Below are 278,925 nucleotides of genomic sequence, written 5' to 3'. Positions count from 1 at the left end.
TCCGCCCCGAGATTGACGTCACGGATCAATAATCACTGGCCTTCTTTCTCCTGCCCTCACATTTTCCCGCTTTCTCGCCAGAACTGCATCTTAATGACAGACGACAGTCGCCGCATTTCTTTCCATTAGTTTTTGTCGCGAACCTAATTATGAAATGTAGTGCCTCGTTGATCGCTTACTTGCCTACAAAATGACGGCGCTCGATAGAGGAACCGAATGGTCAGCGATGATAGTGTGTTAAACGCAGCCTTTTCCAAGATTAAAAACCCATTATAGGGTAGAAATTTCTTTTGGGTATGCGTGAAGTGACCGTCTTCAAGGTGGGTGAGGCTCTGTTTTAATGCACGCTATGATGTGCACTGAATCACTTCGCGCAATATGCGCACCTCAATTCTACTATTAAAGCCAAGAGGCATACATTTTGACATACATAATTCACTCTCCCGAACAGTCGAGTTGCACGTCGTATTCGTAATCTGTTCGAGTTTGCAAACTGTAAAAACTGTACAGATTCGAAGTGATGATGACGCGAAAGCTTCACAGCTCTAACCGCATACAAATGTTTACACTTTCTCTAAATTCAGTGGCCTGATTGACGGCAGAAAAATGCTTAGGACGATGCTGGCTTAATGACGAGTGAATGCTGTAACGGCGGTATAGTATCCTAGGGTAATAAAAAAAGAGAGGAGCCGTAGACTATTACAGCAATGCCGGGATCAAACCACTGCCAGCAAAACAAGTTAAAGCAGATTGACTGCTTGAATAAAGACGCTAGAGGACACGGTGATGCAAAAGCGGTGTTACTGCATTCATTTGAAGCCAAGGGTTATCTCAATCCGGCCACGTGGAAATCGAGTAACAAGACCTGAGAGGAGTGATTGGCTAGAAAGGTGAAAGCTGCAGCAGTGGTATATCTCTACCGAAGGCATAAACTGATGCGAAGCAGTCTTTCGTCCAGAAGTCATCAAAGATATGTCGGTGTGGTCTGTGAAGGCATATTTCGCAGGCAGGCGGTCATTGTTAATGTACCAGGCTGCAGTTATAACACTAATTTGTCTTCAATGTTTCGCGTTCTTGGTTTGTAAGGTTAAATTACAAATTTAATCTGTGCCATGTTCAGGGTGAAGGCAGCTTAAAAACACTCTGAAGCGGTATTGTGCTTCAAGGTATAGAAAGTTAAAAGGATTCAGATTACAAACGTTTCTAAGGGGACTTAAGGATCATTCCATCGTTTTGCCTAATTAGATGCATAGTAAATCTGCCGTTATTTGTGATATTTGCAGTTTGCAAAAATGCACTATGTGTGCCCCATGGGTATTCTAACTAGCTAATTAGCTATCGACCCACCAAACCAACTAAAAAAATAGGTAAAATAATGCATGCTGAATATGCATGGAGAAATGCGAAAGCCTGGGAGTTGCTTCCACACATGGTACATCGCGAGCCCCTTCTCGATTACAACCGGCGTTCCGTTGGACGCATCAAATTTTACAGGTGTTTTATAATTGGTTTCAAGGAAAAGAAAGGCGTAGTATCTGTCCCTCGCGGAATCTCGCTGACACATCTCGTGTACAACACAGCAACGCTCAGGCTTACGCATTTCTTCCGTGGAGATTTCGCAGTGCTCTCAGAACTTATTTCGCTCTTTTACGCCTTTTATCATTTTTGTTCATTATTTAGCTTAGTGAGAAACACATCCACTTCCGGTTGATGTGACATCACATCTCTTGGACTTGGATGTCGACATTAATGGTATTGCAATTTCGATGTCTGATTGACTTTACCTTTACATTTTTGGCTCTAATCAGTTAACTAATCCTCCTATTAGTATTTGTTTTCTCCAGCATCCTCACATCATCCCTTATCAACCACAAATATTCGTTTAATCCTACCTCTTCTAAGAACAACACAACGACTGCGGATACGCTCTGTACACGCGACCTTGCCGACATAGCCTTGTAGTTCTTGCCTTAAAGATGCATGGATGGCTAAATGGAAGAATAGATATACAAATATGTAGCAGATAAGTAGATATATTGACAATAGGACACTATCCACGTCGAAAAACGACTCTATATGGTAATGACATTGCATGTTTTTGTTTTCAGTAATCTTTTAGATGCCTGGTTGATAAGAATAAGGTGGAATAAAACCACGTAAATATGGCAGGCAGGTCTACTGATGCATTCAAGCAACTCCGCTAGTGTGTGCCTCGCTGGGGGCATTTGTTGAAGCAGACGTTTGAGTGCACTGTGCGACAACCACGGACCGCGAGCACCCACGCTTAGCTCTGCGTGGCATTGCCGTTTCTGGGGAAAATGGGATCCTGGTGGCTGAGTCAACGTCCAGTGTTTGGACCTTTAAGGCCTCTTGGCGGAGGCAAAAGGCATCTTTGGCCCACGCTTCCCATAGACGGTACCTTCCGCCTGACCCAACCGGAGGAAAGCGGCAGTCGCCTTTTCCTATCTATCATCCCCTACGTCTTTCACTTTCATATCCTATTTCTCACAACTCTCCTGCCTTCTCTTCCTTTCTTGTTTTTCCTTCTTTTGCATAACTTGTGTGATTAAACACCCTGCGTTATGCCATATTTGGTTATAGGTGGGTTGTATGGCTGGCGTCGGCAGGACTGCTTTGCAAGTTCTTGCCCCGTCTCCTCGTTGGGCTTCGTGGTGCGCGGCCACCATCCTGGCCGAACAACAAACTTACCTTATGGCTTTTTTGATCTCCAATCATCGCTCCCGAAAATGGGGGTGCACCTACCAAACTGCTCGGTTCTTTTTGAAAAATATAAACAAATTCCTGCGATTGCACTTTGTGCGCAGTGAATATGCTGAACAAAACAGCTAGACTTATCTCGCCTTTCATGATGACAAAGACTCTGAGAGAAACAATAGGTCCGGGCTACAAAGTAAAAAAAAATCTCCCAAACGGTGATCTCCTCCTGGAAACCTTGTATAACCATCAGTATGAAAAACTTTCAGCAGGTAACCAGCTTTGGACAATGCCCAGCACCAATAAGTAAACAGCGCGCACTGAACATGGTAAAAGAAGTAATTTCAGATGACGACCTTAGGTAGTGAGTGAAGGAGAGCTCTTTGAAGGACTCAAAGAGCAGAATGACATAAACGTCTTCAGATTCAAAATCAGACGGAATAACACAAACCAGGTACATAGTCCTAACCTTCGAATCGAGCACATTACCCGAAGCTGTGGAGGTGAAGTACACAAATTGAAACTGAAACCATACATACCTAACCTGCGTCACTGCTTCAATTGTCAAACGTATGGCCATGGCTCGCGGAATTGCCGAGGCCAACTGACATGGGCAAAATGTGCCTCTCACGAGCATCCTGCCGAGAAGTGTGGATACGAAACACATCATTGCATCAATTGTGAGTGCAGTGATGCAACTTCTACTCACGAACCTGTCCAACCTGGAAACAAGAAAAAGATATCAGACTGAAAGTCAAAGAAAACCTAACTTACAGTGGAGCGCGTAAGAAACTCACATCGACTCATAATCCAACTTATTCTATTCTGACGTAAAAGGGGGCGGCAACACAGCAGTCTTCTGAATCTTCGCAGGCCGCACATGGTGCACATAAGACAGGGACCTCTACGTCCCAGGTGGAAACAGCTGTGGTTGCTCCACCAGCTCCCAAAACAGGCTGTGCGAACCGCAAAGTCAGCCGGCACCAAGGTCTTTCCATTCACGGTGCGGCTTATCACAAATGTGTTTTTGCGTTCTGCACAATTGCCCAGCACGTCCGAGGACGTTATGGACCCAAAGAACGACGATCAACTGGGGCCGTGAACTTCATATAGGCATCGGAGCTCCTCGGAGCGAAGTAGAAAATAAAAGGCGTGATTAATCGTGGTGGAAAAAAAAAACTAGTCTCTCTACATTCCTCTGACAATGGCGTTCCTAGTCCAATAGGACCTGTACAGGACTTCTAAGTAATAACAGCGATAAAAAAGATATTCCCGTTTCATTCTCGCTTGTAGTACTGTGTCCTCAGGAAACAAATATCGGTCCACCACATTCCAATATACTGGAAAAATATATTTTTCTGCCGCGACCGAGAGCAAGCGAGCAGGCTCTCCGGAGGTGTTGCTATAATTGCAAAATATGACAGCTCAACAAATGAGCACTAATTTAACACTCGGTTTGAAGCAGTGGACGCCACCTTGCTTGCACTGAAAACATTCACAGGGCGCGGCGTGTATATAGAGCCAAACCAAAAAATAACCCACAGTGATTTCGAAGACCTTTGGAGTCAACTAGCAGAACCTTAATTGGTATCTGGTGATTTTATTACACATTGATTCTCTTTTGGCGAAGAAAGAAAAGTGATGCAAGAGGCCAAATTATAGATTTTATTCTACCTGACGTTTGCTTATTAAACATTGATGAACCGACCTACTGCTCTCCGACCACGGGATTATTGAGTGTTTCAGATTTATTGTTTCGTTCCCTTTCTGTTTGTAATATTTTTAAACGATGAGGTTTATATAAACTATATAAGCACGATCACCTACCAGTGCTAATCAGCTTGTCCTTATCACCAAAAGTCATCCCGAACAAACCGTTGCGGTAAACACTCCATTTAACCGACTGGCCGCTTTTACGGTCTGAAGCCATCCTACTATCTCCATCCTAGAGAAGGTCTTTTCAGAAGAGCTCGGTGTAGATGAAATATTCGAGAGATTTACGGACTGTATAATAAATGCAGCAAGCTTAGCTATCCCACAATCCTCAGGAGTTCTGCATCGAAATCATAAGATTTGGTATACACGAATGCCAGGATGCAAAAAATAAACACAATAAGGCTTGGGGAACTTTCCGCAGGCACCTAACACAAGAAACCCTCATAGCATTGAAGAAGGCAAGAGCAAAGGCAAGGTTTATTTGTCGAAATGCTGAAAAACATTTTGGCAGAGGTGTGTGACATCAAAAAAATAGCTAGATGAAGTCTAAGCAATTTGGGAGTAAATTCACAGAATCGATGGCAGCTACTCCCTATTCTTTAGAAAATAGCAAGGAGAGATAAGAATGCCTTCCTGAACACACAGTGCCAAGCAGTTGAGGACAACAGCCAATTAAGGAACACAAGAGCTCTGTATAAGACAATCAAAGATATCAAAGGAAGCTTCTGTGCTGAGCTTGGCGTGATAAAGGACGAACGAGGCAGGGACCTCACTGAAGCCTCGGAGATAAAGAAGAGGTGGCAGGAATACACAGAAGAACTGTACAAGAAGGACCCGGATGTTCAAACCCAACATAAGATGGTTGTGATTACTGATCTTGAGCCGGGAATCCTGAAGAGTGAAGTTGAATGGGCTTTAACCAGCCTGCTATGAACAAAGCTAGCGGAATTTATGGCATTCCAGTTGAGTTGCTTCAAAACCTCAACCATGCCGCTGTTAACGTTCTGTATACATTATTTCAGCAAATTTGGACAACCCTGCAGTGGCCACAGGATTGGAGGAGGTCAGTTTACAACCACATTCCGAAGAACGGCAGTGCCAAAGATTCTTCCAACTACCGCACGGTCGCGCGTATTTCGCATGCTAGCAAGGTGATGTTGAAAATCCTCCAAGGTAGGCTGCAGCAGTATGTGGATCGTGAGCTTCCGGGCGTGCAAGCTGGGCTTCGCAAGGGCAGATGAACTAAAGACCAGATTGCCAATCTTCGATGGATCATGGAAAAAGCAAGATAGTTCCAAAAACCCATCTACTTCTGCTTTATTGATTATGCGAAAGCGTTTGACTGCGTAGATCACAACAGATTGTGGCAAGCTCTCCAAGAGGTGGGAGTTCCAATTCACCTCATCTGTCTCTCAAGAACCTGTATGAAGGGCAAGAGGCCACAGTCAGAACTGGGCATGGTCTTACTGATTGGTTTCCGATTGAGAAATGAATAAGACAAGGCTGCATACTGTCGCCCTGCCTATTTAACCTATATGCTGAGTGCATCATGAGGAAGGCCGGTCTGGACGAGTCTTCAGCTGGAGTGAAAATTGCTGGAAAACGTATCAACAACCTTAGATATGCGGACGATACCACTTTAATGGCAGAAAGTGAAGTGGAACTCAAGAGAACTCTGATGCACGTACAAGAAGAGAGTGAGAAGTTTGGGCTTAAACTGAACAATAAAAAGACAAAAATCTGGCGTCTTGCCCTATCTAGTCCTGGAGCATCAAGGGACAAGAAGTGGAAGCTGTAACAGATTTTCTCTTCTTGGGCTCCAAGATTACCCCGGCAGGAGGCTGCAACCATGAAATTAGGAGACGCCTGCTTCTGGGAAAAGAGAGGCATGGCTAGCCTTGACCGCCTAATAAAGAGCAGATACATTAGACTGCCAACGAAGATCCGCATAACTCGTGCTATGGTCTTTCCAGTTGTTATGTATGGATGCGAGAGTTGAACTGTGAAGAAGGCTGACCGCCGAAGAATTGACGCGTTTGAATTGTGGTGCTGGCGGAGACTCTTGAGAGTTCCTTGGACTTCCAGAAGATCAAATCAGTCGATATTGTCGGCCATAAACCCTGACTGCTCATTGGAGGGTCAAATTCTAAAGTTAAAGCTCAGCTACTTTCGTCATGTGATGAGAAGGGAGGAGTCGCTGGAGAAAGATTTGATGTTGGGAAAGGTTGAGGGTCGCCGGAGAATGGGTAGGTAGCGAACGCGGTGGTTAGATGGCATCCTCCAGGCGCTGCAGATGCAGTTATGTGATGTTAGCAAGATAGTGAGAGACCGGAAAGCGTGGCATGATATGCTATATAGGGTCACGAAGAGTCGGACACGACTGAACGACTGAACTGAACTGAACTCCCTATTTACAATCCCTCTGTTGACAGCCCCTCTTACTCAGTCAAGCAGAGAACAGGCAGACATACTAGGCAAACATTTTTCCACAGTATCTAGTTCTTCACAATACACCAACACTTTCTTTAGGTACAAAAATATCGCTGAAAAACAAAAACACCCCACAAGTGGCAGTGTTAATGAACCTTATAAGAGCTTAATCACACCGGACGAAATGCATACAGTACTCTCTGCTGAAAACCAGACTGCACCAGCAGCTGATGAAGTGCATTATGGAATGCTTGCTCACCTATCTGAAAATGCTATTAAGGCATCCCTTAAACTCTACTATAAGATATGGATATTAGGAATGTTACCACAAACATGGAAAACAACCTTTATTGTTCCATTTCTTAAACAGGGTAAACCACCAACCTCTCTCAGCAGTTATCGGCCTATATATTTAACAAGTTGCCTCGCCAAGTAATTTGTAAGTATTTTAAATATTAGATTAGATTTTTTACTACACTCTCGCAAACTGCTCGAGGTTCAGCAGTGCTGGTTAAAAAATATATGCTCGTCAGTTGAACATCTAGTTCGCCTCGAAAACACCGTCCGAGAGGCATTTACACACAGAAAACACTGTTTTGCTGTTTTTTGTTTGATCGCGACAAGGCATACGATACCACTTGCAGGTCTGTAAGTCTTCACGACTTAGCAGAGCTGGCCATACTTGGTAGAATGTTAAACTGCCAAAAGGATTTCATGTCTAACCGTTCTTTTCAGGTACACCTAGCTGCAATACTTTCGGGTAGCTTTGTTCTAGAGAACGGGGTACATCAGGGCTGTATTTTGGGCGCAATCCTTTTTTGTTGTGAAAATGAATTAGATTAGCAAAAAAAATTCTAAAATATGTTATCTATTCAGTTTACGTTGTTGATCTCCAGATAGCTTGTACATAAACCAGCATTTCAAGATCTCAGAGACAAGTACCGTTGACTATAAACAAGTTACCAACATGGGCAGATAAATAAGGATTTCAGTTTTCCCCTCAAAACACAGTGGCAATAATGTTTTCACTGAGCCGAGACATACAGATCGACCCCACTTTATACCTGAAACTATTTTGCCTGTTAAAAACAAATATATATTTTTCGTATAACTCTCGACAAAAAACTAACATTCCTACCTCACCTAAATGTCCTTAAAAAGAAAGCCTCTCACACTTTTTTGACATACTCAAATTTCTCGCAAGGAAACACTAGGGATCTGACCGAACATGTCTGCTACACGTCTACCGCTCTGTTATGCGCTCGAGTTTAGATTACAGCTGCATTGTGCATGGTTCTGTGAGACTGCCATATCTAAAGCGATTAGACCCAATACATAATCTTGGTTGGCGTTTCTCAAATTGCGTCTACAGAACATCCCCCATTGAAAGCATCTACGTATCAACAAATAAACCACCCCTTGCCGACAGGAATACCATGCTTACATGTGCATACATACTTAAAAATAAGACATTTACTAAAGCATCTGTTACCCCTTAGTAACAAAGTGCCCTTCCAGAACTTTTCATTAACACGCCTCAGTCAACCAGGCCCTTACTTATCCGTTTTGAAGAAATATGCAAATATTTAGGAGTACTCGACACAATTCCACATGTTGCCCAGAGGCACTCTCCGTTGCCACTCTGGTACAGCCTTTCCTCTACATATGACTTCACATTGACAGATTTCCAAAAAGAGCGAACACCACATGAGCATAAATTGCAAGAATTCCTAACACTGCGAGAGAAGTGTTAGGACTACACCAAAATATTTACAGATGGCTCAGAAACAGAAAATTATGTTTGATTTGCTGTTGGGCAAGGCAACAGGGAGAAAGTAACAGAGCTACCAAACAATGCATTAATATTTACTGCCGAATGCTATGCAATTTATGTAGCTATAGACATAATTATTAAACAAAACTGCTAAAGGTGCATAATATATGATTATCAATTCGCCTGCTTACGGCGTTACATTTTAAGGTGCAGTTGAGCCTATAGTGAGAAACATGATTCACGAGGTAGAAAAAATTACAGCACAAGGCCAAACCATGGTATTCTGCTGGTTCCTAGGCATGTTAGGATAGATGGAATCGAGAGAGCGCATTCCTGCACAAGTTCGAAACAAGAAAACAAAGAAAATGCACATCCCCTACATAGATTGCATAAGGCTAATACAAAGACGCTCGAAAGATAAATGGCTGAATAAATAAAATAATGAAGAAACAATAAGCTACACGCAACGAAAACTGCAGTAGGACAATGGAGGTCATACATACAGAAGGAGCCTTTCAGTGAGGTGAGTTTGTGCCGTTTCCGTATTCGACATATACACATGAAGCACAATTTGTTACTCACAAAAGAGCAAAAAACTATATGAGAATAATGTGGAGGTGAGGTCACGATGCACCACATTTTGATTTCGTGCACAGAACTTGAATAGTTAAGAAAAAAAATCATTTTACTCCATTTTTCAATGAACACATCCAATTCCACATCTGCTTAGTGTTAGGAAACAATCAATTTGCTGAAATTTCATCTGTTTCTAGTTTTCTTAATGAATTAGGGATCCTAAGTAAGCTGTAATTTTCTAAGCACTTTTCACTTTCACCATTAAAAGAATCTCAGCAACCTTGTATTTGGAGCATGATGGCCTTAGTTGCCTATGTGCCAAAAACCTCAACTGAACTCCCCTCAACCCGCTTTTGTGCATGCATGCAACTCTGCTAGAGGACCAGAAGCTTCTTGATTGCACCACATCTGCACAATTAAAGCTGTAAATCCGCTTCTTCACAAGACATTCTGTTCATGTGCGTCCTTTTCCAGGTATAAAAACCCAGCTGCGCATGAGATGTTCCTGGCCTCCGTGATTGGCGCAGCCGGAGCCGATCGCGGAGGCCACGCGTATTCCATATTCGTGACAGGCGGTTGCCCCATCTGCAAGAAACTGTCAAGTGAACACATCACCACTTCGCAAGCGGCTGCTCTCTTAAATACACTTTCAACCAGTAGGAGAAAAAATTTCTAGCACTTCCCAGCGGGTGCCACATCTTGTGAAAAAGGCTGATTGTTGCGTGGACTATTTCGTCTTATGCCATTTTTCACAACTTGTCTTGCCCCAAACAAAAAGTGAGTTGGCTCGGTGCTCCCGAGAATGGCTCTCGAGTATGTATGCCAGTGCTAACAGTAGTATACTTGGTGTGGGTTCATTGGTAGCACACAACAGACGAATTCACTCGCACTCTTTTCAGCTGAGAACGAAGAAACGTGCCGAGTTCTCCGATGCACGTTGTCTCTTGCTTTTCATGTTCTACAGCGGATCTTATGAAGCCTGGTAAAGGCGCTTGTATAGGTCTCTTTCTGCACAGATGTGGGCATGTTTGGTGCTGGCGCTGGTTATGTCATCCGCGTTCCTGTTCTGCCTGCGGTGGAGCCCAGTCGACAGAGGGCGCAGTGACCGTCCTGACTTCTGGTTTCTCTTGTCCACTCTGAGCCGACAGAGTAAGTGACCTTTACCCTGCCTGAGTGCTCGCATTATTTTCGGTATCAGCACATTATCGCAAATAAAACAGACAGGCGCCTATGCAATAAAAAGCTTTCATGGCAAGAAAATAGTAAAATTGTACTGGAAGAATGAGATACAAATCCCGCCACACCGAGCTGAATTCAGGTGATATTAAAACTGTTCATTTTAAGCTGATCTGGGAGACCAGACAATATTCGGTAAACTTTCTCACTGTAATCAAAGGATTCATTTCCGGTCCGGGCGATACGAGTCCTAATAAGTAGTGGGGATATATCTTATTTTAAGCAAAATTTCCTTCAATAATTAACGCCTCCTTAAGTGGTGGCGAAATGGTAACATTTATCATAGAGCAAGAGGAGTGCTTTTTATGAAAAGTAAATAGTGTGCCAGCTACTGCGTTTTATGAAGCATTTTTATGGTCGCGTTACGCTACTACGGCGGCTCTAGGTATAAGAATGGAGAATTATTATTACACGAATGCATTCAACGGCTACATTTTGAGTTTCACAGATCAGTTTTCATTACAACATTCTTTGATGCGTGGAACAGTGCACGCTATTCCCCATGCTGTTCCAGAACATTTAATGTGGGTGTTTATAGTGACAACTAATCTTGGACCTCCCAGACCCTTGGGAAGAGGAGCACATGAGTGCTGGATACCGTGTCTTCCTGGGACCCTGGTGGCTGTTTGTGATGGTGCTGACCACGATGTACAGCGGCCGCCTAGTGGCCATCATGAGCGTCGCCGTCTTCGAACCGTGGATCAGCGACTTGGGCCGGCTGGAGGAGGCACTGTCTCGCCGCGAGCTGTTGGTGTGCACGCACAGAAAGACCATCTTCATCGAGTACATGAAGGTATACGAGCTCTTGGGGAATGAGATGGTATTTAGAAGCCCTAAAGATTCTATCTTCATCCCTTCGGAGCACTGAAAACCCATAGTCAGCGCTGGCACAGTGAGCGGTTGATAGGCTGAAGACATGCTAGGTACACTGTAGCCCATATAACCTTATTATAATTATAGGGGGCATTTAAGGCTTCATATTTAAGTGTATGACGCGAAAGCGCGGTCTACTACCCGGCATATAGAGTCCGGCTTTAACCAAGCCGAATTAACTTGCCTGACCTATGTGGCTGAGTAATAACGTGTCTCACTGACAAGGCAAGGGTCCGGTCAGGCTGATTCTGATACCTTCCATATGAAAAGAGAGGCCCGAGTTGGCAGTTCCTGCCAAATGTCTGATATGTGGGCTTGTTAGGTCACGCAAAATATCGAAGAATCAGCCTTCGGCCATGTCAGCCCCCACTACCATCTGTTAGCGCCGCGCCCGTGGTTTCTCACTCACAACGCCGACGGTGACGTAGGAGTTTCTGTGTAATGGGGCCTTTATCGCTATTGAGTTTAAACCCACGTTACGTTTCTGTAGCTTTCATATAATAGAACGCGTGCCGCTAGAATTGAAATGCGTAGCAAGGCAACGTGTAAGCAGATGATTTTGGAAATGCTCATTATGGCTTTAGAGCTCCTTCCGTGCGCTTGCCGGAAGGAACTCCTTCCGTGCACAGTGAGCGAAGCCCAGTGCATGCTGCAGGTCCAACGCCACTTGGACCCGCCTAATGTTTTTTTTATTTGTTTTGCTTCTCTGACAGGAATTTAGTAGTTACAAAGATGTGTCGCACGTAACTGTACCGCTGCCAGCACGTCTATCATGAACGGTTATGAACATGAACGCTTGAGACTGGGCCCAATACCGACTTGGGGGCGATGGTGATAGCGGGTACCCTTCAGACGCCTTAGCATGATGCCGGGCCCACTGGCGAGCGCTGGGAGGCGCTTGTATTCCGAGAGGAACGAGCTTAGACGTTACATTTAGGCGTGCTACTGACCTGAATAGATAGCGAAGTTTCGAAAGGGCCTGAAGAAGTACACAGCATATGCGCTGAGCGCTGCTCTTAGGCTACAGGCTGAGTTGATATACAGGGGATCCTACACATGGTAACTATAATATAAGTGAAAGTTTAAGGTTAAGGTAGGGAAAAAAGTGAAAAGAAAGAAATATTATCGATGTGCCACACCTCCTCAATTTATGGAAGCGTTTATAACTGATTTTTGATGGAACGATGCACACTGTCTTTGCACTATATCTACCCAAGAACAACGGCAAAACAGTGGTCTGGCCGACACGCAAACAATAGCTTCATTCTTGCAAGCTAGGTAGAGTTCACTGCGTACGTAGCTAAACCATTCGCCAGCAGAGCGTGGTTGGCTACTCACCCACCCGTCGTAGGAGTGCGACAAGGACGGGCTGTTGAGCAAGCTAGATAATACAGCAGAAGGAACAAGTGGTTTCCTATTAAATCCAGGTTTTAAAGCGTATATTCTGTAACAAATATGGTATGGTTGCTTTCAAACATATCTAGTCTTTGCTGCCTCCATGCGGTAGGAACTGAATAAGCGGGTGTTATGCAAATTACTTATTTCATTATATAAATGTCTTCATCTTAACGATAAAAAGAAATGCTTTCAAAACAATGTTAGAAACCAGGAATGTCGATATTGTCGCACACATGCTAGTTCACATTTGCTGGTGGCACACCGCGCAGCTTAGGGACCCGAAATAAACTGATGGGAGGCTCTGCTAGTCATTCATCATCGCTCTTCTTATCATTCGTTTGATCAGTGCTCGATCATTAATAGATCATATAATTTTTAAGGCAGTGAAACGAAAGCTTCGACAGTGTTGACCTACTTCAATGCAGGTAGCGACCAGTGGTGTCCTGTACCAGGTGCGCCTCAATCAGCTTGGAGCCGGCAAGGGCGACACGCTGCTCGTGTCTGACCGTAAGACGGGGTTCGAGAGGACACTGCACGATAACTTCGTGTACATCGACTCCAGGTGGACTACTACACCCGCATGCCTGCCCTTTTTCTGAAGCGTTAAGCTACGTTTCGTTTGTTGAATGCTTTCGCAAACACAGACGGCCGATTGAAAGACAACGTGAAGCATCCTTCCTTAGAGAGCCTGCGATTTGGGAAACATTTATATTTTAGGGTTAGCGAAACAGCATAGGCCTGCATCCTATGACTGCTACCTGGCCGATTAGCTACGCTACTGTTTATCCGGTGCAGGTATCAATTACTAATAGGCAGCATGCTAGCGACAATGCGGATTTTGAGCGTGCTCACACAAAGCCGAATAAAATAATGAGGGTCATACAGCCACTACTGCAATCGAACTAAATAGTGTATACTGTTGAGAAATTTCAAACTGGATTTGTCGGTTAATAGCATTCTTCAGGATTTATGCCCTTTCCCGTTTATTCTCCCTTTGTATCGTTCTGCACCGCAAAAAGATCCTGAAGAATACAAAAGGACGCTTTTGTTCATAATGTGACGAATTTCGGTAAAGGCAGTATTCATGACCGTAGCGAACTTATTTCTCATGCTAGGCCTTCTGCGGTTACTGTTATAAGTTACTGTCTGTTCCCTGGTGCAGACAGTTCTTTGTTATTAAAAAAAGCGCACTTTTTGCACTACAGAGAAAAGTCAGATGATTTCTCTTAGACGCATATTCTGCTTTCTTCACGAACCAATCTCTTGCAACTGATGACAGTGATAATACTGCTGTGATTCTTTCGAAAGAACACAATTTATTACACCACGTAGAACACGAGGCCTTACTATAACCCATGATAGTATAAAGTTCCCCGCTGTCGTAAGTGCGGTCTGTTGTCTATGGCCCAGTGCTTGACAAGTGAGTGCCTTGCGTTGTTTTGAACTGCGGTTTGAAGAGTTTGTTTCAAGACACCAGTTAAGCTGTCGGCTACAGTCGGCGTTGTGTTTAGTACAGATGGCCGAGCCTTCGTTATGCCAAAACAAACAAAAAAAAAATCTTTTGATTCTTTTGGAAAGTGTGGACAGTACGGCAGCTTGTTCGTGCTCACAGCTGTTGCTGCTGTTCCGGTGGCAAGGGACAGAGTTTGTCTTCTCGAGGGCATCGTGCTTTTGGAGCCTTTGCTTTGCGCCTCTCGCCCCCAGGCTTTCCCTCATGACCGGCATGGACCTGCTGAGCGAGCCGCAGATCCGGCGCCTGCGCGTCGTAGGAGACCACTTGGGTGTCGAGTACTTCGGCTTCGTCTTCCAGAAGGGCTGCCCGCTGCGTCGAGCAGTCAATGCAAGGTGTGCCATTTGGCCGCGACTCCAACACGGTCTTTTGCCGACACCTTGATCAACATCTCAAAATAACCTGTCTGGAATAGATATATATCTGACTCCTCCTTTGATCAATGAAACAAAAAATTAAAGAGCACTGCAGAATCTACATTGGAGTAATGCGAAAGCCCGGATGCTGCTGTTGGTTGCTTCTCGTTGCTTCTGGTAGCTTAATTCACTTCATGTTTGCCCATTTTAGTCTTTAGTACTTACAAATTGCGCGCCATCCCTTCCTATGCCCTTTTTCTCGGCTCTACTTCCGATTGCGTGACGTCATATCCTTGTAGTCATATCCACTATGACACCCGTTTCTCTCTTTCCGCTTTCACTTCCACCTTCCTCCCTTCCCTTACGGCGTGGTCAGGTGTCCACAGAACAAGTGTGGCAGATACTTCGTCTTTGTTTTCCTGCGAACCAGTTATTCTAATTATTTACCTAATTATTTTTTCTGCAGCAACATTACGTCAGCTTCTCTCGATAGACACCACTCATTAACCTCTACCACTACTCAATTACCCTCAACTGCTGCGGACACGATTTTGTGGACGCGGTCTGCGGACACGCTCTGCGGACAGAAATCTGTGAACATAGCGAAGTAAAGCTTTCGCGTTAATAAACCACAGCAATCGCAAGGATAGCAACGATCCATTCTGCGAGGTGCACTGTTTCCACTAACTATAAACCGGTATGACTCATTTAGTGACGCTGCTTACCTGTAGTCATCCCTAACACTGCCAATGAAAAGCTGACGTCTAGTCTAGAAGCGTGACTTTTTCTGTTGCAAACTATGGTAGCAACTGTGGTCACTTATAAGGCCACAACGCTGTTGGGCTTGCATATCACTGCTTTGCGACCTTCTTCAGCACATATCTGATAATCATACCTGCCAAGTTATTGCATGTGGACAAGACTGAAGTAAAATTAAAATTTGTTTATTGCTTTACCACCTGCCGTACGGCGTTGTTACTTTGTTCTGTTTCAGCCTTCAACCTACTTTATTTTAGGTGTCGTGGCTATTATTGCGACGCTGAGGCTATTTTTTGGAATAAGATAATGTCACAGGCGATATAAGGTAGGTCACGACTGGCGTCTACAAGGCGCGTTACAGTGGTCTGTGATAACTGTATTAGACAAAAACGCTGCTTTTCACCGCAGTGCAGGTCACCAAAAGCGCCAGTATAGCGTGCCAAAATGGCAACCTGAGTGTTGAGGGACCAGAGGGATAACATTGCATGCGTACCTAACCCATTTACCTAATACAGCATAGCAAAGCCCCTTTCTGCTATTACATTCACAAGAAGCTATTTCTATTGAACACCAGCAGGCACCTTTGACATGACGTGAAGCCCACCTATATCGAAATCAAGCAATGTCTGTACATCTGTGGACGCGACTGCAAGGAAAATGTGCTCTCGATATTAATGAGCGAGCATCCGCCATTGAATTGTGCACCGAACTTTAGCACACTGGTGCCATCTTTGGCAGATACACAAAATGTATCTTTAAATGTGAAAAGCTGGATGTGCTTCTGCACATTAATAGACTTTACGGAAAATGATGGCGTTAGTTTTACTTTATTTATAAAATTTCGTTCGTGACCCAGTTTAACAGGCGAAATATTTAGGTAGGAAAATATGCAAGCCACACGACGGGCTTTATTCCAATAGTCGTGGAAAAAAGAGAAGTTGTGGGGGACACTTAACCTCCGCCTTTAAGGGTATGACGCGATACCATAGGCTACGAGCCCGGATATAAAGCCCGCTTTAACCAACCTGCGTTAACGTGCACGCAGCTTGCGTGGCCTAGGGGTAACGTATAGGGACCGGGCGCCCGTTGTATGGCGCCACCGTCGCCTCGGTGGAACAGCACCACCCGCGGCAGAGTGCCGAAACAGCGGATTGCCGAGGCAGCAGAGCGGCGCAGTCGTTTCCTTTCTGCGAAGCATTTTTGAGCCTGTTCCTACCAGTCGTTTTGCGGTGTGTCTTTGAGAGCTTTGAGCTGCGTTGAATAATCGCAAGGAGTATTTTTTGACCGGGAAATCTTGAAAAAGAAAAGGGCCGTTCTCGGCAGGGCGTGCGTTTTTTGTTTTGTTTTTGAAACCGCCCGGTGCATGGTTCTTCTGTTATACACTCGAAAATGCCGCGCGCGTGATTTCACCATGCGCTAGGAAGACCTTCGTTAGGCACTTGTTAATGCGACTTCGAAGACGGGAATTGCCCCTGCACTGCGCGTCCATCTTATATTAGGTCTATTTGAAACCTGCCTGAAGATCAAATACCGCCGAGCTGTGTAGCCGTGGCGCCGTAGTAGTGGTAGTTGTAATGGTCAGCGTTCATGTAAAATGAAAAAGATGCTGCACCTGTCGTTTTTGGTAATAGCTAGGCTCAAACGATTCAGAGTAGAATAATAGCAAATGACATTCCAGTTTCAACCTTTCAACGAAAGCTGTAAAAGGAGCAAAATAAACAAGCAAGACAAAAGTAGGATCCTATCTATGGTTGGAATAGCAAACACACATATACTTCAAGGACTTCCTGCACAATTACGCTGCAATAGCTCACTGAACCCGGCCTTGAGACTATCAAGCCAAATGAGTAATACCACCTCAGCATCATTTTTACATATACGACAATGCTCTTGTTGAACACGTCGGAGCTGCTACATATAATTGACTTAGAAAATATTATACTATACATGCCTTTCTCCCGACATGCTGCGAAGGTTGTGAAAAGAAAAAAAAAATTAAATTTCCTGCTAGCGTTCTCTCAGCGCAGGAAGTTCAATGCGATTGAGCGCACCTGCCTTGAACATCTGAAGGCAATAGTCCAATGCTGTCAAACTGTTAAATACAATCGAAAAAAAAAACACAGTGTGATGTGTTGTAAGCTAAGCCACCGACAACTAAGAGAGCGTTCTATTGTTAAATGAATCTCTCTTATGGCTCGTTCGCTAAGGTGGTCTACTTTCTCAGCGTACCACGAATTTGCGGGGCCGATACCTAGCTGACCTCGATACCTGATGAGTGTGAGGGGACACGACCATGTATGTAGTTTTCTATTTGCACGTAAAGGAATCCGGATAACTGAAAGCCATTCCTTTTACAACTTTGTCACTGCAGCTTGCCGGACTGCTGCTAAATCTGTTTACATTAGCCATAGAAGCAATTTCTTAGAGAGGTAAAACGGTCTTGTCATACTACGCCACAATCAGGAAATCTCACGTTCACTAAAACTCCGATGAGAAACATGTATTTAGGCGGGCCAGGAAATGGACGCTGCTGAGAAAATACGTAAAGCCGTGTCAGGTGCAACGTGAATGCGAAAAAAAAAAAGCTGCTACACGGCCTTCGAAATTAAAAGAAAAAAATGCTACGTTTATGCTCGTTTCCACACATTAAATTGTATTTTTTTTTCTTGTTCGACTTTTTTATGAAGCCGATAGCAGATTTTGTGACCTTGCGGTATTGATTGAGCTTTGAAATGAGTGATTTTATTAGGCAAAATGGACATGCCACAAACAAATGTTAACAGATTCTAAGAGTATAAACGCAGAGCTCTCAGCGCATTTTTATTGGTTGACAAACGAAAAGAGGAAAAATGACAAGATCATAGTAATAGGAATTGTTCATGTCTCCTATCAGCTCTTTCTGTTAAGAGAAAAAAGTAAATTATCTTTGACTATGTCAGCGAAAGTATCTGCACAAACATTGTATCTGCCCATCACTGAAGGTCGTAACGCAGCCCGAACGACGATGGTGCAGCTGCCTTTTCTTTTTTCGTGCTGGGGTTTTCTTGTACACAGGCGGAGAAATGCTAGCGTTGTAACTTACGTTGTTGAGTTACTTCGATTTCCAATTGTCAATAAAGTGACTACAGATGAAGGAGTGCGGCTTTGACTCCGAGACTCTCGTGCCGTCACTCCTGGGGAACAGAAGGCACAGAGCATCCGGTAGCAAGCGGAATTTTAAAACTTCGGCACTTTACATGACCACAAAGTAACCAAATACGTAGATTCGTGCCTTTGCCTTTCAAAGAACCATGCTTAGGTCACCCGCCTCTCATGCTTCTGTGGAAACCCGTAGAAATGAATCGACTTAAAAACGTCCGACGAGTTTGCGTAGCTGCCAGTGGAGCCGACAACGCACCACACTTCGCCAGCCTTGTTAGGCCAGACTTCATTTCACTGGACATATTCACACAACTAGCCCAACTTTCTGTTCTCTTGAGGATAGTATATTCACGCACAACGTCATCTAAATCTTAGGATTTCCAATTTTCACACAAACCAACGACAAACAGTACGCTCCAATGCGTTGGCAATGTGCCGGCCGGGGCCGGCGCATTCCGGCGTTTGAGCGATGCGCCGGGAGGCGGCGCCACCCGTACAGCTGTCCGGTCCCTATATGCAAGCGCCCTGACAGGTCGGCTCTGATATCACCCTCTCATATGAAAGGAGACACCCTAGTTGGCTACTCCTGCCAAACGTGACGTCAAGTAACCCGGGCGTCCTGTGCTCAGCCATGTCAGCTGCCAGGTACCGCCTTCCAGCGCCATGCTAGTGATCTTTCGCTCACGACGCCAATACTGTCGCCACCTCCGGATTTTCGGTGAACGGAGCCTTTAACGTGATAACGTAACGGCACTGCTACAAATTATGTTGAGGTTGTTGCAGGCTATAGATAGATGTAGCTTTTGGTCTTCCGTCTGAAATTGCTCCCCCGTAGCCGTGTTTAGATGTTGATCAAGGTACATAACTGAGTCACATATCGGTGACAGAAGCGGAATATTTTTGCAGTAGACGAAGACAGGTACCTTGTCGAAACGTTGGCTAGACTCGCGAACTGAGGCTCTGCTTTATACCCATGTTCAGTGTTCTTCATATCGGTGACCTGATATATCTACTTGGCCCTTAACTTTAAAGGATAGCTGGTAGCCATTTGCCTACATAACTGTGTTCCCCATTACTAAACAATGTCCTGCAGTGAACTGTGTAATGTTCAAGCCCTTTTGAAAAAACCGAGTATATTACCTACTTTTCAATGTGGTATTTTAAACAGCACTTAACAGAATGTTCATATCTACGTATACGTCGCAAGATAAACATAGCAGAGCAAATGCCAGGTACCTCTTATATATTCATGCAAGGGTAGGAGCGTAGACCATGCGAATGCGATGCATTAAGATTGCTTAAATGGCTGAGCATCATTTTTCTGAAGGTTTCTTAGACCTTATTCTTGTCTGCTAGTTACCAATGGAAATGCTAATATATATGGCTTCAACCGCCACGGCTGAAGTTGGAGTTGGCGAAAAGCCGGTCAGTTTATTGAAGCTGCACAGCCTAATGTCGACATGGAAGCCATGAAGCATGCGTCGAATACAACAGTTCACGCTAGCGCTGAAAATGTATACTTTTTACTCCTCTCTGTATTCATTTCGCACGAGAACAAAAATGGCTACGCACTTGAAATCTCATTAAGAGCACAAATATAATTCCAAAAAGTGATTTAGACATGCTTTTTCATGACATTAACTTTGATAACCAATAATGGCCAGCAGGAAAGCACTTCCGAGGAAGAGTACCCAACTGAGCAGTGAAAGTCTGTAGATAGCCAATAGAGAAACCTCATAGTACTGAGCCTCTGCTGACATATGAGTGCATCATAAGCGGTGTAATTAACGGCCCCAGCATGTTCCTGCCAAGCGCGAAAGCAGTGCAGACGCGAAGTCAACGCGTCAGTGTGTCATATTAGTTACCAGAAATGTACAATAGTGTTCATTATATATATATATATATATATATATATATATATATATATATATATATATATATATATATATTCTAGCACAGCTTTCGCCCTCGCTCTTGATCACGTTCTACGTGACGCTGGCGGTAACAAAGGACGTTCCACGTCCGCCGCTTTGGCTGAGGGTGGCGCTGGTGAACACTGTCAAGGTTCGTATACAGACAACATAAATACCCAAGCAAGTAGCAGGGGGGACAGCGGACGATGTAGCTCAGTTGGTAGAGCACCGGACGCGATATTCGGAGGTCGTGGGTTCGGCTCCCACCATCGGCACGTTGTTTTTTCTTCTACTTTGTGTTTAATTATCTTTCCCCTAAACAGATTACACTACTAATTTCTGTGATTATCCAAGTAAACATAAAAAAAAGACATAAAGTACCATCCCCAACGCTTTCTTTGGCCTCACCGACTGTTGGCTTCTTTCCTTCATGTATTATAACGAGCACCCTCATTTCCCCTTAATTGATCTGCTTGTAGCTTACGAGGGTCTCGGTTCTGGCAGTCTTGAAGCCATAGGTAGCATAAGAGGGTTCTAGCACAGCTTTCGCCCTCGCTCTTGATCACGTTCTACGTGACGCTGGCGGTAACAAAGAACGTTCCACGTCCGCCGCTTTGGCTGAGGGTGGCGCTGGTGAACACTCTCAAGGTTCGTATACAGACAACATAAATACCCAAGCAAGTAGCAGGGGGGACAGCGGCCGATGTAGCTCAGTTGGTAGAGCACCGGACGCGATATTCGGAGGTCGTGGGTTCGGCTCCCACCATCGGCACGTTGTTTTTTCTTCTACTTTGTGTTTAATTATCTTTCCCCTAAACAGATTACACTACTAATTTCTGTGATTATCCAAGTAAACATAAAAAAAAGACATAAAGTACCATCCCCAACGCTTTCTTTGGCCTCGCCGACTGTTGGCTTCTTTCCTTCATGTATTATAACGAGCACCCTCATTTCCCCTTAATTGATCTGCTTGTAGCTTACGAGGGTCTCGGTTCTGGCAGTCTTGAAGCCATAGGTAGCGTAAGAGGGTTCTAGCACAGCTTTCGCCCTCGCTCTTGATCATGTTCTACGTGACGCAGGCGGTAACAAAGGACGTTCCACGTCCGCCGCTTTCGCTGAGGGTGGCGCTGGTGAACACTCTCAAGGTTCGTATACAGACAACATAAATACCCAAGCAAGTAGCAGGGGGGACAGCGGCCGATGTAGCTCAGTTGGTAGAGCACCGGACGCGATATTCGGAAGTCGTGGGTTCGGCTCCCACCATCGGCACGTTGTTTTTTCTTCTACTTTGTGTTTAATTATCTTTCCCCTAAACAGATTACACTACTAATTTCTGTGATTATCCAAGTAAACATAAAAAAAAGACATAAAGTACCATCCCCAACGCTTTCTTTGGCCTCGCCGACTGTTGGCTTCTTTCCTTCATGTATTATAACGAGCACCCTCATTTCCCCTTAATTGATCTGCTTGTAGCTTACGGGGGTCTCGGTTCAGGCAGTCTTGAAGCCATAGGTAGCGTAAGAGGGTTCTAGCACAGCTTTCGCCCTCGCTCTTGATCACGGTCTACGTGACGCTGGCGGTAACAAAGGACGTTCCACGTCCGCCGCTTTGGCTGAGGGTGGCGCTGGTGAACACTCTCAAGGTTCGTATACAGACAACATAAATACCCAAGCAAGTAGCAGGGGGGACAGCGGCCGATGTAGCTCAGTTGGTAGAGCACCGGACGCGATATTCGGAGGTCGTGGGTTCGGCTCCCACCATCGGCACGTTGTTTTTTCTTCTACTTTGTGTTTAATTATCTTTCCCCTAAACAGATTACACTACTAATTTCTGTGATTATCTAAGTAAACATAAAAAAAAGACATAAAGTACCATCCCCAACGCTTTCTTTGGCCTCGCCGACTGTTGGCTTCTTTCCTTCATGTATTATAACGAGCACCCTCATTTCCCCTTAACTGATCTGCTTGTAGCTTACGAGGGTCTCGGTTCTGGCAGTCTTGAAGCCATAGGTAGCGTAAGAGGGTTCTAGCACAGCTTTCGCCCTCGCTCTTGATCACGTTCTACGTGACGCTGGCGGTAACAAAGGACGTTCCACGTCCGCCGCTTTGGCTGAGGGTGGCGCTGGTGAACACTCTCAAGGTTCGTATACAGACAACATAAATACCCAAGCAAGTAGCAGGGGGGAACGCGGCCGATGTAGCTCAGTTGGTAGAGCACCGGACGCGATATTCGGAGGTCGTGGGTTTGGCTCCCACCATCGGCACGTTGTTTTTTCTTCTACTTTGTGTTTAATTATCTTTCCCCTAAACAGATTACACTACTAATTTCTGTGATTATCCAAGTAAACATAAAAAAAAGACATAAAGTACCATCCCCAACGCTTTCTTTGGCCTCGCCGACTGTTGGCTTCTTTCCTTCATGTATTATAACGAGCACCCTCATTTCCCTTTAATTGATCTGCTTGTAGCTTACGAGGGTCTCGGTTCTGGCAGTCTTGAAGCCATAGGTAGCGTAAGAGGGTTCTAGCACAGCTTTCGCCCTCGCTCTTGATCACGTTCTACGTGACGCTGGCGGTAACAAAGGACGTTCCACGTCCGCCGCTTTGGCTGAGGGTGGCGCTGGTGAACACTCTCAAGGTTCGTATACAGACAACATAAATACCCAAGCAAGTAGCAGGGGGGACAGCGGCCGATGTAGCTCAGTTGGTAGAGCACCGGACGCGATATTCGGAGGTCGTGGGTTCGGCTCCCACCATCGGCACGTTGTTTTTTCTTCTACTTTGTGTTTAATTATCTTTCCCCTAAACAGATTACACTACTAATTTCTGTGATTATCCAAGTAAACATAAAAAAAAGACATAAAGTACCATCCCCAACGCTTTCTTTGGCCTCGCCGACTGTTGGCTTCTTTCCTTCATGTAATATAACGAGCACCCTCATTTCCCCTTAATTGATCTGCTTATATATATATATATATATATATATATATATATATATATATATATATATATATATATATACATACAAACAATTTTTACCTACTTTAGAAGTAGCAGACTAAAATATACAATCTCATGCGCGCATTTTACGTTACATATGGAGTTATCGATGGCTAGGACTGAGATAGGGAAGAGAAAATTATGTCGTTGTTGGTTTGTATAGATACAGCGGTTTTGAGACACAAAGCCCCCGTATAGACTAGAACCGTCTTTAGAAAGAAGGGGGCGCTCGCTATGCCGCACCAGACTGGGGTTGACAAGTAGGTTTAGCGCACGTAGGATACATGAAAGCAGAAGTTTTCGTAGCAGTTTTCTGATTTCACACCTTTGATGTTTTTTTGGTACAGAGCAACTATGAATACCCTGGAATAGACCGTGAAAGTATGAAACGCTATTTTAAATGCGCAGGTTTTTAAAACGCCATGAAATGTTTGAGGCTGTGAGGTGGAAGGGTGATCCATAGTAAGACATGTAAACACAACTTACCACAATATTTTTCTCGTTTCGAAGATCGCCAACATCGGCGGCCGGTCGTTAATCATTGATGATAACTTCTAAAGTGTCACAAAGAATGCCACGTCTTTCTAGAGGCAATGTATATTTAAAAGGGCGATAAAACTCTGTTGAGAATTCTTATATACCGCGGAGAGGCTGACTACTCGCTGAGTATTTCTCCGAATCTCGCGAGCTTCTCGTGTCTCGTGGTATGCTATCGCATGCACTTAATCTGCTTACTTGTACTTGTTACGCTTGTTATGCGTTCAAGGTATGCAGCCTCGAAAAAGCTACATAACAGTTCCCGTAGCTCAGTGTCAGACAAGTAACTCGTAATACTTTCGCACGTGATGTGCCGAACACTTATACGGTGCCTGCACGCCTCCTTTGCGCATTCTTCTAATAAAACAGGATCTCGTTACTCCATACGTGCTCTCAATCGCTTGTCCCGCAGGAGCCGCGCGCTCTTCGAGACTGGGCACATGCACCACTGGACGCACGAGACGATCCTTGTGAGCCTCCCGGCGCACCTGCGACCGGAGTACGTGGTGGAGCACCGCGTCGACCCGACCAAGAAGGCGCGTGAGAGAGTACCTCTTACCATGCTGGACTTCGTCGGGCCCGCCTGGCTCCTGGGCGTCGGCTACGCACTTGGGCTCGCCGCACTCACGCTAGAACTAGGTGTGGTCGCTGCGAAGCGCTCTTGGCGTCGCGGACTCCGCCGAGGTCGCTGCCCAGCACGGAGGACAGGACGCACCTGGAAGGTCCCGCGCCGTCCTGTCATTGGCCGCAGTAATCCACTGGTGGTTGTCACTGCTGCCAGTGCCAGTCGGCCTGGCTGGGGACACGGAGGGTAGTTCGCAATCCAGGCTTCCAGTGCGCAAGCGTTCCCCATGCCTCATTCGCCAGCGTGACGAGCGTGTGAATGACCCGCTTATAGTGCGTGTGCGGAAGGGCCTCGTCATGAGGGATTCAATAGCTCTAGCCATTTTCATCGTTCGCCTCTTTATAAGTGAATGACTGATTGTCGTCCTGTTGTCTAAATCATAAATGTGTAGTAAGTTCGTTTCAACAACTTTTATTTACTTTCCATGACTTCGACTTGAAATAAAGAAGGATTCATCTTCTGCACTAAACTCAGTTCCATTCTGTTTTCCCAAATATATCAAATATGACTTACATTCAGATATTTTGTCTAGGGTATATTCGATCTCAGTTTTCGGAAAGGTAACTTACCAGCTACCAAAATATTGATAGGAGTCCTAATAAAAAACGTACAAAAACGGTGCAAAAAAAACAGCACACCACCCACCATTATTTGGCTGCGCTAACAGTGAATGGCCCTCACACTACTTTCATCAATAGCTTCGTAACGTGCAGTACAGGACAAATACGTATCTCCACCAACGTTCATCAACAAACTTTTGTTTTTGGTAGTGACAGCCGCTTTATTTGAACAAAATGTGTTTACTCCCTTGTATGAAACTGGTTTCTGCCGCCAGTGGTTATGCTTTCTCTCCATTAACAAGCGGCTAGACAGCCCTTTATTTAGTTGGGGTTCATTTGGATCTTGATTTATATTGCAATAGAATAACGTCCTGTTATTCCACTCTAAGTTGAGCTATATCTGTTTTCTGATCTTGCCTTACTAGTTGACTCTTCACATCTTGCTGCGCTCTACTTATATCTTTTCAAGCTCTCGGCTGAGTCCACAAGCACTTTCTCAAAGGAGCCCCGGATTTGAGTTAATGGTTAAGGTAGCGGTCACGACTTCGGAGCGCGATTGTAATGGTAAGGGTAGCTATGCTTGTTCTTAAATATGCGCGTGGCAGTGCTTCAATCTTGACTTGAATGGAACTGGGTTGAATTACAGAATTAGCATTGGGTGCCCACGAAAATGTTTGGCGTCCGGCTGCTGCGCCTTCTTGCGACGGCTGTGAGGTGAAAAGAATGGAGAAAGAAAGCTCTTTTTTCGAGAAGAGGAAGTCAGGTAGGTGGCCTGCCACAGGAGGAAGAACACGATGGAGTTGATATACAGGGGACATAGGAGTTTCTGACGTGGGCGGCTGATCATGCAACGTGCGGTGGTTGCCACGGAAACGACCTGGCAGCAGCGTAGCCAATTCAAAGGTAGAAAATCCGCGACAGGAAGCCCTAACACCCAAAATCTCCTAAGACCGCTAAATTCAATATTTTGTATCGAAGAGCCGATGCTCGCGCAGTGTATTTTATTGCCCTGTAAACAATATAACCCTGATGACATTACTAATTAAGGTGACTACCAAAGTAAAAATAAAATAAAAATCCCCAACGCTTTTCTTGGCCTCGCTGACTGTTGGCTTCATTCCCTCATGAATTATGACGAGCCCCTCATTTCCCTTTTATCCACTTGATTGTTTATGAGGGTCTCGGTTCCGGCAGTCTTGAAGAGGGCACAGCTTTAGCGCTCCCTCTTGATCACATATTTCGTGACATTGGCGGTAACAGTAGACGTTCCATGTCCGCCGCTATGGTTGAGGGTGGCGCTGGTGAACACTCTTAAAGTTCATTTACAGGCAATAAAAATACCCGAGGATGTAGCAGGTTTACAACCGCCGATGTTGTTCAGTTTGCATCGTACCGGACGAGATATTCGGAGGTTGTGGGTTCGGTATCCACCAACGCCACGTTGTTTTTCCTTCTACTTTGTGTTTAATTATTCTCCCCCTAAAGTAATTACATTACTAAGTAAGGTGAGTATCAAATTTAGAAAATAAAAATCCCCAACCCTTTCCTTAGTCACGCTGACTGTTGGATTCTTTCCTTCAATGATTTGAAAGTATTAGAAAGCACGTTTTTCCTTTCGTACCTGCCTGAAACTGCGGCCTACAAATACTTTCGTTTTCAGGAATATCCCGTCTACTTTCTGTAGGTTTTCATAAGTGCGTCTTTGTTTCCTAACAACAAGCTGGTGTGTGCAGATAGTATCGTTTCCAAAATGACTTTGTTTGCGTCATTTTGGTTTGCCAGTACTCTGCGTGCGCTTGACCGCTCATGGTTTGTTCTGGGTGGGATAACAGTCGAGCTGTTATCGTGCACATTCTTATCGTGCCGATCGTTTGTATTATGTTTTCGAGTAGTTCTTAGTTTGAGAAGCATTTACTGCAGCTTTGGAGCGTGGATTAAAAGAACTAAGATGGAACACGTCATCTCAGTTAACAATGTGTTCTCTGCTTACAAGTGACAATGTTTTGGGGACTGAACTGCGTCCTACCTCTGCGTTCTACTCGAGCAACATCAGCATGGAGAGATTGAATTCGGCCAGCTGCAGGAAGGGATTTTTCTCAGAAGCTTCCCTGTACTAGTTCATTTCATCTCAGAATGAGGCTTTACTTGCGTAGTTCCGGCTGGCGAGATTTAGTTTCTTTGATTGCATTTGAATGGGAGTGTTAGTTTTCAAAACCCTAGGCCCTAAAATGACTATTTTTTATCTTTCGCTGGCTTGCATGCCTAGCATCGCATCCTCGACGACTCCATTAAAAAATGATGCATAAATCCAACGCGTATCAGGCGTGTTGGAATGTTCGCCAACCTGAGATCTCAGTGACGGAGCGCGTCCGCCGCCGCTTTCATCTCTGCAACTTTCTCTTGCAGAATTGAATAGAATTGCAAAAAACTTGCACTATTCTAAAAAGTGTTGTAGAACTACAGGAACCGCCAGTAAAAACCCCCCATCGGGACCTAAAAACCCCTAAACATACCGCCTCCTGCAATACAACATCATTGCCCACTAAACAGCGTAAAACCCGCAAAATTCAGCGGGAAAATGGCTAACTTGGCAAATCTGACTGGTAGGTCATTACCACTGAAGGTACAGGTGGGTAATGACGAATGTTGGTTAATAAGAGGAACGATAACATGAGAGGGGCGAGTCCGCGCGCCGTATGCCACTCTTCGTTTGGAGTGTTTGTGTGCGAGCTTTCCACAACGGTTTAACAGTTCTGTGCGGTGGTCATGGCGGATTTAAAAAAAAGATGACCATTCATGAGCGGCATGGAAAGCGTAGAAGTTGAGCTGCCAACCCAGGAAGCTGAAGAGAGACGCCTCCAAGAGCGCATCATTGAAATTCTAGAAACCTTGCTCTCGTGGAGAAAACAAGGCATATCACGCAAATGTAAAAACGTTAAAAAATTTAAATGGGCTATTATGGTAGGTGCGAAGAAATATTTATGACGTGTCGTTTCATGCAAATAGCAATTAAAGCCCAATGCATGGAATGTACGCCGTACCAATTCAAGGACTTTTTGTCAATTTTTTATTTATGGTAACCATTCTGTAATTGTCCTGTTTTGCTGCCGTTACGGGGCTTAGAGTAAGGTGCTCGTCACTAAAGCAAACTCTCCAGTAACCGGTGTGCACCATTGTTTTCGTCAGGGTACTAAATATTGCTTCAGCCTTCGGCTCAAGGAATCATAAACCTTCCTTTGAACCCTTTCGTGGTGGGGAAGTGCTAACAGCGCTCAACTACAGTGCCCACGGACGCGGGATCAAATGCCAGACGCGGCGGCCGATTTTCAGTGGAGGAGAAAAGCTATGCACTCGTGTGCTGTGCGACGTCAGTGCTGGCGGTTAAAAAACCAAGGTCGAAATTTCAGGAGTCCTCCACTAAGGCGTCTCTCATAGCCTAAGTCGCTTTGGGACGCTAAACGCAAGAAACCAAACCAAACCTTCCTTTGAAGCTGGCCTGTTTAGTGCCTTGCGCGTCTACGTACGGCATGCAACATGAGATTTATAAAATGCATATATATTACACGAATAAGGCGAGCGAAGAGAATGTTGTGCTGGCGCTTTTCGCTCGCTCTGTGCTGGGCTGTCATGTGCCGTTCTTTTCCGCTGTATGCCTTGCCTTGTGCCCTGGACAACGCAACACCTTTGGTGGAGTCGCTGGGCACGGTTTTTGCACCCTGGAGCTTCGCAGTGGTCGCCAGGCCGGAGAGCCAACTTGACCTAACCCTGCGAGCAACAATATCGCTCCTTTCGTGGTAATGGCGCCGCCTCGAGACCCTGGAAGCACCTTTCCCGGCATTGACGGTACTGATGTCGAAGGATCGCTGAGCTTTTACGAACGAGTGAGTACTTGTAACCGATGGAGCCCTAACCGTCTGCTGGCCAACGTAATATTTCGTCTAAATGACTCTGCAAAAATGTGATTTGAAACCTATGAGGAACAGCTAACTAGATGAGACATCTGCAAAGAGTGGTTGCGAGCACTGTTCATAAGTTCATAAGGCTTGAGGATCGGCAGCAGGTCCCCGCCTCCCCCCCCCCTTTCCCCTTAAAAAAAGGAAGAGCTGGCGTGCCTTGCATATTTTTCGACGGATAGGTACATGGACTACATTCAAACACCCCGGGACAGTGCCACAATGTAGACGGCGCTATAAAGGATACCGATAAGGTGGGCCACGTACACAAAGTATTTGCTGGAGAACGTTTTCGCTTGCTCCCTCTGCAAGGATTCCTCCACCATCTGCGCCATCATTGTATAGTGCCGGTGTATTGAGTTAGTTAAAAAGGCGCCGCTGTACCCAGTAGTTTTCACGGCTGCCGAATATAGCAAGACAACTTCCTGTGAGGAATAGCGGCCATCATATCAAAAGCCCGTGACCTTCTCAACATCATGGACACGGTGACAAGGATCATGCGTCGGGAATAAGAAGCCTTGGTAACTGGGACACCCCCATCAACCACTTGAGACACCACAGTCTCCTTTGTGTCGCTGATTCTGGTCGTAGTCAGGCAGAGGCCTGCCACCCTGAGCCTATCTTCCACAGAGCCACAGTGTGCTCCGTTAGCAGCCAAGTGATTCGCCAACCTTGTCGCCCTGTTTTCCGGCCACTCTACTATTACGTCAACACAATCCACACGAACGACGCACTGCTGATGACAGACCAACCTGCTACAAATGTTTCGCGTTGGCCACTTTTCCCGACATTGTCGCAGCTCATGGCATTCGCTTCCCAGTGCCGACTTCTCTCTTCCCGTTAGCTCCTGACTCACTGCGCCCCTTCACGCCCCGATCCCAGTCCTACCCTTCCGAATCCTCCTCCCGGACGCCCCTCTGGCTACCTATCGCTATGAACTTAGACCTGCTGACCCTGATCTTCTTCTTGTTACATCAAAACTCTTTCACAGTTGCCATACTTTAAAAACTCCACGATCTCCCTACTGCTAGTCATCTGGGTGTCTCGCCCATTTGGGAGCGTGTGCGTCTTGATTCACGCTGTCCCTACGTCTGTTGCTCTACCTTCAGCCTACGTCCTCTGCGCCAGTGCGCATAGCGACCCCTCCCGCCAATTAACCCCCTTCCGCCTCCTCACCTCGCAAGACTCAAAATAGGGAGCTTACAGCCTTTCCTGGTCTCCGGGGTCCCTAGCCTTGCTATGGACGCCACCTCGCCGCATCGGACTCTCCGAAAAACTTCTCTGTCGTTATACTGGCCCATAATATGTGCTTCTACAGGCCACCAATGACACCTATGGGATTGTCGACGTCATCTCGGAGTCTGCATCAAGCTCTGCTGCACTCGACATTGTTCGTGTCCCGCGCTTCATCCTTACTTTTCGTCGTGTCCTGGAAGTGCCCAATCGGCGTCGGGACGGTCTTTCGTGGCGTGGAGCTATGTTACGAAGACGGCGAGCGAAGAGGACGAAGGGCTGGAGCGTTTCGCTCACTTTTTGCTCTAGTGTGGTGTGCACTTCTTTTCCCCTGTACGCCGTGCTTTGTGCCGTGAACGTAGCCCGGAGCCACGTAAAAATATCTTGAAGCGGCAAGCGGGATAACGCTTGAACTGTGGACGAGGTACAGACGGGAAATATATTTTCCAGATGAAAATTGTACATTTCGACAAAACGTAGCAGTGCTTTGTTTCCGTACGCTGCCCTGCATGCTGTTTTCTTTTTCAAGCATATTTTTGTTTGTCCTGAGCCCCGAAAACCTTTAAAGATCCACCTTATAGCTTTTAGTCCATGATCCAGTCTCTTCCGAAGAGATAAATAATTGCACAATTGTTATTTAAATTAATGTAAATATTGTCTGATGCAAGCGCAGGTATTGCAAAGCTAGCTTCGGCAAATATTGAAAACGTGGCTTCAAGGCTTCGTCTATAAATTTTGCTGGTCTCGCTGGATGCCCATTTTATGGATACACGCGCCTATTGCCAAGGTAGCTATGGATAAAAATACACCATTGATAGGAAGCCTCTCAAGACGCGCGTGGATGAAGTATAGGCCATAAAAACTCCTACAAGGTGCGCTCGAACTTCAGCAGACTCGTTAGTTCGCTTTATGTCAAAATATGAAGAAAGTATTTCTTTCCTGAATTACAGCGGGTCCGGGTGGCTTTTATTTCTATACCCCTGCCATAATTCGTCCTTCAATTTCCATAACCACAGCCGTATATCACACCTTTCAAGCATCAAACTCTTTATAATAGATTAGACGGGCGGTTAAAGAACCTCAGATGGTCAAAATTTCCGGAGCCCTCTACTCGGCGTCTCTTATAGCCTGAGTCGGTTTGGGACGTTAAACCACACAAACAAACAAACAAATTTATTTGCACGCTGCGAGTAGAGGGGAGTTAGGTTTCTCAGATAGTGACACATTTCTATTAGGTCACCAGTGTCCTGATATTTGTTTTGCAGTTTGCTATCTTACTTAAGGTTTTACGAAGGCATTTTTAATGCCTACGGACCTAGTCAGGTATATTTCTGCAATGCATCATTCTGGTTACATATTAACATTGGACGGAGGAATTGATTTCAGCCGCATACTGGAGCTCCAGAAGGAGTTGGTCTTCTCCGTAGATACCCAATGTTGCTCTGCAAGCCGTGCACTTGGCTCTGTTATCGTGTATGTCGGTCCCCTTCCACACCTCCTCCCTCTCACGGTTAGACAGCGCTACTGGCTGCAGACGCATACAGTCTACAGCCTCTTGGAAATTTCAGGCAAAGTAAAATTAGATGCTTGTACAAGGAATAGTCTGAAAAAAAAAAAGAAAATTGGAGTGCTGCCAAATGTTTGCCTTGTGCGAATTTCGAGAAGAACGGATGCTAGAGTCTTGGTTTACTTAACATCTTGTTAGTTGGCATTTTATGCCTCAGTTAAATCTTCCGCGGTACGGCCCGAACTTCATGAAAACGTAAAAACTGTCAAGGTAACTGAAGCTCTCAAAAGTGAAGCATCTATGATCTCGCATTCGAAGTGGTGGATTCCCATCAGTGTTCTGGGTATCTGATTTTTTTTATTGCTGTTTTCGGTAACCGTGAACAATCCGTCTTCCATATTTACCATATAAAGCATGAACAGCAGCGGTGACAGAGGGCAATCTAGTCTTAATCCTTTACATACCTTGACAACTTCCGTACTTCTTATCCCTCCACATCTAATTTCTACTTTGTTATCCCGGTATATTTCATGTAGGAAATCTGTTATCTCATGACCGATACCTTCTTTTAATATGTTTCACAGAAGTTTCCTGTTACGAAGCGGCGCCCGGCGGCGTTGGAGCGCACTCTTTTCCGCTTGCTCCTCATAGCTGATGGCAGATGGGGGATGTCACATCCTTGACGTCACCCTAATTGAGTGACTGGTACTTTCAAAGTGCGCGCCATCAGCAGTATCTGGCACTCGCGGAATGAGAGGGATGGGAGGAAGGTGGGAGAGAACGTGCACAGATAGGTGCCGCAGTGAAGGGCTGCGGAGTAATCTCGACCACTTGGGTATCTTTTCCGTGCGCCGACATCGCACAGCACATGAAGGCATGCAGATGCATTTGCGAAAAATGTAATTAGCTGAAAATATATCTATTTTCCTTTGAAGCTGCTTTGTAGTAGGATAAAGTAACTACCGCATGCAGGCCAGTGTGGCCGCCATGTATAATTGAAGAAATGTGGCAACATTGGCAGGCAAGGAGTTGTCAGATGATTCATCTTTAGCGCTTGGTTATAAAATATGGGAATATTGTGTCGCAAAGTTGAATAATTGAAAACCCACTGTGTGAAATTGTCCTAGCGCGTTTTGTAATGCACACACAAGGCATAGCCGCTGGCAACTCCTCTCTTTAGGTGTGCCTGAGTGCTTATTCGGGGCATGTATAAAATGGTATCAAGTTGCTATGGCATTTTGCGCAGCGCTCATCATTGCCTGGGAAAGCGCTGTCTGTCGGTAATGCTTGCTGTTGCGATGTGTCTTAATCTGTAGCGTCACATAACCCAATCTGCGCCGATGTATTAATGTGGGCTGGCCAACTGTGTACTTATTGTTAATTTTGGAGGAAAGTAAAAGTTTATGCTGCCGAACATCGGAATTGCTTGGATGTTCTACTGTGAGAAAAGATGGTTTATGAAAACAAGGACAGGTTCTTTGTGAAACATACGAAATTAAATGACCTTTATGGATTGCAGTTAAAATACCACTGAAGAATTGAACGCGATCCCGAATCCCCACAATTATTAGAGAGGCGGAGGTTGCAAAAGTTTCTGTCACATATTTTATTCGATGCGTTGCATACAACTCACAGGGCACATTAGCGCCGACTTCGCTCTGAGGTGTTTTCTCAGAAGGCTATTTCCCTGGCGATTAAAGTAGAATTTAATTCATAAATATCAGTATTAATAGCTGAGAAGTCACTAATAAACATTGCACTGGAACACACAGCCGTTCGCTTATATTACCGCATATATTTTGTGGCGAACGGATATACTTATATATCTGATCACGAAAAGAAAACAAAAACCTGGTAAGCTAACTCTTATGTTCGTCCGCAGATGGCGCTGTCATCGTCATCTTTCTGTTTTAGTTGCTGGTCTTCGTTTCTTGAAAAGCGCGGAAAAGAAGAAATCGTCCACGGAAAAGTCCTCGCCGCTCTTCTGGATCATCACTCGAAGTAATCCGTGGTCGTTGGGCTTCCGAAATAGGTAATCCTCCCTGCACAGAGAAGCAATATAAGCACTGAAGCCTTCATGCGGCGTTCTATAATAGCACACTGTTTGCGATATACTTTGTGTATAAAAACAGATATATTTTGCGATGTGGGGCACTATTCATCAAGGTGCTGGCAGTAATGCGAAAAGATACAAAGGACCTTTATGCTTAGCGTGAAAAAAAAAAAAAAACGGTTTGACACGGCCGTCATGCGCATGTACACAGAAGCTCGTCGAACTCAGTCCACTTCAAGTGGGCCGATCCCCTTCGATGAGGCGCTTACTATTGCTGTTGAGTTGGAATAGCAGCAAACAACAGCGAAGCCACGCAGCTTTTTTAGTGGTCGCCGCGTGGAACGTTGGTGGTCATGGGTGCGAGCAGCAGTTGGACCTAATATAAGCAGTTCACATGAGCTATGCAATATGCTGGCTATCGCTAGCATACTGCATAGCTATCATAGGTGGCCTCTTATTAGTGAAACCTGACTGCACGAAATTTAGGCGATAGGAGTCTGAAAACATATGGGCCATACAAACACGACATGCTGAGCTGCCAACAAATTTGGCGCTGAGCCCTTGACTAGATGCGACAGTTTATATAAAACTTTAACATAAAAGTGAAGTGGAATAATAATGAGCCCATTCGGGCTGAATTTATGCTCGGCTAATTTTACGCCCTCCCAAAAATATGCGTACGCTAAGAATTTCTAAACAAGAATTGAACAGAGCGTGCGCGAACGATGACACTTTGAAAGTCTGCGCGGAGTTCGAAAGCGTAAATGAATTTATGAAAAATTTGTTTATGTAAAAGTATTTCTTCAATTATTTTGTAAAGCTAACGTAGGGGCAGAAATGAAGTTGGCGTGCATTAATAAATCATCGCGGCTTTAAAACGAAGCGGATATCGTCACCGAAAATATCCCTTGTGTGACCTTCCGCTCAAAAAAGTCGATATGATCGCAGCCAGAGCTTAAAGAGCCAGAAGGCGGAAGAGATGCTCGTTTCGTAACGCTGTAACGACCGCTATTCTGAATGACAGATGAAATATTAAAATACTGAGGTAGATGGCGCGGTGGTGGTGCGGTGATCGGCAGAGGCGTTACTTGCCTCTGCGCCCGGCACGGGAGTGTGTCGCTTAGTGTGATTAAGTGTCTGCATGCGCTGAGAGTGAAATATGTTTTTTGATGGCTGACGCATTAGACAACGTTGTTGATGGACCTTTTCTCTTGTTTTTGTTTGTCTGCTCAAGCGTATTGTTTGACATTTTTCATGGTGCACGAGTGTGCGCAATTTTTATACCACTCATTTTTTGTTCAGCAAGGGACAATGCCGTGGGTAAAAGAACTACCAATTTCAAAGCAACATCGTGCGAATATGTTATTGGTGTTATGATTTATTTTCCTTAATCAGTTAGTGCTTAAAAAAATGGTTCTGTCCAAAGTAGGCGATCATAGGTACCCGACTCTCTATCAGACGAAGGGATTATAAGGTGCACTCCTCTCTGCTGTCTGTATTCTTCGGCGGTCAGGAGACACCCACGTGTAATAAATGCATAGATTAAAAAAAAAACATTACCTCGTTTAAATATAACATTAGCCAATGGCGAACCGCTAGAATTATTTTGTAATACCGATCTCACGGATGGCTACTTGCGGAAATGTTGGCGTCTGTCCAGAAGCAGCAGAAGTACTCACTACTGAACAAAGTGGATTAAAAAAAACATTAATGCTATAGCAGAGTCAGATTGACACTTGCAATGTCAGAACGATAGAAAATAAAGAGTACTCTGCTAAGTCAAAGGAAGACTACATTAGGCTTGCCTAGAATTGTGCGCAAAAATAACTGTTCTGACTTCAGTGCAGATAGCTCTCAAAAAGAAGAATGGGGCAGTACGCGTACTCCATTTCTCGACCCTTCATAGATTAAAAAGAGTCGGAGTAGAAAAACCAGCCGCCATCGACAAAAGTCAGTTGGAGTCTTACAGAAGTGCCCCTTTTTGATAAGTGTTAAAAGCATTATTGTTTTCTTTGTCCTTCATTGTGCCGCTAAAGTTGCTGTGTGAGCGTTGCCGTGCTGTCGTGCTGGGAGGCAGAGAGAGAAAGAGAGCTAGGCAACCACGCTGCTCCAGAATCAAATACAAAATGATTTATTACAATCTCCCATGGCTGCGCTTCAGCTTACAAAGCGGAACTATTAAGTTCATAGGTGGAGACTCCAACAAAGGAAGATCAGTCGCTCTACATTTAACATGCCAGATTTATCAACTCTGAGCTCGATATCGGGAATTATTTTCGATGGGAAAGCCTTACATGTCTCGAGCAACGCAGTACATGTACATGTACGGGAAGTGGTAGTCCATAAAGTCACGTCGCCGGATATCATAGGTAAAAATAAAGGCTGTGATTAGGTGTAAAGTTATTCGAAAAAGAGGTAGTAAAGACCGGATATTTCGGCGTGCCTCACTCCCCCATCAGTCGTGGGTTCCTGGCGTCACATTTAACATAGAAAATTTGACACCAGCCGTTGTTGAGCCACCGAATCAGCAAGTAGTACCTCGAACTACACGAGACATTGAAGAGAACCACATTGAAAACATCTGAAGTTTTAGAAAAGCTCATGAGGAGTTCTAAGTCTCAACCAAAATCAGGATAATGAATCGCACTTCGTCTACAATATACAAGGAGACATGCATGCAAAACAAGCTTTATGCCAAATCACAGTGACTAAGGACCCGATTGGTAAAATTAGCCGTTCCGCAACAAGCAAAATGAGAAATCGACTGGTTATGTTTTCACCTCCCTGCACCCAAATCAACATAAAAGTGGGAATAAAGTAACACGTGTTCCTGTCGCTGAGCCCTTGCACCACCATTTTTCGCCTCTGCCATGCCATTTGCTCGTAAGGCATCATTAACGGACTGTAAGGAAGAAGATGATACAGCGCCGACACAAACGACGATGAAGACTGCTGGGTTCCTGACCGGTCAGCTGGTGTGCGCACTGAAAGCTCAAACTGTCTAATTCGGACGAGATCGTGCTTCGCTTCACGATAGTCTTGCGTCACCGGTCACTATCTCCAGTTCTCTGAACAACCCACAATAAACCCCTCTTCAGGACCTCCAAGTGATGCCAAGTTTGGTGTTACCCGAAGCAAAATTGTTATTCGTGCATATTTCCCGAATGTAGCATACGATTTGACTGCCAATAAGCATGCACCTGTTAGTCTTAATAGCGATCGGCTATCCGATTGACACATGTGCCTCTAACTGCATGGCCCAGTAATCTCACTACGCCACGTGACCTAGCGCAGCGCGCATTTTAGCAGAAGGAAAAAGGGTATAGTTAACGCCATCAGAGAAGGTGTCCAGAACGTACTCACCTGGAGTGCTTCAAGCAACTACTCGCGCGGTAGCACGCACCACAGGAAGAAGCTTGGCAATAAGGCATATGTGCACGAGCAAGATCAACCTTTCTTCACGTAGGCGGCCCTAATCGCTTACAAATATTTTTTTCTCAGCAAAACGCTCACCTTTTATGGTCAGGGCAAGCGTGATAGTCCCGATGATGAGCAACACTGCGATCACCGCGAGCACTGTCATCATCAGGAAAGTTGGCTCGCTGTAAGTGCTGCGGAAAAGCCAAGATGCATGTATCATGTAAGAGGTATAACCAGTATGATTTCATCTCAGTCTGATGATTCGTGGTAGTGACATCATCCTTCAATGCTCACAAAAGTGCTCTCAAATAGCGCAGTCTCAGGCGCCTCTAGTGCCGCAGATGACTTGAGAGTGCACGTAGCCCCACCCTTATGAGCAGCCTTAACGACACAAGGGAGACATTGCGCTATTGGAACGCATTTTAGGAGCAAGACAGGATGACATTGCCTTAAGATGCCTATATATTCTCTTCATTCTTCAAAAATAACAATTTCTTCGGTTTAAAGTCAGTGCCTGCTTTGTGTTTCGTTGTGTCACCTTCGTTTTTCTGCACCACATTAACGATAAAAATCACCTCGCAGAGGTTTACGCTTTTGTCCAATGTGAGGTGATTACTGCGCATTCCAATTGCTCGAAATAAACATTCATTTCAGCGGACCTCGCAAGTCATAGGAAAATCAGAACGAACGGAAGAAGACCATGGTATCCAAAACATGCTGCGACACTGCCACAGTTTAGACGAGCAGCGCTGCAGGTTGCAGTGGGCCGCGTGATCTAAAACAATGATATAAAGTAGGTGATCAATCCCAGCTGCAGCCGGTTCGAGTCCCTGCCATTCATGTGCAGCTTTTGGGAGTTCCACAGATAAGTTCGTCATGTTGTTCTGCAGATTCAGGCTTACGGTCATATAGTTTGATGGCATCACCCCCATTCAACTTCGAACAGTGTTATTCGTTCATTGCAGCTGCTAGCAGTGGTATGGACAGTATTCTCTTTAAGCCAGTGGCATGCGCAATGCGAGATGCATATCTGCCACGATACTTACTCGCCGTAAGTGTTCCCAGGACCTGAAATGAAACCAATAGGAAACAAATATTAGTAAATTGTATGGCCACAGCAGTTTGTGCAAGTGGATTTTTTTTTGCCAGACCGTCATCTTTATTCGTGTTCTTAAACCCGAAACGGCCGCTACTGAGTTTCGATCCTCCGGGGGAAAATGCTGCTCATAAAAAAATTTCAGAAAAATATATCCAAAAGAAATCTCAGCAAAGGATAATAAAATACCTTTAGAATGTGTAGTTTTCGGCGCTACGCACATAAGGGGTAGCTGCTATGACTGCAGGAAAAACGTGGGCCACTTCAGTTTCGCCTCGAGGGTGTAACCGCACAGATCTTAGGCAATTATTTTTTACTAACCTTGGGGACAGTCATGACCTGTACCTTTTTACTAGCTTAAAATGAAATGCCATTTTTATACCTGTAATATCTCATACATAATCTTGAAAATCCAGTGGGGAGGTACGGAATTATATGAAGCACCATGCGACAAAAATGTAAAGCCGGCCTTTTACCAGACTAGTCGAACGTGCTCGCGTGCCTAGTAGTAGCAAGTCTAACTAGGGGTACAAGCTCTCGGAGAGTTAAACTCTCAACTCAACTGATTATCTTAAAGGAGCGACCCGATTTGGCAGCTCTCTCTAGTTCGGCCGTGTCATGTTATCTGCTAACGCCACACATCTAGCCGACAAATTAGTGGCTGACAATGTCACTTGTCAAAAACACATGCCGGATGCATGATCGTCATTTTTTGTCACAACCTCGACAGGAGATTTTCTAGAGATAGGGGTCTTTTATGCTGTCGCACTAAAATTCGTCGTCATAGTAGACCCTTAAGGTAAGACGCCGTGCCTTCCACAGGCGTGCTTTTCTAGCGTGCCCAGACTCCGACTAGCAAATTCGCAACTTAGACGACGAGTTGTTCTTGCAAGAAAGTTTAGCTTATGTCAGAAAGCTTGTTGGCTCATCACTGATATTAGGCTACACAGCTGTTCACTTGTGAATGGCCATGGTGACGTTGCCGAGGGTATATCGCTCACGAGCATAGATTCGGCTTCCGCAAAAAATGAGCATCATTTTATTAATCTTTGTTTCAAATAATTACGCCTTTTGCTTCCCAAAACAAGATAATATAGCAAGTACGAGTCTTGCAACGAGTGCTTCATAATGAAATTGTTTTCCGAATGCTGTTAGGCGTACAGGTAACTTTCTTCCCGCTGTGAGGCATGGCGTGGTCGTAGAATATCAACTGTGCAAGAGATGCCAGTAAAATGGCAGTGTGTGTGAATATATTCGCATGCACTGAACGTATCCACTCATATCATGTGCCCTTGGTGTCGTCCCTAAGCGCTGACAGGATTAGGCCATGACAGCTAGAGAATATGAATACACTGGCTTTGTAGGCCTTATTAAGGAAATATGCTATGTCGCTCAGAATATGTCCGAGATATTACGTGTAAATGAAGTCAAAAGACCGGAAGTGAAAAGGGAAGACGTATCAGACTTCTTAAAGGAGAATTTGCTTTGCCTTAAACCAGAAGATTATTATAGTACATAGACGTGGTGAGGTACTGGTTAATGCAAGTCTATATTGAACAAAAGTCCACAATAAGACATCCAGAATTAGTCTTGATGTCGACCTATAATTTCGCCTCAAATGGGTAAATTTCTCGGTGAACAAAGAGAATATTTCGACTTAGATGACACGTGTGGCCGATGGAACCAATGCTACGTTTCCTTTGCCAACATGAAAGGCCGATAAGCAGTGGTTTGGCATACCACGATCCATCTCAGGTGGAAGGTAGGCAAAAGGAGGGAGGGGAAGAAAAGGCGGAGGCGGAGGAGCAGGCACGGGTGGAGCGTAGTAGGGGTAGTTGAAGGGCACGAAGGAAGGAAAGTAGGCCTGCTGCTGCTGTTGCTGTTGCGCCGCACGTTGCTCCAACAAAACCGTGTCATCTGCAAGAGGAAATGTAGGTTTGGCTTGGTTTGTAGGGTTTAACGTCCCAAAGCGACTCAGGCTATGAGAGACACCATAGTGGAGGACTCCAAGAATTTTGACCACCTCGGGTTCTTTAACGTGCACTTTAACAGCAAAGAAGAAGTGTAGGGTGGAAAAATTACGCTTCGTAAATAGATCTCAAACAGTCAAATAATTGAACCGTAGAATTCAACTTCTGAATTATTCAAAGTGCGTTACCTCAAAAACGTGCGACGGCACTGATGCTAGTTTGACTGGAGAAATGCGAAAACATTAGCGTTTATTGCTGGACGTGAAGCTTTGTCACTAACTGTGGTGTTACGTTATTATATTTTTCAAGCAATTCCGAATCTAGTGATATTTTCAAGCGACTCCAGTGTTACGTCATCACTTTTCGAAAGTTATTCTGAACCACGTGGCACGCTGACTTTGGTTCCACATCACTATTTGCAAGCCATCATGAATCATGCGACATTTCTTGGTTATCCAGAATCATGTTGCACTTCTTATCACGGCTGAATCATGACTTCAAGTGAATAGTATGACTTTACATAACTCACTTGAGACTGCATAAGCCATTTTGCACTTCTATTTTGTGCGCTCTCTGATATCCAATGTTGAGCAAGATGCTTAAAAAAAGTGTCTTCGATACCGATGCACGATACCTTGAAAAATTGTATTTCCGATACTAATAAAAGACACCGAACCCAAATCAATTTCCGATACAGACTCAATACAGTATCTTCGATACTTCGATACATCTCCGAAATCCCCATATGATAATGGCGGTGATGCTATTAGTGAAGGCGGAAAATTTTACTATGATTTTAAGAACTTTCAGGAGTAGCTATATCGAAGTTATTGTTTCTGTGAAAGGGCTTGAACAAATTCGACAGCACGGATTTATTGAAGCTCCACTGTCTGGACAGCTAGCTTTGTAAGAACTTAATATTGAATTGAAGGAATGGTTACAAAGCTTCCACAAGCAGCCTAGCGAATTATTTTTTTAAGGTAGTCTTCTTCATACGAACCACCCTGTGAGCACCTCGCCACATACAATTAAATCTGGAAGTTCGTTTGTGGCTTTCCATTTCATATACTAACCCGATGGCCCTCTCCGTTTTCTCTGTGTTATAAGGCTCAGTGCTGCGTGCGCTTGGGGAACGCAGCAGGTATTTTGATAATTAGTGCGATAGCAGACTTTTGAAACTCGCATTTTGTGTTAAAAGCTTGAACAATAATAAAAATGAAATAGCTGAACGTTTTTATTAGTTCAGAAATAGTCCCGCGATGATGGCGTTTTGTAAGCGAGGCAAATAAGAAAAGCCTCTCTTTATAATTAGTTGAGCATGCCGCACTGTTACATTTGGTGAAGGGGCCCTTTACCAGAAGATAAGAGTGAAGCATACCCGTGTCGGCTCGAGGATCTCGAAGGTAGTTAAGAAAGTCAAGATTCCCTAGCGTCTCTTGACAACTTAGTCTGGTTTAGATAAAAGAAGTAATTGTTTTTTAAAGAGAGAGTGTCTAATATGACGTCAATCAATTCGTATACATTTCAAAAACATTTTATTCTTTATGAAACAAGGGTATCTTCTCATATTTTATTCACGTCTCGCTGAAATGTATTTAACAAAAATATTCTTTGACCATGGATTTGTTATTCAAATTTATGTGCTAGAAAAGTGCAGTTACATAGCTTTTACGCCGCGAATGCCTTAATATTTTTTATAGAAGCAGCCTAGTGGAAGCGTCTTCCCAGCGGCTGCAGTTACAAATAAAGGTGTTTGTTTCGAATCAAAAGCTGTTATCTAAAAAAACGGCGACTGCATCGTGCCCGACTGCGGCCTTAGACGCTTATGTCCTTACCACCAAGCAAAGCCGACATGCGAAGCTCAAGGGTCTGGAGATCTGGGGTCGTGCATATTAATAATAATTAATAAAGCGGTGCACAGTACACGCTGTAATGTTAGCTTTTAAATACTTGTCAGATGACGCAAACGTTCAGGTCTAATGGAACGAAGTGAGGCGCGTGTTTCTGCAGCACAGTGAGCATGCAGCTTGACAAGAATCACATGCCTCAGAGACGGACAAGGGGGCAGATTGCAAGGGGTTGGAGAGCAGCTAGGGATGAAGTGCGTGTGGTCTCTACTCCCTGTCTGTCTTCTTTGGTGTTCCTTTGTCGATTTTATTCTTAGGGGCTTAACGGCTTAGGGGCTTCGTGGTACGCGCTCGGTGCTCACAAGTAAACAACCTCATGAGCACCTACTTACCATTGGCTCCTTCGGTTCTAATGAAAGGGAATATGGATAGATGGAGGCTAGGGATACGGGGCGTCTGAAGGAAACTACGAGTAGGAGGGAAATCAGGACGCACTGCAAGCAAAGATGCCTCCCGGCTGCGTAATTCCGTCTCCTCAACGGTAGGGTCCCGCAACTTCTTTCTCGTCACTGGTCGACTCTCAGCGGATTAAACGGCGATTGTTACCGAGAGATGTGTCTGAACGCGACCTAAAGGTAACATAATCTCACTAAAGGCAGGAAATGATTATGTTGAAAATAATTAAATAGTGTTCGCGTTGTCATGCTGTTGTTTCGTGGCTGTGTTCACGGCTGGTTTTGTGGCTATTAAGAATTAAAAACATCGCATGATGCAACCTAAAGGGGAACACCCCTCAGGAAAAATAGTGGTAGCTTATTTTAATGTTGGAATTCAAAAACAAATCAGAAGAAAGTTACAAACACGGGATTCGAACATATATTCTATTCGCTAAGTGCTCAGGTAAGTAATGTTAATCCATTGCGCCGCTGAGGGAACGAGTACGGCTGGCTTTAAATTAGCTCTTATTCATTTTTTAAGTATTTGCGCTGTCACCAGGTGACGCTGCTCAGAGGACCCTACCGTAGAGAGAACGGAATCACGCCTCCCGGCTTGTAGTAGCGCCCGGATGAGCGCCGTCAACCGAATGGTTGGCACCCAGTGGCTTCAATATTTTCCGGAGTATTGAGTATCGTTAAAATACACGATACACCAAAAATGTATTTTCCATTCCGATACTCCGATACTTCAATTTTCAGCATTCGATGCCTGATGCCGATACACGAAATATGTTTAAATATAGTATCGAAGATACATGTATCTACAATACCGCCCATGACTGCTGATAAGTGATCGCATGAGTGGTAATGATTATCCGACCTTTTATAGCATAATATGACTGATTATTTTATTATATAACTAACACTACTAACGATGATATGAATGATGAGACGAAATACACTGACATATGACGTCAAGTTAGCTTTGCCACCACCACTTCTGGGAACATATTCTGCGAATAACTCTCGCTGATGGCTTTGTCTATTGTTGAGACAATTAAGGCTTACGCCTTAGAAATAAAAAGTTTGTCAACGCTTCCTGCCACAAACTCTTTAATAAAGCGGTGCACAGTACACGCTGTAATGTTAGCTTTTAAATACTTGTCAGATGACGCAAACGTTCAAGTCTAATGGAACGAAGTGAGGCGCGTGTTTGGCAACATTGGCACCTGCGGTCTGGTGACGGCAGTTCGCATGTATAGAACAAAAACGGCACTGAGTTCGTTTGGTAGTCAAGCACGGTGCACGGCAATTTCTCTCTCATCGCTGCGGCACATGGCTTTTCTTTAGGCGAGGACTCAAAAACGTGGCCGGGTGGCTCCAAGAATTTCATGCCTGGCTCCAAAAACATGGGCCAGATTTACGAATTTATTTACAAGACTCGTTTTCCAGCTATTATAAGCTGATAGCTAGGCCTGGTACTAGGAAGGTATACCTTTATGTGGAAATTAGAACAGGCATTTGCCCGTTAATCTGCGTAAATGTTAGACGGACTTCATCTTCTTTCGTTCATCTTCACGCTCTTTCGTTCATCTCGAAGTCTATATTTGTTCATTTTGAAGATACGTGACTGTGAAATTGAATGGTTTCCCACGTTCAATTGCTCTTTCCGAGGCATCCTGAAGACATTCTGACTGGTGTTTAGTCAAAATATTTTTTTCCTCAACGAAGAAAGCGCGTGGTATGTTAAAAAAAAAAGGTTCTTTTTATTTCCCCATTTTTGGGTTCTGTTATCTTAATATTTTCCGGCCTCTGGCCGGTGAGGAACCAGAATTTATGAATACGGCTCTAATAGAAACGTAAATTGGAGATGTCCGTTATAGGCTGACTCATTAAAGAAATTTTGTTGAAATCTCAATGATTCTCCTTTTAACCGACAGCGTTAGTGATACAATTCTCCAGAAGAATTGAAGTCAATGATGCCTCTCAGCGAAACCTCCCAGGCATACTTCTGGCAGGTGCTATTTGGAAGGTGGCATGACCCTGCATAGAATAGCCGTCAGGTTGGGACGTCACGTGTCCGCATGCAAATGCAGAAGTGGTGCAGCTGCCTAACTGGATATCTGTCTGAATATTAAAATCGGACCCACCTTCATCCTTACGACTGCAAATCCGACAGGCTACTCCTTGGCTAAGCAATAAAAACCTACCAAATCCCTTTTCCCCAGCGTCCAGACCGCAATAGATAGCAAAAGCTTGAAATCGTTTATGGTGATGATTGAGCAGATAAATATATTTCGGAGTCCAATAGACACATTTCTGAATTTGCCAATTGGACAATTTAACTTTAATGCGAAAGTAAAGAGAGAAGCGCTCGATAAGAGAGTTTATAGAAAACTGGGCGTAAATGAATTGATGTTTAGGCATCGCAATAGGTTCGCTGTTCACATGTGGTGAAAACTATTTGGTCGTGGCTTTCGTCTGGTGCAGCAAGACGTCACATCAAATAAAATGGGTGACGCGTTATGAAAGAATAAAATATACGCCGAAAACAAAATATCACGCCTAAAATAAAACTCAAAATTTCTGCAATTCGGCTTCGCCTTGACAATTGGTGTGCTTAGACCGAATGGCTTCCATGATGTGGAAAGCAGATTTCCAATGATGAGAAGTGGGCACAGGCACATGCACTCACGCACGCATACACGTGAGCATACGTGTGTTACTTGTGCAACAGCTAGAAGAATTACCAAATACACTTTTTGGCGCGTCAAAACGTATTCGCATTGCATGAAAATAAACGCAGTGTCCACGATCTCGTTATCTCGAGGAGGGTATCTTACGAGGAGCGGTGCAAACAGTTTTCCTGCATTAGCTTTAAAGAATCCGATCGCCAAATACTTCGACGTCAGCGTCGGCCCAGTGAGCCAAAAATCACGGGGCGAGACCCTTGCAGGGGTTATTTGGCGAGTAGTGATTGCGGAAACTGATTGGTCGTCACGAGACCACAATGTCCACATACCATGAACTCTTCCATGGAAAAAATAAGGCTCTTCTTTTACGGGTTTGCTCTGATCAGTGCGTTTTTTCCCACGTTGTTTCTTGTGCCGATGCAAAGACAACGGACGATTTGTTGAGATAACTATTGAAATAAACAAATGTACATTACAACAAGATATACTACAACTTCATATGCAATGTTATGGCCTACATCTTCTTTTATCAGGAGCCTAACAAATCGTAAAGACGCGTTGCTCCTGGAGCTTAATGTACTGGTGTATTACCTGGTAAGGGCTCACCGGGCTGGAAAGGACCTAAATAAAAAAAAAGAAAAACATGGATGTGTCAGTGCAGGATGCGAATCATCACATGTATTTTGAAGAAGAGTATGTCGATGGTAATAGCAATCATGAAATCTTCATTAATCCCTGGTACCTGACATGTCACAACAGCTCTGCCAAAATTTGCTCTACTTCCTTGAGAATGTGAATAATGGAAAAGTGTAGAACACAAAACACAGTTCCCTATAGTAACCTAACCACAATGAATAATGTCAGATATGGCCGTTAACTGAGAAAACACAAAAAAATAAGTAGCGATAAAGAGGGAAAGCTTGTACTTGATATTATATGATAATAGCTAAACGAGCACTGTGCGAATTTTCGCATATATTTGATGGTGTCTGGTTTTAGCGACACCTTCTGCTACAGCAGCAGCTGTACTGATTAGGCAGTCAAGAGGAATTCTGCGCTGAGATTCTTACCAGTCCGCATCTGTATACGCACTGCTCATTACGCGAGGAAAAAAAATATTCGTCTATCGATCAGATACAGCTTGCACTTATGAATGTTCAAAAGCAGTAGAAGAAGACTGCCACCTCATGCGCACCCATTTCTTAAGTGGGTTGCGGACTCCAGCTCAACATGATGAGCTGTTCTAAGAGCAGAATTGAAGTTGTCATGCGCATTAACACGACTGATACTTTGAATTGTGAGGGCGTTTGCTTAAAACGAGTAATCGTGTGGCACAAAACATGGGCTTGCAAAACTGTCCCTGAACTAGCGGCAAGTGCAGAAACAGCATGCTACACAAGTGTCTTCAAATAATGTCACGAGGCCAGGACGTTTTTGATCTTTTGAATCTGCATGGAAGAAGGTAAATTTTATTACGGCCCCCGTGCAAGTATGTCTCGTAATGCTAGACGTTTTTTTTGGTAGTTTTGTAGCTAAAAAAATCGCAGCTATGAATTTATGTCTATACTTTAATTATAGGAGCAGGAATGCATATGACGAATCCACCTTATATTCCTCAGCACATTAGGAAAAAAAGATAGCGGTATATGTTTTATCGTCTTAATAAAATATTTATTTTCAAGCGAGACCTATACGCAGCCTTATCAAAGAATAATAATACGATATGCCTTGACGGAAAAATCTTTTGGGACGTTGGCACATTGCAGTATTATTGAGCATCTCGTTTCATTATATCGGTGCTGGCTTGCTTAAACGACAGGAAATAAGCGGTATTGATAGGGATACTATCTCTACAAGAGGTTGACAAGGAGTAAAATTGTAACGTGGTAGTATTATTACAGACATGACACGCTAAACTGCCTAGTGTTTTTCTTGTTGCTTTAGTTCATGATGTCTGTGCTCGACGGTAGCCAAATGATGACAGCGAGTGGGACAGTCGCGAAGTAGAATTGATGCAATAAATATAATTCTTGGGCATTGGTTTAATCCGGTCATGAGACAAGACGTATGGAAGACTCCAGAAAGTACGGTCACACGTGGTTATTTAATGTGGACTAATATCGCACAGCCCACGGCCACCTTGCTTCTCGCTTCCATCGAAAAGCGGCAGCCACGGCCACGATTCGACCCCGTGCCTCTAGGCGTATCACTTGAGCGTCCCAAATTACTGCACAACGCCGTGAGGTTTGATTGCTGTGCGTTGGGGTTAGGAACGTCGACCCTTTGAGTGCCAGGCCTCACGCAACCCTTATACTCCGTTTCATACATCAGGTACAACGCAGCGAAAGCTACGAAAGTAGTCCGCAAGAAAAAAATCAGGAGGCGTATCACTACGCGCTCGTTCTGTAGGCGAGTGGTTCCTGCCGAAACGGGCTCTATCCCGAGCATACACGTTTGCAATAACATGCTTCGCATGCTTAGACATCTTCACAGAGCGGATCTTATAGAAAAAATGCGCACCAAAGAACCATTTTCTCAAAAAGAGATGCGCAGCGCGGAGGGCACAGCCAACGCCATCTGGTGGCACAGCTGGCAAGGTTGCGGGGCAGCAAAAAATGAATGAATGATGCACGGCACGAACAAAAACGACATAAAAAAACATACAAATTAGCCGAATCCGACCTTTTCTCCCTAAAAAAGGTGCTTTTTATGAAGTTGATGGCAAATGTAAAATGTATTAAGCTTGCAGACAAAGCTACTATTATTTTCTCTCGTCAAGAGCAGGCACTATTTTTTATCGCGGATGCGGAGACCGCAAACAAGAGCTGTAGCTTTGGTAGTGTTGCACTTGATGTATGAAACGGAGTATAGGCACGAAGGGTAGTTGGTTCAGGCGTGTTAGAGGAACACTCAGTCAATGCGCTCTGGGGCTTATGACTTACAAATGCGTGTTTGGGATGGCTGCAGGAGCTAGAGTAATAATAATCATCGAATGAAACCGGAAAGCAAGGTGGCTGCGCCTGAGCAGTGGTTGGTAATGACAAAACCCGCGTAAAATAAATCACTGCGTAAAATAAACAGATGAAACCTGGGATCCACTTATATGATACGTCATTCTTCCATGCCGTGCAAGGTCAGAAGCTATTGACGCTTTGTTGTGGCAAGGTCCGAATATTTCTGGTCTTATGTAGTGTAATAATACTATAACTAATTACAAGGAAACAAATGTAACGAATTTGCAAAATTTGCACGGAAACTTGATCCCCTCCCCCAAAACAAGAAGCAAAATGTCTAGAGGGCTCTTTCGACCACTAAAGTGCGATGAGGTGAAAGCCATTATAGCGCGGTGCATCGTAGCCCTTCACTGCAGCATCTCTGTCTCAATCTCTTCTTTCAGTTCCACCTTCTTCCCTACTTTTACGGCGTGGTATAATGTGTCTGCGGAGAATTGTGAGAGATACTGCGTCTTTTCTATCCTGTAAATCAATTTCAAACGCCGCTGATGCTTGCTGTACTAACGCCTCCTAGACATCTGGGTCTGGTTCTGTTCGCTGTGCCTTGCGACATTTGAGGAAGTGGCAAATGAAAGGCGCCGCACGGACGCCTGGATCGGACCCCCGGCGGTTTGTTTATGTGTTCAACAAGGGGCCCGCGATGTACTGTCACGACAGGTCATGACGTCACCAGGGGATTGATGCATATACGAACTTTGATTTGATTGATTAAAAAACTATTTTTCACCAGAAGAAGCCGATCACCCGAAGCCGAGACGGGAGCCGCCGCGTTAAAGGCTGGCTGGCAGGACTTGGCCTATGGCAGCCTTCCCCGCCAGGTGGACGATGTTCAGCTGGAGCCCAAGGCCGAGCTTTGCAGCAGGGTCTCCCAGTTCTCTGTACTAATTATATTTTGTACCGCCCCTGGAGAGTGCGGACATTCCCATTGTATGTGGTCGATGGTCCCTCTCGCCCCACAATCACTGCGCCTATCATGTCCTCTAGTCTCGGGGTACACATTGAATGCCAAAACCGGATTAATGAAGTATTAGTTTGCAATCGCCTTCATGCAGCAGCTTTTTGTTTTCCAGTTTTGGGTCTGGTGGGGGCAGCAACCTGCGTGCCAATCGATAATGGTCGATTATTTCCACATAATGTAGCAACCGCCCTCGTTATCCCAGTCGTCTCATGGGGGTCTCATGTCTGCCTGGAAGTAGAGTGCTCGAGCTAGCTCATGAGCCGCCTCGTTACCAGGGGCTGGAGCGTGCGCGGGTGTCCAGATTATCTGAATTGTCCTGTTCAGTGGTTGTTTTCTAAGGATTTTTGCCGCCTCCGGCGAGATTCTGCCTTTTTAAAAATTTTGAACGGCAGTCTTACTGTCGCTTATGATGAATTTTGGTTTTATTCCTTCGCAAGCTAAAGCGATCGCCACTTCCTCCGCAGCCTCTATATTGCGTCCCCTGATTGCCGCAGCGGAAAGTGGCACTCCGCGGCCGTTTATAACCGAAGCCATGGCCACCCCGATTTAGCCTCCGGCCGCATCAACGTAGGCTAAAAAAGAGAATCGAGAACTCAAGAGCATGCTAAGCCCGCTCAACACAGAGATTCAAAATTCGAATTGCGAAAGCGAGCAGTCACTGTGGGAATACGAATTTTGAATATTTTTTTTTTTCACTTTCTCGTGTGCCTTTCTACTTACCTGGGAAATTTAAGAATGGAAACGAGTACTCCTCTTTCTCCACCGGGGAACCAATTGGTACCCCAAAAATAGCTACAGAATCAGGTGCCCCTTCCCCCGCCTACAAAGGTCGTAGTCGGGAGCCGTGAGCGGAGGGATAATGAGGTGAAGAAAATGGTTATTGAAACAATGAGACAACTCCCGCAAAAACGTAAATGAGACGAGACGGATCCGCTGGTGGCATTAGAAAGGAGACTGGACGCTAAATACGAGGTTAGATTTGAAAGAATCGATGCCCTCCTAACCCAATTAACGGGTGCGGTAAATCAAATGCAGACGCAATTCACCACGATGCAGAACGCCTTTGTCGAGAGGCTAACAAATTAGAAAAGACGGTAATCCAAATGCAACAAAATAGACAGGCGCCATACAAAGGAAGGGTTAATGGTGTGGCAATGGAACTGCTGCGGCCTCCAGCGAAAGCGAGCGCTCGTGCCACAGCACTTACAGTAGAGCGGAGGAAAACCTTCAGCTATAGCCCTTCAGCAAACTGGGAAAGGTCTACCGAAATTGTAGGGATATCAGGCCTTCCACGGTGACCGAGGAGAAAAATCTCGCGTCTCCACGCTAGTTAAAAGGAACATAGCGACAGTCGAGCATGAGGTCAACCTACGTGACATCGAAGCTGTCTTAGTAGAAATTATCACTGGTCGGAAAGAAGAGCCCAGTCTATTCATCTTAAACATGTACAGCACCCCCAAGCAGAGAAAGATATGTTTCCGCGCCCTCTTCCACAAAGCGATCAAAACGGCATGAAACAATCCTCTTATAATATCAGGAGCTTTCAACGCCACCTACCAAGAATGGGGCTACAGTAGACCTGACCCCAAGGGCATGAAACTATGGGAGGACATACATGAGCTCGGTCTCACCCTCCTGACGAACCCTAGTTGTCCCTCTAGGATGGGAAACAGCGTTTGTGCAGACATAAACCTGGACTTTACCCTTTGGAAAAACACGGGAGACGCCGTCTGGAAAAACACAGCTGAAAATGTCGACAGCGAACTGTTTGTTCTGGCGCTCACCCTCAGCAAGGCCGCCAAAACTCGTCGCTTCAGGAATCCCAAAATCACCGAATGTGACAGGTTTAGGCATATCAGAGAAAAAAGCGAATCGGGAGACGAATTCCAAAGCATAGACAAATGGGCGGCGATGCTTAAGAAACACATCGAGAAAGCAACCACTACTCTACGAGACGATGTGCCGGTGATTGTTGACAGCAAACGCCTTCATATGTGGGAAGCGGAATGCCGCATGAAGAGGCATCACCGGTCGCGAGGAAGGAACAGGAACCTTAGGCGAAGGATAGCAAGATATAAAAAAGAGATTGACGATTACGCAGTAAAACTTTGCGAACAAAACTGGTGCAGTAGGTGCGACGACATGGAAGGGAACATGAGCCTTGCGAATACGAGGAGCCTACGTAGCCACATATTTGATCCTGACAATTGAGAATCCAATCGGGCATAAGACTGACGAAAGCCAGACACGGGTTCGAGAGCACGTACGGTGAACAAATGGCGAAACTAATTAATATGTACAGCCTTTATCAAAAGATTATAGCCCAAGGGGTCTACTTCTGAGCGATACTATGTGGTTCGTAATGCATTCCCAGGTTTGCATACTTACTGAAGGCAAGAAGATTTTTCGTCCTACCCTGTCCAATGGCTAGGACTTCCACGATAGTTACAGAAGTCATAATATACGGCTTAAAAGTAAACCCTCTGGGCTGTAAAATTTCGATAAAGACTGTACGTAGGCGACACGCAAACCTCCCGCCTACCGTATTATGAAGGACCCTCAAACGAGGCCCTAGAGGCGCCGATCATGGAGGCGGAGGTCCGCGCCAAATTATTTGACCTACAAACAAAATCGGCTCCCGGCCCCGACGGAATCACAAACAAGGTTCTCTGAAATTTGGACGATAACTCCATCCGCACGCTCACAAAATACATGCGCGTCATATGGGACAGAGGCCGCTTCTCACAACAGTGGAAGACGGACAACGTAATTCTGATACTGAAGCCAGGAAAACCCCCGAGACTAGAAAACTTACGACCAAGTCGAAACGCGACTGACTAGTTTCATGGAGCTTAACGACCAGGGGCCGCACGAAATGTTTGGGTTCGTGTCCGGCTTGAGCATACAGGACGTAATGCTCCGCTTGAGACACGACATCATAGGAAGCGCAACCAGGGACGCGAGGGTACTATTAGTGCTAGACCTGACAAAGGCCTTCGATAGCGTAAAACAAGCGGTGATTCTCTCCGGCTTCCGATAATTTGAGGCCGCAAAGAAGACGTACGACTACGTAGAAGACTTTCTGCCGGGTAGAACAATAAAGATCAAGTTTCAGGACATTGAATACTCCACCGTGAAACTAGGAAGCAGAGGTACGCTGTAGGGTCGGTGCTGTCGCCATTTCTCTTTAATGTGGCCATGCGAAACCTGCTGATAGAACTGAGGAAGGTGTAAAATTTGAAGTTTAGCATGTGCGCGGACAACATCAATCTGTGGTCTACCCAGGAGAGTGACGCGAGCATCAAGGAGCGCGTAGGACACCGTGGTGTCCCACGCGGCCGAAAGGGGCCTCTCGTGCTTTCCGGAAAAAAAGCGGAATTGTTTATCTACAACCCTAAGGCATTCAGGTGCAAACGCCTGATAAACGGCAACATAACAGTTAACGGCCAAACAGTGCCGAAAGTCGAACAAAGTAGGATCCTGAGGCTGTTTCTGCAAGCACATGAGCACAACGATACAACGGTAAAGAAGCTGAAAGCGTACGCCACGCAAGTCACGGGACTGTTCTGGAGAATCTCAAGGGTCGGGGCCTTAAGGAACGAAGCCTCCTGAAATTAATGCAGGTTTACATCATTAGCCGCATATGTTCATCGTCATCATCATCATCATCCTCAGCCTGACTATACCATGACTATGGCCTGACTATGTGGTGCCGCATATCTTACGCCACACCTTTCCTGTACATCAGATCAGATGAATGGCAGAGAATAAACGCACTCATTACACGATGCGCCAAGAGGGCTCAGGGACTACTGATCTCGACCTCGACCACGGTGTAAGAATAATTATTCTTACACCGTGACCTCGACTGATCGTCTCCTCGAAATGGGGGGCACAACAATTGGACGGAACTAGCGAATACTGTCCGCTTGGCGCAACTAGAAAGATTGAACCACCACGGGCCGAGCCATCCTCGGCTGGATGGGACTGCGGTCAGATAGAGGAACAAGCGACAAAATGGCCATTCCACGAAAATGTCATCAATACATAATATAGCCCCCTTGCGTAACTACGTGCAGCCTGCGTGCAATAAGGAGCGGAGACAAAGGAGGGCCGAGACGCTCGCAAAGAGAGCGGGAAAATGAAGCCATAGGAGGTCGCTTAGGTGTACACGGCTAGCGGGAAGTCGGGGGTGGCGGTAGCTGCTTTCGTCAATGGCCGCGGTGTACCTGCCACCGCCGCGCCCGTTAGAAGCCGAAATATAGACACAGGCGTAGAAGTTGCGATAGCACTCGCTTGCGTTGGAACGGAAGCCAGCACAGCTATTTGTGACAGAAAAACGGCTCTCGGGAACTTTGAAAAACGGAGGGTCTCGAAGGAGGCAACCAAAATTCCAGAGAAAGAAAACTTAGAAGGATTCTAATTATTTGGAACCCCCGGCACGAATCCGCCCCCGGCAACGAGGCGGCGCCCGAGCTGGCGCGAGCTTTAAACTTCCGGGAGTCGTAAAGCCGCCTGGTGGCGAAGGGATGAACGAGAGGCTGCAAACATATATGGAAATAGAACACTGCAGACTGAGCAGAAGGTGCCTGTCACCACCGTGCCGAACGCTAAATAACAAGGAGACCGTTGCTTGGCGGCGCCTGCAATTTGGGAATTTTGCAAGTCCCGTCTGGCTTTTCAACACGCAAATGAAGGAAAAGGTGGACGATAAATGCGAAACCTGCGGAGTAAGCGGTACTCTGGATCATATTGCCGCGAAACCTACAAAACTGTATTTGTTGTTTTTTTGGTAGCCGCCAGAATGCGGCCTTATCACTCTGATTCTAGATCGCGCATCAGTTCTGTATTCTTTGTTTGTTAATACTCGATGTCGTGGCGTGACGAAGGTGAGTCTCGGCTGCGATTTCAGCACGAGACGAAACAGAGATCGAACACCGATGCCAACGTTCAATATCTGGACGGGAACAAGCGATCTTCAGGTTGCTGTCGACGGACGCACAATACTACCTCTCCACCTACACCAAATTTGGTAGAAATTGAATTAAGAAAACAGCACCCCTAAAAGCTCAAATAGAGCTACTAACCAGCCAACTAGAAACTGCACTAGCTAAATCTCAGCCGCCTCAGCAAGAGGAGGCGATGGAAAGCGACGCTGAGTCTAGCATGGAAAAAAAGTTAGAAGCTATGATGAGAAAGATACAGGAATCCATTCCCTCCATAGTATCACGACAGATAGCGAAAGCGATGACGATTCGCAAGTATGCCAACACAAGGAGACCCACGAACCCCGTAACTCACAAGATGCGTAGGGTGATCAGTGAGGGTGAGAAGCTGCAGCAGCTCCCCCTCCAGAATAACAATCTTCAGGCACAACATGGCGGGACAAACTAAGGAGAGTCCTATAATTTTGACACAGTGGAATAGTCAAGGCTTTAAATCAAAGACTAAGAGACCGGACCTTAGGATGCACCTTTCCACGTACGAGCATACTCCGGTAGTGGTGGCCGTACAGGAGCCAGGCGGGAACGCGAGCCTCACAGACTACAAAACGTTCCAACTCGACCCACTAACATGCATCTTCGTGCACAAAAATTTCACAGCAAATCTGATAGATCTGGAATTACAAGCCAGCTTTTCATTCGTGATGGTGACTCTCCTGCCCATAAAAATGATGATCCGCCGCTCCACATCCTGAACGTGTACTGCCCACCTAAAGCAAAAAAATGTAACCTTCTCCGCACTCCTGAGTAGGGCTGTCAGGGAAGCGGGACGAGATCCGTTACTAGTGTTAGGAGATTTCAATGCGCAGAGCCTCTCATAAAGCTACAACCGAGAGGACATACGAGGACGGAAGCTAGCGGAGGCAGCGTCCACACTAGACCTAACCCTACACACCGACCCGGCGTACCCCACGCGAACTGGGAACTCGGCGCAGAGGGAGCAGCGTCCACACTAGGCCTAACCCTACACACCGACCCGGCGTACCCCACGCGAATTGGGAACTCGGCGCAGACGAGTGGAGTGGACGAATACGGAGGAAACATTCGGTAGTGACCACTGTCTGATCAACATAACGATCCACACTAAACCCCTTACCACACCGACGGGGCAGACTAGGATGCCAGACTGGGCAAAATTTAGAAAAGAATATCATGTTAGTTCTATCCAGGAGCAGGGATACTAAGCCTGGACCAAACAGCTGCTGACCTGCGTTTCGACGGAAACGCGGGTAAAGCTCTCTGAGGCGGTGACGGATGTGGACACCCACCTCCTCCACCTCTGGGAAGCCAGACGCAGCATGGTTAAAAGATGGCGCAGGGAGAAACATAACCGCAAGCTAAAAACCCGGATCGCGGCGATAACAAAAGAGGCGGCAGAATACGCGGCGCAACTCGCGGATGCTAGGTAGATGTCTGGCAAAAACACATGGCGTCTCTTCCGAGCTCTCATAGATCCAAACCAGACGCGCACCGAGTCGCAGAAACACCTGCAGAGAGCAATACACGCGTTTCAAGGAAATACGGCCCAGTTAGCGCTGAAGCTCCGAGACCAGTACTTGAGCACTACCAAAGACCTAAGGAGAAGCTTACAGGTACAGTGGAGACGAAAATGTTGAGCTAGATGAACCTTTCAAACTATACGAGCTCAAGGCAGCCCTAGCGAGAATGAAACGCGGGACCACGCCAGGAAGGGATGGGATCACGGTAAAACTCCTAGCGAACCTACCAGATCACGCGTACCAATCCCTGCTAGAACACTTCAATTCGATCTGGACGGGCAAAGTTACTCTTCCCACCGAATGGAAGATGGCACTCATAACTTTCATCCTAAAGGAAGGCAAAGCCATATATACGGACAACCTCAGGCCCATTTCTCTCACGTCGTGCGCAGGCAAATTGATGGAAACAATGGTCAGAGACAGACTTTCCGAGTATCTTGAAAATAAGCGAGTCTTCGCCGACTCGATGTATGGCATCAGGCCAAATAAATCGGCTCAGGACGTCCTGCTATAGCTTAGCAGAGAAATATTAAATCCAATAGAACATCCGAACGGGGATAAGGTAGTGCTGGCCCTAGATCTGAGGGGAGCCTTCGATAATGTGACGCACGAGGCATCCTGACACACCTTTCGGAGACGGGGTGTGGAAAGAACGCCTTCGAGTATATAAAACGCTTCCTCTCAGACAGACAGGCCTACGTGAGGATCCAGAACACAGACCATGGTCCCTTACTACTAGGCACGAGAGGTACACCACAGGGAGCGGTGCTATCCCCGCTTCTTTTCAACATGGCAATGAAAAATCGCCCGGTCCACCTGGAGAAAGTCTCGGGTGTGCAGTACGCGCTGTACGCGGACGACGTCTCCATATGGGCCACGCAGGGCTCTCTCGGAGAAATGGAGGCCAGCTTGCAGGAGGCAGCCACCGCGTAAATGAGTACGCGAAAAAAATGCGGCCTTCAGTGCACACCAAAAAAATCCGAATTCGTCCATATTCGGCCCTCCAAAAAATGCACAGACAAGATAGAATTGCCACTTAGATCAGAATTAATCCCCGAGATAGTGAAAATTAGAGTACTGGGCCTTTTCATTCACCAGGGTAAGCTGGCGACGACGCTCGACAAGCTAAAAAAGGTGGAAGACCAGGTGAGCCGAATGGTCCGCAGAGTCTCAAACAAAAAAGGGGGAATGAGAAGCAAAGATGCTCTGCGCCTGGCCAATGCCTTTGTAACAAGCGGAATCCTGTTCTCGACCCCCTATCTCCACCTCAAGAAACACGACGAGAACATCCTCGAGGTGACCATGCGCAAAATAGCGAAGAAGGCCCTCGACCTCCCTATAACCATGTCGAACCTGAGACTCCAAGGTCTGGGTATGACAAACTCATTCGAGGAGCTGAGAGAAGCCCACCTCACGAGTCAATACACGCGACTATCGCAGACACCGTCGGGGCGTCGCCTATTAACCCGTCTACACATACAACACACGACTGTAACCGAGGAAAGAGTAAGGCTTCTTCAGGAGTGGCGATATGCCCTGCACGTAAAACCGCTACCCACTAACATGTCCAAGGACGACCACGAGGGTAGGCGCACGGGCAAGAGAGGCCTTAGCTCATCACTACGAAGGGAAACCCGGAGTGCACTATGGGGACGCGTCCGGCCCGCACCAAGGCGGGTGGTACACGGCGTCAGTGAACCACGAGTCCAAAACAGTAAACGGGCTCAAATTTAAAGCCCGAAGCGTAACACAGGCAGAGGAGGTCGCCATCGCGTTAGCAGCAACACACTCTGATTCCAAAACAATCATAACGGACTCGCGAGGGGCGTGTAGGAACTTTCAACAGGGCTGGGTCCCGTACCTGGCCTACCGGCTACTAAAAAACAGCTCGGACCTGGCCTACCGACTACTGCAAAACATCTCGTATGTGGAAACTCCATCCGCCGCTTCATAGTCTGGGATCCGGCCCATTCTGGGCTTGAAGGAAACGAGGCAGCAGATGCCGCCGCCCGTGCGCTTTCTAACCGGACAACCTCGTCTCCTTCCTCCTCAGAAGAATTTACACCAGCCTACACTTTCAGATAAATTACGCAGCTGTACCAAAACAGACACAATATTTACCCCCACCCGTGTAAAGGGTTAACAAGAGCGGAGGAACGCGTGTTTATTCGGCTCCTTACGAATACCATGATGTGCCCGGCGTCACTTAAACACTTTGAGAGTGCCTTCTCCGGGGAGTGCCCGCACTGCGGGGAAATGTCCTCGGACTTTTTCCACATGGTGTGGGCGTGCCCCTCCAACCCTGCCTTTGCACCTAACCAAAACACCACCCAGGAGGACAGGGAGGCGACCCTACTCGCCTGCTCCGACCTGAAAGCCCAAAAGGCCTTGGTCAAAAGAGCAATGGCGGCAGCGAAAGCCACTGGGGTCCCGTACTAGGGACTCCACCTAGTGTTTGTGAGGGGAAGGGCACTAAGCCTGACCCCAGAGCAACCTTCATGTAACTCCATATTTTAATAAACGTTTTCACCACCACCACCCGCATGGTTACCGCCCTAGTGGACACCAGAGCCGACTACTCTGTAATCAGTGGAGCTTTCGCCGCCCAGCTCAAGAAGGTGACGACCACTTGAGGCAGCCCGCTAATCCGTACTGCTGGTGGTAACATTACTACGCCGACGGGGCGATGCAACGCAAGGGTTACCGCAAATGAACCTATCTACTCCACCAGCTCCGTCGTCCTACAGCACTGATCCCGCGACGTGATTCTTGACATGAATTTTCTGAACGAGCATCAAGCGATCATCGACCTCCGATCCAAACTCAAGCTCTCGACCGGCAAAACCATACCTCCTACTAAACCGTCGACGCATCACGTCGCTCTCAACGTCTTCGACGGAGAATTGACCGTACCGCCCCGATCAAGCGTCATCGTCCCTGTGGTTACAAAAAAAGCCTAGACCACGGAAGGGGTTGTCGAAGGTGCCCCGCCGCGGTGGTACAGTGGTAAAACACCCGACTACTGTCCTGAATACCCGGATTCAAACCCTACCTCGGCGGCTGCGTTTCGATGGAGGCTAAACAAGATGCATCCGTGTGCTGTGCGATGTCAGCGCACGTTAAAGATCCCCAGGTGGTCGAAATTACTCCGTTGCCATCCACTATGGCTTCTCTTTCTCTCTTTCCACTTTAACTCCCACCTTCATCCCTTCCCTTACGGCGCGGTTCAGGTGTCCACAGAGACAAGTGTGATAGATACTGCGCCTTTCCCTTCCTGTGCACCAGTTATTATCATTGTCGAAGGAAACACTCAGTTGTTACTGGATAGAGGACTTGGCATCGCAAGAGGCATATTCTGTTTCCGTCATTGAAAAGCTCATGTACTCGTCACGAACGCCACCCGGCACCTGAACAAGGGCATGACGATTGCTTTCCTTGACGAGCTAGCGGACACCCGAGAAGTCTTCGCCCTCCCCAGCCAATTTGAAGACGATGCACCTAACCGAGCCTAGCAGCCCAATTTAGACATTAACCCAGCGCTCCCCCGAAGCAGACAAGAGCAGAGTCGCACTCTTCTTAAAAACTGCAGTGAGTGCTTTTCTTCAGCGTCCAAGGTGCGGCGAACTCCGTTGGCAAAGCATCGCATCATCACAGACGAAAACATTCGATCGCTACCTCAAAGCCCCTATCGTGTATCGCCACGAGAACGCCAGGTCATACGCGATCAAGTTGAGGAAATGCTGCGTGATGGCGTGAGCCAGCCATCCAACAGCCCCTGAGCGGCACCAGTCGTTTTGGTGAAAAAGAAAGATGGCAGACTTCGCTTCTGCGTAGATCACCGTCCGCCGCTTGAATGGCATGACAATGAAGGATGTATACCCGCTTCCCCTCACCGACGCTGGACCGCCTCTGCAACGCTAAGTACTTCTCGTCGATCGACCTGAAGAGCGGGTACTGGCAAATTGGGGTCAAATAAGAGACCGCGAGAAGACGGCGTTCATAGCACCGGACGGCCTCTTCGAATTCAAGGTAATGTCACTTGGCTTCTGCTCCGCACGAGCCACGTTCCAACGGGCAATGGAGACGGTCCTGTCGGGCTTAAAGTGGCAGATTGTTTGGTATATTTCGACGAAGTCTTCGTGTTCTCAAAATTTGAAGACCATCTGAGAAGGCTTCGAGCAGTTCTTGACGCAATCATGTCCTCAGGTTTGATGTTAAAAGCAGAGAAGTGTCACTTCGCCTACGAAGAAATGTTGTTTCTAGGTCATATCGTAAGCAAGGAGGGAGTTCGGCCTGACCCACAGAAAACAAACAGCTGCATCGCACAGTTTCCACAGTCTGGTGACAAGAAAGCTGTGCGCCAACCCCTCGGACTGTGCGCGTACTACCGACGATTCGTCATGACCTTTTCATGCCTTGCCGAACCTTTGACGCAGCTTATAAAGACAGACGTGCCATTTCAATGGGAAGCACCGCTAGCAGAAGCCTTCGAGGAACTTAAGCGCCGTCTACAGCCCCCTCCTGTGCAAGGCCACATTGATGAGAACGCCGAGACTAAGATACATACCAATGCGAGGAATCTGGGCCTAGGCGCCGTTCTCATTCAGAAGAATGCCGGACAGGAGAATGTAATTGCCTACGCTAGCAGGTCCCTCTCGAAAGCAGAAAACCAATTACTCGACCACCGAGAAGGAGTGCCTTGCGATCATCTGGGCCACTTCAAAGTTCCCCCCGTACTTATACGGCCGACCATTTAAAGTGGTAAGCGATCATGACGCGCTCTGCCGGCTGCAAATTTGAAAGACTCCTCCGGCCGCCTTCCCCGATGAAGCCTACGTCTTCAAGAATTCGACATCACAGTTGTCTACAAGTAAGGCCGCAAATACTCCAATGCAGACTGCTTGTCACGAGCCCCCGTTGATTGTGCCGGGGAAAGAAGACGACGAAGACGTCTACTTCGGACCGGTAAGCGCCAGCAGTTTCGCAGAACAACAGTGCTGAGACCCTGAGCTGAAAGCGGTAGCCGATAACTTGGAAGGAAAGACCGCTTCCCCTCCTGGTGTGTTCAGATGACATTTAGCATCGTTCGCGTTAAGCAATGGCCTCCTCGTGAAGAACTCCGCACCCAACAGGACGCGCAGCTTCTTGTTGTGCCTAAAAACCTCCGGCAGGAAATTCTGCAGGCGTTCCACGATGAGCCCACAGCAGGCCATCTAGGGTTTGCGCGCACGTTGCGTCGAATCCAGGAGAAGTACTACTGGTCGCGACTGCCTGCCAAAGTTGCCCACTAAGTGAAGTCGTGCCGTGAGTGCCAACAACGCAAGACGCCGCCTATCAGACCAGCAGGACTACTAATCCCGATTCCGCCCCCAGATCTGCCCTTTCAACAAATTGTGATGGATCTCCTCGGCCCCTTTCCAGCTTCGTCTATGGGTAACAAGTGGATCATCGTGGCCGCTGACTACCTTACCCGTTACGCCGAAGCAAAATCACTACCATATGGTACCACGGCAGAAGTCGCCAATTTTTTTGTCAAACAAATTCTCTTGCGACACGGGGCCCAAGAAGTGCTGATCACGGACAGGGGAACGGCGTTTACGGCACAGTTGACGCAAGCCATCCTGGAATACAGTCATATACAAGCCATCGACGAACAACTGCGTACCATCCCCAAAACAATGGCCTTACGAAGCGCCTGAACAAAACAATCGCGGACATGATCGCCACGTACGTACGTCGACGCCAAACACAAGACATGGAACGGCACCTTGCCGTACGTGATCTTCGCTTATAACACGACAGTCCAGGAGACGACCAGAACGATCCGTTCAAGCATATGAACGGCAGGGAGCTCACGACGACGCTCGACGCAATTCTGCCGCACGTAACCAACGAGGACAACTTTGACGTCGCCGCCTACCTGCAGCGTGCAGAGGAAGCCCGACGACTCGCACGGCTGCGTATTAAGGACCAGCAGCGCACCGACAGCCGACGATACAATTTACGACGACGCCACGCAGAGTACAATCCAGGAGACCAAGTGTGGGTTTAGACTCTAATTCGCCGCCGTGGAGCAAGTGAAGAGCTACTGCGTCGATACTTTGGGCCGTACAAAATCCTTCGCCGCGTCGGGATACTCGACTATGAAGTCATTCCCGACGGTACGACAGTATCTCAATGGCGACGCGCGCGCCCAGAAATCGTACATGTCGTTCGTCTGAAGCCTTATTACGCGCGTTATGGAATTCTTGTTTAAATAAGTTGTTTTGTTTATTTTGGAACATCGAGGCGATGTTTTTGTAAAGGAGGAGTAATGTCGCGAAACCCACAAAACTGTATGTTGTTTTTTTGGTAGCCGCCGGCATGTGGCCTTATCGCTCCGATTCTAGATCGCGTATCAGTTTTGTATTCTTGGTTTGTTAATGCTCGATGTCGAGAGAATCACCTTCATCAGTTTGGTTGTCGCGCAAGATGCGCAGAGATCTGTCTCCATGGTTCCGATCACTCGCGTATGTTTCTACAATGTTTCAGGTTATGCTAGTAGTAGTTTGTGACGTTATCTAGATTGCTCTGAGCAGCCTTTAAATTGAGCGTTGACGGGTGCGACGACGATCGACGAACCCGTTTGTTGCTATCGCCGCCGCCAAGTTGCTTAGTTCTTTTTCGGGCGCAAGTCAGCGCAATAAAGAGTTTCTTCAAGGCAATCATCAACTGTTCCTTCGTTTCATCGACCTTGACACCGCCACGTGACAATATAATCCGGGAATGCCTTGATTCCCCTGGTGACAAGGAAAACATAAATAGTAGAGAAGCCTGGGAACTGCTACTGCTACCAGCATGCTATCCGCCTGGCGGCTGAAGCCGCGAAGAAACACAGTCGCTTCGCCTGTCTTTAGTCACGGAGGCCCCGGCCTCCGCCCCTCTGGCCTGCGGGCCGGCGTCGGGGAGTAGAGGGCCTCCTACAGCGGTGGAAAAATAAATTTCTTACCAACAACATGCATATACGAAGCTGAAGCTGACCCCGCCGGGCGTCAGATCCAGGCATCCTTGCGGCGCTTTTTATTTGCCGCTTCCTCGAACGCCGCACCACACAGCAAACTTAAGCAGACCCAGTTGACTAGGAGGCTTTACTACAGCAGGCACCAGCGGCGTTTGAAAATGATTTACAGGATAGAAAAGGCACAGTATCTGTCACAATTCTCCGCGGACACATGTGATTTAGCTGATTTATTTATAGCAAGGGAAAGGCGTGGTAACTGCCTCACTTGTAATCTGTAGACACCGCAGCCGCGCCGTAAGAGAAGGGAAGAAGGTAGGAGTGAAAGTGGTAGTCCCATTCCGTATGGGAAGGGATGAAGGTGGGAGTGAAACGAGAGAGGGAGATGAAAGTGCCGTTGTAGAGGGTTACGGTCCACTGCGCTATGGCTTTCGCCTCAACGTACTTTAGTGGTCCAAAGTGTCCCCTAAAGTTTTTGTCTGGCCTTAATTTCTCAATACTAGGCCTAATTCCGTAGCCATTCCGTATTGGGCACACGCTCTGCAAAGAAGGAACGAGCCCTTATAAAACAGACATATTAAAAACGTGCTAAGTATCTTGGCGATATCTTCAGCGGACGGAGCCGACACAAGAATACTTTGGTGCCGAAACCAAGAGGCTATTCCGAAGTTGCCTTTGTAAACAGACAAAATGCCTCGCAAACATCGAAATAAGTGCTAGTCTCATCATATAATATCTCATGATTATCTTGTATGAAAAATAAATTAGCAGTAAATACGTACGGAGAGAGGCTTGATATATCTCGCTGAGTAGAGCTGAAAAAAAATCAAACCCCTTATAACAATCCTCCGCAAAGAAAATGCTACTTTGCGAGGTTCATTCTAATACAATATTCCTTGACCTATAAGAAAAAAAAAAACTCGTCAACCCACCTGTCCAGCTATGTGTGATGTCATAAACGGGGCGTTATCATATGGGTCAAAATTACTGCTATTATGTATTTGTTTTTTTAATCTCCGAACAACATTTGAAGGATAGCTAAAAACGTTCGTGTTTCCTATCAAGGTGTAAAAGCCGTTTTTGTTGTAAAAAGAGTAAGACTCGTTAGGTAATATAAGCTATTCGTACAACTTTAGCAACGGAAAGCGAGCACAGTAGAAAAATAGAACAGCTCATAGTCTCCAGAAAAAAATGCGTGGTAAATACAGCCACATATATGCGTGTTAAATTCAGATAGGCAACCTTGTGGCGAAGCTTAGTCCAGTTGATATAACTCTTCACGCAATCATAGATAGTGACGCAGTGAGTAGAGATTCGTATCAAGCACATTGAGCCGATGGCAGTGGCACCGCGTCCTATGTTTTCTTATGTATGTTTGTCATTCATAGTTTTATCTGAAGATACGCCTAGCAATCCAAGCATTGCTTCGAAAGAATTCCTGCTCTGATAAATACTGCAATGAAGACACTTATTGACTTGTAGAAAAGACTATCCCGGCTTTTGATAGCTCGAGCCAGAATGCAACATTCAAATTTTGCAATATTTTGGAGTTGTACGAACGGTGGACTGTTCATTACGCGATGCTAACAGGACCACAGCCGTCAGACTGAATACACCAAACAATGATGCAACAAGGGTCCGCCTATATATGCCCTTAATCAAGTGCGTTAGCATCGTACTATGTTACAAGTTTTCGTTTTAGTACCCTGAAGCTGCATAACGCCCCGCAAGCCAACGAGTGTCCTTAGTTCCTTAGCCTGGAATCACCATCATTATCCAGTCCGGATTCAGGGTGGCCGTATGCTGGTCATCATTCGACATCATAGCACACAAAAGCGTAAAGGCCCGCCAATATATACGACTAAATACTGCCGTCTATCTAGGGACACAATTTGGCTGGCATTTTCCTGGGAAGCCCAGTGCATGCGCTCAGTAAAAGCAACGCTTGAGGGTGAGTTCAGTGCGCTGGCCCCCTCTCCCACTAATGCTTTCAACCATTTCAAGAGTTTTATAGTTTAACAAGGGTGCTTAGATATGCCAGATATATATGTTGTGCCCATTTTCAACTTAACTCGTATCCTTCAAGGGAGGTGACCTGCGTACGGAATACGCCGACTGCAATAACAGCTTATCTAACTCGTGTGCGGTATCAGTACAAACGTGGAGACATTTTTGTAGAGCCTAGGCAATAGGGCATATTAGTCTTCTGCAAAGGGTTTAATTTCCTGTAGAACGTCAAGAAGGTATCTCTTATTTCCGAGTCAACCGAATAATTACTTCTGCCATTATGTGAATGCTATCTTAGGCGTCTGGAGGTCAGGACAGTTTGTTATTCTATACGGAATGAAATCGGAACGAAGCTCACCCATTGTCGCAGTCCTCTTCTTCTTCTTGCTCTTAGTGACGCGTGCTCTTGCGCGTGCTCGCAGTGCGAGCCTTGCGTTTTGTTCGTTTTCTTTTGCCTCATAGAACTGACGGTAGACTGTGCACACACTTCTAGAACATAGTACGAACAACTTTGGTTGTAATTAAATAAAATCTGTACACCTTGTGACGAGATGCATTTGATTGAAGATGCATGATGAAAGTCGCAATTTGTTAGTGTGAGCTAAACAATTGAGCAACACTACGTGGGTTGGAAAAAAATTGCGTGTCCTCTGCACCGACCACGCTGCGCATACGCGAGAGCCACCTACGTCACAGGGACACAGCTGTCGCCGCCGTCGCAACCCCAGCGGAGGTTGATTGATTGAGAAACTTTTATTGAGATGCAGAAAAGGCGATGAGGAGTTGATAATGAGTGCCTTCCTCTGTACAGGATGCCAAGGAAAGTTGCTGTGGCGCCGGCCTAGCAAATCAGCCCTCGGTGAGCCGCCAGCTACGACCACCGCTACGGAAGATGGTAGACATCTAACCACCACAAACTCTATAGATGAAATAAATGTTTATTCTCTCTCTCTCTCTTTCCCACTCGTCCTCAGAGATGTATGTTGTGATGTGCGGGGGTTTGTGTCCCTTACATCCCACGGTGACGTGGTAAGTACTAGGGGTGTCACACCAAGGACACGAGTCTAAATACTTGGCGGGAACTTAAGGTGTAGGCAATGTAGATAAGTCCACGTGTTAGCCTGAGGTCGGCGTCAGTCTCTGGCCTCCTCGGCGTTTAGTAGGCGGTGTGGCGAAGAACATTTACTGTGCTGCAGTCGCAGTGTAGTGATCCTTTCAATATACGTGGAAGTTAGGGGGAAGAGTGAGAGAGACCCAGTCGCTTGGTTGGTGTCTTCGAGCTAACCTGTCTGCTAAAGTGTATCCCTCAAGTACCGCTAGCCCCGGAGCCCAGGTGATTCGGTGGTTAGGGGGATTTCTTGTTGGTATTGCTGATGGTAGAAGGTGTGCAATGCGGGACGAAATGTGTTCGGCGAGCAAAAGGCGGCAGGCTTCTTGTGAGTCGGCAAGAATTGTAGTGCACCGGTGTGCAGTGTCCTCGTGAGCGATGGTCAAGGCGATTGCCGCCATATCTGCGATTACCGCAGGTTGACATGCTGGATACTGATGACATTAAGTTCCTGGTGTGTGGCGTTGGTGATGACGGTCATGGCGTGTCTGGATTGCGGGTACATGGAGGCGTTGGTATAAACGACGTATTTAGTGAGCCGAAGGCTTCGTCTCAAGCTTTCAATTCGAGCCTGTCTCTTGCTGTCATGAATGCCGGCTTGCATGTTCTTGGAGAGGGGGTCACATGTTACCGGTCACAAATTGTTTTTGAAATGTCCGTGATGTTGGTTATCTTGGTGCCATCCGCCGGACTACCTATGCGCTGCAGTACATATCTGCCCGAACGGGTAGTGAAGAGGCGTTCTTTCTGTGAGGTAAGGGTGGCTCCTTGAAGTTCGGAGAAGGTGTTGATTAGGCCTAGTTCAAGCAATGCGTCCGCGCTGGTAGATAGCGGGAGATCAAGGACCTTTGTGTGTGCTGTTCGAATGATGACGTCGGCCTATTCATTTTCCACACTAAGGAGAGACAGGTACGGGAGACCATACGCAAGACTAGTGAGGGCCATTTTTGTACCGTACTCAGTTGGCGTATAGTGTCTTCCTCCCTCATCTATTTCTTATTCCTGGTGACACGCTTTATCATCAGTGTGATTTGCTGGGACGTGGTCTTTAGTAGAAGTATCGTGCGTGTAATTGTCCTGTCACTTTGAAGCCAAATCCTCAGTATGTGACATGGCTCCACTTCTTCGATGAGATTACCATTTAGTCGGACTTCAATTGGGCTCCGTGAAGTGTAGGCATGGCCGCGTATACGGATGATTTCGGATTTCTCCAGCGAGCATTGTAGATTTCAAAGCACCGCTTGTGCTTCCACACCGAGGCCGCCCGTTGTAGTTTGTTATTTAGTGACCAGAGATCCCGTGCCTGCCCAGATCATACTATCGACGGCGTAGATAGTGTAGCCGATACCTGGAATATCTTGGATACTCGTTGCAATAGGCAGCATTGCTATGCTGAAAAGTAAAAGGAGATAAGAGGGCCCTGCGGGGTGCCGTGATTTGGGACCGTTTCCAGGTCAGTTCGCACTTCCCCGAGTCCAATGATGGCCGTGCGATTTATAAGGAAAGTCTTGATGTATGTACCTAAAGGGCGCTCGCCGCAATTCATTCGGTTGAGTTCAGTTAGTACTGTTTCGTGGGAGACGTTGTCAAAAGTTCCTTTGAGATCTAGTTCCATTATGCAGTGTTCGCTCCCTGTGGCAATGTGTTAGCACTTCTTCCTTGAAGAGAAGGAAGACATCTTCGGTGCATGCAGTGTCCTTTCCCGAAACCGATCATGGTGGCTAGGAGGATGTCTGGGTCTTCTACTAAGTTTTGTAGTCTGATGTAGACTACGCGTCCCTAAAGTTTGCTGAGGCATGATGAATATATATGTTGCAGTGCTTCCAGGTTAGGTGTTTTACCTGGCTTAGGAAACGTAATAATTTTGGAATGTTTTCGGTCTGGGGGATATCTCCTGTGGGCCATATTTCCTGGTTGAGATAGGTAGCGAGTGCCTTAATCTGGGAGGCGTTGTAGTTTCTAATCATTCCATTGGTGATTCCCTCCGTCCTGGCCGCAGTGTTGCGGGTGGATGAGTGGGCTACGGCGTATACCTCTGCCTCAGTGATCGGGGCCTCAAGAGGCTCATTTGGAGCGCCTGTGTAGTCGAGATTGCAGGTTGGGGCTGGCGGCCTTATGTATAGAATTTTGAGTGCACCGGGCAGAGTACAGATGTTCTCCGGAAACATGTGCGCGATTTGTTTGAGTGTCCGGTTTGTGACCGTGCGTGAGGTGGTAGGGTCCACCAGGTGTCGCAGTATTTTCCGTGTTCAGGATGTGCCGAACATTCCCTTGAGGGACTGACAGAACTGCTGCAAGTTCTGGTTGGATAGCCTTGTTGCGCATATCTGTGACTAGGTGGTAAGTTCCGTGATGCGCGTGCGCAATAGGCGGTTGCGGTTGTGACGTTTCCGTCTTCTGATAAGTTGCCGGCGGATGCTCTAGATAGTGAGACGATGAGAGTCTATAACTGGGGTGTCCGCGGTGCGGGAAATCGTTTGCGTGGCTTCTTGTGAGCTTGTCGGATCTCAGAGCTCCATTCCGTGATGGAGTGGATGGGGCTATGAAAGGTAGCATTGTTTCGGTAGGCTATCCAGTCAGTAATGTGAATGGAGCAAATAGTCTTCCGTATTTTGACAGTGCTGAAGGGGGTACTCAGTGTGCAGTGATCACTGCCCACTGTCTCTTGGAGGTTTGTCCACGTAGCTGTAGTATTTTGGTTGAAAGTGAGGTGTGGGCACGAGCCTGTGTGAGTGCTTGGGCCTTCTCTTGTGGGTTGAGGTGGGTCGGTGAGCAGACGTAGGTCTGCTTTGTTTCAGGCCTCGACAGCTCATATCCGCGATGTGTGTAGTCGCGATACCACTATCCTTGATGGGGAAATTGCAGTTGCCTAATATTACAAGCTGACTGTTCTGTGCGATAGTGGTGACCTCAGCGAAAAGCGCGTTAAATTGAGGCTGGTGGGTTTGGGTGTGTGATACAGACTCAGTACGAAAGAGCTTTTAGTCTTCGTTAGTTAAGGGCAATCTCGACGAAGTTGTGGTGAATGGGATCGGCTTGTGTTAAAGAATGTTCAAGAATAGTGATATTCCTTGACAGAGCTGTTCGAGGAGAGGTGTTGTGATGGATAGTGTAGTAACCGATGAGGGTGGGGCTTCGTTATGCTCCGGTTTTTTAAGGCAGATCACAATAGGCAGAATAGGTGTCTGGGCAAGGTATTGTTTGAGTAGGATAGCTTTATTCTGATAGCCTCGACAGTTCCATTGGCAAATCTCGAGGCCATTGGGTTTGCCTGATTTATGGTGTGAAGCCATTGTGCACCGTGTAGACACTACTGACTGATTCATTATCGCTGCTCATAGCTGAGGCTGTGAGAGCGCCTATAGATCGGGGGGTTTTGGCCAAGTCGGTTCTTGGAGTGGCGCGCCATTTCCGACGTGTTGAGTTTCAATGACAGTCCGAAGATTGCGGAGCTCTTTGCTGATTGCGAGGATGGCGTTGTTGGTTGCAAGAATGGAGTCTTGTTCTGCAAAAGAGGTGTCTGCGTAGTGCATATACTCGCCCATGTTGGCCATCGTAATTTGTTTCTGCAAACGGGTCGGTTAAGTTGGGGAGCGAGTGGGGGTACCGTCTTAGATGTTGGACCAGATGTGAGGGTTCGTTGAGTGGTTGGTTTTGTGGTGAAATTAGGCGTCACAGAGTTGAGACAGCAGTTCAGCAAATTGGTTTTGGGGCCGATGGCAGGGTTGGTTTTGGGGAAAATGAATTGTGCGATTTGTCGTGCTTGTGCGTCTAGCTGCGCCTGCTTTCTGCCTATCGTGGCAGCTAAGATTGAACACTCGCTGTATATGGGAGATTTGTGCTGAGTACAAGCGGGATGATTGCGAGTCTTATCTGTCTAGCTTACCTCTTTATCTGGAGACGTTGACGGAGGGGAGCTAGATGCCTGTTGGCGTTGAGAGTGCTTGTGGCCGGGAGGGTCCTATTGTTGGCAGTAGATCCGGCGGGATGTTGGTTTGGTCGTTTGTCCTCGGCCTTTTGGTTGCTACGGCTGCGATGAGGCCTGCTGGCTCGGCCATGTTGACAGCTGTCCTGGCTGCTACTGGTATCTTCTTCGGTGCTGCACCAGCGGCGTCTTGGGTGGTTATACTTGGGGAGTTGGCTCCGAGATTGAGGCTTTGATTTCTTCAGTGGTGTCTTGCCGGCGGAAGGTGAGTCGCTCGTGTTGGATGTAGCGAAGTTGGGTCGACATGGCTGGAAGCGTTCGTTGCAATCCCGGCTGCCTGTTTTATGCCCATCTCCGCATAGCGCGCATCGGGGTTCCCTGGGATGTATTTTCGGTTCGCATTTGAGTGCCAAGACACGGAAGGCTACAATTTCTGGTGTAGGACAGACGTCTGCTGGCCAGGTTACAAACGTAGCACATCTGTCTTGCAGGGGCTGTAGGGTAGGCAGCAAATTTCTGTTCCTTTGTAGTAGATGTATCATGGGATTGTGGGACCGGTAAGGGTGATGAGCTGGTATGGTGTTTTGATATGCGGCGTACTTTAAGGTTTTTGACTCCATGGGCTCGCACTCTTAGTCCAGCTCTGCTGGTTTGGGAATCAACGGTTTCGGGAATACCATGGAAAACTCCACGTTTTTCGTTTTCGGAATAGGTAACATACGATTGCACTGCACATGCGGTGTCACTCAGGGTAATTAGTCGGATGTTTTGAATCACTTCCGCAGTCGCCGCGTCGGGGGTGCTGAGGATCATGATGTTAGAACCGTAGTGGGGGTGAATGATGAATTGCTGCTAGCTTGACTGCAGGAAGGTACTTGCTTTGATGACGGCATCTACCAGGTCAATGATTGAATAGTTCCGTAAGATAGTGCCTCTTTGCGGTCGCATGACCACCTTGGTGTCCAATTTGGGTAGCAGGGGAGGACTGAGGCATGGACAGGTACCGTCTCGGCATTGTTTTGATTCGCATGGGGTAGTTGTCGCTGAAGGTTGCGATTCGGCATTTGCCAGCTCTCGCCGGGCCTTACGCGCTGATGCTTTGCGAAGGGCAAGTTGCCGTTCGCCACTTGAAAGAGGTTCGTACTGTTGGGCAGCAGCTGCTTTGGTGGCTTGGTGATCCATCGCTGTTTCCGGATTGTCTTGGTAGCCAACGGGTTCCAGGTGATGGATAGAATCGGTGCCCGTACCGTGTTCCGACGAAAGAGCTGCGGAGGAAGGCATCATGGCGGCCGCCATGGCTGGGCCTCCGCACACCCACGAGGCGGGCGTCAGAGAAAGAGGCCGGTTTTCCGGCCGGCGAATAGGAGTTCAGCCATTGCAAGCCGAATACGGGAGGTACAGGGGCGTTGGAGCGCCGTTGCTCCTGAGAGAGAGAGCGGGAGCTCATGCAAATACGTCCGACAGGGTCGACTGCTGCGACGGCTCTTTTGAACCCCAGCGGAGGAAAAGGAGAAATGGTATGTTGTGCGAGAGAAAGGGAAAGAGAGAGCAACCGTGCCCATGACGCCATGGTTGAGAAGGAAGAAGAGAAATAGGAGAACGGGGGTGTATCGAGTGAGAGAAAGGGAAAGGGTGAGCAACTGTTCCCAAGACAGTGTAGTTCGGCGTTCATAGCTCGGCATTTGTAGACTTTATACCGGTGTTGGCAGGCGGCCCTCGCACATCGACGTTTGTCTCATGGATGAAAGGGGAAGAACGCTGTCGCGTTCCACTCTTAAAGGGTTAGCTTAAGCGTTCTGCCAACAGCACCTAGAAGAAGAAGAGGGTGTTAGTTCTACCGGGGTGTGTCAAGTGAGAGAGAGAAAGGGAGCGCAACAATGCCCATAGCAGAGTAGGTCGGCGTCCCTAGCTCGTAGTTCGTAGACCAGCGTTCGTAAACCACCGGTTTTCGCAGACCCGCGCTCGCACACCGGCATTTGTGGTACAACTGGCGAGCTGCGCGAGACTGCGCATGCTCGAGAAGATTGCACCGTCCATAAATCCGGAGAGAGACACGGTTGATGCGCCGTGTTCTCTATGGAGGGTAAGGAGAGTCGGGCCGCTGCTAGTCAGTGCAAATCCTGTCTTCGGATCCTGAGGTTGTCACGTGACAGTTGGCCGCTGAGTGTAGAAAGAACGAACGGAAGAGTGAGCGTGACAAGGCCAAACACGCGGCACGTGTTTGGCCTTGTCACGCTCACTCTTCCGTTCGTTCTTTGCGGAACACGGGCCATACACCATCGGCTTGAGTGCAATACCCCAAGGCGCTGTCTTGTCTTCCCTCCTTTTTAATTCGGCCATGCTTCATCTTCCCTCTAAATTGGCCTCTTTTTCTGGGATACATCACGCACTTTACGCTGATATCACAATCTTAGCCTCGCAGGATAACCTGGGCCACATGGATAGCTTCCTGCAAGTAGCGGCGTAATGTAACGCGCCTCATTCACAGAATAGGTATGGATAATGATGCCCTGATCCAGAATCTGAAAGACAGGTACTTCACAACCACTCCCAAATTACCCCTACCTTCCTACACGGGCGTAGAAAACCCTGAGCTGTACACTGACATAACAACGTGAGAGGTTAGAGCAGCTTTGTTCAAACTGCACCACGTCTGCTCCAGGAGCAGACATGATAACAAACAAAACGAGAACTCAAATAAAGCTCTACATAACTTTTTAACAAGCACTGGAAGGAAGGTACTCTTCCCTCCGATTGGACCCACGCAAGGGTTACTTTCATCCCCAAGCCTGGAAAACCCTGGAACTATTAAACCTTAGGCCAATCTCTCTCACCTCATGCTTGGGGAAGCTGTTCGAGCAAGTAATCCTAAACAGACTCCAAAATTACATGGAAACAAAAGAGCTCTTTCCCCACACGATGCTCGGATTTAGAAGCCATTTATCAACACAATACGTAATGCTTCAAATCTCAGAAGAAATCCTCCATCCTAGACACTGCAAACGCACACGAGCACTGCTAGCCTTAGACCTTACCAAGGCGTTTGACAACGTCCAACATGCGGACATACTGGACGCCTTATCCAATCTAGGATTTGGGAATAGAATACGTACCTACATAGCAGCTTTTCTACGAGACTGCAAAGCGGAAATGAAACTAGGTTTTATGGGGTCCACCTCCATTGTTCCGGACAAGCTAGAGCGCTTCCCAAACCTCTCCCACTCTTTATATGCAGACGATATTGCCTTATTTACTTAGGTGTGCAATGTCGGCATCTTGGAAAAAAACCCTTCAAGCAGGTGCAGACGCGGTAGGGGAGTGTGCAGCATCTATAGGCCTCGCGTGCTCCTCTGCTAAGTCTGAACTCCTGCTGCTCCACCAGACCCCGAACTACAAGAGGAAAGAAAACCCCTTCCTACACAACGAGGTCAATGGTCTACCAATGACAGAAGTTCAAAAGATACGCATCCTAGTCATGTTTATTTATATATTTATTGACCCTCAGGGCCCAAGGACATTACAGAGGGGAATGGGGGTGAATTAAAGAAAGTAAAACACAATACAGCAAAAAAGAAATAAATAACACAAAACTAAATGGTATTTATATAGTAAATGATAACGACTGCGCAACAAGATATAAAAACACAAAATCAGCAGCAACACAACCAGGCAGCAGATGTTGAAGAACCAAAAGCACGAAAAACGACAGCAAAAGTATGGTAAACATTGGAGAAAAAAAGGTTAGTAACAGCTCCACGAAAAGCAACGGCATCTGTGATTTCAGCGATGGCACGAGGAAGGCGATTCCAACTGTTAGAAGTGTTTGGAATGAAGGAGTCATGGCAGTATTTAGTGCGACATAACGGAATTCCAACTTTGTGACGGTGATCAATGCGTGATGAAGGGTAGGACGGCTGCGTTAGAAGTTTCTGTTTGAGATATGCATTATAGTGAACAATAGTATGAAACAAACATAGCCGAAATACTTTTCTGCGTTCAGTTAAAAGAGGCAATGACAGGGAAGATTTCATGGCAGTCACGCTAGAAGTGCGATAATAGCTAGAAAATATAAAGCGAGATGCGCGATTCTGCACACTTTCTAGTTCAGTATTGAGTGAAACGACGCCTGGGTCCCAGACAGAAGCTACATACTCTAGGTTTGGACGAACCAAAGTTTTCTAAAGGAGAAGTTTTAGTGCGCTAGGACAATGTGAAAAGTTTCTTCTGAGGTAGCCAAGAGTTTGGTTAGCATTAATAACTACGTGATGAACATGCAATTTCCATGACATGTTATTAGTTATGTGAACACATAAATATTTGTATGAAAAGACAGATTCAAGAGGAGCAGTGTTGAAGTAGTACGAAGAAGCTGATGTGCTAACGCAAGTGACACGCATATGTTTATACTTGTTAGTGTTAAGCTTCATATTCAAACGCTGACGCCATTCAAAAATGCTGCTAATATCGGATAGTAATAGAGAAGCGTCATAATCATTGTTAATTTACGATAGATGACACAATCATCCGCAAAGAGATAAATTGATGCAGTAAGGTTTGCCGGCAAGTCATTTCTGTATGTGAGGAAAAGCAGGGGTCCTATGACTGAACCTTGCGGCACACCGGAATCAACTGGGCAAAACTTAGAGTCAGTATTATTTGCTGTTACGAAGTGATATAGATTAGCAAAAAAAGAGTGAAGCCATGAAAGCACGTTAGCATCTAAGTTCAATCTGCTTAGTTTAAAGAGAAGTAATTCATGTAAGACTTTATCAAAAGCTTTACAAAAGTCCAGGAATATGCAGTCTTGCAACGACCTTTCGTTAACAGTGCAATGGAGGTCATGAGTGAAATATAAAAGCTGGGTGTCACAGGAGGGTGTTTTTCGAAAACCATGCTGAAAACTACTCAAAAAAGAATAGTTTCTAAAAATGTAGCAAGATGAGAGAAGATAACGTGTTCCATATTCTTGCAAGGTATGCAGGCGAGCGATATGGGACTATAGTTATTAGGACAGTGTTTATCGCTAGACTTATGAAGAGGAATTACTTTTAACCTTTCAGTCATCGGGTACGCTGCCTGTAACAAGCGATTACTCAAAAGGTTTAGACAGGATGATGGACGTGCATGCCTTTGTATTAAACAAAAGTTTCGAATTTATGTTGTCAATCCCACAGGATGAGGACACCTTAAGCCTTTCAATTATACGTAATATTCCTATTGTGTAAAAAATAACGGGGTCCATCAAAGGGAAATCTGTGGTGGGATAATCAGGTAACACGGTAGCGATTGGAGTGACCGAAAACGACAAACAAAATATGGAATTTAGTACACAGGCACATTTATCCGCAGGAAGAGCTTCACCATCCATAGATCTAAGGAGGAGATCAGACGTATCATTACGGTGCACTATGTTCCAAAATTGTTTTACATCAGCCCTCAGTAATGAGGGAGGAGTTTGGTTAAAAATGATTCCTTTGCACTTTTTAGGGCTGTTCGGTATACTGCCGCTTCCCTAAGATACGACTCCCATCGAGACTGTAAATTGGATCAGTTAGCAGAACGTAATAGACGCTTTTTCATGTTTCGCAAGTCTTTTTATTGACTGCGTGAACCAAGGTGATTGCTTATTAGTCGCTACGGTTCTTAGAGGCACGTACGCGCTAGTGAGCAAAACAACCTTTATTTAAAGAGATTCCAGTTCGCGTTGACTGAGCGTTCGGTAAACCCTGGTAAAAGGTTATCTAAAAAAAGGCATAACTTTTGCTCAATCATGACAAAATCAGCTCTGTTGTAATCCCTGATCCGTTTGATTTGTTTATCGCGATTAGGAACAGAAGTATTTAGTTCTAAATGAAGCAACGAATGATCGCTTAACCCGGGAAGGTATGAAATGGAAGTGACGAGGTCAGGAGAGTTGGTTAGCCTAGCGAAAAAACCGTATGAGTCATCATAACCTCAAACAGATTTCCCATACTAAACTCATACAAAACTCACACAAATCTCTTACTATCTCATATATTTCTCATAAGTTGAATGATATTTGTATGAGATTATTTGAGATTTGTACGAGTTTAGTATGAGAAATCTGTATGAGGTTATGGTGACTCATAAGGTTTTTTCTTAACACTAGATCTAACACGCTGGATGGTGATGACACAGTGACACAGCATCGTGTAGTTCATCTACAAAAGAACTGCCACACGATGGTGGCCGGTAGCAGACGCCCAAAATGAGTTTCTTAAAAGACACACGAAGTTCGACCCACATCATTTCCAAATCAGTCACAATATTCACGCATGACGAAACAAGGTGGACAGCAACTGCAATCATAACACCTCCGCCACATCGTTGCCCTCTATCAAATCGGTATATAATAAATCTTTTTTTTTTTGCAAATCAGAAGTTCACTGTTATCGACCTTTGACGAAAGCCACGCTTCAGTGAATAACACTATATCAGCGTCAGCTGAATCAACAACAGAGATAAGTTCATCGCGCTTCGGTAGAACACTTCGTATGTTGGTGTAAAGAACTGAAATGGGATGCGCCGTCACAGATTCCAGTCCACAGCCTCTCACACAGTCCTATGGGGCGTCACCTTCTGGAGTCGTAGCCTGACCAGTGTCTGCAGGCGAGGAATCGCGAGATTGCGACTGGCGAGGTCGAAAAACCGAAATATTTGGGTCTCTGATAAGAGCATTAGACACACTGTCCCAAATGTAGCCAACGTTGTCGATAAAAGCATGCTAATAGCGTAATTTGACCTCAGAACCCTGTCGTTGAAGATGTGCAAAGGCATCCCAAATTCTTTTCCTAATAGCACGAACGTTAGGTGAACATTTCTCAGTTATGTATTAATCAGACCCTTTAAGTTTTCAGACATTTTTCATGACCAAAGACTTTTCCCGGAAGTGCAGTAGCTTGAGAATAACTGGGCGTGGATGCTCTTCCCGCTTTCGACCGAGTCTGTGGCAACGCTGTATGTTAGGGGGCGGAATGTTTAGTTTATCGGAAAAGATATATGCAACAGTGCCAAGTAAACTATTTTCATTTTCATCTGGATTTTCCTTCAGGTCGTTTATGATAATATTGTTGGGACGGCATCGGTTATCAAGGTCATCATTCTTTGCAACCAACCGAGCCACAGTTTTAGTTAGTGTTTCAATTTTTGAACGCTAGACATCGGAATCACTGGCGCTAACTGTTAAGCCAGATGGTGACGTTTCAAGTTCAGCCACGCGTGTTTCAAGCGCATCAAAATTTGAGGTAACAGAAGCTTCAAAAGACTTATTATTGCTAAGGTCCTCAGCCATCTGCTTCTGTCGTTCAGGAGCTTCGGCAAGCATGGTCACAATGTTATCAGTTTCAGTTGAACATGTTACAGCAACCGATTGCTGAGCGGCGTTAGCAGAACATGTGCACAGTACAGAAGGACTGTCATTAGTCTCATTACGTTTTGATGAGTTTCCGGGCTTCTTTGAGGCGTCAGATCTAGGAGGTCCTGGATTGAGCTCCACGTCTCCACTCAACAAAAGGCGGCTGATATAATACACGGCGTTAGAACATAAAACAACTGCATCTTGTGGGCAAAGAAACAACAGCAATGATCGATTGTCTGATTTTAGGCACCCGGTATTCTCAAGGTAACATACCTGCAGAATGAAGAGAGAGAGCGCTTTAGCATTGTGTCACAGCAGCTGTTGCTTTTCCCTCTGAAGAACGAGGCCTCGGATGGCGTTTTTAAGCTCTTGGCTGGTGACGTCTCGGTGCTGCCGATGTCGACGGTGCGCTCAAAAGTACCAAAGTTGCCTGGAACACGCAGGAGCCGAGCCGTTGATCCACCCGGCAAGCCGTAACTATCGCACACAGGGGAGATCGGGCAGTCGGGCGATGCACTGGCGAAGGTTTCCGCGTGCTGCTGGTAAGTCGATGCCCCGTCTGGCAAACATGCGCAGATGACGCCACTTGGGGTATTGTTCCATGAAGCAGGCTTGACGATGCATCCAAGGATCTGCACAATGAAGAGACAGCGCTTTTGCATTGTGTCACAGCCGCTGTTGCTTTGCCCCTTCTTTTTTCCTTCATTGTTGCAGAACAATGGAGGAAACACGGAGATCATCTCCAAACTAACAATCACGACAAATCAAAGCATCCGACTGACTAGAAGAATAGCCAACAAGTACCGAGGCATGCGTGAGCATGACCTAAGGCGGCTGGTGCAGGATTCCGTGATTAGTCGGATGGTGTACTCACTTCCCTACCTCTATCTCACAAAGACGGAAGAGAAGGTAGATGCACTAGTAAGACAGGCATACAAGTCAGCCTTGAATCTCTCACAACGAGCTCCCACCAACCATCTCCTACGCATGGGAGTACAAAATGCACTACAAGAACTAACTGAAGCTCATCGCATGGCTCAGATAGGCAGACTATCGCCTACAGATACATAAAACACATTCTCGCCTCTCTATTGATTCAGCCAACAGGTCCACCCCCAAATAACACCCACCCCATCCCAACACACAATCAAAGACAAACTCATACTTCATCCTCTGCCAAAAACGTACACTCAGTTCACAACTTGGCCATACGCAAAGCTCGCTCCAAGGCATTACATAAAGCTCCCGCAGACGACAAAGACGCGGTTTACGTGGACGCGTCACAGTACACCCACAATTCGGCCTACGCCACCAGTGTAGCGTCCTATGACTTTAAACACATACCCTTGTGCTCGATCAAAACAACATCTTCACTTGAAACTAAAGAAGCAGCCATATCAATTGCCATTTCCTTCTCCGCAGCCACACTCATTCTGAGAGACTCTAAAACAGCAATCAAGAATTTTGCACGGGGACCGAGTAATTCTACCATACGAAAAACTCTCAAATCTTGCTCCACCGAACCCAGATCGGTTGAAATAATTTGAGTGCCAGTCCCCGCAGGTAACCCCGGAAACGAAGTGACCCACTCTCTTGCAAGGCACACCGAGCAAGGCACACCGTAGACCAGGGTAGGGTTAGGGACCGGCTCGTCACATATTATGAAATAACTCTCCATTACAGAGAACAAATACTTGTCTAACCCCCCCCCCCCCACACACACACACATCTCCCTCTTGAAAGAACAGCAAATTACCTGGAAACAACTCCAGGCTCGTACATTAGCTTCGCCGACTTTGATAGCACTTATCCACCTAGGCCATTACAAACCCGAATGCTCTTTTTGTGAGGCTCCGAGAGCCAACTTTGACCACATTTTATATCTATGCCGTGATTTCCAACCACCGCTTTCCGCTGGAATTTCACGGACAAAGAGGGTTGGGAGATCGCGGTTTCCAGCTCCAAACTGGCCTCACAAATGCGGCTGATAGAGTGGGCTGGACAGGTTGCCGCGCGTCATGGACAGCTGGTCACCACCCGGGATCAAGAGCCAGAACCACCCTCGGACCTAGCTCCTTTAAAGCTCATCAATAAAGTTTTCACCTACCTACGCTAAAATTATGAAGCTATGGAAGCTGTAGAGAGAATGGAGTATTGTCTGACTATTAGATGGGCTCGTGCGCGCAAACTTGCCAGTTTAAATGGGCTCTCAATTTGGTAGGGTCCAAAATATCAAAATTCCCGCCTGCAGGAAGGTGCGCGTTTGTGGCGATCCACTAGCCGTAGACATATGCGTGTGGCATCAAACGATTCATCTCGGCGACATCTATGCGAAATGAGATTGCAACGCATAAGAGCTTAGGTTATTGTATTTCAACCCCTTTTGGTGGCGGCTGAATATTTTGTGGCGACGTATCGGTTCGAGTTCCGGTCGCCTTCGCATCGGTGCTACCCGTGTTTTCCCCTGTACGGTTTTTCAATTAGCCATGCAAGCCCCTACCAGAATTTAGTACGGCGATGTCGTTTGGGGAAAATAAAAATAGTAAGCTTCACGCAAAATACGACCAAACTGGTGTTCTAATATACAGGCAATCTTTCTTCATATTTTGACATTGGCGATATGCCGCAGGAGACACAGAGCAGAAGTCTAAACAGGAGGGACGCCAGATGCGCTATGTGCGTAACTGCTTTGGCGCGGCAACATGCGCCGCACTCACCATGTAGTGCCTCCTAACCTCCAGTCACAGAAGACTACATTTTTTTAGCGAGACAAAAACTGTTTGCACGAAAGTGTCTCGGTATTTGGCACCATACTTCGCGTGATTTCCATGTTCTTGCGGCGACTCCGTCATCCCTGCGCCGCCACTTGTGGTTCTGAGCGTTGCCTTATATTTCAAACCATAAAGTTACAAAATATGTTGCGCTTACAGAGAGAATTTATTATGTATATACATACATAAAAAACACACATTACTCACAGGCCAAAGCAATTTACAAAACACTAAAGAGCCTAATAATTTGACGTCATTGCAGCTTTACTGGCAACCATGGTACGCACAACGCAACATCGAAGAGGGGGAATGAGAGAGAGAAGGTCTACGGCGAATCATGACATGGTGTCGGTGAAATCCGAGCTGTGGTTGGACGGCATTGCAAACGACGTCTCTAGTGTCCGACAAATGAACGGCGCGCAGCAGGGAGGACGCGGGTAGACCGGCACCGAGTTTCGAACTGCCCAATGTTATGGCGTCTCCACAATGCAGGGTTGCCACAAATGCCGCCTGCTAAACCTGAGAGTGAATAGGGTACTTCTAAAAGATCATGACGCCCCAGAGAGGAAAATAAATACAACACATCAAGATGTTAAAATTTATATAGAGGTCAACACACAAGCAACCGTGCCCCTCTGTTACTTTCAAAAACTCGCGTAGATGCACACACCTAGCTTCAGATTTTGATAAAATGTTCCAATCATCACTTAAGTGCCATAATTTTCCATCTGCTCCTGCATTTGTTTCCTCACTGCACGCATAGATGTTTTTCAAATAGTTATTTTTGTTTAAGTCGATATTTATTGCCTCAGGGTATCAGTAGGATATGAGATGAAGAATGAATGAATGATTAAATGAATGGAAAAAGGTTGGCTGATTTTATGAAGTCGAGAAGTGAGCGATGATGAGGTCCCTGACTCCAAGTGACGTATGAGGCAGGATTGGTTGATGAAAGGCCAGCTATGCTCAGGTGCCGAATTCGTGTTGGTTTGAGTGCTGGGCAGTCCCACAGCAAGTTGTCGGCCTCGACATCTTCGTTTTTACAGTTATTTCTTCTAAAACTTGCCATTTTGCCTGCAAGCATTCACTACCGATGTGTGGCCACACATTCATTGGCATGTAGGCTGGTAACGCCACCAGACTAAAACAGAATAAGATGCTGCATGGAGATCTTTCTAAACTGATACGTTTAGGGAGGCTACATGTTGCGCCGCGGCTCCCGGCTTAAGACGGACATGTAGGCTCCCTAAAAAATTCATGAATCCGGCTTTGGAGTACCAAATGTAACCCGAGATGAGAGACCATGATGTAGTGATTGTGTGGCGAGAGGGTCCCTCGACCACATAATATGGGAATGCCTACACTCTCCCGGGGAGGGAAAAATAATTTTAGTAGAACTGAGAGACCCTACTGCAAAGTTCGGACCCTGAGCTCCAGCGGAACATCGCCCGCCTGGCAAACATGCCAGTGTAAGCCTAGGCAGGCAAGAGATCCTCAGGAGGTCTAAATAACTCCGGAGCCCTCCATTACGGATCTCTTCCTCTCTTTCCTTTTTTCACTCTCACCTTATGCTCTTCTCTGACAGTCCTGCCCCGCCGGGGTGGTGCAGTGGTAAGACGCCCGACTACTGTGCCAGAGCACCCGGGTTCGAACCCGACCTCGGCGGCTGCGTTTCGATGGAGGCGAAACGAAGGGGCGTCCGTGTGCTGTGCGATGCAGCGCACGTTAAAGATCCCCAGGTGGTCGAAATTATTGCGCAGCCCTCCACTACGATTCCTCTTTCTCTCTTTCCACTTTCACTCCCACCTTCCTCCCTTCCCTTACGGCGCGGTTGAGGTGTCCGCAGAAAAAAAGTGAGTTACCGCGCCTTTCCCTACCTATAAATAAATCAATCAATCAATCTCACAGCGCTGTTCATGGATCAAGTGAAACAAGTGTGACAGATACTGCGCCCTTGCCTTCCTGTGAGCCTGTTATTCCTGCGAACAAATTATTATAACAGAGAAGAAACCCGGTTGTGCAATGTCCGCGCACGGTAATGGCCCAGGGGTGGCCAAATTATTCCGTAGCCTTCCGCTACAGGGCGTCTTTCTTTGCGCCTCCACTCCCACCTTCCTTCCCTCAAGTCTTGCAGATACAGCACCCTTCCTTTCTTGTAAACAATATAATAATAATAATTGGTTCACAGGAAGGGAAAGGCGCAGTATCTGTCACACTTCTTTCTGTGGACGCCTGACCTGCACCGTGAGGGAAGGGAGGAAGGTGGGAGTTAAAGTGAAAAGAGAGAAAGAGGAGCCGTAGTGGAGGGCTGCACGTTAAAGATTCCCAGGTGGTTGAAATTGCTAAGTAGCCCTCCACTATGGCTCCTCTTTCTATCCTTCCACTTTCACTCCTACCTTCCTCTCTTCCCTTATGGCGTGGTTGAGGATTACCCCGCCGGGGTGGTGCAGTGGTAAGACGCCCGACTACTGTGCCGGAGTACCCGGGTTCGAACCCGACCTCGGCGGCTGCGTTTCGATGGAGGCGAAACGAAGAGGCGTCGTGTGCTGTGCGATGTCAGCGCTCCTCAAAGATCCCCAGGTGGTCGAAATTACTCCGAAGCCCTCCACTACGGTTCCTGTTTCTCTCTTTCACTTTCTCTCCCTCCTTTCTCCCTACCCTTACGGCGCGGTTGCGGTGTCCACAGAAATCAAGTGAGACAGTTACCGCGCCTTCCCCTTCCTATAAATGAATCAGTTTTTTTTGTGCACAGAAAACAAGCGAGTTACCGCGCCTTTTTCCTTCCTATAAATCAGTTCTTTTTACACAAATGTACAGATGGTGGTGGTTAAAACTTTTATTGTCCGGTAGAGGTGACACCGGATTCAGGTACCGCTCGGAGGCGTCCAGGGAGCCCGATGTCACCCTAAGGGGCAGGGGTTAGTAGACGAAGCGGTTCGCCGCTTCGGTTGCCAGACGGACAATGTTGGCCTGCGTCGCCGGGTCTTCACTATGAAGCGCGGTCTCCCATACGTCTGCGTCCTTGAATAAATTGTAGCCCGGGGAGTGGCTGCCTTCTCAGAGAATATGTTTTAGAGTTCCTATATCGGTACAGAATTCGCAGAATTGATCCTCCGGATGTCCTTTTTGCGTGAGGTATCTCCATCTGGGAGACATGTGGTTCTCTTCATTGTAGATTGCGAGCGTCTCGACCTTAAAGTCAGGTTGAGGCCACCGTCCCCGCCCCCGGATGATGAGCTCTCGGTCAAGGGCGTTGGCCGCTTCGTTTCCTGGTATAATGGTGTGAGCGGGGGCGCAGGTTAGGGTGATCCCTCTGTCTATGTTGCTGTTTGATATGTTCAGTGCGTAGTATGATATTTTGCCTTTGCAGAAATTCCTTATTTGCTGTCACTGATGATCACCTTCATGTCCGTACTAATGCACGCTAGGACGATTGCCGCTTCCTCCGCTGCCGTGGCGTCTACTCCGCTTGTATATATCTTGCCTTGCTCTATTCCGATCCGGTCGACTAGCACCGAGACGGAGTTCCCATCATCTTCAAAAGCGACGTCTGCGTAGGCAACCGTCTCGGGTGGCATTCTGCTTAGTTTTGTGACCAAGTGTTTGGCTCTGTGCTGGCGTCTTTCCTGATCATGTTGTGGGTGCATGTTCTTGGGTATCGGTGAGATAGTGAGGGCTTTCCTAATTTTGGATTCAATGTGGAACATCTGGTATTTAGTGTCTCTGTTCTCTTGTAGTCCTACCCAGCTTAGAATCTGCTGTCCTGTCTCAGTTATACTTGGCCGTTCGAGTTGCGTCGTTCTCGTTAGGCTGCGGCTGATGTATGGGGACAGGTTGCGCTGCTTGCGGCGAGGGCTAGCCTGCCACCGAATTTTTATCTATTGTAGGCCGTCATTGCACCCGCCACCGCTTAGGGGGTGGACGACGGCTGTTGTAGCGGCGCGCGTCTTTCTTTCCCTCTTTCTTTTCTTTCTTCTCTATTTTCTCTTCTGTCTGCACGAGGCAGCGGAGGTGGCTCAGCCACAGAGCCCACAGAGAGCAGGCCCGTGGATTTTCTTTTCCTTCTTACTACAGCCACGACAACAACAAACCGTTCTTGTTGCTTCCCCTAATTCCTCCCATGTGTTATGCACCCCCAATCCCTACAGTGCCTCGGTTGAGGTCGAGATTGGGAGTCCCAGTGCTCGTTTCGTGCATTTCCTTATTATGGCGTCTAACTTGTTCTTGTCTGCTTTTTTGATGTTAAGGAATAGGGTTGAGTAGCAGATCCGACTCTGAAGGCCTGGACCAGCCTCAACTTGTTCGTCTCCTTTAGCCCTCTACCCCTGGCCAAGATTCTTCTAATGATGCCTACCACTTGGTTTGCATGCGCGTCTAGCTTAGCTATAGTCGTGGGGTTGTTTCCTGTTTTGCTTAAGAGCATGCCCAGAATTCGGATCTTATCTAATTGCACAATTTCTTTCCCGTTCAATTCTGTCGAGATTCTGGGAGGAGATGTGTTGGCTGTGTTCATCTGAGGCCTGATGATTAGTAGTTCCGACTTCATCGGGGAGCAGCTCATCCCCTTACTTTTGGCATGGAGGTCTATGAAATCGGCTGCCCACTAGAGCCTGTCCTCGATAGACGCATCGCTGCCCTCATTGTGTTGTTGTGGCTGCAGGAAGAAAAGAAAATGCGCGGTCCTGATACTGGTTCTGTAGCTGAGCCACCTTCGCAGCACTACGAGCAGAGAGGATGATTTTGCTGTCCTCAGCGCTTTCCTAAATGTGGCTTCAAACTGTGCCTTTTTGTGATGAGGGGGGCTATAAGCGTTCAGGACGAATATGCTTCCCCTAGTCTTTTTTCCGATGAAATTTCTACAAGTACGGCCTCCACTTCATCCATATTTGTGTCAAGCTCAATTACCGCAAAGTTATTCTTGACTAGGGTGGCTACCCTAGATTTGTGCCCTCTTCCGCTTTCTAGTGTGCGGTACCCTGAAATTTTGACTGGGGGTTTTCCTGTTTCTTGTAACGCTACAGCAAGCGGAGGCTCTCCTTGATTTAGAATGTGTTGTTGCAGGAATGCCTTTTTTCTTATTGAAGCCCCTGCCGTTCCAATGCCAAATTATGGTCCCTGTCTTGTCCATGATGAGTGAGAGAACGGAGCTTCCGGCCTCGAGGGAGGCTTCGGATCGGGATGAGCTCTTTCTTCGCCTCCTTGCATGGTCAGAAGTGAGTTCATTTGATTTGGTATAGCCTGGAATTTCTTATCTATGATATCGATTAGTTTGGTTAGTATGCTTTCCTCGTGTTCCTTGAGGCGTGCTTCTAGCTCGTTCTCGTTAATGTTTCTGTGCATCTTTTTGTTTCTCCCGGGTTGAGTTGTGTACTGATACTCTGCCTTCCTCTTTGCGGTGCCTACCGTATCTATCTCCATGCTACCCTCATGCTGCGCCTGTGAGGCGGCTGCTCTCTGGACAGGGGTAAGCGGTCTTTTTTTGCGCCGCCTGCGTAGCTCGCACTGTAGTGTTCGTTAGGTGCCCAACTTGCACTTTGAGCTGGTTTACTGTTACCATTAGGTTTTTATTGCGAAGCAATATTACTTTAGCTACCACCTCAGCCCGTCCAGTGCGGCGGTGGCAGCCACGCTTGACCTTTAGCGTGGCCTGGCTGTGTGACGTCATACCATCTGTGTAAGAGCGGGGGTTAACTCGCGCCGTCGCCTTGCGCGGTGGCAGTTACCGCCTGACTTCTGCTCCTCTCACCAGTGGCACTGCGCGCTGCGTGACGTCATACCATCTGTGTAAGAGCGGGGGCTCACCGTCGCCTTGCGCGGTGGCAGTTACGGCCTGACTCCGCTCCTCTCGTCAAGCCATGAGATGCCGCCTACAGTCAAAGCGCTTTGGTAGGCTGCAAAGAGGAAGCAAAAGCGAGCCACAGAGACAGAAGAAGAGCGAGAAGAACGGCTTTCCAAGCGACGAGCGCAAGAAGCAGCTAGGCGGAAAAGGCGGTCAATGTCTTCGGTAGCAGAATCGACGACAGAAGCAGGAGGGGAAGGTACGAATTTGTCCGATAGTTTGGAACGTGCATCTACTAGCAGCACTACCAGTTCGGAGCGATGGAACGCTAGCAGACGACAACAACGTGCCCAAGAAACACTGGAAGAGCGACAACAGCGACTAGAGAAGGAACGTGTGTATCAGATGAAACGAGAAACATGTGTGCATTGTCATTCTGTCTGTGTGTGTTTAGCTATGTAAAACCATAGCTAAACATAGTACAGTTAAGCACCACCATAGCCATAAATGCAAACATAACCGGAGCATCACCATGGCGAATATAGCACAGCCAAGCATCACCACAAGCGGTACAATAGTAGTATCATGTATTGCTTCGCAATCATCAGGCTTAACCAAGCTAAGCAACAGCCAATTTTTAATTATTTCTTTTGTGTGACGATTTTCCTCATCTCTCGTTTCTATCTCGTTTTTAAATATATTGGTCTGTGTAATTCTGGTCTCATATTATGGGAGACCACGCTTGCGAAGCTGACAGGCATACTAGAGTGGGTCCTCTTTTCCCCTGGTTCCCGCAGGTCCAGCCAGTGGGTCTGGTTGTCTCTGGGTGGCGGCTTGGATGTATTTGTGTGCCTGTACTCGAATCGTAGTTTTTTGGTCTCAGGTGCTAGCATGACCTTCGTTGGAGGCCTGCATCTGCCCGCGATCGCTCCTCTCTGGTCTCGTTCGGCCCTAGCCTCGGCTTAGGCCGCGTCGCGTTGTTTAACCCAGTGAGGCTTTCTGTAGAGTTCCTTGCATGTCGGTTCCCCTAACTGATGCTTCCTCCCGCAGAGAAGACACTTCGGCTCGAAGGCATGCTCCTCCGGTTGGTTTCTTAGCCCGCAGCCTCTGCAGCGGTTGCTGGTTGGATCTGGGGCAGACGTCTTGCCTGTGCCCAACCTTGCCGCATGCGTAGCACATGTATTTTTTTCTTATATAGGTTGCATGGAATCCATTGACTAAAACATTTTGCGGCCCTCGGTACTTCCAGATCTTTGAAGTTAATGATGACTGTTTCGGACGTCCTTCCTAGTCTTCTTACTGCCGTATCCGTTGCGGTCCGTGGGTTGTCCAACGCCTTGTGTATTTGTTCTTCCGTTAACTGCAGACTAATCCGTACGCAAGAAAAATATGAAAACATGATCTTGATCTCGTTAGATTTAGGTGCCCACTAATCCGTGGCGCACATTTAAACGTACAAGGTCCCTTTCTTTTCCAAATCCTCATTTAAACAGAAGTTATGAAAAGTGGATTGAAAAGCGGGTATTAAAGATGTTATCGCGAAAACCCACAGCTTACGCTCTATCAGTAGGTTGAGGCTATGGTTAAATCCCATAATATTTGTACAGTAAGCTCCCGCGTTTGTTGAACCAGCGTAGATCATACGGCCCACATCTAGTCTATGTTCGTGTTTGAATATCTAGGCGCTGGTCAGGGACAGTTTCATTTCGATGGTGCTCTTAGTGGATAGGCGAATGTGCACAAATTCAGATTTAGACAGGGAGCATTGAAGGCCACTGCGCCGGGCGTAGGCTTTCACGATCTCCGCCACATGCTGCAGGTTGGCATCAATGTATCCAACAGGTCTGTTTGGCCCAGGTAGTCCACTCTTCGGCGTACAGCCCATGCTCGATGCTTTCGACTTTCGCCAGATGGGCCGGGAGTTTTATCATGGCCAGGTTTAAAAGTAACCACAAGAGAACCGCGCCCTGTGTAGCTCCTCTCATCCTACTTGATATGCGATGCGTGTTAATTTTTGTATTCGGATAAGAGTATCCCAAAGATTTTGCTTGATATACTGGAATGTTTTAGGTCCACAGCTGGTCTGGAAGAGATGTTGCAGGATGGTTTGGTGTGTGACGCTGTCGAAAGCCTCCTTCACTTCTAAGGCAAGTACGGCATTATCGTTCAGGGGCGCTCGAGAAGGTTGAAAATGTTTCCCTCGAGTTCACTGTCCTGCGCGGACCGGTGTGGGCGGGAACCACACATGGTGACTGCGAATATATTCTGCTTTTCAGAAACCCTGACAGCCAGTCCCGCACCATGGTTTCCATCAACTTTCACGCACAAGACGGGAGGGAGACGGGGTGGAGGCTGTCTATGTTTATGTACGCTGGTATTCAGAATGAAAGTTAGCAGAGCAGTCTTCGATTCTATTGGAGGCTGGCTGCCCCACAAATTTAATTAAAGCGATGATTTTGTAAGCGCTGCCTGGAAGATGGACAAGCAGTTTTACAGTTGTCGCGTCCACGACAGGGGACGTTGCTAGTTTCTGTTTTAGCCTTAGCCTCCTTCAGGTCGTACAACCGTAACGGATCATACAGCTACGTGTATTCGGAACTTACATGCGATTTCGTGGGTCCACGGGAGGTCTGTAGAGCACAATGCTACTATCACGTAGTTTGAACGCTATTTTTGAGGTATTTTTATCCAAGCTATGACTAGCTAGTTGGAGATGGCGTTGTGCTTCTGCGCCGGTTACGTTCGGTCGACTAGGGCGATGAAGAGTTAGGTCTTGCATGCTCCGGCTAGACATTTGTCTGGCAGCCGGGGTAGAGCGCTCCCCACAGTTAGAGACAGCGAGTCCGGCCTGCGTACTCTACTTTTTCACTGGGTGAGCTCAGCTATACCAATTTCAGGCTTTATATTAAGAGAAAGAGAGAGATAGACCCGTCAATGAAGAACAGATTTTAGACCGCGTTAAAATTTCGCTCACATGCTACTGTGTGTAGGAAGGGAAATTAGGGAGGAAAAGATTGAAAAAGAATCGTGAGGAAACAAAAGAATTGACGGAGGAGATAAAATGCGGCTACTGAGTTAGGTCCAAGGTACATCGTGGAGTAATAGTGGAAAATGAAATGATAGAATGCATAATCCGATAAATATGCTTATAGGGTTCTGTGCGCGTGAAAACTGCCTGAGGGTAACATTTAGGATGAACTTAAAGTTTGTCTAAAAGTCCAATGTCTTTTAAATACTTTCAAAAAGTTCATTGCGAGTCTCTGTTGTCTAGGGCAGGCTAAGGGGCATAAAACAATCTCCATTGTTAAACGCACTGGGGAGAGCTTTTCCATGCTATCTTCATAGAGCACACGCTCGTCAGCGTACGCAGGACACTCAATCAGGATATGCTGCACAGTTTAAACCGAACCCCAGTTTTCACAAAGTGAACTGTTCATTTGACCAAAATGGTATCGCAAGCTATTTGTATATGCACAGTTCAGGCGAGGTCGGTGGTAAAGAGTGGCTAGTTGGCGAGGAAATTTCGGAGGGAGTCTTGATCTTAGATCTGGGTCAATCGATTAAAGAAATTGGTAGTGATTTGTCGGCAAGCTCCAAAGTCGATACTTTGCTTCGGTAGCAAGTTTTTTCGCCAGTTGGGATTCATCAGATTCTGTGAAGTAGGCCCCAATGTATGTTGGATGTTTGTGACCTTTACGAGCCGCTTCATGGGCTTTTTCATTGGCTTTTATGCCACAGTGGGCTGGTATCCACTGAAATCTTATGCAGTGGCTTGCTGCAGTAGCCATGTGATGTCGATACCCTATGTCAAGAGAAGCAGGTTGCTAATTGGTTTTCTTCACCAGGTTATACATAATTTGCAGAGATGCTCTGGAATCCGTAAATATAGCCCATCGGCCGGAGGTCTGGCGTAGGAGATAGGAAACAGCTTCTTTGATGCCATGGGAGCCTAGCTGTCGTATATGACGCCTTCCGCTGCAGCCGGTAAGACAGGACATGGTTGGTTGCGGGCATATAAATGCCATGGGATGAAGTGTTTTGAATAGTTGTACCGTCGGTGAATATGTGGGTGTACTGTGTATATTCCTTGGCTACGTAAGTGAGAGCGGCTTGCAGAAGTGCTGCCTGTGGCATGCGACTCTTCGCATTCACGCCAGGAACATACATATTCACCTTTAGAGACAATAACGTCGATGGGGAAAAGCTGAGCGGTAGTAGATTTCGTAGCCGAGTAATAATAGAGAGGGGCAGAAGCTGTTCAGCTTGACCAAAGCCAGAATTACATTGAGGTATTTAGACACGGTATAAGAAGTGCTTCTTCCCTTGAAGGACATGCCGGAGACGGGTGCACATAGTTTCTTGGACGGTAATTTCATCTTGCGGGAGACATCCTGCTTCTGGAAGTGTTCCTGATGCAGAAGATCCCTTTGGAAGGCCAAGGCATATTCGCAAGCAGTTGTTCCGCGCGGCTTGAAGAATCTTCTGGCTTGTTGGAGGTAATCTTTGAAGCATCGGTAAAGCGCAACGCTCCATCAACGTAGGCTTTTTCAAGCGGTACCATCGACCGGCAGTTACTGCCCCATCGTGTTCGCGCCGTGAACCTGAAAATCTGTGTTGCAGCAGTAATTCTATTGGAGTCTTTTAATCTGAGGTGACCGAGAGAGATTACTGTCAATCATAACGCCTAGGAATCGGTGTGATCGTACATACGATAGTGACCGTCCACCCAAAAGGAGCGGGTATTGAGTCATTCTTTGTGTTGTGAAAGCCATAGCCACACTCTTATCTAATGAGAGACGAAGACCACGTGAGGCCAGATACATTGGGATGTGCAGTAATGCTTTCTGAATTCTTTGGTGCGTAGTATAACGCGAACGTGATGCACTCCAGATGCAAATATGATCTGCAAAAATTGGTATGCGTACTCCTCGTGGTAGGTTTCTTGTTATAAGTATAACGGCAATATTTAACAGGAGAGGGCTGAGCACAGCTCCTTAAGATACGCCCTTCTTCACAGTGTGAAAGAGAGTTGGGCCATGTGCAGTGGTCATAAAAATTTGCCGCTCTTGTAAATGGGGTCCAATTCAGTTGTAAAGCTTTCTACCGAGACCAAGGCTGGCCAAGGCTGAGAGAATAACCTTGATGTCAAGGAAAACGGCTTTCGGGATGTACCCAGCGTGAAGGTATTCTTCAAGTGACGAGACAAGTGCGATGATATTATCAGTCGAAGATCTATTTTGGTGAAACCCGTTCATTTCTTTGGGGTACTCTTTCCGGCTCTCGATGAACTAGGTGACGCGTTTGCAGATCATTCGCTCCATAAGCGTACCTACGCAACTCTGTAGGGTGATGGGTTGGAAGGATGCGTAACTTGTTGGATGTTTAGAATGTTTTATAACGGGCACAATTTTCACCAGCTTCCATTCCGTGGGGACCTCAACAGACATCCAGAAAGAATTGTGATATTCTAGAAGTCGAATGCGGGAATTAAGAGGTAGCTTTGCGGTTTCGTCATAGGTCACTTCAGCATGACTTGGAAACATCCGTCTGTTTAATTCCGCGAAAGCTGAGGATAGCTTTTCAAATGTGAAAGGTAGGTCCATCGCTGGCACTGACGCCTGGGGGATGTCTTACAGACCATCTGTGGAGTGTGCGGAAGGCCGTGACACCGTTTATAGTAATCTACAGTATTATTCTGCGACTTCTTTGATGAATTTTCATTCATGCAGAGATAGTGCTGTGAAAGGATGAACCTGTTGGAGGGGCGAGTGCATACCGCGACCTATCTGCCAAATTTTGCCTGCTGGTTGGCGCACATCCTGCATGTACAAAAGTCACGCCATCTCTGCCGACTAAGCTTATGCATGTATCGTCGAATGTGGCGTTGTGCCCGCCGGCAGGCGCAAAGGTCTTCAAAGATTGTTGTGCGCAAAGCTTTCCTTTCAGCTCGCCTGCGAATAGCGCAGAGCCTTTTAAATGCCTCGTCATTTGAGGGTAAGCTATAGTTTTAAACTGTGATTCGTGTGCGTTTTCTCAGGCAATAATGCATTGTCGATAGTAGTTCCTTATATCGAGTTGCAGAAGTAATTCCTCAGCTTGCAGCGTCTTTGTATTCATCCCAGTCTGTAAATTTTATGAGAACTTTCTTTGGTGCTCTCTGCGCACAGACAGCTGATATGAGGACTGGGTAATAGTCACTTCCATGTGTTTCCAGGTAGGTGTACCAGCCAAAGTTGTGGGCAGCTGAAACTGTAACAAAAGTCACGTCAATGCGGCTGGCAGTCATCAGGCCTCGGAGATAGGTTATGCTGCCGTCATTTAGCGGTTCAATTGAACATTTTGCAAGAAGTTCTGCAAGCTTGGTACCTCAGGCACATATATATGCGCTTCCCCAAATTTCATTGTGAGCATTGAAGCCTCCGCAAACAATATGTGGAGTGGGCGTCCTTATAATCAAATTTTTAAGCCTCGAAGCATCGAATGGCCTGCCTGGCTCAAAGTATACTCTAATAAGAGTGTATTCTTGTCTCCCAATTACTGTTATGGCGCCCACATTTTCGCTATTATTGTGAGCAAGACTTCAACCAAGGAGGCATCTTTGCGAAAGCCTATCAACAATCTGCGGACGTCATCTGGTCGTTGTGAATGATGAAAATAGTATCAGTTTAGTCTGAAAGTTTCCTCCACGCGCGATTCAGTGATGATTATGAAAGGGAAGTGGCACGCTCGCACAAGATGCCGAAAATCAGAGCTTCGAGCGTAAACCACGGGCGTTCTACTAGAAGACGGTGCATGGGCGAAAGATGTGGATGGTCAACTCTGGGGAAGCTCTTCCTGTCGAAGCCATGATTAGAGGTGTTTGATATTACACCATTGCGGAGCGTAAGAGCCCGAAAACAACGGTTCCATTCCTAGGACAGCTTTAACTTCTGGGAGTCCTCAAGACGAGGGGTTAGCGCGGACAAGACCTTTGATGACGGCAAGCAGTGTAGGGATCAGTAGGCATGTGATTTCTTGTTCGGTGCCTCCGGTTTGCTGCCTTTCGCTGATCTTTTTGTTACGTCGCCCTTCCTTAGGCTGAGAATTACAGAGGTTGTTTGTTGTGTCTTGTGCGGGGTGTCGCTGCTGCGTTGATCGAGAAGAACAGCCCACGGACTTTCACGATTCTTTTTGGCTGAAGCCGCTCTCATCAGATGTTTTTTCACGTTGTGGTGGCTGATTTTGAGATAGATCTGTCGTATTTGTAGAAACCACGTCGGGGTTAGCTGGCGGATTATGACGCTTGGGTGGTTTCCCCTGTATTTCCTCCACTGTGCTTGCAAGTGTAGCAGCCTTCTTTTTACCACACCCTCCGTAGCTTGGTGGGGGCCATCGCGTTTGCGCATTTAGGTTGCGCTCTCGAGGTGCACTTTTTGTGCGAATGGGGACCTGCACGCACTTTGCATCGCAGGGGACCGTAAAATGTTTCGATATGTTTGGTTTTTGTTTTTGTGGGGTTTAACGTCCCAAAGCGACTTAGGCTATGAGAGACGCCACAGTGGAGGGTTCCGAAAATTTCGACCACCTGGGGTTCTTTAACGTGCGCTGACATCGCACAGCACACGGGCGCCTTGCTTTTCGTCTCCATCGAAAAGCGGTCGCTCATTCCTAGTCGACACTGGGAGCAGGTAAAAATATGTATTTTTGGCACAGGTGTTCAGTAAAATAGTTCCAAACTGTTAGACTGCCAAACTAGCCTCCCTGAAGCTCAGTATTGTGCGTATCTTTGATTGTAAATATTTCATAATTTTGTACATTAAAGCCCCACTCCACATAAGGTTTGTATCTGTAGAAAATACAGTGACAAATTTTCAGTTAAACATTTTGTAGTACATCACATACCCTATACATTGTAGCTGATGGTCTAAGCTTGGTTTCTTAACTTAAATATGATTTATTGTGACGAGCAGGCTTCATGCATATTTACACGAGCTCATCAGGTTATTGCCAAACTCTTGCACAGTTCGTATATTGTTCAGATAATTCCCTCGATTCCCTAAATTTTTTGCTATTGGTTTTGTTAGGCCTAGCAATGATTCGCTTGATCGAAATTCTTACAATGTATTTCATTCTCTTGACATTTCTTTGTGCTTGGCTTTTCATGAGTGTTGCGTGGCTACTGCTGATGGAGATTGGTGTTCATTTGTAACACAATATACTTTGGTGAGTGCAGTAATAGTTTGCCAGTTAATATCTATGGTATTGTCGTGCAGAAGGGATTCTGAAGGTCCGTCACTCACATACAGTGCATGTATCCAGCATCCGCCTAAGCAACGTCCTCTATTATGGGTGAAGCACCCCCCCCCCCCCCCCTCCTTCTTATTTTGGGAAGGCATTCAGCCACCCATTCTGCTGCATGGACAAACATGGGTGCCATTCACGGGATGCGTAGCAGCAGTTTGCAACAAGGGTGCCTTAGTAACCTCATAACCGAGCGCCACGGGAAATGGGGATTCTCCTTATTTTCTCTGCTGAGGCGACAGAGTGCCAGAAGAAGCAATTGAAACATCACTCTGGCATAGTACAACGCGCGGGAACCAGAATATTTTCTCCTCTATTGCTCGAGTCCCCGATCGCCTTCGGCATAGTGGCTTTGTAGCCCTGCCTATGTTGTTCTTGGTAGAAGACATGTAGCATGGATGACACGTGCAATCGCATCCCTGGAAAGAATTTGACTAGCAACGCGTCGACGGGGCGACAGTGTGCAGGAGACAAATTTGAAGACAGCCTCCCAACGGTAAAGGGTTCTGTACCCTTAGTGGATATAGTAGTGCTGCTGTATTTGCTTTTGATGCAGTTCATATAGTGGGGCCTTGGGTAGGCCTGTCTAGCAATACGAATTGACTTGTAGGCCCGACCACTGAAAGTTACTGCCCTTATTTCTTTGTTAATGAGGTGAATAAAATGGTAGTCCAGTACATTTTGAGTTTGGAGGTGCTTAGGCCCTAACAATTTAAGTAGCGCAAAGTAGTTGTTTTCGGTAATTCATTTCTGGTCCTTCCAGTTTACTCTGAATATCTCTAAATATATGCTACGCTGCCATCATCTTCAAGCATGCCTCCTGGTCTACCATGTCAAACTACATGACTGAATTGTATTCTGGGTTTTGTTGAAGATAACATTTTTGACGCTGAATGACACTGTGCTCCTTGCTGAAAGTGAGGAAGAGGGCCACTTTCTGTGTTTGTCATAGTTGTTCAATGATTAGGACACAGAAGAGCAGTGCAAAGTTGTTATGGTTGTTATGGAGAAAACTAGTATATCGTTCCATGGTTTGTAATAAAAACAATTTATGTATAATGTCTGAGTGTGCATTCTCATGAGAAAACAACCCAGTTTCTGCTCACTGCAAGCTGATCCCTGCGATGCCGGAGTTGTAGCAGGAAAACAAAGCTCTGAAAATTAAATATTGTTAGAGAATACTCATGGTGTCAACTCCAAGTGAAAGTGTAGAAAAAGTGGCATCAGTGACTGTGGAAAACTATGTTCCAGCCAAAAGCTGTGCTAATTATCTTGTTTGTATGTGGTAAGTAGTTTTGCCTTTCACGTAGTCTGCACTGCAGAACAGCTAATAATGCGTACTGGTGGCCATATCGTATGTTCTTTCTTGACCTGATACCCATTTATAGTTTACACAACTCAAACAATGCCACACACTCTTGCTGTTGTTTCCATAGCTTCAAAAACTGTAAACTGGAAAAGTGAGAAGGTGCAGAAAGCAATATTTTTCAAGCGAACTATCGGAAGCAGGCACGTAATCAGGTACAGTATGTCACTACTATTTAGACATTGATGCAATAGTACTTTGTTAACCCAAGCGTGCAAGTTTACTGAAAAGTCTGTGACACCTTTCTGAGTTAACTTGTTGCCGAGCCTAAGTGGCTTATTCAGCGCTTAGGAGGATGCAACAGCATGTGCGGCTGGGTGTAAACACCGAAAATGGTCTGCTGCAAAGAGAACAAGAAATCTGATATCGGGTGCAGGAGGCACATGGAAATTAGTGCTTGCGCCATGATATGCCTTTAATCTTGTATTTAGCAGTTTGAAAATAGAGCATTCGAAAAGTGATAAATTGAATTCTTGGTCATCTAGTATCAAAGAAAAACAAACAAGCGTTGAGGGGAAGCCTCACTTCGCAAACAAACATTTCAAGAAGACTTCTCTTCGCCCCAGGTGAAGACATATCCTCTTGTTGAAACGTTTGCTTGCGAACTGAGGCCGAGTCAACTGCAAACTGAGTCAAGCTTGCCGCAGAGCATCTTTTTGTCCCCGCTCCCTGCATTCCTCTGTAAAAATGCTGAATGAAAATTGAATTGAATGCTCATTGCAACCCTTATTTGGTTGCAATGAGCATGTAGGTATGTAGTGAGTGCTTATGCACATTTGCAATACTCTCGTGCAGTGCGCATGTAGAAAAGCGTTCTCGAGAAGCTGTAGAATTAATTAAATATTAGTTGCTGTGCAGAAAGCCATCTCCTTTAATAGTGTGTCATCAAAGACGAAAAACTGATGAGGGCATTGGCTTTCTCGTTCAGCTGATCGGCCTCGCCCCATCAAGCTCCACTTGACAGCTATTTTATTAGCCTTAGCCTTTAGAGCAGCCGCAAATCATTTTCTGCAATTATTCGACAGGTGTCCAAGAAAGCACACTTTACGCATATGCCTAGAAGGTTGTGTGCATCAGTCCTGTACGGGCATTCTGCATTCACTTTCACTTATTCACAGGCGTCACTGCGGCAGTTTAAAAGGTGATGTTTCGATATATCTCGAAAATCATTCATTTTTTTACTGATATCATTTTCTTACTGCGCAATGTTGTCTACAATTTATTTCAGCGTATATCACATGTATGAAATATCCTAAAACTGAACTTAATTGGGGCAAGGCAGATGAAAGGCACGTGTTAAGGGTCCTATCAAGAACTTGAGTTCAAAAGGTGAGCTCATCTAAGCTTCATTTTGAGAATTGGCACAGATAAGCTGTTGATTTCAGTATATTTATGAGTTAAATCGGCGATCCATTAATTGTTTCTATAATATAGTAATTAGGCTAATTTTGTATCAATAATTTTTGTATCAGCCGCAAAATCAAGCCGTCACGGTGCCATTAAGAATATATTGCCTTGAAATGCTATGAGACAGTTCCTGGTTGTGGGTGGCATTAAATTATTTCGGGGCATTTTAAATGCTATGGCCTTAAATGATAGCGTGACGGGTTCATTTTCGGCTGAGATGAAAATCTTTAGGCTTCAGGACTTTTGACCACTGCGGCTCTGATAATTGACGAGGTGTGATACGCATGCAAGCACTTGACTAAATGAGCGCCCTGCAAGCGAGCTTTGTCGCCGGCAAATTAGGGCTTTATTTGAGAATATCTTAAAAAAAAAGCTGCCGGCTTGATTAGTTCACCGCGGTCGTTAACTGCCTGTCGCCGACAAAACTATACCGATTATGGGATCTTACTCAAGGGTAATAAGCTGCAACGCGAAAAGTGAGCAGCCGCATAGGCGAGCGCGATCTCGCAACGAGCGCGGTAGAACATCGAGCGCAGTGTCACGCGCTGCGTGGCCTGCAGATATCGAGACGCTTGACGCAGCGAAAAATTCAGCCGGTCTGCGTAGACTGCTCCCTACGCTCAATGTGTAATAATAATAATGATAATAATAATAATAATAATGTTTTATTTACACCCAATGTGTACATAGGATGAGGGAGCACACCAGAAAAAGTTGTAATGACAACTTGACAAGGCCGCAGGCCCCCAAAACAATAACAATGACAGCTTCACATCGGCAGTGCAGAAAATATACAATCACAAAGTATACACACTAAAGCACTATGATAACGTTCTTAGCAGAACGAGCTCAAAAAACGCTATGATCAAGCTGTCGCAAACTAGGAGTTATTTATACGTGCGCCGATCGAATTTTGTACGTGACGCGAGAAGACAAGCTGCGTAGTAAGTATCGTTGTTCACTCGTACTTATCCGTAGGGGTTTCGTGCCTTAGGAAGGTTAGTAAAAGGCAGTTGATACCAGGAAAGAAATCGCACAACAAAAACTGACTGTATATAAATTGTCGACGGCACTTTCAATGTGTTCTGCGGAGATTGGAAATGCATCGAATCTCAGGGGCCGAGCACTGGAGCACGAAGGAGATGCATGAAATGATGTGCCCCTGTGCGGACACGCACTGCGGAACGGCTGCATAATCGGTTTGCCTTTGGTTGTTTTGCCTTTTCGCGGTGCTGCGAGCGCTTTGGCAGTGGATTTCCATAGCGTGAGCAAGGGGCGTCTGCTACTGGGCCTCTTTGAGGCGTTGCATCGCTTTTCCGTCTGGTGCCGCATGGATTGCTAGAATCGCGAATAGGCTGGGGTGGGCTCCCCAGCGTTCCCAGCGTATATTGCAATCTAGCTGCTGATACATAGACCCAATTCCGCATAGCCGCATTTGGGCACCCGGCAACCAGGGACAGAAGGGAAACGAGCAGGCCGATCAGGTCGCCCACGCACTCTCTCCTCGGGCTATCTCCTTGTCCTTGGAAGTCTACACGAAATCAGACAATCTGGCCCTTACATTCAAATACATCACTGATTATTACAAGGAGAAAAACAGGCGGTACCCGGTCCCTTGTAATGGACTGGATCGCGCTGACGAGCACCTCCTCATCAAAATTTTGACTAATACTGTACTGTGCGGTGGCCGTGCTTAAACATTTCAACCCATCCTTTGATGGTGCGGGCCAGTACTGTGGGGAGGTGGCTGACACCTTCCACATGGTCTGGGTGTGCCAATCAAACCCCTCCATTCCCCTCAACCCCAATCCCACCAGAGGGGACTTTCAGGTGGCCTTGCTCGGTTGTCACGACCTCAAGGCTCAAAAGGCCTTGGTTCAACGAACGCGGGCGGCGTTGCTTGCCAATGGGGCTCCGAAATAGAGGCTCCACCTAGTATTGTGAGGGGAGGAGTCCGCTAAGGCTTTAACCCAATCACCTCTCTCTAAATATTCATTAGTTAATAAATGTTTGACGCTTGGCCAGCGTCACGACGCTTTAACCCGTCGTTTGCCGGCTCGATAATAAAGTCATACATACATACATACATACATACATACATACATACATACATACATACATACATACATACATACATACATACATACATACATACATACATACATACATACATACATACATACATACATACATACATACATACATACATACATACATACAAACAAACAAACATACATACATACATACATACATACATACATACATACATACATACATACATACATACATACATACATACCTTAACCACCAGCCTGATTCTGTAAAGCCCCTAGTACCACCTGCATTTGAACCCTAATGTGGTTCATGAATTCGTTCATCATTGACTAAAATTGTATGCGGATCTTTAGCTTCTTTTCTAGTGCTTCAGTGGGATCTACGTTATTGATTTTCGGTTTAACCGGGGGTGGTAGGGACGCCTCGGCGGTTATTTTATCCTCTCCCTGTTGCTGTTGTTGCCGTTGGGGTGTCTAATGACGGAATGCTGCTGCGCAGGGCGCGGTTGCTTCGGATTTCTGAAATTCTGATCCTCAGATCTTAGCGATTCGGCAGTGCCCATTCATTGTCCAAACATTTTCTGTAAACTCTTAATTTCGTCATCTTTTCTATCCTTTTTCTCAGTCCGACAGACCCCGTCTACAGAACTCACAGTCCTGAGTTCGTGGCTGGCGCTCCTCTTCCACGGGCTAGTGGAGTCTCTACAGCTCGAGCTTCGTCTTGAGTGGCTTATTGTCCGGGATCTTTAACGGCCCCTGGGTGGTGGTGGAATCTTCGCCTGGCTGTCAGTGGCTTTCAACTTAGAAAAAAAGGCCACCTGGTACTGGAACTCTTCTTTTCTCTTCAGCTCACGTCGCCAGTTCTTGCATTCTTCGCCGCCAAATGCCATGTCTTTTTTTCTAGTTTATCTTCCCGACTACGTTTTCTGGACGTCTTGCGGAGTCCAGAATAAATCTACACAATTCCGGTCCTTCGATCAGCATGTGAGCCTTGCCGCACAGGTGGCATTTGGCCTTGCAATGGTGATCTTTGAGTGATCTTTCGAATCCGCAGCCGCGGCACTCGATAATGATTGAAAAACATTTTTTTAAATACAGTGCGGGTACGGGAGCATTCCTTAAGGGGTCGCCCCTTGCAATTGCTAGATGATCTCCCTCTTACGAGAGCCCATTGGCGTCGGCCGTGGCTCAAGCCCGCTCGAACAAGGCTCGTTGCGCCTTAAGGTGAGAGCAGCCGAGCAGGGCCGCCTCCCAGTCCTCCCGGGAACTGTTCGGTGAAGGGGGGGGGGGCTAGATTGGGTGTTTTATGACATGACCACACTATGTGAAAAATTTCCGAGGACTTTTCCTCACAGTGCGGGTATTTCCCGTGCAAGTGGGGTCAAAGTATTTCAATACTGTCGAGCACAGTAGAGCTTTAGAGAGTAGAGTAAAGGCGAAGGAGAATGCGCTCCTCCGCTTTGTGAGACCCTTGCAGGGCTTAGGATAGATTGAATGGCTACATTGATAAAAATGAATTATTTTGTTGAAAGTGTAGGCAGGATTCAGTTCGGAGTCCGGATAGGTGGGAGACGATTTTGGTGCCCGGAATGTAAACGCGCGGCGGCAGCATCAGCCGTTTAGTTTTCCTTGAGGCCTGTGTGAGCCGGAGTCCAGATAGTCGTTTGATTCGAGGGGGCACCGAAATAATCGCGGCTTTGCAACATTTTGCTGGCGAAGTCCGATATTTTCCCCCTGCTCGACACTGCGGCAGGCACCCCTCGAGTCGGTCATGATGGCCCGTGAGTCCTGATCGGCGGCGGTTAGCGCGATGGAAACCTTTTTTGCGTGTGTTATGTTGTGTGCTTGGTGTCGCTAGGACAGGGGCACATGTCCTCTCGATGCCCAAGAAGGCCACAGGAGGAGCCCACTTCGTACTTTTACGGTACAGCTGGCATCAATACTGAGCGCCGTTAAATATATCCATCTTGTAACCGTTTTCTCTTTGAAAAGAAAGACGAATGACTGAGTTTTTACCCAGTCATCTGACTCCCAATACCTCAGGGTTGCCTCGCCGGTCTACTCGTTACAAAACGTCCATTGAGTATTCCAGAGACACTCCGTGGTCGACCCCCTTACCATAGTGTTCAGAGGTGACCGTGTCGGCAAAAGTGTCCACCCTTTTGCCACCAAATAGGATGCGCTTGAGACTGGCGTATTTCAATTTCCTCTTCGCGCTCGTTGTTACGACGAGTATTGGGTGCTGTTTCATGTTGAGGGAGATGAGATCCTCTCTTGTCGCGTGGGTTGACACCAATTGTCATATTGATGGCGTCCGCAGGGCGGGCTCGAGCTGGCAGTGAAGTACGAGGGGTGGTCTTCCCCTACATCCCCAAAGGGCCGTTACTGCGTAGTCCGTTACCGCACAGTCCGTTATTGCACAGTCACCTTTACTGCACAGGGCCACTACTGCAAAGCCACAATTTTGGACAAATAGGGGCGTATTCGCAGTCCGTCAATCTCGAATAGCTGACAATAGACTGAAGTTTGCGCATAATGGGGGCCCGCGCTCTGTCAGGGTCAGGATGGGGAGGCGGGAAGCGTCATCTCGTCTCGTTGTGTTGGTTGGTAATTTCAGCAAAAGTCAAGGGGCAATCGGCTAAGGCCTTTGGATCCGTGGAGCCGCCCGCTCGGTTTGTTAGACATCGGGCTAGTCGATCGACCCCTTCGTTCCCAGAGTTCCCCGCGTTAGCGGGTACCCAGTCTAAGGGGATTTTATGATCGGGAGTGCGGCCGCGGAGTATGCGGGCGGCAGTAGGGCCGATAAGGCCTTTCGAATAATTTTGAATCGCACGTTTAAATTGACTGCGGAGGGTGTGCATGCGCGGGTCGGCGATGGCCAATGCGATCGCAGTTTCCTCCGCCGAGGTGGGAGAGGGAGCGCTAACCGTGGCCGCAGTAACAAGTGTGGAGTGTGGCGTGGCTACGCATGCGACATAGTGATTGTCAGTTTGTCTCGCTACATCCGCGTAGCATCTGTGGCCGTCTGTTTGGTAAGTTGTATCAAGTGCCTTGGCTTTGATTTGACGGCGTGCGTCGTGACGCCCAGCCTGCATATTCTTGGGAATGGGCTTAACCGTGAGGCGGCTGTAGACCCCTATATGAAGGGGAGCTGCGTGATATGTATCCCCAATAGGAGTTACGTGTAGGCGATCAAGTATAAGGCGACCATACCTGGTGCGTGAGAGGCGAAGAATTTGGACGATTGTATGGGCTTCGATGATTTTTGCAGGTGTTGTAGACATCCAGGTGGAGCAGTCACTGTATACTAGCATAGTGGGGCAGACCTAACGCTGCCTTATACGCGGAACGGATTACGCCGTCCACTGCTTCCAAATCCTCCTGGCGTAGGTAATAGTAAGGGAAGATATAAAAAATGCGGCTAACTAGAAAAGCCTGGGTTATCCTACAAATGTCCTCCTCTTTTATGCATCGGCGGTGAGTGGCAAGGCGCCGAATTAGGCCGTTAATCTGATGGGCTGTAGCCTGGTGACGTTTCATCGCTTCCGTGTTTTGGGTGTTATTCTGCACTATCATACCGAGTACATGGATAGTCGGGACTGAAGGTATGGGAATCTTATCCAGCTGGGGCGCGATCTGTTCAGGTAAGTCTTGGATGGGCCGGCGCATCCTCCTTTCTCTGATGATCAGTAATTCTGATTTCGTGGACGAGCAAGAAAGAACATTGGCTTGGAAAAAGGCCTAGACAGTGTCAATTGCCATTTGTAGGGAGGTCTGGATGTCCCAGTTCGATCTGGAGTTTGTCCAGATGGTAATTTCATCTGCACATAGTGAGTACTTGACATGTGGTATGGCGTCGAGGCGCGGCGGGAGGCCTCGAATTGTTGTATTGAAGAGGAACGGGGATAATACTGCTCTCTGCGATGTACCACGAGTGCCCAGTTTGATTTTATCGCTACGGAGCTCCCCAATATGAAGCTCAGCCATCCAATTGTTGGAGAAAATTAGCAATTTAATTATACGTGCGGGTGCCGAGAATTATTTGTGAGAATTTGGTTAAGATTTCAATAAAGGCTTTTGCCTTAATAAATAAATTCACAGGAAAAGAAAATCGCAGTATCTGTCACAATTTATGTGGACACATAAATCGCGCCGTAAGAGAAATGACGCAGGTGGCAGTGAAAGCAGGAGAGCAATGGGTGCCGTAGTGCCGGCCACCGGGGTAATTTCGACAGCCTGGAGATCTTTAACGCTATTGACATCGCGGCAAAGAAGGGTGGCAGTTCCTGGCCCTGCGAGGCTGGGACGGCAGGTCTACGCCGCTTGCGGCGGAGGCTAGTCAGCCAACAAATTTTATCATTTGAAGACCGTCATTGCACCCGCCACTGCTTCGGTGGTGGACGACAGCTGTTGCGGCGTGCGTCTTTCTCTCCCTCTTCTTTTTCCTTTCTTCTCTATTTTCTCTTCTGTCCGCACAAGGCAGCAGAAGAGGCTCAGCTAAAGAGCCAAGTAGCAGGCCCGTGAATTTTCTTTTCCTTCTTCCTACAGTCACAACAACAATACTTACATCACACAGCACACATACGCCATTTCGTTTCGCCTCCAACGAAGCGCAGCAGCCGGCGGTCGGGATTGAACCAAGGTACTCAGGTACTGTAGTCGGGAGTCTTACAGCTGCACCACTGCGGCTTGGCTGCTGTACTGTGTCTGCTTTTACATGCCGTGCGTTGCGGCTTTTGAGGAAGCGCCGAAGGAAAGGCGCCATACGGACGCCTGGATCGAACTTCCGATGGGGACAGCTTTGTATAAGAGTTGTCGCTGTTGTGGCTGTAGGAAGAAGGAAAAGAAAATACAGGTGCCTGCCACTGGCTCTATAGCTGAGCCACCTCCGCTGGCTCGTGCGGACAGAATAGAAAATAGAGAAGGAAAAAAAGAAGAGGGAAAGAAAGACGCGCCGCAACAACGGCCGTCGTCCACCACCATTGAAGCGGTGGCGGGTGCAATGACGGCCTACAGCAGATAAAATATTGGTGTCTGGCTGGCCCCCGCCGTAAGCGGCGTTGGCCCACCGTCCCAAACCCGTAGGGCCAGGAACTGCCTGTATAAGCGTCGATGAATGGGTGGATATCTTTTTAAGGCGAAAGCATTGAATGGCTCATGCTGTCGGGGACAGTGCCCCGTTTTCGCGGCGTTCTGATTGGCCGAGGCGGTATGCGTCCCTGCCGTCTGCAATGGCACACTTGAACGCGCGCCAAGGAACGCCGCGCAACATGCGCGTTGGTGTCCCGTCCAAACTCACACTTGCCGGAGAAAGTGTGATATATAATGCCCCTTGCCTTTGCTGTAAATCAATTATGATTACATGTAGCACTGCAACGAACGCCGATAACAGATATCTCATCTTATATAGCGTTCCTGCCAATGCAATCCTACAATTGAACACTGGCCAAGGAACGCCACGTGACAGGAGCAATGGTGTACCGTCCAAGCGCAAAGGTGTCGCAGAATCCGTGACAGATACTCCGCCTTTCCTTTCCTGAAAGAAAAAAAATTAAGTATATGTGGCACTGCAACGAATGCTGACAAGAGGCTAACGATGGGAGGCAAATTACAGGTAGGAAGAGCAGGCTTTCGTCATTCTCCTCTTAGGAGACATCTAAGAGACCCTCTAATTTTATTGTCCATCTTAAATGGAGGCCCCTTACTCCCCATCCCCAGCAGGCAGGCCTAGGGGATGTGGCGAGAGCCTCCGCGACTAAAGGCTAACAAAGAGATTTTCTCTCTTTGCGGCCTCAGCCCCCAGGCGGACGGCTTGTTGCTGCCGAGCTTCGCTCCGCAGCAGGGCTTCCCAGCTCTCTCTGCTATTGATATCTTTCTCGAATCCAGGGGAATCGACGCATTCCCATGTGATGTGGTCGAGAATACCCCTCTCTTCACATGCTTTACAAAGATCATTTTCATGTTCTTCTGGCAATACGTGAAAGGCCAATACTACGTTTGGTTTGGTTTGTGGGGTTTAACGTCCCAAAGTGACTCAGGCTATGAGAGACGCCGTAGTGGAGGACTCCAGAAATTTTGACCACATGAGGTTATTTAACGTGCACTGACATCGCACAGCGCACAGGCGCCTTGTTGTACGCCTCCACGGAAAAAAGGCCACCGAGGCCGGGATTCGATGCCGCATCCTTGGGAACAGTAGTCGAGCGCCGTTACCACTGCGCCACCCCGGCGGGGTAATACTGGGTTAACAAAATTTCCAGCTTGCAGTCACCGTCTTGTGGTCGCCTCTCTATTACGTAATGTCTTATCCGGTGGCGGCAGCAGTTTTCTGTTCATTTTATATTTCTCAACGATTTCACAATATACGCGCGTTCATCCAGTTTATGGCAATGCGGCGGTTCTACGGTTACCCGGAAGCAGACAGCCCGGGCTAACTCATGTGCCGCTTCATTGCAGGGAACCGCTGTATGCGCTGGGATACATATTGGGTTGACCTCGCTGGTCAGCTCTTTGCCAGCTAGGATCCTCGCCGCTTCTGACGAGATTCTGTTTCTTGAAATTCCAGATAGCAGTTTTACAATCGCTGACTACAAATTTTGAATTGCCTGGTGATGTCAGCAATAGTCGTGGTGTCACTATCGAATGTGACGTCACTTTCGGTCATTAAACGTGGCCGTATGTGCGTCCGATCTCATGCTGTGGCAGTCAGTGACGTCGCTCAGTGGTGACGTCATAGTCACACTCATGCCGGGTGGGGGGGGGAAGAGGACATTCATTTCCAATGCAAATAAAAGTTGTTCAACTAACACACCATTTCAAGGCACGACAATCTACAGCATTGATGATCTCACCATTATTTCAAGGCAAGCATACATCAACAGATGACGTCATCATTTATTTCAAGATAGGATACAGCACTACTGATGGCATTATCATTGAATTCAAGGTATGAACGTGGCCTCCGCGACGAAGCGCGCGGCGTTGCAACGGCGCTCCGCCGGAGCCGATCGCAGCCGCCACGGTATGGCATTCTACCCTAGTGATGACATCTTAATTACTTCAAGGCACGACATACTACAAAACTGATAACGTCATAATTTTTTAGAAGTACTACATAATACATCACTGATAAATTAAACTAAGGCGTTACGGACGAGTGGGCACGATCGTGGCCGCGAGCATGAGCCATAATGCTTTCACCATAATATTTGCCATTGTGAGGTTGAGCGGGCACCCATAACCCTCGTGGTGCAGGTGTCTGTCACAATACCTTATCTCAAACCCTCCATCCTCCGCAGCCTCTATCCCGGCCCTCTGGCAACGTACGCGGAGAGGTTACATTACTGCAGACTCTCTCGCAGAAAGCATCCGCTCCCAGCCAAGGGGCTCTCCAAAGCAGGGGAAGCTAGATGGTGATGATTACAGGCAGGTACATATATCAGACCAGCCCGTTTAAACACAATGCACCACGGGTGCTGCGACCACCAATGTAAATAATTCGGGGGGAAGGCAAGCCTGCTCCACATGGTGTGAACCTGTTCCGCAGTTCACCAGATGACTCAAATGCTGTACCAACTGTTGAGGGGTGAGAGGCTGCCCTATCCAGCTCTGGACTAGAGGCCTAACGGGCCATCTTGACACGCGTGCGGATAGCAACGACAGCCGCTGGTGTCCCGGCCTAGGGACCACACTTACACAACCTCCTCCCTTATCTCTACTCAATAAAGTATTGCAGAAAGCCAGGCAATGAATCCTTGAACCGTCCAATAAACGAAAGGAGTAGGAAGGCGGGAGTAAAAAGAAAACAAGGAGCTGCCGTAGAGGAAGGATGCGGGATAATTTCGATAACTTGGAGAGGTGCCTGTTCCTTGGCTGTAGCAATGAGTCCAAGCCAGCATCGGTGACATGAAAAATTGCGTGTTTATACCTTACGGATAGGGCATTATTTAGAGAAAATCGACATTGGGGTCGAGGACTACTAGCGAGACAAAACTGTAGTCATACAGCTATCCGGGGAGGTTACGACGCGTCCTTTTGAGAGCGGCACAGCATTCGACGAACGCTCGTGAAGATCGTGGTCTCCTAAGGCAGTGTGTTCTCCTTATTGCCTAGAAAGTCTTTGGAACGAAACTGACCAATCCGGAGGCAGCACGGGACGTCGGCTTGGGAGGTCCAAGCAGCGACCGCTCTGTTCGCTCGCTTAAAATCTGTCGCGACGCGAAGACGAATCGCCACTAGGGGACCGGCGCCTGGCTGACTGATATTTCGTGGGCGTCTTTCAACTGGAATCTGGCTGATGCTTCCTGTCAATACGAAGCTGCCTTGCGGAGCAGCACCGGCACTTGCGAAGAGTATTAGCAGGGGAAGCTTGACGTTTGCTCGTCCAGGTACAATCCCGAGTGCCGGCTCTTGCGTTTCGATGGCAGTAAAAGAACATCATGCACGTGCTGGGCAGTCTCAGTGCATGCTGGTAATCTCAGTGCAACGACATCACTTGATCGTGGCGTTCCCGCAAAACTCAAGATATCCACTGGGGTAGTTCCTTCCGAGCCATTAATGCAGAGCAGATTGCCATCCTTATGACGCCAATGCAGTCCCTGGAACGCTCGGAATACGTCCGCGCTGAAACCCAGAACTGGATGAGCACTGCAAAACGACTAGAGGCTATTGAGAAGCATCAAAGTGCTCAAGAAGCCTCATTTTCTGAACTCCAAACTCAAGTTTGCGACCTTCTCCCCAGAGGTCGCACTGTATTACCCACCCATTTAGCTATTAATATAGTGAACTACAATATTGTTCTAGTGGAACGAAGCGAGAGACGCAGGCGTGCTGCTTTGCATAGAAGCCACGAGTGGCGCCACTGCAATTTCTAGTGTCGGCATTGCTGCTGCTTCATACACTTGTGTGTGCTTCTCCGGGTCGTTGGCCCGTTGTGGTGCATTTATGATTTAGTAAGTAATACTGCATGCCGCTGGTTTTAACTAGCTTCAGAGCAGATTTCTAAGCATTTTTTTATTACCTTGGCTTCCTGAGCAGTTCAGCAGAGGTGAAAAACTGGTGGAGAGTCCGTGGCGCATCCGTCGTTCTCCAGGCCACACACATCCAATCTGTGCACGCATTGGATGTGTGTGGCCTGGGGAACGACGGATGCGCCACGGACTTGCCCCCAGTGACGTGTGTGACGGCTGTGGCGCGGTAGAAACTCTCGAGCATCTACTGCGCTGCACCGCGCTAGCCGAACCACGACGTGAGTTGCTGGCGGCTTACAGAGCGCAGGGGGTAATCCCGGACAGCATAGCTGTGCTCCTGTGGCCGCCGGGCAGTGCGCGCGTCCGCGAGCGAGCTCACGTGAGCCTGTGTGAGTACATCGAACAGGGGGGCTTGGTGACCTGCCTATTTCACCTCGCCAGATAGTGCGCGCTGTGATGCACGCTCCACGTGTGCTATTTCCCACAATAACGGCCGATCGCCCACGACAGCCGTCAGTGTTTTGTACAGTGGCCCAGTGCGTACGTTGTGAACAGTTGCCTGGACGCAGAGCTATTGCGGAGGCCCGCCCAATGCGCCGAGTGCTCAGTGACTTAAGACATTTGCAGGTGGGCCTCAAGCAAACTACTGTATACTGTACCATAGTGTATATTTCTTTTATTTTTACTTACCCTTTTCTTTCTTCCTATCACTCACCTCTTTGATTTCCTCTACCTTCTCCTCGCTATCCCTTTATTTCCGCCGCCCCAGTTCAGGTGCTTCAGATATAAGATAGAGATGCCGGGGCTGGCAAACATCTTTTCTTTCCTTTTGTACATACAATAACCGCTACAACAACAATTGCGTAGTTCTGTGTTGTCCGATACGAAGAAGGGGCTACATAGCACTGCAATCAGACCGACTGTACAGAAGAGATGATTTAATAATGCGAATGCATTACTTCGCTATGTTCACAGATTTCAGTCCGGACGCAGACGGCGTCCGCAAGCAGGTCTCTTCCGCGGGCCGCGTCCTCATTAACCGCACCGAAACACACAGTGACCGTCCGGAGCCCGTGGTCCGACAGCCGTTCCGACGTCCCTCAGCAGTACGGAGGAAGCGGTGCGGGGCTAGTAAAATAGGGGCTTCATAGTAAAAGGCGCGGCAGCGCATCTTGCGGGAAGAGAGGCGTTTTGCTTCAGCAGCCGTTCCACTGGTGCGCGCCTCCGTTCACGCCACTAGATGATTACTCTAGTTCACTATAGCTATTGCTGATAGCACCTAACATGGCGGCACACCCCAACATAATTAGCGTGTGGCAGTGGGACAGCAGTGATTTCCGCAGAAAGCGGAAATCTCTGCTGTCCCACTGCGGAAATCTCTGCTACGTGAAGACGTGTCGTGAGTGCCGTTGGCACTCACGACACGTCTTCACGTAGTGGGCAACTTCGGCAGGCAGTCGAGGCCAGTAGTACTTCTCCTGGATTTGATGCAACGTGCGCGCAAATCCGAGGTGGCCTGTAGTGGGCTCATCGTGCAACGCCTGCAGAATTTCTTGCCGAAGGGTTTTAGGCACTACGAGAAGCTGCGCGGTCTTGTTGGGTGCGAAGTTCTTCACGAGGAGGCCATTGCTTAACGTGAAGGATGATAAATGTCGCCTGAACACACCAGGAGGGGAAGCGGTCTTTCCTTCCAAGTAATCGGCTAGCGCTTTCAGCTCAGGGTCTGATCGCTGTTGTTCTGCGAAACTGCTGGCGCTTACCGGTCCCAAAAAGGCGTCGTTGTCATCGTCCTTCGGGGGAGCGTCGACAGGAGCGCGTGATAGGCAGTCTGCGTCGGAGTGCTTCCGGCCCGACTTAAAGACTACAGTCATGTCAAATTCTTGGAGTCGTAGGCTCCATCTGGCAAGGCGGCCGGAGGGATGTTTCAAATTAGCCAGCCAGCAAAGCGCGTGATGGTCGCTTACCACCTTGAATGGTTGGCCGTATAGGTATGGACGAAACTTAGAAGTAGCCCAGATGATCGCAAGGCACTCCCTCTCGGTCGTCGAGTAATTGACTTCGGCTTTTGTGAGGGACCTGCTAGCGTAGGCGATTACTTTTTCCTGTCCGGCACTCTTCTGGGCGAGAATGGCTCCTAGGCCCACACTGCTCGCGTCGGTGTGAATTTCGGTCTCGGCGTTTTCGTCAAAGTGGCCAAGTACAGGAGGGCATTGCAGGCGGCGCTTAAGTTCGTCGAAGGCTTCTCCTTGCGGCGCTTCCCATTTAAAAGGTACGTCAGCCTTTGTAAGCTGCGTCAACGGTTCGGCGATCCGCGAAAAGTTCTGACAAATCGTCGATAATAAGCGCACAACCCAAGGAATCGGCGCACAGCTTTCTTGTCGGCAGGCGGTGGGAATTGTGCGATTGCAGCCGTTTTCTCCGTGTCTGGGCGAATACCGTCCTTGCTAACGATGTGACCTAGGAATCGGAGGTCTTCGTAGGCCAAGTGACACTTCTCTGCTTTTAGCGTTAGTCCCGATGACTTGATGGCTTCCAGCCCTGTCTGTATTCGTTTTAGGTGGTCTTCAAAGTTTGACGAGAAGACAACAAAGTCGTCCAAATATACCAAACAAATTTCCCACTTCAAGCCTGCCAGGACTGCGTCATTTACTCGTTGAAATGGGGCTGCTGCGGAGCAGAGGCCAAATGGCATCACGTTGAACTCAAAAAGACCGTCCGGTGTGATGAATGCGGTCTTCTCGCGATCTCTTTCGTCGACCTCAATTTGCCAATATCCGCTTTTCAGGTCCATCGATGAGAAGTACCTTGCAGTGCAGAGCCGGTCGAGAGTGTCGTCGATGCGGGGAAGCGGGTAGACATCCTTCTTCGGTATGCTATTCAAGCGGCGGTAATCAACGCAGAAGCGAAGTGTGCCGCCTTTCTTCTTCACCAAAACGACTGGTGCCGCCCAGGGGCTGTTCGATGGCTGGATTACGTCATCACGCAGCATTTCCTCAACTTGATCGCGAACGGCCTTACGTTCTCGAGGCGATACACGATAAGGGCTTTGGCGCAGAGGTCGGGCGTGTTCGTCCGTTATTATGCGGTGCTTGGCCAGTGGTGTTTGTCTTACCTTCGATGACGATGAGAAGCACTTCCCGTAGCTTCGAAGCAGACTGAGAATCTGGTCTTTCCTGTTGTGGGTCAATGTTGGGTTGATGTCAAATGTGGGCTGACGGAATAGGTCCGGTGCGTCTTCCAGCGTTTGGTCGTGGAGGGCGAATACATCTTTGAGGTCCGCTAATTCGTCGAGAAAAGCGATCGTCGAGCCCTTGTTGAGATGCCGGTATTCTTCGGTGAAGGTTGTTACCAGAACCTGAGCTTGACCTCTCCGGAATTTCGTGATGCCTCTTGCGATGCCAACACCTCGTTCTAAGAGCAATTTGATATTTCCTTCCACGATGCCTTCAGCGGTTTCGATGTTTGCGCTACCTACGCAGACTGCGATGCTTGATCGGGGCGGGACGGTCAATTCTTCATCGAGGACGTTTAGAGGGATGTGTTGCATCGACGTCGTCGTAGCAGGAATGGCTTTGTCTGCAGAGAGCTTGATGAGCTTAGATCGCAGGTCGATGATAGCCCTATGTTCATTTAGGAAGTCCATGCCTAAAATCACGTCGCGGGAACACTGCTGCAAGACCACAAAGCTGGTGGGGTAAGTACGGCAATTTACGGTTATTCTTGTAGTGCATCGTCGCGATGGAGTAATCAGGTTGCCACCTGCGGTGCGAATCAGCGGGCCATCCCAAGCGGTGGTAAGTTTTCTGAGCTGAGAGGCTAACGGTCCACTAATGACTGAATAGTCAGCTCCGGTGTCTACTAGGGCAGTGACTCTGCGACCGTCGATATCAACTTCAAGGTCACTTGTTCGCGTCCTCGCATTGCACGTGGGCCTTAGTGTCCGATCTCGGCTCCGTCGTTTCTTCAGGTCATGGCCGGGGCATACCGTTGTTACTTCGCTGGGCGGCGGTGTCTGCTTGCACTCTGGTCGTGTTGTCGTCGATGTCGTCGTGTGGAGCGGCGGTGAAATGGCTGCGTCGTCTTTAGTGGTCGTCAGTGGCGGAGGATGTTCGCCTTTTCGCCGTTGAGCAACCTCACCTCCAAAAGTTGCTCTGTTTAGTTTCCCCTACGCGGGCTTGGGGACCTTCCGCGCATACTCTCATCATAGGCACGGCCTGGTGACGCAAAGCGGGCCCTGTACGGCGATGGAGATCTGAATCGACGGCTTGGTGGCGTAATCTCACCGCTTCGCAGATAGTTGTCGATCTCTTGCGGTCGTTCACATGGGCGTGGTCGTGGAGCGTCGACTGCAAATCCGCGGAGACCGATTCGTCGGTACGGACAGTGGCGCAGAATGTGGCCGGCCTCACCGCATTGGAAGCATAATGGCCGGTTGTTTGCAGTACTCCAGGCGTCGCACTTCCTGGGGTTTGGGGGTCGCTGGTAAGCTTGGCGCGTGGGGGCCAGGGGCGGTTTTCAGGAACAGGACGATAGCGGCGAGGGCTCGGAAAGTCATCACGTCGGGGCGCAGGGCGACGTAATGCACCAGCGTAGTTCATCGCTGTTGCCTCTTGTGGTGGAACAGTCGCAGCAGTCGCTTAAGGAACGCCCAGCGCCTGCTGGACATGTTCACGGACGACGTCCGCAAGCGTCGCCACCTGGGGTTATTGCGAGGATGGCATCAATCGGCGGAGCTCCTTTCGCACGATCTCCTAAACGAGGTGCCCAAGGTTCTCTCCGCTTGCAGATGCGCTGGGGTAGTGGCATGAGTAGTCTGGTTGAAGTGGTCGCTCGTAGTGGCGCATCCGGGTGTCCAACGTCTTCTCGATGGTCGATGCTTCCCTTTCAAATTCTTCCACAGTTTTCGGCGGGTTCCGGACAAGCCCCGCAAAAAGCGACTCTTTAACTCCTCGCATTAGGAATTTCACTCTCTCATCTTCGGTCATGTTAGGGTCGGCGCGGCGAAACAGGCGTTTCATCTCCTCTAAGTAGACCAGGACGGGCTCATTTGGTAGTTGAATTCTTGATTGGAGGAGGACCTGAGCTCTTTCTTTTCGGACAGAACTTATAAATGCCATCAAGAACTGTGCTTTGAATATCTCCCAATCCATGAAAGAAGTCTCGTGATTTTCAAACCAAATTCTGGCATGTCCTTGAAGAACAAAGTAGACCTGCCTGAGTTTCGCAGCGTCGTTCCTGCCGTTGAAATCTGCCACACGGTCGAAAAGGTCCATCCAATCTCCCACATCTTCATCCGGTAGTCCATGGAAGCAGGGGGGCTCACGGGGTTGGACGAAAACAAACGGTGCTGTAGGCTGGGCCATTGTCAGCGTCGATGCCTTCCGAGATCGAATGGGGTCAGGCAGCAGACCGTGTTCGGGTTGTAGGCCTTGAAGTCGGCGGCTGGCTCGGTGACCTGTAGGCTGGTCTTCCAGGGTGACAGGAACACGGCTTGGGTCTTCGCTTGAAGTATCAAAGGCAGCACCTCCACCAGATGTCACGTAGTGGTGACGAGGTCGACGACACAAATGAAGGGGGTCGATGATTGCACTAAAGAAACTCTTTATTTGGGCTGACTTGCGCCCGCAAAAGAACTAAGCAACTCGGCGGCGGCGATAGAAACAAACGTGCTCGTCGATCGTCGAACAAGGAATGCCCGTCACACTCGACAACGCTCAATTTAAAGGCTGCACAGAACAATCTAGATAACGTCGCAAACAGCTACCAGCACGGACTGGAACATTGTGGAAAGACACACGAGTGGCCGGAATCTTCGAGACAGATCTCGGTGCATCTTGCGCTACAACGAAACTGATAAAGGTGTGACTTGCGACATCGAGCATTAACAAACAAAAATTACGGAACTGATACGCGATCCAGAATCACAGTGATAAGCCTATATGCCGGCGGCTGTTGAAAAACAAAAAACTGTTTTGAAGGTTTCGCGGCAATATGGGTGTCCGCTCATAAGGCGCACATTGGTAAAGGTGAGCCTTTGATGATATGTCTCTATTGCTCGTGAGGATACGTCAGCCGAGCAGGGACTGCCACCACCTGGGGAGATGCTCGCGAGCGCATGGTATGCTATCACGAAATCTCTCTCCATTTCTCTTATCAACGAACCATCTACCCTCCTCCTCAATCATCTCTAAGCTACAACAGGTGACGTGACGGCAGCTTCATTCCCGTACATTCCCATCCTTGCTTTCTTACCTTTGATCCATCCAGGACTGTTCACGTCGCGGTGCACCCTGTGTGGGGCACCTAAAGCTGATTTTGAACACATTCTGATCAAATGCTTGGAATGTCACCTTCAAGCCACTTAGCAACTCTCTGACCTCGAGCAATGAGGCATCGCCGGGGTGGCGCAGTGGTTACGGCGCTCGATTACGGTTCCCAAGGAGGCGGGATAGAATCCCGGCCTCGGCAGCCGCTTTTTGATGCCGGCGAAAAGCAAGGCGCCCGTGTGCTGTGCGATGTCAGTGCATGTTAAAAACCCCCTGGTGGTCTAAATTTTCCGAGTATTCCACTACGGCGTCTCTCATAGCCTGAGCCGCTTTGGGACGTTAAACCCCATGAACCAAAACAAACGAATTGAGATGGGAGGTTGCGGTGTCTAGATTTGACACCACCCGGGCACAAGGACTCCAGGTCGTCTTGTAGGCGAATAGGATGATGCCTATCCTGTATCTAATGGAGATTAAAAGTTTTACCACCACTGACCATTCATAAGCGGCTGACGGACTGGACTTTCAGAGTCGCTGGTAAGTAGCTTCTGGCCAGAACACATAGCCAAGAGCCAATACCTCATTAATATTTAATTATTTAGGGCTCCCAACATGGCATAAAGTTTTCACCATCATCATGTGGTCAAAATTACTCCGTAGCCCTCCTACTATGGCACGCCCTCACGTTTTTCTGCTTTCACCCCTACCTTCCTATGTCTCTTGAAGAGCGGTTCAGGTGTCCACAGTAAACATATGAGTTACTGCGCATTTCCTGTAAAGTAAAGCAATTATTGATTATTATTGCCTTTATCGCGCAGCGAGTGAAGGGATCAGCACCTGATAAAAATTATTGAAAAGCCCGGTTACGGATTTTAATTACGTATGTATAGCTAGAAAATTCCTTACGGAGAGAGAGACAGAAATGGAAGTATATCGAGGAGAACGAGGAGCGGAAGACAGAACTAATGGAGAGAAAGACTATTGGAAGCAAAGAAAATGAAAGTTTTTCTAATAACATTTTAAACCACCTTAAATATAGCGTGGTCTTGCTTCAAAATTGAGAGTTATTTTGATGAAGTATTGGATGCCTGCGGGAAAAATAGTTAGCTTTTGAGGGGAAAAAATGCAGTGAAAAATATTCATGCGAGCAGTCACAAAAGAAATGCAACAAAAAATGGCTAATTATTTTTGAATTAGATATGGATGAAAATATTTACAAAATGTGAAAGTAGAGTGCTACTTCTACGTGAGTTTTTGTCAGTAACAAGAAGGCACAAGCTACAAACGTCTCGCATTTTGTGCGCTGGGTTGTCTTTGTGCGGTCATTCCTGTGTGGCGGTGGTAGATCATTATTGCTCTTTACTCTATCATTGCGGCGTTTTGCGAACGCAACACTAATGTTACGTATTGCTAAATTCGCCGCAGAAACTTGGGAATGGGGCTGAGTATGGTGCCCTACACTGAAACTCTTTCGTGTGAAAAGTTATGGTCTCGCTAGACAAATGTACACTTCTGTGATTGCAGGTTAGTATGTGCTGTAAGTTGGGTGCAGCACGTGATGCCGCATCAAAGCAGTTGCATACCTGGCGGCACTCCTGCTTTAGACTTTTGCTGTGAATGTCTCCTGCTGCACGTCCTGATTGTCGAAGTATGTATAATGATTTCCAGTCTATTAGAGCTCTAATGTGCAATCATTTTACGCAAAGCATGCTACCCATTGCTCCCAAAAGCCGTCTTCATACTCATGTTCGAGAGGGGATTAAATAATTAATTTAAACCGTGCAAGGGAAAACATAGGTAGTACTGATGCGAAGGCCACAGGAACTTCTAATGATACGTCACTGCAAAAAAAAAACAAAAAAACACGCAGCCTCCGCAAGGGTGTTCAAATACAACCGCCTAAACTGTTATCCGTTGCCATCTCATTTTGCATATATTCGCCGATACTAATCTCTTGATGCCAAACGGATGTGTCTACTATCAGTGGTTCACCAGATACGCACCTTCTTCATGGAGACGGAAATTTGCTAATTTATGCCTATTTCCAATTGAGACCACATTTAGAGTCGCATATTTATCTCATGAACCAACTAATAGTTAGACGAAGCTGCATTCTCTCTACCAGCTTTCATAGGATACCAATTTTAGCATAATGAGATGCCTATATTAGTATAAAAATTTGAGAGAACCAGAACTCGTGTTTTCAGTGAAAGGCATTAGCTATCCAAAGCAGTTCCCCGCTGAGTGATCGACATGTTTGAATTTCACTCCTATATTCCGAATTTAGCCGCCAAAGTGCAGGGCACCTAAATGCTGTTCGTTGTGTAACCCCCGTGTCGTCCTGCTAGAACTGGCTCGCCTGCCATCCGAACCGGAGCTCCCGGGCTCGATCTCGAGCGCGCCGCCACGTATTGATGCGAAACAGAAAGGTTTCACTATGCAGTGCGATGTAAGTGCAGAAAATCCCCAGGTGGTATATTGGATTGCACAGCAAAATATTTTTTTCGTTGCTCAAGCAGGTGTAAAGTGAGACGCATAATACGGCCGCTAGTTCATGGCTGGCGGCGACCTCCGAGCTGACTAGCACAGCTTCCCAGCGCCCCAAAGAATGGAGCTGTATTAATTCCGTCGAAACACATCAAGTCGAAACATATCATCGCCGACTCGCAAGGGGCCTGTCGTAACTATAGGCTGGGGTGGGCTCCCTAGCTTGCCCGGTGTATACTGCAATCTACCTGCCGATACATAGACCCAATTCCGCATAACATCATTTGGGCACGAGGTAACCAGGAACTGAAGGGAAAAAGCAGGCCGATCTGGCCGCCCGCGCACTCTCTCCTCGGGCTATCTCCCTGTTCTTGGAAGCCTACTAGAAATCAGACAATCTGGCCCTTACATTCAAAGACATCACTGAGTATTACAAGGAGGAAGACAGGTGCTACCCGGCTCCTTGTAAGGGGCTGGATCGCGCTGATGAGCACCCCCTCATCAAAAATGTGACCGGTACTGTACATGTGCCAGGCGCTGCTTAAACATTTCACCCCTTCCTTTGATGGTGCGTGTCAGTACTGTGGAGAGGTGGCTGATACCTTCCACACGGTATGGACGTGCCAATCAAACCCATGTATTCCCCCCCCCCCCCCCCCCCCAATCGCAATCCCACCAGAGAGTACTGGCAGGCGGCCCTGCTCGGCTGTCAAGACCTCAAGACTCAAAAGGCCTTGGTTCAACGGACGCGGACGGCGTTGCATGCCAACGAGGCCCCGAAATAGAGGCTCCACCTAGTATTGTGAGGGGAGGAGTCGGCTAAAGCTTTAACCCAATCAGCTCTCTGTAACTATTTAATAGGTAATAAATGCTTTAATCACCACCACCATCCTGGTTATGAACAGCGCCTAGTACCATCTGCATTTGAACATTCATGTGGTTCATGAATTCGTTCTTCTTTGAATAAATTGTATGCGGTTCTCAGCCTTCTTTTCTAGTCCTTCAGTGGCATCTACGTTATTAATTTACTGTTTAACCGGGGATGGTAGGGACCCATCACTGGTCATTGTATCCTCTCCCTGTTGCCGTTGTTGCCGCGGGGGTGTCTGCGTAATGACTGAATGTGGCTGCACAGGGCGCGGCTGCTTCGGATTTCTGAAATTCTGATTCTCAAATCTTAGCGATTCGGCACTGCCCGTTCATTTTTTAAACATGCTCTGTAAACGTATTTTCCTTCATCATTTCTATCCTTTTTCTCAGTCCAATAGACCCCGTCTGCAGAACTCACGGCCCTGAGTTCCTGAATCTCGCTCTTCTTCCACGTGCTAGCGGACTCTCTAGAGCTCTAGCTTCGTCTTGAATGGCTTCTCGTGCGGGATCTGTAACGGTCTCTGGGTGATCGTGGAGTCTTCGCCTGGCTGCGAGTGGTTTCTAACTCCGGAAAAGGGTCCCCCTGGTACTGGAATTCTTCTTTTCTCATCGGCTCACGTCGCCGGCTCTTGCCTGCTTCGCCGCCAGATGTCAGATCTTTTTTTAGTTTCTTTTCCCACTGCGTTTTCTGGACTTCTAGTGGAGCGCAGAATAATTCTCGACATTTCCGCCCCCTCGGCGTGTGAGCCTTGCCGCGCAGGTGGCATTTGGGCTCACAACGGTGATCCTTGGGTGATCTTTCGAATCCGCAGTCGCGGCACGTGATGATGATGATGATGAAAAACATTTTTTTGAAATACAGTGTGGGTACGTGAGCGTTCCTTAAGGGGCCGCCCCTTGCAATTGCTAGGTGGTCTCCCTCTTACGAGATCCCATTGGCGTCGGCCGCGGTGCGAGACCGCTCGAACAAGGATCGTTGCGCCGTAAGGTGAGAGCAGCCGATCAGGACCGCCTCCCAGTCCTCCCGGGAACTGTTGGGTAGGGGAGGGGGGTAGATTGGGTGTTTTATGACATGCCCACACAATGTGGAAAATGCCCGAGGTCTTTTCCTCTGAGTGCGGATATTTCCGCGTGCAAGCGAGGTCAATGTATTTTAATACTGCCGGGCGCAGTAAAGTGTTGGTGTAAAGACGAAGGAGAATGCGCTCCTCCGCTTTGTGAGGCCATTGCAGGGATTAGGATAGATTGTATGGTTGGATTAATGAAATTGAATTATTTTGTTGAAAGTGTAGGCGGGATTTGGTTCGGAATCAGGATCGGTGGAAGACGAGTGTGGTGTCCGGAAAGTGAGCGCGCGGGCGGCGGCATCGGCCGTTTCGTTTCCTTTGAGGCGTTTGCTAGCCGGAGTCCAGATAATCGTTTGATGCGCAGGGACACCGAGATATTCGCTGTTTTGTAACACGTTTTTGGCGAGGGCCGATATTTTCCCGCTGCTCGATATTGCGGCGGGCACCTCTCGAGCCGGTCAAGATGGCCCGTGAGTCCTGATCTGCGGCGGCTAGCGCGATGGCAACCTTTTTTGCTTGTGTTATGTTGTGTGCTGGGTGTCGCTAGGATAGGGGCACATGCCCTCTCGATGCCCAAGACGGCCACAGGAGGAGCGCATGTCGTACTTTTACGGAACAGCTGGCATCAGTACTGAGCGCCGTTAAAATCTATCCAAACTGTTTTCTCTTTGAAGCGAATGAAGAACGACTGAGTTTTTACCTAATCGTTTGACTCCCCGTATCTCGGGGTTGTCTTTCCGGTCTAGTCGATACAAAACTTCTATTGAGTATTCCAGGGGCACTGCGTGGACGACCTCCTTGCCACAGTATTCAGAGGTGCCCACGTAATCAAAGGTGTCCACCCGTTTGCCACCAAACATGATGTGCTTGAGACTGGCGTATTTCAAGTTCCTCTTTGCGCTCGTTGCTACGACTAGTCTGAAGCGCTGTTTCATGTTGAGGGAGATGAGATCCTCTCTCGTCGCGTGGGTTGATACCAATCGTCAAATTGACAGCGTCCGTATTTTTCGAGCGTAAACCAACCGCTATGGGGTCTATGAACAATCTTCCAGGCGCGGCCTGGAACCCGCGTAATAAAACTTTCATCGACTTCGCAGCCATCCTTCTCCCTGCTTGCTTCTCCAAGGCCCTTTGTCTCTAAGCTTCTTTGTTACTCTTCTTGAGCGCTACATATTTCCTTCGCTGATTTGCGTACCATTGCCCCGGTACCTCAAATTCCACCGGTCCGACCGGTGTGCCCTTGATTTCCAAGTTTCTAGCTTTCATCAGCTTCACAAGGCTGAGGTGGTCCCCCGATGGGGCCGCCGCACGCCCAGTGCGCCGCACGAGGCTGGGCTACGCTGTGCATAACTCCACAGCCTTCTCTGCTGATCCAACAGTGTCCGACAAAAACGAAAAATGTCCCACCTTCGAAACAATGGTATCCGCGTGCCCCTCAAGTCGATTTTGGTCGATAGCGGACAATACTCAAGATAGAAAATTTACCAATCCACTAAAAATCGTCGACGCCCTCAGAGCCCGTGAAAGATGCGTCCGGCATTGCAGGAGAGAGAGAGAAACAACTTTCATTGCCAAAAGAGCAATCGTTAAGTCATATCGGCCTGGCGTGGCCCCAGGTGGGGGCGACGCTCTGGGCCTACGAGACAAGCGCCAGCTTCGTCTCTTGTCTGAGTACGTAAGAAGTTGGTCCCAGCTGTCCTCGGAGGAAGTTGCAGTAAAGTACGAAGAGGTGTCTTCCCCTACATCACCAAACGGTGTGTGCCAATGTGGCCGTTACTGCACAGTCTAAGTTGGGGCAAATAGGGGCGTATTTCCCGTCCGTCAATTTCGAATAGCTGACAATAGGCTTTGTTTGAAGTTTACGCAGCATGGAGGCCCGCGCGTTGTCAAGATCAGGATGGGGAGGCGGGAAGCGTCGTCTCGTCTCGCTGTGTAGGTTGGTGATTTCAGCAAAAGTCAAGGGGGAATCGGTTAAGGCCTCTGGATCCGCGGAGGCGCCCGCTCGGTTTGTTAGACCTCGGGCTAGTCGTTCGGCCCTTTCGTTCCCAGAGTTCCCCGCGTGGGCGGGTACCCAGACTAAGAGGATTTTATGATCAGGAGTGCGGGCGGGGAGTATGCGTGCGGCAGTTGGGCAGATAAGGCCTTTCGAATAATTTTGAATTGCACGTTTAAAATCTCTACGGACCGTGTGCGGAAGCGGGTCGGCGATCGCAGTTTCCTCCGCCGCGGTGGGAGATTGAGCGCTAACCGTGGCAACCATAAAAAGTGTAGAATTTGGCGTGGCTACGCATGCGACATAGAGATTGTCACTTTGTCTCACTACATCCGCGTAGCCTGTGTGGTCGTCTGTTAGGTAAGTCGTGTCAAGTGCCTCGGCTTTGATTTGACGGCGTGCGTCGTGACGCTCAGCAAGCATATTCTTGGGAATGGGCTTAACCGTGAGGCCGCTGTACACCTCTATAGGAAAGGGAGCTGCGCTGTATGTATCCTCGATAGGAGTTACGTGTAGGCGGTCAAGTATAAGGCGATCATACCTGGTGCGTGAGAGGCCGTGAATATGGACGATTTTAGGGGTTTCGATGATTTCTGCTAGTGTGTTGTAGACATCCAGGTGGAGCAGTCACTGTATACTAGCATAGTGGGGCAGACCTAACGCTGCCTTATACGCGGAACGGATTACCCCGTCCACTGCTTCCAAATCCTTCTGGCGTAGGTGGTAGTAAGGGAAGATATAAACAATGCGGCTAACTATAAAAACCTGGGTTATCCTACAAATGTCCTTCTCTTTTATGCATCGGCGGTGAGTGGCAAGGCGCCGAATTAGGCCGTTAATCTGATGGGCTGTAGCCTGGTGACGTTTGATCGCTTCCGTGTTTTTGGTGTTATTCTGCACTACCACACTGAGGACCCGGACAGTCGGGATTGAAGGTCTGGGAATCTTATCCAGGTAGAGCGCGATCGGTCCAGGTAAGTCTTGGATGGGCAGGCGCCCCTTCCTGTCTCTGATAATCAGTATTTGTGATTTCGTGGACGAGTAAGAAAGACCATTGGCTAGGACAAGGCCTGGACACTGTCAATTGCCATTTGAAGGGAGGTCTCGATGTCCCCGTCCGAGCCGGATTTTGTCCAGACGCTAATGCCGCCTGAGCACCGCAAGTGTTTGACATGTGGTATGGCATGGAGGCGCGGCGGGAGGCCTTGAATTGTTGTATTGAAGAGGAACGGGGATAATACTGCTCCCTGCGGTGTACCACGAGCGCCCAGCGTGATTTTATCGCTACGGAGGTCCCCAATGTAAAGCTCAGCTGTCCTATTGTGGAGAAAATTAGCAATGTAAATATAGGTGCGGGTGCCGACATTCATTTGTCAGAATTTGGTTAGGGCTTTATTAAAGGCTGTCGCCTTAATAAATAAATTCAGAAGATAAGAAAAGCGCAGTATCTGTCACACTTTATGTTGGCACATGAATCACGCCGTAAGGGAAATGACGTAGGTTGCAGTGAAAGTAGAAGAGAGAAATGGGTTCCGTAGTGCAGGTCACAGGGTTAATCGCGTTGAAAAAGGGTGGCAGTTCCTGGTCCTGCGGGGCTGGGACGATAGGAAATACCGCTTGCGGCGGGGGCTAGCGAGCCACCAAAATTTATTTGTTTTATGCCGTCATTGCACCCGCCACTGCTTTGGTAGTGGACGACGGCTGTTGTTGCGGCGAACGTCATTCTCTCCCTGTTCGTTTTCCTTTCTTGTCTATTTTCTCTTCTGTCCACAAGAGGAACTTGCCAGAGTACCCGGGTTCGAGCCCGATCTCGGGGGCTGCGTTTCGATGGAGAAGAGCGAATTGCCCCGTCGCTATACTGAGCGCCCTCGCTGGGCACAACCAGGCTTCGCACGCGTGAAACCGCAGCCCGCACATTATACGCGCCTAGTTTTTATCATCCAACGGGCGATAGTGAGGGTGCGAAGTTACGTCAGCTGTTGTACCCTCGGAGCTGACGAGCACCGATAAGCCACAGTGAGCGCAACGCCGCCACACGGTCGCTTGCTTGCTCCGGCAGCCTTCGGAGCAGCCTGGTTATTTTTGGTAAAGACAGTACATGTATCAGACCAGCCCATTTAAGCACAATACACCCTAGGTGCTGCGACCACAAATGTAAATATTGCTGAGGGAAGGCAAGCCTGTCCCACTGTCGTGGACCTGCTCCGCAATCTACCAGATGACTTAAATGCAGTGCCAACTGCTAAGGAGTGAGAGGCTGCCGTATCCAGCTTTCAACTAGAGGCCCAACGGGCCTCTCCTTGACACGCGCGCTGATTGCAGCGGAAGCCGCTGGTGTCCCGGCCTAGGGACCCCACCTGCACTTCCCCTGCCTTATCACTACCCAATAAAGTATTGCAGACAGTCAGTCAATGAATCCTTGAACCGCGCAATAAGCGAAATGAGTAGGAAGGTGGGAGTAAAACGAAAACAAGGAGCTGCCGTAGAGGAAGAATGCGGGATAATTTCGATAACTTGGAGAGCTGCCTGTTCCTTGGCTGTAGCAATGAATCCAAGCCAGGATCGATGAGATGAAAACATTTGTGTTTATACAGTACTGATAGGGCATATTTTAGAGAAAGTAGGCACTGGGGTCGAGGGATCCGGGTCGGGGAATCTACAGCTATCCGTGTAGATTACGACGCGTCCATTTGCGAACGGCACAAGCCTCGACGAACGCTCGTGAAGGTCGTGGTCTCCTGAGGCAGTGTGCTCTCCTTATTGCCTAGAACGCCGTTGGAAATGACACGGACCAATCCGAAGGCAGTACGCTACGTCGGCCCGAGAGGTCCCATGAGCGTCCGCGCTGTTCGCTGGCTTCAAATCTGTCGCAGCGCGAAGGCGAATCGCCACTAGGGGTCCGGCGCCGGGCTGACAGTTTGTGGGTGTCTTTCAACTGGAATCTCACTGATGCTTCCTGTCAATACGAGACTGCCTTGCGGAGCAGCACCGGCACTTGCGAAGGGTATTAGCAGGGGAAGCTTGATGTTTGGTTCAGCGGAAATCGGGTGGCTTGTCCGGGTACAATGCCGAGTGCCGGCTCTTGCGCTTCGGTGGAGGTAAAGGAACGTCATGCGCGTGCTGGGCAGTCTCAGTGCAACGACGTCACTTGCTCGTGGCGTCACCGCAAAACGCAAGATAGCCACAGGGGTAGTTCCTTCCGAGCCATTAATGCAGAGCAGATTGCCATCCTTATGACGGCAATGCAGTCCCTGGTACGCTAAGTACAATCTGTCCGCGCCGAAACCCACAACTGTATTAGCGCTGCAAAACGGCTAGAGGCTATTGAGAACCATCAAAGTGCTCAAGAAGCCTCATTTTCTGAACTCCAAACTCAAGTTTGCGAGCTTCTCCCCTGAGGTCGCACTGTATTACCCATCCTTTTAGCTATAATATAGTGAACTATAATATTGTTCTTGTGGCGCGAACCGAGACACGCAGGCGTGCTCCTTTGCGTAGAAGCCACGAGTGGCGCCACTGCAATTTCTAGTGGCGGCATTGCTGCGGCTACAGACACTGGTGCGAGTTTCTCCGGGTCGTTGGCCCGTTGTGGTGCATTTATGCTTTAGTAAATAATACTGCATGCAAATAATACTTTAACTAGCTTCAGAGCAGTTTTCCAAGCATTTTTTTATTACATTGGTTTTCTGAGCAGTTGAGCAGAGGTGAGATATTGCGTAGTTCTGTGTTATCCGACACGAAGAAGGGGCTACATAGCACTGCGATCAGACGGACAGTGCACAAGAGACGATTTATTAATGCGAAAGCATTACTTCGCTCTGTTCACAGATTTCCGTCCGGACGCAGACGGCGTCCGCAAACAGGTCTCTTCTGCGGGCCGCGTCCTCCTTAACCGCACTGAAACACACAGTGACCGTCCGGAGCACGTGGTCCGAGAGCCCTTCCGACTGCCCTCAGTAGCACGGAGGAAGCGGTGAGGGGCTAGTAAAAGGCGCGGTAGCGCCCCTTGCGGGAAGAGAAGCGTTTTACTTCAGCCGTTCCGCTGGCGCGCTCCTCCGTTCGCGCCACTAGATGAGGACTCTAGCTTGCTATAGCTATTACTGATAGCACCCAACAAGGCGGCACAGCCCAACATAATTAGCCTGTGGCAGTGGAATAGCAAAGGTTTCCGCAAAAAGCGGGATGATCTGCAGCTTCACTCATCTAAGCTATCTCTTAATGAGGTACCGGAAATAATAGCGCTGCACGAGACGTTTAAGAGAGGCGTTTTACTTCAGCCGTTCCGCTGGCGCGCGCCTCCGTTCGCTTCACTAGATGAGGACTATAGTTTACTATTCGCGGCGAGATCGACCTAGAGGCGGCGCCACCGTCACTCCGGTACTGTGGATTGGCAGCCGGCGGCGCTCGCAGAAACGCACGCTGCGTAGGTCTGCTTCCGAGTTTACGGCGGGTTTGCTGGCGATGAAAACGTGTCTTCTGCAGTATTTCTGCAATATTGCAGAAAAACTCCAAGGATTTCGCCAATGCAGCAGAAGAAGAGCGGATTTTAGAAAAACAAAGCACGCAACCACCAGTCTTCTAGGTTTACTTTGCACGTTTCTTGCGCTGTGCCGCGCTCACGCGCCTAATGCTTGGGCCTGCCTAATGACAGTTTTGTTTTTCTTATCGACTTTTAAACAGTTTGCGCGTGTCTCGTGCGAGTGAGACCGGCGAATTTAGTGTCAAGCCCACGCAGATACAAGGCTCGTGCTCTGACCTGCAGTAATTTAGATTGAATCGAGAAAGCCGGGTTCATTATATCGTACTTGACTCGAGGATTAAGCAGGTTAAAATTAGCAATGGCAGCGCACTGCATGGCGAGTTGCTTTACACTGAGTGCACATCAACTCTGGCTCCAGACAACCACGCACAAGTATTTCCCAAAAATGAGATCACGCCGACACTATGCAGGAAACCTCGCCGCACAGGAAAGCTGATTGTTCACGTGTACAGCGCTGAGTGGATTGAATTTGCCGAGATGCTTTCTGCGGCCACTGTCATAGAATGTGATAGTGTATTAATGCATGCGCCACTAACTGTAAATGATTTCCTGAAACCGAGGAAAGTATAAGGGATTTCTGATGTGTGTGATGTTAATATATAACGGTAAATTAGTAGTGTAATTATTTTGTTTTGCAATGCGAATAAATTTCACCGTGTGAGAGAACTTTTACGCACTTGACAGAATATACAATGATCAGCGATGAATTTTCAGTAACGTTAAAGGGCAAGCTACGAATTACTTGCTGCGAAGATATCGTTATAAACGTCGCATGGGCACTGTCATGTTCTGGGAAGCAATTTTACAGGCTGAAAATTTCTTTATCACTAATTATTTAGCAGTGACTAAATCTTATGCGAAGTAAAATATTAGGGTTGCTTCCAAAACAGACGCCAGATATAAAACTATTCCGAAAGAAATGGAGGTCATGCATGCGACTATAAAAATGTATTTATTCCCAAACTAAACACTGATATTTAAGCCCGCATGAAGCTGTTTTACTCCCCTTATCAGAAATGACGAGTTTTGTCGGAAGACAGCACTTGGACGAAAAGGGATTATAATGAATATAATAGGCTACCACTAAAGCACATTGATCTAGGTGTATTATGTAATATTTAGGGTAACAATTAGGTGCAGAAATATGTTTCCCAAACATTCGAGCATTTCTCTAAAGCAAAATGTGCTCACTAAAACTTTTACAGATGCACAGAAGCCTTCAACAAAAAAAAAAAAGAAAAGAAATCCATATTGGCCCGGGTATAACGCATGAAAGCGGCATCGGCTATGACGGATGATTGCAGAGGCTGGTTTTGGTGTCGTTTTTTTTTTCATTATTAACACCACATTTACCACGTGGGATTGTTTATTGTTCAGTCAAATCCCACAGCAGGGGAACGCCTTTCGAAACGGTTGTGATTGAATCCCCCGTTCTCGAAATCAGCAGTGGCGCCCTTGCCATTGAGACACCGCGACAGAGGTTTAAAAGCAAAAGCAAAAAAAAAAAAGTACTCACACAACTCTATCGTGCATACAGACGGCGTAGTAGGCATAGAGTGGTCTGTTCAAACTGCATTCTGCTATTTGAAGCCGTCTGCGGTGGCATACGTTTTAGTAGCTGCGGTATTCCAAACAGAAACCGGAATATGCGATTTCTGAGCGTTTGCATTAATTTTTATTGACGGCAACGACCTGTTTTGCTTTGACACGGCGGTAACGACAGTACCACTTCGTTTGAGACATTGCATGTCAAAGGATGTCCAGCTCCGAAGACCGCGATGGATGATGTCCTTATCCAAGCATGACATGCTCGATACGGACAAGTATATATATATATATATATATATATATATATATATATATATATATATATATATATATATATATATATATATATATATATATATATATATATATATATATATATATATTTAATGAAGCGTGGGGTAATAGACAGTTCATATTTATTTTGCAAGAGGCATATAGGCAAGCAAAAGCTCACAGGAGCTGCGAAACAAACAAACTCTCCTGTACGCGCCGCATGCGCGCGTCTAAATCACTGCGGGCTGGCACGCGACGCGAAAACGCATCCACACTGAGTAGGTTTCGCCGCTGAGCCGCAAGGTGGCGACTCTGCTCGACCTCGAGGCCAATAGCTATTACTGATAGCACCCAAAAAGGTGGCACACTCCAACATAATTAGCGTACAGCAGTGGAACAGCAGAGGTTTCCGCAAAAAGCGGGATGATCTGCAGCTTCACTTATCTAAGCTATCTCCTAATGAGGTACCGGCAATAATAGCACTGCACGAGACGTTTGTTTTGGCACGGCCGGTCTCTAGGGGGAGAGCGCTTCTCTTCTCTTACGGCCTCTCCAATGGGGTCTGTTTCCACCGCCCGCCGCGCCTCAGTGGGGTCGCCACCGCCCCACTGCTGCTCCTCCGCTACAGCCGTTCACGCGCAAGGGAAACGCGCGCTCGCTTTTAGCTTCGCCCGCGTCAGTTGCAACCGGCAGGTCCTGACATTTCGCCCCTTATGGTTTATACAAAGTCCGTCATCAACATCGAACATTTATCGTGTACGAGGAATAAAATACAGTCAACAATCCGCTCACGCGCGCGCCTTCGTCAGTGCGGCCGCGCACGGTCGAATGCAGCTTCGGGTACACTTCAACATTTTTTACCCCTAAGTTTAGTACAAAAATAAATTTACTAGGCTACGCAATGTGCCTTTGAATGATGTAAGCAGGTGTAGCGTGACCTGACGTGGGTGCATGGTGAACTGTTGGGTGGAGATTCTAGTCAACCGCTACCGTTTTCGTTTCGATCAGAAGAGGCACCGGCAAAATGAATGGCGCGTCTCAGATTCAGAGTAAAGAAGAAAAATTTACTCATATAGTAAAATTTTCACTTGTGTAGTGGAGTGGGCTGTTCTAGCTTCGCTCAAAACACATCAGGCGGTTGAAAGACCGAAGATGTATATGTAGTCTCGCGGCTATTTTTAATGAAGGAAATGGGCATAAACAGTTAAGCAGAATCGAAAAGAGCGGCAAACAATAAAAAAATTGTCCTTCAAAGTTACACATTGCAATATATATTCATCAATTCACCAAAATGCGACCTGCGTCTAGAAAATTCAGGCTCAAAATCTTCCTGCACGGCTTGTGCACATAAGTAGTTGGCCTCTCGGTCTTCTCTGTCACTGTCCTGGTATAATTAATTGAGAAGAATTCTGAGAAATTTTTCAAATATCAAAGAAGCGGACCTAATAACATAGCTGTTGTCAATTTCTTTCGGGCAACTCAGTATTGAGTTCTGAAATGCTGACTGAATCAGGATATTAAGTACTTCGAGAACATTTGTGTGTAGTAGGTGCACGGCAGCTTTTTTGAAAAAAAAAGTTTGTCCAATAGGGCAACAAGCTCTAGTTTCGGATAATGCAGTCCACTAGAACATTGTCCTCGTAGAAGAGCGTACTACATGGGGCTGCTTCTTTCGCTAGTTTCAAGAAGAATAGCGCAAGCGTCACACCCGAAGTTGATTAACTAAACGATATATCCAGCGACGTAAGGTGAAACGGAATATGTGACAGTGGGAAATGGGATGGTAGGAGATGCCGTCACTTCCTTCAGTGCCTTGACTTTGCTCTCAGATGAAACGTCCGTCTTGACGATGTAGTCATGTGCCGCTAGCTGTTACGGCCACCCTCGCATCTAGCATATGCCATTCCCTTCCGCGCATTAACCTTACTTTCCCGAAGAGAGCCTCAATGGTTCCCTATATAAGGCTTGAAATGAGTCTTCAGTGAGAGTGTCCTTCTTTAACGCTTTAGAAGTTTCTTGCATACTTTCGATATAGCAGGTGAGCTCATTTGTAAGTCACTGCATCGAGTATCACCTTCATCATTTATTGGACTTTTTTTACCACTTTGAGCACAAGTGGTGTCATGAATATCAAACAATTTTTTGTTTTCATAATAAGCATATCATGTGAAAATTTCATTAAAACAATGTTTATTTGCAAAATTAAAAGAATGTTTATAATACCACACATTGCATAGTATATGAATTGTAATAACATTTAAAACTCAACCCTACAACGTTTAGTTTGACTGTTATAATAATACTTTATATCATGCAAGCATTTTGCAATTTACATTACATTTTTATGAAATTATTTTCATCTTCGGTGCTACATGAATGGTTTCGCATCTGGCGCTGAAAGACGGTTTTGCTGTTGCAGACGAGTTGCTGTCATGTTAGCCTTGAAGAAGCTTCGATGTGATCACTGCTTATCCAGTTTTCTTTTTGTTCCTATTCTTGTACAGGCTTGGGGAAAATTCGGATTAAAATGGACAAAAGTAGCTGCCGTGCCGCAATGTATGCCATGCTTGTCGAACGTTTGCTGAACGGCAGTGTTTTTTTATATCCGTTCACGTGTGGTACGTTGACGACATGCCGCTGCAGCATCTACCTTCTGTGTTCTTTAATTTCGGGGCTGCATTCACCACGAAACTCGCGAGTGACAGCGCGAAACTAGGCAAAAGCCACCCGCCGCCGCTGAAGCAGACGCGGAGCGAACAGTGAGCAGGTCGCGCCCCTTGCGATGGCGGAGAGCGTAACTCAAGGAGAAAAGTTCCTATTGTTCCCGCGGCGATTGAGAAGGCCGTAAGAAAGAGCGCGCGCTCTCTCCCTCGAGACCGGCTGTGGTTTCGGTTAAGCACCGCAACTATACTACCTATGAGCCCTCCACTCAGCCGCAGTCTAGGGTAGTGTCGTTGGTACACCGCAACTTTACCGCGGTCGAACACCCTTGTGAGATGGAGGACGTGGATGGCCTCTTGCTAGAACACCTACTCCCACACGGAAAGCACACAGCTTTTTAGTTCTCAAAATTTACAGCCCTGCCAAGAGTTCTCCTGTCCCCCTCATTGGCGCAATCAAAAGAGCCCTCACAGTTAGCGCGGGAGGACCCCTACTAGTGGTTGGTGTCTTCAAAGCTAGCCATACCAGCCGGGGATACCGAAAGAACAATCGTAAAGGTACGGCAATTTTGTCCTTTATTCAGGTCGATGGGCTTTCTATTCTCAACGAAATCTCTTATCCCACCAGAATCGGATCTAGCATTCAGCACGCCACAAGTCGAGACTTGACTATCTCAAAATATGTTCGAGAAAGCCGCTGTACTAATACTACTAGCTCAATACAAAGTGATTATTACATTTTATGCACCGACCTCTCCATCTCCTCCCTCACCCCATTCAAACACAATCAGGCCTGCGTGGTGGATTGGAACCGACTTTGTCGCACCCGGAAAAACGCCCCATACATGATTGCAGACCTGGTGGCCTGGGTGCCTTCTCTCGCACAAGATGTGGAATTGGCGACATCGCTACCCCGGAACCAGAGGACACTTCGGCTGCGAGTAATCGCCTTCTCTACATATGGGAAGCACACTCCAGCCTTCGGAAACGCTGGCTGTCCCAGAAGCATACGCCCCTGAAAAGCCAAATTTCTCACATTGTGAAAGACATTGAAGCTCATACACGGGACCTCGCTCACCAGCGGCGGGGGGGTGGGGGCAGTTCTGCGACCTCATGAGCGGTAATCTACACCTAAAGACACCTGGTCGCTTTTACGCTACGTCCTTGATCCTGGGCACACCAAACCCACGCAATGTAAGAATATTAGCCGCCTTATTCATCAGCTTCCACTTAATGGTGACGCCCTCCTTCAGACCTTAAAAGATCAGTACATGACTACAACCCCTTCCACCCCCCTCCCTTCCTACATCGGTTCTCCCAACCCTGCCCTTGATGAGGAAATATCCTCAGCTGACGTCTGGGCGCGATGCACCGCCTCACGACGAGTACAGCCCTCGGGACGGACCGAGCCACAAATAAGGTGCTTCGTAATTTGGATTTTCCGTCTGTTTATGCGGTGACGGATCTTTTCGACCAATGCTGGCGCATGGAAACCCTTCTGGCCCAGTGCACACAAGCCGCATCATATTAATGCCTAAATCCGGCAAACCGCTCAGCATCAATAATCTCCGGCCCATATCTCTCACTTCTTGTCTTGGCAATCTTTTTGAACATGCGCTCATAGGCCTCCAGAACCACATAGGCGACCATAACCTTTTCCCTGACACAATGGTCGGAATCTGGCCACATCTTTCTACACAGGATGTTATGCTGCCGCTATCAGATGTGCATAACCCCGCCACGTAAAGCGCACCTGAGCAATTGCTGCCCTAGACCTCACAAAGGCCCTTGATTATGTCCACCACGCCACCTTAATAGATGCTCTTTCATCGCTTCAAGTCGGCTCGAATGTCCACCAGTATATGTCCACTTTTCGTCGTCACCGCACAGCAGAAATCACCCATCGGCTCCCTCCCATCTCCATCTTTCAAGCTTGGTAGCATTGGCAGCCAACAGGGCTCTGTACTCGCTCTATTGCTTTTTAATATTAACCTTATCCCCATGGTACACGCGCTCATCCAAATCCCTGCCCTGTCCCACTCATTATACGCTGATGATATTACATTGTGGAGCACCAGGTAACATTGGCGCCATAGAAGATACATTACAGGCAGGAGCAGGCATAGTAGCATTTGTTGCTGCAAATGTCTTGATGGCTTGTTCCCCTACCAAATCGAAACTTCTCATACTCCGACCTCCGACCGAGGTGTCACACAGACAAAGATCCTCCTCCCCCCATCTTTGTGATAGTTGACAACACGTGGATACCAGAAGTGGAAATGATTCGGATTTCCTGATACAGAAGAATGGCAAGACTACTGCAACCGTCACTAAGCTGACGGATATGATTCATCAAACAATCCGCCTCATTCGCCGCATAGCCAACCGCCATCGTGGCATGCGCGAGCATTACCTCAGAAGCCTGGTAGCGGCATTTGTCCTGAGCCGTTTTGTGTACTCTCTCCTCTACCTCTTCTTCACGCGTGCGCAGAAAGGCAAGGTTAATGACAGGCGTACAAGACCACTCTCATCTTACCCCGCTACACATCCGATGAATGCCTTCTTCCCATGGGTAACCATAACTTCTTGGCTCAGTGACTTTCATCTACCCTCACCAGCCGCAACATCCTTGCTCGCATCCATCTCTCACCTCCCGGTCACTGCCCTACACAAGATACACCTCCTAAAAGAATGACACGTGAAGACCACAATGGCCGGTGCCTGGCGCGGGCGGAAGCCCTGGGTCGCCATTATGGGTCGAAACCCGGCATTTACTACGTGGACGCCTCCTGCCCCCAACATAGGGGATGGTACACGGCCGCAGTGGTCCACCAGTCCAAAACTGTTAACGGGCTTACATTTCGCGCCCGTGACATAACCCACGCGGAGGAGGTTGCCATTGCGCTGGCAGCTACCCACACTGATTCTAAAACAATTATCTCCGACTCGCGAGGGGCCTGTCGGAACGTCGAGCAAGGCTGGGCACTATACTTAGCCTACCGACTACTTCAAAATTGCACTTATGCCGGGGACCCTGCTTACCGGAAAATAGTATGGGCTCCTGCTCATATGGGTCTCAAGGGAAATGGCAGCCGACGCCGCCGCCCCTCACGCTCTCTTTCCGGGCTTCACATCTCGACCCCCTAGATCAGGATCTCCAATTCGAACCCGTGTATTCGTTTAAAGACATTGTTCTTTACTATCAGTCTTGTCATAGCCGTTACCCTCGCCCGAGTAAAGGTCTATGTAAGACAGAGGAGCGACTTCTACTCCGTCTGTATACCAACACTCTGCTGTGCCCGGCAGCACTAAAACATTTTAATCCCGCCTTCACGGGCAGTTGTCCGCACCCCACCCCACTCGGGAAGACTGGGAGGCGACCCTGCGCGGCTGCTATGACCTGGAGGCCCAAAAGGCCTTGGTCGAGCGCGCACGCGCAACGGCCGACGCCACTGGGGTCCCGTACTAGGGACCCCAGTACATACATCCCATGCCCATGCATACATCCACCCCTTTTAAATCAATAAACGTTTGTCACCACCCCCACCATCCCCCTGCGATACACCGCATTCTTAAGGTGTATCTCCTACCTAAGCACATAGACCCAGAGCACCATGTCGCTCACCGCAAGGCACGCGCAGAAACTCTTCACAAACACTATAGCTTCCAGCCAGAGACCGTTTACGTAGACGCTGCCTCATACGCTTCATGCCGTGGGTTCATTCTCAGAGCTGCATGTGGTCGCGGCCGGTGCAATGTTTGCCTCCACTTCATTGGAGGCGGAGGAGGCGGTGGTTGCCCTCGCCATATCTACTACCCGAGCCACCACCATCTTTAGCGATTCTAAATCTGCCATTCCGAACTTCGCCCGCGTTCGGATCAAGGCCGAGCCTTCCGGTTCCTCGCCTCCCTCCCCCCACCCGAACACACTATTCAAATAATATGGGTGCCTGCTCATAAGGCTCACCTAGGTAAAGATCAACCTTATGAGAATATGTCGCTTTTGTTCAAGGTTTTGTCAGCCGAGCAGGGACTGCAACCACCTGGGGATATGCTTGGGAGTGATTGGTATCCTATCACGAAATCTCCCTCTATTTCCGTGATTAACGAACCATCTACCCTTCTCCTCATAAATCTCTGACTAAGCTACAATAGGTGACTTGACGCCAGCTTCATTCCAGTATATTCCAATCCTTGCTTTCTTACCTTTGATCAATCCAGGACTGTTCGTGCCGCAGTGCACCCTGTGTGGGGCACCTAAAGCTAATTTTGAACACAGTCTGATCAAATGCTCGGAATGTCACCCTCAAGCCGCTTGGCAACTCTCCTACCTCGAGCGATGGGTCCCCGCTGGGATGGCGCAGTGGTTATGCCGCTCGACTACTGTTCCCAAGAAGGCGGGATCGAATCCCGGCCTCGGCGGCCGCGTTTTGATGCCGGCGAAAAGCAAGGCGCCCGTGTGCTGTGCGATGTCAGTGCACGTTAAAGAACCCCTGGTGGTTTAATTTTCCGGAGTCCTCCACTACGGCGTCTCTCATAGCCTGAGCCGCTTTGGGACGTTAAACCCCATGAACCAAACCAAACGAATTGAGATGGGAGGTTGCGGTGTCTAGATTTGACACCACCCGGGTCCAAGGACTCCAGGTCGTCTTGTAGGTGAATAGGATGATGCTTATCCTGTATCTGTTGGAGAATAAAAGTTTTACCACCACTGGCCATTCATAAGCGGCTGACGGACTGGGCTTTGAGAGCCGCATGGAAGCACCAGCTTACGGACACAACACATAGCCAATGGCCGATCCATCATTAGTAGGTAAGCATTCAGGGCTCCCAAAATTGCATAAAGTATTCACAACAATCATGTGGTCTAAATTGCTCCGTTGCCCTCCTACAATGGCACGTCCTCAGTTATGTCTGCTTTCACCCCTACCTTCTTCGTCTCTTACGGAGCGGTTCAGGTGTCCACAGAAAACATATGAGTTACGGCGCCTTTCCTGTCCAGTAAAGCTATTATTAATTATTATGCCTTTATTATTGTTCGAGGTTATGTCAGCCGAGCAGGGAGAGGCGAGAACTAGGAGTAGGTTTCCTCGTCAAAAAGTATAGAGCGGGCATTATAGATGAATTCTATAGTATAAATGAGAGGGTGGCAGGAATCGTAATTAAGCTTAATAAGGGCAATAAACTGAAGGTTGTACAGGCCTATGCACCCAAATGTAGTTATGATGACCAGGCTGTTGGAAGCTTCTATGAAGATGTAGAATCGGCAATGCGAAAAGTAGACACAGTATACTGTACTAATGGGCGACTTCAATGCCAAGGTAGGGAAAAAGCAGGCAGGAGACCAGTTAGTAGGTGACTATGACATTGGTTCTAGGAATAGCTGGGGAGAGTTACTAGTTGAGTTTGCAGAGCGCAATAACTTAAGAATCATGAATACCTTCTTCAGCAAACGTATAAACCGGAAATGGACATGGAAAAGTCATAACGGGGAGACAAAAAATGAATTTGACTTCATACTGTGTTTAACCCCCGCCATTATACAAGATGTAGATGTAATCGGAAAAGTGCGATGCAGTGTCCACAGGATGGTGAGGTCCCGAATTAGCCTAAATCTGAAGAAGGAACGCGACAGATTAGAAAGAAGGAAACCCATCAACGAATTAGTGGTGAGGAGGAGGGCAGAAGTGTTCAGGATCTCGGTACAGAACAGATATTCAGCTCTGACTGAGGATGGCGACATTACCCTAGAAGCAATGAACAATAATTTCAGAGATGTTACTGAGTGCACTGTAGAAGTAATCGGTAGGATAGTTAGGATACCGGTAGTAGTAGTAGTAAAAAACATTTTTTTAACAGAGGAGTTCGGGGCGAGCAGGCCCCTGGGCCCCGCACGGCTCCACTATACTCAAAAGTTCATGTTTCTACGGTTCATGACGTCGGCAGTTGGGTCTGTGGCGGTCTTTTGCCGGACCGGGTCCTCAAAGCGTAGCAGGGTCTCCCATTCCTCCCAGGTGGTGAAGTGCTCCAGACCCCGCGGGGGAGGATCCGCCGGACATTGAAATAGAATGTGGGCGAGGGTGGCAGTGGGGTGGTTGCAAATGGTGCAGGAGGGGTCGGTGAGAGTGGGGGTAACGGTACCTAATGTAAGGGGATGGGAGGGTTTGCGCCTGGAGGCGGCGCCATAGTGTTTGGTGGTGATTGCTGAGGGAGGAATAAGGTGGGGGTAGATCTGTCCCTCGACCCGGTAGGCCTGATTCATCTCTTCAAACGTATGCATGTGCTCCAGGGTGGGGACCGCCTGTGCCGGGCATATTAGACCTCGGGCTAAGCTGTTGGCGGCCTCGTTGCCAGGGTTCTCCGAGTGCGCAGGCACCCAGATATGTTCCAGGTGGCGGGGCGGGTTGGCAGTGGGCGAGGTCAGTATGCAAAAAGCCCAAACATGAACTCACCCAAGTGCGAAATTTAGTACTGCAGTTTTCGAGTCTGTTAGTATATATCTAGCTTCCGTGTGGGCAATTGCAAGGGCGATCGCTGCCTCCTCAGCCACTTCTCAGGAGATAACAGAGGGTAGGGGAGAGTTGCAGTGGACTGAAGGGTATTGTTCATCGCGGCTGCCGCCACCTCATCGCCCGAACATGCGGCGTCCACCTGTACGGCATCTGTCTCGGAGTCGTAATATTTGTGGAGCGCCTTTGCCCGGGCTCGGCGGCGGGGCTCGTGGTGTTGTGGATTGGAGTTTCGGGGAAGGGGTTTGACAAGAAGGTTGGAGTGGATAGGGCATGGGATGGAGAGGAGTGTGGAGTCGTTAGCTGGGATGTGAACATCGAGAGGTCTGAGGATGTGACGTCCGGTCAATCGGATATACTGGGTCTGTCTGTGGGCCTCCACAAGCTCCCCAAAAGTATTGTGGAGACCCAGCTGAAGTAAATTCTCTGTTGAAGTGTTGAGAGGTAGGTGGAGGGCGGTTTTGAACGCGGTACGAAGCATCGCGTCCAAGGTGGAGATCTCGTCACCTCTAAGTCTAAGTCCATTACGATCTGGACAACCACCGGCTCTCTAGGCCAGAAAGAAGAAACACTTCAAGCAGCCGCAACCTGCGTGGAAACAGAGGCCTTTCGATGCGGGCTCCAATGCTCCCCAGATAAATCTGAAGTCATCCGTATACGTGGGTACCACTATACATCACCAGGCAATCTTAGCATCCTCCTGCATGGGGTCCCAATCCGGGAAGTGCCACTCATACGTATCCTGGGTCTTTGGCTCCAAAGCGATAGAAAAGTAGACCACGTGCTCCACCTCCTCAAGAACACTAAACAGCAGATCTCTAAAATGATCCGCCGGGTGGCAAGAAACAGAAAAGGCATGCGGGAAGAAGACACGATCCGTCTGGTGCAGGCGCTGGTGATCAGTCGCCTCTCCTATGGACTACCTTACCTCACCCTGCTCCGAAGAGATCTCAACAAAGTAAACGCAATGATACGTGCAGCTTACAGGAACGCGTTAGGCCTCCCACCACACACCTCCAACGTCAAATTGGAAGCTCTTGGACTGCACAACACATTTGAAGAAATTCAAGAGGCTGTCCTCCTGTCTCAAAGGGAACGCCTTCTGTCAACTGAGACTGGCCGGCTCATTCTCGAGCGCGTTGGCTATCCTTCGGACGTGCAAGCTATACAGACAACGACTAACATTCCTGTTTCGTACCGGGCAAGAGTATATGTGTCCCCGCTCCCAAAGAACATGTCTCCAGTCCACAACGAAGGCAGAAGACACGCCCGAGTGAATTATCTTAAACGTGCAGTGGAACGCAGTCCGAAAACTGTCTATGTGGATGCCGCTCTATACGAGCATACACCGAACGCAGCAGCAGCCGTGGTGGTGGGCTCTTCATACACAGAAGTCTCCAGCATGTCCATCCAGCACTCTACTATCACAGAAGCGAAAGTGGCGGCGATCGTACTGGCCATTACCTACGGAGACGCGACCAATCGAGAGCTGCACGTAATCACCGACTCACAAGCGGCATGTCGGCTCTTCCTTGCAGGCAGAATACCTAAAAATTTATCTCGCTTCACAAATAACCCATTGGCTACAACCTCACAGCTCAAACATCAGATCACTTGGGTTCCGGGGCACTCTAGATTGGAAGGTAATGAGGTCGCGGATAGGCTAGCTCGAGGTCACACAAACCGGGCGGCCACTAATCCCGATCTCACAACCAGCATTCCTGTCCCAGCGACTTACGGCGCGCGACTTAAGTACCTACGGGAACAACGTAGGATTTATCCCCCTCCACACAAGGGTCTAAATGCACAAGAAATGCGGGAATGGAGACAGCTTCAAACCAACACTTACCCCAACCTACATCAATACAACATAATGTTCCCAGAACACTACATAGACATATGCCCTTGGTGCAATGACCAGCCCATCGCCTACCATGTCACATGGGGGTGCACAGGCCCCATACCTCCACACATAAACATGCACCATTCGGAGGCGCAGTGGGAGGCCACTCTGCAATGCTCTGATCTAGAGACCAAGCGTAGGCTGGTAACTCAGGCAAGAGCGGCAGCCCAGGCCACTGGGGTCTTGAAATGAAGACTCCACTCACTGCCCCCCCCCCCTTTTTTTTTCTTTTTTTTTTCTTTTTTCTTTTCTTTTTCTTTTTCTTTTTGAAATAAAGTTTTCTCTCTCTCTCTCTCTCTCTCTAAGTCTGAGGTAAGGGAGCGTGTATAAGAATGGGCTGAGGATACAGGCATGAATGAAACGCATACATCGTGCTCCCTCATGTCCCTATGGTGGCCTGAAACTCTGCGGATGAGGTTCGAGACCGCACCTGTCACCCGCTTGAGTTTCTTTATTGCGAGGCTGTTTCTACCGTTGCTTTGGATACGAAGCCCCAGGACCCGGCGAGCGTCCACATCCGTAATGGGGTGATCATCCAAATCAACGGTTAATGGGGCACTGGGAGGGTTACTGGTGGTGGGGCGGAGGATGAGGAGCTCGGACTTCACTGGGGGGCATGAGTCCGATGCTTCGTGCGTGTTCTTGTGTTAATGTGGCGGCGCTTTGTTGTGTGCCTTCTATGTCACCATCACTGCCGTGGGTGGTCCACAACGTTATGTTGTCGGCATAGAGGGTGTGCCGGAGGTGTGGTATCGTGGTGAGTTTGCGGGCGTGTGAGATCATTGTCGCGTTGAACAGGAAAGGGAGTGGACGGAGCCCTGGAGGGTACCGACTCCTTTAATGGAGTAAGGAGGTGATGTGTGTGGGCCAAAGTGGACCTCAGCCGTGCGGGTGTTAAGGAAAGCTCCGACCGATGTAGATGTGCGTACGCACACCCACATCAAGACAGAACAGGGCTGTCATGATCGCGGTGTGATCAACTCGATCCAATGCTTTAGATAAATCCAAAGCCAGGATGGCCTTTGTATGGCCCGGTTTAGCCGGGTCAAAAAGGTCGGTGGTTAGCTGCAGATACCGGTAAGCTGTCTAAGAAGACGAAAGATTTGGTTAAGAAACGCCAGAGTATGAAAGCTTCCAATCTAACAGACCAGATAGAATTGTCCGAGATATCAAGGCTAATCAATAAGCGCAAGGTGGCCGATATAAGGAAGTATAACATGGAGGAAATTGAGCATGCTGTAAAGAACGGAGGAAGCCTTAAAGTGGTAAAGAAGAAATCGGGCATAGGCAAAAACCAGATGAATGCGATAAGGGACAAGGCGGACGATGTCATCACGAATATGGACAAGATAGTCAAAGTAGCCGAGGAGTTCTACAGACATCTCTACAGTAGCCAAAGTAGTCAGGACCGTAATGGGATTGGCGTAAGGGGAAAACCGTCAGACGTTCCACCAGTGACGAAGGACGAGGTCAAGAAAGCATTAGAAACTATGACAAGGGGGAAATCGGCTGGAGAGGATCAGATAACCAGATTTTCTAAAGTACGGGGGGACATCGTGCTAGAAAAACTGGCCACCCTGTATACGCAGTACCTGGTGTCATCGACAGTACCGGAATCATGGAAGAATGCAAACATTATCCTCATTCATAAGAAAGGGGACTCTATGGACCTTAAAAAGTACAGACGTATTAGCCTACTGTCTGTTACGTATAAGGTATTTAGAATCAGGACAACCTTAGACTGCAATAAAGCAAAGGATCAAGCAGGCTTTCGGAGGTTTTTTTCTACTATCGATCATATCCATACCATCAATCAAGTGGCAGAAAAATGCTCGGAATATAACAAGCCCTTATACATAGCATTCTTTGATTACGAAAAAGCATTTGACTGAGTTGAAACTACGGCGGTGATGCAGGACTTGCGAAATCATTGGAAGATATATATAGGGACTGCACAGCAACCATAGTTCTGCATAAAGGAAGTAACAAAATTCCGATAAAGAAAGGTGTTAGGCAAGGAGACACGATCTCCAGAGTACTATTCACAGCTTGTTTTTAGGAAGTATTCAGAGACTTGGAATGGGAGCAGTTAGGGATGAGGGTAGATGGAGAATACCTCAGTGATCTGCGATTCGCTGATGACATTGCCTTGCTAAATAACTCGGGGATGAACTGCAAATAATGATTGATGACCTAGGCAGAAAAAGTATAAAGGTAGGCTTAAAAATCAATGTGCAGAAGACTAAGGCAATGTTCAGCAGCCTCGGGAAGGAGCAGCAGTTTACATTAGGTAGCGAAGTACTGGATGTAGTAGGCGAATATGTCTACTTAGGACAGGTTGTAACCGTAGATCCGGGCCATGAAAAGGAAATAACAAGAAGGATAAGATTGGGATAGAGCGCATTTGGCAAGCACTCGCAGATTATGACTACCAGCTTACCGGTATCGCTCAAGAGGAAAGTATACAACAGTTGCATCTTACCTGTACTCACCTATGGGGCTGAAACGTGGAGGCTAACCAGGAGAGTTCTACTTTAGGTGAAGACAACCAAGAGGGCTATGGAACGAAAAATGGTAGGGGTAACATTAAGGGATAGGAAGCGTGCACAATGGGTCAGAGAAATAACTCAAGTTACCGACATTCTAGTGGAAATTAAGAAGAAGAAATGGACATGGGCAGGACATGTAGTGCGAAGAGAGGGTAAGCGATGGTCGCTTAAGGTAACAAACTGGATTCCAAGGGAAGGAAAGCGTAGCAGGGGACAGCAGAAAGTTAGGTGGGCGGATGAGGTTAAGAAGTTCGCAGGGGTCAAGTGGATGCATAGCACAGAACAGGGTTAATTGGAGAAATATGGGAGAGGCCTTCGGCCTGCAGTGGGTAAAGTCAGGCTGATGCTGATGATGCTGATGCTGATGATTGCCTTTATCGCGCAGCGACTGAAAAGCTCCCCACCTGATAAAGAATTTGATAGCCCAGTTGCGGAATTTATTGCGAAAGCATTACTACTTTCACTTTTCAGCCCTTTGCGTAGCGAGGCGGTAGCTACCATTGACCTTTAGCGTGACCTTTGGCGCGCCGCCAAGCACAGCTGCGCAAAAACATGGACCCCAACTCGCGCCGTCAACTCGCGAGGCGGTAGCTACCCGACGCGGCCTAAATCCTGCTCACTCCCTGAGGAAGCGCTACAGCCGGAGTGACGTCATCCCATCTGCCGAAAAACGGGGGCCCCAACTCGCGCCGTCGGCTCGCGAGGCGGTAGCTACTAGCCACGCCCTAATTCACCCTACACTAGCACCCTACACTAAACAATAGTTGAACCATATGCCATGGCCATAGTGAATCGCTGCATAACAACAAGCACCATAACCAACAAGCAATTACCAGGCCTACCCAAGCTAAGCCATTGTCAATTTTTTTTTTATTCTTACGTTATGTATAGCTAGAAAATTCCTTACGGAGAGAGAGATAGAAATGGAAGTATATCGAGGAGAACGAGGAGCGGAAGATGGAACTAAAAGAGAGAAAGACTATTGGAAGCAAAGAAAATGAAAGTTTTTCTAATAACATTTTAAACCACCTTAAATATAGCGTGGTCTTGCTTCAAAATTGAGAGTTATTTTGATGAAGTATTGGATGCCTGCGGGAAAAATAGTTAGCTTTTGAGGGGAAAAAATGCAGTGAAAAATATTCATGCGTGCAGTCACAAAAGAAATGCAACAAAAAATGGCTAATTGTTTTTGGATTAGATATGGACGAAAATATTTAGCAAAAATGAAAGTAGAGCGCTACAGCTACGTGAGTTTTTGTCAGTAACAACGAGGCACGAGGTATAAACCGCTGGAATTTTGTGTGTTGGGTTGTACTCGTACATTTCTGCCTATGAGGTAGATCATTATTGCTCTTTATTGTATCATTGCGGCGGACGCAACACGAATGTTACGTATTGCTGAAGTCGCCGCAGACACATGGGAATCGGGCTGATTATGGTGCCCCGATTCTGATACGCTTTCGTGTTTAAAGTTTTGGTCTCCCTAAACAAATGTACACTTCTGTGATTAGAGGTTAGTAGGTCAGGTAAGTTGGGCGCGGCACGTGTTGCAGCATCAAAGCAGTTGCGCACCTGGCGGCGGTCCTGCTTTAGATTTTTGCTGTGAATGTCTCCTGCTGCACATCGTGATTGTCGAAATATGCGTAATGATTGCCAGTCTATTAGAACTCTAATGTGGCATAATTTTACGCGAAGCGTGCTATTCATTGGCCCCAAAACCCGTCACCGTACTCATGTTCAAGAGGAGATTATATGACTAATTGAAATAAAAATGGCAGTGGCTTAGATTGGCTAAGGCTGGTAATTGCGAAAGCAATAGCTATGGCTACGCCTAGGTTCAACTGGTGGTTTAGCCGGTTGTGGTGCGTGTGGTTATGCTTATGGTTATGCAGTGACTCACTCTGACCACGGCATACGGTTCAACTATTGTTTATTGCGGGGTGCTACCTGGTTATTGTATGTATAACTAGTAGCGAGACAAGGAGTTTTGTGGCTGCAAAGATATACTTGGTTGTGGGTGAGGTTAAGGCAAAATGTACAACTGCCGCTCCGGCACCGGCTGCAACGGCATTCTTTACGCCAGCAGAAATGAAAGCATCCCTGGAGACTGCGTTGGTTCCACCTGCCGCTAGGCCACCTCCTATAGCATTCAACTTTGCACCCCCGGCGGTCGGTAGCGGCGGTAGGAGCGGGAGTTAGGCCGCGGTTGGTAGCTACCGCCTCGCGAGTTGACGGCGCGAATTAGGGGCCCTGTTTTTGCGGCAGGTGGGATGACGTCACTCCGGCTGTAGTGCTCCCTGACGGAGCGAGCGGGAGTTAGGCCGCGTTTGGTAGCTACCGCCTCGCGAGACGACGGCGCGAGTTTGGGCCACTTTTTTGAGCAGCTGTGCATGGCTGCGCGCCAAAGATCACGCTAAACGATCAATGGTAGCTACCGCCTTGCTACGCAAAGGGCGGAAAAGTGAAGTAGTAATGCTTTCGCAATAAGACCGTGCAGGGGAAAACATGGGTAGTACTGATGCGAAGGCCACCGAAACATCGAATGATACCTCACTGCATAAAAAAAAAACAACGCAGTCTCCGCCAAAGGCGTTCAAATACAAAAGCCTAAACTCTTATTCGTTGCAATCTCATTTCGCATAGACTCGCCGAGAGGAATCGTTTGATGCCAAACGGATATGTCTATTACCAGTGGTTCGCCAGGTACGCACCCACTTCCATCAGACGGGAATTAGACGCCGCTGCATTCTCTCTACCAGCTTTCATAGGGTCACAATTTTAGCTTAATGACATGCCTATGTTAATATACAAATTTGAGAGAGCCACCACTGGTCGTTCCAGTGAAAGGCATTAGCTGTCCGAACCAGTTCCCCGCTGAGTGGTCGGCATGTTTGAATTTCACTCATAGATTCCGAATTTGGCCGCCAACGTGTAGGGCACCTAAAAGCTGTTCGTTGTGTACCCCCCGTGTCCTCCTGCTTGAACTGGTTCACCTGCCATCCTAACCGGAACATCCGGGTTCGATCTCGAGCGCGGCGGCCACATATTCGTGCAGTTGGAACAGGAAGGTTTCATTATACAGTGCAATGTAAGTGCAGAAAATCCCCATGTGGTCGACTGGATTGAACTGCAAAATATTTTTTTCGTTGTTCAAGCAGGTGTAAGGAGAGATGCACAATATGGCCGCTAATCCATGGCTGGTGGCGACCTCCGAGCTGACCAGCGGCTTTCCAGCGCTCCGGAGAATGGAGCTGTATTAATTCCGCCGCGGGCGGATCATCTGCGCAGTTCCAAAATTATTCCGGTTCTGTCCACTACCGCACCACTTTCTTTTAAGGCGAAAGCCTTTTATGGCCCATGGTGTCGTAGATAAAGTGTGTCCAGCTTTTGCAACGTTCTGAATCCCGAGGCGGGATGCGTTGCTGCCATCTGCAATGCCACACTTGAATGCGCGCAAAAGAACGCCTCGCGACCGGAGCGATGGTGCATCTTCCAAACACACTTGCTGGACACAGTGTGATAGATACTGCGCATTTCATGTCCTGTAAACCACGCGTTTGTGGCTAACATTTCGTTTCTAAGTCTGTGCATTTCCTCCGAATACCACATTGAGGAAAGGTTGAGAGGGCGAGATCCCTGGTGAGGCGCCTTCCGGTTCCGACACCTTCCCCGCACATATGCAAAGAAGGCCACAGTGGTCGTCGCCAGGCACGCGCGGAAGCGTTGGAGCGACACTATGGTCACCAACAACATGTGTATTATGTTGACGTTGCTGGTGGACACCACAGTGGGTGGTGTACGGCTGCAGTCGTACACAACACTAACACAGTTAATGGTCTAACGTTCAAAGCCTACAGCACAATGCACGCGGAGGAGATTGCTATTGCTCTGGCTCCCGGTATTCCCAAGTCGAAACACATCATCGGCGACTCGCGAGGGGCTTGTCGGAACTACAGGTTGGGGTGGGCTCCCCAGCTTGCCCGGCGTATACTGCAATCTAGCCGCCGATACATAGACCCGATTCCGTATAACCTCATTTGGTCACCCGGTAACCAGAAACTGAAGGGAAACGAGCAGGCCGATCAGGCCGCCCACGCGCTCTCTCCACGGGCTATCTCTCTGACCTTGGAAGCCTACTCCAAATCAGACAATCTGGCTCTTACATTCAAAGACATCACTGATTATGACAAAAAATGGCTGAGGCCTACCTTGGTTAAGCCTGGTCAGATGCGAAGCATATTGATTGCTAAACTCGGCTTTCCATGGTTACACTTGGCTAAACTTTTCTTTCCTTGGTTACACGTGCTTTTACACGGTTTAAACTTGGAATGCACAATGTTTTCCCATCGCATAAAACTAGGCAATAGCATGACTCGTTCATCTCTAATCTGTGTTACCGACACGCACAACGAACATGTCGTCCCCCAGGCCAACGATACTCGATTGCCACTACGCGAATATGTACGCAAAGCAAAAGCTCTTAGAACACCGACGTGCACGGCGTGCAACCGCAGCTGACGGCGCGAGTTGGACCCCCGTCTCTCCTCTGTCGTGACGTCAGCGTGTCACGTGGTGTGACGTCACCATACCACGTGGTCCGCACGGCGTGCAACCGCAGCCGACGGCGCGAGCTGCACCCCCGTCTCTCCTCTGTCGTGACGTTAGCGCATCACGTGGTGTGACGTAGCATTCCACATTCTTTGCACGGCGTGTAACCGTCAAGAAGGGCTGTGGTTTACCTCTAACAATCCTATAAATGGAACACAGGCGCTACCAGGCCCCTTGTAAGGGGCTGGATCGCGCTGACGAGCACCTCATCAAAAATGTGACCAATACAGTACTGTGCCCGGCGTTGCTTAAACATTTGAACCCATTCTTTCATGGTGCATGCCAGTACTGTGGGGAGGTGGCTGACACCTTCCATATGGTCTGAGTGTGCCGATCAAACCCATCCAGTCCTCCTAACCGCAATCCCACCAGAGAGGACTTTGAGGCGGCCTTGCTCGGCTATCAAGACCTCAAGGCTCAAAAGGCCTTGGTCCATCGGACGCGGTTGCTGCCAATGGGGCCCCAAAATAGAGGCTCCACCTAGTATTGTGAAGGCAGGAGTCTGCTAAGGCTTTAACCTAATAAGCACTCTGTAACTATTTAATAGTTAATAAAAGTTATACCCACCACCCCCAGCCTGCTTATGAACAGCCCGTAGCACCACCTGCATTTGAACATTCATGTGGTTTATGAATTCGTTCATCTCTGACTAAAATTGTATGCGGTTTTCTGCCTTCTTTTCTAGTGCTTCAGTGGGATTTACGTTATTAATTTTCTGTTTAACTGTGGGTGATAAGGACGCCTCGGCGGTCATTTTATTCTCTCCCTGTTGCAATTGTGACCACGGGGGTGTCTGCTTAATGAATGAATTCGGCTGCGCAGGGCGCGGCTCTTCGGATTTCTGAAATTCTAATTATCAGATCTCAGCGATTCGGCAATGTCCGTTAATTTTTCAATCATTTTCTGTAAACTCTTAATTTCTTCCTCTTTGCTATCCTTTTTCTCAGTCCAATATACCCCGTCTGCAGAACTCACGGCCCTGAGTTCCTGAATGGCGCTCTTCTTCCACGAGCTAGTGGAGTCTCTAGTGCTCGAGCTTCGTCTTGAATGGCTTCTCGTCCGGGATCTGTAGCGGCTCCTGAGTGATCGTGGAGTCTTCGCCTGGCTGTGGGTGGCTTACAAATTGGGAAAAGAGTCCTTCTGGTACTGGAACTCTTCTTTTCTCTTCGGCTTACGTCGCCGGCTCTTGCGTGCTTCGCCGCCAGATGTCATGTCATTTTTTAGTTTCTTTTCCCACTGCGTTTTGTGGACTTCTTGCGGAGTGCAGAATAATTCTCGACATTTCCGGCCCCTCAGCACGTGAGCCTTGCCGCACAGGTGGTATGTGGGCTCACAATGTTGATCCTTGGGTGATCTTTCGAATCAGCAGCCGCGGCACGTGATGATGATGATGAAAAAATATTTTTTAATCTACGGTGTGGGTACGAGAGCGTTTCTTAAGAATCCGCCGCTTGCAATTGGTAGCTGGTCTTCCTCTTACGTTAGCCCATTGGCGTCGGCCGCGTACCGAGCCTGCTCAAACAAGGCTCTTGCGCCGTAAGGTGAGAGCAGCCGAGCAGGGCCGCCTCCCAGTACTCCCGGAACTGTTGGGTAGTGAGCGGGTAGATTGGGGGTTTTATGACATGCCCACACATTGTGAAAAAAGCCTGAGGAATTATCTTTACAGTGCGGGAATTTTCCCGTGCAAGCCGGGTCAATGTATTTTATACTACCGGACACAGTAAAGGTTTGTTGTAAAGACGAAGCAGAAAGCGCTCCTCCACTTTGTAAGACCCTTGCAGGGCTTAGGATAGACTGAATGGCTGGATTGATAAAATTTAATTATTTTGTTGAAAGTGTGGGCGGGAATGAGTTCGGAGTCGGGATCGGTGGGAAACGAGTTTGGTGCCCGGAAAGTGAGCGCGCGGGCGGTGGCATCAGCCGTTTCGTTTCCCTTGAGGCTAGTGCCAGCCGCAATCCAAATAATTGTTTGATGCAAGAGGGCATCGATATAATCGTTGTTTTGTAACATTTTGCTGGCGAAGTCCGATATTTTCCCGCTAATCGATATTGCGGCAGGCACCTCTCGAGTCGGTCATGATGGCCCGTGAGTCCTGATCTGCGGCGGCTAGCGCGATGGCAACCTTTTTCGCGTGTGTTATGTTGTGTGCTTGGTGTCGCTAGGATAGGGGTACATGTCCTCTCGATGCTCAAGACGGCCACAGGAGGAACACATTTCGTACTTTTACGGTACAGCTGGCATCCACACTGAGCGCCGTTAAAATATATCCACCATGGAACTGTTTTCTCTTTGAAGCGAATGAAGAACGACTGCGTTTTTACCCAGTCGTCTGACTCCCCGTATCTCGGGGTTGCCTCTCCGGTCTAGTAGATACAAAACTTCCATTGAGTATTCCAGTGGCACTTCGTGGACGACCCTCTTCTCACAGTGTTCAGAGGTTACCATGTAGTCAAAGGTGTCCACCCGTTTGCCACCAAAGATGATGTGCTTGAGAGTGGCGTATTTCATGTTCCTCTTTGTGGTCGTTGCTACGACAAGTATTAAGTGCTGGTCCATGCTGAGGGAGATGAGTTCCCCAGACGTCACGTGGGTTGATGCCAATCGTCATATTGATAGCGTCTGCATTTTTTCGACTGTAAGCAAACCGCCATGGGGTCTAAGAACATTCTTGCAGGCGCTGCCTGGAACTCGCGCGATCTGACTTTCATCGACTCGCCGCCATCCTTCTCCCTGCTTGCTTCTCCAAGGCCCTTTGTCTCTAAGCTTCTTTGTTACTCTTATCGAGTGCTACGTACTTCCTTCGCGGACTCGTGTGCCATTGCCCCGGTACCTCAAGTTCCTCCGGTGCGACAGGTGTGCCCGTGACGATTTCCAATTTTTTAGATTTCATTGGCTTCGCGAGGCTAAGGTGGTCCCCCGATGGGGCCGCCGCACGCCCAGTCCGCCCCACGAGGCTGAGCCACGCTATGCACACCTCCACAACCTTTCCTGCTGATCATACAATGTCCGACAAAAAACGAAAAACCGTCGAAACAATGGTATTCTCGTGCCCCTCTGGTCGAGTTTTGTCGATAGAGGACAATCAAAAATTCACTAATCCACCAAATATCGTCGACGTTCACAGAGCCCATGAAAGAGGCGTCCGGCATTAAAGGAGTGAGAGAAACAACTTTTGGCGAGCGCTGCAAAACGACTAGAGGCTACTGAGAAGCATCAAAGTGCTCAAGAAGCCTCATTTTCTCAACTACAAACTCAATTTTGCGAGATTCTCCCCAGAGGTCGCACTGTATTACTATAGTGCATAGAATATTAGGCTCTATAGCATCACCCACCCTTTTAGCTATTAATATCGTGAACTACAATATTGTCCTAGTGGCGCGAACGGAGAGACGCAGGCCTGGTCCTTTGTGTAGAAGCCACGAGTGGCGCCAATGCAATTTCTAGTGGCAGCATTGCTGCTGCTTTAGACACTTGTGTGTGTTTCTCCAAGTCGTTGGCCCGTTGTGATGTATTTATTCTTTAGTAAATAATACTGCATGCCACTGGTTTTAACAAGCTTCCGATTAGTTTTCAAAGCATTTTGTATCACCTTGGCTTTCTGAGCAGTTAAGCAGAGGTGAAATATTCAGTAGATCTGCGTTGTCTGATACGAAGAAGGGGCTACATAGCATTGCAATCAGATCGACAGTACAGAAGAGACGATTTATTTTTGCGATAGCATTACCTCGCTATGTCCACAGAGTTCAGGCCGGACGCAGACGGCATCCGCATGCAGGTCGCGTCCGCGGGCCGCGTCCTCATTAACCGCACCGAAACCCACAGTGACTGTCCGGTGCACGTGGTCCGAGAGCCGTTCCAGCTGCCGTCAGCAGCACGGAGCAAGCGTGCGGGGCTAGTAAAAGGCACGGCAGCGCCCCTTGCGGGAAAAGAGGCATTTTGCTTGAGCCGTTAGACTGAGGCGCGCCTCCGTTCACGCCACTAGATGAGTACTCTAGTTTAATATAGCTATTACTGATAGCACCCAACATGGCGCCACACCACAACATAATTAGCGTGTGGCAGTGGAACTGCAGAGGTTTCCGCACAAATCGGGATAATCTGCAGCTTCACTTATGTAAGCTATTCCCTAACGAGGTACCGGAAATAATAGCGCTGTACGAGACGCTTGTTTCGGTTAAGCACCGCAACTATACTACTTACGAGCCCTCCACTCAGCCTCAATCTAGGGTGGCGTCATTGGTGCAACGCAACTTTACCGCGGTTGAACACCCTTGTGAGCTTGGTGAGAGGTGGATGGCCACTTGCTGGAACACCTACCCCACACAGAGAAAGCAGACACCTTTTTTGTTCTCAAAATTTACAGCCTTCCCAAGGGCTCTCCTGCACCCCTCATTGGTGGAATCACGAAAGCCTTCACAGTTAGCGCGGGAGAATTCCTACTAGTGGTTGGCGACTTAAAAGTTAACCATACCAGCTGGGGATACCGAAAGGACTGCAGTAAAGTTGCGGCAATTTTGTCCTTCATTCAGGTAGAAGGGCTTTCTATTCTCAGCGACAAATCCTATGCCAACAGAATGAGATCTAGCATTCAGCACGACACAAGTACCGACTCGACTATCTCAAAATCTGTACGATTTTGGACCGCTTTGGAAAGCCGCTGGACTAATACCACTAGCTCATTATTCAGCGATTATTACATTTTATGCACCGAACTCTCCATCTCCTCCATCACCCCACCCAAACACTATCAGGCCTGCCTGGGGGATTGTGATCGATTTCGTCGCACCAGGAAAAACGCCCCATGCATCTTTGCAGACCTGGCGGCCTGGGTGGCTTCTCTCACGCAAGATGTGGAGTGGGCGACATTCCCTATCCCAGAACGAGAGGACGCTTCGGCTGCGAATAATCGCCTTCTCTACATGTGGGAAACACATTCAAGCCTTCGGAAACGCTGGCTGTCCCAGAAGCATACGCGCCCTGAAACGCCGAATTTCTCGCCTTGTGAAAGAAATTGAAGCTCATACGAGGGACCTTGCTCAACAGCAGGGAAGGTAGGTCTGAGACCGCATGAGCGGTAATCTATGCCTAAAGACACCTGGTCGCTTTTGCGCTACCTCCTTGATCCTGGGCACACCAAAGCTACGCAACGTAAGAATATTAGCCCCATTATTCATCAGCTTCAACATGATGATGATGCCCTCCTTCAGACCTTAAAAGATGAGTACATCACTATAAACCCTTGCACCCCCTCCCTTCCTATACTGGTTCTCCCAACCCTGCCCTTGATGAGGAAATATCCTCAGCTGAAGTTAGGGCGGCGATGTACTGTCTCAGGACAAATACAGCTCTGAGGACGGAACGAGTCACAAATAAGAGGGTGAGTAACTTGGATGTCCCGTCTGTATATGCGGTCACGGACCTTTTCAATGAATGCTGGCGCACGGAAACATAATATTCCCTAAACCCGGCAAACAGCTCAGCATCTAGAATCTCCGACCCATATCTCTCACTTCTTGTCTTAGCAATCTTTTTAAACAAGTTGTGCTCACATGCCTCCAGAACCACATAGACGATCACAACCTTTTCCTTGCACAGTGGTGGGCATCCGACCACACTGTTCGACACATGGCGTTATGCTGCAGCTGTCAGATGTCCATCACCCCCGCCACGGAAAGTGCACCTGAGCAATTCTTGTCCTAGATCTCACAAGGACCTTTGATTATGCCCGCCACGCCATCTCATCAGATGCTTGTTCATCGCTTCAAGTCGGCTTGCGTGTCCACCTGTTTATATCCGCCTTTCTTCGTCACCGCACAGCAGAAATCACATATCGGCTCCCTCTCATCAGCACCTTTCAAGCTCGGTAGCACTGACACCGAATATGGGTCTGCACTCTCTCTATTTCTTTTTAATATTACGCTTATCCCCATGACACACGCGCTCATTCAAATTCCTGCCCTGCCCACTCCTTACACGCCGATGATATTACATTGTGCAGCACCAGGCGACATTGGCGTCAAAGAAGATACATTACTGGAAGGAGCAGGCATTTGCAAATGTCTGCTTGGCTTGTTCCCCTACCAAATCGCAGCTTCTTATACTCCGACCGCCGACAAAGGTGTCGGACAGACAAAGGTCCTCCTCGTCCCATCTTCGTGACAGTTGACAACACCCGGATACCAGAAGTGGACATAATTCGGATTTTTTGTATCCTGATACAAAACAATGGCAATACTGTAACTGTCAGTACGCTGACGGTTATGGTTCATCAAACAGTCCGCCTCATTCGCCGCATAGCCAACCGCCATCGTGGCATGCGTGAGCATGACCTCAGCAGCCTGGTAGCGGCATTTGTCCTGAGCCGTGTTGTGTACGTTCTCCTCTACCTCTTCCTAGCGCGGGCGCTGGAACACAAGGTTAACGACAGGCCTACAATGCCACTCTCGACTTACCCGCTACACCTCTAATGAATTCCTTCTTCACATGTGCATCCATAACTCACTGGCTGAGCTCACGGAAGCCTACCGCTCAGCCCAGTTGGAGCGACTATCATCTACCCCATCCAGCCGCAACATCTTTGCTCGCATCCATCTCTCACCTCCTGGTCACTGCCCTACACAACATACACCTCTCCTTGCGACACACCGCGTTCTTAAGGCATATCCCCTACCTAAGAATATGAACCCAGAGAACCATGTCGCTCGCCGCAAGACACGCGCAGAAGCTCTTCACAAACGTTATGGCTTCCAGCCAGAGACCGTTTACGTAGAGGCTGCCTCATACCCTTCCCACCCTGCGTTCTCTCTCAGCGCTGAAACTGGTCGAGACCTGTGCAACGTTTGCCTCCATTTCACTGGAGGCGGAGGAGGCGGTGGTTGCTCTCGCCATATCTGCTAGCCGAGCCACCACCATCTTTGGCGACTATAAGTGTCTGACTAAGCTACAACAGGTGACGTCAAGTCAGCTTCATTTCCGTACATTCCCATTATTGGTTTCTCACCTTTGATCCATACAAGACTGTTCACGCCGCAGTGCACCTTGTGTGGGACACTTAATGCTTATTTTGAACGCATTCTGATCAAATGCTCGGAGATCTACCGTGCGGAATTTCGCCCGTTTTCGGATCCAGGCCCAGCCTTCCTACCCTTGCCTCCCCCCCCGCACCCGAACACTCTATTCAATAATTATCGGTGCCCGCTCATAAGGCTCACCTAGGTAAAGTAGCAGCCAACTCTTTTGCTAGAAGATATGTCAGCTGAGCAGTGACTGCCATCACCTGGGGAGATGCTCGCGAGCGCATGGTATCCTATCAAGAAATCTCTCTCCATTTCCGTGATCAATGAACCAACTACCCTCCTCCGCATAAATCTCTGACTAAGCTACAACAGGTAACGTGACGCCAGCTTCATTCCCGTACATTCCCATTTTTGCTTTCTTACCTTTGATCCACTCAGCTAGGTTTGCGGACCGCTTCGCGCCCCAAAGCCTCGCGAAGGCAGTCCGATGAACTGCACCTGTGAGCCCCGGAGACAGCGCTAGCGCTCCTACCCCTGGTGGCCCTTGTGATGCCCCCTTCACAGTGACAGAGCTCAACAACGCGCTACAGCACTGCCACCGTCGCTTAGCACCGGGGCCTGAAGGTGTGACTTACCAGATGCTGCGCAACCTGGACGCTGATCAATGGCTGGTTCTTCTGCAGCAGATCAACCTAGTGTGGGAACGCGGGATCCTCCCGGAGGTCTGGCGCACGGCATTCGTCTGCCCCATCCTCAAGCCAGGACGCCCACCAACCCAGCTCGCGGGATACCCCAGTGGTGCTAACATCTGCGGCTGGCAAGCTCATGGAACACATGGCTTTACATCGCCTTAACGAGCAGGCTGAGGCGGCGGATTGTTTTCATGAGCGGTAGACAGGCCTTGCGGAATGCGGATTTCAACTCCGATGTTGTCAGCGCGCTCCAGCACGCAAAGGCAGTGAGGCAGGTTGCGTTGCCTCTTCTGCTGGATGTATTGGGCGCGTTTGATAACGCATGCCGCCCTCCCATTTTCGCGATGCTTGAGAAGGCTGGCCTGGGCGGACACTTGCTAAAATACGTTCGGAGCTTTTTTCAGGCGCGCTCCATACGCGTTTCTTGTGGGGGGGTGCTCTCTCGGCGCCTCGCCCGGTCGGGCTAGGCGCGCCGCGAGAGGTGCTACTCAAGTACGAGCAGCTCACCAATGCAACGCCCCCTACAACCTCTTCTCGTCCTGGCCCGCTGCTAGTGAGGTTCAGCGAGAGATTGTCGGAATCGCAGGGAAACGCACCACACCACTCTGTGCAGTGCAGCAGCTGACCAGAGGCGTTGTCTACGAGGAACTCCAACACTACCTCCTCGTTTACAACCACGGCTCCGTGGCCAGAGATAGTCGCTCGCTAGCAGCGGCGGCTACCATCCCCGACCTGCAACTGCACAGACAGCTGCACCTGTCATTTCTGGGTTCTTCCACCACGGCGAAACTGCTGGGCCCACGCCTAGGCCTGGATCTACTGCTTGAACTGACTCCGCCGCCACCCAGGTGTGCCGTGCTATGTGACTCCCGCGTTGCCCTCAGCCGCCTTCGAACCACCGGCCGGGGAACTCCGCTGCTGTGTCAGATTCGCACACGTCTCGAGCGCTTGGCAGAGCGTGGCTGCGCTATATGGGCACAGTGGATCCCCGGGCACTGCGGCATAGAGGGCAACGAACGTGTCGACGAGCTCATGACCGCAGCACACGAACTGTCTCCTAGCGACGGGAAACTCGCTTTGGAGGACGTGTGTGCGGTATTCGACGACCACCTCCGGACGCAGCACCCCGACCCACGCATCGCAAGAGGTGTGCGCATTCACAGTGTCAGCGGCCGCTCGCTGACTCGACTGCACCGCGATGTGATCCTCCGTGCACGCATTGGATGTGTGTGGACTGGGAAACGACGGATGCGCTGCGGACTTGCCACCAGCAACGTGCGTGGCGCGGTAGAAGCTCTCGAACATATTCACTGCACTGCTTCACGCTAGCCGAACCACGACGTGAGTTGCTGGCGGCTTACAGAGCGCAGGGGGTAATACCGGGCAGCGTAGCTGTGCTCCTGTGGCCGCCGGGCAGTGCGCGCGTCCGCGAGCGAGCACACGTGAGCCTGTGTGAGTATATCGAACAGGCGGGCTTGATGACCCGCCGATTTCACCTCGCCAGATGCTGCGCGCTGTGACTGAACGCTCCGCGTGTGCTATTTCGCACAATAACGGTCGATCGCCCACGCCAGCCGTCCGTGTTTTGTACAGTGTGCAAGTGCGTGTGTAGTGAACAGGTGCCTGGACGCAGACCTATTGCGGAGGCCCGCCCGATGTGCCGAGTGCTCGGTGACCTGAGACATTTGCGGGTGGGCCTCAAGCACACTGCTGTATACTGCACCATAGTGTATATATTTCTTTTATTTTTGCCAGCGCTTTTCTTTCTCCCTATTGCTTACCTCTGATTTCCTCTTCCTTTTCCTCGCTATCCCTTCATTTCCGCCACCCAGCTAAAGTGCTTCATATAAGGGATAGCCGATATCGGGGCTGGTAAACCTTTTGTTTTTATATTCAAACAAAAATTCATTTAAAAACATGCATTACGCACAATGCTCTGGGACCCATAGGCAGAGGCTAGTTTCGGGTCACTGTACATTTTAACTGCAGCATGCGAAGGCAATACATTGGGTTCATAAAATAAAAAGTCACACTCTCAAAACTTTAGAGGTAAACAAAAGAAAGCGTACACAATACAGACTTCCTCACAAGAAGAAAAACAATACACCATAACTTCACATATTCCTTAGGAACGGTTTCAAAGATTGCACAAAGTTTCCTTTCAGTTTAATATCGTCAGGTGTACCCTCCAAATCAAAACTTCACTGAACTCTATTAGTCACTGCCCGTAACTATTTCGACACACTGGTAAGTTGAAATGTTTGGCACTAGCCGCCCCAGTTTCCCTTTTAGGTCTTATAAATAAGCTATGTGGAAGTGGGTCATTAATTTGTAAGGTTTGGTGAATTGTCTGCGCTACCTTTAAAGTGAATATGGAGTGAAAAGGCAGATTGCGGGTTGTCTTAAAGAGCGGTTTGCTAGAGCCAGATAATTTTGACGAAGTAATAATTTTTACCGCTCTCTTCTGTAATCGGATTACAGGTTCGAGATATGTAGGATACGTGTTACCCAATGACTCTATGCTGTACATTAGTTGGCTCTGTATAAAAGTAAAGTAGAGTACGCGAAGGATTGAAAAATCAAAACATTCTCGCGCTTGCAATAAAACATGACATGCAAAGCTAACTTTGTGCAAACCTGTTTTACCTGATTTTTGCAGTGCATGTCAGAATCAAAATGTACACCAAGATATTTGAAATTATTTACTCCTTGTAGTGGCACGCTATTTAAATACAATGAAACATCGTTGTAGTTTAACATTTTCCCCCTTGAACTAAATACAGTGTATTTAGTTTTCTGAATGTTTTCTGAGGATAATTTCTAATTCTTCCTTTATTTTATTTTTTAGTTCGTTTATCGTGTCTCCTGTAAATATTAAAGCTGTGTCATCAGCGTACATTAATGCTTGTGATTATTTTAATATGGTTGGAAAATCATTCACGTATAACGAGAATAAAATTGGCCCCAAAACTGATTCCTGCGGAACTCCGGTTAACACGACGTGCGCCTCAGAGACTACGTTATTCTTTACCACCTGTTGTATTCGGTTTGAAAGATAACTATTGAAAAATTCTGATGTTTTCCCTCTAAACCCATATTTATATAGCTTATCAACAAGAATTGAATGATTAACTGTATTAAATGCCTTTCTAAGTACACAACTATAACAAACTTGCTGTCATGGGGGGCTCAGTTATTAGTTTGTGTTAGCACAAGAACGGCGGATCCCTTTGATCTATTCTGTGTAAACAGAATAGATCACAATATACACGATATACAATAAATAACCGCTATCACCACCACCACCTTTGATCCATCCAGGAATGTTCACGCCGCAGTGCACCCTGTGTGGGGCACTTAAAGCTGATTTTGAACGCATTCTGATCAAATGCTCGGAATTTCACCCTCAAGCCACTTAGCAACTCTCCGACGTCGAGTGATGGGAGGTTGCAGTGTCTAGCTCTGACACCACCCATTTCCATGGACTCCAGGCCGTTTTGTAGGCGGATAGGTTGATGCCTATCCTGTATCGGTCGGAGATTAAAGTTTTGCCACCACCGGCCATTCATAAGCGGCTCACGGACTGAGCTTTGAGAGCCGCTGGGAAGCACGAGCTTCCGGCCACAACGCATAGCGAAGAGCGATCCGTCATTAGTATGCAATCATTTTGGGCTCCCAACATTGCATAAAGTTTTCTCCACCACCACCATCATGTGGTCTAAATTACTCCGTAGGCCTCCTAAAATGGCACATCTTCACTCCTTCCTCCTTTCACCCCTACCTTCCTACGCCTCTTACGGTGCAGTTCAGGTGTCCCCAAAAAACATATGAGATACTCCGCCTTTCCTGTCCAGTAAAGCAATTATTTTATATTACAGCGAGTGAAAAAATCACCACCTGATAAAAACTATTGGATAGTTGTGTTGCGGATTTTTATTCTTACGTTATGTATAGCTAGAAAGTTCCTCACGGAGAGACAGATAGAAGTGCAAGTATATCGAGGAGAACGAGGAGCGGAAGATGGAAGTAGAGGAGAGAAAGAGTATTGGAAGCAAAGAAAATAAAATTTTTCCTCATAATATTTTAAACCCCCTTAAATATAGTGGCTTGCTTCACATTCAAGAGTTAACTTTAGTGAATTGAGTACTGAATGCTTGGGGGAAAAGTAGTTAACTTTTTAGGAAGAAAAGATGTCCTGAAAAACACTCATGAGGGCAGTCACAAAAGAAATGCAAGAAAAGATGCAAATTATTTTTGGATTTCATATGGATGAAAATATTCATCAAAATATGGAAGTAAAATGCAACATCAACGTGAGTTTTTGTCAGTAACAACGAGGCATGGGGGTATTAACTGCTCGATTAACATTGCGCTACGTTGACATGCTGTTTATTCTGTCATTGTGGCGTTTTACGGACGCAACACTATGGAGTCGCCGCAAAAACTTGCGAATGGGGCTGAATATGGTGCCCTATACTGAAACGCTTTCGTGTGAAAAGTTTTTGTATCGTTAAACAAATGTACACTTCTGTGATTGGAGGTTAGTATGTGCTGTAAGTTGGGTGCAGCACGTGTCCCAAAGCAGTTGCACACCTGGCGGCACTCCTGCTTTAGATTTTTGCTGTGGATGTCCTCCGCTGCACATCATGATGTCGAAGTATGCATAATCATGTCTAGTCTATTAGAACTCTAATGTGAATAATTTTACACGAAACATGGCATTCATTGCCCCCAAAAGCCGTCACCGTACTCGCGTTTGAGTGGGGATTACATGACTGATTAAAAAGACCGCGCAGGGGAAGACATGGGTAGTACTGATGCGAAGGCCACCGCAACTTCGACCGATGCGTTGCGTCACTGTAAAGAAAAGAAAACGCAGCAGCCGCCACGGGCGTTCAAACACAGCAACCTAAACTCTTATCCGTTGCAATCTCATTTCGCATAGATTCGCCGAGACGAATCGTTAGATGCCAAACGGATGTGTCTACTATCAGTGGTTCGCCAGATACGCACCCACTTCCTGCAGACGAATATTTGCTAATTTCGGACTATTTCAAATTGAGGGCACATTTATAGTCCCAAATACATCTCATGAGCCAACTAATAGTTAAACGCCGCTGCATTCTCTCTGCCAGGTTTCAGAGGGTCAGAATTTTAGCGTAATGACATGCCTATATTATTATACAAATTTGAGAGAGACACCACTCGTCATTCCAGTGAAAGGAATTAGTGTTCTAAGCAGTTCCCCGCTGAGTTGTCGGCATGTTTGAATTCCACTTCTAGATTCAGAATTTGGCCGCCAATGTGTAGGGCACCTAAAAGCTATTCGTTGGGTACCCTCCGTGTCCTCCTGCTAGAACTGCTTCGCCTGCCATCCGAACCGAAGATATCCGGGTTCGATCTCGAGCACGGCAGCCCTGTACTGATGCAGGCGAAACAGAAAGGTTTCATTATGCAGTGCGATGTAAGTGCAGAAAATCCCCAGGTGGTATATTGGATTGCACTTCAAAATATTTTTTTCGTTGCTCAAGCCGGTGTAAAGTGAGACGCATAATACGGCCGCTAGTTCATGGCTGGCGGCGACCTCCGAGCTGACCGGCACGGCTTCCCAGCGCTTCGTAGAATAGAGCTGTATTAATACCGCCGCGGGCGGATCATTTGCGCAGTTCCGAAAATTATTCCGGTTCTATCCACTACCGCACCACTTTCTTTTAAGGCGAAAGCCTTTAATGGCTCATGCTGTTGTGGACAAAATGTGTCCCGCTTTTGAGGCTCTCTGATTGGCCGTGTCGGGATGCATTGCTGTCATCTGCGATGCCACACTTGAACGGTCGCCAAAGAACGCCACGCGACGGGAGCGATGGTGCACCGTCCAAACACACTTGCCGGAGAAAGTGTGATACATACTGCGCATTTCAGGTCCTGTAAACCACGCGTTTGTGGCTACCATTTCTTTTCTAAGTCTCTGCATTTCCTCTGAATACCACATTGAGGAAAGGGTGAGAGTGCGAGAACCCTGGTAACGCGCCTTCCGGGTCCGACCCCTTCCCCGCAACATGTCCAAAAAGGCCACAGTGGTCATCGCCAGGCGCGCGCGGAAGCGTTGGAGCGACGCTATGGTCACCAACAACACGTGTATTATTTTGACGTTGCTGCCCCACACCACGATGGAAGGGTGGGGTACACGGCTGCAGTCATACACAACACTAACACAGTTAACGGCCTAACATTCAAAGCCTACAGCACAATGCACGTGGTAGGATATTGCTATTGCTCTGGATCTCAGTATTCTCGAGTCGAAACACATCATCGCCGACGCGCGAGGGGCATGTCGTAGCTATAGGCTGGGGCGGGCTCCCTAGCTTGCACGGCGTATACTGCAATCTAGCTGCCAATACACAGACCCAATTCCGCATAACCTCACTTGGGCACCCGGTAACCAGGAACTGATGGGAAACGAGCAGGCCGGTCAGGCCGCTCGCGCACTTTCTCCTCGGGCTATCTCCCTGTCCTTGGAAGCCTGCTCCAAATCAGACAATCTGGCCCTTACCTTCAAATACATCACTGATTATTATAAGGAGGAACACAGCGCTACCCGGCTCCTTGTAAGGGACTGGATCGCGCTGACGAGCACCCCCTCATCAAAAATGTGCCCTATATTGCACTGTGCCCTGTGTTGTCTAAGCATTTCTTTCCTTCCTTTGATGGTGCGTGCCAGTACTGTGGGGAGGTGGCTGACACCTTCGAAATGGTCTGGGCTTGAAAATCAAACCCGTCCATTCTCCCCAACCCCAATCCAACCAGAGAGGACTTTGAGGCGGCCTTGCTCGGCTGTCAAGACCTTAAGGCTCAAAAGGCCTTGATTCAATGAACGCGAGCGGCGTTCTTTGCCAATCGGACCCCGAAATAGAGGCTCCACCTAGTATTGTGATTGGAGGCGTCCACTAAGGCTTTAACCCAATCAGCTCCCTGTAACTATTTCAGTTCAATTCAGTCGTTCAGTCGTGTCCGACTCTTCGTGACCCTATGGACCATGTCACGCCACGCTTTCCGGTCTCTCACTATCTTCCTAACATCACATAACTTCATCTGCAGCGCCTCGAGGATGCCATCTAACCATCGCGTTCGCTGCCTACCCCTTCTCCGGCGACCCTCAACCTTTCCCAACATCAAATCTTTCTCCAGCAACTCCTTTCTTCTCATCAGATGACCAAAGTAGCTGAGCTTCAACTTCTGACTTTGACCCTCCAATGAGCAGGCAGGGTTTATAGTCGACAATATCGACTGATTTGATCTTCTGGCAGTCCAAGGAACTCTCAGGAGTCTTCGCCAGCACCACAATACAAACGCGTCAATCCTTCGGCGGTCAGCCTTTTCACTGTCCAACTCTCGCATCCACACATCACAACTGGAAAGACCATAGCACGAGTTATACGAATCTTTGTTGGCAGACTAATGTCTCTGCTCTTTACTAGGCGGTCAAGACTAACCATTTCTGTCTTTCCCAGAAGCAGGCGTCTCCTAATTTCGTGTCTGCAGTCTCCTTCCGAGGTAATCTTGGAGCCCAAGAAGAGAAAATCTGTCACCGCTTCCACTTCTTGTCCCTTGATGCTCCAGGAGTTGATAGGGCAAGACGCCATGATCTTTGTCTTTTTAATGTTTTTTAAGCCCGAACTTCTCACTCTCTTCTTGTACGCGCATCAGAAGTCTCATGAGTTCCACTTCACTTTCTGCCATTAAAGTGGTATCATCCGCATATCTAAGATTGTTGATACGTTTTCCAGCAATCTTCACTCCAGCTGAAGACTCGTCCAGACCGGCCTTCCTCATGATGCACTCTGCATATAGGTTAAATAGGCAGGGCGACAGTATGCAGCCTTGCCTCACTCCTTTCTCAATCGGAAACCAATCAGTAAGACCATGACTATGGCCTCTTGTCCTTCATACAGGTTCCTGGGGAGACAGATGAGGCGAATTGGAACTCCCATCTCTTGGAGAGCTTGCCACAATCTGCTGTGATCTACGCAGTCAAACACTTTCGCATAATCAATAAAGCAGAAGTGGATGGGTTTCTGGAACTCTCTTGCTTTTTCCGTGATCCAGCGAAGGTTGGCAATTTGGTCTGTAGTTCCTCTGCCCTTGCGAAACCCAGCTTGCACGTCCGGAAGCCTGTAACTATTTAGTAGTTAATAAATGTTTTAATCACCACCACCATCCTGCTTATGAACAGCCCCTAGTACCACCTTGATTTGAACATTCATGTGGTTCATGAATTCGTTCATCGTTGACTAAAATTGCATGCGGTTTTCAACCTTCTTTTCTAGTCCTTCAGTGAGATCTATGTTATTAATTTTGGCATTTCGGCTCACAACGGTGATCCTTGGGTGATATTTCGAATCCGCAGCCGCGGCGCGTGATGATGATGATGATGATGATGATTTTTTTTTAAAATGCAGTGTGTGTACGGGAGCGTTCATTAAGGGACCGCCCTTTGCGATTGGTAGCTGGTCTTCCTGTTACGTGAGCCTATTGGCGTCGGCCGCGGCCCAAGCCCGCTCGAACAAGGCTCGTTGCGCCATGTGCTGAGATCAGCCGATAAGAGCCGCCTCCCAGTCCTCCCGTTAACTGTTGAGTAGGGCGGCAGGGTAGATTGGGTGTTTTATGACATGCCTACACTATGTAGAAAATGTCTGAGGACCTTTCCTCTGAGTGCGGTTATTTCCCCGTGCAAGCGGGGTCAGTGTGTTTTAATAATGCCGGGCACAGTAAAGTTCCGGTTTAAAGACGAAGGAAAATGTGCTCCTCCCCTTTGTAAGGCCCTTGCAGGGCTGAGGATAGATTGAATGGCTGGATGGATGAAATTGAATATTTTGTTGAAAGCGAAGGCGGGATTCGGTTCGGAGTCAGGATCGATGGGAGACAAGTTTGGTCCCGGAAAGTACGCGCGCGGGTGGTGTCATCGGCCGTTTCGTTTCCCTTGAGGCCAGTGTTAGCCGGAGTCCACATAATTGTTTGATGCGCGAGGGCACCGAGATAATCGCTGTTTTGTACCACTTTTCTGGCGAGGTTCGATATTTTCCCCCTGCTCGATATTGCGGCCAGAACCTCTCGAGGCGGTCATGATGGCCTGTGAGCCCTGATCTGCGGCGGCTAGCGCAATGTCAACCTTTTTTGCGCGTGTTATGTTGTGTGCTTGGTGTCGCTAGGACAGGGGCACATGTGTTCTCGATGCCCAAGACGGCCACAGGAGGAGCACAATTCGTACATTTACGGTACAGCTGGCATCAATACTGAGCGCCGTTAAATATATCCATCTTGAAACTGTTTTCTTTTTGTTTGACCAGTTTGACTGTGGACGCCTCCTTGCCACAGTGATCAGAGGCGACCACGTAGGCAAAGGTGTCCACCCGTTTGCCACCAAACATGATGAGCTTGAGACCGGCGTATTTCAATGTCCTCTTTGCGCTCGTTGTTACAACGGGTAAAAGTGCTGTTTGATGTTGAGGGAGATGAGATCCTCTCACGTTACGTGGGTTGATGCCAATCATCGTATTGATAGCGTCCACAAGACGGGCCGTTCCGTATTTTTCGAGTGTACACACCGTCATGTGTTCTAACAGCAATCTGAGGTGCCGCCAGAAACCCGCGTGATCTGACTTTCATCGACTTCGCCGTCATCCTTCTCCCTGTTTGCTTCTCCAAGGCCCTTTGCTTCTTAGCTTCTCTGTTACTCTTCTCGAGCGTGACATATTTCTTTCGCTGACTTGCGTACAATTGCTCCGGTGCCTCAAATCCCTCCGGTCTGACCGGTGTGCCCTTGATTTCATAGTTTCTAGTTTTCATCGGCTTCACGAGGCTGAGGTGGTCCGCCGATGGGGTCGCCGCACGCCGCCCAGTCCGCCACACGAGTTTGGGCTACGCTATGCATAACTCCACAGCCTTCTCTGCTGATCACGCAATGTCCGACTAAAAACGAAAAAAAGAGTCCCTCCCTAGAACAATGGTATCCGTGTGCCCCTCTAGTCGAGTTGTGTCGATAGAGAACAATAGTCAAGATAGAAAATTCACTAATCCACCAAAAATCGACGTTCTTAGAGCCCTTAAAACATGCGTCCGGCATTAAAGGAGATAGAGACAAACAACGTTTATTGCCAAAAGAGTAATCATTAAGACATATCGGCCTGGCGTGGCCCCCCGGTGGGGACGACGCTCTGGGCCTACGAGACAAGCGCCAGCAGCGTCCTCTTGTCTGAGTACGTAAGAAGTTGGTCCCAGCTCTCCTCGGAGCGAGTTGACAGTAAAGTACGAGGGGCGGTCTTCCCGTACATCACCAAACGGTGTGTGCCAATGTGGCCGTTACTGCACTGTCGCAATCGAGGCACATAGGGGCGTATTTCCCGTCCGTTTATCTCGAATAGCTGACAATAGACTTTGAAGTTTACGCAGCATGGGGGCCCGCGCTCTGTCAAGATCAGGAAGAAGAGGCGGGAAGTGTCGTCTCGTCTCGGTGTGTAGGTTGGTGATTTCAGCAAAAGTCAAGGGGGAATCGGCTAAGGCCTCTGGATCCGCGGAGCCGCCCGCTCTGTTTGTTAGACCTCGGCCTAGTTGGTCGACCCCTTCGTTCCCAGTTTCCCACATGGGCGGGTACCCAGACTAAGCGAATTTTATGATTGGGAGTGCGGCCGCGGAATATGCGTGCGGCAGTTTGGCAGATAAGGCCATTCGAATAATTTTCAATTGCACGTTTAAAGTCACTTCGAGCGGTGTGCGTACGCGGGTCGGCGATGGCCAATGCTATCGCAGTTTCATCCGCCGCGGAGGGAGAGGGAGCGATAACCGTGGCAGCAGTAACAAGTGTGGAGTGTGGCGTGGCTACGCATGCGATAGAGATATTGCCACTTTGTCTCGCTGAATACGCGTAGCATGCGTGGTCGTCTGTTCGGTAAGTGGTGTCAAGTGCCTCGGCTTTGATTTGACGGCGTGCTTCGTGACGCCCAGCCAGCATATTCTTGGAAATGGGCTTAACCGTGAGGCGGCTGTAGACCCCTATAGGAAGGGGAGCTGCGTGATATGTATTCCCAATAGGAGTTACGTGTAGGCGGTCAAGTATTCGTCGACCATACCTGGTGCGTGAGAGGCGGTGAATTTGGACACATTTATGGTCTTCGATGATTTTTGCAAGAGTGTTGGAGACATCCAGGTGGAGCAGTCGCTGTGTACTAGCATAGTGGGGCAGTCCTAGCATTGCTTTCACGCCGAATAGATTACGCTGTCCACTGCTTCCACATCCTTCTGGTGTAGATTGTAGTAAGAGAAGATAAAAAAATGCGGCTAACAAGAAAAGCCTGGGTTATCCTACAAATGTCCTCCTCTTTCATGCATCGGCGGTGAGTGGGAAGGCGCTGAAATTATTTGTTAATCTGATGGGCTGTAGCTCTCCGTGTTTTGGGTGTTATTCTGCACTATCATACCGAGTACATGGATAGTCGGGACTGAAGGTATGGGAATCTTATCCAGCTGGGGCGCGATCTGTTCAGGTAAGTCTTGGATGGGCCGGCGCATCCTCCTTTCTCTGATGATCAGTAATTCTGATTTCGTGGACGAGCAAGAAAGACCATTGGCTAGGACAAAGGCCTGGACACTGTCAATTGCCATTTGAAGGGAGGTCTCGATGTCCCCGTCGAAGCCGGAATTTGTCCAGACGGTAATGTCGTCTGAGCACAGCAAGTGTTTGACATGTGGTATGGCATCGAAGCGCGGCGGGAGGCGTTGAATTGTTGTATTGAAATGGAACGGGGATAATACTGCTGCCTGCAGTGTACCACGAGTGCCCAGCGTGATTGTATCGCTACGGAGGACCCCAATATGAAGCTCAGCTGTCTTATTGTGGAGAACATTGGCAATGTAATTATACCTGTGGGTGCGGACATTGAAGTGTCAGAAATTTGTGAGGATTTTATTAAAGGCTTTCGCGTTAATAAATAGATTCACAGGAAAAGAAAAGCGCAGTATCTGTCACACTTTATGTGGGCACAGGAATCGCGCCATAAGAGAAATGACGCAGGTTGCAGTGAAAGCAGAAGAGACAAATGGCTGCCGTAGTGCGGGCCACCGAGTTAATTTCAACCGCCGGGAGATCATTAACGCCACTGACATCGCGGCGAAAAAGGGCGCTAGTTCCTGGCCCTGCGGAGCTGATGATGATGTGGCTGTCCCCTTTGCATCGGGTGGGCGCAAATATGCAGGGGACGGTAGGTCAACGCCGATTTGGGCGGGGGCTAGCGAGTCACCAATCTTTATCTGTTGTATGCCGTCATTGCACCCGGCACTGCATCAGTGGTGGACGGTGGCTGTTGTTGTGGCGCGCGCGTTCTCTCCCTCTTCTTTTTCGTTTCTTCCATATTTTCGCTTCTGTCTGCACGATGCACTTGCCAGAGTACCCGGGTTCGAGCCCGACCTCGGCGGCTGCGTTTCGATGGAGGCGAAACGAAGAGGCGTCCGTGTGCTGTGCGATGTCAGCGCACGTTAAAGATCCCCAGGTGGTCGAAATTACTCCGTAGCCCTCCACTATGGCTCCTCTTTCTCTCTTTCCGCTTTCACTCCCACCTTCCTCCCTTTCCCTACGACTCGGTTCAGGTGTCCACAGACACAAGTGTGACAGATACCGCGCCTTTCCCTTCCTACGAACCAACCAACCAGAGGTGTCCACGGAAAACAAGCGAGACAGGTACCGCGCCTTTTCCCTTCCTATAAATAGATCAGGCAGCGGAGGTGGCTCAGCTAAAGAGCCAGTAGCAGGCCAGTGCATTTTCTTTTCCTCCTTCCTACAGCCACAACAATAACACTTACATCACATAGCACACATACGCCACTTCGTTTCGCCTCCTACGAAGCGCAGCAGCCGGCGGTCGGGATCAAATCCAAGGTACTCAGACACTGTAGTCGGGTGTCTTACCGCTGTTTCACTGCGGATTGACTACAGCACTGTGTCTGCCTTTACATGTTGTGTGGCGCGGCTTTCGAGGAAGCGACAAAGGAAGCTGAAACGAAGGAAACGAACCTGACCCTATCGGGGGTCAGCTTCGTACAAGCCTGGATGTATGGGTGGACATCTTTTTAAGGCGAAAGCCATTAATGGCTCATGCTGTCGAGGACAAAGTGTGCCACGCTTTTGCGGCGTTCTGATTGGCCGAGGCGGGATTCGTCCCTGCCATCTGCAATGGCACACTCGAACGCCCACCAAGGAACGCCACGCGACAGAAGCGATGGTGTACCGTCCAAATTCACACTAGCCGTAGAAATTGTAATAGATAATCCGCCTTGCCTCTCCTGTAAATCAATTATATGTAGCACTGCTACGAACTCGGTTAACAGATGGCTCATCTTTAGCATTCCTGCCATCTGCAATCAACGTTACTAGATCATCTAGTAACGTTGATCTGCAATCCCACAATTGAACACTCGCCAATGAACGCCACGCGACAGGATCGATGGTGTACCGTCCAAACGCACACGTGTCGCAAAATGCGTGACAGGTACAGCGCCTTTCCTTTCCAGTAAACCAATTATAAGCATATGTAGCACTGCAACAATTTCCAACAAGAGGCTAACGATGGGAATTAAATTATAATATAGGAAGAGTAGGCCTTCGCCATTCTCCTCTTGGGAGACATGCCCCGCCGGGGTGGTGCAGTGGTAAGACGCCCGACTACTGTGCCGGAGTACCCGGGTTCGAACCCGACCTCGGTGGCTGCGTTTCGATGGCGGCTAAACGAAGAGGCGTCCGTGTGCTGTGCGATGTCGGCGCACGTTAAAGATTCCCAGGTGGTCGAAATTACTCCGTAGCCCTCCACTACGGCTCCTCTTTCGCACTTTCCATTTTCTCTGCGATCTTCCTCCCTTCCCTTACGGCGCGGTTGAGGTGTCCACAGAAAACAAGTGAGACAGATACTGAGCCTTTCCCTTCCTGTGAACCCCCTTATTATATATTAGGAGACATCTAAGAGACCCTCTTTTAATGTCCGCCTTAAATGGAGGCCCCGTACTCCCCATTCCTGGCAGGCAGCCTAGGGTATGGGCGCGAGAGCCTCCGCTACTAAAGGCTAACAAAGAGATTTTCTCTCTCCGCGGCCTCGACCCCTATGCGGACGGCTTGTTGCTACCGTGCGAGGTCTTCGCTCCTCAGCAGGGCTTCCTAGCTCTCTCTGCTATTCATATCTTTCTCGACTCCAGGAAAATCGACGCATTAAATGTTATGTGGTCGAGAATACCCTTCTCTCCATATGCTTTACAAAGATCGTTTTGCTGTTCTGGTTGTATGTGAAATGCCAATACTGTGTTTAGTTTGTAGGGTTTAACGTCCCAAAGCGACTCAGGCTATGAGAGATGTCTTAGTGGAGGGTTCCGGAAATTTCGACCACCTGGGGTTCTTTAACGTGCGCTCACATCGCACAGCACACGGGCACCTTGTTTTTCGCCCGCATCGAAAAGCGGCCGCCAAGGCCGGGATTTGATCCCGCATCCTTGCGAAGAGTAGTAGAACGCCATAACCACTGCGCCACCCCGGTGGGGTAATTCTGGGTTAACGAAATTTCCAGCTTGCAGTCACCGCCATGTGATCGCCTCTCTATTACTAAGCGTCTTATCTGGGGGTGGCAGTAGTTTTCTGTTTATTCTATCATTCTCAACGATATCACAATATGCGCGCGTTCGTCTAGTTTCTTGTAATCCGACTGTTCTACGGTTACCCGGAAGCAGACAGCTCGGGCTAACTCGTGTGCCGCTTCATTGCAAGGAACATCTGCATGCACTGGGGAACATATTAGGCTGACTTTGCAGGTCAGCTCTTTGCCGGCCAGATTCTCACCGCTTCCGACGAGATTCCGTGTTTCATGAAATTCCAGATAGCAGTTTTACTATCGCTGACTACAAATTTTTAATCACCTCGTGATGTCATCATTAGTCGTGGCGTCACTATTGGATGTGACGTCACTTTCGATTATAGACATGGCCGTATGTGCGTCCCATTCGGTCATGCCGTCGCGGTCAATGACGTCGCCAAGAGGTGACATCATAGTCGCACTCGTGCCGGAGGGAGGGGGAGACGACACCCATTTCCGATGGAAATAAAAGTTGTCCGACCAACCAACTATTTCAAGACATGATAATCTGCACCACTGATGACGTCACCATTACCTTGAAGGCAAGACATACACCAACAGATGACGCCATCATTTATTTCAGGCTAGGACATACTAAACCACTGATGGCGTCATCATAGAATAGAGGCATTACATTCTACCCCAGTGATGACGTCATCCTTAGTTTCAAGGCACAACATACTACACAACTGATAACGTCATCATATTTTAGAGGGACCATATAATACATCACTGACAAATTCATCAAACAAAGCCATTACGGACGAGTGTGCACGATGTTGTTGTGGCTGTACGAAGAAGGAAAAGAAAATGCACCGGCCTGCTACTGGCTCTGTAGCTGAGCCACCTCCGCTGCCTCGTGTGGACAGAAGAGAAAATAGAGAAGAAAGAGAAGAGTGAGAGAAAGACGCGCGCCGACACAACAGCTGTCGTCCACCACCTAAGCGATGGCGGGTGCAAGCGGCATTGACCTACCGTCCCAGCCCATAAGGGTCATGAACTGCCACCCTTTTCCCCGTGTGCACGATCGTGGCCGCGAGCAGCAGCCATAAGGCTTTAACCATAACATTTGGGCATTGTGAGGTTGAGCAGGGACCCGGAACACACGTAGTGCAGGTGTCTGGCACACTTCTTAATCTACACACCTCCATCCTGCGCACCCTCTATCCCGGCCCTCAGGCGACGTTCGCGGAGAGGTTACATCACGGCAGACTCTCGTGCAGAAAATATCCGATCCCAGCCAAAGGGCTCTCCAAAGCGGGAGAAGCAAGATGGTGACGACTTTAGACAGGTACATATATCAGGTTTGGGGTGCGACCTGATGCCGGTGACACCTCCGGCAACGCACGCCCTCACAAGAACAGGAGTTGGCCACCCTGGTGCAGTAATTGGCCGCAACCTCTCATTATAAGCTCCATAAAACCCCGGCCCTCAGACACCAGCGGCTGCGGAACAACTGACCATGGCGGCGGTGAGACCTCTGACGCAGTAGGGGGTGCTAAGAACTTCTGGCTCCGCTGGACAGGTCGCCATTGGAAAATGACCCTGGCAACGTTCAACGTTACAACCTTAGCTAGTGAAGCTAGTTTAGCAGTGCTGTTAGAGGAACGAGAGGATGAAAATAGGATGTCATAGGGCTTAGTGAGGTTAGGAGGCCAAATGAGGCATATACTGTACTGAAGGATGGACATGTACTGTGTTATCGAGGCTTACCAGAGAGGCGACAACTAGGAGTAGGTTTCCTTCTCAATAAGTATATAGCGGGTAATATAGATGAATTCTATAGTATTAATGAGAGGGTTTCAGGCATCCTAATTAGGCTTAATAAGCGGTATAAACTGAAGGTTGTACAGGCCTATGCACCTACGTGAAGTTATGATGACCAGGCAGTTGCAAGCTTCTACGAAGATGTAGAATCGGCAATGCGAAAAGTAAAGACGCAGTATACTGTACTGATGGGTGACTTCAATGCCAAGGTAGGGAAAAAGCAGGCAGGAGACCAGGCAGTAGGTGAATATGGCATTGGTTCTAGGAATAGCAGGGGGGAGTTACTAGTTGAGTTTGCAGAGCGCAATAACTTACGAGTCATGAATACCTTCTCTGCAAACGGAAGAACCGGAAATGGACATGGAAAAGTCCTAACGGGGAGGCTAAATGAAATTGACTTCATAATGTGTTCAACCCCCGCCATTGTGCAAGATTTAGAGGTAATCGGGAAAGTGCGATGCAGTGACCACAGGATGGTGAGGTCCCGAATTAGTCTAAATCTGAAGAAGGAATGCAACAGATTAGTAAGAAAGAAACCCATCAACGAATTAGCGGTGGAGGGGAGGGCAGAAGAATTCAGGATCTCGCTACAGAATAGATATTCAGCTCTAACCGAGCATGGGGACATTACCCTAGAAGCAATGAACAATAATTTCAGAGATATCATTACTGAGTGTGCGGTAGAAGTAGGCGGTATGATAGTGAGAGCGTATGCTGGTAAGCTGTCTAAGGAGACGAAAGATTTGATTAAGAAACGCCAGAGTATGAAAGCTTCCAATCCAACCGACCAGATCGAATTGGCCGATATATCAAAGCTGATCAATAAGCACAAGGTAGCCGATATAAGAAAGTATAACGTGGAGAAAATTGAGCACACTGTAAAGAACGGGGGAAGCCTTAAAGCGGTGCAGAAGAAATTGGGCATAGGCAATAACCAGATGCATACGATAAGGGACAAGGCGGGCAACGTCATCACGAATATGGACAAGATAGTCAAAGTAGCCGGGGAGTTCAATACAGATCTCTACAGTAGCCAATGTAGACAGAACCATAACGAGATTTAACGGCAGGGAAAAGCAGTCAGACGTTCTACCAGTGACGAAGGATGAGGTCAAGAAAGCATTACAAACTATGAAAAAAGAGAAATCGGCTGGATCGGATCAGATAACTACAGATTTGCTAAAGGACGGTGGGGGGGGGGATATCTTGCTAGAAAACTGGCCACCCTGTATACGCAGTACCTGGTGTCATCGACTGTGCCGGAATCATGGAAGAATGCAAACATTATCCTCGTTCATAAGAAAGGGGACTCTAAGGACCTTAACAATTACAGACCAATCAGCCTACTGTCTGTTACGTATAAGGTATTTACTAAGGTATTCGCTAATAGAATCAGGACAACCTTGGACTGCAATCAAGCAAACGATCAAGCAGGTTTTCGGAAACGGTACTCTACTATCGATCATGTCCATACCATCAATGAGGTGATAGAAAAATGCTCGGAATATAACCAGCCCTTATACATAGCATTCATTGATTACGAAAAACCATTTGACTCAGTTGAAACATCGGCGGTGATGCAGGCATTGCGAAATTCTGGGGTAGACGAGCCGTACGTGAAAATGCTTGAAGATATATATAGTGGCTGCACAGCAACCATAGTTCTGCATAAAGAAACAACATTCCCATAAAGAAAGGTGTTAGGCAAGGAGACACAATCTCCCCAGTACTATTCACAGCTTGCTTAGAGCAAGTTCACAGACTTGGAATGTGAGCAGTTAGGGATAAGGGTAGATGGAGAATACCTCAGTAATCTGAGATTTGCTGATGACATTACCTTGCTAAGCAACTCGGGGGATGAACTGCAAATAGTGATTGATGACCTAGACAAGAAATGTAGAAAGGTAGGTTTGAAAATCAGTATGCAGAAGACTAAGGTAATATGCAAAGCCTCGGGAAGGAACAGCAGTTTACATTAGGTAGCGAAGGACTGGAAGTTGTAGGCGAATATGTCTACTTAGGACAGGTAGTAACCGCAGATCCGGACCACGAAAAGGAAATAACAAGAAAAATAAGATTGGGATGGAGCGCATTTGGCAAGCACTCGCCGAGTATGACTAGCAGCTTACCGGCATCGCTCAATAAAAATATACAACAGTTGCATCTTACCTGTACTCACCTAAGGGTCTGAATCATGGAGGCTAACCAAGAGAGTTCTACTTAAGTTGAGGACAACCCAGAGGGCTGTGGAACGAAAAATGGTAAGGGTAACATTAAGAGATTGGAAGCGTGCAGAGTGGATCAGAGAAATAACTCAAGTTACCGACATTCTAGTGGAAATTAAGAAGAAATGGGCATGAGCAAGTCGTGTAGGGCGAAGAGAGGATAACCGATGGTTGCTTAGGATAACAAGTTGGATTCCAAGGGAAGGAAAGCGTAGCAGGGGACGGCAGAACGTTAGGTGGGCGGATGAGGTTAAGTTCGCGGGGGTTAAGTGGATGCAGCTGGCCAGAACCGGGTTATGTGGAGAAATATGGGAGAGGCCTTCGCCCTGCAGTGGGTATAGTCAGGCCGATGATGATGATATATCAGACCAGCCCGTTTAAACAAAATACACCCAGGGTGCTGCGACCACAAATGTAAATATTGAGGGGGGAAGGCAGGCCTGCACCACATGGTTTGGAACTGTTCAGAAATCCACTAGATGAATCAAATGCTGTGCCAACTGTTGAGGGGTGAGAGGCTGCCCTATCCAGCTCTGGACTAGAGGCCTAACGGGCCATCTTTACACACGGGCGGATAGCAGCGTGTCAAGCAGCGTGAAAGTTTGGTCCCGGCCTAGGGACCAAACTTTCATAACCTCCTCCCTTATCTCTGCTCTATAAAGTATTGCAGACAGTCAGTCAATGAATCCTTGAACCGCGCAATAAGCGAAAGGAGTAGGAAGGCGGGAGTAAAGAGAAAACATTGAGCTGCCGCAAAGTAAGGATGCGGGATAATTTCGATAACTTGGAGAGCTGCCTGTTCCTTGGCAGTAGCAATGAATTTAAGCCAGCATTGTTGAGATTAAAAATGCGTGTTTATACAGTAATGATAGGACATTATTTAGAGAAAATCAGCACGGGGGTCGAGGACTACTAGCTAGACACAACTGTAGTCATACAGCTATACGGGAGAGTACGACGCGTCCGTTTGCGAGCGGCACAGTACTTGACGAATGCTCGTGAAGGTCGTGGTCTTCTGAGACAGTGTGCTCTCTTTATTGCCTAGAAAGCCGTTGAAACTGAAACTGACCAATCTGGAGGCAGCATTCGACGTCGGCCAGAGAGGTCCAATCATCGTCTGCGCTGTTCGCTCGCATAAAATCTGTCGCGACGCGAAGGCAAATCGCCACTAGGGGACTGGCGCTGGGCTGTCTGATATTTTGCGGGTGTCTTTCAACTGGAATGTGGCCATGCGTCCCGTCAATACGCCGCTGCCTTGCGGAGAAGCATCGGCACTTGCGAAGGGGTATTAGCAGGGGAAGCTTGACATTCGGTTCAGCGGAAACCGGGTCGCTGTCCCCGGGTAACATCCCGAGTACCGGCTCTTGCGTTTCGATGGCAGTAAAAGTACATCATGCACGTGCTGGGCAGTCTCAGTGTATGCTTTGTAATCTCAGTGCAAGGACATCACTTGCTCGTGGCGTTCCTGCAAAACGCAAGATCGCCACTGGGGTAGTTCCTTCCGAGCCATTATTGCAGAGCAGATTGCCATCCTTATGACGGCAATTCAGGCCCTGGAACGCTCAGTTCAATCTGTCCGCGGCGAAACCCAGAACTGGATAACGAGCCCTGCAAAATGACTACAGGCTATTGAGAAGCATCAAAGTGCTCAAGAAGACTCATTTTCTCAACTCCAAACTCAAGTTTGCGAACTTCTCCCCAGAGGTCGCACTGTATTACCCACCCCTTTAGCTATTAGTATCGTGAACTACAATATTGTCATAATGGCGCGAACGGAGAGACGCAGGCGTGGTCCTTTGCGTAGAAGCCACGAGTGGCGCCAATGCAATTTCTAGTGGCAGCATTGCTGCTGCTTAGACACTTGTGTGTGCTTCTGCGGGTCGTTGGCCCGTTGTGGTGCATTTATGATTTAGTAGATAATTCTGCATGCCGCTGGTTTCAACTGGCTTCAGAGTAGTTTTCTAAGCATTTTTTATTACCTTGGCTTTCTGAGCAGTTTAACAGAGGTCAAAATTGCGTAGCTCTGTGTCGTCTGATACGAAGAAGGGGCTACATAACACTGCAATTAGACCGACAGTACAGAAGAGACGATTTATTAATGCGAAAGCATTACTTCGCTATGTTCACAGATTTCAGTCCGGACGCAGACGGCGTCTGCGAGCCGGTCCAGTCCGCGGCCCGCGTTCCTCATTAACCGCACCGAAACACACAACGATCGTCCGGTGCACGTGGACCGTGAGCCGTTCAGGCTGCCCTCAGGAGCACGGAAGAAGCGGTGCGGACTAGTAAAAGGCACGGTTGCGCCCCTTGCGGGAAGAGAGGCGTTTTGCTTAAGCCGTACCGCTGGCGTGCGCCTCCGTTCGCGCCACTAGATGATTACTCTAGTTTACTATAGCTATTACTGATAGCACCCAACATGGCGGCACACCAGAGCATAATTAGCGTGTGGCAGTGGAACAGCAGAGGTCTCCAAACAAAGCGGGATAATCTGCCGCTTAACTTATCTAAGCTATCCCCTAACGAGGTACTGGAAATAATTCCGCTCTACGAGACTCTTGTTTCGGTTAAGCACCGCAACTGAGCACTTACGAGCCCTCCACTCAGCCTCAATCTAGGTAGCGTCGTTGATGCACCGCAACTCTATTGAGGTCGAACATCCCTTCTGAGACGGATGACTTGGATGGTCTCTTGCTGGAACACCTACCCCACACACAGAAAGCAAACACCTTTTTTGGTCTCGAAATGTACAGCCCTCCCAAGAGCTCTACTGCCCCCTTCATTGGCACAATCAAGAAAGCCCTCACAGTATTCCTACTAGTGGTTGACGACTTCAAAGCTTGCCATACCAGCTGGGGATACCGAAAGAACTACTTTAAAGTTACGGCAATTTTGTCCTTCGTTCAGGACGAAGGGCTTTTTATTCTCAACGACGCCTCCTATCCCATCAGAATCAGAATCAGGTCTAGCATTTAGCACGACACAAGAACCGACTTGACTATCTCAAAATCTGTACGAAAACGCCGCTGGACTAATACCACTAGCTCATTATTCAGCGATTATTACATTTTATGCACCGAACTCTCCATCTCCTCCATCACTCCACCCAAACACAATCAGGCCTGCCTGGGGGATTGTGATCGATTTCGTCGCACCAGGAAAAACGCCCCATGCATTTTTGCAGACCTGGTGGCCTGGGTGGCTTCTCTCGCACAAGATGTGGAGTGGGCGACATTCCCTATCCCAGAACGAGAGGACGCTTCGGCTGCGAATAATCGCCTTCTCTACATGTGGGAAACACATTCAAGCCTTCGGAAACGCTGGCTGTCCCAGAAGCACACGACCCCTGAAACGCCGAATTGCTTGCCTTGTGAAAGAAATTCAAGCTCAAACGAGGGACCTCGCTCACACGCAGGGAGGGCAGGTCCGAGACCGCATGAGCGGTAATCTATTCCTAAGGACACTTGGTCGCTTTTACACTACCTCCTTGATCCTGGACACACCAAGGCTACGCAACGTAAGAATATTAGCCGCATTATTTATCTGCTTCCACTTGACGATGACGCACTCCTTCAGACGTTAAAAGATCAGTACATCACTATAACCCCTTTCACCCCCTCCCTTCCTATACTGGTTCTCCTAAGCCTGCCCTTGATGAGGTAATACCCTCAGCTGAAGTTAGGGCGGCGATGCACTGTCTCAGGACAAGTACAGCTCTGGGGACGGACCGAGTCACAAATAAGAGGGTGCGTAACTTGGATGTCCCGTCTGTATATGCGGTTACGGACCTTTTCAAGCAATGCTGGCGCACGGAAACCCTTCTGGCTTAGTGCACACACGCCCGTATCATATTATTCATTAAACCCGGCAAACAGTTCAGCATCAAGAATCTCCGACCCATATCTCTCACTTCTTGTCTTGGCAATCTTTTTAAACATGTTGTGCACGCATGCCTCCAGAACCAAATAGGCCATCACAACCTTTTCGTTACACAGTGGTGGGTATCCGACCACACCTTTCCAAAAATGACGTTATACTGCAGCTGTCAGATGTCCATCACCCCCGCCACGGAAAAAGCACCTTAGCAATTCTTGTCCCAGACCTCACAAGGACCTTTGATTATGTCCGCCACGCCACTTCATTAGATGCTCGTTCATCGCTTCAAGTCGGCTCACGTGTCCACCTGTATATATCCGCCTTCGTCACCGCACAGCAGAAATCACATATCGGCTCTCTCTCATCTCCATCTTTCAAACTCGGTAGCACTGACACCCAACAGGGCTCTGCACTCTCTATTTCTTTTCAGTATTACGCTGATCCCCATGGCACACGCGCTCATCGAAATCCCTGCCCTGTCCCACTCCTTATACGCCGATGATATTACATTGTGGAGCACCAGGCAACATTGGCGCCATTGAAGATACATGACTGGCAGGAGCCGGCATTTGCAAATGTCTGCATCGCTTATTCCCCTACCAAATCGCAGCTTCTCATACTCCGACTTCCGACCGAGGTGTCGGACAATCAAAGGTCCTCCTCCCCCCATCTTCGTGACAGTTGACAAAACCGGGATACCAGAGGTGGACATAATTCGGATTTCTGGTATCCTGATAGAAAACAATGGCAATACTGCAACCGTCACTAAGCTGACGGTTATGGTTCATCAAACAGTCTTCCTCATTCGCCGCATAGCCAACCGCCATCGTTGCAAGCGTGAGCATGGCCTCAGAAGCCTGGTAGCGGCATTTGTCCTGAGCCGTGTTGTGTACTTTCTCCTCTACCTCTTCCTCGCGCGGGCACTGGAACACAAGGTTAACGACAGGCGTACAAGTCCACCCTCGACTTACCCGCTACACCTCTAATGAATGCCTTCTTCACATGGGCAAACATACTCCCTGGCTGAGCGACTTTCATCTACCTTCACCAGCCGGAACATCCTTGCTCGCATCCATATCTCACCTCCCGGTCACTGCCCTACACGACATACACCTCCCCATGCGATATACCGCGTTCATATGGTGTATCTCCTGCCTAAGAATATGGACCAAGAGCATCATGTCGTTTGCCGCAAGGCACGCGCAGAAGCTCTTCACAAACACTATGGCTTCCAGCCAGAGACCGTTTACTTTGACCCTGCCTGATCCCCTTCCCACCCTGCGTTCGCTCTCAGCGCTGCAACTGGTCGAGACCTATTCAACGTTTGCCTAAATTTCACTGGAGGCGGAGGAGGCGGTGGTTGCCCTCTCCATATCTGCTACCCGAGCCACCACCATCTTTAGCGACTATAAATCTCTAAGCTACAACACGTGACGTCAGCTTCATTTCCGTACATTCCTATTTTTGCTTTCTCACCTTTGATCCATCCAGGACTGTTCACGCCGCAGAGCACCCTGTGTGGGACACTAAAAGGTCATTTTGAACGCATTCTGATCAAATGCTCGGAGATGCACCGTGCAGAATTTCGCCCGTGTTCGGATTCAGGCCCAGCCTTCCGATCCTTGCCTCCCCCCCCCACCCCGCACCCGGACACTCTATTCAATAATTATCGGTTCGCGCTCATAAGGCTCACCTAGGTAAAGAAGCAACCCACTCTTTTGCTAGAAGATATGTCAGCTGAGCAGAGACTGCCCTCACCTGGGGAGATGCTCGCGATCGCATGGTATCCTATCACGAAATCTCTCTCCATTTCCGTGATCAATGAACCAACTACCCTCCTCCTCATAAATCTCTGACTAAGCTACAACAGGTAACGTGACGCCAGCTTCATTCCCGTACATTCCCATTTTTGCTTTCTTACATTTGATCCGCTCAGCTAGGTTTGCGGACCGTTTCGCGTACCAAAGCCTCGCGAAGGCAGTCCGCCAAACTTCACCTGTGAGCCCCGGAGACAGCGCCAGCGCTACTACCCCTGGTGGCCTTTGTGATGTCCCCTTCACAAAGACGGAGCTCAACAACGCGCTACAGCGCTGCCATCGTCGCTTAGCGCCGGGGCCGGATGGTGTGACTTACCAGATGCTGCGCAACCTGGATGCAGATCAACGGCTGGTTCTCCTGCAGCAGATCAATTTAGTCTTGGAACGCGGGACCCTCCCGGAGGACTGGCGCACGGCATTCGTCTGCCCCATCCTCAAGCCAGGACACCCATCAACCCAGCTCGCGGGATATCATCCAGTGGCGCCGGCATCTGCGGCTGCTAAGCTCATGGAACACATGGCTTTACATTGCCTTAACGAGCAGGCTGCGGCGGCTGATTTGTTTGATGAGCGGCAGACAGGCCATCGCGAAATGCGGTGCACTGCGGATTTCAACTCCAATGTTGTCAGCGCGCTCGAGCACGCAAAGGTAGTGGGGCAGGTTGCGTTGCTTCTACTGCTGGACGTGTCGGGCACGTTTGATAACGTCTGCCGCTCTCCTATTCTCGCGACGCTTGAGAAGGCTGGCGTGGGCGGACGCTTGCTACAATACGTTCGGAGGTTTTTTCAGGCGCCCTCCATGCGCGTTTCTCGTGGGGCTGCTCTCTCGGCGCCTCGCCCGGTCGGGCTAGGCGTGCCACAGGGCTCTGTCTTGTCACCTTTTCTGTTCAATGTGGCGATGCCGGTGGTGCCGGGCTGCTTGCCTGGAGGCGGCCGGCATCATGTATACATCAACATATATGCAGATGGCATTACACTGTGGCGCCTTTGACCGTTGGGTGAGACTACACGGGTGTGCGCGTGCCTGCAGGCAGCTCTGACGGCGGTGAGCGACTGTTTGCGCGACCTAGGTCTCTCGCTCAACGCGGACAAGTCCGTCGTAATGGGCTATGTCCCGAGCTCGCGCTAGCGACCACCGCCGCTCACACTGGACGGGACCCTCCTGTCGTGGCGACGTTCGGTGCGGTACCTGGGGTTGGACGTGGACCAGCTCATTTCCTTCCGACCCGCGGCAACCAAGGCCTGCTTGCAGATGAAGAGAACCACAGCCGCCGTACACAGGCTCACTGCTAGAGGGCAGGGCATCTTCCAGCAAGCTGCGTTACTGCTGTACAACTCCGCGGCTGTATGGGCAATACTATACGTGCTACCGCTCGTCACACTGCGCAACCCACACTGGAAGAAGCTGGAGGTCGAGCATCGCAAGGCGACCGCATTTGCCTCAGCCTTTATCAGAACTGTCAATGCGCAGCTACTTCAGCGGAAGCAGGCGCGTGGCCTTTACAACTTCAGGCCACGTGGCGGGCGCTCCGACACATCGATCGCCTACAGTGCGCAGAGGACGGCGGCCCGCTATTGCATCGGTTGCTACATCATCGCCATTCGTGCATGGGAACGACGCTGCTCGAGTACGAGGAGCTCACCAATGCATCGCCACCCTACGACCTCTTCTCGCCTTGGCCCGCTGCTACGGAGGTTAAGCGAGAGATTGTCGGAATCGCGGGGAAACGCACCACACCGCTCTGTGGAGCACAGCAGCTGACCGGCGCCGTCATCTACGAGGAACTTCAACACTACCTCCTCGTTTACACCGGCGGCTCCGTGGCCAGAGATAGTTGCGCCCAGCTCCCTCTTCTCTATGCTCACTGTCAAGCCCCTTCCCAAGAACATGCACCCTGAGCATCATGCCGCTCTCCGATCTGCCCGTGCCTCCACCCTCTGGTGCCAGTAGGGTACATGGTCCGACGCCGTGTATGTTGATGCGGCACCCTACCTCTCGCATCCCGCCTATGCCCAGGCCAGTTTCAAATACACGAACCCCCCCTCTCCGTTGCCACTATCCATGCTCTCACTTCCACTGCCGCAGAGGAAGCAGCCATCGCCCTCGCCATTGCCAGCACACTAGCCCTTTTCATATTTAGCGACTCTAAGACCGCAGTCCGCAACTTTGCAAAGGGTAGAATCTCTTCCTCTGCGCTCAATATCCTTAAGCACTCCTCCCCCCTTTCCCAATCTATCCAACCCTTTTGGGTTCCGGCTCACGCAGGGCGCCCTGGAAATGAGGCCTCAAATTCTGTTGCTCGCGAGATGACCAACCGAGCTGGCGCCCTCCACCCCGGGATCGGCACGCGTGACTCCCTCCTCACCTTCCATGACATCACCCTCCACTGCCGCAACTCGCGATTATCTCTCCCCCCCCTCACAAGTGCCTATCAAAAATCGAACAGAATACGTGGCGCCATTTACAGGCCCACATTTTCCTCTCCCCTGCACGCCTTGGCGTTATTCCTTCTCGCCCCAATGCACACTTTGCAGCTCTCCCCGAGCAGACTATGCTCACATTCTTTACTCTTGTCCGGCGCACTTTCCCCCGTCTCCTGGCAAATAAACAGCCCGCATCTGTGGGAGGCTGCTTTGGCCAGCTCGGAGCCGCATAATCAACAGCGGTTATGACCTGGGCAGCGGATGTCGCCGCCAGACGTGACCTGGAGGCCACGACCAGCAGCCGGAAGGCCACTCACGGAAAGGCGGCAACATAATTTTATTTATTTTTTGGCCTTCATTGAATAAAGTTTGTACCACCACCATCGCTAGCAGCGACGGCTACCATCCCCGCCCTGCAACTGCACAGACAGCAGCACCTGTCATTCCTGGGTTGTTCCACCACAGCGGAGCTGCTGGGCCAACGCTATAGACCTGGATCTACTGCTTGAACTGACTCCGCCGCCACCCAGGTGTGCCGTGGTATGTGACTCCCGCGCTGCCCTCAGCCGCCTTCCAACCACCAGCCGGGGAACTCCGCTGCTGTGTCAGATTCGCGCGCGTCTCGAGCGCTTGGCGGAGCGCGGCTGCGCTATACGGGCACAGTGGATCCCCGGGCACTGCGGCATAGAGGGCAATGAACATGCCGACGAGCTCGCGACCGCAGCACATGAACTCCCTCCTAGCGACGAGAAACTCGCTTTGGAGGACGTGCGTGCGGTATTCGACGACCACCTCCGGACGCAGCACCCCAACTCACGCATCACAAGAGGTGAGCGCATACAGTGTCTGCGGTCGCTCGCTGACTCGGCTGCACCGCGCAGATCCTCCGTGCACGCATTGGATGTGTGGCCTGGGGAACGACGGATGCGCCACGGACTTGCCACCAGCGACGTGTGTGGCGCGGTAAAAACTCTCGAACATCTTCTATTGCACTGCGCCGAGCTAGCCGAACCACCGCGTGAGTTGCTAGCGTTTTACAGAGCGCAGGGGGTAATCCCGGCGCAGTGACTGAACACTCCGCCTGTGCTATTTCGCCCAATAACGTCCGATCGCCCATGACAGCCGTCAGTGTTTTGTGCAGTGTGCAAGCGCGTGCGTAGTGAACAGTTTCCTGGACGCAGAGCTATTGCGGAGGCCCGCCCAATGTGCCGTGTGCTCGGTGACATGAGACATTTGCGGGTGGGCCTCAAGCAAACTGCTGTATATTGTAACATAGTGTATATATTTCCTTTATTTTTACCTACGCTTTTCTTGCTATCACCGCTCACCTCTTTGATTTCCTCTGCCTTTTCTTCGCTATCCCTTTATTTCCGCCACACCAGTTCAGGTGCTTCAGATATCGAATAGTAGATACCAGAGACGGTAAACATGTTTTCTTTCCTTCTGTATATGCAATAAATAACCACTACCAGAACCACCATCCTTTGATCCATCCAGGACTGTTCACGCCGCAGTGCACCCTGTATGGGGCACACAAAGCTGATTATAAACGCATTCTGATGAAATGCTCGGCATTTCACCCACAAGCCACTTAGCAACACTCCGACATCGAGAGATGGGAGGTTCTGGTGTCTAGCTTTGACACCACCCGGGTCCAAGGCCTCCTGGCCGTCTTGTAGGCGGATAGGTTGATGCCTATCCTTTATCTGTCGAAGATCAAAGTTTTACCACCACCGGCCATTTATAAGTGGCCGACGGACTGAGCTTTGAGAGCTGCTGGGAACCACGAGTTTGCGGCCACTACACATAGCGAAGAGCCGATCCGTCATTAGTATGTAATTATTTAGGGCTGCGAACATTGCATAAAGTTTTCACCACCACCACCACCACCATCATGTGGTCTAAATTACTCCGTAAACCTCCTAAAATGGCGCATATTCACTTCTTCCTCCTTTCAGCCATACCTTTCTATGCCTCTTACGGAGCGGTTCAGGTGTCCACAGAAAACAAATGAGATACTCTGCCTTTCCTGTCCAGTAAAGCATTTATTCTTATTTCAGCGAGTGAAAATATCACCCACCTGATAAAAAACTTTGCATAGTTGTGTTGCGGATTTTTAGTCTTACGTTATGTATAGCTAAAAAATTCCTTACGGAGAAGAGATTTATCTGATTTATTTATAGGAAGGGAAAAGCGCGGTAACTGTCTCACTTGTTTTCTGTGGACACCGCCACCGCGCCATAAGGGAAGGGAGGAAGATGGGAGTGAAAGTGGAAAGAGAAAGAGGAGCCGTAGTGGAGGGCTACGGAGTAATTTCGACCACCTGGGGATCTTTAACGTGCGCTGACATCGCACAGCACACGGACGCCTCTTCGTTTCGCCTCCATCGAAACCCAGCTACGGAGAAGAGAGATAAAAATGCAAGTATATCGAGGAGAACGAGGAGCGGGAGATAGAACTAGAGGAGAGAAAGAGTATTGGAAGCAAAGAAAATGAAAATTTTCCTCATAATATTTTAAACCCCCTTAAATATACTGCATTGCTTCACATTTAAGAGTGAACTTTGGCGACTTGAGTATTGAATGCTTGTGGGAAAAGTGGTTAAATGGTGAGGAAAAAAATTCTGTGAACAACACTCATGCGAGCAGTCACAAAAGCAATGCAAAAAATACGGCAAATTATTTTTGGATTTGATATGGATGAAAATGTTTAACAAAATATGGAACTAGAATTCTACATCAACGTACGTTTTTGTCAGTAACAACCAGGCATGGGGGTGTAAACTGCTCGATTTTTGTACACTAGTACGGGAGTGTGCTGACCTGCATATCAGGTAGTAGATTCATTGCTCTTTATTCTATCATAGTGGCGTTTTACGGACGCAACTCTAATGTTGCGTATTGCTGAAGTCGCCGCAAAAACTTGGGAATGGGGCGGAGTACGGTGCGCGATACTGAAACGCTTTCGTGTGAAAAGGTTTGGTCTCGCTTAACAAATGCACACTTCTGTGATTGGAGGTTAGTAAGTGCTGTAAGTTGGGTGCCGCACGTGTTGCGCAAAGCAGTGGCACACCTGGCGGCACTCCTGCTTTAGATTTTTGCTGTGGATGTCCTCCGCTGCACATCGTGATGTCGAAGTGTGCATAATCATGTCCAGTCTATTAGAACTCTAATGTGAATAATTTTACGCGGAGCGTGCTATTCATTGCCCCCAAAATCTATCACCGTACTCATGTTTGAGTGGGAATTACATGTCTAATTAAAAAACCGCGCAGGGGAAAACATGGGTAATACTGATGCGAAGGCCACCGGAACCTCGAATGAAAAAACGCAGCCTCCGCCAAGGGCGTTCAAATACAGCCTAAACTGTTATCTGTTGAAATCTAATTTAGCATAGATTCGCCGAGACGAATCGTTTGATGCCAAACGCATGTGTCTACAATCAGTGGTTCGACAGATACGCACTCACTTCCTGCAGACGAAAATTTGCTAATTTCGGACTATTTCAAATTGAGACCACATTTAGAGTCGCAAATTTATCTCATGAGCCAGCTAATAGTTAGACGCTGCTGCATTCTCTCTAGCAGCTTTCAGAGCGTCACAATGTTAGCGTAATTACATGCCTATATCAATATACAAATTTGAGAGAACCACCACTCGTCGTTCTAGTGAAAGCCATTAGTGTCCAAAGCAGTTCCCCGTTGAGTGGTTGGCATGTTTGAATTTCATTCCTAGAATCCGAATTTGGTCGGCAACATGTAGGGCACCTAAATGCTGTTCGTTGTGTAACCCCCGTGTCCTCCTGCTAGAACTGGTTCTCTTGCCATCCAAGCCGGAGCATGCGGGTTCGATCTCGTGCGCGGCGGCCACGTATTGATGCAAGCGAAACAGAAAGGTTTAATTATGCAGTGCAATGTAAGTGCAGAAAATCCCCGGGTGGTATATTAGATTGAATTAATAATAATAATATTAATAATTGGTTCACAGGAAGGGAAAGGCGCAGTATCTGTCACACTTACTCTGTGGACACCTGAACCGCGCGTAAGGGAAGGGATGAAGGTGGGAGTTAAAGTGGAAAGAGAGAAAGAGGAGCCGTAGTGGAGGGCCACGGAGTAATTTCGACCACCTGGGGATCTTTAACGTGCGCTGACATCGCACAGCGCATGGACGCTCCTTCGTTTCCCCTCCATCGAAACGCAGCCGCCGTGTTCGGGTTCGAACCCGGGAACTCTTGACAGTAGCCGGGCGTCTTACCACTGTACCACCCCGGCGGGATATTTTTTTCGTTGCTCAAGCAGGTGTAAAGAGAGACGCATAATATGGCCGGTAGTCCATGGCTGGCGGCGACCTCCGAGTTGACCAGCACAGCTTCCCAGCGCTCCGGAGAATAGAGGTGTATTAATTCCGCCGCGGGCGGACCATTTGCGCGGTTCCAAAAATTATTCCGGTTCTATCCACTACCGCACCACTTTCTTTTAAGGCGAAAGCCTTTAATGGCGCATGCTGTTGTGGACAAAATGTGTCCCGCTTTTGAGGCTCTCTGATTGGCCGAGTCGGGATGCATTGCTGCCATCTGCGATGCCACACTTGAACGCTCGCCAAAGAACGCCACGCGACGGGAGCGATGGTGCACCGTCCAAACACACTTGCCGGAGAAAGTGTGATACATACTGCGCATTTCAGGTCCTGTAAACCACGCGTTTGTGGCTACCATTTCTTTTCTGTCTCTGCATTTCCTCTGAATACCAAATTGCGGAAAGGGTGAGAGTGCGAGAATCCTGGTAACGCGCCTTCCGGGTCCGACCCCTTCCCCGCAACATGTCCAAAAAAGGCCAGGTCATCGCCAGGCGCGCGCGGAAGCGTTGGAGCGACACAATGGCCACCAGCAACACGTGTATTATGTCGACATTGCTGGCCCACACCATGGTGGGGAGGGGGGGGGTGTATCCGGCTGCAGTCATACACAACACTAATACAGTTAATACAGTTAGCGGCCTAACATTCAAAGTCTACAGCACAATGCACGCGGAGGAGATTGCTATTGCTCTATTGCTATTCCCAAGTCGAAACACATCATCGCTTACTCGCGAGGGGCCTGTCGTAACTATAGGCTGGGGTGGGCTCCCTAGCTTTCCCGGCGTATACTGCAATCTAGCTGCCGATACATCGACCCAATTCCGCATAACCTCATTTGGGCACCCGGTTACCAGGAACTGAAGGGAAACGAGCAGGCCGATCAGGCCGATCAGGTCGCCCACGCACTCTCTCCACGGGCTACCTCCCTATCCTTGGAAGCCTACTTCAAATCAGACAATCTGGCCCTTACATTTAAAGACATCACTGATTATTACAAGGAGGAACACAGGCGCTACCCGGCTTCTTGTAAGAGGCTGGATCGCGCTGACGAGCACCCCTCATCAAAAATGTGACCAATACTGTACTGTGCCCAGCGTTGCTTAAACATTTCAACCCATCTTTTGATGGTGCGTGCCAGTACTGCGGGGAGGTGGCTGACACCTTTCACATGGTCTGGGCGTAGCAATCAAGCCCATCCATTCTCCCCAACCTCAATCCCACCAGAGATGACTTTGAGGCGGTCTTGCTCGGATGTCAAGACCTCAAGGCTCAAAAGGCATTGGTTCAACGTACGCGGGCCTCTGTTTCTGGGCCATTGGCCCCGAAATAGAGGCTCGACCTAGTATTGTGAAGGCAGGAGTCCACTAAGGCTTTAACCCAATCAGCTCTCTGTAACTATTTATAGTTAATAAATGTTTTAACCACCACCTCCAGCCTGCTTATGAACAGCCCCTAGTACCACCTGCATTTGAACATTCATGTGGTTCATGGATTCGTTCATCTTCGACTAAAATTGTATGCGGTTCTCTACCTTCTTTTCTAGTGCTTCAGTGGGATCTACGTTATTAATTGTCTGTTTAATCGGTGCTGGTAGGGACGCCTCGGCGTTCATTTTATCCTCTCCCTGTCGCTGTAGTTCCCGCGGGGGCGTCTGCTTACTGATTGAATGCGACGCACAGGGCGCGGCTGCTTCAGATTTCTGAAATTCTGACTCTCAGATCTGAGCGATTCGGCAGTTCCCGTTCATTGTTCAAACATTTTCTTTACACTCTTAATTTCTTCATCTTTTCTATCCTTTTTCTCAGTCCAATAGACCCCGTCTGCAGAACACACGGCCCTGAATTCCTGGCTGGCGCTTCTCTTCGACGGGCTAGTGGAGTCTCTAGAGCTCGAGCTTCGTATTGAATTGCTTGTTGTCTGGGATCTGTAACGGTATTGGGTGATCGTGGAGTCTTCGCCTGGCTGTGAGTGGCTTAAAACTTCGGAAAAGACCTCTCCTGGTACTAGAACTCTTCTTTTCTCTTCGGCTCACGTCGCCGGCTCTTGCGTGCTTCGCCGCCAGATGTCATGTCTTTTTTTAGTTTCTTTTCCCACTGCGTTTTGTGGACTTCTTGCGGAGTGCAGAATAATTCTCGACATTTCCGGCTGTCACCCGTTAATAATTATTGAATTGCCTTTATTTCCATAAACATACAATTCATGGGGGATTTAAGAAAAAAGTTGCACACGGCAACTAGACGGGCCTTAAACCCACTCTGAGGGCAGCGGCAGCGGACACAGGCACTGATTCAGGAAAAACAAAAGAAACAATACATAATAAAAAAAATAAGAAATTATAAAAAAAAATTAAGAACATGTTGCGTAGACATTATGCCAGCAAACCAAAAAAATGCACTCTAAGAAAATATTACAAGAAACAAAGTAAAGCCACACAATTCAGAGTGTACACTTGAGCAACAAAAACAGTGAAAGAACCATTAACAAAGTAAACACTACGAGGAAAGAAAGGACACATTTCAGCCATTGACAAAGGCTGGTATCAAAAGGAAATACTGATATAAACGCGAGATAGGGCAAGAAATGACATCAATGTTTTCACGTGTGAGGGTGTTTAACAGGCGTGGTAAGCGATGATGTAACATTTGAAGAGCATAGTTAGTGCTAGGATGCGGCACGTACCAGTATTCTGGAGACCGTATACTGTATTCTGTTCTGTTTCTGATTAACTGCGTTAAGGACGTGATGAAAGACTGGTTTTGTTTTACGTCTTTACGATAGGCTAGCAGCAGCCTGAAATCTAACAGAGAGTGCAGTGTGAGCAATTTCAACTGTTTGGAGAGAGGTGCGGTATGGGCGTCTACTGGAACATTACAGAAACTACGTATTACCTTTTTTTTGAAGCAAGAATAACCGATTTATGTTTGTAGCAGACGTCGTACTCAACACGAGAGAGCAGTAGTGTACGTGACTCAGGAAAAGAGCGTTGTATACAAGAAGTTTGGCCTTACGTGGCAGTGGTCTTAAACTGAACAGTACAACAGCGACTTGAGCAAGTTTTCCTGCAAGAAAGTCTGTGTGATCAGTCCATGACATATGGCTGTCAAAAAACACAACTAGCGTTTCCGCAGACCGGACAAGCTCAATTCTTGAGAGACCTATAACAATGTCGGACTCTAAACTCACACCTTTATGTTTTGGTTGAAATAAAATAGCTTTAGTTTTGTCAGTATTAATTTTTAAGCCATTATCCTGTGACCATCTCTGTATTTTTGCAAGAACACAGTTTGCGGTTGAAACCAGGCTCGCGATATTGTTCGACGAAAAAAGGACCGTAGTATCATCTGCGTAGATTATGTACTTGGTTTCACTATCAACATAAACAAGATCATTTACATATAAATTAAAAAGAAGGGGCCCAGTATGCTCCCTTGGGGAACTCCAACTGTTACTTGTTTGAGCTGAGAGCAGATGCCATTTATTTGAACAAGTTGATCCCGTTGATTTAAATAAGATTTGACTATATCTAAAGCAATACCATGGATACCATAGTGCTTCAGCTTCTTTAACAAAAGTTCATGATTAATAGAGTCGAACGCTTTACTGAAGTGGATTAGAACTCCGAGTGTGAGCAGCTTTTTTTCAAAGTTTCTGAGTATTAGTTCCTTTTGTGCTAGTAACGCGAGCTGGGTTGACCGTCCTTTTCGGAAAGCATATTGACAGTCAGTTAACGGGTTGTGTTCTTCAAGGAAAACTGAAATACGTCGAAATATTATTTTTTCAAGTCCTTTCGAAAATACTGGAAGTATAGAAATAGGTCTGTAATTAGATAACACAGTTTTATCACCCTTTTTAAACAGTGCAAGTACTTTAGCTATCTGCATTTTGGCAGGAAATATCCCAGATACCAGGCAGAGGTTATAAACATATGCTAAAATAGGAGATATAATGTCTAAGACGTACTTTACAGGTGTGATCTGTATGCCATCAATGTCACACGACGTGGTATTACGCAGCTCCGAAAATAAATGAATTAGCTCAGATTCAGTTGTAGGATATAAGAAAATACTATCGGGACATCTCACCTGAACATAGCGGTCCGCATTACAGTTTACACACATGCAAGCTGCATTAATAAAATAATCAGTACAACAATCAGAAAACATTTCGTCCGGGATACTAATGCCATCTTTAAAAATCTGGACACTTGTATAGGACGGCGACACTCGATTTAGCATGATATTTAGTTTTTTCCAAGTTTTTCGACTGTCATTTTGACAAGACATAAAATATTCATATTCATAAGAGGTCTTGGCTTTCCGAAGCTCATTTGTTAGCTTATTACGGTAGCTTTTAAATATTTGTAGATCAGTTAAGTTACGGGATTTAACAAACTTGCTATAGAGCATGTTTTTAAACTTTATTTTGCGAAAGAGGTCATCCCTGATCCACGGTTTACGAATGTGCGAAGATCGCTTGCTTTTAGTTCGCAGAGGGAAGTTTTCTTGGTAGCACGTGCTGAAAATGCGCAGAAATTCCGAGTATGCCGATTCGGCACATTGTGTTGCATAAACATCGCTCCAGTCAAGTAACCGAATCTGTGTGCGAAACATTTCTAGACGGTTTGATGTGATAACTTGCCTAGGGAAGAAGCGCTGTTCTTTCTTTTTTGTGCATCGTTTAAGGCAGAGAAAAACGGGCATATGGTCACTCATACTACACGAAAGGACGCCGGCCTTTATGATGGCGGTTGAAACATTGGTGATAAACAAATCCAGGCAAGTGGACGCAGCATAGCTTACACTTTTCGGGGCAGAGATAACACTTGAGCAACCATGCGACTGAAGCAAGATATGAAATTCCCGAGTGAAGCGAGTATCAGCTAGGAGATCAATATTAAAGTCACCACCCCAGATGACATCATACTTATACGTAGAAACATATGTGAAAAAAGTTTCCAGAAAACAGAAGAAACGTGCCATATTGCCTCCTGGTGGACGGTAGAACACTGAGTAAACACTTCTGCCGCTTAGAATAGATATAGCTTCATAATCATCTGTGACACATGAGAATTCTTCGATGTAGTCGACCTTGATATTATCAACAACAAGTAAGCTAACACCGCCACCGCGAGAGGTAGTCCTAAATAGGTTGAAACACTGATAGCCAGGTGGATGCCAAACGAGAGAACTGTGGTTGTACCATGTCTCAGATAACATAATGAAATCAAATTTAAAATTAAGGCTATCAAAGAAAACATCTAGCTCATTATGTTTGCTTCGAGGAGACTGACAGTTTAGATGAAAACATTTTGTGGATAGACAGTACTCCGAACCAATGTAATCAAGTAATTTTGTAGGCGATACCCAATCAGCATTGGGCATGGTGAACGGATGACATGCGGGTTGACCCGTCATTTTAGATTGTTTAGATCAGCTACATTCTTTACCACATGAGCACTATCTCCCTCTTCCTTCCTAATAAAGATCTTTCCACCGCGGTGCCAGACTTAGCGGAAACCATTAAGATTCGCCCATTCCTTAGCCTTTTTAAGTAGAGCCCTGTTATGCATTGTCAAGTTTTCCATCACATGTAGGCCAGATTGAACAGACGGGAAAGGTTTTCTTTTATCTAACCACTTATCTCGAACAGACTGGTTCACAAAATGTATCAAGACACCAGGAATTTTGCCCGCTCTAGCAGGCAGCCTGTGAATAGCCGAAACTGACTGATCATTCAGCATATCTAGGTCGAGCTTGGATGCGATAGCAGTTATTTCTGTAAGCAGGCATTCGTCTTGAGCGTGCTTAAGACCATGAACTTCGAGGTTCAGTTTTCTGCTCTGATATTCAATGTCGTTCACAGAATTAGCAATGCGCTGTAGTTCGGCACCAGAGCTGGCTGTTCTTTCAAGTTTTGTAACCTTAGCGGTGAGGCATTTAATCTCACCATCATGCCTCGTTACGTCACCAAGGATAGCATCGTATTTGTCAGACATATGCTTGACCGATGCTTCCAGGTCATGAACCATCTTCTTCAAGGGTAGCAGCTCGTCAAGCTTTCTATTCATCTCGAGAAGCAGAGCAGCAACAGAAGTATCATCAGCCTCTTTAGGAAAGGAGACGTTAGGCTCAGACTTTCGGCACGCTACACATTTCCATGATTTCTTATAGTCACCGCCTTTCGACTTAAACGTTCTTTCTTAGACTCCAGAACAAGGGCCCAAGTGGAAAAGGTCTGAGCATTCATAGCATTCCATGTATCCAGTGTCAGATGTGATGTCTTCCATGCATTTTGCACAGGTTTTATCGCCGAGATCACTCATTGCGATTTAAAATCCCGGCTATCTGTACAAAGAGAAAGCGAGAAAGAGTGAGAGAAAAAACAAACAAACAAAAAAAACCTCGGAAGGGCAAAAGACAGCAGCTAAGAGCACTTCGAACATTAAAGGGGAAAAAAAGCACAGCAAAAACAACGTGGCAGCAGCAGCGGCAGAGTAGGCCTACATGAGTGCTTGCTACACAAAATAGCAAGTGTAAATGACCAACCTGCAAGGTTTAGACAGCGTGCCGGCCTCTCCGCTGCCACTGCCAGAAATGACAGCAGGCTTGATGGGACACCTTTTTATGCCTTGGCCTTGGTACTCCTGGCGCTTTCGTCGCAGTGGCGATGATTTGACCGGTGACGTTGACGACAGATCACTTGCGGGTCTTCTGAGGCTGCGCAGTGGTTTGGGCACCGAAACAGTTGATCAGGTGGCATCTGCAAAATGTACGTAGCAGGTTTAGACAGCGTGCCGGCCTCTCCGCTGCCACTGCCAGAAATGACAGCAGGCTTGATGGGACGCCTTTTTATGCCTTGGCCTTGGTACTCCTGGCGCTTTCGTCACAGTGGCGATGATTTGACCGGTGACGTTGACGACAGATCACTTGCGGGTCTTCTGAGGCTGCGCATTGGTTTGGGCACCGAAACAGTTGATCAGGCGGCATCTGCAAAATGTACGTAGCAGGTTTAGACAGCGTGCCGGCCTCTCCGCTGCCACTGCCAGAAATGACAGCAGGCTTGATGGGACGCCTTTTTATGCCTTGGCCTTGGTACTCCTGGTGCTTTCGTCGCAGTGGCGATGATTTGACCGGTGACGTTGACGACAGATCACTTGCGGGTCTTCTGAGGCTGCGCAGTGGTTTGGGCACCGAAACAGCTGATCAGGCGGCATCTGCAAAATGTACGTAGCAGGTTTAGACAGCGTGCCGGCCTCTCCGCTGCCACTGCCAGAAAGACCTCCAAGGATCTGCAGTTACTGCAGCCGCCTACTCCGACATCCTCCTCGATAGTGTCGATGAGGCTGTCCGCCGGAACAGTTTCCGGCACCGTAAATGTGAAGCACTGCGCCTTGGACGGGCGCAGTGCCGGGGCCCGGGCAGCCGCGACAGGAACGCAGCGCCGGACAGGTGGATCCTCCGGGAGAAGTGCAGGAACAATTCGGTGCGCAGCAGCGTCTGCCCAGAGATAGTCTCACGCAACAGAAGCGGTATTCAGTGACAAGCGTGTCAAATACGAGGGGTAGTCATAGACATCAAGCCCCCCCTTCCTTGCCTTGTCAGATGGAAGAAAGGATGCACTAGGTGCGATCCTCCTGTGAGGGTACAGACCTCAACCTGCGACCATCATCATTCTACGGCTACCTCAGGCAAGGCCTCTCGCACCATAAGGTTTGGGGGTTTTTGTTTCGGGGAGCGGGCTTTTCCCAGCCAAGGGGCTCATGGAATCCGGCCTGTTCCCACCGGGCCGGGGTCGCAGTGCATATTCACCACGTCCGCACCCCCCCCCCCCCCCCCCCGGTGGGTCGAAGCCTGACGCGAGCAAGTCTTCTAATATCTCACTTCTAGTTTTCCGTTTTCTTCTTTGAAGGTCACCATGGGGGGTCCCCATTAATAAAAAAACTCAGGCAGCGGCGGCGGCCAATGGCGTCCCGGAATAGGGTCTGCCCTAAGCTCCACAAGGAACGCACCTCCCTTCCCAGATCATATTGTAACAGTACAGAAGATGAAGCTTACAACACAAGGTTTTTCAGCGCTCCGACATCTTACCCCCGTCGTAAAAATTGGTGGTCAGGTTTTGGGAACGACTACTCTTAAGACGCATCCTCAACCGCTGGAGCTTCGTCGGAGCCGTCGCCTCGGTGTTTTCCCACCCTTTCCAACAAGAATGCAGCAGACTACCGAGCAGCCCCGAACATCAACACGGGACCCTCTACCACCGTCTCGCGATGTGCAGCCGACCACCACGAATGCGATGCTACCGTTTCGCGAGCCTAGTTCCTTTTCCGGCCAAGCAGGGGAAGATGTTGATGACTGGCTCACTCATATGAACGTGTGAGCCGCTATAAACGCTGGGATTCAGTGGGTAAAGAAGCCAATGATGTCTTTTTTTTATGCAAACAGCCTTGATGTGGTATGAGAACCACGAGGACTCCCTGACAACTTGGGAAAGTTTTGTCGAAGCAATCAAGGAATATTTCGGTGACCGAGCTGCAAAGAAGAAACAGGCCGAGCAGACACTTGCTCCGATGGCCCAGGCAGCCGGAGAAACTTGCCCCACCTACACAGAGGCCATACTCAAGTTGTGCAAGACCGTCGACAGCAGGATGACTGAAGACGATAAAGTAGGCCATCTGCTCAAGGGCATTGCGGAAGATGTCTACCACTTCCTCATTGCCAAGGAAAACTTGAGTTCGGTCTCTGACGTTATCCGGCAATGCCGAACATTCGAGGCCCTAAAGACTCGCCGTATACACCAATATTTGGACGGCTCGCAAATGTGACTACGCTGGCTAGTATTGAAGAATCGCCATCTCAAAGCCTCCTGTGCGCCATCCGTGAAATTGTTCGAGATGGGATGTCACGACGTGAGCAGCTTGCCCGGCCCAATGGCTTCGGAGGAGACGTATATGCTTTTCCAACCTATGGGGGTGCGTGCCCGCCGATGTCCGCGAATGTCACCGACATTGCCTGCCGCCAAGACCTATACACTCCGCGACCAAGACCGGAAGAGAGTTTCCAACAATTCTCCTGCCATCCGCGTAGAGATATTCGCCCTTACTCCAATCGTACATCGCGCCGACCGCCGGACAACTACATCGTCCCGGAACCACCACCTAGATATTCGTCGCGGCCTACCATGCAGGAACCAGCTGACACGCCACTTTTTGACCGACCTCTTCAGGGGTGCTACCGGTGTGGTGTCGCGGGTCACATTTCCCACTACTGCAATCGGCGCGCATCGTTCCAGAATCCCCCGACGCCATCAAATCGACGCGCCGTCCAGCCCTACATCGACAGCTATCGGCCAGAACATTCCTCCCGGAGGGGCCGTTTTCAAAACGAAGGGCCCCGCAGCCATTCGCCTGCGTCTGACCATATGTAACACCACCTCCGTCATATCCTGTGCGCCGCTCCCCGTCTCCACGGCGCCGATCTCCGCTATCAATGACGGAAAACTAGTCAGCGCGGCCAATGGAGGTGAGGTCGCTGGACAAAGTGCACTGCTACCTTTTATTCCTCCGTCTGCGTGCATGTTAAAGAACAAGGTCAATGTGATTGTTGATGGTCTGCCAACGATGGCGTTGGTAGACCACTGGTGCTACAGTTTCAGTAATGAGTTTAGCTTTTAAGAACCTTTTGAAGAGCAAAGTTATGTTTGTTTGGGACAAAACTGCAAATTTTTATGGAGTAAGTGGAGAGTTATTGTATCCGGTTGGGGTATACAGCGTTAGAGTTTTTTTGGGGGCACAGTATTTCCGGCGGAGTTACAGTGCTGCCCCGATCTACACACGACGTAAGCTTGGGGATTGAATTCCTGCGTATGTGCGGCGCTACAGTTGATTGTCGAACGGGAGAGTTAAGTGTTAGTGGTTCTCTGTCTCGTGAACTTTTGGAAGGGACGTCAAATTATGAAGACGTTTTGTGTGTGTGTGTAATGAAACCGTCATACTGCCAAATTCTGCAGTGTGTATCCAGGTGTCCTGCCATGCTATTAACGATTCTTTTGAGGCTACTGTGACGCCTCTTAATTTACAGTGCGTAAAGAAAAATGTATTAGTGCCGCATTCTTTGGTTCGCGTGAAAGAGGGCCGTACCGGACTGTGGGCTATAAATTGCTAATTGGAACCAGTTATTTTTCCAGCGGGCTCCAAGCTAGCTTCATGTAGCGCAACTCTCCCGAATTGTGTAGCTGTCGTTACTCCTTCCCTAGACTACACCGCTACTAACTCACCTGCTGACGAAAAGCTTCTTCCGATGATCAGTGCATCATTGGACACGTCACAACGACAGATATTGAAGAACCTCTTGTCCCAGCACCAACCAGTCTTTGATTTCACGCAGTCCGACGGCTCGCAACGTTTTCTGCTGTCGCGCGCACGCCACAGGATTGACACGGGATCTGCCCATCCGATCCGTCAAAAGCCGTACCGTGTGTCGCCATCAGAGCGTAAGATCATCACCGAGCAAGTCCAAGATATGTTGAACAGGGGCGTAATACAAGAATCCTCCAGTGCTTGGGCTGCTCCCGTCATATTGGTAAAGAAAAAAAGACGGAAGATGGAGGTTCTGCATCGACTATCGTCGCCTCAACTCCATCACTAGAAAGGATGTGTATCCTCTCCCGCGCATTGACGATGCCATAGATTGCTTTTTCTCTGCGTCTTATTTCTCTTCAGTTGATTTGCGATCGGGGTATTGGCAGATTCCGATGGACCCTGCTGACAAGGAAAAAAACTGCATTGATTACGCCGGATGGCCTATTTGAATTTAACGTGATGCCCTTCGGCCTATGTAATGCGTCGGCCACATTTGAAAGATTTATGGACACAATACTTCGTAGCCTCAAGTGGGAAATCTGCATTGGAATTCGGCCGGACTTTTACTGAATATAACAGGCGACTCGCTATTGTTTTAGATTGCCTGCAGAAGGCTGGCCTTGTCCTGAATTCCAAAAAGTGCCGTTTGGGCGAACGTCAAGCGCTGGTACTGGGGAATCTCGTCGACCGCGATGGAGTTCGGCCAGATCCACAGAAGACTGCATCAGTTGCAGCATTCCAACGACCACAGACTCAAAAGGAGCTCCGCAGTTTTCTGGGGCTGTGTTCCTACTTTCGACGCTTTATCCCAAGGTTTGCTGACGTCGCCTACCCTCTGACATCTCTTCTACAAAAGGACGTCCCTTTCGAGTGGACCTGAGATTGTGACGCGTCTTTCCGCCAACTAAAGTTTCTGCTTACGTCACATCCCATACTACGGCACTTGAACCCCTCCGCTCCGACTGAAGTCCACACTGATGTAAGTGGAATTGGTGTTGGCGCTGTGCTTGTGCAACGTTCGGCAACAGGCGAGCATGTAATTGCTTATGCAAGCCGTTCCCTTAGCAAACCTGAGCGTAACTACACTGTTACGGAGCAGGAGTATCTCGCTGTAGTTTTCGGTGTTCAGCTGTTTCGGTGCTACCTATATGGACGCCATTTCATGGTTGTGACGAACCACCATGCCCTGTGTTGGCTCGTCAACCTTCGTGATCCATCTGGTCGTCTGGCACGCTGGGCCCTTCGTCTACAGGAGTACGATTTCACTTTTCGTACAAGAGTGGCCGCAAACATGCCGATGCAGACAGTCTTTCACGTCTTCCTCTTCCTACAACCGAATGTGACTCTGGTGATTTCGATCATTACATCGCCTCCGTCGTGCCCATGTTTCCCGACGCCTGGGCTCTGCGGACTGCGCAAGAGACCGACATAAGCCTCGAGCCACTGCTTGCGGAGGCGCGGGATTCCACTGCTTCCAGCCTATTTTGTCTTCGTGATGGCCTTTTGTACAAAAAGGCTTACTCAAGCACCGGCACGAAATTTCTGCCTGTGTTCCCCGAGAGCTACCGCTCGTGCATCTTACGTGTCATGCACGACGACCCCACATCCGGTTACCTGGGTTCTGCACAAACGCTCCATCGTGCTCGCGACCGGTTTTACTGGGCAACGATGCGCCAGACGACTGAGCGATATGTGGCGAGCTGCACTGAATGCCAACGACACAAACGTCCTACGTCCACGCCACAGGGCCTGCTGCATCCTGTGACTACACCACGTGGCGCATTTGAGAAAATCGGAATCGACCTTATGGGTCCCTTCCCGAAGTCATCCGACGGAAATCGTTGGATCGTGGTTTGTGCCGACTATCTCACCCGCTACTGCGAAACGGCAGCTCTTCCTTCAGCCACCCCTCACCACGTGTCCCTGTTCTTGCTCCGTTCTGTGATCCTCCGCCATAGACCTCCGCGAGTGATCATCAGTGACCGAGGTCGCCAGTTTATGGCAGATGTTGTGGAAGAGCTTCTTCGTTTGTGTGCGTTGCATTTTCGGCATTCCCCACCATATCACCCTCAAACTAACGGCTTGACGGAGCGCAAAAACCGCACACTCACAAACATGGTATCTATGTACATCGCATCTGACCACAAGAATTGGGATACTATACTGCCGTTTATAACGTTTGCATTCAACACTAACGCATGAGACGACCGGCTACAGCCCGTTCTTCTTTATATATGCCCGTCCTCCTCGGTATTGTCTAGACACTATTCTTCCTTACTCCGTCCATGACGAACCGTGCATCGCGGAAACTCTTTGTGAAGCCAAAGGAGCTCGCCGTCTCGCCCGTTTGTGAATTCTCGCTTCGCAAGAACGTTCAAAAGCTCATTACGACAGCCGGCATAACCATGTGTTTTACGCCACTTGAGACTTCTTTGGCGACCTCTCCGAAAGCGTGGTTTAGCCCAGAAAATGTTGGCGCATTACGCTGGCCTTTACGTTGTACTTGAGCGTGTCAGTGAAGTGAACTACCTAATAGCACGTATGACAGCCAGTGGTCGTCGTTTAGACAGAACCGATGTTGCCCATGTCGCCCGGATGAAGCCATGTCACTCTCGTGGAAACGAATAACTACCTCGCCCGGGGGCTTCGTCTGTCCAGGGGGAAAATGTAACAGTAAAGAAGATCAAGCTTACAACACAAGTGAAGGAGAAAGATGTTGGAAAACGACTCTCGTGTCGGACGCGCTGCCGTTTACCAGCTGAGCTCCCTGCCCTAACGTCTTGTTTTTCAGCTCTCCGATGTCTTACCCCCGTCGTAACAATATCATCGTAAATGTTTTCTTCTCCTCTCTCTCTCTCTCTAGGTGGAACCATAGTTATTTTCTGATTTTGGCCTTGACTTCATGGAGGCCTCGCAGTCTTGTTCGAGTAGGCGCTTTGCAGCGGGCCAACCACACCTGATAGTTGACCTCTGCCAGTGTCAAGACAAACTGCTCGCGCCCTCCCTTTGGAAGCGGGTTGAAATAGCGCACAGTGGGGTATGGGATCCCCGCGAGGCCGAAAATATCTTTAGGAGTGCTGAGGGAATTAGGCAGTCAAGAAAGATCGGGCGAAGCAGAAGGGACACAGGTAAATAGTTCCCGACGTCGCAGGGACGAAGGTACGCCTTCTGATTGGTGAGATGCCTCTTGCGAACCTCCACATCAGGGAGGCTCGGCGTGCATCGAGGAAGTGGGCGGTTATTTACTGCCAACTGGGTCTTTCTGCACGTAGCATGTAGCTTGGTTGGTTGTTTTGGTTTGTGGGGCTTAACATCCAAAAGCAACTCAGGCTATGAGAGACGCCGTAGTGGAGGACTCCGGAAATTTCGACCACTTGGGGTTCTTTAACGTGCACTGCCATCGCACAGCACACGGGCGCCTTGCTTTTCGCCTCCATAAAAAAGCGGCCGCCGAGGCCGGGATTCGATCTCGCGTCCTTGGGAACAGTAGTCGAGCGCCATAACCACTGCGCCACCCCGGCGGGGCGCATGTAGCTGATAGGCAGGCAGGGAGCGGAGGAGTGATCATATTGATAATATCTTTGAGGTGTATGTTTCGTGGGTCAACAGCAGACGAGTTTTCCTTCAGGTACTCTATAAGTCCGTGGCTGCGGTTCAATAAAATGATGGGGGTGACTCTGCATGCGGGGTGTTGTGGTGTAGGACCTTTTCAGTGAATTTTCGCAGCCGTGTCGACAGATAGTACAAAGCCATCATTTTTGTTAGCAGCCTGTCGCATTCGACGGCTCTGAATGTCCATATGATGTGCAGGGCGATGTGCAGAGCTCTTGCGAGGATATCCAGATCGGGCAGCCCTAGGCCACCTTTGAATCGGGGCAGGCAGTCAATAGCTCGCTTTGTCTTATCGGGGGCTCCCTGCCACCAAAACGGTATATATGTTTCTGGAGCTGAGTTTTCTTGTCTGTGGGCTGCCAAGAATGCTGGCCACAAAGCTGAGGGTAGAAATCCGCATTGTCTTGATGATGATGGCCTGGGCAGTCAGGGGACATTTTAGAGCTCCAAGATTGTGGGTTAGTTGGTCTTCAGCCGTATTCCGAGTTTTAGGCGCTGGTACAGCGGAATCGAAGAAATACCCGAGGATTCGTGTCTCGCGAGTAACAGAGATTGATTGGATAGCGGTGGGGGAGGAGGTCATGCTCAAGGCCTTAATAGTGGACTTCTTGTGATTGAGGCGAGCCCCACTCGCTTGGCAGTACTCAGTAGTTAGTTCAAGTAGTTTGTCCACTGATGTTGTGTCTGGCACCACCAAAGAAACGTCATCCGCGTAGGCGAACACTGGAGCGCTGGGAGGGCCCGCTGGCAATTGTATTTTGCGGATGCCGCCATATTTAACAACCTTTTGCGGGAGGGGTTCAATCGCTGTGACAGAGCAATGGGGAGAGGGGGCAACCTTGTCGAACACCCCTTTCTACGGGAAAGGCCATTGAGATGCGCACCTGTGCAATCACTGCTGCTCGTGGTGCCGGTGGTGGTTAAAACATTTATAAATAACAATTAAATAGTTACAGAGAGGTGTTTGGGTTAGAGACGTATTGGTCTCCTCCCCTCAGAATACTAGGTGGAGCCCATACTCCAGGGCCCCATTGGGAAGCAGCGCCGACCGCGTCCGTTGAACCAAGGCCTTGTGAGCCTTGAGGTCTCGATAGCCGAGCAGGGCCGCCTCCCAGTCCTCTCTAGTTGGATTGGGGTTGGGGGGAATGGATGGGTTTAACTGGCACGCCCAAACCATGTGGAAGGTGTCAGCCACCTCCCCGCAGTACTGGCACGCACCATCAAAAGAAGGAATGAAATGTTTAAGCACCGCCGGGCACAGTACAGCATTGGTAAAATTTTTGATGAGGAGGCGCTCGTCAGCGCGATCCAGTCCCTTACAAAGGGCCGGGTAGCGCCTGTAGTAATCGGTGATGTCTTTGAATGTAAGGGCCAGATTGTATGTTTGGGAGTAGGCTTCCAAGGACAGGGCGATACCCCGGGGAGAGAGTGCGCGGGCAGCCTGATCGGCCTGTTCGTTTCCTTTGAGTCCCTGGTGACCGGTTGCCCAAATGAGGTTATGCGTTGCTGGGTCTATGTATTGGCAGCTAGATTGCAGTATACGCCGGGCAAGCGGGGGAGCCCATCCCAGCCTATAATTCCGACAGGCCCCTCGTGAGCCGGTGATGTGTTTCGAATTGGGAATATTGAGAGCCAGAGCGATATCAGTCTCCTCCGCGTGAGCTGTGCTGTAGGCTTTGAAAGTTAGCCAGTTATCCGTGTTTGTGTGGTGTACGACTGCAGCCGTATACCCCCCCCCCCCCCCCCGTGGTAAGGGCCGGCAACATCACATAATACACGTGTTGCTGGTGACCATAGTATAGCTCCAACGCTTCCGCGCGCGCCTGGCGACGACCTTTATGGTCTTCTTTGGACATGTTGCGGGGAAGGGGTCTGACCCGGAGGGCGCGTCTTCAGATTTCTGGCACTCTCCCGCTTTCCTCAATGTGGTAATCGTGTTTGATGTGTAGCCGGTCCAAGAGGCGGCGACCGGACGTGGTCTGTGTAAGACGTGTGCATTGGCTTAGTAAGTGGGCTTCTCGTAGCTCCCGGAAGGTGTTCACCACGCCCCGATCCAGAAGTCTCTGGTTGAATATGCTGACCGGAAGGTCGAGAGCCCGCTTGATGACTTTTTGGTGAATTGCCTCCAATCGATCCTAATCGTGTTTATGCAGGCACAAGTAGGGTGTCGAGTAGAGGGTTCTCCTCGTTACAAAAGCATGGGCAAGCCGCAGTGCATCCTTGTTTCTTAATCCGCCCCGCTTGTTGGAGACCCGGTGGACCATACGGCTCACCTGGTCTCCCACCATGAGAAATTTGGCCAGAGTGGTGACGACTTTGCATTGAGTGCGTATGAAGAAGCCAAGGACGCAGATCTCTTTGGCCTCCCGGATCGGTCCTGAGGGGAGACTGATGCGAAGCTGAGTTGTATCTCGAGGGGAGGGACGTACGTGCACAAATTATGATTTAGCTGGGGCGCACTGGAGTCCGCATTAGGTCGCGTAGTCGTCGACTACGGTCGCCGCTGCCTGCAGGCAGGACTCCATGTGGCCCAGGTTACCTTGCGTGGCCCAAATTGTGATATCATTCGGGTAAAGTGCGTGATGTATCACGCGAAGAAAAGCCAACTTGAAGGGAAGATGAAGCAAGGCTAAATTGAAGAGGAGAGAAGAAAAGACAGCGCCTTGAGGTGTTCCTCTCGAGCCGAGTGTGTATGGCCCGTGTTCTGCATCTTGTATGCGTGTGTAGGCTTGGCTGTCTGTAAGGAATCGCTTATGTAATTGAATGTTTTGTTACCACAGTTGGTGTGACTTCGGTGATCGAGGATTACTTCGTGCTTCACATTGTCAAATGCGCCTTTAAGGTTCAAGGCCAGGACCACCTTGTCATTATGGGGACATTCGACAGGATCTAAGATGTCGTGGTGGAGCTGAAGGAGTATATCCTGCTGATTTTTTGAGGGCGGAAACCGAACATGGTGTCCGCGAAAATGTGCTGTGTTTCGAGAAATTCGGAGAATCTGTCACGCAATATTGTCTCCATCAGCTTGCCGACACAATACGTGCGAGAGATGGGGCGAAGGTTCTTCACATCAATAGGTATGCCGGTTTTCGGGATAAAGGTGACGAGAGTCGACTTCCAATCGAGAGGGAGAGGAGTGTCTCCGTCCCAAATACTATAGATGTATTTGTGAGGCAGGATATGTGCTGCATCGGGAAGGTTGGCCAAAAGCTTGACTGTAACCTTATTGCGCCCGGGTGCATTGCCGCGTTTCATCTTGCTTAAGACCGCCCGGAGGCAGTCGAGCTGGAACGTAGTGTCCAGCTCCGTGTTCGCTTTGCCTGCATACGAGTAGGCAACCGCCCGGGGGTCCTTGGTGGTGCACAGGTATCGGTCCCTGAGTGTGTGCGCTAACTGTGTTGTCGTTCCTCTAAACTTGTGCATTACTTTGTGTAAGTGGCATTAGGTTTCCGTGCGTGTTTGTGTTGGATCGATGAGAGCGAGGAATAGGGGCCACTTATTACGACCAGACATCTGGCGCGCAGCCGTGTTGCACCTGTCTACCCAGTTAGTGTCGGCTAGCTGAGCAGCATATTCCGCAGCTTTATGTGTGAGTTCGAGGATGCGTTTTTTGAGGCGTTTGTTATGTTTCTGGTTTTTACATCTTTTGGTGAGGCGGCGGCGGGCCTCCCAAAGATGTAGGAGGAGGAGCATCTGCTTTTCGTGTTGTTTCAGTGCAGACGTGAGTGATTTGTACCAGGTGTCATATCCCGACTGGAGGGGGTCTACGATAGACGGAATTTTGCGGAATTTTGTCTAGTCCGGGACACAAGCTTGTGTTTGTGGGCGTTTCAGTGGACGCGTGTAGACAGTTGTGTAGGTTATACAGTGATCGCTACCAACAGTTTCCTCTGTGTTCAGCCAGTCGGCATGGCGTATGTTGCGTGTAAATGTGAGGTCCGGGCAAGTGTCGCATTGAATCGAATTTCCTACACATGTTGGGTTGGTGGAGTCGGTGTGGAGGGTGAGTACGAGTGTAGAGAGAAGTTGCGCAAGGTTCCTCCCACGTGCTTTCTCCCGGGGATACCCCCAGAGCCTGCTCTGTGCAATAAAATCACCAACAATCAGAAGTGCGTCCTTTCCCGCTACTTGCATAGCTTGCGTGAAAATTTCGCTTAACTTAACGTTCTTAAGTTTCGGGGGACAATAATGTTTAGAATGTGTACAGGTGGGTCAGACCGGCCTAGGGGCAGTACCGATACCATCATGTACGCGAACGGTGGTGTTGTGGGGAGTGTGACTTCCTGGGCAGTATATTGCATGTGAACAAGTATACATGTCTGCGAGTTGTGTTGAAATGTAGTGTAGTTTGTGAGCTTGACGGCTACGCCGGTTTCCTGAAGGGAAACCGCGGTAACGAGGAATTCAGAGGTCACAAGGTAGAGACGGTGTTCATCCCGCTTCTTGCTGTTGTTGAGAACTCTGCAATTCCACTGCGTTAGTGTAAGCGGCTGAGTTGTTCTGGCTCTCGACGTAGGGCTTGGGGCCATCGCAGTCCGCTAGTACCCGGCGCAGACATGCAAGATTCTTCAGAACGGTCAGACTCATTGAAAATGGCTCTGTTAAATTTTGGAGGGCGGTTAACGTTCCTCATTGCACCCATGCGCTTAAGAATGCGAGGATTTTCCTGTATTCATTTTTGGATAATGTGAGCTACAGCTTGTGTCACCTGTGTGATGACACTGTCCATCTGACGCGCGATTGTGGCATGGATAATTTTGGAAAGATCAGCCAACAGCGTTTCAGTAGCGGTGACCCGGGTCTCCAGGGTTCCGAAGCGACTCTGCATATTATTAGGAATCTCCCCGTCTGTTATGTTTTCTTCCTCGTCGCTAGAGGAGAGTGGCATAGGGATTTTGTTTTTCAGCGAGTTAAGCTCACTGGCTAGTTTCTCGTTTTGAGCTCGCAAAAGGGCAAGCTCGCGTTTAAGTTCCTGCGTCTTGGCGGTGCTGGTGAAGGGGGAGGGGAAGACGACGAGAAGGCGACCCTCGCCCTGCTGCCTACCTTGGATTGTTTGCAGGCGGCGCCGCCAGGAGGAGGCTTTAGAGCTGGAAACTCCGCGTCTCCGGGTGGAGGCGTTGATCCCGCTGTCTTGCAATTTGGTGGCGTTCCGCCGCGGTTGTGTGTCTCCTGTTGGCGTTTCTGTTTTGCGGGGGGCCCAATGTCCTGGGCCTTGGCTGTTGAGGCCTCGTTTAAGAGAATTTTATTGGTACTGAAGGTTCTGGTACAAGACAAGGCTTCATGATGATCTTTTGACACAGCAATAAAGGACACTTACAAAAATGTTACAAGAATACAATGAGCATTCAGGCATACAAATTTTCTATTTGGTTATTACATCCTACTGGTGTTTTACACATGTTGACATTATGCAGCATCTTGCGTACAACGCAAGGAGAGGATATGCAAGTAGACAAAAATACAGGCAAACACTCGTCCATCTTCCTAGTAAGGAAGGATGGACGCGGTCACGTTTCCATTAACAATGGAAATGAAGCGCGTTGACCAATGCAGGAGGAAGGCCTCCTCCCCGAGCATTGCAAGTTCTTCATTTAGATGCCTCAATAAAAGAGTTCTGAAACGATGGAACAGAAGGAACATGGCTCTCTGCGGGCGTCCCCGCAGACGCGCATATCCTCTGCGCTTCCAAATTACGAAAGCGCCAATGCACATCATGAGTTCGGCAAAGGCACCTCGGTGACGGCTTTGCCACTGAATGTGTGTCTGAAACATGCGGGTTACAAGGCGCCAAAAAATGCGCGCAACCTGACATTCGTAGACGGAGTGATTTAAAGTTTCGGTGCGACCACATTGCGGGCATGAGGCGGAGGGCGCCACGCCCCACGCCGCAAGACGATCGGCCGTGGGTAGCGCTTCCCATTGCCGGAGCCAAGTAAAGCTTCTTACATCTGCTGGGAGGGAAACAATTGTGCGATTCATCCTCCTTCTTTTGCGCATTTTCCCCATTGGTCATCGTTAAGAGATTGGAGCGCTGCACCTTCACAAAGCTCGCTCGTAGTCATTTCTCTAGGGTCACATTCAGGCATCGTGTTATTAAAGAAATGCAATGAGTTAATTACATACATGTAAAAGGGTGGCGGTCTCTCGGCCGCCGGGCCCTTCCGAACAGGAAGAGCAAAGAAACGACGCGACATACCCATTAGGTATGAGGACAGCTCGCTGCCTCGATACATTGTGTCAGAAATCATGTCCCACATGGTTTTCAAGGCCAATGCACGACACATGACATCAAGATCTGGATGTTGAAGCCTCCCATGTTGGTAGGAAGTCGAACAAAAACTCTTGCCACGCTTTCCGCATGGCCATCCCAGAAACATGAGCCACACAGGGTGGCTAAACTCTGAAGGACTCGACGAGGAGGACGTGCGACCTTGGCAACATAGAAAAGAAATGCTATGATGGAAGTTTTGATCAGGTATGCGCGTTCTGATGAATTTCCCCGTGCATTCGCGGGAGCTGGTTTGGGTTTGGTAAAACTTTATTTCCCACAGTAGGGGTCCTGTAGGACACTCGGCTAAGCGCCAGGTGTAGACGGCAGCTCCCACGTCGGCACAGAGAGCCCGAAGCTCTCCGCCGCCGCGCGGGCCTCCTGGACAGCCCGAAGCTGATCATGTAGTGAAGCACTTTTTAAAACTTTGTCCCAACGTTCCTTGTTCTTGGCGTAGGCGTCACTCGATGCACAACCACACAGAATATGGTTTAAGTCTACACGGTCACTGCACCGTTCACACACATGTCCGTCGTAGTCTGGGTCGATGTGCTTCATGCGCCAGGGAATGGGGTATGAGTTCGTTTGGAGCAAGCGTAACGTGACTGATTGGCTGCGGGTTAATTTCTTATCCTGGAGGGAAAATGCTCGTCTGCCCAGATAAAAGTGCTTAGTGAGCTCGTTGTACGTGAATAATTGATCTCTGTACTCGATATGTGGAGTAGCAAGGGAAACCGGAGGGACGCGGTCGATGAGTCCTCGCGCCGCCTCGTGTGCGATCTCATTGAGATTCCGCAGGCCGCCCCCTAAGCTGCCCATGTGTGCCGGGAACCATACGATGGAGTGATCGGTGATGTTACTTCCGCCTAAGATCCGTAGCGTCGTCTTGTCTATCCCGCCCTTGGCGAAAGCTCGAGTGGCTGCTCTAGAACCGCTGTATACAGTTGTGAAGTCCGAGTCTTTTAGAGCTAGTGCTATCGCTGCTCGTTCAGCTACCTCTGGCTTCTTGGTGTAAAGTGTGAGTGAGTTGCGCTTACGCCCGTGTCCGTCGACTACTGGTGCGTTCTCCCGCATATTATACACACCGGATTGCATTCGTGAGGGGCCATCCCCGCAGTACCAGCCCCCACGTTTTGGCCACAAAGTCCGCATCTTTCATTCACTGGAGTGGGACAATTGTCCGCCCGGTAACCCAGGGTGCCACAACGGTAGCACGCTGGCGCTGTCTTCTTGTAACCCCTTACGGGAGTCAGTTCTGCGTTGTAGTGTACGTGCCGCAGAACGTTACGTCCCGCGAAAGTGAGTACAGCTACGTTGGAGTTCCCCAGCTTGCGCACATGGACGAGTTCTCCACCACGTCACTGCACACTATGTTTCAAAGAGTCACAGGCTTCTAAGTAGTGCACAGTTACTCCGCGACACACATCACCGGTGAGCTTGAGGTGCCCGTGAAGCGGGAGCGGTTCTTTGCTGGTGTTAACTTTGAAGTCCGTGAGCAGCCTCTGAACTACTCGGCTTTCTGCGTGCCACAGACAATGATGTTTTGTTCCCAATTGGGAGAAATTGTGATGGCGTTCTTGTGCTGCCTACCGATGTATTGAGAAATTGCAGCGCCGATCTCACCCTGTTGAAACGCAGTCTTGAGGTCAACCGTAGTACTTGGCTTGATCAAGATCCGCATAAAGCACCTTGCACCTATTTATGTATTGTACGGGAATGCGCGCGAGCTCAAGTGTTCTAAACAGGTACTCGTGACTCAGGCGGTCGAATGCCTTCTCTTGGTCCAGGGAGCAAAGAAAGCCATTGAGGCTGCGCGATTTCGTCCATATCAAAATGTCTCTCAGAGCTATGCCATGGAGTACTGTACCGAGCGGCCTGGGACACAGCAAGACTAGCTCGGGCCTACTATTGACGATAGAGAAGACATCAGGCGCAAGGAGAGACATTTTGCAATTGCCTTGTAGTCCGTATTTAGAAGGGTTATTGGCCTCCAAGCTTTAAGGTCGCTGCTCCTGGAGGTGTCCTTGCACAGGAGTGTGATGAGGCCTTCGTTCATACTTGGAGTTTGTTTCCCTCGCTCTAGGCCGTCGTTTTCTAAGTTGGTCAAAGCGGTCTTTAGCGCCGGCCAAACCTTTATGTAAAAAACTGGCGGGAGTTCGTTAATACCCGGCCTTCTGTTTGGCTCCATCTGTTTAGGGCTGTGTGTAGCTCTTCAGACAACTGCCATGTGTCATCCAGGTTAGGTGCGTCAGTTGCTGCCTGCAGCTGGAACGATATGGGGGTGCAAGGCTCAGCAGCGCAAAATTCGATGTAGAGATCGCGTGCTAAACTCAATACCTGCTCAGAGTTCGTAGCAATATGGCCGATGATTGGATCGTCGACTGCAGAGAGAGTTTCGTTCTTTCTGGCAAGGCGACGGCGTAGCAGATGACGGGAACACCCTGCCTCGGTTTCACATTGTTCAGTGCGTGCTGTTGCGCGAAGTCTGTTTCAGCGCCGATTAAGAAGACGATGGAGCTCATTACGCAGGGTGGCCAATGCCGCGGGAATGCTCGGTCCCTGAGAAAATGGGGTCGATATTGCGATGATGGCATCCGAGACTATTCGGATTTCTTCTCTCTCTTCCTGCGCCATCTTCTTCCTCCACTCTTAGAGGCAAATCTGGATGGAGATTTTCATATTATTACAGCTTGTTGCATTCATGTTAACGGAGATGTAACGCTTTATAACTTTGACGACTTCCTGCTGGACACGCTAGTCATCCAAAAGTCGCGTGTTTAATTTCCAGCAACCCTCTTCTCGTGGAGCAATATCACCCGCACACAAGCGCGTGATAAGCAGCCTGTGATCACTTAGGGCATTGGGGAATACCCACACAGAGTGCAGGGAACCAGCTACGCTAACAGAGACATAGACGCGGTCAATATGGCTTTCGAGACGACGCCGAGACCAGGTCATGCCGGCGTGACCAGGTTGAGTGCGCGCCAAGCATCGGTTAAGTCTAACTTCTCCACAAGATCACGCAAGGCATGTGCGCCATTGTGGTCTCGTCCAAGCCGTCGCGGTGTACCTCGAAGAGAGCGGCGGTCTTCCTTGAAGAGGACACAGTTAAAATCGCCCAATAACACTATTTTAGCTGGGCCAATCTTTCTTCTAGGTCCTCGAAAATTCTCGCTGTTCAAAACGGCATGGGGCATATACATTAATGATGCGCATGCCATTGTTAAGGTCAATTGAGACAAAACGTCCTGCGTTGTCCCGATCATGGCGTAGGACTGACAGGCCGGTATCTCTTAGGAAATGAGCGGAACTCCCCCTTAAAACATTTAAATTCGCTCTACAAACTTTCTTGCCCAGTATTAAAACTTGTATGATTATTTGCTTATCTTCAATGTATACTGCTTTCATTATTCTATTTTTATATTTTGTTATTTTTTTGCGCCTATGCCATCTTCCTAAATTACCCATGTACCTCGTTCTTTTTTATGCGCTTTGTTTTTCAGAGATTTGTACACCTATTGTGTTAACCTTCTGTTTTATACATCACTCCGTGCAAGAGTTGAGTTTGGCCATTCGGTAGATTATTTTCTCTTTTATCGGAATTTCACCGTTAAAATGGAAGAGCTAGCTAGGCCTAACTATCAGACCTAGCGTCGCGTGCACTACCCCACGTCGACGGACGCCGGCCCCTCTGGCGGCCCGCAGACTACCACTATGAAAAGCGTTGTGGACGGAGATGATATTGACATCACAGAATTCGAGGACGGTGAGTGGGAGACCGTTCTCAGCATGCACGACCGCATGAGGAAGAAAGATGCGAAGCCCGCGTCGAGCTCCGTGAACGCCGGCGAGCACGGCACCGGCGAGAAGAAATCTGCCATTCAGAAAAGCAGGCAAGATCCCAACATCCGCAAGAGGGCACCAATGCTGCAGCTGCCGGAGAGCGACTATAAAATATTCTTCAGGCCAATAGGCTGGGATTTAAATGACTATCTGCCACGTCGCCTACTGCAGGCCATGTGCGCGTCAGCAAACCTACCCTATGTAAACGTCCTGGACGAAGATATTTCAAGGATCAACTCCGGGAACAACACGTACACGATCAGCACGCCCAATCGTCAACGAGCGAGCACTTATGTGAGCATCAAATCCATATTTATAGACCAGAAGATGCTCGACATGGCGCCCTACATCGCGGCGCCCGACGACGCTATTAAGGACGTCGAATACAATGCCTACGACATCGGAACGCCGGAGGAAGTCCGCCAAGGCTTTATCAAGCGGAACCCGAACATCGCCGTACTCAACGCAAGGAGAATCGGCAACTCAAGACCTATCCTGATCACCTTTGGAGAGGAAAGGCTCCCAAGACAAGTTTTCTACTGGGGATCAGTGTTCACCGTCTACTCGTACCGTGAGCGGGTAGAGACATGTTACAACTGTAGGAAGACGGGGCACAGGACGGATGTGTGCTCCAAGCCACGGCTAGAGCGTTGCCGCAGATGCGGCGAAAACCACCCGGAGTCAACGGATGGAGACCTACCGACGCGTAAGCCCGAATGCACTGCATGCGGGGGGATGCACAACACCGGCAGCAGGAATTGAAAGCATAGGCTGCTCACGACGCAGCCCCACCAACCCAAGAACGACCTAGGGCAACATGACTCTGCACACCAGCCACGATCGCGGGTCGACGACAACCACAAAGGCTACCGGGGGAGCAGTAGGTCGAACTCCTTTCCACCACTGCCGGGGACAGGAGACGGAGTCGTCGGCTCAGGACTTGACCAAGTCAAAGGAAGGAGTCCAAGCAAGAGTGGAGACACAAGCAAAAAGGTGAGCTGGCCAGTTAAGACCTCCCCTTGGGAAGCGGCTCGAGAGAAGGAACTGGTAGAACAACTCGGTAATAGGGAAAGAGAGCTTGAAACCATAAAGAAGGAATTGACAGAAATGAGGAAACTTGTTATTGATAACACGAAAATGCAGAGGGTACTAGACAAGTCACCTATTCAAAATTCACAAAGCACTAATAATTCGTCTTCATGTAAGACTAACGAAATGGTACAAAACGAAAAATCAATGGAGACGGACACCCGAGCTCCCGCAAAAAGACCTCTATCCAGAGAGGAAAACACAGAAGACAGCAAGCCCAAAAAGGCGGCAGAAAATTGGAATGAGGAAGCATCGACCCCGACCCAGGCAGCACATTTCATCGGTCCAATAATGGGGATTGATTGGGGATTACTGGGCCACAAGTGGCCCAATGGTGCCATTGAGCTACCAATAATGTGCAGCCACGCTATACCATAATCATTATTGGTCCAGTGAACTTCACCCATATCCGTTATTGGCATTCAACCGGCTAAGAGCGGTCAATAATGCCCATTCATATTGAACAGTTTGCCATTATTGTATACACAATGAGGCAGCCTGGTCATTATTGGTCAACCAGCTGCAATTGTTTGCCAATATCTTCCACACCATGGTATAACCTGGTAAATATTGTCCGGTCAATAACAACGGCTTCTCAATATTGAATATATCTAGGCATACAGTGGTCAATAATGTCCAACCAACTTTGGCGGCTTCCTAACATTGTAATATCTTGGTTTCTAGTGGTCGTTATTGTCTAATGAGCCTTGATGGCTGACCAGCATTGCACATATCGTGGCATAGCTTGGCTAATATTGTCCGACCATTATGGTTGCCTCGTCAACATTGAATATATCTTGCCATACATTGGTCAATATTGCCCCACCAGCTTTGGTGGCATCCTAACGTTGTATATATTTTGGATTATAGCGGTCAATATTGCCTAGTGAGGTCTGATGGCTGGCCAGCATTGCACATATAATGGCATAAATAGGTTAATATTGTCCGGCCGTTATGGTTGTCTTGTCAGCAATAAATAAATCATGGCATATATTGGTCAATAGTGACCCGCCTGTCATGGCGGCCTGCCAACAATGTATACATATGCATTATATTGTTCAATATTGTTCGATGGACTGTGATGGCTAGCCAGCATTGCACCCTAATGGCATAGGTTGGGCAATAATGTTCTGCCAATATGGATGGCTTGTCAACATTGCATATATCTTGACATAGATTGGTCAATATTGTCCCATCAGCTTTGATAGCATCCCAACATTGTATATATCATGGTTTCTAGTGGTCGATATTGTCTAACGAGCTTTGATGGCTGGCCACCTTTGCACATTTCAGGCTGCGGCGGCGCTAAATAAACAGTAGAAGCAGCTCTGACCGACAGAGACATTTCTAATGCTTGCATCTCAATATGACAGTGTGTTGGGGCTAATTTCGTCGCAACTAAATTTTTCGCTGGCCTGGACGTCAGGTTACGTTCAACTGTAGAAGATATTCATACGCCATACGTAATTTGGGCCATCATATATATAATGTTTATTGGGATTAATGTATAGATTGTCCTAAAATTGTTTGACTGAGCTGACCAGACAAAATGAACAGAAGTGCCCATCACGGAAAATGTAGAATATATTTTTCTGAATACATTTTTCGTGATTCGCTAATTGTTGTGGATGACCTGCGATTATACTTGACAATTTTGGTAGAGAACTCTTTTATTTACGACTTTAGGCACGATTAATTGTTATGTAAAATTCTGCATATAATATATTCGAGACAATTCCTGCAGACTAGAGGCCCGGATGTCGATCACGCGTGGACGTAGCTAACACAGATAGAGTTCCGAACTTTAGCCAAGTGTTGAAAAAATTCTGACAGCACGTGGAATCTACACTGCAGAAATTAGCGAACGCGAGATTAATGCTACTGCATACGGTGCATTACGTATCATTATCGTTATCAACTAAACGCAGCGTCATTACCATTGATTCTGTCATCATTGTCATATAATGCTACTGCATACGGTGCATTACGTATCATTATCGTTATCAACTAAACGCAGCGTCATTACCATTGATTCTGTCATCATTGTCATTATCACTAATTGCAGCGTCATTCTCGTCGCTATCCTCACGGTAGACAATGAGAATTACGTATGGTGCTAGTTTCGCGATCCAGGGTTTAGCGCAGTTGGTTAAAGCGTTAACTAGGCTAGGAATTCGATTCCCGGTGGAGACGATTTGTTTTTCTGATCTCGTCAAATCAGGATGATTGAAAGTGATTGACACATCAATGCACAGATCCGATGCGCAGATATATCCATGCACAGATCTCGAACACATCTCGCGCACAACTCTCGCGCACGGGATTTCGTTCCATGGGCCTATTTATACGCATACGAGTACAAGCATACGCGCACGCTCGAGCACACATCTGATCTGACAAGCAAATGTTTAATAGATGCGTGTCCGCGAAAAAAATCCTGCGCAGTCAAGAAACGCAAGGTGCTCAAATGCAAAGAACGCAACAGAACGTGTGTGTCGCTTGAACAAACACCAGAGGTTACGTTTGGATAGTAAACGCAGAAACGATCGAATATATCCGGTGAATCCACATCCTGTAAACGTTTGTCCATGATTGGAAACACGCCCGCGTAGCATCATTATTTCCGCCTTTTTTTTACGTGATGGAAAGAAACCCAACATGTTCAAGCTAAGAAGAGGTGGGAGAGATCGATCGCGCTAGCCAATCAAACACGCACTGCATGATTCGCCATTACCCTAGCTGTTTCCGGCATTCAGCATAAGCACCGACTATACCTACTAGCTGTTCTTATAGACAGATATGTTGGGCTGCTTTCAGGTCCTTTGAGTTCTAATATCTACTAAACACAAATTTGTATTGTACTCTTTTGCGCTCTGCTGTGGGCTTCAGCAACAGACAAAGACTGAACGACTTTGGCCATCGGTGCAGCAGCGCATAAAATATTTCAGCTCAAAGAAAAAATACAAGCAACATATATTCTACGTTATGTCTAGCTAATTCACTTGACAAGAAAACAAATCTGAACTGTCCTGGAATGGTTCGTATTCTAATGCGACGTAAATCGCACACTGCCAAAACGTAGTGTACATGTAAAAGATAATAAAAAACTCAACAGCACTGCATGGGGCAAGGCAAAGGAAAAAAAAAATTAAAACAATTACCTACAGTGTAATGAATGCGCGCACATGTGTCGCCAGCATATATGGTAACAAAATTGAAATTGTATAATAACGATGTTCTTTACGGAAGTTATTTTTGTTTGAAAGCTGTAATAATGGCTCATAATGATGCATTTGACCACAGCGTTTGACAGCGCTCTCCTAAGCATTGTTCAGAAACTATTCTTGAAACATTCTATGCCTTATTATCCAACCATATAATCACCGCACCGAAGGCGTTTCCCTTCAGAGAACTAAATAATTCTATCCCATCATGTCAACCAGGCAGCTAATTGCAATTCATATATATTAAAAGTAATGCGAGTGCGTTACTTTAGCAGTTTTGAGGCATTTTTAGAGAACACCACTCTCGAAGAATTTAACACATAATTGAGAATTAGGGTTCCTTTGTGAAATATTCTGCCGCTTTCACAAGCGCTGCTTCCGCGGGCTGAAAGATGATTATATCGCGTTTCTTTCTGAGGACAACCTTGTCTCAAGTTCGTGGATATAGTTTCAATGTTGACCCCTGGTTTCTTTCTATGTTTTCTTTACTGCAAATTTAGTTCTTCGGATCTTAGCTCGTCGAGTATTTTGTATTTCTTGATATGCCCACGCTTAGTCCTAAGCGGATTTTTTCTTGCTCTAAATGTCCACCTGATTTGAAAAAAAAAAAAATAAAAATGAATTACATGGGAATTTTAACCTTGAAGTACTCGTAGTTATGGTCGTTTTCGCTTTTCTTTTCCTTAATAGGAATACAGCAAGTATACGGGCTGTTGCATCGCTCAGTTGCGCGTGATGACGTTTCAAGAGCACTTTGTCATGTACAGCGACCTGTGTGCCATCTTTAATAAAAAAAAGTATGTCCATTTGTTCGATCAAAGGACGATTCCGTGAAAACTGAAGATTGTTTTACGTATGTGATTATTATTTGAAAGTATGAGGCAAAACGTATTTTGCATTAACAAAAAAAAATATAGCGAAATTATCATTCCACTGAAAATGTTACCGAGCCAACAGTCGAGGCGACCAAAGAGCTCCGAACGCACTCCTCGTTGTTTTAGCGAAGCCAAGGGCAAAACTCTGCGCATTCCTCCTCAAAAGCTTGGCGCAAAGAACATATGGTTTCCATTCTCTCGTCCTTTTGTCCCCTCTCAGCCCGAGGGCCTTGACTAAAGCAATTCTCCAAACCGCTTTCAACTTCCCGTCTTGTAGCCTTTTCTCCCCGTAAAGCAGTCATCGCGGAAGGGCAGCGACCTTCACTGCCCTCTCTTTCCTCCCGGCTAGGCAGGCGTTGCTCACAATGCCCCCTACTCTACTCCCGCTCACTCTTCCCTTCCTTCCCGTCAACTTTCCTGGCCGGCAGCCTTCTGGGCTCACGTGGTCCTGCGGGACCTCTTTCATTTCTCTCACCCCCTTTCGAGCTTTATGCCTACTCTTTCGACAGATCTCAAGCAAAAAAAAAAAGAAAAAGAGGGAGAGAAAACACAACCATCCTTCTGCCCCCTTCCAACCGTGCCTCAAAACTCGACACAAGCCGCTGATTCAGAGGCGTCTGGTCGGCCACACAATCCCCACCCGCTCGAGCTGCTCGAGCTCCCGCAGCTTTGGACAGCAGAACCGAAAAGCCAAGCCTTGTGAAAGTTCCGATTCGTTTTAATGGCCATGCCTGAAAGAGGATATTTGTGAGTACCACCAGCATTTTAAGTTGTTTGTTCATAACTGAGCTCTCTGAGATTATTTCTTGCTTTGTCTCCTTGTAAGATCGCTACTTTTTCTTACCAGGTGTATAAAGCATCAGATCCCTGGGATGTACTTTGTGTGGCAGCATTCATTTTGGATTGTTGCAACTGAGGTCTGCAAATCTGCGCTAGCCGTATGGTAAGATACTTTTTTTTGCATTATTTGGTGCAGTCTGTTGTCAGCCTTGATCATCATGTCAATAACCGATATGCTTGCGAGAACGGAAAGTCATTTATTTCGACCGCACCACGCCAGACAGTTCTGAACTGTATTTTCAGCGCAATGTTTTGTATGCATAAACTCTGGTCATAATGACAAAATTTACGGCGCAGAGGTGGCCAATTTGTATTGCAAAAGAAAAACGTGGTCCTGTAAAACATGACGCGTGTTTTGTGTGATTTTCAGGTTACAACTTCATCGCGCGTGTGTTGTGTGTCTGAAGTGGTCAGTTTCTTTTACAAACTATATTCAAAACTCAGAGTTAAGTCTAGCCTTCTGGGACATGATTTTTAGTTGCGAGCGAATATTTAATATTGTAATTTGCCGTTATGAATGCGCTATTGGAATGGTCTAAACGACGCGTAGCTTATTCATGTGTTTGATCTTTCTCTTGCGCTAATTCCGAGTAGTAGAAGTGTCATAAAATAGCCGCTTACAATAGGTTATTTACAGTTGCTACCATAGTTCTTATACTTTACCACACGTACAAACTTGTTCCCACAACAAACGTGATGCTAAGTTACGGATTTCTTTATTTTTTCAGTTCGAGTGTATCATACAAACCCCAAAGCATCTGTGTCGCGCGTTGTTTTGGCTGCAGCTTTGACAACTTTTAAAACGTTCTGTTTGCAGTAATGATGCGGTGCACACTAAATTTAGCAGCCGCGGTCGGAGTGCGACTGCCATTTTTTGTGTCTGTTTTTTCCTTTGTAGTTTCTTTTTAGTTCTTGCGGCAATCTATTCAAAGGAAAGCTATTGATTTGAAGCTTCCAGTTATGACGACGTCTTTCTCCTACAGGTGTTCGATCACAAAGGCACTACAAGTATAAGGGGGCAAGCACTGACTACTGTTTAACGAATAGATAACGGCAAATATCATTTTGTTTTATGTTTCCAGCGTCAACAACACATCCACATGGGAAGCCGTGCACTGCCAGATGCCGCAACCAATATAACCAAGTTAATATGGCTGGCCTCACTGAGCATGCAGCTTATTTCAACCTGAGTAAATCAGACAAGAAAGTTGCCTGAGGGCCAGCAGGTAGTGCTTTATTTTGCATTTTTACTCCACGGTCTAGCTGCACTTCCACTTTCCAAAAGTTTTCTGTCTTAATGGGGTTTATGAATGTTGCTTTTATTTTCAGGTGCTATCTGCGAAAGGAAATACATTGTTATGCACGCTGCTCAAGTCCATATCTTTAAAGGCTGCATGGAGCTGCTGCCCCTACAACCGACCACAAAAGAAGCTGCGATGAACGGAGCGCCTTCCTCCAACCTGGGACCTGAGAACACCTTACCAAGGGACGCAAAGGCAGGAGGAGCACTGAAGTCTAAGAGTTCTGCCTAAATGTTTCCATGCCCTGTAACACGTGCACACCTAATAAATCACCATGCAGTGAGCCTTTCAGCTGTATTATTTGCTGTGCATGGATATCCTCAGCATGCTTTATTTAAATAAAAAGCTGCATGAAAAATATCTGCACTGCATAAGTAGGGGATGGCTTTGCAGGTGCCTATTAGTCATAGCACAAAAAAGCAACTAGCCGGATTGCCAATTGCTCTGGCTGGATGCCAATAATGCAAAACCACTGGGCAAGATTGGATCGGAAATATTGGGCAGCCGATAAATCTGGCTGGATGCCAGTTGTGAATATCCAGTGAATAAGCATGGATACAAGATATTGGATGGCCAGCGAGCTTGGCGGGATGGCCGTGATATAACAACCAGTGAGTGAGCTTGGGTGGAAGATATTGAGTAGCCATTGAGTGCCGTTGAATGCCAGTAAACAAGGTAGTATGCCAATACTGGTTTTGATAGGAGAGCCAATCAAATTGGTTGGCATATATCTTGGCTCTTTGTGCGCCCCAATCAGACACCATTATTGACCAATATTGGGACCAATATATCCCAATATTGGACCATTGGCGGTCCATTGACGGCGTGCTGCTTGGGGACTTACAGCAAGCTTAGGTTGGACATGAATGTACTTATGAACCGGGCAGGAGCTCAATATGCCAGAATAGATGCAGTTTCGGCTAGAGTTGACAAACTAACCGAGCAGGTAGATAATCTTACGGCAGAATTCGTCATGGTCAGAGAACAAACAATGCCTTGCTTCCAGCAAATTATGGAACGACTAATGACCATAGAAGCAAGGTTTCCCCCGGTTGCCGGCAACGCCCTCCCTCAGCTGCCACCGAAGCAACAGTCTTAGGACATCATGGCCCCTCACTACCAAATTAAAATCTGGCAGTGGAACTGCAGAGGTTTCCCCTCTAAGAGAGGGAACCTGCAGGCACACATTCCAAAAATTGAAAGACACCCGATGTAACCACGCTACAAGAGGCAAGTGGCACAGTAAAAGTAACCGGCTACGCCGCGTATACCCCGCTAGAATTATAAAGGGGCCATAAAGATAGGTCGTCCACGGCTACGTTAGTGCAGAGATATTTGACACCAATACAACACGAACTCGAAAACTCGAAAGTGAAGACTATGTAATGATTGAACTAATCCCAAACACGAAGAGAGGCAACAGCCTCTTTATTCTGAATACGTACAACTCGCCCAAAAACCGAGGGGTAGGTCTGGCAGATCTTTTACGGAAAGCCATACGACTCGCTGACAGTAAAGGGCTAATAATCACTCGGGACTTCAATGCCCCGCATCCGGGTTTGGGATATAGGATGACCTCCCCAAAAGGAAAGAAACTATGGATGGAAATTCAACACATAAGACTAACTATACTAACAACCCACAAGACCCCACAAGGATAGGCAACAGCATCAGTGTAGACACGTCCCCATACTTGATGCTTGGCAGAGACCTTGAGGACGAGAAGTGGTCAAACACAGGACACACTTTAGGTAAGGGACCGGGCGCTCGTTGTATGGCGCCACCGTCGCCTCGGTGGAACAGCGCCGCCCGCGGCGGAGTGCCGAAACAGCGGAATGCCGAAGCAGCTGAGCGGCGCAGTCGTTTCCCTTCTGCGAGGCATTTTTGAGCCTGTTCCTACCCGTCGTTTTGCGGTGCGGCTTTTAGAGCTTTGAGCTGCGTTGAGTAATCGCAAGGAGTATTTTTTAACCGGGAAATCTTGAAAAAGAGAAGGACCGTTTTCGGCAGGGCGTGCGTGTTTATTTTTTTTTTAAACCGCCCGGCACATGGTATTTCTGTTATATACTCGAAAATGCCGCGCGCGTGATTTCCCCATGCGCTAGGAACACCTTCGTTAGGCACTTGTTAAGGCCACTTCGAAGACGGGAATACGCCTGGACTGCGCGTCCATCTTATATTAGGTCTAGTCGAAACCTGCCTGAAGATCAAATACCGCCGAGCCGTGTAGCCGTGGCGCGCCGTAGTAGTGGTAGTTGTAACGGTCAGCGTTCATGTAAAATAAAAAAGATGCTGCACCTGTCTTTTTTGGTAATAGCCAGGCTCCAACGATTCAGAGTAGAATAATAGCAAAGGACATTCCAGTTTCAATCTTGCAACGAGAGCTGTAAAAGGAGCAAAATAAACAAGCAAGACAAAAGTAGGATCCTATTTATGGTTGGAATAGCAAACACATATACTTCCAGGACTTCCTGCACAATTACGCTACAATAGCTCACTGAACCTGGCCTTGAGACTATCAAACTTAATCATAATATAAGGCCAAAAATGTAATACCACTTCAGCATCATTTTTACATATACAACAACGCTCTTGTTGAACACGTCGGAGCTGCTACATATAATTGACTTAGAAAATATTATACTATACATGCCTTTCTCCCGACATGCTGCGGAGGTTGTGAAAAGAATAAAAATTAAATTTCCTACTAGCGTTCTCTCAGCGAAGGAAGTTCAATGCGATTGACCGCACCTGCCTTGAACATCTGAAGGCAATAGTCCAATACTGTCGAACTGTTAAATACAATCGAAAAAAACAAACACAGTGTGATGTGTTGTAAGATAAGCCGCCGACAACTAGGAGAGTGTGCTATTGTTAAATGAATCCCTCTGATGGCTCGTTCGCTAAGGTGGTATACTTTCTCAGCGTACCACGAACTTGCGGGGCCGATACCTAGCTGACCTCGATACCTGATGAGTGTGAGGGGACACGACCGTGTATGTAGTTTTCTATTTGCACGTAAAGGAATCCGAATAACTGAAAGCCAGTCCTTTTACAACTTTGTCACTGCAGCTTGCCGGACTGCTGCTAAATCTGTTGACATTGGCCATAGAAGCAATTTCTGAGAGGTAAAACGGTCTTGCCATACTAAACCACAATCAGGAAATCTCACGTTCACTACAACGCCGATGAGAAACACATGTATTTAGGCGGGCCAGGAAATGGACTCTGCTGAGAAAATACGTAAAGCCGTGTTAGGTTCAACGTGAATGCAAAAAAAAAAAACTGCTACACGGCACGATTTCCAATTTCCACACAAACCAACGACAAACAGTACGCTCCAGCCGGGGCCGGCACATTGCCAGCGCATTGGAGCATACTGTTTGTCATTGGTTTGCGTGGAAATTGGAAATCCTAAGGTTTATAGGACGTTGTGCGTGAATATACTATCCTCAAGAGAACAGAAAGTTGGGCTAGTTGTGTGAATATGTCCAGTGAAATGAAGTCTGGCCAAACAAGGCTGGCGAAACGTGGTGCGTTGTTGGCTCCACTTGAAGCTACGCAAACTCGTCGGACGTTTTGAAGTCGATTCATTTCTACGGGTTTCCACAGAAGCATGAGTGGCGGGTTGTATCGCGTTACGATAAGACGTTGGCCAGCGTAAGCTGCGTCACTCGTGCCACTCGGCACAAGGCACGCTTCTTATCATTGCCCTCGCCAATCGGGCTGGCCGGGGCCTATATAACAGAGCACGGAATAAAGGCTGGCCATTCGCCTTCCTGATGTCTGCCTGTCACTTCACCGTTCACGGAACCTTACATGGTGTCAGAAGTGGTCCCCCGTCATCGACAGCGCCCTGAACAGACAGAAGACTTCGACGCCAGGCTGCAAGGATGGAGCTTCTGAAACCCCCAGACCCACTTCGCATCACAGGTGACGTTTCCAAGAATTGGCAGCTCTTTAGACAGAAGCTGGAACTATACTTTACCGTAGTGAAGCCACATGACAGTCCGTTGAGCGATTGAGCAAAGACTGCGATGCTCTTAACTTTAGCCGGTGACGATGCTATCGAGGTCTTTAATAATTTTACATTCAACGATGGCGAAAGCAAAGAGGACTATAAGACCGTCGTAAAAAAATTTGACAGCTGCTGGGGCACACAGACGAATGAGGTGTACGAAAGATACTTGTTCCGGACAAGATTCCAGGATGCAGGAGAAACCTTTGAGCAGTTTTCACGGGACGTGAAAAAACAGGCACAACACTGCAATTTTGAAGGGTTAACTGATTCCATGATCCGCGACCAGATAGTAATTGGAATCAATAATGAGACCCTCAGTGCAAAACTTCTTCAGGACAATCAGCTGACGTTGCCCAAAGCGGAACAAATCTGCAAAGCATTCGAAGCAGCAGCTCTTCAGAACGAATCATGGGGACAGAAAGAAAAACAGGTCGATCCTGCGAAGGAGACTCAAAAAGGAACAAGGCTGCAAAACAAAGTAAGGTGCTCGAAGTGTGGCAGAGAACACAAGGCACTCAACTGTCCTGCTTATGGGAAGACATGTAGAAAATGCCAGGGAAAAAATCACTTCGCCGTACGCTGCCGAAAACCAGCACAAGTAAGTGAATTGAGAGATGACAATGATGAAGACTTCGACATCTTAGACATCTGCGTGGACAGCGTGGCAAGTCGACGGGACTGGATGGTTAAGGCAAACGTTGGTAATGCAGCCGTTTTGTTGAAAGTGGACACGGGGTCGCAAGCAAACCTATTGCCTTACTCTGTCTACAAGAACATCAAGCCTACGCCACCACTCAAGCACAGCAGTTCCACCCTGCGATCCTACAGTGGATGCACAATCAAACACTTGGGCGTTATCAACCAACGCGTGGCTATCGGCGAACAAAATTGCAGCTTGAAATTTTTCGTGGTCAAGAAAGGATGTCAGGCGCTTCTTGGTCTTCAGGCAGCGGAACGGCTCGGGTTGATTTCCCGAAAAGTGGATTCGGTGATAAAGAACAGCTCCGAAAAACTGCTTGAAGAGTACAGCGACATTTTTCAAGGCACCGGGTGCGTCCAACGCCAATACAAGATGGTGCTCCGTGAAGGTTCCGTCCCAACCGTTCAAGCCGCTCGGCGTGTACCCTTTGCACTGCGGGAGCCCCTGCGCCACGAGCTGCAACGATGGAAGAGGCTGGCATCATAACAAAAGTCAATGAGCCAACGGACTGGGTGAGCCCTTTAGTCATTGTTAAAAAGAAAGACGGAAAGCTAAGGGTATGCATGGATCCGAGAAAGATTAATGCGTGCATAAAGAGAGAGCATTACGAGATGCCGCGGAGGGAAGACATGGAAGCAGAGTTGGCCGGCGCGAAAGTTTTCAGCCATCTAGACGCAAAAGCTGGCTTCCATCAAATCCCTCTTGACCATAAGACTTCGCTCATTTGTACTTTCGCAACACCATTTGGGAGGTACCGTTTCTTAAGGCTGCCATTTGGCATCTCTTCCGCGTCTGAAGTCTTTCAGAAGATATTGAGCGAAATCTTCGAGTCGCTGCCGGGTGTGCACGTTTGCGTGGATGACATTTTGGTATGGGGAACATCAAGGGAGGAGCACGATCAACGCTTAAAATCTGTATTTGAATTATCGAGGCCGGCCTCGCACTAAATGCAGAGAAGTGTAAGGTTGGAGTCGAGAAAATCGAATTTTTAGGCGACATAATTTCGAAAAAGGGTATAACGCCTAACCAAGCACTCGCCAATCCATAACTGAAATACCTGTTACATCAGATAAGAAGGGAGTGCAACGTCTACTCGGCGTGGCAAATTATTTTTCGAAATATATTCCTTCTTTGGCTCTAAAGACCCCGCAGTTGCGCAGTTTGATTAAGCATGACGCAGTTTTTGAATGGACTCCCAACCACGCGCAAGAATGGCAAGAAATCTGCAAATGCCTGAGCGAGGAGCCACTGCTGGCTATCTTCGACCCTAGCAAAGAAACAAAAGTGGCGTCAGACGCGTCACGGAATGGTTTGGGCTCGGCCCTACTGCAGCTTCATGGCGATAATTGGCGGCCCGTGGCGTACGCGTCACGAACGCTCACTTCAGTTGAGCAATGTTACTCGCAAATCGAAAAAGAAGCCTTGGCAGTGGCGTTCGTCTGTCGGAAATTTCACTACTTCATCTATGGCCGACATATTATTTTAGAGACCGACCACCGACCCCTGCTTGCAATCGCTGAAAAATCAATTGGGGACATGCCACCAAGGTTTCAAAGGTTCTTTTTGCGATTGCTGAAGTACAATTTCACTATGCAATATGTTCCAGGAAAACAGCTCCTTCTGCCCGACATGCTGTCACGAGCCGCAGCAGCCACTACAGAAGATGACGCAGCAGGTGAAGGTGACATCGAAATCCATGCTGTGAGTACGGTGAATGCTTTCGTGAGCGACGCCACGCTAAAGCGGCTTGTGGACGCCACTGATAATGACCCGCACCTTTGCGCAGTAAAAGAAAGTATTTATGCTGGAACACGCATACAAGGAGAGCTGAAACCTTTCGCCAGCGAACTTTCTGTAGTGAAAGGTATCGTGCTAAAAGGCAGCAAAGTGATAGTGCCGGCGGGCATGCGGAAAGAGATGCTGGAACGCATTCATAAAGGCCACATGGGCATCAATAAATGTAAAGCGACGGCACGAAGATTTGTGTTCTGGCCTGGCTTGAGTGCACAAATCACTGCTATGACTAAAAAATGCGCGGTGTGCAGACGTCACGCGTACAGCCAACCTGCGGAACCACTGCTTATGAGGCCGGTACCAGACTATCCGTGGTATAGGGTTGGCGTCGACATATTCCAGTACGGGGGAAAATCTTATCTGTCTGTGTACGATGCGGTTTCAAATTTTCCAGAAGTCGAGGAGCTCAACGACACGTCGTCGGCGTCAGTCATAACAAAACTGGGGGCCATATTTGCAAGATATGGAATCCCGATGGAAGTGTGCACCGACAATGGGCCCCAGTTCGCCAGTCGAGACTTCCGCCTTTTCGCAAGCAAGTACAACTTCCGTCGTGACATCTAGTCCACACTTTCCCCGTTCCAACGGCTTAGCGGAGAAGGGAGTACAGATAATCAAACGAATTTTGAAGAAAACAATGGAAGCGGGTGATGATTTTTCTCTTGGCCTCCTTAGTTACAGGTCGACCCCTCTAGAAGATGGACGGTCTCCGGGAGAGCTGTTACAAAGAAGACGGCTGAGGTCAACTTTGCCAGATTTCAAAGACCAAACCAAGACGGTAGTACAGAAGCATGTTCAGACTGATCATTCACGAGGCCCACTTCCACCCCTTGAAAAGGGCCAAACTGTCAGATTCAAAAAGCAAATATGGTCGCACAAAGCGAAAGTTATCGCCACAACGCACCCAAGGTCGTACAAAATCTTAACCGAAAGAAACAAGGTCCTTAGGCGGAACCGGCAACATCTGCTTCCCACAAGCGAGCCTTTCAATCCGGAGGCACTTGACTACGATCTCGTGGAAGAAGCTGATCACCGGACCACACCGCCTGCAACAGTTCCTGAAACTTCGAGCGCCACTCTTCCGGCTACAACACAAGCGCACACTCCTCCCCCGAGACGGTCCAGTAGGCAGAGACGACCTCCACAGCGCCTTCAGTACGACAGTAACTTTAATCAAGTCACCTGAAGTAATGAGTTTTTTTTTGTTTTTTTTTTTCGAGAGAAAAAAGATGTATCGCGTTGCGATAAGACGTGGGCTAGCGTAAGCTGCGTCACTCGTGCCACTCGGCACAAGGCGCGCTTCTTATCATTGCCCTCGCCAATCGGGCTGGCCGAGGCCTATATAACAGAGCACGGAATAAAGGCTGGCCATTCGCCTTCCTGATGTCTGCCTGTCACTTCACCGTTCACGGAACCTTACAGCGGGTAACCTAAGCATGGTTCTTTGAAAGGCAAAGGCACGAATCTACGTATTTGGTTGCTGTGTGGTCATGGAAAGTGCCGAATGTTTAAAATTCCGCTTGCTACCGGATGCTCTGTGTCTTCTGTTCGCCAGGAGTGACGGCACGAGAGTCTCGGAGTCGAAGCCGCACTCCTTCATCTGTAGTCACTTTATTGACAATTGGAAATCGAAGTAACCCAACAACGTAAGTTAGAATGCTAGCATTTCCCCGCCTGTGTACAAGAAAACCCCAGCACGGAAAAAGAAAAGGCAGCTCCACCATCGTCGTTCGGGCTGCGTTACGATCTTCAGTGATGGGCAGAGACAATGTTTGTGCAGATACTTTCACGCTTTCATTGGCATAATTTACTTTTTTCTCTTAACAGAAAGCAGATAGGAGACATGAACAATTCCTATTACCATGATCTTGTCATTTTTCCTCTTTTTCTTTGTCAACCAATGAAAATGCGCTGAGAGCTCTGCGTTGATACTCTTAGAATTTGTTAACATTTGTTTGCGGCATGTCCATTTTACCTAATAAAATCACTCATTCCACAGCTCAATCAGTACCGCATGGTCACAAAATCTACTGTCGGATTCATATAAAAGTCGAACAAGAAAAAAAATACAATTTAATGTGTGGAAACGAGCATAAACGTAGCATTTTTTTTTCGAAGGCCGTGTAGCAGTTCTTTTTCGCATTCACGTTGCACCTGACACGGCTTTACGTATTTTCTCAGCAGCGTCCATTTCCTGGCCCGCCTAAATACATGTGTTTCTCACCGGCGTTTTATAGTCAACGTGAGATTTCCTGATTGTGGCGTAGTATGACAAGGCCGTTTTACCTCTCTCAGAAATTGCTTCTATGGCCAATGTAAGCAGATTTAGCAGCAGCCTGGCAAGCTGCAGTGACAAAGTTGTGAAAGGAATAGCCTTCAGTTATCCGGATTTCTTTCCGTGCAAATAGAAAACTACATACATGGTCGGGTCCTCTCACTCATCAGGTATCGAGGTCAGCTAGGTATTGGCCCCGCAAGTTCGTGGTACGCTGAGAAAGTAGACCACCTTAGCGAACGAGCCATCAGAGGGATTCATTTAACAATAGAACGCTCTCTTAGTTGTCGGTGGCTTATCTTACAACACAGCACATTGTGTTTTTATTTTCGATTGTATTTAACGGTTTGACAGTATTGGACTATTGCCTTCAGGTGTTCAGGTGCGGTCAATCGCATTGAACTTCCTGCGCTGAGAGAACGCTAGCAGGAAATTTAATTTTTTTTTCTTTTCAGAACGTCCGCAGCATGTCGGGAGAAGGGCATGTATAGTATAATATTTTCTAAGTCAATTATATGTAGCAGCTCCGACGTGTTCAACAAGAGCATTGTCGTATATGTAAAAATGATGCTGAAGTGGTATTACATTTTTGGCCTTATATTATGATTAAGTCTGATAGTCTCAATGCTGGGTTCAGTGAGCTATCTTAGCGTAATTGTGCAGGAAGTCCTGGAAGTATATGTGTGTTTGCTATTCCAACCATAAATAGGATCCTACTTTTGTCTTGCTTGTTCATTTTTCTCTCGTTGCAAGGTTGAAACTGGAATGTCATTTGTTATTATTCTACTCTGAATTGTTTGAGCCTAGCTATTACCAAAAAAAGACAGGTGCAGCATCTTTTTCATTTTACGTGAACGCTGACCATTACAACTACCACTACTACGGCGCCACGGCTACACGCCTCGGTGGTATTTGATCTTCAGGCAGGTTTCGACTAGACCTAATATAAGATGGATGCGCAGTGCAGGCGCAATTCCCGTCTTCGAAGTCGCCCTAACAAGTGCCTAACGAAGGTGTTCCTAGCGCATGGTAAAATCACGCGCGCGGCATTTTCGAGTATATAACAGAAATACCATGCGCCGGGCGGTTTCAAGAAAAAAAAAACACGCACGCCCTGCCGAGAACGGCCCTTTTCGTTTTCAAGATTTCCCGGTTCGCGATTTCCCGGTGAGCAGCTCAAAGCTCTCATAGCCACACCGCAAAACGACGGGTAGGAACAGGCTCAAAAATGCCTCGCAGAACGGAAACGATTGCGCCGCTCAGCTGCCTCGGCATTCCGCTGTTTCGGCACTTCGCCGCGGGCGGCGCTGTTCCACCGAGGCGACGGTGGCGCCATACAACGGGCGCCCGGTCCCTATAGAGATTGAAATACGTACCAGACCGCTGAAGGGGAGGCTGCACAAAAAGAAGCTGACAGATTGGGATACTCAGAAAAGTCAGGGACAGAACCGCGAGGTTGGCCCACATGTGGGAAGCCCACGAGAGCCTTACAAAAAGATAGAAAAAGCAGAGGCGCAATAGAAGGCTAAAGGAGAGAATATCTACACTTCAACGACAGATAGAAGAATACGCGAACGAACTTCAGAGTCAACACTGGGGGTAGATTTGTGATGAATTGAATGGGAAACGTGGGTGTAAAAGCACATGGCAACTTCTTTGCCACTTGCTAGATCCAGGGCAAACTAAGACCGTCACTCAAGGACAGCTGAAAAATTGGTTCATAAATACCAGGGCACGGCTGAAGATCTCATAGAGGAATTGAAGAGCAGATACCTTAATACGTGCAAAGTGGGTTCATCTGCACCATATCGAGGACCAGAGAACACAGAGCTAGATACATATCAATAGCGGAGGTATGGAGAGCAATAAGTCAGCTAAGAACCACATCAACAGCGGGAGCAGATGGGGTCAGCAATAAAATGCTGAGAAACCTAGATTTAGTATCAGTCACAGCACTCACAGACTTTCTTAATGGGGTATGTAAACGAGGTAGAATGCCTTCAGAGTGGAAACATGCTAAAGTGGTCTTCTTTCCGAAGCCTGGGAAGAAACTTGAAGTAGGCAACCTCAGGCCGATATCGCTAACATCGTGCCTAGGGAAGCTGATGGAGCATGTAATACTAAACCGAGTTCAGGAGAATGCAGAGGAAAGGGAGGTATTTTCCGAAACAATGCTAGGTTTCAGGAGCAAGCTCTCCACGCAGGATGTAATGATTCAACTCAAAGAAGACATAATTGACGCGCCCAATAAAGGGGGCACAAAAACTGTACTTGGCCTTGATCTACAGAAAGCCTTTGATAATGTCAAACACGAAGCCATATTAAATAATCTGGAGGAAATTTCCCCTGGCAAGAGGATTTACGATTACGCTAGGGATTTTCTAACCGAAAGAACAGCAGAAATAAGCCTTGGAGACATAAGGTCTGAAACAATTAAGCTAGGAGACAAGGGCACCGCACACGGCTCAGTTCTTTTCCTTTTCTTCTTCAACCTTGCGTTAAAAAAACCTCCCACCATTACTGAAAACTGTGGAAGGGGTGAAACATACGCTATATGCTGATGATGTCACGTTATGGACATGCACAGGCAATGATGGGGAAATAGAAGAAAATCTTCAACAGGCAATCGACATTGTTGAAGAATATGCGGAAAGGGCAGGGCTGAAATGCTCACCAAGCAAATCGGAACTTCTGGTAATCCGAGGAACAAAAAAAAGGCAATATCAACGCTGAAGACATTTTGGTGGAATTAAATGGCACACCGATAACCAGAGTGGACAAAATCTGGGTCTTGGGACTGATAATACAAGACAATGGAAAGAACACAGAAATAATAAATCGACTTAAGTCAACAATTAACATGACAACCAGGTCGATAAGGCGAATAGCCAACAAAAGAAGCGGGGTCAAAGAGAAAGATTTATGCCGAATTGTTCAGGCTTTTGTGATAAGCAGATTAGTGTACACCATCCCCTACCTGAAGCTAGGGGTGGCAGAAAAGAACAAATTGAAACGATCATAAGGCAAGCGTATAAAGCAGTACTGGGGCTACCCCACTGCACCCCTACGGAAAGACTTTTTAAACTGGAGGTCTACAATAACACCATAGAACTATGCGGGGCCCATATAATACCACAGCTAAAGAGGCTCGCCACCACATCCACGGGGTGGAAAAGCATGGGTAAATTAGGACTACAAGATAGAATCCCGGAAAGAAATGCACAAGTAAAATTGCCGACTGAAGTAAGGAAAGCACTTACTAATAAACCGCTACCAAAAAACATGCACCCTGCTTTTCTTGAAGGCAGGAGAAAAGCAAGAGCAAAGGCCCTTGAGGCCAAGTTAGACGGCTCTAAATACAGTGTTTATGTAGACGCGGCGGAATACAAAGGAGGCAAGTGTTTTTCTATCGTGGGCGTGCACGACTCGGGTAAAAAATTAATGGCAGGTTCAATAAAAACAAACTACACAGGGACAGCGGAGGAGACGGCTATCGCCATGGCGATGGTCAGCACCAAAGCGGTTACCATAATTAGCGACTCCAGATCTGATATAAACAATTTTGCGAGGGCCACGATCTCCAAATAGACAGAGCGAATTTTAAGATATAAAGACTGGAACCAAAAAGAGGTGGAATTATTATGAGTGCCGGCACACTCCCCCAGTATAGCTCGATGTTATGGCACCCGAGCAGTGAGCCAGGTTGATTCCCCCAATTTCTCGAGAGACGCACTAATCTCATTTTATGACTACACTAATCACTTTAAACTAGAAAGGAGGATATATCCTTTCCCAGACAAAAAAACTAGACAAAAGGCAAGAAGTAATCTTGCGTCGGTTCCAGGCGCGTGCCTTCTTCAGCCCTTCTAAATTAGCGCACATGTATCCAGCACAATACAATCAAAATTGTAAACATTGCGGCGAAATAGCAGGATATGATCACATATAATGAAGCTGCAAAAAAGCGCTGCCACCAGCAGACCTACTATCAGTCCCTTCTTTAGAGCGGGGGAGGCTATACTGGCCAGCTCAGACTGTTGCTGACAATAAATGTTTTCCTATCCAAAATATATGTGTATCCTGTATGCACCCCTCCCCTCTGTAAGGTACATCTGTACCTTGAGGGTATTTTAAATAAATAAATAAATAAATAAATAAATAAATAAATAAATAAATAAATAAATAAATAAATAAATAAATAAATAAATAAATAAATAAATAAATAAATAAATAAACCCTTCCTTCCGAAACTCCAATCGGATTTTGTACTGAAACGGAGGTCAAAATTTTCAATTTGTTCTTGCCGGTGAATATAAGTTTCTTGAAGTGCGAGGATGTTATTTTTTTTGGCGGGAGCTCTGTCTATTATTTCAGCTTTGTATGTATCTATGTATAACTTTATTAGGGAGCCGGCAAACGACGGGTTAAAGCGTCGTGACGCTGGCCAAGCGTCTACCCGGGGTTAAGCCCTACTCTGCACTATCTCATTTGGCCCGTTTGTGGCGGGCTGTGAGGCTTGTGCTTTTCGAGCGCACCCCAGGCATGCTGGACAGCCCATAGGTGCATGTCCTTGTCTGTATTCTGTACAGCACTTTGAAGTTCCGGCGGGTATGTCCTGGATGCAGCTTCGGTCGGGAACCTGGCACAGTCCCACATGATGTGCCATTGTTCCGCAGGGCCCACTTGACATACACTGCACATATCACTCGTGTAGATGTCTGGGTGGAGTACGTGTAGCACTGCCGGGGCTAGGAGTGACCCGGTTTGCATTTGCCTTAGGATGACCGCCTCCTCCCGACTAAGTGCCGGGTGAGGCGGCGGCATTGTCCGTCGAGCTAGGTGGTAAAATTTTGTCACTTCCTCGTAACTGGTCATTCGGTCTTTTGTTTCGAACCACCATTCGGAACGGTCCTTCTCGGGGGCGCGGAAGGTAAGCGCTCCCGCCGCCGAATGTGCCGTCTCGTTGTGATTTTGTGAGGATGCACAATCTCCCGCGTGCGCCGGGAACCCCTTGATGCGGATAGTGTTGCCGCGGTCTTGAAGCTGGAGCTTACTGATGATGGCGGCCGCCGGCGCGCACACTCGCCCCTTGGCAAAGTTGCGCACAGCGTTCCTCGAGTCGCTGAGCACGGTGCGACACTCGGCCTCCGAGATCGCCAGAGCGATGGCAACTTCCTCGGCGTCTGTGGCGTCCGTGCACCGCACGCTCGCTGCCGTTGTTTTGATGCCGGTAGCCGCCGCAACGGCCGCTGCCACGAATCCTTCTCGCTTTTATTACGCAGCGTCCACGAACCGGGCTTGCGGGTCCTGGGCGTGTTGCTCGACGACGGCTTTGGCCCGCGCCTGCCGCCGTTCTTGGTTGTACTCGGGGTGCATGTTTTTCGGGATGGGGTCCACGTGGATGTGGGCCCACGCCTCATCGCTGATCTCGCACGAGTGCCGACTGGGAGCTCGGGGATTGTAACCCAGGGCCGTCAGTATACTGCGGCCTGTCTTGGTGGTAGAGAGGCGCTCCATTTGCGCCGTGACCTGCGCCTCGGCTATTTCTTCTAAGGTGTTATGGACGCCGAGCTGCAGGAGCCGAGCCGTACTCGTGGTCCCTATTAATCCCAGCGCCGTCTTGTAAACCCGTCTGATCAGCGCGTTTATCTTTGTCCGGTCAGTGGCCTGCCAGTTGAGGTAGGCCGCAACGTAGGCGATGTGACTGATCCCGAACGACTGGACGAGGCGCAGAAGACTGCCTTCACGCATGCCTGCCCATCGTGTCGAGACTCGGTGTATGAGCCGGATAGCGTCCATTGCCTTGGTGGTAATCTTGTTGATGGTCTCGTTGTTGCGGCAGTTCTTGTTTAGTAGCAGGCCCAGGACCCTGATCTTGGGAACTTCGGGGATGCGCTGCCCCGATGCAGCCATGATCTTGTGATCGCACTCCCGAGGGGGAGCGCGTTTCCGTCCCCGCTGTAATGGTGTGAGGACGAACAGCTCGGATTTGGCGGGCGAGCACACTAGGCCTGTGCCGTTAAGGTGTTGCTCGATGGCAGTAACAGCCTCTTGGAGCTGCCGCTCAAAGCTGGCGTTGGTGCCGCCTGCCGCCAACAGGGTAATGTCGTCAGCGTAGATTGTATGCCGGACGCCGGTCCCCGATCATGACAAGGTTGAAGAGCGACGGCGAGATGACTGAACCTTGCGGGGTACCCGTGCTTCCGAGCTTGTGTTCGGGGAACTTAAGGTCTCCGGCGTGCAGTTCCACCGTGCGGTTGGTCAAGAAGACTTGGATGTAATTGTAGCTCGCTACCCCCATGTTGAGTTTCGATGCTTGTGCTAATATGGCTGAGTGTTTGACTTTGTCGAAAGCGCTTTGTGAATCAAGTCCCAGAATTACTTTGCTGTCTTGTGTCTTGTTGTCGATTATTTCTTGTTTGAGTTGTAGCATGGCGTCTTGTGTGCTGAGTCCGCGCCTGAAGCCGATCATCGTATCCGGATATAGGTTTTCCTTTTCCAGGTACTCCTGCCACCGGTTGGCAAGCACGTGCTCAAGCACCTTGCCCACGCAGGACGTGAGCGAGATGGGACGCAAGTTGCTGATATCCGATGGCTTGCCCGGTTTCGGGATTAGGATTGATCTTGCCGTTTTCCGCTGTCGGGGGAGCTTGCCCGAACGCCAGCATTCGTTATAGTAGCGGGTTAGGGCCTCGATCAATGCATAGTCAAGGTTGCGTAGCATCTTGTTGGTAATAAGATCGAGGCCGGCTGCTGAGCGGGTATTGAGCTCGTGCAGCGCTGCCCGTACCTCTGACATGGTAATGTCTCGGTCGAGCCACGCGTTCGGCAGCCCCCTGTATGGCGGGTGGGTTTCCGTTTGCGTGTGTGGCAGATACTTGGCTTCCAGGGCCTTGATAACGATGTCGTTTCCTTGTTGTTGTGTGGCGGTGTGTATGAGGCAGGCGAGGCGATCGCGCTGGTGTGACTTGGTCTTAGTTTCGTTTAGGAGGTGCCGAAAAAGATTCCATGTGCAACCACGATGTAGTTGCCCATCAGCTTGGTTGCAGACTTCGTTCCACTGCTGACAGCACAGGATCTTGCAGTGATGTTGAATGGCCCTGTTTAAGTCGGCTACCTTCTTTCTCAATTTGCGATTCAGCCGTTGCCGCTTCCAGCGCGCCTGTATCGAACGTTTGGCCTCGATGAGATGGGCCAGACGACTGTCCATAGCTATGATGTTCCGTTTCAATGGTCTTGGTGGCCTAGTGCACTGCATCGCGGAGCTCTGCCCACCAGGTTTCAATGTCTCTGATGTCTTGCAGTGTGGTTGGTCGTCCCTTATGGAAACCGTCCCAATCCGTCCATTTGTGTGTAATGGTGTTACCCCGGAATTGATTAGGAATCGTAATTTCGAGGATGTAGTGGCCACTGCCCAGCTCAACGCCGGTGTTGCGCCATGTTACTTTGCCAGTGTGGTCGTTCTTGATGAATGTAAGGTCTGGTGTGGTGTCTCGTGCTAAAGAATTGCCGATTCGGGTAGGATGATTGGGATCCGTGATCAGGGTACAGTCGTGGTCCAGGGTATCCTGTAGTGGGTCCCGTTCCTTTGCCGTGTCTTTCACGTAGCCCCATGCTCGATGGGAGGCGTTGATGTCTCCAATCAGCAAAGTGTTGCCTTTGGCTTGGGTGCTGGCTGTGTGTAGCAGGGTCTTGAATTTCTGTGTTTGGTGCTTGGGGTTGCTGTATATGCTAGCTATGAACAGGCTGTTTTTCCGTTGTTTGCTTTTAATGATTTCGGTGAAGGTGTATTCCACCCTGCTGCGGCCGTGTCTGAGCTGATGTTCAATGAACGTGAGCCCTTTGCGGACGAATGTGCAGACGCCTCGTCCCTCCGCTGGGCTAACGTGAGTGCGATACCCAGCGAGGGTTGGGTTCGCCGTCACCGTTTCTTGCAGCAGAATGTTGTCAGGTTTCTTGGTTACCGTGGTGATGTGTTGTTGCAGCACGGCTCTCTTGTTGTTGTAACTGTGGCAGTTCCACTGCCAGACCGTAAGGCCCGGTAGCGATCCTATTGTGGCTTGGGGCTGGGACATGGTTGTGATGGAGTTTCAGCTTGTTATTTCAGCTTGTTTCGCGGCTTTAGTAAAGCCGCGAATGTTTAGCGTTGCGAGAACGAAGGAAAAGGCCAGGATGTAGCTAAAGGAAGGAAGGGAGGGAATGCACGACCATATCATGAGGTGGGAGTGGTGTCATGGGCAGTGGGAGAAGCGAAAGGTGACTCTGCTGTGGAATCGCCGCCGTAGGAGTTGTCCGAGATGTCCGAGTAGCAATCACAATTCATTGTGTTGCAAATGTGACAGGGAGGTTGGCTCGGCTTTTCTATTTCGGTGTCAGAGCTGCTCCCGCTAGTAGGTGGAGGGTTTTTCAGAAACGCACGCTTCGTCAACGGCGCGTCGGTGGAAGATTCCGATGATGTTGATGGCGCTGATTTTTTGTTTTTCTTGTTTTGGGACTGCGCTTGCGTTTGGAGCGCGCTGTGGTCGTATCCATGTCCTTCTCGATCTTCAGCTTCAACTGAGCCGTGTTTTGTTGTGGCAGCGACACCGGCTGCACACTCTTGTTCCTATACCGTGGCGGCCACTGCAAGCACTTGGAAGTGTCCAGTTTCAGTTTTCTTTTCGGGATTCTGTTAGAGCGCTGTAGAGGATGCGGCAATGTCCGCAACCGCCTTCCCGGCAGCGGACGTTGGGGCACCTCGTGGTCTTCATAGACATCTGCTTTCTTGTCCACTAATTTGTCAGATGCGCGGCCGTGGCCTCCTTGCTATCTTCCTCGGTGATTGCGTTTGTAGACGCGTCACCCTGCGTCTCGGTTTCTTTCTGGTTGTCAGGGGTTGCCAGCGCGATTGCGGGTGCGAGCTGCTCGCAATAATCGGCTGGCTGTTCATTCACGTCTTAATTCTGTAACACAGACGCAAATGTTCTCTTACGTGCCTTTACATCGTTGTCCTCACCACACTTAGGGCACACGGCATCACACATGTCCATACGCGCCGCAACGCTCGCACTGTTGCGTGTTGCAACTCGCGCCCATGTAGCCTTCGCATCCGCACTTGCGACATACTCTCTTGACTCCTTCATACTCGCACTGGATGGTTGTATCAATCACATCCAGGAAGTTCGGAATCTCAGACTTCATCTCTATCTCAATCCGTCGGATCCCCGTGGTCACGAATGGGAAATCAGGGACGGTCTCGCGAGCTACGCTGACAATTTTTACATAGGGCTGCAGTGCACTTGCCAACTCGACGTCATGGTGCTCCGATGAGTAGCCAAAGACGCGCACAGGCTTCGCTCGCGTGCCCCGATACTCAAAAGTCACTGCAGTTCCCTTATCATCTATGACGGGATCCTTCAGGAATCTCTCAATAGCAGCCGGAGTCTTCAGGAAAATCTGGAACTTCCTGCCTGTGAAATCTTGAACGCCACCAAGTTCCATTTTCGAAAAACGTTTCAATAGTATCTTCGTCAGTTCTAGCGTTGTGGTGCCTTGCGGCACACGGCCGAAAAACATAAAAGGCTTCAGCCGCTAAGCTCCTGGTCTTGCGAGAACGCGCCGGTGAGAGACGGACGCGCAAGTGTCCTTTCACCGACGCGAGCCAAGAATGGCAGCGTGGACGCACAATAATCAAATCACAGGGGCAGCTGGCCAACTCACCCCTTTAACATATCCGTCATTGCATCGCCTTCCTTATCGCGTAACACGAGCGCTGCTGTCCTGGAACATCGGAGTCACAGAACTTCCCATGTGGCACAAATCCGCACAGCTCGGCGTCTCGTGCACTTTCACCGACAGGACCCTCAACCAACTACCAAATTATTCGTCTGAAGCCTACTGCTACGGAAAATGACATCACGCCTCTTTGTTTCCAGGTCATGTTACAAAACGCTCCTACATGAATCAAATTAGTTTTGGGTCTAACTTAGGCCGCCTAGCTGCATCAAAAACGACTCCATCTGCTGTTTTTCATTCAAATTCATTTCTCACTGAAAGCCTGGCTATTTTGCTTCCGTCTTTCTTTGAGCAGATATGTTCAAGTACTCTAGATACCGCAGGGTTGAATATGCCGGCCAGAAGGGGAGGATGGGCAGGAAAATATATAAATAAATAATTTCTTCACAGGAAAGAAAGGCGCAGTGTCTGTCACATTTGTTTTGTGGATGCCTGAGCCGCGCCATAACGGAAGGGAGGAAGATGCGAGCGAAAGTGGATAGAGAGAAAGAGGTGTTGTAGTGGGGGGCAGCGAAGTAACTTCGACCACCCACCTGAGGATCTAATGTCCATTGACATAGTTGTTTCGTTGGTTCACAGGACGGTATAATAATAATAATTATTGGTTCGCAGGAAGGGAAAGGCGCAGTATCTGTCGCACGTGTTTTTGTGGACACCTGAACGGTGCCGTAAGGGACGGGAGGAAGACGATCGCACAGCATACGGACGCCACTTCGTTTAACCTCCATCGAAACGCAGTCGCCGACGGTCGGGATCGAACCCGGGCGCTCTGCCACAGTAGTCAGGGTGGGACAGGGGGTGGTTGTTCCAGGCCCTACGGGGTTGGGACTGGTAAGTCAACGCTGCTTGGGGCGGGGGCTAGCCTGCCACCGAATATTTATCTTTTGTAGGCAGGTATTGCACCCGCCACCGCTTCGATGGTGGACGAAGGCTGTTGTGGCGTGCGTCAATCTACCTCCTTTCCTTTCTTCTGTATTGTCTCTCCTGTCCGCACGAGTTTCCGAAGGTGGCTCAGGTACAGAGCCGGTAGCAGGCCCGTGCCTTTTCATTCTTCCTACAGCCACAACATCAACAGAGTAGTCAGGCTTCTTAAGCACTGCAGTGCCTCGGTGGGGCGGTAGACAAGATACATTCCTCCATTTCGGCACAGATGGGGTTTTGAAGCTGGGGTATAGATTGAAGGATATTCCCCTTTTGCTCCCTGGGGTTCAGCATGGCAATCTGCAACCCGCCTGATGATCTGAACGCCAACCTGTAGTGTGCCATAGGTGATGGCACCTATTGCGGCAAGCATTGCGTAGCCATGCTCGTGCGCTGACGTGACTTGGAACGCAGGTAGCATGGCAATTTAACACCTGGAAACACAAATGCACACTGGAAAACTACAATCTTCCCTCCTCCTGGACACATATCGTGTTTCATCCCCAAACACGGCAAACGTATTGCCCTGGAATACCTCAACCTCATCTCTCTTACCTCCTGTCTCAGCAAGCTGTTCGAGCATTTCATCCTGTCCCGGCTCTAAACCTACCTGGATGAGCATGACTTGTGTCCGCACTACACGTTCATTTTCGCCATATCTGTCAACAGAGGATATCATGCTCCATTTATTTGAATGTGTGCTGCATTCCTCCCGCCATAAGCGCACTCGAGCCTTACTTGTGCTGGACCTCAGTAAACCATTTCACAATGTACACCGGACCGCCATTATGTAAGCTCCCTCATATCTCCATACTGGAGCCCGTTTCCTTTGTTACATCACAGCTTTCCATGTCCACTCCTAACACAAAATCCCATACCGCCCACTTGCTTTCCCGTCTTTCTATCTTGGTAACATTGTACCCCTCAAGGTTCGGTTTTTTACTTTGGTCTTTTCAACATCACACTCTTTCTACCGAACATGCTCTGGGCAGTATCCCATCCCTGTCACATGCATTCTACGCTGAAGATATCCCCCTCTGGGTGACCACAGCAAATCGTGGTGATATGGAGAAAATTCTCCAGGTGGGTGTGGATGCCATGAAGAGTGATGCACGGGATATCAGATTAGTCTGCTGCCCGGTCATATCAGAGCTCTTGCTTTTTCTGCCTCGAGACGTGGCCCGCCTATCGCCTTCTCCCGTCACTGTCTATCTTAACGGCACACCATTTCCTTTCGAGTCCACCCTCCACATTCTTGGACTCTTCACTCCAATGGCAAGCACACTGCCCTCATGACTCCACTCGCAAACATTGTACACCAAACCATACACTCATACGCCGTATTGCAAATCGCCACAACGTCATGTGCAAACAAGACCTTTGCCGCCTCTTACAGGCCCTTTGTTGTGTTAAAGATATTACTCCAGGTGTCGCTTCGTATTACTCCAGGTGTCGCACCAAACAACTGCGAGGCACTCTTGCTAGGTAATAGAATAGTTATGCTCAGCTGCAGTAAGCGTACGACTGGCGTATGCGACGACTTGCTATTCAGACACTGCGTTGCGTTGCAAGAAAACCGCGCCAATACCGTGGCCACTGGCGTCTGTGTGAAGTATGGTGGGCGCGTCGTCAAAATGGCGAAGCACAGAAGTGAGAGTGAGTGCCTGCTTGAGAGCTTTGAAGGCGTCTTCACATTCAGCGGACCAGGTGTAAAGCACTTGGGAAGACACGAGCTTGTGTAACGGGGTTGCAAAGTTCCGAATAAAACGGCGGAAGTAGGAGGCTATGCCAAGGAAACTGCGAAGATCTTTCTGACGTTGGGGCCGAGGAAAATTAACGACAGCCGCAATTTTTTTCGGGATCAGACTGGAATCCTGCCTTACTGACGACATGGCCGAGTACTTTGATGGTCTTATTGGCAAATTGGCATTGCTTGGTATTCAGCTGAAGTCCCGCCTCGGCAAGGTACGTGAGGACTTCAGTGAGACGCTGTAAGTGCTGAGCGAAGTTTGACGAGAAGACAATGATGTCGTCGAGATAACATAGGCATATTTTCCATTTCATGCCGCGAAGCACGGTATCAATCATGCGCTGAAAGGTGGCCGGCGCATTGCAGAGTCCGGAAGGCATCACGTTAATTCGTAGAGACCGTCGGGATTAGAAAATGCAGTCTTGTCCTTGTCTTCATCGTGTATAAGGATTTGCCAGTATCCCGAGCGAAGGTCGAGACTAGAGAAATACTCAGTGCCTTAGAGACAGTCTAATGCGTCATCAATACGAGGCAAAGGGTAAACATCCTTGGGCGTGATCTTGTTAAGTGCCCGGTAATCCACGCAGAAGCGGACTGAGCCATCGCTTTTTGGAACGAGAACCGCAGGTGAGGACCAAGAGCTCGTGGATGGCCGGATAACATTTCGAGCAAGCATGTCAGCAACTTGCTCCTCAATGACTTTGCGTTGTGGTGCCGAAACGCGATACGGCCGTCGTCGAACAATAGCAGAGCCGTCCGTCTCTATGCGATGAGAGGTGACGGATGTCTTCCCTAACGCTGAGGCGCACACATCAAACGATTCTTGGTGCCGCAAGAGGACGTCTATCAGACTGTGGAGTGCTCGGATGTGAGGTCAGGGCTGATGGCGGCTGCGAGCGCAGAGGATGTCTGAAATAGAGTCTTGGCAGCAGGCGGTGGTGCACTGGAAAGTGTGTTGAGGGGAAGGGGATCGCCGTCAAAATAAACCCAGCTGTGGCGCCTCTGGGCAGTAAGAACGGCTGGAGAGTTGTATTCAGGGCTGCAATCACCGCGCAACCACGGGTGAACGAGGTGAGGCACAAGGCAAGAGCTAGGCCGTCGGTGGTCCACTGAGAAGCGGGCATAACGAAGGCCTCAACATCGAGAGGGTAGTCCAATGCCACGATGATCAGCTGCTCGCGTCCTGGGGGCAGTACGAAATCAACTACTGCGATTACGTGTGATGTGAACAATCAGAAGTCGGTAATATATCGGGGTCCGCAAGAGGAATAAGGCGCTCATGGCAAGAGATGAGGGCGGATGCCGACGATAAGAAATCCCACCTCAAGATCATGAGATGAAAGAACGTGGCGAGCACAATAAATTCGATATGATGCCGCTGGTTATTGATGAGGACACGTGCTGTGCATTGGCTGTTTAATAATACTTATAAAAAGATTCGGTCGAACTGCAGATGGTCGCCTGGCTGGATGTGGTGCGCCTTCGTGAGCGTCAGTGCTTCGTCTCGTCTCGGCTCCGAATGCTTTCTCCCCGAGGCGTCGAGTCCCCGTGGTTATTCTCTGAAGCGAAGTTCGATGGGAGAGCATAACTCAGGCGGGGTTAGAAGAGTGCGAAGTCTCCGCGCGGTCGTAATGGAGGTGGAGGCAACAGACAGACCGAAGGAATGTGCTCTTCGCGCGATTCCGGTGCCGTAAGCACGCTTTCTCGGGCCGCCGCGGCTACGGGAGAGCTGGATCGTCGCGAGTGATATGTGTGCTGCTGACACTGCCATTCATGTAATTTCGACAGGCTGTTTGAAAGTCCGTGAGTATCGTTAGCGACCGCCCGGTTGTATAGCCCTCAGCCAACGATAGAGCTGCAGCTACTTCCTCGGCCTCTGCTACCAAGCATGGTCGCATAGAGGCGCTGGTCACTTCGCGTAAAGACCGCCCTAGCCACTGCAATTTTGTTGTGTCCTCCTCTCTAGGACGCGTCTGCATACACGGTCGCGCCTTGAGGAGCGTATGTTTTCTGAATGAAGTCGGCCCTTGCTTCTCTTCTGCCTCAGTGGAGGTTGGGGTCCATGTTTTTTGGGATTGGAGCTACCTTGAGGGACTTGCGTAGTTCGTCGGGGACCGCTTGCGTCCTAGCTATTTCTCGCATCTGCTCGCGGTATCCGAGTCTCTGTAAGAGTACGCTTCCAGTCATATGTAGGAGCGTGAAATTTTATGCCTCAAGCTGCACCTCGCGTAGCTCTTCGAAGGTGTTTTGCAATTCAAATGCCATGAGGTTTGCTGTCTCCGTGTTGCGCGGTAGTCGGAGTGCGGTCTTATACGCTTTGCGTAGCAGGGCATCCGTTTGTTGTATTTCGCTCTTGTTGATGAACTGGTAGGGTAGGCTCTACATAGTTCGGCCCGCTAGCAGGTTTCTGAGTATTTTTAGTTTGTCCTCTTGTTGCATGGCTGTTGGTGATGCGGGTGATCATGCGTGTTACTTGAAGCATTGTTGCTTTTGAACTGGGTGAAAGTGCGAGTACTGCGTTCGTTGGATTGAACCCACATACCGAATATTCTTATCGTTGTCTTTTCTGGGATGGGCATTCCTTCCAGGTAGATGTTGAGTTTCAGGTCCTCACTGGTTGGGACAGTCCGGTTTTGTTTGCTTCCCCACACTCCAAGCATTTCCAATTGCTCGGTGATATTTCTCGAAGATATTTCTCTACACAGGAGGCCGCTTCCTGTTATTTTCTTCTATCTGACAGGAAGGCTTTGCCGTACCTGTGGATTCTGCGTCCGCATTCCAGGTGGGCTAGGCCTTTAAGGATCGCGTCGTGACTGACATTATCGAATGCTCCCTTGATGTCGACTGCTATATATGACATTTTCACCCGTTCGGGGTGTGTTGCGGAGCACATCTTGTGTTTGAAGCAGCACGTCCTGCGTCGAGAGTTTTGCTCTGACTCCGAACGTGGTATGGGGTATACGGTCATTATGTTCTATATAATTTTGCAGTCTGAGCGTCACCACCCGCTCGTAAATCTTGCCAAGGCACGACGTGAGCAAAATGGCCTGAGATTTTCAATTTGGAGCTTTTGGCCAGTTTTAGGGATCATAATTACTTTGGCGCGTTTCGTCTTCGGGAACCGTCTCCACCTCCCAGTGATTGTTTAGAAAGCTTACGAGCTCTTGTATGAAGTCGTCAGTCATGTTGCGGATCAGGGCGTTGTCGATTCTGTCCACTCCTGCTGCCGTGTTCCTGGTCGTATTCATTATGGCCGCGTAACCTTCTTGTACAGTTATTGGGCGCTTTTGGCTCCGCGATAGGTTCATTGGTATTGTGAGGGCTTGTGATTATCGAAACATGTTTTTCGTGCCTTCTCTAAAATCTCGGTGTCCGAACCGTCGAAGGAGTGGACGTATCTGTGGATGCTTTTATTGTTTTCGGATTTGATTTTGGTCTGATCGACTAGTGCTCTTAGGAGATTGCAGGTTCTAGTAGTTTTCAAGTTTCCCTTAAGCGAGTCACTGAATTGTTCCCAATTTTGTCTCGCGGGTATGCTGTGTATTCTTCAGCTTTTGCCGCAACTTCTGCCATCTTTAGTTTTAGTTTCCTGCTGTGGTTTTCCTTCCGTCATCTTTTGGTGAAACTGCGTCCGGCTTCGCGTAGTCGCAGAAGGGGCCCGTCTACATCGGGTGTTGTTGTTGTTCGTGTTACACTTTTTGTGCATTTGTCTCGCGTTTCTGTCAACATGCGGCTCCATACTTCCAGTGTTTGGATGCCGCCTTCAGAGTTTTTGTAATCCCCGCGATACGCATTTCAATCTTTGAGTTTTGCTAGTACGATTGGGTGTCTTAACCTGTTCGATGCTATTTCCGTCCGGAGGATAAAGTAATCGCTGCCTAGGTGTTCCATCATATTTTCCCAACGTGACTCTGCTTTTCCTTACGAACGTGAGGCCCGGGCATGTGTCCGTGATCACACTATTACTAATTCTCGTGGGGGTCGCTGAATCTATATTTAGACTACAGCAAAAATATTTGGCTACCTCTGCTAATGTTCTTCTCTTGATATCCGGATTACGGTGTCCCTAACTCGTGTCCATGGCGTTGAAATCGCCTACGAATATGAGTGCATTTTTCGTGGCCAGCTTGTGCGCTCCGTGGAAGATTTCGAAGAATTTTTCTTTTCTTTGTCTTGGCGGGCTGTACACGTTTAGAACGAATCTGCTCCCGCCCTTTCGCTTTTTCGGAATGCAAACACGGAATGCAAACAATGATTTCGACAAGCGCGTGGTTGCTGTCTGTGTCGGCGATGGTATCAAGCCTGATGGCGGTGAGGGCTTTGCTGACTAGAACGGCTGCTTTACTTCCGTTTTGACTCGTAAGCATCGTACCCCTGTACAGTGGGCTTGGATTCAGTCTCCTGGAGCGCAATGACATCGGAGGCTGTAAGCTCTGTGTTTATATATTTTGCTGAATGACGCCCTGGCTTTTGCGGTAGCCTGTGCAGTTCCACTGCCAAATTTATAAGCATTCTTGCTCTTGCTGACGTGTTTTGGTCATGTTTACGTGTTACTGCTGTTGCCTTGTTCGACATTGAATGCTGTTAAAACTGGACGGTTGCACAATTTTTTCTAATGTTTTGGTTATGTTTTGTTTTCGAAAAGCACTTTTGATTTATGCGATCTGGCCCGGAAATTGTGCTTGCATATGTTGCATTTGAGATTGGATTCGCTGCATCATATCCTGCATCATCTGCTGCATCATCTGGTGCATTAGTGTTTCCAGTTCTCCATTGTTGGATGCTTGTGGCTGTTTTGGGAGGGCGCTAATGAAGTCTAGCCCCCGCTGTGTTGCCTTTAGTGTTTTGTTAGTTCCTCGACCTTGCGTTCGATCTCATTTTGTTTTAGTCATTCCAGCTCGCGTCTGACGCATCACTGCTCGCGTCTTCAGCTTTTTTGACACGCAGACGCGGGGACGCATATTTTTCTTCTTTTTTTTTGTTTGTTGCCATCCTGTGAACCAACCGGCGCCAGACATGGGAAGAAATTGGACCTTGATCGGCTCATCAAGGTTCTGCCCTCTGAGCTGAACCAACGCTTGCGTGGTCGCCCGCATTGGTCTTTGCGCCGTCTTTCTTTCCCCGCTGGGCTTTGGCCTTGCTGCTTTCAGTCTGTCCGGGCCCTCTCTGGATCCGGTGCGATGTGCTTCACCGCATATCTGGCACTTGAGTGCGCACACGCGGTCTTTGCTCGGATTTTGAGCTCCACACCATAATATCCGGTGTGGGGCATACGTCGGAGCGGCATTGTTGCTTAAAGTAGATGTAGCAATCTTACCTCGTGGGGAGGTGCTGGTGGAATGGTAGTTCACCTCCGTAGTATATTACAAATTTTGGCAACATCGGACCATCGAACGTGATTATAGCCATCTTGGATTTTCCAAGCATAGAAAGAGAGCCCGGACGCTGCTTAGGGGCGCAGAAGAGCAGAGAAGGTAAACTCATCCCATTCCGAGGTGGTTTCCTGGCTAGTGGTTATTATTATAGAGGGAATGAGATTACCACTGTTTGACCACAAGCAAATTATAAACGTAGCTCGCAGGTGTTGCTTTCGCAACTCAACTAGGTTTAACCGGAGCTAAACCACTGTAATTTTTTTTGTTCCGAGTTCGCACTGCAGACAAGCCTAAGAAAGAATTGGAAGGTGATGGGCTATTCGCGCATGTACGAGGTCGCCAGGGTGGCGCAGTGGTTAGGGCGCTCGATTATTGTTCCCAAGAGCGCGGGATCGAATTTCGGCCTCGGCGGCAGCTTTTCGATCGAGGCGAAAAGCAAGGCGCCCGTGTGCTGTGCGATGTCAGTGCACGTTAGAGAACCCCAGGCGGTCGAAATTTCCGGAGTCCTCCAGTACGGTGTCTCTCATAGCTTGAGTTGCTTTGGGACGTTAGACCCCACAAACAAAACCAAACCAATAACCTCATGCGCCGGCAAATGTTATGGGGGGCTTCGTTGCTTCAGTACGCCGTACTAGTTTCCCCAGGAGAGTTGGCCTTAAACCTTCAGAGATGGAGCTCACGCTGCAATAAATAGGTGAAGAAAAAGAATTGAGGCTATCTGGCCTACTCTTAGGCGAAGCATATTCTTCGAAGTTTCTTAACGTAAATTTAAAGACGTTTACATAAACAAAAGTTGTTTAAAAATACCTTTTTCTGGAACCGATTTGAATAAGCTTTTTCCATCAATCGGCGAAATTCGCCTTTCTTCCGCATCATTGGCCCAAGTTTCACCCGTTATGACTTCCCAGTGTAAGCGCCATACATTCATGGTTGTCACGCGTACCTACGCCTTATTGAACACTTCTCTACTCTTCATCGCATCAGCTTGTCCTCACTGAAATAGAAGCTATGCCTCCACTACCAAAGCCAAAATGGAGTTACTTTTGCGAGGATAGTCACCAGACACCTGCGATTATGACAAAAGGAACTGGATCTACATCTCCATCTGCCCTCGCTCTCTAAACCATTCTTCGGCACGCTGAAGCCAAGAAAACGCCGCGTATGCAATAGGTGGTGCCGTGCTAGCTGCATTCAGACACGCCAACGCAGGTACAATCAATGAGCATGGCTGCGCAATGCTTACGGTAGCAGGTGCCGTTTACTGTGGCACACACAAAAAAAATTCAAGCGGGCTCTTTGGACCACTAAGGTGCGATGAGGCGAAATGCATTAAAGAGCGGTGAATTGTAGCCCTCCATAATGGCACCTGTATCTCACTCTCTGCTTTCACCTTTCACTTCCACTTTACTCCCTTCTTTCATGCCATGGTACAAGTTTCCGTGGAGAATTGGGACAGATACTGCGCCTAAGCTATTTTGTACATGAATTTCAAGCGCCGCTGGTGCCTGCTGTACAAAAGCCTCCTAGACATTTGGGTCGACTTTTGTTTGCCGTGTGTTGTTGTTGTTGTGGCTGTAGGAAGAAGGAAAGGAAAATTCACGGGCCTGAAACTGGCTCTGTAGCTGACCCACCTCCGCTGACTCGTGCGTACAGAACAAAGAGAAGAATAATATTAATAATAATAATTGGTTCACAGGAAGGGAAAGGCGCAGTAACTGTCACACTTGCTCTGTGGACACCTGAACCGCGCCGTAAGGGAAAGGAGCAAGGTGGGAATGAAAGTGGATAAAGAGAAAGGGGAGCCGTAGTGGAGGGCTACGGGATAATTTCGACCACCTAGGGATCTTTAACGTGCGCTGACATCGCACAGCACACCGACGCCACTTAATAGAGAAGAAAGGAAAAGAAAAGGGAGAGAAAGACGCACGCATGGTAACATCTGTCGTCCACCACTTAAGCAGTGGCGGGTGCAATCACGGCCTACAACAGATAAAAATTCGGTGGCTGGCTTGCCCCCGCCGCAAGCGGCGTTGAAATACCCTTCCAGCCCCGTAGGGCCAGGAACTGCCCACCCCACGAAGTTGCTAAGCCCTTAACGGACACACACAGAGATGAACACAGTGGAAACACAAGGTGAACACGCTGCAGTGATCACGCACACTGCTGTACCCACTCTCCCACCCTTTGCCATCCGTCCCCCGTCTCTGCGGCGTTTGATTCTCGCCAAGCAGTGCCCCCAGGGTGGTGTCGGACGCAGTAACCTATGCACAACACAAACCTCCTGTGCTCCGCGTGGGGGCTCTGCTTGGCTGCAAAAACACAAGCTTCTAAGGCCTCAGTCCACCACGATGCAGTCGGTTAACCACATTCCTTTATTTACGGTGTTTGCCGGAAAACAAATCCATCCTTTGTCAATAAACCACCCCAAACGATCGACCAATATGTTTTACGCTGGCAGATATTTTATTCCTTGAAAGCACCCTTTTAATACGGGGTACGGCGACAATATTTCGGCGTAACTAGAATGTACACTAATCGTAATGTGTGTAACCAATCAAAAGCAGAGAACCGACAGTGCACAGGGAGCAGGCATCCACTTGACTTTTTTTTCTGGGACAAATATTATGTATAAAATTTTATGAAATGCACGACATGAAAGCTATGAATGCAATTTTACAGCGCAGTTCGAGTTACAAATTATGCATTTTCAAAGAATATTTTTTGCAAGAAACGTTTGAGCAAACCTTGATAAAGCTGTGAAGATATCTCTAGCTTAAAAAATATTTTTTGAAATATGCGAATTAATTGACACGATATTGCCCATTTTATTTAAAAAAAGACGTCTTTTTATCTATAAACAGCCGCATTTCTCTAGCGACACTAGTGAACCTCAAGTTTCCTAACTACCTCCAGGATGCTTCAGGTGACGCGGCTGTGGTACACTCTTACATACTGATAAAAGGTATCTTTATCTAATAGAACCCTGCGGTGTGCTCGTGTCCGTATGCAGAGACTTTTCTCATTTACGTCGCTTTTAGCACGCCCACGTTGCCCATTTTTCGCGCAATATAAAGTTGAGTCAGTTTATTTTTTGTTTCCCTTCAGCTTTTAACAATGTGCAGAGCTTCGAAAGTTTGGTATTGTCATAATAGCAATATAATTGCTCCGTTCTTAATACGCAAGCAGGTTCCACCCATGTATTTCTATGAATAGCCAAGTGCTCACAGGTCGGTTCGCATGAGGCGCACTCGCTTGAAGGAATATTTCGCTCGGCTGCTTGTGGAAGCAATCGCTTAACTGTAACCATGGCTTCAATTCAATATGAAGTTCTGACAATAACAGCTGCCCAAGCAGTAACTCCGTGCTGGCGCATTAATTAAGCTCCTTCAGAAAAACAGCGCTCTAGGAATGCTCTAAAAATTCTAGAAAGAACGGTAAAATTTCATAAGGCCGCTAGTCGTACCACCACCATAACTATTTTAGGATTTCAGTGATGTATAGAAGTATCGTCTATCAGTACCGAGTATCTGTATCGAAACTCGATTTCTATCCTCTATTTTGTATCGACATCATGAGTACAATTTTTCAGGATATCGTGTATCGGTATCGAAGATTCTTTTTCGATGTACCTTGCCCAGCCCTGGCTGTTGTGAAAGCGCTGTGCTGGTGATCCAAGGGATGGAGGTTGGATTCTCGGTGTTTTAAATCTCCCTCTCGAAAGCGCGACAACATCCTTGCTCGCAGCCTTTTGTTGCCCACTAGGAGGAATTAAAGGCTTTCGCCTTAAAAATTAGTGTTCAGATCATCAGGCTCGTTGCAGCCTGCCCTATTTACACCCAGACTGCTATGTGAGAAAATCTCTAGCTTCAAAAATCAGAGAGTCTCTTAGATGTTTCTTAAGAGGAGAATTGGCGAAAGCCTTATTTTGCTCTCCTTATGGTTTGCCTTTCATCGTTTGACTGTCAAATAGGAGGATTAGAGGGTGGCTGCTCCTAGCCCTGATGGGGCTGAGAAAAGCAGGTCCCCGCCGCTTGCGGCGGGAGCTAGCCTGCCACCAAATTTTATCTGTTGTAGGCCGTCAATGCTCCCCCCACTGCTTCGGGGGTGGACGGCGGCTATTGCTGCGCGCGTCTTTCTCACCCACTTCTGTCCCTTTCTTTTCGCTTTTCTCTTCTGTCTGCCCCACCGAGGTGGTGCGGTGGTAAGACGCCCGACTACTGTGCCGGAGTACCCGGGTTCGGACTCAACCCCGGCGGCTACGTTTCGACGGAGGCGAAACGAAGAGGCGTCTGTGTGCTGTGCGATGTCAGCACTGTTGTTGTTGTTGATATACGAAGAAGGAAAAGAAAATGTATGGGCCTGCTACTGGCTCTGTAGCTGAGCCCCTCTGCTGCCTCTTGCAGACAGTAGAGAAAATAGAGAAGAAAGAAAACGAAGAAAGAGAGAAAAACGCGCGCCGCAACAACAGCCGTCGTCCACCACCGAAGCGGTGGCGGTTGCAATGACGGCCTACAACAGATAAAAATTTCGTGGAAGGCCAGCCCCCGCCACAAGCGGCGGTGACCCACCTTGGTTGGTTGGTTGGTTCATAGGAAAGGAAAGGCGCAGTATCTGTCACACTTGCTCTGTGGACACCTGAACCGCGCCGTAAGGAAAGGGATGAAGGTGGGAGTGAAAATGAATAGAGAGAAAGGGGGGCCGTAGTAGAGGGCTACGGAGTAATTTCGACCACCTGGGGATCTTTAACGTGCGCTGACATCGCACAGCACACGGACGCCACTTCGTTTCGCCTCCATCGAAACGCAGCCGCCGAGGCCGGGATTCGATCCCGGGAACTCCGGCACAGTAGTCGGGCGTCTTACCACTGCACCACCGCGGCGGGGCTGACCCACCTCGAAGTTAAAGATCCAAAGGTAGTCGAAATTACTCCGTAGACCTCCACTACGCCTCCTCTTTCTCTCTTTCCACTCTCACTCCCACCTTCCTCGCTTCGCTTACGGTGCGGTTGAGGTGTCCACAGAAAACAAGTGAGACAGTTACCGCGCCTTTCCCTTCCTATAAATCAATCTCTTCTGTCTGCACGAGGCAGCGGTGGCTAGTCCTGGTACTCCCTTGATAGGGCTGGGGCAGGTAGGTTAACGCTGCTTGCGGTGGGGGCTAGCCTGCCACCGAATGTTTATCTGTTGTAGGCCGTCATTGCACTCGCCAACGCTTCGGTGGTGGACGACGGCTGTTGTTGCGGCGCGCGTTTTTCTTTCCCTGTTCCTTTTCTTTCTTCTCTATTTCCTCCTCTGTTTGCACGAGGCAGCGGAGGTGGCTCAGCCACAGAGCCAGTAGCAGGTCCGTGCATTTTCTTTTCCTTCTTCCTACAGCCATAACAACAACAGCTACAGACCCAGTAGCAGGTCAGTGCATTTTCTTCTCCTTCCTCACAGCACACGGGCGCCTCTTCATTTCTGTTTTCGATGGAGGAGAAAGGAAGAGGCATCCGTGTGCTCTGCGATGTCACCGCACGTTAAAGATCCCCAGGGGGTCAAAATTACTCCGCAGCCCTCCACTACGGCTCGTCTTTCTCTCTTTCCACTTTTACTCCCACCTTCCTCTCTTCCCTTACAGCGCGGTTGAGGTGCCCACAGAAAACAAGTGAGACAGTTATCTCGCCTTTTCTTTCCTATAAATCCAGTTTTTTTCCTCCTACATCCACAACTCTTATCGGCGTTTGTTGCGGTGCTACATATAATAACAGGTTTACAGCAAAGAAAAAACGCAGTACTTTACACTGTGTTTGGATGGTACATCATCGCATATTGTAGCGTGGCGCTCCTTTGCGCGCTTTCATGTGTGGGATTGCAGATATCAGCAATGCTAGTCAAGAACACAGTTCACGAAATGTTGGGGACTTTTTGCACACAACTCTCAGCACGATATTTCGTTCCGTAAGTTTGAAAATGCTTTCGCCTTAAAAACCCATGTGTGCCCAAATCGGAGGATGCCTCTTCCTTGCAGCCCCGCCAAGGTGGTGCACTGTTTGAGATGCCCGACTACTGTGCCGGTGTGCCGAGTTTGATCCCGAGTGCCGGCGGCGACTTATCGATGGAGGCGAAGGCGAAACGGATAGGCGTTCATGTGCTGTGCACCCAGGTGTGCGAACCCCGCCGGAATGCTGCAGTGGTTGAGATGACCGACTACTGTGCCGGAGTGCCGAGTTTGATCCCGTGTCTCGGTGGCTGCATTTCGATGGAGGAACGGATATACGTCCATGTGCTGTGCAATATCAGTGCAAGTTAAAAATTCTCATGTGGGCGAACCCCGCCGGGGTGGCGCAGTGGTTGAGATGACCGACTACTGTGCCGGAGTGCCGAGTTTGATCCCGATTGCCGGTGGCTGCGTTTCGATGGAGGCGAAACAGATCGGCGTCCATGTGCTGCGAAATATCAGTGCAAGTTAAAAATTCTCAGGTGGGCGAACCCCGCCGGGGTGGCGCAGTGGTTGAGATGACCGACTACTGTGCCGGAGTGCCGAGTTTGATCCCGAGTGCCGGTGGCTGCGTTTCGATGGAGGAGAAACGGATAGGCCTCCATGTTTTGTGCAATGTCAGTGCAAGTTAAAAATTCTCAGGTGGGCGAACCCCGCAGGGGTTGCGCAGTGGTTAAGATGACCGACTACAGTGCCGGAGTGCCGAGTTTATCCCGAGTGCCGGCGGCTACTTTTCGATGAAGGCGAAACCAATAGGCGTCCTTGTGCTTTGCAATATCAGTGCAAGTAAAAATTCCTAGCTGCGCGAACCCCGCCGGATGGCTCAGTGTTTGAAATGACCGAATACTGTGCTGGAGTGCCGAGTTTGATCTCGAGTGCCGATGGCTGCATTTCGATGGAGGAGAAACGAATAGGCGTCCATGTGCTGCGCAATATCACTGCAAGTTTAAAATTCTCATGTGGGCGAACCCCGCCGGGGTGGCGCAGTGGTTGAGATGACCGACTACTGTGCCGGAGTGCCGAGTGGGATCCAGAGTGCTGGTGGCTGCATTTCGATGGAGGAGAAACGGATAGGCGTCCATGTGCTGAGCAATATCAGTGCAAGTTAAAAATTCTCAGGTAGGTGAACCCCACCGGGATGGCACAGTGGTTGAGATGACCGACTAATGTGCCGGAGTGCCGAGTATGCCGAGTATGCATGTGCTGTGAAATTGTATGTTTGTATATCTTTTTTCGGTATCATCTCTTTGTATAAAATTTGTTTTATTTGTTACTTCTAACTCCGAACTTTACTCTGGCTTGAACCAACGACAGCTGGGCACCAAACGGCCATCCCCTTCTGCAACTACAAGGTAGTGGAATTCCGGCTGAGCTTGCTACGCAGGTCGAGGGCATCTCCTTTGCGACCGGAACAGCTACCCCACTCACTTTAATGGTGTCTGGGAAAGTGCGCACCTTTAGGGGCGTATCGTCAATAATCCCTCTAATTATTAACGGGTGACAACTATTCCGGCGTCCGCGACAGGACGTTTGGTGCATTCAAGCTCAGAGGACGCAGAACGAGTTGGAAGTGTTTACGAAGAAGTCGTAAACTGTGTAACAGCAGAGGGATTACGAGAGGTAGGGCCGCGCGGAAACATTTGGGAGAGTTTCGCTAAGCAGACTTTAGGCTACGCACAAACGGTTCGCACTTCAGATATGACTCCGAAAGAGCTGAGTGAGGCTGGCACCCAGCAGGGGTTGTCCGGTGCCGAACAGCGCGAATGGTTTAGCCAGAGAGAAAAAGAAGAAAGAGAGAAGAAAAGAAACGAGAGAAAGCTCGGAAGGAAGCCAAGAAAGAACGAGTGAGGGCTCGAAAGGAACCCGAGGAAGGAAGAGAGAAGGCTCGAAAGGAGCGGGAGGAGGAATTTCAGCGATAAAAGGAATTACTGTGAAACTTCAGCTCCAAATGTCGGGGAACAACAACGGTTTTGCTGAACTGCATAGCCCCAGTGAAGGACATAGCAGCTTGCGGATAGGCGCAAGTAAATTGATCCCGAAGTGCAGCGAGAGAAGGGACGATCTCGACGCGTTCCCCTTACGCTTCGAAAGGATCGCCATAAATGCAAATTAGACAGACAGTGAATGTGCTACCATCTTGAAAACTTGCCTTAGTGGCGAAGCATTAAGTGTATTTGGAAGACTTCCTCCTGAGGATGCAGGCAGCTACAACAAGGTGAAAGCTGCATTACTTAAAAGGTTTATATTTACGATGGATGGGTTTCGTGAGAAGTTCAGGACTGGAAAACCTATGGACGGTGAAACGGCAACACAATATGTTGCGCGATTGAGTCAATATTTTAGCCGCTGGACTGAACTCTCAAAAATTAAACCAGAGTATGGCGCACTTCGCGAGCTCCTAATTAAGGAACAATTCCCGGGCAGCTGTCACCCTGGTCTGTCGCTTTATTTAAAAGAAAGAAAAGCGCATACTTTGGACGAAATGATCGATCTGCCAGACCAATATTTGGAAGCCCAGGGAGGCGAAAATTTGAGCAGGAACGCAAATTCTGAAACTCCTCAAAATCCCGAATTCCGGCAGACGAAACCTAGCGTAAAGTCACCCCCGAGGTGCTATCTCTGCGAACAACTAGGCCATTAAGCACCTAACTGCCGGAAACTCGCAACCAACAATCCATCCGCGTGTTGGAAACGCGGACAGAAGGGCCACAAAGCGATGTTGTGTCCCGACGCTGACAAGGCAGCTCCGCAGGCGGCATGCGCGAGGGCTCTGTCAGAGTCGGAATGTCGCCTGGAGGAAGAAGATGCCGATGGCTTTGTTGAGTTTAAGAACGGCAAGAAAGTCCGCGTGGTGCACGGCCTAGAGGAGGAGGGAGCAGAGAGAGTTGTTAATCGGAAGAAGGGCAAGAAAATTCGGGTGGTGAACGCCGTAGTACACGCGCAACTTGGAGCTGCGGTGAATCGGATGCCGCTTTCGAGGGGAAAGATAGGAGGAAAATCAGTTTCTGTGCTACGAGATACAGGCAGCAGTGCCGTAATTGTTAAACGGAGTTTGATTCATGAGTTTGATCTGACTGGTGAGAAATGCCCTGTGAGGCTAATTGGCGGCTCGATTCAGTTGCTACCTCAGGCAAAATTTGAAGTGCAAACGCAATATTATTCTGGAAAACTAACAGCCCTTTGCATGGAGCGCCCTATCTAAGATTTTGTGTTGGGCAATATCAGGGGCGCAACATTTCCCGAGGATCCTCGGCAAAGTTCCGCGTCGGTTCACTTCAGTGAATTTAAAAAGGAAAAAGGAAGGCGAGGCAAGCAAGGCCATGAAGAGCTGGACGAAAAGCCTCGAGAAGAGAATAAACAAAAGGAAGCGCCTCAGGAGGAAACCGAAAGGAAGAGACGACTCAGGAAATTGTCAGGAATGCCTAGGCCGTCGTTAATGCAGGTAGCCCAAGTGTTTCTCCTGCTTATGGGGAATTTACTTAGAATATTGCACCTTCAGCGGAAAAATACCGGTGCCGAGGAAAGGACACTGCTGCAGTGATTCTTTTCGTTGGTCTTTGCGTGTTGGCACAGGTTCCCGTGTATCCGTCGGCGCTACTAGCTGTAGGGGCAATTATCGGTACACATTGCTTGTGTGATTTGCAAGGGGGCTATAAGTCATGCCTCAGGGAATTTTCAGTAGCCCGATCTGGGAACATGGAAGCACCTCAAATGCGAAAGCCTAGAGCGAAAGCAGAATCCCGGGCGAGAAGAAGCGTGTCACGCACTGATCGCAGGTTGGAATTACGCTCGGAAATTTAGGTTTGTGCGCTTCGCATTTGAAAAGCTGTGTGTTTTTTATTCCTATGTGTATCCGAAAACAGTGTGTTGCTATGTTTGTGAACATCATGTAGTGATGTGTAAAATAAATTGTCATCAAAGTCTGAGGAACTTGCGAGAAATTTGATGTGTGCATTGTAAAATGTTGCAATTTGTGATATTTGTGCAATGTATGTGCGTGACGTGGACATTTGCCCAATGTAGTTTGTGAGCGCATGCATGTGCACGCGATTTTCGTGGTTGTTGTGAATATTATAGGACAATATTTTTTAAGGGAGGGGCAGTGTCACGAAATCGGCGCACATTTTTATTAAGCCGGCACGGCGCCAGGCCCGCGCGACGTCACTTGGAAAGCTCAAGAAAAGCCTCCTTCCCAGCGCGAGAGAGCGCGTAGCTTTGTACGCGTCGCCGCCGCCCTCTTTCCCATCACCCGGCGATCACGCGGACTCATCAAGCTGGAATATGCCAGAAAAATCGAGAACCTTCTATGGGACCTAGCCAATGACGACGCGCGGCTCGACGGGAGAAGGGAGCGCTCTAACCAGCGAAACTAAGTGTGTGTGTGCGCTAGCTTTGGCGCGGGTTAATAGACAGACGCGCTCCCTATTTAAATAGACACGCCGCTTTTGTAGTCAGTCAGTCTGTCAGTGACTGGTTGCGGCGTGCTCGCAAGTGCGACAACTGGACTCCCGGGGATCCCCGTTGCTGGCAAGCCCAAGGATCTGCCAGGGAGCGGCGCTCGTCTTGCATGGCGGCCACATCGTGACTCTCGAGGCGTCGGACTACTACAGTGCCCGTTGAAAAATTTGGTGTTTGTATTTCTGACTCTCTCGTGTTTAATCTGTGTTGTAAAGCCTCTGTGTAATTGAATCCCTCTGTAGTTGCATGCTTAGCGCTTGTTTTTCTGTGAACCTCTTGTCTGTGCAATCTCAGTGTTTGTGTATTTCTCTGTATCGTCTCTTGCTGTGTATAAAGTTTGTTTTGTTTGTTACTTCTGACTCCTAACCTTACTCTGGCTTGAACCCGCGACAGCTGGGAACCAAATGACCACCCCCTTCTGTCACTACAAGGTAGTTGAATTTCGGCTGAGCTTGCCACGCAGGTCGAGGGCATCTCCTTTGCGACCGGAACAGCTACCCCACTCACTCTAAGGGTGTCTAGAAGTGTGCACACCGTTAGGGGCGTATCGTTAATGATCCCTCTAATTATTAACTGGTGACACCCACTACTGTGCTGTAGTACCGAGTTTGATCCCGAGTGCCGGTGGCTTCATTTCGATGGAGGAGAAACGGATGGGCGTCCATGTTCTGTGCAATATCAGTGCAAGTTAAAAATTCTCAGGTGGGCGAACCCTGCCGGGGTGGTGCTGTCGTTGAGATGACGGACTACTGTGCCGGAGTTCCCGGGTACCCGGCCGCGGTGGCCGGGTTCGAACCCGTGTGCTCCGACACTGTAATCGAGCGTGTGGCTGCGGCGTTTCGACGGAGGCGAAACGAAGAGGCGTTCGTGTGCTGTGCGATGTCTGCGTTGCTGTTGTTGTGGCTGTAGGAAGAAGGAAACTAAAATGCACGGGCTTGCTACTGGCTCTGTTGCTGAGCCACCTCCGTTGCCTAACGGCTACGCACCACCACCTGGAATTAAAACTCGCACAGGCAGCAGCCGTTCTGCTCTAAATATATACAGCCCGCCCAAATGCCCTGCAGCCCTCGATTATCAGCCCTCCGAAAGGCCCTTGCTATTAGCGGCAGACCGCCTTTATTGCGCTCGGCGACTTCAATGCCAACCACACAAGTTGCGGTTACAAGAACTGTGAAAACGGCACTGCACTTTGCACATTCATCCAGAATAAGGGCTTGCCCCTAATCAATTATCTAGACCACCCAAAACGGATAGGCAACAATGTCCAAACTAACACCAGTCCAGACCTCCCATTGACAACGAAAATACCACACAGTCGCTGGACCAACCCATGCAAACACTTCGGGAGCGACCGTTACTTCGCAAACACATAAATTCAGCTGAGTTCGCTGTCTCTATATACTCGGCAACCCATATAAATATTAAACTGGGATAAATCCCGCCAGATCCAAAATTCAGCTCCCAAAACCCTTGACGATCTCGACAAATGGGCTTATTGCCTCTCCGAGGATGTGGTATTAGCTACCTCCACCATCCCACGCACTCTTCATATTCACATTGCAGACAGCCGAGTCCTCCACATGTGGGCGGCCCAGGCCAGATTGCAAAAACGATAGTTAGCTTACAAACATAGCAGAACACTCAGGATTCGCATCGCAACACTAGCAAAAGAAATTGAAGCCTATGTAGGACAGTTGCCACGTAAGCAGTGGGGTCAGCTATGCTACCGCATGAGCAGAAATCTAGGTTTGAAAGATCCGTGGACAGTTCTCCGCTGTCGGCTAGATCAAGATTACACCAAGAATAACCAGCAGAAAAATGTTAGCCGAGTCCTCCAAAAACTATCACTACAAGATGACGCCGTTCTCGAAGCCTTAAAAAACAATACCTAACTACCACTACTCGCACACCACTACCTGACTACAACGGCAACCCGAACCCTAAATTGGACGAAGGACATTTCGCCATGGGAAGTACGGGCAGCCATGCACAAGCTCAGAATGACATCAGCACCTGGGGCAGACAAAATCACTAACAAAAATGCTGGGGAACCTTCATAACTCCATACATGCCATGACAGACCTTTTCAACAAGTACTGGCAAAATATAATGCTCCCAGTGCAATGAACACAAGCGAAAATCTCCTTCATCCCTAAAACAGGAAAACCTTTGGATCTCATAAATCTCTGATCCATCTCTTTAACATCTTGTTTAGGAAAAGTTCTTGAACATGTGGTTCTGGCCTGCTTGCAGGAACACATGCAAGACCTATTCCTCTACTCTGTGATTGGATTCTCTAGCCATCTCTCCACCCAAGACGTTATGTTACAGCTCTCAGAAGAGATTCTACACCCCAGGAATGCTAAACGCACCAGGCCCATCTTGGCTATGGATCTCAACAAGGCGTCTGACAATGTTTACTATTCGGCCATTATGGACTCTCTCTCGAATATCTCAGTAGGAGGAAGGACGCACTCCTACGTAGCGGCCTTCGTTCGCAACCGAACGGCAGAACTCGCTCGCTCGGTTCGCTCTCTTCACCAACCTTACGACTAGGTAGCAGAAGTATACCTCAGGGCTCAGTCCTCTCTCCGCTTCTTTTCAAGATTACGCTCATTTCTAATACAAAAGCCCTGACAGTTATCCCTCACCTCTCCCACTAATTCTATGCGGATGACATTACTCGTTGGACATCAATGGTTAATGTCGGTCAAATGGAGGAAAGCCTCCAGACTGGGCAGACATCGTCGCGGCGCATGCCACGGTGGTGGGCCTCGCCTGCTTGCCTAGTAAATCCGAAATGTTGCTCTTGCACCCTTCAAGGTGCCGCAGAGACATAGGTGAACCTCCCAATATTCGAGTCAACATTGATGACCAAAAAGTTCCCGAGGATGATAAGGTGCGTATACTAGGCATCATTTATCAGAACAGCGGCAAGAATACTGCCACTATTACTGGGCTCACAAACACAGTCCACAAGATTATGACTGATTAGACGCATTGCGAACCGTCACCGGGGAATGCGGGAGCGCGACCTCCGCCGTCTTATACAAGCGTTCGTGGTGAGTCGAGTGGTGTACTGCCTTCCATACTTGTTTCTTCCCAAGGTGCAGGAAGAAAAAGTAAACTCACTAATAAGTCAAGTCAATACAACGGCCCTCATTCTCCCCAGACACACGTCGAATGCCCTTCTGCTCCTCATGGGGGTTTACAATACCCTAGATGAGCTTAGCGAAGCCACTCGTACAGCACAAGTTGAACGCCTATCATGCACCAAAACAGGGAGGCATATTCTCTCGTCCCTAGGCCTCAACCCTATAATCTCCCTCAGGGCTATGCACTCACCCCAGGAGATATTAAATCTCTTTTTAAAAGATATTAAAACGATAACAAAGAGATAATAAAGCGCGGAAAGAAGAGAAAATAGAGAAGGGAGAAAAAGAAGAGGGAGAGAAAGACACGCGCAGCAACAACAGCTTCGTCCACCACCGAAGCAGTGCCGGGTGCAATGACGGCCTACAACAGATAAAAATTCGGTGGTTGGCTAGCCCCCGCGGCAAGCTTCGCTGACCTACCGTCCCAGCCCCGTAGGGCCAGGAACAGCCACCCTCGCCCAGCTCCACTGTGTCCGCGCACGATCCCGCCGGGTTTGGTGCAGTGGTAAGATGCCCGGCTACTGTGCCGGAGTACCCGGTTTCGAACCCGACCTCGGCGGCTGCGTTTCAATGGAGGCGAAACTAAGAGGCGCCCGTGTGCTGTGCGATGTCAGCGCACGTTAAGGATACCCAGGTAGTCGAAATTACTCCGTAGCCCTCCACTACCGCTCCTCTCTCTCTCTCTCTCTTTCCACTTTCACTCCGCCATCTTCCCTTCCCTTACGGCGCGGATGAGGTGTCCACAGAATACAAGTGAGACAGTTACCACGCCTTTCCATTTATATAAAATCAATCATTCATTCCAGGTGGTCGAAATTACTCCACAGCCCTACACTACGACTCCTCTTTCTCTCCACTTTTACTCCCACCTTCCTCTCATTCATTTCGGCGCAGTTTAGGTGTCCACAGAAACAAGTGTGACAGACACTGCGCCTTTTCCTTCCTGTGAACCAATAATTATTATTCACTTCCTTGCTTCCGCTTTAGCACCTTTTTTCTATGTACTTTGACTTCCATCTCCCTCCCTTCCTTTGCAGAGCAGTTCAGGCGACCACAAGCCTTATGTGACAAATAGGGCGCCCCGCCGGGGTGGTGCAGTGGTTAGACACCCGACTACTGTGCCGGAGCACCAGGGTTCGAACCCGACCTCAGCGGCTGTGTTTCGATGGAGGCAAAACGAAGGAGCGTCCGTGTGCTGTGCGATGTTTTTTTAATTGGTTCACAGGAAGGGAATGGCGCCACACTTGTGTCTGTGGACACCTGAACCACGCCGTAAGGGAAGGGAGGAGGAGCCATAGTGGAGGGCTATGGAGTAATTTCGACTACCTGGGGATCTTTAACACGTTAAGGATACCCAGGTAGTCGAAATTACTCCGTAGCCCTCCACTACCGCTCCTCTCTCTCTCTCTCTCTCTCTCTCTTTCCACTTTCACTCCGCCATCTTCCCTTCCCTTACGGCGCGGATGAGGTGTCCACAGAATACAAGTGAGACAGTTACCACGCCTTTCCATTTATATAAAATCAATCATTCATTCCAGGTGGTCGAAATTACTCCACAGCCCTACACTACGACTCCTCTTTCTCTCCACTTTTACTCCCACCTTCCTCTCATTCATTTCGGCGCAGTTTAGGTGTCCACAGAAACAAGTGTGACAGACACTGCGCCTTTTCCTTCCTGTGAACCAATAATTATTATTCACTTCCTTGCTTCCGCTTTAGCACCTTTTTTCTATGTACTTTGACTTCCATCTCCCTCCCTTCCTTTGCAGAGCAGTTCAGGCGACCACAAGCCTTATGTGACAAATAGGGCGCCCCGCCGGGGTGGTGCAGTGGTTAGACACCCGACTACTGTGCCGGAGCACCAGGGTTCGAACCCGACCTCAGCGGCTGTGTTTCGATGGAGGCAAAACGAAGGAGCGTTCGTGTGCTGTGCGATGTTTTTTTAATTGGTTCACAGGAAGGGAATGGCGCCACACTTGTGTCTGTGGACACCTGAACCACGCCGTAAGGGAAGGGAGGAGGAGCCATAGTGGAGGGCTATGGAGTAATTTCGACTACCTGGGGATCTTTAACGTGCGCTGACATCGCACAGCACACGCGTTAAAGATCCCCAGGTGGTCGAAATTACTCCGTAGCCCTCCACTACGGCTCCTTTTTCTCGCTTTCCACTTTCACTCCCACCTTCCTCCCTTCCCTTACGGCGCGGTTGTGGTGTCCACAGAAAACCAGTGAGAGTTACCGCGCCTTTCCCTTTCTATAAATCAGTCAATTAATCAAACAGATATAGCGCCTTTCCTTTCCTGTGACGCAACTATTGGTATATTTACCTGCCCATCCTCCCCTTTTGGGAGCCAGACCCACCTCCATGGTGTCTAGATAGCTATTCCGAGAAATTGTAGGGAAACAATCATACTTGGCGCAAGTAATACATTTGATTCGAAAATAGCAGATGGCGTTGTAATTGATGCATCTAGACAATGTAAGTTCAATCTCAAAATAATTTGATGACGTTTTAAGAGTTTTCTAACATAATATTGAAACAACTAGAAGGAATCTGCGTCTTTTTAAACGCAATCCAGTGATCCCCTTTTCGTGAAGTTTTCTTCCTTCAGCTGCGTCGATGGTTTTGGAGTCTGTGATTTTGAGTACTAGACTCAACACGTGACTTGCGCGGACGAAGGCGGGGTACGTCCTGCTATAATGCAAATGAGTTGGGAACCTTGTACGACCGCTCCAGCTATCCGACGCGTGGGTCACTCTACACGGCGACGCTTTCGTGGCCACAAGGGCACGAAGCCAGACCGGGAGTCGCATTGACCACGTGTATCTGCCTTCCAGGCTAGTATTCTGCGAAGTGGTTACTCCACCTGTTGGTGTCGGGCACCTCAGCGACCACCGCTCGGTGGTTGTGTCGTTGAGTAGTGCGTCCCTTCGTCCGGACTCGTCTGGAACTTGGCGCATGGATGTTTCCGTCCTCCACGATCTCGTCAGTGTCCGCGACATCCGCCGAGACTTGATAAGCTCAGTTGGTAAGATTGTAGATTTCAGTCCGGAGATGTGAGATTCGCAGAAGCTTGAATGGCGCGACATTTTGGTCCGCGCAGGTAAGCAAAGGCGGGCCCGCAACAGCATTGAACGACGTGCTGCGCCTCATGAGAATCGTTGGAAACACTGACGAGTTGACGTTCGCGATGCGTGAGTATCTGGAAAGTCTTCACATGCGGTATCAGATTCCGGAAGGGGGATCGCGAGCCTCGCGGATCGCTGCGGACATGCGTCTGCATGCTCACGATCAGTCGGTTCATTTCAGTCGTTCAGTCGTGTTCGACTCTTCGTGACCCTATGGACCATGTCACGCCACGCTTTCCGGTCTCACTATTTTCCTAACATCACATAACTTCATCTGCAGCGCCTCGAGGATGCCATCTAACCATTGCATTCGCTGCCTACCTCTTCTCCGGTGACCGTCAACCTTTCCCAACATCAAATCTTTCTCCAGCAACTCCTCTATTCTCATCAGATGACCAAAGTAGCTGAGCACTTTAGAATTTCACCCTCCAATGAGCAGGCAGGGTTTATGGTCGACATTATGGACTGATTTCATCTTCTGGCCGTCCAAGGAACTCTCAAGATTCTCCGCCAGCACCACAATTCAAATGCGTCTATTCTTCGGCGGTCAGCCTTCTTCACAGTCCAACTCTCGCATCCGTACATCACAACTGGAAAGACCATAGCATGAGTTATACCGATCTTGGTTGGCAGTGCAATGTCTGTGCTCTTTACTCGGCGGTCAATTCTAGCCATGGCTCTCTTTCCCAGAAGCAGGCCTCTCCTAATTTCATGGCTGCAGTCTACTTCCGGGGTAAACTTGGAGCCCAAGAGAAAATCTGTCACAGCTTCCACTTGTTATTTGATGCTCCAGGACTTGATGGGGCAAGACACCATTATCTTTGTCTTTTTAATGCTTACGATACGGACGACTGAATGTAGGCGCGCAGCTGTCGGCACAAAAATGACAGACCTGCCCGCATCGAGGAAGTGTGCATGCAAGACGGGACAACGTCCATGGAGCCTGCAGATATTGAACGCGTTTTTCAAGGCCACTTCAAAGCGATCATCGCGTCAGAAGGCCTCTGCGAGCGCGAAGGATTGAGAGAGTGACTGCAGACTTCTGCGGAACTTACCCCCCTCACCGGATGAGATGATTGAGATGCTGTGCGCCCCTGCAACGGCTGAGGAAATTGTAAGCGTGTTGCGAAGTATGCGCCAAGCTTCGGCACCCGGATCAGAGGGATTGGTTACGGGGTTCTAGTGCACTTTCTTTGATGTCATTGGAAGACATCTGACGCGCCTTGTGAACATTTTCACGAAGAAGGTAAAAAGCCAGCATCCTTTTCTACAAGCCGGATCGTACTAGTGCCGAAGCACGCTGCGACGTTATCGGAAGCGGAGGCGTGGCGGCCGATTACGCTACTTAACACAGATTACAAGTTGGTCGCCTCCCTTTTAGTCAAATGCCTACGCCCCGTCCTACCATTTCTTGTCATCGAGTATCAATCAATTGCAGTTCCATGTCGTTCCGTCTTTGCGTCACTCACGCTGACACGAGATGTGTTCGCTTATGCAAAAGAGAAGGCAGTAGACGGGATCCTTAGATCAGTCGAAGGCATTTGACAGAATCGAGCACGGCTACTTGTTTGCTGTCATCCGCTGCTTCGGCCTGCCTCTAGTATTTATCGACAGGATATGAGTTTTGTACTGCAATCTAAGTAGTGCACTTGTTCTGAACGGGTCAGTAGCTCCTCCTTTGGCCGTAACAAGGGTAGTTCGCCAGGTTGCCCCTTGTCGCCTGCACGTTTTGTCCTGTCATCGGATCCGCTCTTAAAGAGAGTTGCCTGTGATCGGCACATCCGGGGCTTTCCGGTGACGGGGCAGGAAACGGTCATGGCATCAGCTTACGCTGACGATCTGTCCCTTTTCTTTCGCGATTATCGCAGCTTCGGCACCTTTCTTGATGTTTTTAACACATATTTCAATTTGTCTGGAGTGCAGTTGAACGCGCGGACCCTCTCCTAGTTTGTTTTCCATTCGTAGACGCGGTCCGTGTGCTGGGCGTCTTTTCCGAAACGATCCGGCATATCAACGCGGACATGACAGGATGTGGTTGGCGAAAGTCATCAGTGTCCTGTGCGGTTTCAGTGCGCGTTAAAGATGATCAGGTGGTCGAAATTGCTCGTAGCCCTCTACTATGATGCATCTACACCTCTTTCCGCTGTCACTCCTACCTTCCTACCTACCTTTACGGCGCGGTTCGCGTGTCCACAAAAAAGACCTGTGAAATACCTGTGTGTGTGTGTGTGCGCCTTTCCTGTCCTATAAAGCAACTGTTCTTTATTTTTGTCCCTAGCGCGCACAGAGAGCAAAGATCACATGCTGATAAAAACTTGCATAGCCTTCCTGCGGATTTTTAATCTTGCATTGCGCATAGCTAGAAATATAATACGAGAAAAGATGGGGAAATTTAGGTGTTACGAGGAGAACGGATGGGCCGTAAGAGAAAACTAGAGGAGTGAAAAATTTTTGAATGCGGAAAAAAGGACATTTTCTCCGTAATATTTGACACTCCTCGAATATGGTGTTGCTCTGCTAAACATTTACGATTTATCTTGGTTACGAATAGTGGATGCTTGCGGAAAAAGATGGTAGCTTTCAGAAAAATGATAACTTTTTCGAAAATAATCATGCGTGCAATGAGAAGCGAAATGCCCCAAAAGATAACAAATTACAGCAGGCTAGGCTTGCGTGGAAATTTTGAGCATATATCTGAATATAGAGGCGTACATATACGCCAGTTTTTTAACATGAACCGGTGTATACGCGATCTGTGTATGAAGAAGTTAAATGCAACTACCTGCTTCTTGCCTCGTTGGCAAGGTTGTAGCTATGAGGCGAACAGCCGGTTGATTCTAGCAGTGGAGACTTGATTAGTGGCGGGCGTCCCTGCGTGCTTCACGTTAGGGGCATCCCATGGTTCTGTCACCGTGGCGCCTTCAGCGCCGTAGAACCCTTCGAAGACTCCGGTCTTCGACATAGAAGTCCCTGCGGGTACCAGTCCCGAGACGGCCGTCAAAGCGGCGGCGTCAATAGTGAGTTTACCCGAGCATAGGGGCACCGAGTCTTTTCAAGTTACAGTGAAGAGCATGGCATCGATGTCTCTAATCGTTGACGCCGGCTGCCTCGTCATCGGCAGCGAGCGCATACCAATCGTCCTTGTTGGGCCTCAAGTTACCACCGTGGCCTGCCTTTTCCTACCGTATTACGTTTCAACCGAAATGATTATACATGCCCTGAGCCAGCATGGCAAAGTCCTGTCCGTCACTGCGGGCCAGATTGGCTCCCGTAACGGTGCTCTCACTGGGACGCGGTATGTTCGGATGGAGATGTCTGCGCCATCACCAATACCCAAATACCTACGCGTCGCTGGGCATCGCGTAACCTTTGACTATAAAGGTATGCAGGGTGTTTGCCGGTGATGTGGCTCCTCGGAGCACTTTCGGGTGCAGTGTTCAGCGCCTTTTTGTGGAAGCTGTGGTATCCACGGTCACCAAGACGAAGGCTGCGCCCTGCCCTGCCGACGCTGCAGTGATGACCACCCGACGGTGACGCGCCCGCTGCGCCGTTCCTACTCGCCCGCAGCGACAAGTGCGTTTCCTCCGCTTACACCCATGAAGCCTACAGTGTCGGCCCCATCTGCCAAGTGTCGGCTAAAGGCAGCGAGGATGTACAAGTATACTCTGTGGAGGGCACGACCTCGAAAACATTGCCGAATTCGACTACTGGTACACTGGCGGAAGGAGCGGCCAGCAGTGATGACGTGCCGTTGGACATGTATACGACTGGTCCACCCCAGCCTGAGATTGCTTGCGCGAACGCGGCTGACACCGCGGTGGTTCCCCAATCATCTTGTTTTTCTGCCACATGGTCAATGGAACCTCATTGCACGTCTAGTTTGCGGCGTCCAGGCCAAGCATGGAGTTCGCGGAAAGAAGATGGAGGTGGCATCTAAGGCTTTGGCTCCACCAAAAACCCGCGGTGCTAACGGAACGCAGGCTGGTCGTACTATGAAGCTGGCGGCGACGCCGGCCACTGCTGGAATTTCTAAGATTCGCTGAGCCTTGGAGGAGCAAATGGGACGCGTGAAAAAACCACCGGCATTACAAAAAGACTTAAAGTATTCATCTGAGGTTGTGAGCCAAAAACAGGATGTGGACGATTCCCAGCAGCTTTTCCAGCCTTGGTGTCAGACACTCCCCGTAGCTTTCAACGCTCAGTGAGTGTGAAATGGACATTGAGCTACAGCGAGAAGAGAATAAGCGCTTTGTTTCGTCGCCGACCTCAGGATCGGATACGGCACAAGGTCGCCCGGAGGCGTGTTTGGGTTTGCTCGGTACGGTGGCTCCGCAAGAAAGAAAATGACAGAAGCGATGGATAAAGCTGGTTAATAATGTTATTATTGTTATTATGTTAATAAATTTATTTAATAAATATAATAGTATTACCATTATGGTTCTTAATTGGTTCACAGGCAGAGAAAGGTGCAGTATCTGTCACATTTGTTTCTCTGAACACCTGAACCGCTTGCGCTGCCTCTGGGGGCGGTAGATGCTAGTCGGAACAACCCTCTTTCTGCGTCTCTTCTGTCGTTTTCTCTCTTTCGGGGCCGCCATATCTGAGCAAACCCAAATGCCCAATCGTGCACGCTTGCTTCTGGAAGGTGCTAGTTGGAAGATGGCACGGCCGTGCACTGATTGGCCAGCAGATTGTGCACGTGACGTTTACGCATGCAAAGGCACAAGTGGCGCAGCTACCTAACCGGACAGCTCTCTTAATGCGTATATCGGCCCAACCAGCACCCTTAGAATCCAGAGTCTACTTCTTGGCAAGACAGTAAAAGAACCTTGCACTTCCCTTGTCCCCAGCTCCCAGAATGCGGACATTTCTGAACCGCAAGTAAAAGTTTGAAATACTTTATGGTGAGGATTGAGTATATTTATATATTACGTGGTGCAATAAAACCCTGTGAATTGAACAGCGTGACTTTATTGCTAAAACAACAAATGCTCCTTGGGAGCATTTATATAAAACTGGGCATAAATACATGGTTGTTTAGGTATTGCAACACGTTGTCTTTTCATGTGAGGCGAAAACAAACCGGCCCTAACCTTTGTCTGATGCAGCAAGGCGTGACTTCAAGTGAAATCGGTGACGTGTCATGAAATAATATGGCTGAAGAGTTTGCGCTACTAATTTTAGAAGAACCAAAGGTCAAAGCGAAACTTCTGCAATTCAGTCCCGCTCCGCTAATAGGTGGTCTGACTGTAACAGAATGGCTTCTTTCCAAACTGGAAACCAGATTTTTAACGATGAGAAGCGAGCACTGACACGTATGCATACACGTGAGTATGCGTGTGTTGCTTGTGCAACAGCTAGAAAAATTTGAATCCACACTGTTGGGCTCATCAATACGAATTCGCAAAGTGTCGATATTCACGGCCAGTCGAGGAGGGTATGTGCCGACTATCTTACGAGAAACGTTGGAAATAATTTAACACGGCAGCTTTACAGAATCCAACAGCCAAAAGCTCCGGCGTCAGCGTAAGTGAGCGAAAAATTCCGTGTGCTGGGCGTCTTTTCCGAAACGATCCGGCATATCAACGCGGCCGTGACAGGATGTGGTTGCGCGTGCCACATGTGCGATGTCGGAGGGCGCCCACTTTGCACTTTCCGTACATACAAACGTCGGGGTCGGAGACACTAAGGCGTACGCCTACGCGCTCTACGTCTGATGCGTTGCGGTGATTCCACGTCGAACGGCAGGCCGCCTCGCCTCCCTGGCTGGGGTGTTTGTCTGGGATGGCGGGACAGCTCTTGTCGCGCGCCGTTTCCTTCACCTACAGCAAGAAAGGGGCGGCATCGAGCTGCCATGCGTCAACACGGTGGGCCGAGTGCTCGCGTCGAATCTGGTTGCCAAGCTGCTCAATGATCCGCTGTACCCGGGGCGCTCCCTGTTACAGTACTGGCTGAGCACAGCACACCAGGCCTTTACTGCAAACCGGCACCTGGGCCCACAGGCCAAAATGCCTCATGGGTTCTACCAAACGGTAGCAGTCTTTAAGACAGCGGTCGACAGCGACCTGCCCTACTCAATATTTTTGAGATTCCTGCGATGCAAGTCAGCGAAATGGTCGCCTCATCGCGTCCGAACCATGACGACCAGCTCCGCACGGCCGTCGACAAGTGGCGTCGGTGGGCGGTGAGCCGTGTGCCTTCCAGGAACGCGATTTCGAGTGGCGCCAGCGATTGGGCGTGTTACCCACGCGAGAAAGCCTCGCCATGTGGCATGTCGTGCCGAATGACCAATGCCCAAACTGCGGCAGCACGGAAAACATGATGCACGCGTTCTTTGAATACCCAGTTGCGCTGGGCATGTGGCGCTTAGTGAGAAGGATGTTCTCCGTGCACGGTGGCCCTAGCGCCAGGCCACCACGCGGATGTTTTGCGCGGTCAGTAGTCGCCTGTGTATATTTTGTGTTGTGGAAGAGGCGTTGCCTTGCCGAAGTCCGTAGACAACCAGCCAGAGCCATGTTCCCATGTTTCTTGACCATGGCGGCTTTAGATCCTAACCAGAATTAAAGGTTTTGGTATGCGTAAGTTTAATCTGAAACTAATTTGATGAACTTTCGATAGTTTTGAGAAGTAAATAAAGCCATAGACGACCTCAACCCTGGAAAGTCTCCAGGACCAGGCGCGATTGCAGCCGCCCTTTATAAGGCATTCAAAGCAGTTTCGCCCACGTTTTGACTCCATTATTTAATGAGGTGTATGACAAGAATATGCTTTCTCCGTTTTTTCTCACAGCCCATGCAATTGTAATACCAAAAAAGTTGACGAATCTAAGCTTCAATAAGTTTCAGCTTACCGACCATTATCCTTGTCGAACCCAGATTATAACATCTGATGAAAAATCTAGCTAAAAGGCTTGAAACTGTATAGGAAGAATTAGTAGGACCGCATCAGACCTGCAGACTTAAAGGCTGAGCCATATAGACTAATATCCACAAGGCACGGTCTGTGCTGGATTGTTGCGACGCCTTGATTGATAGCGTTGCCATGCTCCTGATTAACCTACAGACAGCCCTCGATAAGGGGCAGCACGATATATTGTCAGTTTTATAGCTTGCAAATGTGGGCTCAGCTATTTGCAAGGGAGTCGCAATGGCATACAGAGGGTGCACTACGCATATGATAGTAAATAAGAGGATGGGTGAGCGCATCCAAGTGCAGCGCTCTGTACGTAAAGGCTGCCCCCTATCGCCATTGCTTTTCTGCTTGTATGTTGAACCATTTTGTCTGAGCATTATCGAGACCAGCAGTGTCCGAGGATTTCGTTTGCATGCAGCACAGGTCTGTATACTCGCTTATGCCAATGACATTGCCGTCTTCTGTACCGACTACGAAAGCATTCCCAGTGTTGTCAAATTGGTGAACAACTTTTGTTTTGCGAGTGGTAGTGCTGTGAACTGGTATAAGTGTCTGGGTTTCTGGCATTGAGAGTGGCCCACAACCTTTGCAAATTTCGTGAAAATTCCTTGGGTAACAACCCCAGGGAAGTATTTAGGAGTGCCATTGGAAAACTCCTGAGACAGTGAGTCATATTGGAACCAGCAGGTTTTAGAAGTACGTGAGAAGGCCGAGAGACTAAAAGGATTCGGATGGTCTATGTTCGCACCTGCTAAGATTTGTAATCTATTTCTCGTCACCAAGATATGGTACGTGTTACAAGTACTGAATTGTTCTCGTGTGAATGTGCAGAGATTCCACCGTGTATTCGCGGTTTTTCTGTGGGAATATACTTGAGATCGCCACCGCCGAACCAGCGTGTTTCATCGCGTCCGCTTTGGAGGAGTTGGTTTGGCACATTTGTATTTGCGCCAAGTGGTTAGCCGTTTTATGTTCTTTCGTGATACAAAAGATCCATTGTTATGAACTGTGTGTCAGGTTAGGTTGAACAAAGTGCTACCAAATTTAGTTGTAAGTTCGGCGAGCATGCAAGGGAGGATTTTGGGAATCCTTAAGAAGCGTATATGTCATGTCGTGTATTGCAAGTCCGTTGTTTGTTTGATGGTTTGGTTTAGTTTTAGGGGTTTAACGTCCAAAAGCAACTCAGGCTATGAGAGATGCCGTAGTGGAGGTCTCTGGAAATTTGGACCACCTGGGGTTCTTTTGTTTAAATATATACCAACTGTGACACGAACGAAACTGTATAAGGACTTGTGCGATGTCTTTCTCCCGATCCCATTGTAGAGATAGTTGTAATGCGCAGGTCCATGGACGTCAGTCCTTAAACGAGCAAGAATAATCACTCTATCACGGGGAGCAAAAACGTTTTTTTTTAAGCTCCATAGCAGTACACTATAAGTTGGGACTTATTTAGAAATAATGTTTTTTTTTGTACCTTGGGGAAATCACTGTTTCATAAGCCGCAGACCGGAAACTATCGAACACGTTTCCTGAAACTTTTGGGAAGCGGTTTTCTTCTGGGGCATTCTACAAAGAACAATTAAAAAGACCTACCCTTGGATGCACTCGGAATTCAATTTTTACTAATTGAAGATGATGATGGGCTACCGCTGGACATGATCATGTTATTGGGCCTGCAGAGTATCTGGCGATCCAGAATGGCTTTTAGGCATGCAGACGTTGATGCGAGGAAAATACGGCAGTATTTTTGCGAAGTCATTGGAAGTGTTATTGAAGTTTTTAAGACACAAGGCGAAGTGCGTGAGTGGATTTCGAGAATGGAAGTGTTGCTGCAAATGGGGGGCCTGATTTGTAATGGATCACGCAGACAAATGTTGTTTCAACCCATCTTCTGTGTTTGTGAAGTAATGTTCTTTGTGTGTAAAGCCTGGTAATAAATTTGGCAATAAAGAAAAAAAATCGGCGTGGCCGAGTGATTAGCATAAAAAGCTTACGGAGTAAGAGGAACCAAGTTCAAAGAGCGTTAGTGGTGCAGTTTGTTCTCCCTAGTTTTATTTTTTTTTACTATTTTAATGTTTTTAATGTAGCTAAGATGCTTCGTTAGTTTTTAACTTTTCCTTTTATCTGAGGCGTTTTTTTTTCTCCGGGCGACTAGTGCCACCAGAGCGGCGCGTGCCAGTATGCCGCGTCCGAGTACGCCCAGTCTCCAGCGTCATACTGGGCCCATAATCAGGTATGGCACTGGGGCGCTGGGACCCAACGGAACTGGGTTTTGCAATAGGGATAGCTTCCCCTATGGGGGCTAGGGGACCTTTCTCGGGCATTGTCTTCATAGTTGCGATTTGGCGACGCAAAGTTGGCCCTGTACGGCGACAAGGACCTGAACCGACGTCTTGATGGTCCAAAATCTTTGCTGGGTAGACATGTCTCGGTTTCTTGAGACGTTTACCGGGGTGGCGTCATGAGGCGTCGACGGGCAGCGGCGAAGGACGTGGTCGGCTCGCCAAAGTGGAAACAGACCGGGCGGTTATGATATGTCCTCCAGGCGTCGCATTTCTTGGGGCTTCAGGGTCGTACGTAGGCTTGGCGGGCGGGGCCTAAGGCGCGTCTTTCAGGAGCACCTTGTTCTTGTTGAAGGGGCTTGGAGCATACCAAGATACTTTGTTGGGCGAGTTGGTACTTATTCATTATTAATATAAACAGCGCGAACACGAAGACAAGGGACAAGGAACAAGAAAGCCACAGTACAAGCGCTGTGGCTCCGCCAGAAAGTAGGTCGTCATAACACAGCAACATAGCTCAGTGCTGCTTGTCCTTGCGTCAGAGATGTCGAAGCCGTCGCATGAGGAAGCCCTGGTGCCTGATGGACTTCTCCGCGGACAACGCCTGCGAGCGGATCCACTTCAGGTTTCATAGGCGATGGTAGGAGTCGGAGAAGTCTTCATGTACGACATCCCGGATGAGTTTTCGAAGGCTATCTTCGCTTGTAGGTGCAGCGTCAAAATGGCTTAGAGTAATCGTGTAAAGTGACCGGTTTGCACTGGCGCATTCTGGTGTCCAACGTCTTTTCAGTTGTTGCTGCTTCCTGGCAGTACACCGCCGTAGTCTTTGGGCTGGCATAGAAGACATGAAAATATTTCTTTCACACCGCGCATGAGCAGGTAAATTTTGGTGTCCTCGTTCATGTTGGGACCGGCGCGGTGGAAGTGACGCTCCATATCTTCAACGTAAGCCAGAACCGATTCATTAGAGAGGTGAATTGTTTTGCGTAAGCAATGCTATGCGAGGTTTCAGCCCGTCGCTTAAACCGGGCCGGTAGCCACGTTTGACCTTTAGAGCGATCACAGATCGGGCCCCTCTTTGCACCGTCGGGTAAACTCGGTCGGTAGCCACGCCACGCCGCAGAAGAAAGAGAAGCTACGTCGGCTCTGCTTACGCATCCTACCGCGTTTAACTAAAGCTAAACCCCAGATAATTTTATTGAATTGAAGTAGGAAATTGGCTCTTTCTTCTGTCATTCTACTCGTGAAAGCCTTCAAAATTTCCGTCTTGAATATGTTTTAATCTTTCAAATACGAATTATGATTCTCAAACTATATTTGGGCAGCTCCTTGGAGTGCAGAATAGACTTGCCTTAGTCTGGCTTTGTTGTTCCAGGCGTTGAACGTTGTCATACGTTCGAACTAGTCAAGGCAGTCTTCCACATCTTCTGTGGGCTGTCCTTGTAAGATTGGGGGCTCCCGGGGCTGCAAGAGAAACGGTACTGGAAACTCGGTCATTGCCAACGTTGAGGCTTTATTCCGGAGTCGGACTGGGTATGGTAACAGACCGTGTTCGGGTTGGAGCCCTTGAAGTCGGCGGCTGATTCGGTCACCTACTGGCTGGCCCGCTATAGCGGCAGGAATAGGGCTGTGGTCGCTTGAAGGGGGGACTAAAACACGAAGGCAGCACCTCTATCAGATGTAATGTAGTGGTGACAAGGCCATAGACACCAAAATAGGAGACAGGCGTAATATCGCTGGAATCAACTCTTTATATGGCTGACTTGCGCCCGCAAAAGAACTCAGCAATTCAGCGGCGGCGATAACAGCAAATGGTATTTTTAACAGCCAATACAGTTTTAGTCTTATCAGCGTATTGTAGGCTAATAGTTTGCAGCGGCTAGATGCGCCCCTATGTTTATGGAGACGAAAACCAAGTTTACGCAAAGCTGAGGATTTACGGGGTCTATATGGTCATTCCATCCTAGGTGCGAGTTTACTACAATACCAAGGTTCTTATATCTTGGCAGTTTTTTAACTCAACCCCATTAGTACAATAGTTTAAGAAAAACGGATTTTTTTTACTCTTATCCCTAAGAACACAATTGTCTTAGTATTTACTGCTGGAATACTGCTGTGCCCGGTAGTTTGAAACACTTTCTCCTGCCTTTATAGAAAAATGACACTACTGCGAGGAGAAATCTTTCGACGGCTTGCGCATAGTCTGGACATGGCAATGTTTCCAGAACCTTCCCCCGAACCCAGACTACCCCGTGAGGACTATGAGAAGTTCTTCTGGGCTGCGCTGGCCTGGCGAGCTCGCAGACCGTGGTAGACCGGGTCAGAGACATGGTGGTCGTCAATGGTTTCCTGAATTGAGATGCTTCCCTATTGATTGTAAGAGTTGGCCCCAGCCGCCGCAAACTTCCTCGGTGAATTATTCTTTTAATGCTTTTCAGAGAGACAGGCACTGTTGCATCAGCTATTAAAGCGCAGACTAAGCGTTTTCCTACTTTTTAAATATAAACTGCATTATAGACTGATGACACCTCTCACATCGGTTCCGAACAAAGACATTGATTTTCGCTAATCGCCTTCATAATGGCACCATGTATGTCCCTACAACGTCGGAAGCTGAACACCACACTTCTGTCGACGTCTAGCTCGCCTATGGCTTGTTTGAACGCCCACGAACTTTTCTTAACTGCGTCGCCAGCCTTAATCCTCGCTACACGAAGCGCTATACCTACTAAGGTGGTGGCGTCAGTCCGGAGCTCCAGAGTGGAAGTGCGAGTGCAAGAAGAGATTCTAGAGTCCCATGATTACAACCGAAGGGACTGGACCCAGAATCGCAGAGTGCTGCTCGCTCCCTGACCTCCTTTGGGCATGCCGAAACAGAAAATATTGGAAAATGAAATGCACAGAAAAATAAAATGCAGAATCCATTAAGGCACTCTTACCTTCGTATATGAAGTTGGCGCGAAATTATTCCTCGGAATGGCGCGCAGTCACTTCTCGGGTTTCTTTGTACTTTGGAAAAAAAAACACTTGAACTTTCTCCTGACCACTATAGCTGCTGGAGCAACCCGGCAAGTAGCACTTGTTCGCCACCGAACTTGTTCGGAATCATGAATAAACTCCCGCAAGCAGTAATTAGAAACGATTTTGGCAAGCGCACAACACTGGTCACGTTGCATCTGGCTGCGAAGCAGCCTCCACGCATCGTCGGCGAAGGCAGCGAAGCGCACGCCGGCGCTTCAATGAAACTGACCAATCCCGAGGTAGCACGTGACGGTGGCCCGAGAGGTCAAATCAGCGATCGCGCTGAACAATCGCTTCAAATCCGTGGTGGTACGAAGGCGACTCGACACTAAGGGACCGGCGCCGGGCTAATGAGAATTTGTGGGCCCCTTTCAACTTGTATTTCTGTCAGTGCGGCGCTGTCTTGCGGAGTAGCAGCGGGGCTTGTGAAGGGGTGTTAGCAGGAAAAGCATGACTTTAGGTTGAGCGGAACCCTGGTTTCTTGCCCGGGACAATCCAGACCGTCGGCTGCTGTATTTTGATGGAGGCGAAAGTCATCAGTGTCCTGTGCGGTTTCAGTGCGCGGTAAAGATGATCAGGTGGTCGAAATTGCTCGTAGCCCTCTACTACGGTGCATCTACACCTCTTTCCGCTGTTGCGCCTACCTTCCTATCTACCTTTACGGCGCGGTTCGCGTGTCCACAAAAAAGACCTGTGAAATACCTGTGTGTGTGTGCGCGCCTTCCCTGTCCTGTAAAGCAACTGTTCTTTATTTTTGTCTCTAGCGCGCACAGACAGCAAAGATCACATGCAGATAAAAACATGCATAGCCTTACTGCGGACTTTTTTGTCTTGCTTTGCGCATAGCTAGAAATATAATACGAGAAAAGATGGGGAAATTTAGGTTTTACGAGGAGAAGGGATGGGCCGTAAGAGAAAACTAGAGGAGTGAAAAATGTTTGAATGCAGAAAAAAAGAACACTTTCTCCGTAACATTTGACACTCCTCGAATATGGTGTTGCTCTGCTAAACATTTACGATTTATCTTGGTTACGAATAGTGGATGCTTGCGGAAAAGGATAATAGCTTTCAGAAAAATGATAACTTTTTCAAAAATAATCATGCGTGCAATGAGAAGCGAAATGTCCCAAAAGATAACAAATTACAGCAGGCTAGGCTTGCGAGGAAATTTTGAGCATAATCTGAATATAGAGGCGTACATATACGCCAGTTTTTTAAAGTAACAAGTATCACTTAGCATGAACCGGTTCATACGCGATCTGTGTACAAAGAAATTAAATGCAACCATCTGCCTCCTTGTGGCAAGGTTGTAGCTATGAGGCGAACAGCCGGTTGATTCTAGTGGGGGACACTTGATTAGTGGCGGGCGTTCCTGCGTGCCTCGCGGTAGGGGCATCCCGCGGTTTTGTCACCGTGGCGCCTTCAGCGCCGTAGAACCCTTCGAAGACTCCGGTCTTCGACATAGAAGTCCCTGCGCTTACCAGTCCCGAGACGGTCGTCGAAGTGGCGGCGTCAATAGTGAGTTTACCCGAGCATAGGGGCACCGAGTCTTTTCAAGTTACAGTGAAGAGCATGGCATTTATGTCTCTAATCGTTGACGCCGGCTGCCTCGTCATCGGCAGCGACCGTCTACCAATCGTCCTTGTTGGTCCTCAAGTTACCACCGTGGACTGCCTTTTCCTACCGTATTACGTTTCAACCGAAACGCTTATACATGCCCTGAGCCAGCATGGCAAAGTCCTGTCCGTCACTGCGGGCCAGATGGGCTCCCGTAAGGGTGCTCTCACTGGGACATGGTATGTTCGGATGGAGATGTCTGCGCCATCACCAATACCCAAATACCTACGCGTCGCTGGGCATCGCGTAACCTTTGACTACAAAGGTATGCAGCGTGTTTGCCGGTGATGTGGCTCCTCGGAGCACTTTCGGGTGCAATGTTCAGCGCCTTTTTTGTGGAAGCTGTGGTATCCACGGTCACTAAGGCGAAGGCTGCGCCCTGCCCTGCCGACGCTGCAGTGATGACCACCCGACGGTGACGCGCCCGCTGCGCCGTTCCTACTCGCCCGCAGCGACAAGTACGTTTCCTCCGCTTACACCCATGAAGCCTACAGTGTCGGCCCCATCTGCCAAGTGTCGGCTAAAGGCAGCGAGGATGTACACACAGACTCTGTGGAGGGCACGACCTCGAAAACATTGCCGAATTGGACTACTGGTACACTGGTGGAAGGAGCGGCCAGCAGTGATGACGTGCCGTTGGACATGTATACGACTGGTCCACCCCAGCCTGAGATTGCTTGCGCGAACGTGGCTGACACCGCGGTGGTTCCCCAATCATCTTGTTTTCCTGCCACATCGTCAATGGAACCTCATTGCACGTCTAGTTTGCGGCGTCCAGGCCAAGCATGGAGTTCGCGGAAAGAAGATGGAGGTGGCATCTAAGGTTTTGGCTCCATCAAAAACCCGCGGTGCTCTCGGAACGCAGGCTGGTCGTACTATGAAGCTGACGGCGACGCCGGCCACTGCTGGAATTTCTAAGATTCGCGGAGCCTTGGAGGAGCAAATGGGGCGCTTGAAAAAACCACCGGCATTACGAAAAGACCTAAAGGATTTATCTGAGGTTATGAGCCAAAAACAGGATGTGTACGATCCCCAGCAGCTTTTTCAGCCTCATGTAACACGAGCCAGAAGGGGACGTCCATATTTTGCAATACCTTGCAATTGGAGCGAACTGTGGACGTTTTATTTCATGATGCTTACAGCAACAGGGGCATCAGACTAAATAAACCAAAGAAAGCCGCACCAAGGTTTCGCCCCATATGCCCTTGAGCGACTGTACTTATTTCTTGCTATGTCGCCAGTCTTTTAGTGCGCAAAAGTTGCTCACAGCCCCACACGCCCACGAGTGTTCTATGCTTATAATCACCACCACTGTCCAAGACTGTCCCTGAAACAGGCTGGCCATATGCTGGACATCATATGACATCGTAATACAGAAGAGCTTCTGAAACAGAAAAAAAGGCCGCAAATTTATAAGACTAAGCGCTGCCGACTATCTAGACACACGCATACTGGCATTTTCCAGGGAGGCCCAGTGCATGCGTGTAAGACTTGCAACGCTTTAGTGAGCGTTCAGTGTGCCGGCACCTTTTCCTGTACTGCTTTCAACCGGTTCCATAGTTTTTGAGTATAGAAAAGCATTAAGATATGCCGTGCCAGTTTAGTTCCTGATATCATTGTCGTGCCGATTTTCCCAAACCAGATTCATGTCTTTCAAGGGAAATTACCTTTGTACGGAATATGTCAACTGCAACAAAGCTTATCTAAGCCGAGTGCGCTATCACAATGTGTCGTCATTTCGGTAGCGCTTAGGCAGTTGGGCACATTGTTCCTTTTCAAAGGTAGTAATATGTGCTGGATGGCGTCATAAAGGTACAATTTCTTTTTCTTTCCAGTCATCTGAAAGATGACCTCTGCTGTGGTGTAAATGCTATCTTAAGGAGTCTGGGGATAAGGACAGCTTGTAATTACATCTGACAAGAACTCTGAACGAACTCACCCAGAGTAGTATTCTTCCTATTGCTCTTCGTGGATCTGCGTGCTAGCAGAGCAAGCCTTGCGTTGTGTTGTGTTGTCTTTTTTTTTGCCTCACAGAACTGAAGGTAGGCGTTGTACACGTCATTAGAAAAAAGGGCAATTAACTTCGACAACAAATAAATAAATTGTAAAATACCGTGACGAAATGTACTGATTAGCTGACAGCACGCATTACAAACGACATGAAGCCGAGCAAAAAAGAAAACAGAAGTGACAAATCTACCGCTCTGTTGATAGTACGAGCCCAAATATTGGTGATGGATACCTGTGATATCCATGAATGGAAGTCGTTGACATATGCACTTTACGCTCACCTCTGTTAATAAGGTCATTAGCTAGTTGGATATAAAAAGAGGCAATAAGCGATGTATATATCATGATTGGTTTTAACAATTGCCCTTTCCTACAATATCGAAATCTTACTTTGAAAAAGGAGACCGCATTTACACCATGTACGTCATGAAAATATTTCTAAAGAAACTGATACAATCGGGGCTGACAAAATGGGCTGCATCAATCTGGCACTGGAAGGAATTGCATCGATATGAGTAAGCTTGTTTAAAGCGCAAGATTTGGGTCGATGGTCCAAGGCAAAAAACGTCGCTTCGGCATTGCACTCGCCCTCAATGTGAATGAAAAATCATCACCATGGGTCTGGAAGCTGGTCGCTGGCTAATGATATGGCGGGCGCTGATTAATAGTTGAGTTGCGTGAACCCTCTAACCACATCATATGAGCGAGGCAGGCAGAGCTTCAAGGAGGTCGAGGGAGGAATCGAACACGAAACCTTTGAGTGGCAAGGCAGTCATGTTGCTTTTGGGTCACGTAAAGCGATTTGGGCGTCGCTCATTTAAAAAAGGCCGTATTTTCATGTCGGGTGGTAAGTCACAAAATGTTCAGCTTACGACAGTGCGATAACAATCGTGTGTGAATAACAGAAGGATACATTAAGGGGTCTGTGAATATTCGAGTAGCAATATACATGTGCGCTAACGAATATTAGCAAAGAAATTCGCAGTTAAGACCGTCGGGCCCTTAATGACAGAGCAAAAATGCCGCTCAAATTTAATGCCTCTTACGTTTGTCCTACGGAAAGAATGAGTAATTAGGACAAGTAAAAACCAACGGGCTGGTGCTTGCGCAGCAAAACTTGAATGAATTCTGATGGACAATCTGCGCATATATTGATTGGTTATTGATCGTTATTTTGTAGTCTACCAAGGTATGGAAATATGTATTGTGAAAGAAGGCCAGGTCGAGACGCCAAAGTCGTGACGGCAAGGCAAGGTACGTCGTGTCAGCGATTTAATCTGATGGAGAACCCAGGCGCGTGCTGGAGCCGGCGCCGCGGGACGATGACGATGGTATGTACAAAAGAAAGAAAAAGATTATGGTATGCACAAATGAAAGAAGATCCGTGGAAGGCTCACACAATCATCCCGGGGGGTCGGAAGCGGCCAGCCTGGCCGTTCCTAACCAACCGATGCACCGCGGCGCACAAACGGCTTCAAGCGGGAGACATGAACAATTTCAGTTCCACGGTGGCGTCGATCGGCTGGGGGACCAACAGGTGCGACTTGGTAGTTCACGGGGGAAGTTTGGTTTATGACCTTGTAGGGACCAAGATAGCGACGCTGAAATTTATCACTAAGGCCCGGGGCGCGCAGTGGCGTGTAAAGCAGGATTTCGTCACCGGGACGAAAAGAGACCGCACGATGCGTAGAATCGTAGCGACTCTTGCGGTCTTCCTGGCGCGCTTCTGTGTTGAGGCGGGCAAGATGACGACATCTGGCCACACGGGATAAGAACTGGGCTGGTACTGATGAGGAGTAGTCGGGCGTAGAGAAGAAGAAAGTGTCGAGCATTGTAGTGGGAGGACGGCCAAAAACGAGGAAGAACGGAGAGTAACCGGTAGTCCGCTGTACTGCTGTATTGTAGGCGAATGTGACGAATGGTAGAATAGTGTCCCAATTTCGGTGATCCGGTGCGATGTACATGGATATCATATCGGATAGAGTGCGATGAAATCGCTCAGTAAGACCGTTAATCTGGGGATGGTAGCTTGAGGTTGTCTTATGAAGAGTGGATGACGCATGAAGAACTTCGGCAACGACTGTCGATAAGAAGGCCGTCCCGCGGTCACTTAGAAGGACCCGAGGAGCGCCATGACGCAGGACAATTGATCGCAAAAAAAAATTAGCTACCTCTTCGTCAGAACCAGTCGGTACAGGGGCTGTTTCAGCGTAGCGTGTAAGGTGGTCAACGGCTGTTATAATCCAATGGTTACCCCCATCGGAGAGGGGTAGGGGACCATATAAGTCGATGCCGACTACGTCGGATGGCGTGGCGGGTCATGGAATAGGCTGTAGGAGGCCAGCGAGCGAAGAAGTCGGCTGCTTGCGGCGTTGGCAGAGATGGCAGGAAGCGACGTATTTAGCTACGGTAGAAGATAGGCCAGGCCAAAAGAATCGTCTTTTCACGCGGTCATATGTTTTGTCAAAACCAAGGTGACCTGCAGTAGCGTCATCGTGTGAAGCCGCCAGTATACGTGGGCAAAGCGCACGCGGCACGACAGGGAGCCAACGAGTTCCATCAGGGCAATACACGTAGCGGCGTAGTATGCCATCTTCGAGTTTGAAATTGCGAAGCTGTCGGCGAAGCCTAGCATTGGGCTGGTTGGAAGCGCCGTTAAGGCGGTCGATGATGGGCCGACAGTAGGCATCAGCTAATTGCTGCGTGCGAAGTGCGTGTTTGTGCTCAGAATCGTCAAAAGAAACTGTTGTGATATGCGTCGGGGAAAGAGATGGTCGGCTGTGGTCAGAGGTGGAAATTCGTTGCGAAGAAAAACAGCAGGCTGATTCCGTAAGTGGGCAGCGAGAAAGAGCGTCGGCGTCTTGGTGTTGGCGACCCGATTTATAAAAGACGTCGAAATTATATTCTTGCAGGCGTAGAATCGAGCGGCCAAGTCGGCCTGTTAAATTTTTCAGTGAAGACAACCAGCAAAGAGCATGGTGATCGGTCACAACTGTAAAGTGCCGACCATAGAGGTAGGGGCGAAACTTTTGAACAGCCCAGACGACGGCAAGACATTCCTGCTCGGTAATGGTGTAGTTTTTCTCAGCTGGAGTCAAGGTCCGACTGGCGAAGGCAATGACTTTCTCACGCGAAGTTGCATCGCGCTGCAGAAGGACAGCGCCAAGATCGTGACCACTGGCATCAGCGTGCAGGATGGTAGGAGCATTGTCGCTGAAGTGGCCAAGAACGGGATCTGATGTGAGGGCGTGCTTTAGGTCGGTAAAAGCAGTGTTGCACTGATCAGTCCACACGAAAGAGCTGCGCGCTTTAAGTAGTTCATAAAGTGGCGCAGCAATAGTTGCAAAATGCCTTATGAAACGCCGGAAATATGACGCCAGGCCGAGGAAACTGCGCAAATCTGCAGTCCGTTGCGGACGAGGAAAGTTCAAGACCGCGCTGATTTTATCTGGATCTGGACGAATGCCCTCACTGCTAACCAGATGTCCCAATATTTTAATTTCCTTTTGTGCAAAGTGGCACTTCTTGGTGTTGAGCTGAAGGCCCGCTGAAGAAAGACACGTCAGGACTTCATTCAGGCGCGTGAGATGGTCGTTAAAAGTTGCCGAAAAGATAACAATGTCGTCCAAGTAACATAAACAGGTTCTCCATTTTAGACCCCGAAGTACCGTATCAATCATTCTTTCAAATGTCGCTGGTGCGTTACACAGGCCAAAGGGCATAACATTAAACTCGTAAAGTCCATCGGGAGTTGCGAAAGCGGTTTTCTCTTTGTCGCCCTCATGAATTGGTATTTGCCAATAACCTGAGCGGAGATCCAAGGTCGAGAAATATTCGGCGCCTTGGAGAGAGTCAAGGGCGTCATCTATTCGCGGCATCGGGTAGACATCTTTACGGGTAATTTTGTTTAGTGCGCGATAATCAACACAAAATCGTACCGATCCGTCCTTTCTTTAACTAATACTACTGGGGAAGACCATGGGCTTGTTGATGGACAATAATATCGCGACGGAGCACGCCATTCACATTTTCTTCGATTACTTTTCGTTCCGAGAGAGAAACCCGATAAGGTCGTCGGCGTACGATCGAGTTACTTTCAGTAATGATGCGGTGGTGTGCAACACTAGTGCGTCCCAGCGGAGGGGAAGTGGCATCAAAAATGGCTTGATGGCCTTGAAGTAATTTCAGCAATTCTTTGCGTTGGTGCGGCGTGAGGTCCGGACTAATTGTCTTCGACAGCATCGGAAGAGAGACGTGCGATGAATCACGTTGCTGAGGTAGCGGGGCGGTGAGCACCATAATGGACTTAGGGTGAGCATCCACTATGCATGACAGGGAAGTTCCTTCAGTCAGGACGATGGATTCGCGGGATGTGTTCGTGGCAGCTACTGTCGCTGAGCCGCTG

General features: G+C 48.4%; 1 protein-coding gene, 1 long non-coding RNA gene and 1 pseudogene across 4 annotated transcripts; all 3 read left to right on the top strand.

Annotated features, from left to right (window-relative positions):
* The first annotated feature begins 10,233 nt into the window (after positions 1 to 10,233).
* On the top strand, positions 10,234 to 24,942 carry LOC146178040 (glutamate receptor ionotropic, kainate glr-3-like). The gene is made up of 5 exons (XM_084581670.1): positions 10,234 to 10,360; positions 11,011 to 11,240; positions 13,144 to 13,280; positions 14,423 to 14,563; positions 24,345 to 24,942. Exons 1-5 carry the CDS (start codon positions 10,258 to 10,260, stop codon positions 24,745 to 24,747), a joined length of 1,014 nt encoding a protein of 337 aa, XP_084437796.1. The 5' UTR covers positions 10,234 to 10,257; the 3' UTR covers positions 24,748 to 24,942.
* A 71,519-nt stretch (positions 24,943 to 96,461) lies between these two features.
* On the top strand, positions 96,462 to 214,148 carry LOC146178039 (uncharacterized). Of its 2 annotated transcripts, none has more exons than XR_014701425.1 (3): positions 96,462 to 96,552; positions 96,640 to 96,740; positions 214,060 to 214,148. It is a non-coding gene; the product is annotated as an uncharacterized LOC146178039 (long non-coding RNA). The 2 variants fall into 2 exon arrangements; XR_014701424.1 differs by lacking the exon at positions 214,060 to 214,148 and adding an exon at positions 213,028 to 213,164.
* A 4,841-nt stretch (positions 214,149 to 218,989) lies between these two features.
* Positions 218,990 to 222,395, top strand: LOC146178038 (uncharacterized; annotated as a pseudogene). Its single transcript, XR_014701134.1, has 2 exons — positions 218,990 to 220,583; positions 221,678 to 222,395. The product of XR_014701134.1 is annotated as an uncharacterized LOC146178038 (transcript).
* The last annotated feature ends 56,530 nt before the right edge of the window (positions 222,396 to 278,925 follow it).

This window comes from Amblyomma maculatum, chromosome 10, assembly GCF_055883805.1.
Source record: "Amblyomma maculatum isolate TAMU_Amacu chromosome 10, ASM5588380v1, whole genome shotgun sequence".
Lineage (NCBI taxonomy): Eukaryota > Metazoa > Arthropoda > Arachnida > Ixodida > Ixodidae > Amblyomma > Amblyomma maculatum.
The sequence above is the reverse complement of the archived record's forward strand: the minus strand, read 5'-3'. Positions and strand labels throughout refer to the sequence as shown.

Excerpts from the sequence above, each read along its gene's own strand:
- LOC146178040 (XM_084581670.1), top strand. The coding sequence starts at position 10,258 with ATGTCATCCGCGTTCCTGTTCTGCCTGCGGTGGAGCCCAGTCGACAGA. Across the intron at positions 11,241-13,143 it reads TCTTCATCGAGTACATGAAG|GTAGCGACCAGTGGTGTCCT; the intron begins GTATACGAGCTC and ends ACTTCAATGCAG. Across the intron at positions 13,281-14,422 it reads TTCGTGTACATCGACTCCAG|GCTTTCCCTCATGACCGGCA; the intron begins GTGGACTACTAC and ends TCTCGCCCCCAG.